Raw genomic sequence first — 282,768 nt, 5'->3', positions numbered from 1 at the left:
AAGTAATGTAATGTATGTACACAGTGACTGTACCAGCAGAATAGTGAGCGCAGCTCTGGAGTATAATACAGGATAAGTAATGTAATGTATGTACACAGTGACTGCACCAGCAGAATAGTGAGCGCAGCTCTGGAGTATAATACAGGATAAGTAATGTAATGTATGTACACAGTGACTGTACCAGCAGAATAGTGAGCGCAGCTCTGTAGCATAATACGGAATAAGTAATGTAATGTATGTACACAGTGACTGTACCAGCAGAATAGTGAGCGCAGCTCTGGAGTATAATACAGGATAAGTAATGTAATGTATGTACACAGTGACTGTACCAGCAGAATAGTGAGCGCAGCTCTGGGGTATAATACAGGATAAGTAATGTAATGTATGTATACAGTGACTGTACCAGCAGAATAGTGAGCGCAGCTCTGGAGTATAATACAGGATAAGTAATGTATGTACACAGTGACTGCACCAGCAGAATAGTGAGCGCAGCTCTGGAGTATAATACAGGATAAGTAATGTAATGTATGTACACAGTGACTGCACCAGCAGAATAGTGAGCGCAGCTCTGGAGTATAATTCAGGATAAGTAATGTAATGTATGTACACAGTGACTGTACCAGCAGAATAGTGAGCGCAGCTCTGTAGCATAATACGGAATAAGTAATGTAATGTATGTACACAGTGACTGTACCAGCAGAATAGTGAGCGCAGCTCTGGAGTATAATACAGGATAAGTAATGTAATGTATGTACACAGTGACTGTACCAGCAGAATAGTGAGCGCAGCTCTGGGGTATAATACAGGATAAGTAATGTAATGTATGTACACAGTGACTGTACCAGCAGAATAGTGAGCGCAGCTCTGGAGTATAATACAGGATAAGTAATGTAATGTATGTACACAGTGACTGCACCAGCAGAATAGTGAGCGCAGCTCTGGAGTATAATACAGGATAAGTAATGTAATGTCTGTACCAGCAGAATAGTGAGCGCAGCTCTGGAGTATAATACAGGATAAGTAACGAAATGTATGTACACAGTGACTGTACCAGCAGAATAGTGAGCGCAGCTCTGGAGTATAATACAGGATAAGTAATGTAATGTATGTACGCAGTGACTGTACCAGCAGAATAGTGAGCGCAACTCTGGAGTCTAATACAGGATAAGTAATGTATGTACACAGTGACTGCACCAGCAGAATACTGAGCGCAGCTCTGGAGTATAATACAGAATAAGTAATGTAATGTATGTATACAGTGACTGTACCAACAGAATAGTGAGCGCAGCTCTGGAGTATAATACAGGATAAGTAATGTAATGTATGTACACAGTGTCTGTACCAGCAGAATAGTGAGTGCAGCTCTGGAGTATAATACAGGATAAGTAATGTAATGTATGTACACAGTGACTGTACCAGCAGAATAGTGAGCGCAGCTCTGGAGTATAATACAGGATAAGTAATGTAATGTATGTACACAGTGACTGTACCAGCAGAATAGTGAGCGCAGCTCTGGAGTATAATACAGGATAAGTAATGTAATGTATGTACACAGTGCCTGTACCCGCAGAATAGTGAGCGCAGCTCTGGAGTATAATACAGGATAAGTAATGTATGTACACAGTGACTGCACCAGCAGAATAGTGAGCGCAGCTCTGGAGTATAATACAGGATAAGTGATGTAATGTATGTACACAGTGACTGTAACCGCAGAATAGTGAGCGCAGCTCCGGAGTATAATACAGGATAAGTAATGTAATGTATGTACACAGTGACTGTACCAGCAGAATAGTGAGCGCAGCTCTGGAGTATAATACAGGATAAGTAATGTAATGTATATACACAGTGACTGTACCAGCAGAATAGTGAGCGCAGCTCTGGAGTATAATACAGGATAAGTAATGTAATGTATGTACACAGTGACTGCACCAGCAGAATAGTGAGCACAGCTCTGGGGTATAGGATAAGTAATGTAATGTATGTACACAGTGACTGCACCAGCAGAATAGTGAGCGCAGCTCTGGAGTATAATACAGGATAAGTAATGTAATGTATGTACACAGTGACTGTACCAGCAGAATAGTGAGCACAGCTCTGGAGTATAATACAGGATAAGTAATGTAATGTCTGTACACAGTGACTGTACCAGCAGAATAGTGAGCGCAGCTCTGGAGTATAATACAGGATAAGTAATGTAATGTATGTACACAGTGACTGTACCAGCAGAATAGTGAGCGCAGCTCTGGAGTATAATACAGGATAAGTAATGTAATGTATGTACACAGTGACTGCACCAGCAGAATAGTGAGCGCAGCTCTGGAGTATAATACAGGATAAGTAATGTAATGTATGTACACAGTGACTGCACCAGCAGAATAGTGAGCGCAGCTCTGGAGTATAATTCAGGATAAGTAATGTAATGTATGTACACAGTGACTGCACCAGCAGAATAGTGAGCACAGCTCTGGAGTATAATACAGTATAAGTAATGTAATGTATGTACACAGTGACTGTACCAGCAGAATAGTGAGCGCAGCTCTGGAGTATAATACAGGATAAGTAATGTAATGTATGTACACAGTGACTGTACCAGCAGAATAGTGAGCGCAGCTCTGGAGTATAATACAGTATAAGTAATGTAATGTATGTACACAGTGACTGCACCAGCAGAATAGTGAGCGCAGCTCTGGGGTATAATACAGGATAAGTAATGTAATGTATGTACACAGTGACTGTACCGGCAGAATAGTGAGTGCAGCTCTGGAGTATAATACAGTATAAGTAATGTAATGTATGTACACAGTGACTGCACCAGCAGAATAGTGAGTGCAGCTCTGGAGTATAATACAGGATATAACTCAGGATCAGCATATGTAATATATTGCCTTGTATTATATGGTGTTACTTTACCAGTTGTGTTCATACATTATCTGTGCGGTAGTATGATATATCACTATTGTGGTGCACACATGCTTCTACCACATTTCCATTACATTATTGCATTGTCTGTTCGCTGTCAGTAATACATATCAGCAGGGCTATTGGTTTCTCTGATATTTGTGTTTTGTGGACAGACTTTTCAGCGTATATGGCACAATATATATAAATGTCTATATATAAGTAAAGTATTGATGACCATCAGCATCTCTAATTTATAGAGACTCTCATATACATATATACTGTACTTACACTATTGTATTGTGTCAGTCTTCACTGCAGTTTTGATAATAAATTCATGAACTAGGGAGCTCAGGATGAACAGAGCAATGTTCTCTTACAGACAGTGTATTGGTGCAGTAGATGCAATGTCTTTACTTCTGCCATTTCTCTGCTGCCTTCTCCTTGAATCTACCTGAGCGGTGACATAAACACCTACGTGATGAATTTCTCAGGGCCTGACGTGCAGGATTAGGATTGGAGAGCTGTCGATGAAAATGATGAATAGCAAAGCATTGCTTATAAATGATTGATGTCCGGCCCGAGGTCCTTAAAGGAGAAACACCAGCTACAGCATGGGTGAGGGGGGAGGGGGTTATACTTTTAACCCGTTTTCCAATGTGGAAAAATTCACTCAAAGGAAAGCATCGGGCATTTGCTGGCAAGAGTGTATACAGATATTATAGGGCCCCACAGTAAAGCTCTGAAGGGGCCCACACCCCAGGCTCAACCTAATATGATTGGTTACAGATAGTATTCACCACTCTGTGTCCAAGATGTCGTTAATTTATATGATTAATTATTGGTATACTTGTGGCCACCACTAGGGGGAGCTCACTGCCTATGTGGTTGCTGTGGGTAGTAAGGAGGAGTTCAGTGTAAGCCCCTCCCACCAGGAGCCCCATAGTATTCGCTTGCGCTGTCTCAAAAGTCACAGGGTGTTTGCTGGCAGAAGAAGTTATAGAACAACAAAGTCTGAAAGAACCCAAACCCCACAGAAAGACGTGAAGCTAATACACCTTTATTAAAGGTTGTGTACACCATTCGGTTTTTAGCGTCAAAGTTTTAGACTAATTTTATTAATCTCCACCATGGGGAACTCGATGCATATGTCTCTATTCATGCAGAATTACAATGTATAAATGTGAATGTTGTGAGCTCCCCTAGTGGTGGCTGTGAGTATTAAGCAGGGGAAGGTATTCAGTGTTGGCCCCTCCCACCAGGAGCTTTATAGCGCTCACTTGATCTGTCTCAAAAGAAACAGAGAGTATACAGACAAGGGCTTACACAGAAATCATAGGACTCCATAGGAAAAGTCTGAAAGGGTCCAACCCCACACTAAGAGCTCAACCCCAGTCTCCACCAGGGGGGCTCACTGGCTCTAGTCAGATACTACTGAAATCTATGAGATCTGTATAAATGTGAAAGCTGTGAGCTCCCCTAGTGGTGAATGGGTGAAGTAAGCAGGGGAAGGATTTAAAAGTCAGGCCCCTCCCACTAGAAGCCTCGCAGAATTTTATGTCCTTCCTCAAATGGCTCAGGGTATCTGCTAGTGAGAGCATACAAAGAGATCAGAATGCAATTCTGTAAGGGATCAAACCCTAGTTTTACCAGTGTTCACAGTGCTAGTAGATTTTTTAAAAATTTTTTTTTTATTAATCTCCAGTCACCACCAGGGGGAGCTCTCTGCACATGACTCTATTCAGATAGCATCAAAAACAATGTATATGTGTCAATGTTCTGTGGCCCTAGTGATGACTGTGGGTGGTAAGCAGGGGAAGGACTTCTGTATCAGGCCCCTCCCACCAGGAGCCTCATAGCAATCTTTTTCCCTGTCTCTATGGTAGGTGCATTGTAAAGAGTTATAATATATCCAAAACACATTGTATTATAATAAATTCCACTCCGCTCCCTTATTCCCAGGGGTCCATATATACTGTACCCTCTATAATACACTGTATACGGTACATATAAACAGCCCTGTAGGTTCCATGATAACCCCGGCTTGGTGCATGGGCTGACACTACACACAGCCAGCTCTATAGTAAGCACACATATATCCCCTGTCACTTCTATAAACATCATGGCGTCTGACTTCACTTACATATACATTCCTGTCTTTGTTCCCGGAAGGCAGCGCTCGGCCATATCTGTTCATATCATTCAGAGACTTTCTTCAATTTGCATCTGTAGAGAATTTCATCCGTCTGAGCTGATGGAAATATCTAGAAAGTGATCACAGGGTCTATATATTACTGAAGGAGCAAAGCAATTGTAGTGTAAGCGGCCTCAGATCAGGAAGACAGAGCCTTCATATATACTGATAGATATACTAATAGGGGATATGGACGTCATTGGGAAGATTTCTGACTGTGTAGTGAACGTAGTCACAGCATGATATATCCATATATACAGTGTATATCTCACCCTAAGCCGTAAGAACCTCAAGCAGTGCAAGGGAAGGACCCTTAAAATGAATACAGACCCGAGACCAGACCTCTAAACTAATCCAGACCCCAGACCAGACCTCTAAACTAATCCAGACCCCAGACCAGACCTCTAAACTAATACAGACCCCAGACCAGACCTCTAAACTAATACAGACCCCAGACCAGACCCCTAAACTAATATAGACCCCAGACCAGACCCCTAAACTAATACAGACCCCAGACTAGAGCCCTAAACTAATACAGACCCGAGACCAGACCTCTAAACTAATACAGACCCCAGACCAGACCTCTAAACTAATACAGACCCCAGACCAGACCTCTAAACTAATACAGACCCCAGACCAGACCCCTAAACTAATACAGACCCCAGACTAGAGCCCTAAACTAATACAGACCCCAGACCAGACCTCTAAACTAATACAGACCCCAGACCAGACCCCTAAACTAATATAGACCCCAGACCAGACCCCTAAACTAATACAGACCCCAGACTAGAGCCCTAAACTAATACAGACCCGAGACCAGACCTCTAAACTAATACAGACCCCAGACCAGACCCCTAAACTAATACAGACCCCAGACCAGACCCCTAAACTAATACAGACCCCAGACCAGACCTCTAAACTAATACAGGCCCCAGACCAGACCCCTAAACTAATCCAGACCCCAGACCAGACCCCTAAACTAATACAGACTCCAGACCAGACCCCTAAACTAATACAGACCCCAGACCAGACCCCTAAACTAATACAGACTCCAGACCAGACCCCTAAACTAATACAGACCCCAGACCAGAGCCCTAAACTAATACAGACCCCAGACCAGACCCCTAAACTAATACAGACCCCAGACCAGACCCCTAAACTAATACAGACCCCAGACCAGACCTCTAAACTAATACAGACCCCAGACCAGACCCCTAAACTAATACAGACCCCAGACCAGACCCCTAAACTAATACAGACCCCATACCAGACCCCTAAACTAATACAGACCCCAGACCAGACCCCTAAACTGATACAGACCCCAGACCAGACCCCTAAACTGATACAGACCCCAGACCAGACCCCTAAACTAATACAGACCCCAGACCAGACCCCTAAACTAATACAGACCCCAGACCAGACCCCTAAACTAATACAGACCCCAGACCAGACCCCTAAACTAATACAGACCCCAGACCAGACCCCTAAACTAATACAGACCCCAGACCAGACCCCTAAACTAATACAGACCCCAGACCAGACCCCTAAACTAATACAGACCCCAGACCAGACCCCTAAACTAATACAGACCCCAGACCAGACCTCTAAACTAATACAGACCCCAGACCAGACCCCTAAACTAATACAGACCCCAGACCAGACCCCTAACCTAATCCAGACCAGACCCCTAAACTAATACAGACCCCAGACCAGACCTCTAAACTAATACAGACCCCAGACCAGACCCCTAAACTAATACAGACCCCAGACCAGACCCCTAAACTAATACAGACCCCAGACCAGACCCCTAAACTAATACAGACCCCAGACCAGACCCCTAAACTAATACAGACCCCAGACCAGACCCCTAAACTAATACAGACCCCAGACCAGACCCCTAAACTAATACAGACCCCAGACCAGACCCCTAAACTAATACAGACCCCAGACCAGACCTCTAAACTAATACAGACCCCAGACCAGACCCCTAAACTAATACAGACCCCATACCAGACCCCTAAACTAATACAGACCCCAGACCAGACCCCTAAACTAATACAGATCCCAGACCAGACCCCTAAACTAATACAGACCCCAGACCAGACCTCTAAACTAATACAGACCCCAGACCAGACCCCTAAACTAATACAGACCCCATACCAGACCCCTAAACTAATACAGACCCCAGACCAGACCCCTAAACTAATACAGATCCCAGACCAGACCCCTAAACTAATACAGACCCCGGACCAGACCCCTAAACTAATACAGACCCCAGACCAGACCCCTAAGCTAATACAGACCCCAGACCAGACCCCTAAACTAATACAGACCCCAGACCAGACCCCTAAACTAATACAGATCCCAGACCAGACCCCTAAACTAATACAGACCCCAGACCAGACCTCTAAACTAATACAGACCCCAGACCAGACCTCTAAACTAATACAGACCCCAGATCGGACCCCTAAACTAATACAGACCCCAGACCAGCCTCTAAACTAATACAGACCCCAGACCAGACCCCTAAACTAATACAGACCCCAGACCAGACCTCTAAACTAATACAGACCCCAGATCGGACCTCTAAGCTAATACAGACCCCAGACCAGATCCCTAGACTAATACAGACCCCAGACCAGACCCCTAGACTAATACAGACCCCAGACCAGACCACATAGTCAAATAGAAACCAAATACTGCTGCAATAATATGACTATACGCTTTGGTGTCCTATGGTTCCTTTATGGTCTTGCCAGCTTAAGACTTGTCAGTTCTGAGACTGGGCAAACAAATCCTGTGCGGCTCCTGGTGGGAGGGGCTGACATTGAATACCATCCCCTGATTATTACTCATAGACCCCTATAAAAATATCAATCACCAAAACTCACTTCTAAAACATTTACAGAACTGAGACCCTCTATATAACTATTTAATACCAGACACATCCAAAATATGTACAGACTTTCTAAATCTCTGTATAATATTCACATACCGATACTTATATAATAACATCTTAATGGAAGTTTCCTTCAGTGATTCCATCCTATGGTAACAGAATACGGCCCTTTATACCCAACAGGATCACAGATATCAGGTGTTCGGACATCTACATCAAACAACTGACGTCTCTATTCCACGACTACATCCAGAGCTTCACTGCCTTACCGACCCCACGGGACAGGAAGTATTCAGCGTTTGTTCTGTCTGCGGCAACAACAAGTTGCAAGTACACACATCATTAGTGGTGAACCCGACCAAATAGGGAGCAACACATTATATCCATCTATTATAATAACAGGGGAAATATTCTGATAATACAATGTATTTAATCCGGGAGCCAAAAATAACCTCAAATTATAATGTTATACATAGAAATTACATGGCAGGACAGCAGAAAGCAAAAAAGGGATGGAATATGATAACAAATACAACGTACCAAAATATTCAATAATTTAATACTGCTCCTATGTACAAGAATATAACTACTATAATACTACTCCTATGTACAAGAATATAACTACTATAATACTACCTACTATGTACAAGAATATAACTACTATAATACTGCCTCCTATGTACAAGAATATAACTACTATAATACTACCTCCTATGTACAAGAATATAACTACTATAATACTACCTACTATGTACAAGAATATAACTACTATAATACTGCTCCTATGTACAAGAATATAACTACTATAATACTACCTCCTATGTACAAGAATATAACTACTATAATACTACTCCTATGTACAAGAATATAACTACTATAATACTACTCCTATGTACAAGAATATAACTACTATAATACTACACCTATGTACAAGAATATAACTACTATAATACTGCTCCTATGTACAAGAATATAACTACTATAATACTGCTCCTATGTACAAGAATATAACTACTATAATACTACTCCTATGTACAAGAATATAACTACTATAATACTGCCCCCTATGTACAAGAATATAACTACTATAATATTACTCCTATGTACAAGAATATAACTACTATAATACTACCTCCTATGTACAAGAATATAACTACTATAATACTACCTCCTATGTACAAGAATATAACTACTATAATACTACTCCTATGTACAAGAATATAACTACTATAATACTACTCCTATGTACAAGAATATAACTACTATAATACTACTCCTATGTACAAGAATATAACTACTATAATACTACACCTATGTACAAGAATATAACTACTATAATACTACTCCTATGTACAAGAATATAACTACTATAATACTACTCCTATGTACAAGAATATAACTACTATAATACTACTCCTATGTACAAGAATATAACTACTATAATACTGCCCCCTATGTACAAGAATATAACTACTATAATACTGCTCCTATGTACAAGAATATAACTACTATAATACTACTCCTATGTACAAGAATATAACTACTATAATACTACTCCTATGTACAAGAATATAACTACTATAATACTACTCCTATGTACAAGAATATAACTACTATAATACTGCTCCTATGTACAAGAATATAACTACTATAATACTACCTCCTATGTACAAGAATATAACTACTATAATACTACTCCTATGTACAAGAATATAACTACTATAATACTACCTTCTATGTACAAGAATATAACTGCTATAATACTACTCCTATGTACAAGAATATAACTACTATAATACTGCTCCTATGTACAAGAATATAACTACTATAATACTACTCCTATGTATAAGAATTTAACTACTATAATACTACTCCTATGTACAAGAATATAACTACTATAATACTGCTCCTATATACAAGAATATAACTACTATAATACTGCTCCTATGTACAAGAATATAACTACTATAATACTACCTCCTATGTACAAGAATATAACTACTATAATACTGCTCCTATGTACAAGAATATAACTACTATAATACTACTCCTATGTACAAGAATATAACTACTATAATACTGCTCCTATGTACAAGAATATAACTACTATAATACTACTCCTATGTACAAGAATATAACTACTATAATACTACCTCCTATGTACAAGAATATAACTACTATAATACTGCTCCTATGTACAAGAATATAACTACTATAATACTACTCCTATGTACAAGAATATAACTACTATAATACTACCTCCTATGTACAAGAATATAACTACTATAATACTACTCCTATGTTCAAGAATATAACTACTATAATACTACTCCTATGTACAAGAATATAACTACTATAATACTACCTCCTATGTACAATAATATAACTACGATAATACTGCTCCTATGTACAAGAATATAATTACTATAATACTACTCCTATGTACAACAATATAACTACTATAATACTGCTCCTATGTACAAGAATATAACTACTATAACACTACTCCTATGTACAAGAATATAACTACTATAATACTACTCCTATGTACAAGAATATAACTACTATAATACTACTCCTGTGTACAAGAATATAACTACTATAATACTACTCCTATGTACAAGAATATAACTACTATAATACTACTCCTATGTACAAGAATATAACTACTATAATACTACTCCTATGTATAAGAATATAACTACTATAATACTACTCCTATGTACAAGAATATAACTACTATAATACTACTCCTATGTACAAGAATATAACTACTATAATACTACCTTCTATGTACAAGAATATAACTACTATAATACTACTCCTATGTACAAGAATATAACTACTATAATACTACTCCTATGTACAAGAATATAACTACTATAATACTACTCCTGTGTACAAGAATATAACTACTATAATACTACTCCTATGTACAAGAATATAACTACTATAACACTACTCCTATGTTCAAGAATATAACTACTATAATACTACCTCCTATGTACAAGAATATAACTACTATAATACTACCTCCTATGTACAAGAATATAACTACTATAATACTACTCCTATGTTCAAGAATATAACTACTATAATACTACCTCCTATGTACAAGAATATAACTACTATAATACTACCTCCTATGTACAATAATATAACTACGATAATACTACTCCTATGTTCAAGAATATAACTACTATAATACTACCTCCTATGTACAAGAATATAACTACTATAATACTACCTCCTATGTACAAGAATATAACTACTATAATACTACCTCCTATGTACAAGAATATAACTACTATAATACTACCTCCTATGTACAAGAATATAACTACTATAATACTACTCCTATGTACAAGAATATAACTACTATAATACTGCTCCTATGTACAAGAATATAACTACTATAATACTACCTCCTATGTACAAGAATATAACTACTATAATACTGCTCCTAATTAAAAAAAAAAAAAAATCACTTTTCGCTATTTTTCCATCTTCCTTGATCTTCTATAACATATTCGTTACTAGAATTCTTCTCTGGATTAGTAATGGAATGATTAAGGTTAAATGAACAGAATGTGAAAACCATGAAATTATCAATTTGTATATTAGTGAAGGAAATGAACAGCGATTCTAATAGAAATCTACAGTAAAGCAATTTCCCTGGAGAATTATTAGAGGCCATTTATTCCAAGAATCTGTTCCATAGAATGTTCTTTATAGTAAACAGGAAAATGACATTATAATGAATGAAGAGTTATTATAGCGGATGGGGGGGGGGTAGAGGGAAAGACCCTCGAGGATGAGGCTGCAGATGTGAGCGATTAAGGATAAAAAAAATCATCTGCATAATGTAAAAAAACATGAATAGTCGTGTCAGAAATGTGATAGTATAAGTCATAATATTAATAAATAATTACAATGTAACAGTGTGTAATATGATGGCGATTATCACTACTAAGAACCGGGGCGGAGTTACCTTTAGTCATAGTCACCTGATAGGTTTACTAGTTCGATCAGACCTACCGATCAGATGATGTCATATCCATGTGACATGCCCGGGGTCTAATAACTAAGCACGGGGTCCATTGCAGGGGCCCCACTCTTTTTATACTGTACAGCAGTTGTCTGAGCTCTGCACACAGATTTCAGATAGGAGGTTCATGAAACGCTCTGCCCAATCATAGAGAGAACTGTGTGGCTGCATAATTCTCTCTATCTCCTCCCTGAGTTCATTGCTATGTCATTGGACCTCAAGTATGGGAAATTATGTCTTGCACTTCCTTCAACCCTTTCAGAGCCCTAGACCACCAATGATTCTGAGATTACCCTCTTCACTAGCCTAGACTACTAGGGATGCAAACACTAACCACTTCTCCATTCTTGACTACCAGAGATATTGATGTTAACCCACTACACTGCCCAGGACCCCCAGGGATTCTGTTATCAACCCCCTCTCTGTCGACCATTGATACTGACAATACCCTCCAGCTGTGCCTTACACCCCAGAGTTCGGGACATCTTATAATACTTTGACAAAAATCTAATGAAATCCCCTTATAGTCAGAAATCCCCGGCCTTGTCTCCCGCCTGGTCTCCTTGCTCATTTTCTGTCCTCGCTCACTGCCCATCTGACACTGAGCTGAAAACCTGGGGAATCGGAGATAGAATGTTTGCTAGGCAACTACTGTCTGACAATCTTGGATCAAAGACTGTAGCAAAGTCTCCCTAGTAACTATTGTTAGACGGGGCGCCTCCTAGCAACTAGTCTGTTCCCGTTCCGCAGTCAAAGGGGCGGAGCATCGACAACCACAGACTCATTTTCTTGAACTATGACAATATGTAGGCGCCGTATCAGAAGTCGGAGGTTCGGGGGCTGATTTGTATCATGGACGTTTTTCTGGTCTCTTGAATAAAGTGTCACATGCTGAAATAACATGAGGCCAAACGCAGCACGTTACTATCGGGAATCGGGAAAATCAACTTCACAGCCATTGCCATAAAGCAGGTTTCAGAAAGTTAATGACTGGTTTTCAAGCTTCTGTAGGATAAGACAACTGTCACAGATCAGGTAGCCCCTCCTCTTCCTCCTCTTCCTCCTCATTCTCCACCTCATCCTTATTTTTACCCTACCCTTTCCTTATCCTCCTCTTCCTCCTCCTCATCCCTGTCCTCACCCTCTTCCTCTTATTCCTCCTCCTTGTCCTCACCCTCCTCCTCTTCACCCCTTTATTCCCCCCCTCCCCCTCTGCCGGGTGCTGTAGAATTTTGGATGATCAAAAAATTCTTGTGGTTTGTAGACGCAGAAAAATAGAAAATGTAGAAAGTGACTGTGAGAGGAAGCGTCATCAAGTATCATCCGGTCACACCTGCGTTTGGGGTCTCCGTTCTATGGTTTCCGTCTTCTGCATGCCAGAGGACGGAAACCATAGACCGGGTCCGGCCGTGCGCGGCAGTGAGCATTTTGCGCTCTCCGCCGCGAAACCGGATTTTTTTATCCGGACACAGAGTAGTGCATGTCCGACTCTGTGTCCGGATAAAAAAATCCGGTTTCGCGGCGGAGAGCGCAAAACACTCACTGCCGCGCACGGCCGGACAGCTTTCTCACTCATTCAAATGAATGGGTGAGAAAGTCTCCTGCAGGTTTCCATCTCCTGCCTGTGTTTTAGGCAGGAAACGGAAACCTAAGTACGGAGACCGGGCCGCAGATGTGAACGAGCCCTGACCCTAATGTTACATTGAGGCCTAATATGTGACCCCGATCTGGGCGTACACCCCGTATATCTTCATTTCTTGGGAAATGCCTTAAGACAATGGTGCACTGACCCTCAGCAACCAACTGGTCGTAACAAAAGGTCTCTAAAAAATAGAAGATTAAATCTGATTTCCTTCTGGCTTACCTCCTTCCCCTTTTCTTTCATCCTTCCTTCACTCCGCCTTTCCCTTTCATCCTTGCTATTTCCTCCTTCCACCATTTCTTTCAATCAACCTTTCTTTTTTCCTTTCCAACTTCCTCGCCTCCTTCTTCACCTCCTTCCTTCCTCCCTCCCTTCCTTCCTTCCTTCCTTCCTTCCTTCCTCCTTCTTTACTTCCTCTTCCTTCCTTCCTCGGCTCCTTCTTCCTTCCTTCCTTCACCTCCTTCCTTCCTTCCCTCCTCCGTCCTTCCTTCCTTCCTCTTCCTTCCTTCCTCTTCCTTCCTTCCTTCCTTTCTTCCTTCCTTCCTTCCGTCCTTCCCTCCTTCCTTCTTTCCTTCCTTCCTTCCTTCCTTCCCTCCTCCTTCCCTCTTTTCTTCCCTCCTTCCTTCTCTCCTCCTTCCTTCCTTCCTTCCTTCCTTCCGTCCTTTCCTCCTTCCTTCCTTCACTCACTCCTCCATCCTTCCTCTTCCTTCCTTCCTTCCTTCCTTCCGTCCTTTCCTCCTTCCTTCCTTCACTCACTCCTCCATCCTTCCTCTTCCTTCCTTCCTTCCTTCCTTTCTTTCTTCCTTCCTCACCTCCTTCCTTCCTTCACTCACTCCTCCATCCTTCCTCTTCCTTCCGTCCTTCTTTCCGTCCTTCCTTCCTTCCTTCCTTCCTTCCTTCCTTCCTTCCTTCCCTCCTCCTTCCCTCCTTCCTTCCTTCCCTCCTTCCTTCTCTCCTCCTTCCTTCTTTCCTTCCTTCCTTCCTTCCCTCCTCCTTCCCTCCTTCCTTCCTTCCCTCCTTCCTTCTCTCCTCCTTCCTTCCTTCCTTCCTTCCGTCCTTTCCTCCTTCCTTCACTCACTCCTCCATCCTTCCTCTTCCTTCCTTCCTTCCTTCCTTCCTTCCTTCCTTCCTTCCTTCCTTCCTTCCTTTCTTTCTTCCTTCCTCACCTCCTTCCTTCCTTCACTCACTCCTCCATCCTTCCTCTTCCTTCCTTCCTTCCGTCCTTCCTTCCTTCCTTCCTTCCTTCCTTCCTTCCTTCCTTCCTTCCTTCCTTCCTTCCTTCCTTCCTTCCTTCTTTCCATTGATTTAGAAGGACTTGCTGAGTTTAGAAGGGACTGATTCTTCTTGAGAAGTGGCCAAGTGCCTGAGTAATATGGGTTCCTAGCCTACTAGTTCATGCTAGTTTCCTATTCTATTACTTTGTCCTAACCGATTCTACATCTTTTGACCCTGGTTTATTACTGACTTGGTTGCTGACCCGGATCCTGTTCTTCTGACTTTCAGTGTGTGACCCCAGCCTAGCCTATGCCTGCCTCTGACCGGCCTGTCCTGACTACTCGCCTATGTATGATCTTGCTTGTCACCAGCCACAGACCTTAGGGCCGTACCGAAACCCTCTTTTGTCTGACCATCTCCTTGTCCCTAGGCCAGCCCACACCTACACTGAGACCACTCTGAGACCTGGCGTTTCTCCTCTTCAGATCCCCATCCTCCAGACTCCATCCTCCGCCATTCCTGGATCCTTATTCATCGTCTTCTTAGAATCCTCAGATGTCGCCTTCTTGGAATCTCTCGCTAATTGTCTTTGCTTTTATTATAGCGATTTTCTGAGAGACCAGAGATGAATGAAAAGGCCGAGGTGGTCGAGGATAAAAACATCCGCTTCTTCTAGAGGGATATATATATATACCTGTGTGTATCATTTCTATATCAGTTACACTGTTTCATATAATAATATGGGATACGGTGAGGATGAGCGCGGCTCGGGCCCCTCGAGGCTCCTCTGGAGAAGAAATGGACATGTGAACGGACCTTATGATTAGGACCACATGGCCACATCTGAGGCTGGAATCTTAGGGGGCTCCAGGAATAGACGTTCCCTGTACAAGGACGTGTGACCCTCGCCGCTCGCCCCGCGCTCCGTCTCACTCCATTTATGGCCCGGGTTGTTATTTGCGCCTTGTTTCTATACCTCTGACTATCACTGGCGAGACCCCGGGGAGACATCTTTATGCTCTTTCCCATACACTCGGCCTCGGTGGATAATCAGCTGTTTCTCTTTATTTGGGTTTTTTCGATGTTATTTTATATTTTTAGTATTGGAGACTTTTTATTGTATCATAGAAGCAGGAAAAGCAAACAATGGTCCTCTGACAGGTAGCAATGGTGCTGGATGGACCCCCTTTATGTGTACATTGTGGGGTCTCGCCCTTCCCCCAGATGAGTACAGTGACCCCACAGCTCCTCACGTTGCCCTACACAGGGTTACATGCTCACGCTCTCATATTTTGGATGGCGCTCTCCAGGCAATCCGTGTATGAGCCAGCAGGGAGGACGCCGCTCCTCAGCCGCTCTATTGTGCTCCGTCTCCAGCACACGAAGCCCCGCCGAGCTTTTATCTCTTGTCACACACGCAGCCTGACAGTGGATGTGGAGTCTGCCGCAGCTGCCGGGTAGTCACTGACAGGTCACTGTAATGATGAGAGAACACGACGACACAGACACGAGCGCAGTAAGTGCAAGGAAAGAGGTGCGAGGCAGCCCCGGAATTAGGAATCCTACAAGACCAGCACAGGAGAGTCTTCTACTACAAGATCAGGCTCTGTTCACATCTCGTCTGGCATATGCTCAAAAGATATACTAAATGTATTTATAGGGTCTCCTCTGCCCAATATATACCAGAGTGGCGATAATCCAAGACCCAGTGCATGTACCATAACCCCAACCCCAGTCTACAGAAGATTATCCAAGTCCTAGTCCATATGTTATCCAACCCGGGTGTACGGATAATAATCCAAGTCCTAGTCCTTAGTTGATCCAAGACTCAGTGTATGCACAATAACCCAAACCCCAGCCTACAGATAATAATCGGAGACCCAGTGCATAAATGGTAACCCCACCCCCAGTCTACAGAAGATAATCCAAGTCCTAGTCCATACGTTATCCAAACCCGGGTGTACGGATAATAATCCAAGTTCTAGTCCATAGATGATCCAAGACCCAGTACATAGGTGATAATCCAAGTCATAGTCCATAGATGATCCAAGACCCAGTAGATAGATGATAATCCAAGTCCCAGTCCATAGATGATCCAAGACCCAGTACATAGGTGATAATCCAAGTCATAGTCCATAGATGATCCAAGACCCAGTAGATAGATGATAATCCAAGTCCCAGTCCATAGATGATCCAAGACCCAGTACATAGGTGATAATCCAAGTCATAGTCCATAGATGATCCAAGACCCAGTAGATGGCTGATAATCCAAATCCTAGTCCATAGATGATCCAAGACCCAGTACATAGGTGATAATCCAAGTCTTAGTCCATAGATGATCCAAGACCCAGTACATAGATGATAATCCAAGACCAAATCCCCAGATAATCCAAGTTACCATCCACAAATGATAATCCCAACCCCAGTCCATAAATATGAATCTCCTTCCCAGTCCATAAATGATAATCCCAGCCCCAGAAGCTTCTCTTAAAAAAAACTTCCTTGACCAAGTCTTGATGTTGCACACCCCCAGACCCTCCCAGCACGTTACCTTCTGAACTGGGGTACAGTAGGTCAGAAGATGTCTATGGTGGTTGTCCTACAGAAGACCACCCATGGAGGAGCCATCTCCAGAGGCTTGAGAAGTTGATTGTAACAAAATGATTCACTATTAATACCACAGGGTTGACCATACCCAACCCTCGTACACCGCTCATGCTATACGTAACCTTCCTCTAGACTGGGCTCAGTATATTCCCCCATAATATATAGAGGAACCTGCTGTAGACACAAGGTCAACAAAGTCCTGGCAAGACACAACTGCCCCAGTGGCTTTCCCAGAGGTTGTCCTGCAGCTTCTGGAACCTTCCAGGTTATATCACACAATGGCTGAAACACTGCAAAGCCCTGTGTGTGAATCCATGTTATAGGATCTCCTTCCCCGCCATGTCAGATCTGGCCGCCCTTCCCCCACCTCTTGTGTCTAATTACTGCAGATATTACATGTGCTCGGCTTGATATAGTTCACTACCCATTGTCTTAGTGCTGAAAAAAATCTAACAGTAAACCCTCACCCTACCCAGACGCAACGTGTACACAATGATGTGATCGCACTAAAGCGGTGAACCCGTCAGTGTGCGCGGCCCTCGCACTAATCACTGCTGCGCTGCTTACAATGCTGACAACTCCAGAAAGCTAATTATTATTTCTATCCAGGGCCTTGTTATCTGCCGGAGTGCCAATATTATAGTATATGTCATATTACTGCCCATATTATAGTATATGTCATATTAGTGCCAATATTATAGTACATGTCATATTAGTGCCCATATTATAGTATATGTGATATTAGTGCCAATATTATAGTATATGTCATATTACTGCCCATATTATAGTATATGTCATATTAGTGCCAATATTATAGTATATGTCATATTACAGCCAATATTATAGTATATGTCATATTAGTGCCAATATTATAGTATATGTGATATTACTGCCAATATTATAGTATATGTCATATTACTGCCTATATTATAGTATATGTCATATTAGTGCCAATATTATAGTATATGTCATATTACTGCCCATATTATAGTATATGTCATATTAGTGCCAATATTATAGTATATGTCATATTACTGCCCATATTATAGTATATGTCATATTACTGCCAATATTATAGTATATGTCATATTACTGCCAATATTATAGTATATGTCATATTACTGCCCATATTATAGTATATGTCATATTACTGCCAATATTATAGTATATGTCATATTACTGCCAATATTATAGTATATGTCATATTACTGCCCATATTATAGTATATGTCATATTACTGCCAATATTATAGTACATGTCATATTACTGCCCATATTATAGTATATGTCATATTAGTGCCAATATTATAGTATATGTCATATTAGTGCCAATATTATAGTATATGTCATATTACTGCCAATATTATAGTATATGTCATATTACAGCCAATATTATAGTATATGTCATATTAGTGCCAATATTATAGTATATGTCATATTAGTGCCAATATTATAGTATGTCATATTAGTGCCAATATTATAGTATATGTCATATTACAGCCAATATTATAGTATATGTCATATCACTGCCTATATTATAGTATATGTCATATTAGTGCCAATATTATAGTATATGTGATATTAGTGCCTATATTATAGTATATGTCATATTACAGCCAATATTATAGTATATGTCATATTACAGCCAATATTATAGTATATGTCATATTAGTGCCAATATTATAGTATATGTCATATTACTGCTTATATTATAGTATATGTCATATTACTGCCTATATTATAGTATATGTCATATTACAGCCAATATTATAGTATGTCATATTAGTGCCAATATAATAGTATATGTGATATTACTGCCAATATTATAGTATATGTCATATTACAGCCAATATTATAGTATATGTCATATTACTGCCAATATTATAGTATATGTCATATTACTGCCTATATTATAGTATATGTCATATTACTGCCAATATTATAGTATATGTCATATTATTGCCAATATTATAGTATATGTCATATCATTGCCAATATTATAGTATATGTCATATCATTGCCAATATTATAGTATATGTCATATTATTGCCAATATTATAGTATATGTCATATTACTGCCAATATTATACTATATGTCATATTACTGCCTATATTATGGTATATGTCATATTAGCACCCATATTATAGTATATGTCATATTACTGCCAGTGTTATGACTCAACATTTGTGGTTCACTGCTTTTAAAAGCACCTTCATTCTCAGGATATACGACAACACATCAGTGACTAACAGGGCTGTCAAGACCCAAAGTAGTGTTGCTGTTGCCATCCGCATTCTTATTGTTAGTACTTGCACAACTGTTTCCTCCTCTCCCTCCTTTTCTTGTCCCCTGCCCAATTTTTTTCCAATCATGTTACTGCGCACTGCTTAATTATAAAAGTGAATTCAGTCACTGTGTATAGGATTTTTTTTCTTTCTTTCTTTCTTTCTTTCTTTCTTTCTTTCTTTCTTTCTTTCTTTCTTTCTTTCTTTCTTTCTTTTTGTACTATTTAAAGAAAAATAGCAAAGCACTAAAACCACTAAAAGGCTGACCTGGTCAGTGAGTATTAGGCTAGAACTGTGTCAGTCAGCTTTTTTTTGCCATTACAACGGCAGCAGTTTGTATAAACATTGGGTAACCAGATTTTTCAGACTAGCAGGCTGCGTCTCACTGTTTATTGGCTGTGGAAAGAAAAAACCTTAAGAAATACAGTTTTTTCCGATTAGCCCAGGCGCTATCAGTGTTTCGCCATTGGGATGGCAGTTTGTATGCATTATTATCAATGAATGGGTTAACTGTCCATCGTCTGTCTGTGTTACTGCTGCAGTCAGGCTCACACATCGCAGATATTCTCCCTCGCTCCTATCTGTTATTTCTATCACTATCTGCCTGTAATTGATTAAATCTCAATAAACTTTGTTCTGCTTTTCCTATTCCTGGGAGAATATCTAAAAAAAAATTCTTGAAATTTCTGCCAAGGAAGAAGTAGAGTTTCTATGGAAGCAGTAAGTACAGATAACATGTGACAAGTTTTGCAACACTCGGTGCTCTGAATAACACATCCATCCCTACTTCCACCATCACTGATAGGCCTCATTTTCCCGCACACACAACCTTATATACTGTATGTGACATCCGCAGTGTAATGTGTCCACCTACCACTGACTATTGCTTGAGAGGCTGTCAAGTCCCACCAGAACCTCACAGTGACTCACAAGACGCGCGTCTCTTCTGTATTTTTACTGTGCCATTCATGTGTTGGTGCCGATTTTAATTCGGCCAAGGCTAATCTCTAAGGCTAATCTAATTTAAACAGTTTCGTTAACAAATGAACAATTTGCAATATTTGGGTCAAACCTTGTTGGTAACCAATGGGTTTGCTCTTCTGTTACGATGACAGTGGCATCATATAGTTTCTTGAAGGGGTGGCTGTGCCTAGACAGGAAAGTATCAGGACATTTCAGACACTCTTATAGAATACCTTATTGGATGGGCAGCAACAATATTGTCTTCTTGATCTTCAATGTTGCAATCCGTTGGAGTTCCATCTCGTACATCTGTGTCAATGATCACTGCAGGGCGCAGACCAAAGGGGCATTGTGTTATTATTTGGAGATCAGGCAGTGGATGCCCTTTAATGAAGTGTGTCGCTTCCTCGGGCCCTTCAAGGAGGCCATAGGATTAGTCAATAGGTAAAACTGCAGCATCAGTGATATTTATATTAGAGGAAACGTTCAAACTCCTGTAACAAGGGACGGTGGAAGAACAACGACTCAACGAGTTGTTGAATACCAATACAGACGACTGAAACCGACAGACATATATTCACAAACCTACTCTTGTGAGGTTCTCCCATCTCCGCTTGCGTCACTTGCACATTGCTAAGGCTTTGTGTGTGTAAGAGTGAGTAAGGGGTCACAGTCCTGAACCAGTCTGAACTTTTGTTTGAACCATCTGAGTCCAAAATTAAACAGATTTTGGAAGGTTCATCTTTAGTCCATATGATAGTATCACTAGTATTAAGTAGAGATGAGCGAGTACTGTTCGGATCAGCCGATCCGAACAGCACGCTCGCATAGAAAGGAATGGACATAGCCAGCATGCGGGGGGTTAAGCGGCCGGCCGGCGTCAAAGCGGAAGTACCAGGTGCATCCATTCATTTCTATGGTGCGTGCTGTTCGGATCGGCTGATCCGAACAGTACTCGCTCATCTCTAGTATTAAGGCTTATATTATTGTATCCGTCTGTAAGGGCTGTATGGATACTATATAACAGGGGGTTGATGCTATTGGGGGTTTAGTATGGAGATGGGTTCATTCATCAGACAGACAGCAGTAAAGTCTCTGCCATCGGAAGCGGCGACAGACAATTGCGCGCACTTTATGGGGCGACAGACATTTATCAATATTTCATGTTCCTTCCCATTGTTTAAATTAGGCAATTTTAGGTGAGAGGATTAGAGGGTGCGAGCCATCCATCTCCATGGCAGAATAGCCTGCAGCGACTGTGCCGACCGGAGACATCATCCATCAGCATCCTCCTGGTCGCAGATAATGTCTAGATACCTACAAGCCAAGAGAAATACAAGACACAGCAGAGCCGAGCGGACAGTATACAGGGGTTTGCTGCCGGTTGTATTAGCACATACAGAGAGTAGAATCCCTACGTGGCAAGTCTTAGAAATTGATTCAGAAGAAAAAAAGCAGTGCTGAGTGTAGTGACCCCAAATTTTCAGGCCAAGACCCTATTTTATATGCCAAACCCCTTTTTACACGTCACATCCTTGTTTAAAAATCCAAAATTCAGACAAAATAGTGTGGTCTGCTGTCAGGGACCCTGTGCTGTATCCTTTAATATTTTAACCAGGACTGCTGCATGCATCCTTATGTATTTTGCACAGGACTGCTGCATGCATCCTTATGTATTTTGCACAGGACTGCTGCATGCATCCTTATGTATTTTGCACAGGACTGCTGCATTCATCCTTATGTATTTTGCACAGGACTGCTGCATTCATCCTTATGTATTTTGCACAGGACTGCTGCATGCATCCTTATGTATTTTGCACAGGACTGCTGCATTCATCCTTATGTATTTTGCACAGGACTGCTGCATGCATCCTTATGTATTTTGCCCAGGACTGCTGCATGCATCCTTATGTATTTTGCCCAGGACTGCTGCATGCATCCTTATGTATTTTGCACAGGACTGCTGCACAGGACTTCCATATTTTATTCACTATTTCACTGTGTCACTGCTCTTACAGTTTTTATAGATGGAGACTGAACCATTATTCCTCCAGTCAGACAGGGGTCGCTCTGGTCTTTTATGGAGACATTAAACTTTAGAGTTTCTTAGAGGAACAGTCTAGAAATAGAGCTGATACTGTGTTATACCCAGTGCATGGCACAAGGGGGTGGAGTATGACACTGACATGACATATAAAGTTCTTGAGTACTTGTCTATGACCTGGCCCTGCCATACCGTGTACTAGATAGCCCTGGCTCTGCCATACTGTGCAATAAATAGTGCAGTGGCCCTGCTATACTGTGTACTAGATAGTGCCCTGACCCCACCATACTGTCCACTAGATAGTGCCATGGCACCGCCATACTGTGCACTAAATAGTGCAGTGGCCTTCTATACTTTGGACTAGATAGTGCCCTGGCTCCATCATACCGTGTACTAGATAGTGTCCTGGCCCGTCATATTGTGCACTAGATAGTACCCTTGCCCCGCCATACCATGTACTAGATAGCACCCTGGCCCCACCATACCGTGTACTAGATAGCGCCCTGGCCCTGCTATACTGAGCACTAAATAGTATCCTGGCCCTGCTATACTGTGCACTAGATAGTGCCCCAGCCCTGCTATACTGTGCACTAGATATCGCCCTGGCCCCACCATACCTTGTACTAGATAGCGCCCTGGCTCTGCTATACTATGCACTAGTTAGCGCCCTGGCCCTGCTATACTGTGCTCTAGATAGTGCCCTGGCCCTGCTATACTGTGCTCTAGATAGTGCCCTGACCCTGCTATACTGTGTACTAGATAGTGCCCTGGCTCCACCATACTGTGCACTAGATAGCGCCCTGGCCCACTATACTGTGCACTAGATAGTGAGGTTTTCTGTTCCCCTCTTGCTGGGCTTCTTTAGTCTTCCCTGGATATTACTTTGCATTGTGATCTGTAACTGGAGAGGATTCATTAGTTGTATCTGTCCTGAGCAGCGGTCAGTATGAGCTCGCAGTCCTTCAGCTTGTCTGTAATGAGCTGCCTGACATGTGCATGTAATGGCTCATTAGATTAATTACTAGGAGACATCACTATGAGGATGAGGACGGGATATTTTCCATTGCAAACTCTTGAAAGCTTCATATAAAGGGTAATTAGCATTGTATGGCAGGAAAGGTGGCGGCACATCTGCACAATGTCCTGGGTACGAGACCTGGAGCTCAGACACTTCCTGCCTGCTAATATTCTGCAGCAACCAGGGACACCCCGGAAGAATGGCATATTCCTCTGTGCGCCCCGACCAAAACATTTGTACCAAAAAACGGCAGCTTTGATGTGGTATGTAGCACCGTTTCTATGACACCCTATACTTCACACCGAAACACACCACAAAGCACCTTGTGCCATCACCATGCTGCCCTAGTAGCCTACGGTTGTCCAGTGACCCAACACAGCATAATGGTTTTTTAGTATCCCCCACATTAAATTGCTACCCAGTAGCCCATACATATATTAGAATGCTCCCCAATGACACCCAGACACTGTATAATGCTCCCAAAGGACACCCAGACACTGTATAATGCTCCTCAATGACACCCTGACACTGTATAATGCTCCCCAATGACACCCAGACACTGTATAATGATCCCCAATGACACCCAGACACTGTATAATGATCCCCAATGACACCCTGACACTGTATAATGATCCCCAATGACACCCTGACACTGTATAATGATCCCCAATGACACCCTGACACTGTATAATGCTCCCCAATGAGACCCAGACACTGTATAATGCTCCCCAATGACACCCAGACACTGTATAATGCTCCCCAATGACACCCTGACACTGTATAATGCTCCCCAATGACACCCTGACACTGTATAATGCTCCCCAATGACACCCTGACACTGTATAATGCTCCCCAATGACACCCTGACACTGTATAATGTTCCCCAATGAGACCCTAACACTGTATAATGCTCCCCAATTACACCCAGACACTGTATAATGCTCCCCAATGACACGCAGACACTGTATAATGCTCCCCAATGACACCCTGACACTGTATAATGATCCCCAATGACACCCTGACACTGTATAATGTTCTCCAATGAGACCCTGACACTGTATAATGCTCCCCAATTACACCCAGACACTGTATAATGCTCCCCAATGACACCCTGACACTGTATAATGATCCCCAATGACACCCAGACACTGTATAATGCTCCCCAATGACACCCTGACACTGTATAATGATCCCCAATGACACCCAGACACTGTATAATGATCCCCAATGACACCCTGACACTGTATAATGATCCCCAATGACACCCAGACACTGTATAATGCTCCTCAATGACACCCAGACACTGTATAATGATCCCCAATGACACCCTGACACTGTATAATGTTCCCCAATGAGACCCTGACACTGTATAATGTTCCCCAATGACACCCAGATACCTTATAATGATCCCTAATGACACCCTGACACTGTATAATGCTCCCCAATGACACCCTGACACTGTAAAATGATCCCCAATGACACCCAGATACCTTATAATGCTCCCCAATGACACCCTGACACTGTATAATGCTCCCCAATGACACCCTGACACTGTATAATGCTCCCCAATGACACCCTGACACTGTATAATGCTCCCCAATGACACCCAGACACTGTATAATGCTCCCCAATGACACCCAGACACTGTATAATGCTCCCCAATGACACCCTGACACTGTATAATGAACCCCAATGACACCCAGACACTGTATAATGCTCCCCAATGACACCCTGACACTGTATAATGAACCCCAATGACACCCAGACATTGTATAATGCTCCGCAATGACATCCTGACACTGTATAATGCTCCCCAATGACACCCTGACACTGTATAATGAACCCCAATGACACCCAGACACTGTATAATGATCCCCAATGACACCCTGACACTGTATAATGCTCCCCAATGATACCCTGACACTGTATAATGCTCCCCAATGACACCCAGACACTGTATAATGCTCCCCAATGACACCCAGACACTGTATAATGCTCCCCAATGACACCCAGACACTGTATAATGATCCCCAATGACACCCAGACACTGTATAATGATCCCCAATGACACCCAGACACTGTATAATGCTCCCCAATGACACCCAGACACTGTATAATGCTCCCCAATGACACCCAGACACTGTATAATGCTCCCCAATGACACCCTGACACTGTATAATGATCCCCAATGACACCCTGACACTGTATAATGCTCCCCAGTGACATCCTGACACTGTATAATGCTCCCCAATGACACCCAGACACTGTATAATGTACCCCAATGACACCCAGACACTGTATAATGCTCCCCAATGACACCCTGACACTGTATAATGATCCCCAATGACACCCTGACACTGTATAATGCTCCCCAATGACACCCAGACACTGTATAATGCTCCCCAATGACACCCAGACACTGTATAATGCTCCCCAATGACACCCTGACACTGTATAATGATCCCCAATGACACCCAGACACTGTATAATGCTCCCCAATGACACCCAGACACTGTATAATGATCCCCAGTGACATCCTGACACTGTATAATGTTCCCCAATGAGACCCTGACACTGTATAATGTTCCCCAATGACACCCAGATACCTTATAATGATCCCTAATGACACCCTGACACTGTATAATGCTCCCCAATGACACCCTGACACTGTAAAATGTTCCCCAATGACACCCAGATACCTTATAATGATCCCTAATGACACCCTGACACTGTATAATGCTCCCCAATGACACCCTGACACTGTATAATGCTCCCCAATGACACCCTGACACTGTATAATGCTCCCCAATGACACCCTGACACTGTATAATGCTCCCCAATGACACCCAGACACTGTATAATGATCCCCAATGACACCCTGACACTGTATAATGCTCCCCAATGATACCCTGACACTGTATAATGCTCCCCAATGACACCCAGACACTGTATAATGCTCCCCAATGACACCCAGACACTGTATAATGCTCCCCAATGACACCCAGACACTGTATAATGATCCCCAATGACACCCAGACACTGTATAATGATCCCCAATGACACCCAGACACTGTATAATGCTCCCCAATGACACCCAGACACTGTATAATGCTCCCCAATGACACCCAGACACTGTATAATGCTCCCCAATGACACACTGACACTGTATAATGATCCCCAATGACACCCTGACACTGTATAATGCTCCCCAGTGACATCCTGACACTGTATAATGCTCCCCAATGACACCCAGACACTGTATAATGTACCCCAATGACACCCAGACACTGTATAATGCTCCCCAATGACACCCTGACACTGTATAATGATCCCCAATGACACCCTGACACTGTATAATGCTCCCCAATGACACCCAGACACTGTATAATGCTCCCCAATGACACCCAGACACTGTATAATGCTCCCCAATGACACCCAGACACTGTATAATGCTCCCCAATGACACCCTGACACTGTATAATGATCCCCAATGACACCCAGACACTGTATAATGCTCCCCAATGACACCCAGACACTGTATAATGATCCCCAGTGACATCCTGACACTGTATAATGTTCCCCAATGAGACCCTGACACTGTATAATGTTCCCCAATGACACCCAGATACCTTATAATGATCCCTAATGACACCCTGACACTGTATAATGCTCCCCAATGACACCCTGACACTGTAAAATGATCCCCAATGACACCCAGATACCTTATAATGCTCCCCAATGACACCCTGACACTGTATAATGCTCCCCAATGACACCCTGACACTGTATAATGCTCCCCAATGACACCCAGACACTGTATAATGCTCCCCAATGACACCCAGACACTGTATAATGCTCCCCAATGACACCCTGACACTGTATAATGAACCCCAATGACACCCAGACACTGTATAATGCTCCCCAATGACACCCTGACACTGTATAATGAACCCCAATGACACCCAGACATTGTATAATGCTCCGCAATGACATCCTGACACTGTATAATGCTCCCCAATGACACCCAGACACTGTATAATGCTCCCCAATGACACCCTGACACTGTATAATGCTCCCCAATGACACCCTGACACTGTATAATGCTCCCCAATGACACCCAGACACTGTATAATGCTCCCCAATGACACCCTGACACTGTATAATGCTCCCCAATGACACCCTGACACTGTATAATGCTCCCCAATGACACCCTGACACTGTATAATGCTCCCCAATGACACCCAGACACTGTATAATGCTCCCCAATGACACCCAGACACTGTATAATGATCCCCAATGACACCCTGACACTGTATAATGATCCCCAATGACACCCTGACACTGTATAATGCTCCCCAATGACACCCTGACACTGTATAATGCTCCCCAATGACACCCAGACACTGTATAATGATCCCCAATGACACCCTGACACTGTATAATGATCCCCAATGACACCCTGACACTGTATAATGCTCCCCAATGACACCCTGACACTGTATAATGCTCCCCAATGACACCCTGACACTGTATAATGCTCCCCAATGACACCCAGACACTGTATAATGCTCCCCAATGACACCCTGACACTGTATAATGCTCCCCAATGACACCCTGACACTGTATAATGCTCCCCAATGACACCCTGACACTGTATAATGCTCCCCAATGACACCCAGACACTGTATAATGCTCCCCAATGACACCCAGACACTGTATAATGATCCCCAATGACACCCTGACACTGTATAATGATCCCCAATGACACCCTGACACTGTATAATGCTCCCCAATGACACCCTGACACTGTATAATGCTCCCCAATGACACCCAGACACTGTATAATGATCCCCAATGACACCCTGACACTGTATAATGATCCCCAATGACACCCTGACACTGTATAATGCTCCCCAATGACACCCTGACACTGTATAATGCTCCCCAATGACATCCTGACACTGTATAATGCTCCCCAATGACACCCAGACACTGTATAATGATCCCCAATGACACCCTGACACTGTATAATGCTCCCCAATGTTTAGCAGGGGCGCCCAGACATAAACTAATTCTTCCAAGTGGCCCAGCCGGACGTTACAATGGTCCCCAGTAGCCCCTACACATTATAAAAGCCATATTACATGACTTTATAGCACGTACTTTACTTCTTCCTCTAACAATCGTCTTTAGAATGTTCTGCAAGCTTGGAAATAACAAGGTGCTTTGCTATTGATTGACTTCCTGTTTGGGTGACCACCATTGGCAGACAGCAAGCCACAGAAGTAGTCACAGGAGGTTCTACACAAGCCCTCATTGTACTGAATGGACGGCCGGGCTGCAGCGAGTCCTCCAGAACCGTCAGCCATGAAAAGGATTGAAAGACCCCACGATAGGGAATTGCTTAGATGACAATTCCCCTAATCCTTCTATAGTAGCAGAACTTATAGCCGATGGGAGACGACTGACAATTATCATCAACTGACACAGAAGAAACTATCTTTTCATTTTTTGTGTCATTTTTAGGTCGTCATTAGAGGGGGTTGAATGTCCAAGTATGACAGCGGCAGATCCATAATTTGTATACCGCCTGCAGAACTCGGCTTAGACTCACGCTGACAACACTATATATTTGCATTAAAGGAGATCAGGTTGCCAAGCAACAGAAATGTTAGTGCTACATTCAGTCTGCATGGTATATACCGAACAATGGGAAATTAACTTTGTATGTGATGCAGAACGTTCACCGACAACTCAGATATCCCTTCCTGTTATTTATTATCAAAACTTTATATACTGCCTCCTATGTACAAGAATATAACTACTATAATACTGCTCCTATGTACAAGAATATAACTACTATAATACTACTCCTATGTACAAGAATATAACTACTATAATACTGCTCCTATGTACAAGAATATAACTACTATAATACTACTCCTATGTACAAGAATATAACTACTATAATACTACTCCTATGTACAAGAATATAACTACTATAATACTGCTCCTATGTACAAGAATATAACTACTATAATACTACCCCCTATGTACAAGAATATAACTACTATAATACTACTCCTATGTACAAGAATATAACTACTATAATACTACTCCTATGTACAAGAATATAACTACTATAATACTGCTCCTATGTACAAGAATATAACTACTATAATACTACTCCTATATATAAGAATATAACTACTATAATACTACTCCTATGTACAAGAATATAACTACTATAATACTGCTCCTATGTACAAGAATATAACTACTATAATACTACTCCTATGTACAAGAATATAACTACTATAATACTGCTCCTATGTACAAGAATATAACTACTATAATACTACTCCTATGTACAAGAATATAACTACTATAATACTGCTCCTATGTACAAGAATATAACTACTATAATACTACTCCTATGTACAAGAATATAACTACTATAATACTACCTCCTATGTACAAGAATATAACTACTATAATACTACTCCTATGTACAAGAATATAACTACTATAATACTACTCCTATGTATAAGAATATAACTACCATAATACTACCTCCTATGTACAAGAATATAACTACTATAATACTGCTCCTATGTACAAGAATATAACTACTATAATACTACCTCCTATGTACAAGAATATAACTACTATAATACTACTCCTATGTACAAGAATATAACTACTATAATACTACTCCTATGTATAAGAATATAACTACCATAATACTACCTCCTATGTACAAGAATATAACTACTATAATACTGCTCCTATGTACAAGAATATAACTACTATAATACTACTCCTATGTACAAGAATATAACTACTATAATACTGCTCCTATGTACAAGAATATAACTACTATAATACTACTCCTATGTACAAGAATATAACTACTATAATACTACCTCCTATGTACAAGAATATAACTACTATAATACTACTCCTATGTACAAGAATATAACTACTATAATACTACTCCTATGTACAAGAATATAACTACTATAATACTACCTCCTATATACAAGAATATAACTACTATAATACTACTCCTATGTACAAGAATATAACTACGATAATACTACTCCTATATATAAGAATATAACTACTATAATACTGCTCCTATGTACAAGAATATAACTACTATAATACTGCTCCTATGTACAAGAATATAACTACTATAATACTACTCCTATGTACAAGAATATAACTACTATAATACTGCTCCTATGTACAAGAATATAACTACTATAATACTACTCCTATGTACAAGAATATAACTACTATAATACTACCTCCTATGTACAAGAATATAACTACTATAATACTACTCCTATGTACAAGAATATAACTACTATAATACTGCTCCTATGTACAAGAATATAACTACTATAATACTACTCCTATGTACAAGAATATAACTACTATAATACTGCTCCTATGTACAAGAATATAACTACTATAATACTACTCCTATGTACAAGAATATAACTACTATAATACTATCTCCTATGTACAAGAATATAACTACTATAATACTACTCCTATGTACAAGAATATACTACTATAATACTGCTCCTATGTACAAGAATATAACTACTATAATACTACTCCTATGTACAAGAATATAACTACTATAATACTACCTCCTATGTACAAGAATATAACTACTATAATACTACTCCTATGTACAAGAATATAACTACTATAATACTACTCCTATGTATAAGAATATAACTACCATAATACTACCTCCTATGTACAAGAATATAACTACTATAATACTACCTCCTATGTACAAGAATATAACTACTATAATACTGCTCCTATGTACAAGAATATAACTGGAACAGTTCTGTTTATATTGTATTGTGTCGCTGTATGATATGTTATTGATAGTATATAACGCTTTATGTTTCTGTCCTCTGTGTATCTGTCAGGTCTGTATGATGGCGGTCACTATGCGCTTTTCGGTTTTGTTCCAATCCCTGTGACCACCGGTGCTTGTCAGGTTTGGTGTTATTGATCTCCAGATCCTTTGTTCTCTTACATACAGTATATACAGGGCTTGGTCACGTCCGGTGTTTGGTTGGGTTTTTCTTGTTCCTTTGTCCTCCATGTCACTAGGTTGCGTTGACCAGTATAATCTCATTAGACTCCTTGTATAGTTATTATCACATAGGTGTCTCCTTCTCTGCTTTCATAGATTTGAGACACTTTATATCAAGTTGGTCTAGTTTTCCATTTTTGGTCACCCTCATCAGTTTGTCTTCTCAGATGGGTGAGGTGACCAATCTCTCTTGGGTCGTCCTATGGAAACCATAGATGTTGAAGACCAAGCCATAGTAGTGGATATATATATATGTGTGTGCTCATGTCCTGGTGTCTAACGAACTCACTTCCATATAAGAAGGCACTGGTAGTATAAGTGGCACAAGGCCAATGATGTTATTGGTTCCGGCCAACCATACAATATGAGGGCTTGCCAATTGTTCCCGACAAAGGCATGACTTGTAGCTTCTGGGCACGAGAAGATATGTAATAGGAATAGTAGTATATTTTATGTTCCAAAGGGACATTGGGGTCTAGTAGCCTTTGCTACCTCAGCACCCCCTATAGCTCTTTCCAGCTTCCAGATGTTGGTGGTGGAACAAGTGGAGGATCTTCAGTCCAAGGATGTTGGTTGAATCTGCTCAATCTCTTCCCCGCCATCTTGTGTTCACCGTCTATCTCTCGCTTCCTACTTGTGTCGTGACTGTGATGGTTGATCTTCTTTTTATACCTTCTCATCCACAAGTCTTAACCAAATCTTGGCCCCTTGTCTTTCTCTTGGTAAGATGTGACCAGAATCTGGTGACTGCAATTTCGTAGACTGTTGTGAATGTCACCAAGGACGTCTCCAGCCTTCTCCTGTCCATAAATGTTATCTATTCCTCTTGTTGTTTCCAGCAGAGCGCTGGTTAACTCATAATTAGATTCCTTTCTGGCGAAGAATCGCGCACAAGGAGAAATTCCTTCTCATTAAATACACACTCGGTGACTCGCTGAGGCAAAACAATTTTTTGTCGGGTGACAGGAGGCTTGTGTGTAGAATGCTAATGACCTCCGGTGGAAACCTTCAGTCTACGTAACAATGGGGCATTGAATTGCTTCTAGTATCTCTTCTACTCATCTACCGAATGCGACCAAGAAAAAAACATCTCCTCCACCTTCTTCAGAGCTTGTCCTCTGGTCCAGCTGGGGAGAAGGTGATGGGAATTGTGGGTAGGGGTGGTTGGGTTTATGGGTCTTTTACTTTTCGGGATAGGACGTCCATTCAGGAACTTTTTGAATTTGTAAAGATACCCCTGTCATCTTGTTCAGGATTCTGGATGAGTAGGAGGGATTAAGGTTCTGGAGGATCAACAAGCAGTAGAATTTTTTGTAACCATTCTGTTGCCCGGTGTATCCATGTTTGATCCCTCATCTATGGCCTGCTGCTCATTAGTATACACTCAATAGCTGTCCGGTCAGTACAGGTGCCATTACTTACCGTCATTATTTTACATTGACCTCATGTAGACCCGGTGTTATTTTTGAAATTTGTCTCCATATTGTTTTTACGTATAAAAATGATGGACACCTAGTGGACCCCATTATAGTCTTGGGGGTCTGCTGGTGTCCATTGGGGTCTCCAGCGTTCAGGTCTGCCGAGAGATCCAAATAATGGAGAGCGCGAGTGCCAAAACAGCGGTAGCCCCCAAGACTATAATGGTATAATGGAGTCCATTTTTTATCTGAGCCCAGCGCAGATGTGAACCTAGCCTTACTTGTGTTTGACCACTGCCTGCTTACCCATGCCCTGACAATGAGATTGATGATGCTGATCGTCCCACTATCTCTTGACCCCTCTGAGTCAGCTCTCCCAGAGAGTACACCTTGTACGGAGATTAAAAACATTGGGAACACTTTGGCCACAGCTCCGAAGCAGCCCCAAATCAAATCAGCTTAGTGGCATCGACATCTCTGATGACCCTTCACCATCTCTTGACCTTGACATCAATGATGTCTGCAGCAGACAATCTACCTAAAAAAGTGAAAAATGATTGGGGTTCTTTTGGATGGGATCCTAATATTCTTCTAAACAATGGTGGTCAATATAACTGCTATTGTACCTTCTGCCTTATAGGAAAGGTGTTGCTGAAGGACAAGAAGATGGAGGTCCCAGTAATGTCCATTAGACATGTCCTTGACTTCAATCCTGCCCCAGTACACATCTGTATTGGTGAGAATCGAATCTCCTAGTTTGGTTCTTCCACCACGTCCAATGACTCTACCTCAATGTTTTTGTCTTTTGGAAGTCTTAAGATGATCAATCAGTTGTGGGGTCGCTGGTAGGAACGATCCCACCAATAGGAGAGTAGAGTCATCTGATCGATAAGTCAGTACCAACAAGACTGGCTCCTTGGGCTTATGCCAATGATTGGCAAAAATTTCACCGACTGTGTCTTACTTGTGACGTTTTGGCCAACTTCAGCCAAAGTTGAAGGACCTGACCGACCACCTTTTAGTGGCCATGTCGTCTGCCCATGATCTTCACTTTTGGATGACTTCTGTCTCGTGTGTATGGGCCGCTTTAGTAGCCGAGCAACAATGCAATTTTAGAATTTGGACACAAAGGCAATAACCCTTTCCCAAAAAACCTAATTGGCCAATGTTCTCCATGGGGACATCGGAAATGTTCTTTGTTCTAACGAGAACCAGAAGTCGCTAATGTCATACTCGGGGGAGACAATGACATAAACCGTGAAGATCATTTATCAGGACACAGCCTTGTTTGCCATGGCCATTAGTCTGATTCGATATCCTGTGGAATAACGCAATGATTTCATGCAGGTCCCGTCACGGCCGCTTCATGTCCAGATGACAATAGGAAACTTTATCAGTTGTGATTTGGTCATGGCAGGATAGAGGGCGGGGAAGGGCAGGAAGCCATCGCTCGTTCTTAAAGGGAACCTGCAACTCTCTTCCTCTTGGTTTGTGCGGGAGGAGCCGAGCAGATTGAGGTGCAATTTTTTGAAAAAGTTTCGTTCTAAGTTGCATTTCACTCGAGTCTCTGGTCAGTCTGAGCTTAGGACTGATCTAAAATGGGTGTGTCCAGAGGGCGGTCCAGGGCTGAGCAGGGGCAGGGCTTACGTCCTGAGAGTGGGGTTTCTTATATCGGGAGGTGGGATGTTTGCACGATGAACAATAGCAGGGCCAGTTATAGCCCTCCAGGAACCTTGGGCAGAAAGTACAATGGCTCCCCTACCCCCACATCCTCATCTTTTTGCACCAGACTCATAGCTTTGGTTCCATAAAGCACAACAGAGTTAAAGGGGCTGTACAGTATTACAACTTAACTGGTTTCTTCTGGAAACGCTGCCTCCATAGGCTGTGTACGGTATCGCAGCTCAGTTCTATTCACTAAAATGCAATGGACCTGCAATACCAGACTCAACCCATAGACAGGTGTGGCGCTATTTCTGAGTAAGTAAGCAGCCATGTTTTTGTAACTCTATACAACCCATCGCTCCCTTCCGGTTTCCTTGTGCCCTATTGGCAGGGAACGTGTTACAGTAAATGAGGGTCACTCTTCAATAACCGCTCACACGGTCTCTCCGACTGCTGTCAAGTCATCATAATCCCATCAATAAGTGTTTCATCTCCCTATAGCACCTCCACAGGGGAAATGAGGTATTACACAGCTTAAACTGGAATCTATAGGCCATTCCATAAGCATGTATAGATGAGGACCCGATCCGGGAGCCCCCTACTCTAATGGTGCAATTGATAAACTAGACAATGTATCTATTTTACCCTCTGAACTGGGGCATTTGGGGTCTTATCAAAGAAGCCCCTGGAAATTATTCATTTCGTTGGTGCACAACAAGCGCTTGAGCTTTGCAGGGATGGTAGTTTTTTTTGTCAGGCCGCGGTACATGTGTGCACAGGGCCATAAACTAAGCAGGTTAGATAAATATTATAATCCGTTCCTTCCATTTTCTACAAATGTTTGTTCTGCTAAAACCTGCGAGGGTTACATCGGTGACTCCAGACACATTAGTGGAATGAATATGCGCTCCTGTCCAAGGCTGAAGGAAAAATGCAATGTAGTACAAAGGAAATAGCAGCGGTGTGTGCGGAGACATCCAAATAATCAACTGTCAGGGCTCAGAATGACAAAACGTGGCGGCTTGCTCCCAAAACAGCGCCACACCTGTGCACAGGCTGAGTCTGGTATTGCAGCTAGGCGACACTGAAGTGGATGGGGGTGAGATGCAACATCACACACAACATTTGGAAAGGTTTAGAGCTGGTTTTATATGTATTACTTATAGACAACCCCTTAAAAGGAACATATCAGGAATTTTTAATTTTAAATTTTTTTTTTTTTTTTTTTTTTTCCGAATTTTTCATTTATTTATTTCACCAGACAGTGGAATTTGTCGCTTTTTTATTGTAGGATTTTTTTTATTCTATTCTATTCTAGCATAGTCATGACCATAGTCTGGGGCCGACTCATTGAGGTCTATGGGGTTTTCTAGACATGCTCAGTGCAGGAAGGGGGAGGAGACAAGCTATGACATCATCTATTGTCAGTAGTGATGTAATGATGGCTCAGTGGTGTTATCTATAGAGATGTTATCTTCTACTGTAATCCTGTCTGTGATGTAAATGATGGGACTGCTGCAAATAAAATCAATATGGTGGTGCCAGTCTATTGTTAGGCTTATCAGTCAGAGAGAAAATTGCAGGATATATATAAAAAAAAAATATGTATGTATATATATATATATGTAAAAAAATATATATATATATTGTTAACATGAAAATTTAAACATAAAATCTCCAAGAATTCTTAAAATATGTTTAGTAGAAAAATATAGTGACAAATTTCCTTTAAATTGTGAGTCACATTTTTCTTTGTTTGTTTGGCTAGCTGTTCTTATCACCACTGTGATATTGTGGCCACTGCAATAACTATCTCTACCACTAGGGGCTGCAATAGAGTATACATATGCTCTATCATGCTGCTGGATAGGTCTTCCTGCTACAGCACACCGTGTGGTTAGGTCTGGTATTGCAAGTGAAATATTAAAGGTTTTAAAGGGAAATATTAGAATATATCACATGTCATCAGGATGTATGTATTATAGAAGATCTTTGGTTAAGACCCTGGGAATATTTTTTATGCCTGTGACGATACGGTCTTTTCGGCGGTGCATGGTGCCGCCTCCTGACATGAAGCATCACAGAACACGCTTCACATTGTGCAGTAATTAAACACTTTACATGTTCTGTCCTGATTTTCAGAGTAATTAACTGTCAGTTTATTTCAGCCGGGGATCAATTATAGGATTGTTGCTGCAGATGTGAACAGGCGTCAGCGAATCACCAAGCAGCAGATTATGCCGTCATTCAGAATTCAGGGAATTAGTCTCACATTTTGGTTTTAGTGACTAAGCAGAAGTTTTTGGGTGTAATGACACCAGCCGGGCAATAGAAGGCAGACCTGGACTTCCCTTATACAACGCCCTTTCCCAGGACTTAGATACCCCGGGGTTTAGGGTAGTGCCGGATAATTCAACATTCCTGGGTTTTTGTGTGTTATGTTCTGGTATTCAGGTCTTATCCCCTGGCCCCCAGGTCACCTCTGAGGCCTGTGATTGGCTATCAGCAGTTGGGGGTGGGTTGATGTAATTATAAGGATTAAAGGGGGTTTGAAAAACAAAAATCTTAGACAAAGGAATCCCTGCTTTATAATGTTATTCCAAAGTGTACGAAATACTAAGCTAGTTATCTCACACCATTGTCTTCATTCACATATGAAACTCTTCTGGTCACCCTCGGCAACAGACAACAGCTCGGTCACAGCTTGTAGTCAGACATGAGTCAGCAGCAGAATTTCAACTGTCTACCTTGTTCTGCATCTTATAATGTCCCCGGATCATTTTGTTGATGCTAAAGTTCCCTCAGTAGACCCCATGTAATATAATATCAGCTTGGTGGCCACACAGTATAATGTCCCCTCAGCAGCCTCATTAGTATAATGTCCCCTCAGTGTCCTCACTTAGTATGATGTCCCCTCAGTGCCCTCACTTAGTATAATGTCCCCTCAGTGCCCTCACTTAGTATGATGTCCCCTCAGTGTCCTCACTTAGTATAATGTCCCCTCAGTGTCCTCACTTAGTATGATGTCCCCTCAGTGCCCTCACTTAGTATAATGTCCCCTCAGTGCCCTCACTTAGTATAATGTCCCCTCAGTGCCCTCACTTAGTATAATGTCCTCTCACTTAGTATAATGTTCCCTCAGTGCCCTCACTTAGTATAATGTCCCCTCAGTGTCCTCACTTAGTATGATGTCCCCTCAGTGCCCTCACTTAGTATAATGTCCCCTCAGTGCCCTCACTTAGTATAATGTCCCCTCAGTGTCCTCACTTAGTATAATGTCCTCTCAGTGCCCTCACTTAGTATAATGTCCCCTCACTTAGTATAATGTTCCCTCAGTGCCCTCACTTAGTATAATGTCCCCTCAGTGTCCTCACTTAGTATAATGTCCTCTCAGTGCCCTCACTTAGTATAATGTCCCCTCACTTAGTGAGGTGAGGTGAGGCCTTTTGGCTAAGATCAAGTGTAGTATCTGTTCTTATCAGAAGTGGCAAGTAGGCGAAACCGCTGGAGATTGCGATCCGCTAGGTCGGTCACAGCGGGAGTAGGCCGAAAACCATGGAGATTTGAACGTGAGAACCACTTTGGGCATGTTGCTGGGGGACGCAGCTAGTAGTCGGATCCGCAGGTGGTTAGGATGGGGCCACCGTAGGGAACCGACGAAGACTGCTGACGCTGGCAACATGACCACTTGACCACTCGTTGTCAAGGATCTTGGCTGAAGGTCGGTGAAGCGCTCGAAGGTCTCTGGTGTCGTGCCCTGGGGGTTGAGTGGCCCCCGGGGTGCCTTAGTCACTGGGCGTGGGAAACCCACTGATTTCGGCACATTGCTTGGCACTGGAATACACCTATTTGAGCACACCACTCCTTAATGCCTGGTTTTCCAGCATTGGAGAAATTTTTATAGATCCGGCGGTAAACCGGGCTCTGAATGGGCACTTTACCACTTGTTTAGTGTTTTTCTCACGTTTGTTTACACTCTGTCACCCTTTTTGTGTGTCTGACGAAGGGATGCTGTACCCTTTTGGGACGCTTCCTGACGATGTCTGGGGATGAGGCCTGTAATGGGTCTCTCCCCTCTGTCAGCTGACCTGTCCTGGGGAACCGGGGCAGGCGCAGACTTCTTTGCCTGAGCCAAGGAGTATCTCTGGTGGTGGCAGCCCGGAGAGAAACTTGGCGACTGGTTATCCTGAGTACCCCTGGTGGTGGCAGCCCGGGGGGAAACCGGATGTTGGTAGGGCCATCCTGCTCCGGCAGATGGTCCTTTCGGATACTCGACCTCACTCGGTCACCTTTTGGTCCTTGTGGGGAAGAGTTTAGTCAGGAACCTCCCTCCCCTTTAGGGGAAGGGTGCGTTTTTTGACAAGCATCCTGGGCACGTTTTTTTTAGTGTGGCACCCACACTTTTTTCGTGCACTTGGTGTTTTTTGATTGGCACATGCGGAGACCTTCGATAATAAAAATAAAAAAAAAAAAAAAAAAATGTCCCCTCACTTAGTATAATGTTCCCTCAGTGCCCTCACTTAGTATAATGTCCCCTCAGTGTCCTCACTTAGTATGATGTCCTCTCAGTGCCCTCACTTAGTATAATGTCCCCTCAGTGGCCTCACTTAGTATAATGTCCCCTCAGTGCCCTCACTTAGTATAATGTCCCCTCAGTGCCCTCACTTAGTATAATGTCCCCTCAGTGCCCTCACTTAGTATAATGCTCCCTCAGTGCCCTCACTTAGTATAATGTCCCCTCAGTGCCCTCACTTAGTATAATGTCCCCTCAGTGCCCTCACTTAGTATAATGTCCCCTCAGTGCCCTCACTTAGTATGATGTCCCTCAGTGCCCTCACTTAGTATAATGTCCCCTCAGTGCCCTCACTTAGTATGATGTCCCCTCAGTGCCCTCACTTAGTATAATGTCCCCTCAGTGCCCTCACTTAGTATAATGTCCCCTCAGTGCCCTCACTTAGTATGATGTCCCCTCACTTAGTATGATGTCCCCTCACTTAGTATGATGTCCCCTCACTTAGTATAATGTCCCCTCAGTGCCCTCACTTAGTATAATGTCCCCTCAGTGCCCTCACTTAGTATGATGTCCCCTCAGTGCCCTCACTTAGTATGATGTCCCCTCACTTAGTATGATGTCCCCTCACTTAGTATGATGTCCCCTCACTTAGTATAATGTCCCCTCAGTGCCCTCACTTAGTATAATGCTCCCTCAGTGCCCTCACTTAGTATAATGTCCCCTCAGTGCCCTCACTTAGTATAATGTCCCCTCAGTGCCCTCACTTAGTATAATGTCCCCTCAGTGACTCTTATTGCACCCCCCAGCTACAGCTGAAGCCTGAATGATGGGGCCCGGCGCTCATGGCTCGATGCTCCTCCATTGTATTCAACTTTATCAGCTTCCTACTAATACAGGTAGAGTGGAGCTCAGGACCCGCTGCCCTGATGGGACACCCCCCTAAATGTAGGACTGTTCTGCTCGATCTGGCATGTCTGAGGGGCCCGCTCTGTTATAGGGCCCGGTGTCCATCGCAGTGAGTTAGCGATTCCTTCCCCTTTGGTCCCGGCGGCGCTCTCTGTGCCTGAACACTGCTGTTTTTGTCTTCTCATGAAAAGTAAAGTAGAAGTTGTCGGAGGGTCGAGATAGTCCGGGTCAACGTTCTGCCATGTACTCAGGCAGCCTGTACCACCACTACATTACCTCTATAGTCAGGGCTTTTATGGCGTCTCCTTCACAAACACTTCTTCTGCTTTGACGGCTTTTCAAAAAGAAAAAAAAAAATCTCAATTTTCTGCAGTTCAATTTCAGTGCGGCCGTCATTTCCCAGGCAGAGCAGATTGTGTTGATGTCATTTTCACACTATTTCTTACCCTCGACTCTCTTCTTGTATTTGTTACAGAGGCCTGGACTGAAATCTGAAGAAATCTTTTGTCCAACAGATATATTTTTTTCTTTTCTTTTTGTTATTTACTGAGGACAGAACAGAAAAATTCAAGACAAGATAACAATGGAGATGATCATCAGGCTGTACTTACTGCTCACCGTGGCGTCATCACTGGTAGGTATCACCACCTCCTGTCTAATGCAACTTACTTCTCAGCTTTCCTGTGTAAACTGAGACAGAGCCAGCAGAGTCATCTCATTATCATTAGAATGTAGGTTTAGCAGAGTCATCTGATTATTATTACAGGCCTGGGTCAGAAGAACCATCTCATTATCATTAGACAAGAGGGTCAGCAGAGTCATCTCATAATTATTAGACAAGAGGATCAGTAGAGTCATCTCATTATGATTAAAGGAGAGGGTCAGTAGAGTCATCTCATTATTATTAGAGGAGAGAGTCAGTAGAATCATCTCATTAACATTAGAGGAGAGGGTCTGTAGACTCATCTCATTATCATTAGGGAAGAGGGTCATCAGAGTCACCTCATTATTATTAGAAGAGAGGGTCAGCAGAGTCATCTCATTATTATTAGATGAGAGGGTCAGTAGGATCATCTCATTATTATTAGACAAGAGGATCAGTGGAGTCATCTCATTATTATTAGACAAGAGGGTCAGTAGAGTCATCTCATTAATATTAGTGGAGAGGGTCAGTAGAGTCATCTCATTAATATTAGCGGAGAGGGTCAGTAGAGTCATCTCATTAACATTAGAGGAGAGGGTCTGTAGACTCATTATCATTAGAGAAGAGGGTCATCAGAGTCATCTCATTATTATTAGATGAGAGGGTCAGTAGGATCATCTCATTATCATTAGAGGAGAGGGTCAGCAGAGTCATATTTCATTATTATTAGAGAAGAGGGTCATCAGAGTCATCTCATTATTATTAGACAAGAGGATCAGTGGAGTCATCTCATTATTATTAGACGAGAGGGTCAGTAGAGTCATCTCATTAACATTAGAGCAGAGAGAGGGTCAGCAGAGTCAACTAATTATCATTAGAGTTATCTCATTATTCTTAGAGGAAATGGTCGCAGAGTCAAGTTTTTTCAATAGAGGGCAGGGTTAGCAGAGTCATATTGTTTTCTTTAGAGAAGAAGGTCAGTGGAGTCATCTCATTCTCATTAGAGAAGGTCAGGAGAGCCATCTCTTTATAATCAGATGTCTGGATCAGTAAAGTCATCTCATTATCATTAGGGGAGTGGGTCAGTAGAGTCATCTCATTATCACAAGAGGGCAGGGTCAGCAGAGTCATCTCCTTGTTTTTAGAGGGCAGGGTCAGCAGAGTCATGTCCTTGTCTTTAGAGGGCAGGTTCAGCAGAGTCATCTCCTTGTTTTTAGAGGGCAGGGTCAGCAGAGTCATCTCCTTGTTTTTAGAGGGCAGGGTCAGCAGAGTCATCTCCTTGTCTTTAGAGGGCAGGGTCAGCAGAGTCATCTCCTTGTCTTTAGAGGGCAGGATCAGCAGAGTCATCTCCTTGTCTTTAGAGGGCAGGGTCAGCAGAGTCATCTCATTATCATTTGAACACAAAAACTATGTTACTGTTGACAAACTCCAGTAGTTTAGGCAGGATAGCAACCCTTAGTACACTGTAGGTCATTAGGATGAGATTGGTGGCTCCAGCACCTTCATAAACAGGCGCACACTGGGCACCAAAATAGAAGTCTACATAATAAGAGAACTGGTTCAGAGTTCCTGTATAACTTTATTATAATAAATATTGGTTTGATGGCCCATTTTCTAGGGTTTATTAGAGGTCGGTGGACCCAAGAAAACTGAGTCCTAAAATGATAGGGCATGGAGTGAGGGTCATGGGTCATATAAAAGGAAGATTGAATAATTTAGGAAAACAATATCCAGGAAAACAAACAATTGCCACAACCAAAGTCCGGTCACCTCATAGAGACACCACCTGGAGCCCCCTCCTGCCCCCAATACTGTGCTCAGCAGTTCTCTTTGCCTTCCCTTCCCCCTCCGCCTGGTGCTGCAGCAATACCAGGGACTGCAGCGGCCTCCTCTCGGCTGGCTGATGTCTCTCTGCCTTGTTTTCGGGGCCGTGCCCTGCTGTTTTTCTTGTGGGCTTCCGCGCTGGATGTGCAGCAATGATATTTTGTTAACCTAAGCCTTCCTTACAAATAGTAGGACACATTCTTCCGAGTGCCATTCTTCTAGGTTGCAAAAGGCTCTCGAAAAACAAAGAAATTCGTGAGTCATAAATTTGGCTCCGTGTTGGGAGTGAATATTAAGCTCGACTGCAATGCAGGTGTTTTACCAGGCAGCGATAATTCACAGGGATCCGTTACCATAGATATTGCCTGTTTGTCTAACTCCGGGGAGAGGTGACGGCAGGACAGGTAGCGCTTGTTATACATCTGTTCAGACTGGTGTGCAGAAAAGGACGCATCCTCTGCAGTATGGGGGCTGCCAATAACAAAAATGGACACCGAGGGCTGTGTCAGAACATGCACCAGATCTGTCCATGGCAGTGTTGTCAGTAATCATGAGATCAGGGCTAGAAGCGGGGCCATAATACAAGCCAAGACCCAAATATAAAGCCCTGACCCCAATATAAAGCCATAGACATAATACAGAACCCTGACCCTGATATAAAGCCCTGACCCGAATATAAAGCCCTGACCCCAATATAAAGCCCTGACCCCAATATAAAGCCCTGACCCGAATATAAAGCCCTGACCCCAATATAAAGCCATAGACATAATACAGAACCCTGACCCTGATATAAAGCCCTGACCCGAATATAAAGCCCTGACCCGAATATAAAGCCCTGACCCCAATATAAAGCCCTGACCCGAATATAAAGCCCTGACCCCAATATAAAGCCATAGACATAATACAGAACCCTGACCCTGATATAAAGCCCTGACCCGAATATAAAGCCCTGACCCCAATATAAAGCCATAGACATAATACAGAACCCTGACCCTGATATAAAGCCCTGACCCCAATATAAAGCCCTGACCATAACACTACTAATCAGAGAAAACTCCTATACAGTGCAGAGAAACAAGCATGGGGCAACTACTGGTGGTACTTACTGTACATGCCCACAGGTATAGCATACATACTGAAGGTGGCATCACCAGAACAAATGTATCCAGGACAAAAGTATATGTATAGCAAGTCCAGAGCGCACAAACCTCTGCAAAAAAAATATACCGCAAACTACAACTATATGACTATTACTTAACTTGCATTTCCCCTTAAGTGCCAAACAGATATGTATAGGAGCAGTATTATAGTAGTTATATTCTTGTACATAGGAGGTAGTATTATAGTAGTTATATTCTTGTACATAGGAGTAGTATTATAGTAGTTATATTCTTGTACATAGGAGTAGTATTATAGTAGTTATATTCTTGTACATAGGGGGCAGTATTATAGTAGTTATATTCTTGTACATAGGAGGTAGTATTATAGTAGTTATATTCTTGTACATAGGAGTAGTATTATAGTAGTTATATTCTTGTACATAGGAGCAGTATTATAGTAGTTATATTCTTGTACATAGGAGCAGTATTATAGTAGTTATATTCTTGTACATAGGAGCAGTATTATAGTAGTTATATTCTTGTACATAGGAGCAGTATTATAGTAGTTATATTCTTGTACATAGGAGGCAGTATTATAGTAGTTATATTCTTGTACATAGGAGTAGTATTATAGTAGTTATATTCTTGTACATAGGGGGCAGTATTATAGTAGTTATATTCTTGTACATAGGGGGCAGTATTATAGTAGTTATATTCTTGTACATAGGAGTAGTATTATAGTAGTTATATTCTTGTACATAGGAGGTAGTATTATAGTAGTTATATTCTTGTACATAGGAGTAGTATTATAGTAGTTATATTCTTGTACATAGGAGCAGTATTATAGTAGTTATATTCTTGTACATAGGAGCAGTATTATAGTAGTTATATTCTTGTACATAGGAGCAGTATTATAGTAGTTATATTCTTGTACATAGGAGGCAGTATTATAGTAGTTATATTCTTGTACATAGGAGCAGTATTATAGTAGTTATATTCTTGTACATAGGAGCAGTATTATAGTAGTTATATTCTTGTACATAGGAGCAGTATTATAGTAGTTATATTCTTGTACATAGGAGGCAGTATTATAGTAGTTATATTCTTGTACATAGGAGTAGTATTATAGTAGTTATATTCTTGTACATAGGAGCAGTATTATAGTAGTTATATACTTGTACATAGGATCAGTATTATAGTAGTTATATTCTTGTACATAGGAGCAGTATTATAGTAGTTATATTCTTGTACATAGGAGTAGTATTATAGTAGTTATATTCTTGTACATAGGAGTAGTATTATAGTAGTTATATTCTTGTACATAGGAGGTAGTATTATAGTAGTTATATTCTTGTACATAGGAGTAGTATTATAGTAGTTATATTCTTGTACATAGGAGTAGTATTATAGTAGTTATATTCTTGTACATAGGAGTAGTATTATAGTAGTTATATTCTTGTACATAGGAGTAGTATTATAGTAGTTATATTCTTGTACATAGGAGCAGTATTATAGTAGTTATATTCTTGTATATAGGAGCAGTATTATAGTAGTTATATTCTTGTACATAGGAGGAAATATTATAGTAGTTATATTCTTGTACATAGGAGTAGTATTATAGTAGTTATATTCTTGTACATAGCAGTAGTATTATAGTAGTTATATTCTTGTATATAGGAGTAGTATTATAGTAGTTATATTCTTGTACATAGGAGCAGTATTATAGTAGTTATATTCTTGTACATAGAAGTAGTATTATAGTAGTTATATTCTTGTACATAGGAGCAGTATTATAGTAGTTATATTCTTGTACATAAGAGTAGTATTATAGTAGTTGTATTCTTGTACATAGGAGGTAGTATTATAGTAGTTATAATCTTGTACATAGGAGCAGTATTATAGTAGTTATATTCTTGTACATAGGAGTAGTATTATAGTAGTTATATTCTTGTACATAGGAGTAGTATTATAGTAGTTATATTCTTGTACATAGGAGGTAGTATTATAGTAGTTATATTCTTGTACATAGCAGCAGTATTATAGTAGTTATATTCTTGTACATAGGAGCAGTATTATAGTAGTTATATTCTTGTACATAGGAGTAGTATTATAGTAGTTATATTCTTGTACATAGGGGGCAGTATTATAGTAGTTATATTCTTGTACATAGGAGTAGTATTATAGTAGTTATATTCTTGTACATAGGAGCAGTATTATAGTAGTTATATTCTTGTACATAGGAGCAGTATTATAGTAGTTATATTCTTGTACATAAGAGTAGTATTATAGTAGTTGTATTCTTGTACATAGGAGGTAGTATTATAGTAGTTATATTCTTGTACATAGGAGTAGTATTATAGTAGTTATATTCTTGTACATAGGAGCAGTATTATAGTAGTTATATTCTTGTACATAGGAGCAGTATTATAGTAGTTATATTCTTGTACATAGGAGGCAGTATTATAGTAGTTATATTCTTGTACATAGGAGTAGTATTATAGTAGTTATATTCTTGTACATAGGAGCAGTATTATAGTAGTTATATACTTGTACATAGGATCAGTATTATAGTAGTTATATTCTTGTACATAGGAGCAGTATTATAGTAGTTATATTCTTGTACATAGGAGTAGTATTATAGTAGTTATATTCTTGTACATAGGAGTAGTATTATAGTAGTTATATTCTTGTACATAGGAGCAGTATTATAGTAGTTATATTCTTATACATAGGAGTAGTATTATAGTAGTTATATTCTTGTACATAGGAGTAGTATTATAGTAGTTATATTCTTGTACATAGTGGCAGTATTATAGTAGTTATATTCTTGTACATAGGAGTAGTATTATAGTAGTTATATTCTTGTACATAGGAGTAGTATTATAGTAGTTATATTCTTGTATATAGGAGTAGTATTATAGTAGTTATATTCTTGTACATAGCAGTAGTATTATAGAAGTTATATTCTTGTATATAGGAGTAGTATTATAGTAGATATATTCTTGTACATAGGAGCAGTATTATAGTAGTTATATTCTTGTACATAGAAGTAGTATTATAGTAGTTATATTCTTGTACATAGGAGCAGTATTATAGTAGTTATATTCTTGTACATAAGAGTAGTATTATAGTAGTTGTATTCTTGTACATAGGAGGTAGTATTATAGTAGTTATATTCTTGTACATAGGAGTAGTATTATAGTAGTTATATTCTTGTACATAGGAGTAGTATTATAGTAGTTATATTCTTGTACATAGGAGTAGTATTATAGTAGTTATATTCTTGTACATAGGAGTAGTATTATAGTAGTTGTATTCTTGTACATAGGAGGTAGTATTATAATAGTTATATTCTTGTACATAGGAGCAGTATTATAGTAGTTATATTCTTGTACATAGGAGCAGTATTATAGTAGTTATATTCTTGTACATAGGAGTAGTATTATAGTAGTTATATTCTTGTACATAGGAGTAGTATTATAGTAGTTATATTCTTGTACATAGGAGTAGTATTATAGTAGTTATATTCTTGTACATAGGAGGTAGTATTATATTAGTTATATTCTTGTACATAGGAGTAGTTTTATAGTAGTTATATTCTTGTACATAGGAGTAGTATTATAGTAGTTATATTCTTGTACATAGTGGCAGTATTATAGTAGTTATATTCTTGTACATAGGAGTAGTATTATAGTAGTTATATTCTTGTACATAGGAGTAGTATTATAGTAGTTATATTCTTGTATATAGGAGTAGTATTATAGTAGTTATATTCTTGTATATAGGAGTAGTATTATAGTAGTTATATTCTTGTACATAGGAGTAGTATTATAGTAGTTATATTCTTGTACATAGGAGGAAATATTATAGTAGTTATATTCTTGTATATAGGAGTAGTATTATAGTAGTTATATTCTTGTACATAGGAGGAAATATTATAGTAGTTATATTCTTGTATTTAGGAGTAGTATTATAGTAGTTATATTCTTGTACATAGGAGGAAATATTATAGTAGTTATATTCTTGTACATAGAAGTAGTATTATAGTAGTTATATTCTTGTACATAGGAGCAGTATTATAGTAGTTATATTCTTGTACATAAGAGTAGTATTATAGTAGTTGTATTCTTGTACATAGGAGGTAGTATTATAGTAGTTATATTCTTGTATATAGGAGTAGTATTATAGTAGTTATATTCTTGTACATAGGAGCAGTATTATAGTAGTTATATTCTTGTACATAGAAGTAGTATTATAGTAGTTATATTCTTGTACATAGGAGCAGTATTATAGTAGTTATATTCTTGTACATAAGAGTAGTATTATAGTAGTTGTATTCTTGTACATAGGAGGTAGTATTATAGTAGTTATAATCTTGTACATAGGAGCAGTATTATAGTAGTTATATTCTTGTACATAGGAGTAGTATTATAGTAGTTATATTCTTGTACATAGGAGTAGTATTATAGTAGTTATATTCTTGTACATAGGAGGTAGTATTATAGTAGTTATATTCTTGTACATAGGAGCAGTATTATAGTAGTTATATTCTTGTACATAGGAGCAGTATTATAGTAGTTATATTCTTGTACATAGGAGTAGTATTATAGTAGTTATATTCTTGTACATAGGAGTAGTATTATAGTAGTTATATTCTTGTACATAGGAGGTAGTATTATAGTAGTTATATTCTTGTACATAGGAGCAGTATTATAGTAGTTATATTCTTGTACATAGGAGCAGTATTATAGTAGTTATATTCTTGTACATAGGAGTAGTATTATAGTAGTTATATTCTTGTACATAGGAGCAGTATTATAGTAGTTATATTCTTGTACATAGGAGTAGTATTATAGTAGTTATATTCTTGTATATAGGAGTAGTATTATAGTAGTCATATTCTTGTACATAGGAGGAAATATTATAGTAGTTATATTCTTGTATATAGGAGGTAGTATTATAGTAGTTATATTCTTGTACATAGGAGTAGTATTATAGTAGTTATATTCTTGTACATAGAGTAGTATTATAGTAGTTATATCCTTGTACATAGGAGTAGTATTATAGTAGTTATATTCTTGTATATAGGAGTAGTATTATAGTAGTTATATTCTTGTACATAGGAGGTAGTATTATAGTAGTTATTAGAGATGAGCGAACACTAAAATGTTCGAGGTTCGAAATTCGAATCGAACAGCCGCTCACTGTTCGTGTGTTCGAACGGGTTTCGAACCCCATTATAGTCTATGGGGAACATATACTCGTTAAGGGGGAAACCCAAATCCGTGTCTGGAGGGTCACCAAGTCCACTATGACACCCCAGGAAATGATGCCAACACCTCTGGAATGACACTGGGACAGCAGGGGAAGCATGTCTGGGGGCATCTAACACACCAAAGACCCTCTATTACCCCAACATCACAGCCTAACAACTACACACTTTACACACTCAATACCACCTCTCTGACAGTAGGAAAACACCTTGAAACATGTGTATTTGGCACTTGCAGTGAGGAGAGCTTGTCACCAGCAGTGAATTTGGCCCTTGTAGTAAGTTGAGGTTGGCACCAACATTTGTTTTGAAAATCAGGGTGGATTGAGACTCTAACCAGCAGAGTTTGGACCAATTCATGGTGGAGGGAGCCTCTAAAAACCCCAGTTTGGACCAATTCATGGTGGAGGGAGCCTCTAAAAACCCCAGTTTGGACCAATTCATGGTGGAGGGAGCCTCTAAAAACCCCAGTTTGGACCAATTCATGGTGGAGGGAGCCTCTAAAAAACCCAGTTTGGACCAATTCATGGTGGAGGGAGCCTCTAAACAGCCCAGTTTGGACCAATTCATGGTGGAGGGAGCCGCTAAACAGCCCAGTTTGGGCAAATTCATGGTGGAGGGAGCCTCTAACCAGCCCAGTTTGGGCAAATTCATGGTGGAGGGAGCCTCTAAAAACCCCCGTTTGGACCAATTCATGGTGGAGGGAGCCTCTAAACAGCCCAGTTTGGGCAAATTCATGGTGGAGGGAGCCTCTAACCAGCCCAGTTTGGACCAATTCATGGTGGAGGGAGCCTCTAAAAACCCCAGTTTGGACCAATTCATGGTGGAGGGAGCCTCTAAAAACCCCAGTTTGGACCAATTCATGGTGGAGGGAGCCTCTAAAAACCCCAGTTTGGACCAATTCATGCTGGAGGGAGCCTCTAAACAGCCCAGTTTGGGCAAATTCATGGTGGAGGGAGCCTCTAAAAACCCCAGTTTGGACCAATTCATGGTGGAGGGAGCCTCTAAAAACCCCAATTTGGACCAATTCATGGTGGAGGGAGCCTCTAAACAGCCCAGTTTGGGCAAATTCATGGTGGAGGGAGCCTCTAAAAACCCCAGTTTGGACCAATTCATGGTGGAGGGAGCCTCTAAAAACCCCAGTTTGGACCAATTCATGGTGGAGGGAGCCTCTAAAAAACCCAGTTTGGACCAATTCATGGTGGAGGGAGCCTCTAAACAGCCCAGTTTGGGCAAATTCATGGTGGAGGGAGCCTCTAAAAACCCCAGTTTGGACCAATTCATGGTGGAGGGAGCCTCTAAAAACCCCAGTTTGGACCAATTCATGGTGGAGGGAGCCTCTAAACAGCCCAGTTTGGACCAATTCATGATGGAGGGAGCCTCTAAACAGCCCAGTTTGGACCAATTCATGGTGGAGGGAGCCTCTAAACAGCCCAGTTTGGACCAATTCATGGTGGAGGGAGCCTCTAAAAACCCCAGTTTGGACCAATTCATGGTGGAGGGAGCCTCTAAACAGCCCAGTTTGGACCAATTCATGGTGGAGGGAGCCTCTAAAAACCCCAGTTTGGACCAATTCATGGTGGAGGGAGCCTCTAAAAACCCCAGTTTGGACCAATTCATGGTGGAGGGGGCCTCTAAAAACCCCAGTTTGGACCAATTCATGATGGAGGGAGCCTCTAAACAGCCCAGTTTGGGCAAATTCATGGTGGAGGGAGCCTCTAAAAACCCCAGTTTGGACCAATTCATGGTGGAGGGAGCCTCTAAAAACCCCAGTTTGGACCAATTCATGGTGGAGGGAGCCTCTAAAAAACCCAGTTTGGACCAATTCATGGTGGAGGGAGCCTCTAAACAGCCCAGTTTGGTCAAATTCATGGTGGAGGGAGCCTCTAAAAACCCCAGTTTGGACCAATTCATGGTGGAGGGAGCCTCTAAACAGCCCAGTTTGGACCAATTCATGATGGAGGGAGCCTCTAAACAGCCCAGTTTGGACCAATTCATGGTGGAGGGAGCCTCTAAACAGCCCAGTTTGGACCAATTCATGGTGGAGGGAGCCTCTAAAAACCCCAGTTTGGACCAATTCATGGTGGAGGGAGCCTCTAAACAGCCCAGTTTGGACCAATTCATGGTGGAGGGAGCCTCTAAAAACCCCAGTTTGGACCAATTCATGGTGGAGGGAGCCTCTAAAAACCCCAGTTTGGACCAATTCATGGTGGAGGGGGCCTCTAAAAACCCCAGTTTGGACCAATTCATGATGGAGGGAGCCTCTAAACAGCCCAGTTTGGGCAAATTCATGGTGGAGGGAGCCTCTAAACAGCCCAGTTTGGACCAATTCATGGTGGAGGGAGCCTCTAAAAACCCCAGTTTGGACCAATTCATGGTGGAGGGAGCCTCTAAAAACCCCATTTTGGTCCAATTCATGGTGGAGGGAGCCTCTAAACAGCCCAGTTTGGACCAATTCATGGTGGAGGGAGCCTCTAAAAACCCCAGTTTGGACCAATTCATGGTGGAGGGAGCCTCTAAACAGCCCAGTTTGGACCAATTCATGGTGGAGGGAGCCTCTAAAAACCCCAGTTTGGACCAATTCATGGTGGAGGGAGCCTCTAAAAACCCCAGTTTGGACCAATTCATGGTGGAGGGAGCCTCTAAAAACCCCAGTTTGGACCAATTCATGGTGGAGGGAGCCTCTAAACAGCCCAGTTTGGGCAAATTCATGGTGGAGGGAGCCTCTAAAAACCCCCAGTTTGGACCAATTCATGGTGGAGGGAGCCTCTAAAAACCCCAGTTTGGACCAATTCATGGTGGAGGGAGCCTCTAAACAGCCCAGTTTGGGCAAATTCATGGTGGAGGGAGCCTCTAAACAGCCCAGTTTGGGCAAATTCATGGTGGAGGGAGCCTCTAAAAACCCCAGTTTGGACCAATTCATGGTGGAGGGAGCCTCTAAAAACCCCAGTTTGGACCAATTCATGGTGGAGGGAGCCTCTAAAAACACCCAGTTTGGACCAATTCATGATGGAGGGAGCCTCTAAACAGCCCAGTTTGGGCAAATTCATGGTGGAGGGAGCCTCTAAAAACCCCCAGTTTGGACCAATTCATGGTGGAGGGAGCCTCTAAAAACCCCAGTTTGGACCAATTCATGGTGGAGGGAGCCTCTAAACAGCTCAGTTTGGGCAAATTCATGGTGGAGGGAGCCTCTAAAAACCCCAGTTTGGACCAATTCATGGTGGAGGGAGCCTCTAAAAACCCCAGTTTGGACCAATTCATGGTGGAGGGAGCCTCTAAAAACGCCAGTTTGGACCAATTCATGATGGAGGGAGCCTCTAAACAGCCCAGTTTGGGCAAATTCATGGTGGAGGGAGCCTCTAAACAGCCCAGTTTGGACCAATTCATGGTGGAGGGAGCCTCTAAAAACCCCAGTTTGGACCAATTCATGGTGGAGGGAGCCTCTAAACAGCCCAGTTTGGACCAATTCATGGTGGAGGGAGCCTCTAAAAACCCCAGTTTGGACCAATTCATGGTGGAGGGAGCCTCTAAAAACCCCAGTTTGGACCAATTCATGGTGGAGGGAGCCTCTAAAAACCCCAGTTTGGACCAATTCATGGTGGAGGGAGCCTCTAAAAACCCCAGTTTGGACCAATTCATGGTGGAGGGAGCCTCTAAAAACCCCAGTTTGGACCAATTCATGATGGAGGGAGCCTCTAAACAGCCCAGTTTGGACCAATTCATGGTGGAGAGAGCCTCTAAAAACCCCAGTTTGGACCAATTCATGGTGGAGGGAGCCTCTAAACAGGCCAGTTTGGGCAAATTCATGGTGGAGGGAGCCTCTAAACAGCCCAGTTTGGACCAATTCATGGTGGAGGGAGCCTCTAAAAACCCCAGTTTGGACCAATTCATGGTGGAGGGAGCCTCTAAACAGCCCAGTTTGGACCAATTCATGGTGGAGGGAGCCTCTAAAAACCCCAGTTTGGACCAATTCATGGTGGAGGGAGCCTCTAAAAACCCCAGTTTGGACCAATTCATGATGGAGGGAGCCTCTAAACAGCCCAGTTTGGGCAAATTCATGGTGGAGGGAGCCTCTAAAAACCCCCAGTTTGGACCAATTCATGGTGGTAGGGAGCCTCTAAAAACCCCTGTTTGGACCAATTCATGGTGGAGGGAGCCTCTAAACAGCTCAGTTTGGGCAAATTCATGGTGGAGGGAGCCTCTAAAAACCCCAGTTTGGACCAATTCATGGTGGAGGGAGCCTCTAAAAACCCCAGTTTGGACCAATTCATGGTGGAGGGAGCCTCTAAAAACCCCAGTTTGGACCAATTCATGATGGAGGGAGCCTCTAAACAGCCCAGTTTGGGCAAATTCATGGTGGAGGGAGCCTCTAAACAGCCCAGTTTGGACCAATTCATGGTGGAGGGAGCCTCTAAAAACCCCAGTTTGGACCAATTCATGGTGGAGGGAGCCTCTAAAAACCCCAGTTTGGACCAATTCATGGTGGAGGGAGCCTCTAAACAGCCCAGTTTGGGCAAATTCATGGTGGAGGGAGCCTCTAAAAACCCCCAGTTTGGACCAATTCATGGTGGAGGGAGCCTCTAAAAACCCCCAGTTTGGACCAATTCATGGTGGAGGGAGCCTCTAAACAGCCCAGTTTGGACCAATTCATGGTGGAGGGAGCCTCTAAAAACCCCAGTTTGGACCAATTCATGGTGGAGGGAGCCTCTAAACAGCCCAGTTTGGGCAAATTCATGGTGGAGGGAGCCTCTAAAAACCCCCAGTTTGGACCAATTCATGGTGGAGGGAGCCTCTAAAAACCCCAGTTTGGACCAATTCATGGTGGAGGGAGCCTCTAAACAGGCCAGTGTGGGCAAATTCATGGTGGAGGGAGCCTCTAAACAGCCCAGTTTAGGCAAATTCATGGTGGAGGGAGCCTCTAACCAGCCCAGTTTGGACCAATTCATGGTGGAGGGAGCCTCTAAAAACCCCAGTTTGGACCAATTCATGGTGGAGGGAGCCTCTAAACAGCCCAGTTTGGACCAATTCATGGTGGAGGGAGCCTCTAAAAACCCCAGTTTGGACCAATTCATGGTGGAGGGAGCCTCTAAACAGCCCAGTTTGGACCAATTCATGGTGGAGGGAGCCTCTAAAAACCCCAGTTTGGACCAATTCATGGTGGAGGGAGCCTCTAAAAACCCCAGTTTGGACCAATTCATGATGGAGGGAGCCTCTAAACAGCCCAGTTTGGACCAATTCATGGTGGAGAGAGCCTCTAAAAACCCCAGTATGGACCAATTCATGGTGGAGGGAGCCTCTAAACAGGCCAGTTTGGGCAAATTCATGGTGGAGGGAGCCTCTAAACAGGCCAGTTTGGGCAAATTCATGGTGGAGGGAGCCTCTAACCAGCCCAGTTTGGACCAATTCATGGTGGAGGGAGCCTCTAAAAACCCCAGTTTGGACCAATTCATGGTGGAGGGAGCCTCTAAACAGCCCAGTTTGGACCAATTCATGGTGGAGGGAGCCGCTAAACAGCCCAGTTTGGACCAATTCATGGTGGAGGGAGCCTCTAACCAGCAGAGTTGGTGGAAATCAGGGTGGAGGGAGCCTCTAACCAGCAGAGTTGTGGGAAAGCAGGGTGGAGGGAGCCTCTAACCAGCAGAGTTGGTGGAAATCAGGGTGGAGGGAGCCTCTAACCAGCAGAGTTGTGGGAAATCAGGGTGGAGGGAGCCTCTAACCAGCAGAGTTAGTGGAAATCAGGGTGGAGGGAGCCTAGTATTAGCAGAATTGTGCAACGCTTATGGTGGATGAGTATGAGGATGCGGAGGAATTGGAGAGGTTGAGTACAGACATGGAGTTTCATGTTGGGGTGCTTTACACAGGTGGGCACAAAAATGACGGCTCTACCCAGTGGTGGTTCATTTTTATCAAAGTGAGCCGGTCGGCACTCTCAGCTGACAGACGGGTGCGCTTGTCAGTGATGATGCCACCGGCTGCACTGAACACCCTCTCAGATAGGACGCTGGCGGCAGGACAGGACAGCACCTCCAAGGCATATAGGGCAAGTTCAAGCCACAGGTCCAACTTCGACACCCAATACGTGTAGGGCGCAGAGGGGTCGGAGAGGACAGGGCTGTGGTCGGAAAGGTATTCCCGCAACATGCGCCTATACTTCTCACGCCTGGTGACACTAGGACCCTCCGTGGCGGCACTTTGGCGAGGGGGTGCCATCAAGGTGTCCCAGACCTTAGACAGTGTGCCCCTCGTTTGTGTGGACCGGTGAGCACTTGGTTGCCTACTGGAGGAACTGCCCTCCCTGCCGCCAACGTCACATGCTGGAAACATCTCCATCATATTCTGCACCAATTGCCTGTGGCAAGCATTGATGCGATTGGCCCTCCCCTCTACCGGAATAAAAGACGAGATGTTGTTTTTATACCGGGGGTCAAGGATAGCAAAGATCCAGTACTGGTTGTCCTCCATGATTTTGACAATACGCTTGTCGGTTGTAAAGCACCCCAACATGAACTCAGCCATGTCTGCCACAGTGTTAGTTGGCATGACTCCTCTGGCCCCACCGGAAAGTTCAATCTCCATTTCCTCCTCATCCTCCATGTCTACCCATCCGCGCTGCAACAATGGGACGATTCGAAGTTGCCCGGAAGCCTCCTGTATCACCATCACATCATCGGACAACTCTTCTTCCTCCTCCTCCTCCTCCTCCTCCTCCTCCTCCATTAAACGCAGTGAAGCGGACAGATGTGTGGACCTACTCTCCAGCTGTGACGGATCGGATGCTATCCCTAACTCCTCTGTGTGATCTGAGTTATCCCTGATGTCAATCAGGGATTCTCTCAGAACACACAAGAGCGGGATTGTAAGGCTCACCATCGCATCCTCAGAGCTCACCCTCCTTGTGGACTCCTCAAAGACCCGTAGGATGTCACAAAGGTCTCTCATCCATGGCCACTCATGGATGAGAAACTGAGGCAGCTGACTTTGTGGCACCCTAGGGTTTTGTAGCTGGTATTCCATCAAAGGTCTCTGCTGCTCAACCACTCTATTCAACATCTGAAACGTTGAGTTCCAGCGTGTGGGGACGTCGCACAAAAGCCGGTGTTGTGGCACATGCAGGCGTTGCTGGAGAGATTTTAAGCTAGCAGCGGCTACTGTCGACTTGCGAAAGTGGGCGCACATGCGCCGCACTTTCACCAGTAGCTCTGGAACATTGGGGTAGCTCTTTAGGAAACGTTGCACCACTAGGTTGAAGACGTGGGCCAGGCATGGAACATGTTGGAGCCCGGCAAGCTCCAGAGCTGCTACCAGGTTCCGGCCGTTATCACAAACGACCATGCCTGGGCCCAGGTGCAGCGGCTCAAACCATATTGCCGTCTCATCGAGGAGGGCATCCCTCACCTCGGAGGCAGTGTGCTGTCTGTCCCCCAAGCTGATCAGCTTCAGCACAGCCTGCTGACGTCTACCAACGCCAGTGCTGCAACGTTTCCAACTCGTAGCTGGGGTCAATCTAACAGCGGAGGAGGAGGCGGTGGCGGAGGAGGAGGCGGTGGCGGAGGAGGAGGCGGTAGAGGAGGAGGAGGAGGGGGGGTGTTCTTCTCGTGTCCCTGCCAGGAATGTTAGGCGGGGAGACGAGGTACACCGGGCCAGTTTGAGAAGCAGTCCCAGCCTCAACTACATTCACCCAGTGTGCCGTCAGTGAAATGTAGCGTCCCTGTCCGCATGCACTTGTCCACGCGTCGGTGGTCAAGTGGACCTTTGTGCAAAGCGCGGAACTAAGGGCCCGCCTGATGTTGAGTGACACGTGCTGGTGCAAGGCGGGGACGGCACACCGGGAGAAGTAGTGACGGCTAGGGACGGCATAGCGAGGTGCCGCAGTTGCCATCAGGTCCAGGAAGGCGGGAGTTTCAACAAGCCGGAACGCCAACATCTCCTGGGCCAGCAGTTTAGCGATGTTGGCGTTCAAGGCTTGCGCGTGTGGGTGGTTAGCAGTGTATTTCTGCCGCCGCTCCAATGTCTGAGAGATGGTGGGTTGTTGTAAAGAAGCGCCTGATGGTGCCTTTGATGGTGCAGGAGAAGGAGATAAGACAGGAACAGGGGAGGATGAGGGAGAAGTCAACAAAGTGGCGGAGGCAGATGAAGTGGTGTCCTGGCTCGTCCTCTGGAGTGCATCGCCAGCACAGTCAGCAGTGGCAGTGGCAGAGGCAGAGGCAGTGGCAGAGGCAGTGGCAGTGGCGTGAACGGCAGGCGGCCTTTGTCCTGCCGTTGCTGCCTGCCACTGATTCCAGTGCTTGGATTCCAAATGACGGCGCATTGAAGTGGTGGACAGGTTGCTCTTCTCAGAGCCCCTAATCAATTTCGAGAGGCAAATTGTGCAGACAACACTATATCTGTCCTCGGCGCATTCCTTGAAAAAACTCCACACCTTCGAGAAACGTGCCCTCGAGGTGGGAGTTTTTCGGGGCTGGGTACGAACTGGAACATCTTGGGAGATTCCGGGTGTGGCCTGGCTTCGCCTAAGCTGCTGACCTCTGCCTCTGCCTCTAGCTACCCTTTTTGGTGCTGCACTTGCCTCAACATCCACACTACTTTCCCCGCTTGACATCCCCCCTGTCCAGGTCGGGTCAGTGTCCTCATCATCCACCACTTCCTCTTCCAACTCCTGTCTCATCTCCTCCTCCCGCACAATGCGCCGGTCAACTGGATGCCCTGACGGCAACTGCGTCACATCATCGTCGATGAGGGTGGGTTGCTGGTCATCCACCACCAAATCGAACGGAGATGGAGGAGACTCTAGTGTTTGAGCATCTGGACACAGATGCTCCTCTGTTAGGTTCGTGGAATCGTGACGTGGAGAGGCAGGTTGAGGGACAATGAAAGGAGCGGAGAACAGCTCTGGGGAGCAGGGACAGTTTGGGTTATTGTTCTGTGAAGCTTGGGAATTTTGGGAGGAAGGAGGACAAGACTGTTGGGTAATAGGAGGAGAGGAGGCAGAGTCTGACTGGCTGCTGGACAATGTGCTGTAAGCGTTCTCTGACAGCCATTGCAAGACCTGTTCCTGGTTCTCGGGCCTACTAAGGTTTGTACCCTGCAGTTTAGTTAATGTGGCAAGCAACCCTGGCACTGTGGAGTGGCGCAATGCTTGCTGCCCCACAGGAGTAGGCATGGGACGCCCTGTGGCTTCACTGCTACCTTGCTCCCCAGAACCATTCCCCCGACCTCGCCCACGGCCTCGTCCACGTCCCTTTCCGGGAGCCTTGTGCATTTTGAATTCCCAGTTAGAAATTGGCACTATATACCAGTAGCAAAAATTGTGGGTGCACGTAACCCCAATATATTCTTTGAATTCCCAGTCAGACAATGGCACTATATACCAGTAGCAAGAAATGAGGGTATTTATAACCCCAATATATTCTTTGAATTCCCAGTCAGACAATGGCACTGTATACCAGTAGTAAAAATTGTGGGTGCACGTAACCCCAATATATTCTTTGAATTCCCAGTCAGAAACTGGCACTGTATACCAGTAGTAAAAATTGTGGGTGCACGTAACCCCAATATATTCTTTGAATTCCCAGTCAGACAATGGCACTATATGGCAGTAGCAAGAAATGAGGGTATTTGTAACCCCAATATATTCTTTGAATTCCCAGTCAGACAATGGCACTGTATACCAGTAGTAAAAATTGTGGGTGCACGTAACCCCAATATATTCTTTGAATTACCAGTCAGAAACTGGCACTATATGGCAGTAGCAAGAAATGAGGGTATTTGTAACCCCAATATATTCTTTGAATTCCCAGTCAGACAATGGCACTGTATACCAGTAGTAAAAATTGTGGGTGCACGTAACCCCAATATATTCTTTGAATTACCAGTCAGAAACTGGCACTATATGGCAGTAGCAAGAAATGAGGGTATTTGTAACCCCAATATATTCTTTGAATTCCCAGTCAGACAATGGCACTATATACCAGTAGCAAAAATTGTGGGTGTATATAGCCCCAATTCTATTGCTAGGGGACTTGCAGGGTATTTCTGAGGTGAAGGTGGGGGGGCACACCGTTGGAACGGTGATTTGGGGTGTATATATGGGGTATACGGGAATACACTGTCAGTGTGTTCCATTCAGGATCCTGGGAAAGCTGGGTTGCGGCGATTGAGCCCGTCAGTGCCACGTTACACTGACAAGCTTCTCCCTGGAATTTAGCTCTTATAAGAGCTGTTGGTTGTCTTCTCCTTCCTATCCTAGCCTGTCCCTGCCTACCCAGAATCTAAGCCCTAGCTAGCTGGACGGAAACCTCCGTCCTCGGTGAATTGCAAGCTCAGAATGACGCGAAGCTGGGCGTCGCTGTTCTTTTAAATTAGAGGTCACATGTTTTCGGCAGCCAATGGGTTTTGCCTACTTTTCTCAATGTCACCGGTGTCGTAGTTCCTGTCCCACCTACCCTGCGCTGTTATTGGAGCAAAAAAGGCGCCAGGGAAGGTGGGAGGGGAATCGAGTAATGGCGCACTTTACCACGCGGTGTTCGATTCGATTCGAACATGCCGAACAGCCTAATATCCGATCGAACATGAGTTCGATAGAACACTGTTCGCTCATCTCTAGTAGTTATATTCTTGTACATAAGAGTAGTATTATAGTAGTTATATTATTGTACATAGGGGGTAGTATTATAGTAGTTATATTCTTGTACATAGGAGTAGTATTATAGTAGTTATATTCTTATACATAGGAGGTAGTATTATAGTAGTTATATTCTTGTACATAGGAGTAGTATTATAGTAGTTATATTCTTGTACATAGGAGCAGTATTATAGTAGTTATATTCTTATATATAGGAGTAGTATTATCGTAGTTATATTCTTGTACATAGGAGTAGTATTATAGTAGTTATATTCTTGTATATAGGAGGTAGTATTATAGTAGTTATATTCTTGTACATAGGAGTAGTATTATAGTAGTTATATTCTTGTACATAGGAGTAGTATTATAGTAGTTACATTCTTGTACATAGGAGTAGTATTATAGTAGTTATATTATTGTACATAGGAGTAGTATTATAGTAGTTATATTCTTGTACATAGGAGTAGTATTATAGTAGTTATATTCTTATACATAGGAGGTAGTATTATAGTAGTTATATTCTTGTACATAGGAGCAGTATTATAGTAGTTATATTCTTGTACATAGGAGCAGTATTATAGTAGTTATATTCTTGTACATAGGAGTAGTATTATAGTAGTTATATTCTTGTACATAGGAGTAGTATTATAGTAGTTATATTCTTGTACATAGGAGGTAGTATTATAGTAGTTATATTCTTGTACATAGGAGCAGTATTATAGTAGTTATATTCTTGTACATAGGAGTAGTATTATAGTAGTTATATTCTTGTACATAGAAGTAGTATTATAGTAGTTATATTCTTGTACATAGGAGTAGTATTATAGTAGTTATATTCTTGTACATAGGAGTAGTATTATAGTAGTTATATTCTTGTACATAGGAGGTAGTATTATAGTAGTTATATTCTTGTACATAGGAGTAGTATTATAGTAGTTATATTCTTGTACATAGGAGTAGTATTATAGTAGTTATATTCTTGTACATAGGAGTAGTATTATAGTAGTTATATTATTGTACATAGGAGTAGTATTATAGTAGTTATATTCTTGTACATAGGAGTAGTATTATAGTAGTTATATTCTTATACATAGGAGGTAGTATTATAGTAGTTATATTCTTGTACATAGGAGCAGTATTATAGTAGTTATATTCTTGTACATAGGAGCAGTATTATAGTAGTTATATTCTTGTACATAGGAGTAGTATTATAGTAGTTATATTCTTGTACATAGGAGTAGTATTATAGTAGTTATATTCTTGTACATAGGAGGTAGTATTATAGTAGTTATATTCTTGTACATAGGAGCAGTATTATAGTAGTTATATTCTTGTACATAGGAGTAGTATTATAGTAGTTATATTCTTGTACATAGGAGTAGTATTATAGTAGTTATATTCTTGTACATAGGGGGTAGTATTATAGTAGTTATATTCTTGTACATAGGAGTAGTATTATAGTAGTTATATTCTTGTACATAGGAGCAGTATTATAGTAGTTATATTCTTGTACATAGGAGTAGTATTATAGTAGTTATATTCTTGTACATAGGAGTAGTATTATAGTAGTTATATTCTTGTACATAGGAGTAGTATTATAGTAGTTATATTCTTGTACATAGGAGTAGTATTATAGTAGTTATATTCTTGTACATAGGAGTAGTATTATAGTAGTTATATTCTTGTATATAGGAGGTAGTATTATAGTAGTTATATTCTTGTACATAGGAGTAGTATTATAGTAGTTATATTCTTGTACATAGGAGGTAGTATTATAGTAGTTATATTCTTGTACATAAGAGTAGTATTATAGTAGTTATATTCTTGTACATAGGAGCAGTATTATAGTAGTTATATTCTTGTACATAGGAGCAGTATTATAGTAGTTATATTCTTGTACATAGGAGTAGTATTATAGTAGTTATATTCTTGTACATAGGAGTAGTATTATAGTAGTTATATTCTTGTACATAGGAGGTAGTATTATAGTAGTTATATTCTTGTACATAGGAGCAGTATTATAGTAGTTATATTCTTGTACATAGGAGTAGTATTATAGTAGTTATATTCTTGTACATAGAAGTAGTATTATAGTAGTTATATTCTTGTACATAGGAGTAGTATTATAGTAGTTATATTCTTGTACATAGGAGTAGTATTATAGTAGTTATATTATTGTACATAGGAGTAGTATTATAGTAGTTATATTCTTGTACATAGGAGTAGTATTATAGTAGTTATATTCTTATACATAGGAGGTAGTATTATAGTAGTTATATTCTTGTACATAGGAGTAGTATTATAGTAGTTATATTCTTGTACATAGGAGTAGTATTATAGTAGTTATATTCTTGTACATAGGAGTAGTATTATAGTAGTTATATTATTGTACATAGGAGTAGTATTATAATAGTTATATTCTTGTACATAGGAGTAGTATTATAGTAGTTATATTCTTATACATAGGAGGTAGTATTATAGTAGTTATATTCTTGTACATAGGAGCAGTATTATAGTAGTTATATTCTTGTACATAGGAGCAGTATTATAGTAGTTATATTCTTGTACATAGGAGCAGTATTATAGTAGTTATATTCTTGTACATAGGAGTAGTATTATAGTAGTTATATTCTTGTACATAGGAGTAGTATTATAGTAGTTATATTCTTGTACATAGGAGGTAGTATTATAGTAGTTATATTCTTGTACATAGGAGCAGTATTATAGTAGTTATATTCTTGTACATAGGAGTAGTATTATAGTAGTTATATTCTTGTACATAGGAGTAGTATTATAGTAGTTATATTCTTGTACATAGGGGCAGTATTATAGTAGTTATATTCTTGTACATAGGAGCAGTATTATAGTAGTTATATTCTTGTACATAGGAGCAGTATTATAGTAGTTATATTCTTGTACATAGGAGTAGTATTATAGTAGTTATATTCTTGTACATAGGAGTAGTATTATAGTAGTTATATTCTTGTACATAGGAGTAGTATTATAGTAGTTATATTCTTGTACATAGGAGTAGTATTATAGTAGTTATATTCTTGTACATAGGAGTAGTATTATAGTAGTTATATTCTTGTACATAGGAGGTAGTATTATAGTAGTTATATTCTTGTACATAGGAGTAGTATTATAGTAGTTATATTCTTGTACATAGGAGTAGTATTATAGTAGTTATATTCTTGTACATAGGAGTAGTATTATAGTAGTTATATTCTTGTACATAGGAGCAGTATTATAGTAGTTATATTCTTGTACATAGGAGTAGTATTATAGTAGTTATATTCTTGTACATAGGAGCAGTATTATAGTAGTTATATTCTTGTACATAGGAGTAGTATTATAGTAGTTATATTCTTGTACATAGGAGTAGTATTATAGTAGTTATATTCTTGTACATAGGAGCAGTATTATAGTAGTTATATTCTTGTATATAGGAGCAGTATTATAGTAGTTATATTCTTGTACATAGGAGTAGTATTATAGTAGTTATATTCTTGTACATAGGGGGCAGTATTATAGTAGTTATATTCTTGTACATGGGTGGTAGTATTATAGTAGTTATATTCTTGTACATAGGAGTAGTATTATAGTAGTTATATTCTTGTACATAGGGGGCAGTATTATAGTAGTTATATTCTTGTACATAGGAGCAGTATTATAGTAATTATATTCTTGTACATAGGAGTAGTATTATAGTAGTTATATTCTTGTACATAGGAGTAGTATTATAGTAGTTATATTCTTGTACATAGGAGTAGTATTATATTAGTTATATTCTTGTACATAGGGGCAGTATTATAGTAGTTATATTCTTGTACATAGGAGCAGTATTATAGTAGTTATATTCTTGTACATACGAGTTAGTATTATAGTAGTTATATTCTTGTACATAGGAGTAGTATTATAGTAGTTATATTCTTGTACATAGGAGGTAGTATTATAGTAGTTATATTCTTGTACATAGGAGCAGTATTATAGTAGTTATATTCCTGTACATAGGAGTAGTATTATACTAGTTATATTCTTGTACATAGGAGTAGTATTATAGTAGTTATATTCTTGTATATAGGAGCAGTATTATAGTAGTTATATTCTTGTACATAGGAGGTAGTATTATAGTAGTTATATTCTTGTACATAGGAGGTAGTATTATAGTAGTTATATTCTTGTACATAGGAGTAGTATTATAGTAGTTATATTCTTGTACATAGGAGGCAGTATTATAGTAGATATATTCTTGTACATAGGAGGTAGTATTATAGTAGTTATATTCTTGTATATAGGAGTAGTATTATAGTAGTTATATTCTTGTACATAGGAGGTAGTATTATAGTAGTTATATTCTTGTACATAGGAGGTAGTATTATACTAGTTATATTCTTGTACATAGGAGTAGTATTATAGTAGTTATATTCTTGTACATAGGAGGTAGTATTATAGTAGTTATATTCTTGTACATAGGAGGTAGTATTATAGTAGTTATATTCTTGTATATAGGAGCAGTATTATAGTAGTTATATTCTTGTACATAGGAGGTAGTATTATAGTAGTTATATTCTTGTACATAGGAGTAGTATTATAGTAGTTATATTCTTGTACATAGGAGTAGTATTATAGTAGTTATATTCTTGTATATAGGAGTAGTATTATAGTAGTTATATTCTTGTACATAGGAGTAGTATTATAGTAGTTATATTCTTGTACATAGGAGTAGTATTATAGTAGTTATATTCTTGTAAATAGGAGTAGTATTATAGTAGTTATATTCTTGTACATAGGAGCAGTATTATAGTAGTTATATTCTTGTACATAGGAGCAGTATTATAGTAGTTATATTCTTGTACATAGGAGCAGTATTATAGTAGTTATATTCTTGTACATAGGAGCAGTATTATAGTAGTTATATTCTTGTACATAGAAGGTAGTATTATAGTAGTTATATTCTTGTACATAGGAGCAGTATTATAGTAGTTATATTCTTGTACATAGGAGCAGTATTATAGTAGTTATATTCTTGTATATAGGAGCAGTATTATAGTAGTTATGTTCTTGTATATAGGAGCAGTATTATAGTAGTTATATTCTTGTACATAGGAGCAGTATTATAGTAGTTATATCCTTGTACATAGGGGGCAGTATTATAGTAGTTATAGTCTTGTACATAGGAGTAGTATTATAGTAGTTATATTCTTGTACATAGGAGCAGTATTATAGTAGTTATATTCTTGTACATAGGAGTAGTATTATAGTAGTTATATTCTTGTACATAGGAGGTAGTATTATAGTAGTTATATTCTTGTACATAGGAGCAGTATTATAGTAGTTATATTCTTGTACATAGGAGCAGTATTATAGTAGTTATATTCTTGTACATAGGAGTAGTATTATAGTAGTTATATTCTTGTACATAGGAGCAGTATTATAGTAGTTATATTCTTGTACATAGGAGGTAGTATTATAGTAGTTATATTCTCATACATAGGAGTAGTATTATAGTAGTTATATTCTTGTACATAGAAGGTAGTATTATAGTAGTTATATTCTTGTACATAGGAGCAGTATTATAGTAGTTATATTCTTGTACATAGGAGCAGTATTATAGTAGTTATATTCTTGTACATAGGAGCAGTATTATAGTAGTTATAGTCTTGTACATAGGAGCAGTATTATAGTCTTTCTATTTTTGTACATATATAGTCCATACATAGTGTATTCCCCTGATTTGGGGTGTTTGTCTATAGCGCAATGTTTCTATACGATCTTAGAGACATTTGCAGTATAATATATATATTTTCCACATATTTTTATCATTCCATGCTGATATTACCTGTGACTGGAATTTCACTTCAAGGTGACTATATGGAGCGGGTGAATCATTCGGTGTGTTACAGACTTTCGCTCACTATTATCTGTTTATTGTGAATGGATTCTTTTGATTTGGTTATAACCTCGCATCATGCAGTGAAGGCTTCTGGGAAGTTGGGCATGTTGTTCAGGGTGCTTGCTATAGAGGGCAGAATAACAGAGGCACTGTCACCCTGTTTACATCTTGGGAGACAGATTTGCATATTCTTCCCATGTTCCTTTGCAGTGGAGTAACTAGGGCTGTATAAGTCTCCACACACCTGAGAAGGTGGTCTCTCCCTTAGGATAGACGTTATCCCCACAATCTGGATTCTTTGGCTCATTGAAATAAACAATTTGTTTCTGAAGAACAGGACAGAATAGCAACAAAAGCAGCGACAATGTGCACGAGGACACAGAACTCAGTGACCCAGTTTAATTAGAACACAAAACAATGCAATGAATATTATTTTTTAACCCTTAGCGCAGGGCTAGGATTGGCCACTTGGTGCAGTCCAGGGGTCGGCACTTCAGCTGTTGTCGGACTACATTTCCCAGCATGCATACACATTCTGCTGTTCTTGAAACTCCCATGGAAGTGAATGGAGCATGCTGGGAGTTGTAGTTTCACAGCAGCTGGAGAGCCGAAGGTTGCCGACCCCTGGACTGTAGTAAATATGTCTGGTTGGTTGACCAGAAGTATCAGACTCTTGGAAGCTTCTTGTATGTCACAGTGGACACATAGAAGCTGTACACAAGGTGAATGGACATGTTATATTATATGGGCGACAAAGTTCCTTCACTTTTTATTTTAGATATATAATGATAGTAATAAAAATAATCATGCAAAAATTGGCACAACCTTTATCCTCAGACCCCGTCTTCTCTGTAAGGTACAGCCAAAGCCTCAGTCCCCAGAATATTGATGCAAATTGATCCCCCCTCCCCCACTAATTGTCACCTTGTACGTTTTCTATATATTCCTGATGGAGACAGTCCCATCAAAGTCCATCAGATATCACAGAGGTTATCTCCTGCCGATCCATTTGTAGGTGAGGAGCAGTTTGGGGACTGGGGCTTTGCCAAAGGGCAGTACAAAATTTGTTGGAGCAAAATGGAGCAGAACAGTCTCCTGATTCAGCCAGTTGTCTCACAGCCAGACACCAGGCATTCTCCTGCTCCAGCCAAGTGTCTCCCAGCCAGACACGGGGCAGTCTCCTTCTCCAGCCAGTTGTCTCTCAACCAGACACAGGACAGTCTCCTGCTCCAGCCAGTTGTCTCACAGCCAGACATCGGGCAGTCTCCTGCTCCAGCCAAGTGTCTCACAGCCAGATACAGGACAGTCTCCTTCTCCAGCCAAGTGTCTCACAGCCAGATAGAGGACAGTCTCCTGCTCCAGCCAGTTGTCTCACAGCCAGACACGGGGCAGTCTCCTTCTCCAGCCAGTTGTCTCTCAACCAGACACAGGACAGTCTCCTGCTCCAGCCAGTTGTCTCACAGCCAGACACCGGGCAGTCTCCTGCTCCAGCCAAGTGTCTCACAGCCAGATACAGGACAGTCTCCTTCTCCAGCCAAGTGTCTCACAGCCAGATACAGGACAGTCTCCTTCTCCAGCCAAGTGTCTCACAGCCAGACACAGGACAGTCTCCTTCTTCAGCCAGTTGTCTCACAGCCAGACACAGGACAGTCTTCTGCTCCAGCCAGTTGTCTTACAGCCAGACACGGGGCAGTCTCCTGCTCCAGCCAAGTGTCTCACAGCCAGATACAGGACAGTCTCCTTCTCCAGCCAAGTGTCTCACAGCCAGATACAGGACAGTCTCCTTCTCCAGCCAAGTGTCTCACAGCCAGACACAGGACAGTCTCCTTCTTCAGCCAGTTGTCTCACAGCCAGACACCGGGCAGTCTTCTGCTCCAGCCAGTTGTCTTACAGCCAGACACGGGGCAGTCTCCTGCTCCAGCCAGTTGTCTCACAGCCATACACATGACAGTCTCCTGCTTCAGCCAGTTGTCTCAGCCAGACACCGGGCAGTCTCCTGCTCCAACCAGGTGTCTCTCAGCCAGACACCGGGCAGTCTCCTGCTCCAGCCAGTTGTCTCTCAGCCAGACACCGGGCAGTCTCCTGCTCCAGCCAGGTCTCTCACAGCCAGATAGAGGGCAGTCTTCTGCTCCAGCCAGGTGTCTCACAGCCAGATAGAGGACAGTCTCCTGCTCCAGCCAGGTGTCTCACAGCCAGATAGAGGACAGTCTCCTGCTCCAGCCAGGTGTCTCACAGCCAGATAGAGGACAGTCTCCTGCTCCAGCCAGTTGTCTCACAACCAGACACCGGGCAGTCTCCTGCTCCAGCCAGGTGTCTCACAGCCAGACACGGGGCAGTCTCCTGCTCCAGCCAGTTGTCTCACAACCAGACACCGGGCAGTCTCCTGATCCAACCATGTGTCTCTCAGCCAGTCAGAGGACAGTCTCCTGCTCCAGCCAGTTGTCTCACAGCCAGAAACAGAGTGGTCTTTAGCTCCAGCTAGTTGTCTCATAATCAGACGAAGGGTTGTCTCCTGATTCAGCCAGTTGTCTCCAATTGTCTCTTCTGCCACCTGTCAGTCAAAAAGTTACTGAAATGATACTGAATAAAATTCCACTTGTGAGCTCTCCCAGATGTGTAGATGTCACTTTACTGTCAGTTTTGCGCTAGGAACTGTATTATAATATTATAAAGTCAGATGCAATTACACTCAGACTTGGAAATGAAAGAGTTACTGCAAACTGATGGACAGATGGCGCCGCCGCGCTGGAGCCGCATTGTGATCCTTCCCTGGATCTGAACGGAATCAAAGCAATCACAGTGGACAGGTGACAATTATTCCGCAACGTCGCTTTGTATCAGGACAATAAACGGATAATTAGAGAACGAGAGAGAAAAAGGGAAAGAGAACAAAAGAGAGAAAGAGATAGAAGGAGAGAAGAGGTAAGAAAACGGGAGAGATAGATGAGAGGGATAAAAGACAGAAGGAAAGAGATAAGAGAGAAGTCACGAAAAATGAGAGGACAAGAGACAGCGAATGAGAAAGAGCGAAAGAAAGCGAGAACAAAGGAAGATATGTGAGAGAGAATGGGGTGCACTGTGTATGGGGGCACACTATATACAGGGTCACACTATATACAGGCTCACACTATATACAGGCTCACACTATATACAGACTCACACTATATACAGGGGAACACTATATAGGCACCCTCAGAGAGAAGAAACAGAGGTACCTCTCCCACAAAATAGAGCAACTAGAGGACTCCCTCCAGGACAGCTCATTCTGGGAGACCTGGCACCACATGGGCACAAAGCCCAAGAAAAACTCTCTCCACATCCAAAATGGCAATATCTGGCTCAACTACTTCAGAGGTCTCTACAAAAATATCCCAGAAGAAGAACTAACTCCAGAACAGCAACAGATAATCACCAAACTGAGGGACATGGAGAAAGTCATCAAAGACTTCCAGAACCCTCTGGACTCACCAATCACCATAAAAGATATACAGGAAAGAATTGCCCTGCTGAAAGGCAAAAAGGCCAGTGGCCCTGACGGCATCCTACCAGAGATGATCAAATACAGCCCTCCAGCAATACACGCGGCACTGGCAAAGCTATTCACCCTCGTGCTCAATGCTGGACACTTCCCCGAAGACTGGAACAAAGGGCTCATAACCCCCATCTACAAGAATGGGGACCAATATGACCCCAACAACTACAGAGGGATCTGCGTCAGCAGCACGCTGGGGAAACTGTTCAACAGCATCATCAATAACAGAATCCTCACCTTCCTCACACAACACGGGGTCCTCTGCAAGAGACAAGCAGGGTTCATGCCAAACCACCGCACCACAGACCATATCTACACCCTGCACAGCCTCATCAAGATGCACGTCCACAACACCAGAAGAGGCAAGATATTCACCTGCTTCGTGGACTTTAAGAAGGCGTTTGATTCAGTATGGCACCCAGGCCTGCTCCTGAAACTCCTAGAGAGTGGAATAGGAGGAAGAACGTACGACGTCATCAAGAGCTCCTACACCGGAAACCAGTGCAGTGTGAAGGTGAATGGGAAAAGGACAGCATACTTCCAACAGGCCCGAGGGGTCAGACAAGGCTGTAGCCTGAGCCCAACGCTCTTCAACATCTATATCAATGAACTGGCTACAGCCCTGGAGGCCTCACCAACCCCAGGCCTTGCCCTGAACGACCGGGAGGTGAAGTTCCTGCTGTATGCCGATGACCTCCTACTCCTGGCCCCCACCGAGAAAGACCTCCAAGAAAGCCTGTCAGTGCTGGAAAAATTCAGCACCACATGGGCCCTACCCATCAACCAGAAGAAGACCAAAGTCATGGTATTCCAGAAGAAGGGCCACAATAAAGCCTCCACCACCCCACAATTCACACTGAATGGCTCCACACTGGAGAAAACCAACAGCTACACCTACCTGGGGCTGGAGCTCAGCCAATCAGGAAGCTTCAAAGCAGCAATAGAAACCCTGAAAGCAAAAGCCTGCAGAACCTTCTACGCCATCAGAAGACAACTGTACCACCTCAAACCACCGGTGAGGGTCTGGATGAAGATATTTGACGCTGTCATCAACCCGATCCTTCTCTATGGCAGCGAGGTTTGGGGTCCAGACACCTACCCGGACCAGTCAAAGTGGGATTCCAGCCCAACAGAGAACTTCCACCTGGAGTTCTGCAAATACCTGCTCCATGTCCATCGCAACACCTCCAACATGGCCTGCAGGGCAGAGCTAGGCAGACTCCCCCTATGGCTCACCATACAGAAGAGGGCGCTAGCTTTCCAGGCACACATCCAGGGGAGCAAGCCCGACTCCTACCACCACCAAGCCTGGCTAAGCCACCTGAGCAAACCAGACATTCAACAACCAAACAGCAGCCAACCACCAAACCAAAAACACCAACAGATGATAACCAAGGCCGAAATAAAGGCGACCACAGAGGCAAACAGAGAGCGGTACATTGAAGAATGGAGAAACGAAATAAATAACTCCAAGAAACTCACCGTGTACCAATCCCTACAAAGGGACTACACCATGGCCACCTACCTGGAGAGAATACGCCACCCCAAGCACAGACAGACCCTGAGCCGGTACAGACTGAGCGCCCACAACCTAGAGATAGAGACGGGGCGATACAGACAGACGTACAAGCCACGGGAGAAGAGACTGTGCCAGCACTGTGACCAGGGGGTCCTAGAAGACGAGACCCACTTCCTGCTACACTGCACCAAATACTCAGCTGTGAGGGCCGTCTACTACCAAAGACTCTCTGCCCACATCCCAGACTGGGAGAAGAGGAAACTCTACATCCTACTGGGAGAAGAAGAGGCCACTGTGGAGATCGCTGCCCAATACGTGTCCAGCTGTCACCAAACAAGAGGAAGATGAGACTCCACGGACTGTTATATTTATCCCAATACACCCGCCCCCCCCCATATAGCGTTCACCAACGAAGAGGAAGAGGAGACTCCACGGACTGTTATACCCCAACCCCCCCCCCCCATACCCACCACTCACTTACCTGAACCCAACTCCCAACCCCCCACTTTACTAGCTTTGGCAATGCCAAATATCTATTCGGACGTGCCAATAAAGCTTTTTTGATTTGATTTGGTATACAGGGTCACACTATATACAGGGTCACACTATAAACAGGGTCACACTATATACAGGGTCACACTATATACAGGGTCACACTATATACAGGGGCACACTATATACAGGGTCACACTATGTACAGGGTCCCACTAGGTATGGGCATGCTATATACAGCATCATACTACATATGGGGTGCACTATGTGCAGGGTCACCCTATATACAGTATACATACATGGGGGCAGACTATGTACAGGATCACACTATATATGGAGTCACACTAGGTACTGATTCACACTATGTATGGGGGGCACACTATATATTGGCACAGTATGTACAGTATCACTGTCATGCTACATATGGTGGCGCATTATGTACAGGGTCCCACTAGATATGGGTATGCTATATACAGGGTCACACTATGTACAGGGTCACACTATATACAGGGTCACACTATATACAGGGTCACGCTATATACAGGGGCACACTATGTATGGGGAACACTATATACAGGGTCACACTATATACAGGGTCACGCTATATACAGGGGCACACTATATACAGGGTCCCACTAGGTATGGGCATGCTATATACAGGGTCACACTACATATGGGGTGCACTATGTGCAGCGTCACCCTATATACAGTATACATACATGGGGACAGACTATGTGCTGCATCACTTCTGGGACACCCTAGAATAAAAAAGGCAAAGATATTAAAACACAGCGCTCCATTCATGTAAATCTTTGCCAAAGAGTCACGGCGATTGGACGAGCCACCACCTAGGAGGTCCTGGCACATCCCCCGCCGGCGGGCCCCCCTCTACACCCCACTGTGCATTAGATTGGGTTCATGTCATTCAGTTGATGATTATCTTGATGTACGTTGACTTCTGTCTCAGCCGTGTTATGACTACAACCCCCATTATCACAGACGAGTGAGCGGCAGGAGACAGGTGCAATTATCCCATAAGGAGAAGATCAATGAGACGTCTCCAGGAGGGATGAGGAGCCCCTTCCTCTGCTCCCCCCAGACCCCCCTATAATGGATGATATTTTAAGAACTGACTTCGTCTCCTCATCGCTGAATGTCTGTGATTTTTTCCTTCTCAGAAAGTAATACAAATTGACGGAGCCACTTTCCTCGGGATTACACCAGATTGTTCTTTTTTTTTTTCCCTAAGTGTCGAAGAAATGACTGTAATTTTCGACACTTTACAAGGAATCAAAGGATGAGGCTCGAGGTGGGGACGGTGTAGGCTGTGACATATATGGACATGGGGGTGGGGTGTGGGATGGGATCTGGGGAAGACGCCGTCCAACCAACACTTTGGATTTTTACCATTCGATAATGTAACAAATGTAATGCTACCCCATGTTGCCTTTTGGTTCTTTAAGACCCCATAGTTCGATGATGTATCAGAGTCCCTTTAAGGATCTGCTTACCCTGACTTACATAGCAGCTGACCATTGTCCCATAGTTCACTATTCTTTGTATTGTTATAAAAAAGCAAAAAGTTGGATACAAAGTTGCATGAAGCCGGATGTGACTGATGTGACCTATAGTGCGTCTTGATCTTTTCAGATGGCCGTCATGCACCCGTACTGTGTGATCAAGAAGGAAGAGGAAGCGTGCCGAGAGAAAATAGAAAAACACGAATCTGAGACATGGAACGACTCGCTGCCCGGTAAGTGACTCCGATATAAATAATTCTATAACATTTGTAGCTTTATTGGTTCACATGTTATCGGGTGTAAGAAGCGGAAAAGACTGATCTATAGAATGTAGGATGGATCAGGACTGAAGAGTTATGGAAAGCTTGAGTCAGACTATGTGGACTCTAACCAAACAGATAGATAGGTTACTGTCATCAGGCACAGCATATCACCCCAGCCCTGCAGATAGATAGGTTACTGTCACCAGAACCAGTATATCACCCCAGCCCTGCAGATAGATAGGTTACTGTCACCAGAACCAGCATATCACCCCAGCCCTGCAGATAGATAGGTTACTGTCATCAGGCACAGCATATCACCCCAGCCCTGCAGATAGATAGGTTACTGTCACCAGAACCAGTATATCACCCCAGCCCCGCATATAGATAGGTTACTGTCATCAGGCACAGCATATCACCCCAGCCCTGCAGATAGATAGGTTACTGTCACCAGACCCAGCATATCACCCCAGCCCTGCAGATAGACAGGTTACTGTCACCAGAACCAGTATATCACCCCAGCCCTGCAGATAGATAGGTTACTGTCACCAGAACCAGCATATCACCCCAGTCCTGCAGATAGATAGGTTACTGTCACCAGACCCAGCATACCACCCCAGCCCTGCAGATAGATAGGTTACTGTCACCAGAACCAGCATATCACCCCAGTCCTGCAGATAGATAGGTTACTGTCACCAGAACCAGCATATCACCCCAGCCCCGCATATAGATAGGTTACTGTCACCAGAACCAGCATATCCCTCCAGCCCTGCAGATAGATAGGTTACTGTCACCAGACCAAGCATATCACCCCAGCCCTGCAGATAGATAGGTTACTGTCACCAGAACCAGCATATCACCCCAGCCCTGGAGATAGATAGGTTACTGTCATCAGAACCAGCATATCACCCCAGCCCTGCAGATAGATAGGTTACTGTCATCAGACCCAGCATATCACCCCAGCCCTGCAGATAGATAGGTTAGTGTCACCAGAACCAGCATATCCCTCCAGCCCTGCAGATAGATAGGTTACTGTCACCAGAACCAGCATATCACCCCAGCCCTGCAGATAGATAGGTTACTGTCACCAGAACCAGCATATCACCCCAGCCCTGCAGATAGATAGGTTACTGTCACCAGACCCAGCATATCACCCCAGCCTTGCAGATAGATTGGTTACATAGTTTCATATAGTAGATGAGGTTGGATGAAGACATCAGTCCATAAAGTCCAACCTATAACCCTACAGTGTTGACCCTTGAGGTTTATGTCAATGGTCCTATTTCAGGGGAAAGAATTCCTTCCTGACTCCAATCTGACGATATAAAACCCTGAAACATAATCATGTACAGAAAACAAAATGAAAGAATCTGTGTTATGAAATAAAAATAATTTAGAAAAAAATGATATCTAGCGATGTATTTCAGTATCTGGTGAAATTGTGAAAACATTCCCTTTAAGTGATCTGGTAAAAGAATCTCTTTATAGGGGAATCTGCTGTTCTGGCTGCTCTAAATATAACAAATCTTCTTTATTATCTCGTGTGATCATGACCTGAGGTTATTTTCCCTGACCCCTTATCAATAATATATACCAAGGGGGCGCTCTAGGACCTCACCCTACCCCGGCCAGTATATGGCACTAGTATTAGACATACAGTATATGGCCCCATACAGATCCTGCAGGTCTGGATGATTTCATTATATGGGACAGTGACATCATGGAACCAGACCGAAGAGCTGAGCCATATAAAGCGAGACAAGTGAGATATTATCATGGAAATAAACTCCAGCACTATAAATTAATTTAATCTCAGGGCTCTTATTAACAGGGAGCAGCTCAGAGCGAGGACGCGGAAATTGGATCTGACACCCACATTTATGGAGTGGACTCACTGGTCTCATTACTCTGACTGTCAGGCGGCTTATAGTGGAATGGTTGGCCGGCCCCTATGTCCCTGATAATATATCGCACTATACTGACCGCACTGACTGGTAGGAATGAAGGGAGGTGCCCAAAATATGGCCCATAATTTTTTCTCCGTTTATCTTTGTCAGTCGGAAGGAATAAAAGTTTCTGCACTCCCTTCCTGATTCTACCGTCAGATCTGCCCGTAAAAGTCGGAACTCCAATATTGTAAAAAAATTTAAAAAAAAAGTAGATAAAATTAAAAATCAAAGAAAATTATTATTATATATATATAATATATATATTTAATAATATATTTAATATAAAAATGTAATTTAAATAATAGGTTATTTGGTTCTTTTTAAAGGGCCAGTGTGTGTAGTAAATCCTCCCCCGCCTACCTCTCAGTCTGGCTCACCTGCCACACCCGGCCTGAGCTAAGGTTCCTAGCTCTATAGTGCCCTCCAGGGCTGTATCTGTTGCTACGGCTTTATTTTCCATGTACCTGACACTATTTTGTAGGTGATCTTGTTCCTTGTCTACTGAGCCATAACATCAATTGGACGACTTGTTGCTGACTTGACTTGTTCCTGACCGCCTGGGCTGCCAACTCTGACCTTGGACTGTACTCAGACTTTTTCTAACACCAGGACAACTCTACGGTCTTCTCCTCTCCTCTCTTCTTCTCTCCACTTCCGTCCCTTCTACTCCTCTTTGCTCCCCTTCACTCCTCTTCTCTCCACTTCTTTTCACTCCTCTCCTCTCTGCTCCTCTCTGCTCTTCTCTTCTCCTCTCCACTTCCCTCCTCTCTGTTCCTCTTTGCTCCCCTTCACTCCTCATTCTCTCCACTTCTTTTCACTCCTCTCCTCTCTGCTCCTCTCTGCTCTTCTCTTCTCCTCTCCACTTCCCTCCTCTCTGTTCCTCTTTGCTCCCCTCCACTCCTCTCCTCTCCACTTCTCTTCACTCTTCTCCTCTCCACTTCTCTCCTCTCCTCTCCACTTCCCTCCCCTCCTCTTTGCTCCCCTTCGCTCCTCTCCTCTTCTCTCCTCTCTGCTCCTCTCCACTCTTCTCTTCTCCTCTTCTCTCCTGTCTGCTCCTCTTCACTTATCTTCTCTCCACTCCTCTCCTCTTCTCTCCCCTCTCCTCTCTGCTCCTTTCCGCTCTTCTCCACTTCCCTCCTCTCTGCTCCTCTCTTCTCTTCTCTTCTCTTCTCTTCTCCGCTCTTCTCTTCTCCGATCCACTTCCCTCCTCTCCGCTCCTCTCTTCTCCTCTCCACTTCCCTCCTCTCTGCTCCTCTTTGCTCCCCTTTGCTCCTCTCCTCTCCACTTCTCTCCGCTCTTCTCCTCTCTTCTCCTCTCCACTTTTCTCCTCTCATTTCTGCTCTACTTTGCTCCTCTCCTCTTCTCTCCACTTCCCTCCCCTCCACTCCTCTTTGCTCCCCTTCACTCCTCTTCTCTCCACTTCTTTCCGCTCCTCTCTTCTCCTCACCACTTCCCTCCTCCCTGTTCCTCTTTGTTCCCCTTAGCTCCTCTCCTCTCCACTTCCCTCCTCTCTGCTCCTCTTCACTTATCTTCTCTCCACTCCTCTCCTCTCTGCTCCTCTCTGCTCTTCTCTTCTTCTCTCCACTTCTCTCCGCTCTTCTCGTCTCCTCTCCACTTCTCTCCTCTCATTTCTGCTCTTTTCTTCTCCACTTCCCTCCTCTCTGCTCCTCTCCACTCCACTTCTCTCCACTCTTCTCCTCTCTTCTCCTCTCCACTTCCCTCCTCTCTGCTCCTCTCCACTCCACTTCTCTCCACTCTTCTCCTCTCTTCTCCTCTCCACTTCCCTTCTCTCTGCTCCCCATCGCTCCTCTCCACTTCTCTCCGCTCTTCTCTTCTCTTCTCCTCTCCACTTCTCTCTGCTCTTCTCTTCTCCTCTCATCTCCTCTACACTTCCCTCCTCTCTACTCCTCTCTTCTCCTCTCCACTTCTCTCCGCTCTTCTCCTCTCCACTTCTCGCCTCTCATTTCTGCTCTTCTCTGCTTCTCTCCTCTCCGGTCACCTCTTATTCTTGTTACACATTTATAGTGATACAAAATAAAACAAAAGTGAAACATCTGGAGGAGATCTGACACATCCTCTTGTGTGTACGGCCAAAAATGGAAACAAACAACAGCAGATTTTTGTTAAACTGTGAATTATAAGCAAATCCAGACAGAAAGTCACTGCCCAAAGAAGCTTACAAAGCGGAGAAATCTCCAAGATGTGGGAGAGATATAGAGGAAATGTCCAGGAGTTCTCAAGGAAATACTGACAAAAGTCTGGAGATCCGCTTTCCAAATCTTTGTGCTGCTGTACCCAATCTCACCTGCAGGGGCAATCTTAGTAAAAATAAGTAAAAAAAAAAATAAACTTATCAGAATAAAGCAGGTATAAGTGATAATAGAAGAAAAGACAAACATATCATGTAATATTATATGTGATGTAACACTTCAGGTACATGTAATGTAATATTATATGTAATGTAACATTTCAGCTGTGGACTGATCTTAGATTCCACCTCCTCCGGCAGAACCAGCGTTGATTGGCCGAATGCTGTACTCTGTATAGCATTCGGCCAATCAATGCTGGTCAATGCATTCCTATGGGAAAAAGTCAGCTCCCGCAAGCTGACAGGGATCCGGACTAGATAGAGCCCCAAAGAGCTGGGTGAGTAACATTCCCCCCTAAATAAAGGTAATCCCTAGCTAACCCTGCCTGTACATCTGTCCCTGTCTCACAGTCACATAGTTCACAGTCTCATATGACCCGGATATTAAATCCACTGTTCATATAAATTGGAGGTCACCTGATTTCGGCCGCCAATTACTTTTTCAGATTTTTTTTTCGATGCCTCTGTTGTTGTAGTTCCTGTCCCACCTCCCCTGTTATTGGTGCAAAAAAAGCGCCAGGGAAGGTGGGAGGGGGATACAAATTTTTAGTGAGTTTGCCACGTGGTGTTCGACTGGAATCGAGTATTGTAATATTATTAGAGATGAGCGAGTACTGTTTGGATCAGCCGATCCCAACAGCACGCTCGCATAGAAATGAATGAACGTAGCTGGCACGCGGGGGGTTAAGCGGCCAGCCGCCATCAAAACGGAACTACCAGGTAGTGTAACACTTCAGGTACATGTAATGTAATATTATGTATAGTGTAACACTTCAGGTACATGTAATGTAATATTATATGTAATGTAACACTTCAGGTACATGTAATGTAATATTATGTACAGTGTAACACTTCAGGTACATGTAATGTAATATTATGTACAGTGTAACACTTCAGGTACATGTAAGGTAATATTATATGTAATGTAACACTTCAGGTACATGTAATGTAGTATTATGTACAGTGTAACACTTCAGGTACATGTAATGTAAAATTATGTACAGTGTAACACTTCAGGTACATGTAATGTAATATTATGTATAGTGTAACACTTCAGGTACATGTAATGTAATATTATGTACAGTGTAACACTTCAGGTACATATAATGTAATATTATGTATAGTGTAACACTTCAGGTACATGTAATGTAATATTATATGTAATGTAACACTTCAGGTACATGTAATGTAATATTATGTACAGTGTAACACTTCAGGTACATGTAATGTAATATTATGTACAGTGTAACACTTCAGGTACATATAATGTAATATTATGTATAGTGTAACACTTCAGGTACATGTAATGTAATATTATATGTAATGTAACACTTCAGGTACATGTAATGTAATATTATGTACAGTGTAACACTTCAGGTACATGTAATGTAATATTATGTATAGTGTAACACTTCAGGTACATGTAATGTAATATTATATGTAATGTAACACTTCAGGTACATGTAATGTAATATTATGTACAGTGTAACACTTCAGGTACATGTAATGTAATATTATGTACAGTGTAACACTTCAGGTACATGTAATGTAATATTATATACAGTGTAACACTTCAGGTACATGTAATGCAATATTATGTACAGTGTAACACTTCAGGTACATGTAATGTAATATTATGTACAGTGTAACACTTCAGGTACATGTAATGTAATATTATGTACAGTGTAACACTTCAGGTACATGTAATGTAATATTATGTACAGTGTAACACTTCAGGTACATGTAATGTAATATTATGTACAGTGTAACACTTCAGGTACATGTAATGTAATATTATGTACAGTGTAACACTTCAGGTACATGTAATGTAATATTATGTACAGTGTAACACTTCAGGTACATGTAATGTAATATTATGTACAGTGTAACACTTCAGGTACATGTATTGTAATATTATGTACAGTGTAACACTTCAGGTACATGTAAGGTAATATTATATGTAATGTAACACTTCAGGTACATGTAATGTAATATTATGTACAGTGTAAAACTTCAGGTACATGTAATGTAATATTATGTACAGTGTAACACTTCAGGTACATGTAATGTAATATTATGTACAGTGTAACACTTCAGGTACATGTAAGGTAATATTATATGTAATGTAACACTTCAGGTACATGTAATGTAGTATTATGTACAGTGTAACACTTCAGGTACATGTAATGTAAAATTATGTACAGTGTAAAACTTCAGGTACATGTAATGTAATATTATGTATAGTGTAACACTTCAGGTACATGTAATGTAATATTATGTATAGTGTAACACTTCAGGTACATGTAATGTAATATTATGTACAGTGTAACACTTCAGGTACATGTAATGTAATATTATGTACAGTGTAACACTTCAGGTACATGTAAGGTAATATTATATGTAATGTAACACTTCAGGTACATGTAATGTAGTATTATGTACAGTGTAACACTTCAGGTACATGTAATGTAAAATTATGTACAGTGTAACACTTCAGGTACATGTAATGTAATATTATGTACAGTGTAACACTTCAGGTACATGTAAGGTAATATTATGTACAGTGTAACACTTCAGGTACATGTAAGGTAATATTATGTACAGTGTAACACTTCAGGTACATGTAATGTAATATTATGTATAGTGTAACACTTCAGGTACATGTAATGTAATATTATGTATAGTGTAAAACTTCAGGTACATGTAATGTAATATTATATGTAATGTAACACTTCAGCTATATATAATGTAACATTATAGAATGACTGTACGTTGTTTTTTCCATAACATCATTATGCAATGAATCTTGTCTGCACATTACCTGTATCTATATACAAGTCTGTCAAGGCAATGAATACTGTCATGGTTGCTATGCTTTACACTGCAGCGTTCCTCATGGCAGTCTCTTATCTAATAAGTCTCACACAAACTCTGAATCCATGATTGATGTCTGAAGGACCGTCATCTTGTGTGACTCCTCTAGACGTTCCCCATGTCTGCCCTGATTTCCAATTCATCTCTTAAATTCTGAGGCCGTGCTGCCATTAATTGCTCAGCCGGGCTCCTCCGCTATCAGACGTCCTTTCACATTCTCTCCACTGAAGTACCGTCTTCAAAGAGTGTTTGAAGCGCTTCGGCTGCTACTTGTGCTACTTGGCGTCATGGAGGATTCAAGACACAAGTCACAGGCAAAGCGGATCAGAGCATCTCCAGTGCAATGAGAAGCACATAGCCATACATCTGGGAATGAAAGGGTTAATCAGCCATGGCGGACATGACAGAGCAGGAGGCCGGAGAACTTGACTCATATATTACTGAGACGATCCTCAACTAATGAATTCAAAGGGTTAATCCCATTTTGGAAAATCACTGTCGAGATGAGAATAACCACCAGACCACCAGGGGGAGATGTGGCAATACGAGAGCTGTGCTGCTCTATACCGATTCTGCCCCTGGGGGTTGGGCCTTAGGATTACTTATCCCAATCTCAGGAGCGATTGGTCACAATAGGAATAACGTGTTAAAGGTGTCAAAGCAACTCAATATGGTGACATAGCTGGAGAAAAATAAAAAAGGAACAGAAAATCTTTACAAGTCTGTCAGCAGAAACATCAGTATCAAACTAATGACAATAACTTGTAGGGAGACTTCTGCATTATCCAAAGACACCTTTATTATTCAGGGGCCACACGGTGGCTCAGTGGTTAGCACTTAAGCCCTGCAGCGCTGGAGTCCCCGGTTCGAATCCAACCAAGTGCAAAGATCCATCTTCAAGGAGTTTGTATGTTGTCCCCATGTTTTCATACTCCAAAGACATACTGATAGGGAAAAATGTACATTGTGATCCCTATAAGAGGCTCACAATCTACACTAAGAAAAAAGATACCTTTATTATTCTGCATTACCGCTCCATCTTCAAGAAAATCAGGATTATACAAATAAGCTAAAAACATCTTTAAGGGTCTGTCCTGCTGGAACTTCATTTCCAATACTACTATTATGTTTTTCATCTGTTTGGGATTTTTTTGTACATTTTTATGTATTTGATAAATCTTTATATATTGCGCCCTCCTTTCTCCCCTTTGTCTGTTATATATTTGTCGTCCTCCCCAGTACTCACTATATGGCGGTGATAGATTAGGTCTCGGACACTACACAGGCCTCAGATTCAGTAAACTCATCATATTAATGTTTTCTGTCAAATGAGTAGATTCTCTTCGGTACAGACATCAGATCTTCCTCCCGAGTCAACTTCACAACCTTTTTGGATTTTTCCTCATTTCCCGTTTCCTTGGTCTGATGTGTCTTCTCTCTTCAGGGCTTCTTATGGGTGAGGGATATCCACCATGTTCTTCACCTATAGACTCTTATGATCTGTTGGACTGATGTGATCTTTACAATCAGTGACTACTCACAATAAGATGCTTCTATGAAAGATTTGATAGAACAGATCTTAAGTTTCCCCATTTTTGATAGCTTTGTAATTTTTGGTGGTTTTCTCTGTTTCCTCTTCCTTCATATTCGGCACTTTTTCCATTTTCCATTTTCTTTCCAGTGTTCTCTTCTCTTCTCCTCTCTTCTATTCTTCTTCTCTTCTTTTCTCTTCTCTTCTCCTCTCTTCTCCTCTCTTCTCTTCTCTTCCCTTCTTCTTCTCTTCGCTCCTTCCTATAATACAGACTATTCCGGGTCATTAAGGTTCTTTTGTTTGTATTTTAAGTCATTTTCCAAATAGTTAGAACCAGCCAAGTACAAATGTCCCAGACCTGGCAGGAATCAGCCCATTGCAGAGGAGACCCGCGAGGTGCCCAGAACTATTCCTGGAGACACAAACCTGCCAATTCTACAGGGCTTACATAGAATAATGGGAGGAAGGTGGGAAAGTTTTCCTGGTTTCTACATTTAGAAATCTGCCAGCAATGAATCACACAGGGAAACAGAACTCTGAGCAAAGTCTCTCTTCTCTTGTTCTTTCCTCTGCTCTCCTCTCTTCCTCTCCTCTGCTCTCCTCTGATCTCCTCTCTCTTCCTCTCCTCTGCTCTCCTCTCTTCCTCTCCTCTGCTCTCCTCTGATCTCCTCTCTCTTCCTCTCCTCTGCTCTCCTCTCTTCTTTTCCTCTGCTCTCCTCTGCTCTCCTCTCTCTTCCTCTCCTCTGCTCTCCTCTCTTCCTCTCCTCTCCTCTGCTCTCCTCTCTTCCTCTCCTCTGCTCTCTTCCTCTCCTCTGCTCTCCTCTCTTCCTCTCCTCTGCTCTCCTCTGCTCTCCTCTCTTTTCTTATCTTTCCTTTGCTCTCTATTCTTTTGTTTGCTGTCTCTACTCTTTCTTTTCATCTCCTCTCCTCTGCTTTACTCCCCTGTTCCTTTTCCTCTCCTCTTTCTTTCCTCTCATCCCTTTCCTTCTCAGTATTCCTTCTGTTTTCCTTCCCATTTGCTCCTTCCGTTCCTCTTCCTTCCGCAGTAATACATTGTATCTATCATATTCTCGCCTCACATTCCCTCCTGTGGGATTATACTCTGTATATAAGTGTCTGGTTATCTTCGTGTTTATTAACTACATGAAGCTCTCACTACTGGAGACAACCTGTATATATGTATATATCATCTATGTCCTGCTCTTGTCATTGACATCTGGATCTTTTCAAAGGAGACATGAAAAAGTATCAGACCATCGAGTGGTTGGGAGGTAAATTCAGAAGTGGTTCAGTGACGAGCCCCAGTATCACCATCCACAGGAGCAGTTCTGGCACATTGTCAACTATTACTGCAGAATGGTAGCAGAGCTCCTAACCTGTGGTATAAGTCCAACTACAGCAGCTCTATACAGCCATCCAGTATCTATCTATCTCCTATCTCTCTATCTATCTATCTATCTATCTATCTATCTATCTATCTATCTCCTATCTATCTATCTATCTATCTATCTATCTCCTATCTATCTATCTCCTATCTATCTATCTATCTATCTATCTATCTATCTATCTATCTATCTATCTATGTATCTATCTATCTCCTATCTATCTATCTCCTATCTATCTATCTCCTATCTATCTATCTATCTATCTATCTATCTATCTCATATCTATCTATCTATCTATCTATCTACTATCTATCTATCTATTAACATTAGTCGAAGACACTGAGCAGACTTCTTGACTTTGCTCAGATTTCTTTCTTCCTGTGTCAAAGATCTTTTTAGCTGTATCATGTCCTGTATTTGCAGTCCTGTATTCCTGGATCTCCGATGTTATGGTCACTTGGGCTTTATTCAGCTATTTGTTTGCTATTGTACAGTTACTCTTGGCAGAATTACATGTAAAGAAACCAGTAGTAGTGATAATGGATAGTAGAAGGGGAAGATTTAAAGAGAAATGCAAACATGTGCTGCAGCCATTATGGGACTATTAGAAGCAGAATAACCCGATAGGACATCATGTATGAGACTTATACAGCCCAGACTGACCAGCGAGACCCTGCAGATATGTCAACTGTTTATGAAAACTCCAGTACCCTTGAATCCTCTTATATAGGGCTCCTCCTCTTGACTTGCAGTTTGTTGAGGTTACGTGTGGCATTTGTGGATTTAAGATGTTCCTCTTACTTTTGTCTCCAGTGGACGGAGGTTTTATATTGAGGCCAGATTGCAGAAAATCAGGAGACAAAGCATCAACTGCTTCATTGTAATCTGTGTAACATGTAGCGCCGCGGGATCCCTGCGCTCAGATCTAATAACCATTACAGAGCAATCTGACGGGTCAAATCATCATGTCAGGCTCACAGTATACGGTATATACACATCTGTCCTATGTGATATGTAGTAGGTCTGTCTGTGAGATAAGAGATGACAAGAGGTTCTGGAGCAGCTGAGTCTGTGAAATTAAAGTGGGGTGGGGGGGTTAAGATGAGAAGGATGAGAATGGAAGAGGCTCAAGAGGAGCAAAGGAGGAACCGTAGAAAGGGAAGAGGCAGGAGGTAAAACCAGGGAGAAAGAGGATGGAAGAGAAGCCATAGCAGGAACAGATGAAGGAGGAGACAAGATGCCGGAGCAAGAATGTATGATATGGACATACACGGCTATATAAAACCGTCACGTCGTGCTCTCATATAGTGCCCATATAATACTGCCATACAGTGTCCATATCAAAATATAGTACAGTGCCAAAATGAAGCTAAAGAATGCAAATATAATCATATAGTGCCCAAATAATACTGCCATAAAGAACGCAAATATTACAGCTATACGGTGCACACATACTAAACCTATCCAGCATCCACATAATAATGTCTTAAAGTGTACACATACGCTAAAATAGCCATATAGATAATAATGTCGCCAGAAAATACCGCCATACAGTGCTTACCTAATACAGCCATATGTTATTACAGGTGTAAGGCATCCAAGGAGTTCCCAAATAACATTACCATGTGGTACACAAATACTATAGCCATAAAGAGCTCAAATATTACAGCCATACAGTACTCACATATTACAGCTACGCAGTGTCCATATAATATTATAGCATACACAGCCATATGGAGCCCAAATAATACTGTCATATAGTGCCCATATAATCTAGCCACATAGAACCCAAATATTACAGCTGTAACTAGCCAACTATTACAGTCACACCGTGGCCACATTACACCGCCATGCAGGGTCTAATTGCTATGTAACGTAAGCCAGATAACCAATTAGGGAGAGAGGACTGTCAGCTGCAGTGGATGAGATGGTGCAGAACATGTTGCCTATGGCTGCCTGTGATGGGGTATGGCGGTAGAGACCCTTACCTAGTATAATACCGTATACACTTGGTTTCATCCAGCTCTGTTACTGTATGCAGGAGCAGGAATGTTACCGCCACTGTGTAAATATTTATGGCGGTTACTGTCTCCATAGGACACATCCAGTATCCGGGGTCTGCACACTGTGCAGGATCAGACTCTGGATCTATATCTCGCTGACATTCTTAACCCCGCGCGCTAAATAATCCTGGCTATATTTACAGCACAAGTGCATTACTTCACCCACCTCCCCATATATTGCACCCATAGATCTCAATGAATGTCTAACCAAGGGGCAGTTCATCACCACCTTATAATACCGCCATATACTATACGTAGCTCAACCTCTTACGAATCCTGGCGTCAATAATGTAGAACGGATTTCCAGATGAACAGATATCATATTATCATAACAATCCCAGAATAGCCCAGCAACGAAATCTGACATTACCTGCGGGATTAGGGTTGCTTTAGCTCTTCCCCAGAATCGGCATAGAAAGTCATCATTCATACAGTATTTTGAGAGTGAATCTTCTATAAAACTACCTGGAAGGCTCCAGGCATTGCTGTATAGTTATCAGAAATCTCCCCCTGCAGCTCTTCCTTCCCCTACCGCAGCATACAGTCTCATACAGAGAGATTCTGCAGCTTCATCTCCCTCCTCCCGCTCTAATAGGAATTACCTACAACTTGTCTTGTCTTCTGTCTAAAGTTCCAGCTTCCTAATACAGTAAGTGTTTCAGTTTCTCTCCTCTGCCAATGTTCAGTTTGAGACTGTCCTTGTGGTCTCATGGGTTGGGTCCTAAGGACTGCGGGACAGGGGAGGTTCTTCAGCTCAGGATTGGTTTAGAGGATGAGAAGTCAACCAAGGACTTTGGCGGCCAAGAAGTCTCTACCTATCACATACCAGTCCTTTCTTTGAGGACCCACTCCCCTGTTATCCCATCCAGCAGCTCCTCTATTGGCTGTCTCTGAGACGTTACAGCAGTCTCTGCTTGCTGGTATTGGTCCGTCTCACTCCTGGCCACTCTCTCACGTCTCCTGCTCCCATTCCACCATCCTTGTCTCGCTCCCACCTGCACATGGTATGACTCCAAACAGAACCCCCCATGGTATGTGTGCCACATGGGCTCTCTTGGATTTAGAACTGAATTAAGCCCCTCCCACTATAAACAGTCCAGTTTTCTAAGTTAAGGACCTGCACAGCCCTAGTCATGTGATCACAGGTCCTACACACATACAATAAAGTCCCTAGTGGATACAAAGTAACCTTCTAACAGAGTTCTAACAAAAGATAAGGCATAACCATGTAAACAGTCCACACTATGTATAACTGTCTTAAAGGGGAAGGCATCTTTAAAGGTGAGCTGATCGGGTATCTTCCCTCTACAGCTGCCGCCTGGCCCCGCTGTACATTTCTACAGCCGCTCTGTGTTATTTCCCATTATAATACCGCAGCTTATTTCTCGCCTCCCTCCTCTCCCTCCTCCTGTCGCTGGCAGCAGAGATTGATTTACACTCTGTACTGAAGTGTGAACTTTCCTCTGCCGCTGAAGATTCTACATTTCAGAGAAGTGGGAAGTAGAAGTAAATAAGTAAACAAGGCGCCGTGTCCTCTACCGCAGCGCCACCTTCCCGCCAACCAGGAGCTTCATTAGCAGATTCCCTGTAAGGGCCTCTGGCGGGATTTCACCACCAACCGCTCGGAAAGAACAAGAGAGTTAGCGGCAACTTCTATTACGGATGTCAATGATCGCTCTTATGCTTTTATTACGATATTACGTTTTTCCGCAAGGTACACCGCAGTCTTATCAGGTGGGGGAGGGGAGACTGTGCAAATAATACATGACATTATTTATTATATTATTATTATTATTATTATTATAGTCATACAGATACATAACTCAGCCTCCACTAGGGGGAGCTCTAGAGCTTACTGTAGACTATTTATACATAGAACTCTATAGTAACCTTGTATACAGTAAGCTCCTGAGCTCCCCCCAGTGGTGGCTGTTGATAATCATATCATGTAACTGTCTACTTAGAGGATTTGGAGCTATGTATGAGAAAAATTAGTTTGGAGCCCAATATATAGACTTCTGTAGATATAGGGTAGGGATATGTTCACATGCAGCATTTCTGTCACGTTCCCAATTGCTTTATTTTTTTGTATATGACCTGCATCATTCTGTGCCCTGACATTAAAACCAATATTCTCTTCCTCTGTAGGGTGCCAGGGAATGTGGGACAACATCACCTGCTGGATGCCTGCAGAGATCGGCAAGGTTGTTTACATGCGCTGCCCCCTGTGGTTCAGCATGATCATATCGGAGGATGGTAAGGATCTGCAACTAAAATCTAAAGAGATGGGACATTGTGGATACCTGGAGCTACCACTAGGTGGAGCACACTGCATAGCAAACATACAGTTCATAGTGAAACTCTTTAGCTCCCCCTAGTGCTGGCTGTAGGTGTAGACTTTTGTTATGCAACTTCATGTGTATGCAGAGGATTTGGAGCTCTGTGTCAGAGAAAGAAAATTCCAAACCCTATAAATCTATGGAATTACTTTAATTTACACAGAATTTTGAATGTAAAAATGAAAAATGGACAATTCCTTTAATAGAAAGTCATTGTCTCCAGCGCCTGCTGCAGCTGCACAGTAATAGACGGCAGACGACATGGCAGAGCTCAGGCGAGCAGCCAGCACAGGCCGCAGCAGCAGGCAGGATCCCCCACCCGCCTGTATCCCGCGCCGCCTGCTCCTGGGTTGCTGTGGCTACAGAGCGAGTCTTATACTTGTATCTTGTGCTGTTTGTCTAATTAGAATGAGATAATCAGTGAGCGGCAGGTGCGGAGCTGGAACAGCATGACAACGCTTTACTGCACCGAGAAACAATCTAATTTCTCATTATCTGGAAAAATATGGATTTACCTCTGTAAGATCTCTCCTAGAAAACCAAGCAGATCACAGACATCGCGGCTACGGACTCTCCTTCATGTGTATATCCCATAATTCCATCCTCTGGAGACATCATCCATGTGGGAGAATCCACTAGAGAACTTTATAATTCATGAACAGAATTCTAGAATGGCAGTGCAGAATGACATCTTTGCTATAAATTGTATGTAGTGCGCCCCTCCTAGTAGTGACTGTATAATCTGTATGTAGTGAGCTCCCCCTAGTGGTGACTGTATAATCTGTATGCAGTGAGCTCCTCCTAGTGGTGACTGTATCATTTGTATGTGGTGAGCTCCCCCTAGTGGTGACTGTATAATCTGTATGTAGTGAGCTCCCCCTAGTGGTGACTGTATAATCTGTATGTAGTGAGCTCCCCCTAGTGGTGACTGTATGTAGTGAGCTCCCCCTAGTGGTGACTGTATAATCTGTATGTAGTGAGCTCCCCCTAGTGGTGACTGTATAATCTGTATGTAGTGAGCTCCCTCTAGTGGTGACTGTATGATCTGTATGTAGTGAGCTCCTCCTAGTGGTGACTGTATAATCTGTATGTACTGAGCCCCCCCTAGTGGTGACTGTATAATCTGTATGTAGAGAGCTCCCCCTAGTGGTGACTGTATAATCTGTATGTAGTGAGCTCCCTCTAGTAGTGACTGTATAATCTGTATGTAGTGAGCTCCCTCTAGTGGTGACTGTATAATATGTATGTAGTCAGCTCCTCCTAGTGTTGACTGTATAATCTGTATGCAGAGAGCTCCCCCTAGTGGTGGCTGTATAACCTGTATGTAGTGAGCTCCCCCTAGTGGTGACTGTATAATCTGTATGTAGTGAGCTCCCCCTAGTGGTGACTGTATAATCTGTATGTAGTGAGCTCCTCCTAGTGGTGACTGTATAATCTGTATGTAGTGAGCTCCTCCTAGTGGTGACTGTATAATCTGTATGTAGTGAGCTCTCCCTAGTGGTGACTGTATAATCTGTATGTAGTGAGCTCTCCCTAGTGGTGACTGTATAATCTGTATGTAGTGAGCTCCCTCTAGTAGTGACTGTATAATCTGTATGTAGTGAGCTCCTCCTAGTGGTGACTATATAATCTGTATGTAGTGAGCTCCTCCTAGTGGTGACTATATAATCTGTATGTAGTGAGCTCCCTCTAGTGGTGACTGTATAATCTGTATGTAGTGAGCTCCTCCTAGTGGTGACTGTATAATCTGTATGTAGTGAGCTCCCTCTAGTGGTGACTGTATAATCTGTATGTAGTGAGCTCCCTTTAGTGGTGACTGTATAATCTGTATGTAGTGAGCTCCCCCTAGTGGTGACTGTATAATCTGTATGTAGTGAGCTCCTCCTAGTGGTGACTGTATAATCTGTATGTAGTGAGCTCCCCCTAGTGGTGACTGTATAATCTGTATGCAGTGAGCTCCCCCTACAGGTGGACCCAGGAAAACAAATTTCACATTAAGAAATTACTTTACAATCCTCATCCATATGGTGGTATGTGGTGTAATTTTTCTGACCTACATCTTGTTTTTTCTCCAGTTACCTCCAGAGCTGCATTTATAATTCTTTTGGTATCTTCTGGCTCAGGCTTCCCATATTCTCTTTGTTCCTGTATTCCTTCAGTTTGGGGAGTCATGTGATGCTCTTGGGCCCCAGTGTGGTATCTATCGCAGGGCCCCGTCTGCCATGTGCTGTTCATCATACTGGGGTCTCAGCATTTGGCCCCCTCCGGCACTATAACCTTGGTGTGACTGCGCCCCCTATAGGTTCTAGTCTCTGTTTTAGGACAACAGCTGCTGTTATACAGTCAGGTGGGGTGTCCTGGAATTGATGCTGGTGCTCCCTCTACTGGTGGGGGATGTCCATGCACCTTATCAGTCATTGCTTTCATATAATGCCGCACACCAGTGATATTTGCTGTATTACGGTATCAGCACTTGTGCTGGGGCTGATTCAGTCGGGATTCTGTGGGCTGCGCATCCCTTGGAGAGCACATGACGGATGGTTGTAGATAAATGACACCCGGCAATGCTGATCTGTGACACAAGCCTGAGTCACACTGACGTCAATTGGTCATGGACCAGAACAGATTGTCTCCCAGTCCTGCTAGTGCCCTCTAGTGGCCGCACGGGGACAGAGCTGATGGATATGTATATACACTGGAGATCTACAATCAACCCCGACAGCGGTCCCAGGACTCTCACCCCAGCGGGGGCTTTTAGTGGCCGGTGGCAAATATCAGAATGGCCTCAAACTTCCTGCAGCGCCCACTAGGGGGCCTCATTGGTGCAATGTCTCGCTCCTTATACTCCACAATTCTGGCATCAAAAACATGTGACAAGTCTGTCTTGGGGCAACTGTAAGTCTAACAAGTCTGTCCTGAGATGTGACTCCAATTTCTACATCGCCCCCTACAGTATTAACCCCGTGTTAAATATCCCAAATTTGTACAAAGAAGGTCTCTGACTCTGGAGGACCCAACACATCCAGGCATTGTACAGACAACCAACTGATTTTAATGTGTACTGTTCCCAGTTTCTCCTGCGGGGGTGCTGTAGGGAGAGTGAACCCTCCTAGTTTCCTCCACAGTATAGTCCTGAATCACGTGGGTCATCCTGTGATCAGTGGACAATCCCTTTAATTATGAGTCCTATGACTGGTTCATTAAAGGGATTCTCCACTCCTTTTATGATATAAGGGGACCCCTACAAGAAGCTGATCACATCTTACAACCTCCAGTAATGAGCAAGGTAACCCAGCAATAAGTGTTTGATTTCCCTGCAGCGCCTCCGCAGGAGAACTGAAGTATTACACCATGTCGATTCACATTAATGGGTAGCCAGTGTGATGGTGGCCAGGTCAGGTCCTCCAGGGTGAGGGACCCTCTTTGGAGCTACTTCGACTACCAGATAAGCCCCTCTATTAACCCCTTATTCCCTAGTATGATTACAGGACCCCTGGTTTTCCTCTCAGCCCCGAGATACAGGGAAGCGATATACGTGGAGCGCATTTTCTCGTCCTCGCTCCCCAGATGCCCATTTTATCGAATTAACTATTCATTAGTTACCTCCAGATACCAGCTGGACGGCCGCGTCGCCCGCTCTCGTGTAGCAGCCGTGTACAGACAAGTAAATAATGTATCGGACATGTCTGAGCTCCGCGCACATTTATAATTCACCAGGAGAAAGTGGAAAAACGCTGATTATCCCCCTCGCCATCCCCTCCCCCACCCCAGCCGCATGCTATCATGTGAGCAGCGGAGAAGATGGCGGCGCAGGGACACGTTATGGCTGATGTATAATGCATGAGGATGCCAGCAAATCCCAGAACAACAGGACAATACGCAGATGTAGCAGAGCCGGAGCGGTTTCTGGGAAAGATGGGTGAAAACCAATATGGCCACCGCTGCATGCTCCATAGGGGTAATACATATATACACATACATGTTATTTAACCCTGTGCTATCCGTGGGCGCTGTCAGGAATCTAGTCATGTAGCAGAGCTGAGTGCGTCACACCTCATGATATATACTGTATACTATTCACTTGGGGGGGGTGAGATTTTAGGGTGCAGGGGCGTCAACTTATACCTCTGACATTAAAGATGAGTGAAGCGCGGTCGGTGGTGAATCATGTTGAACGTTTTGCCTCTACCTAAGTAGAGGAACAGCGCCACTCTTATCCAGTGGCCGGGTCTGGTATTACAGTCTCTTTAACCCCTCGTAGACCAGAGCCCCGTAGATGGAGTTTTCTCACGTTTTTATATAATATTGTATAAAACCCTTTAATTAAACACTCAGGGAGTAAACAGAACCAAACAGTATTTACGGCCCCCGAGTCGCCGCTCACCACCGCCTGTAAATCACGGATAAATGTTACGACAAGACAATTAGAAGAACTTTCCGTCCCGCTGGGTCTATTCTCACATTTATAATGCAGGCTAATGGCAAAATTAATTGTGTCATTAGAGGGAAGCCTGAGTGTGGCGGAGCCGAGTGCGTGCGGGTGACGTGGCGGTGACGGAGAGAGGAGGCGACTGCGGGGGAAACGTCTGGTGCCAGAATATCTGAGAGGCCGGGATAAGGGAGCACAAACTTATCACATGTCTATGAGACCGACTGGGATAAAATATCTGACTGCTTTCACATGTAATACCACATCTGGCCACATGGGGCGCTGTTCAGCCATGTATAGATGAAGGCTCTACAGCAGCTCCTAGTGCTGGAAATAGAAACTGCAGTCCAGTTTTGATCCCCCGACTACTCTCATGTGCTTTTTCATGTGGATTTCCATCTTTATTACCCAGTTGGTGTCACATCCAAAATTCTGTGCAAATTCTTGGCTGCCTGTTGCAGAATAAATCCAAATCCTGGACATAAATATAGAGATAATATCCTGCCTGCGGCCACCACTAGGGGGAGCTGGAGAGCTCAGTCCATACTGTGGTATGACAGCGTTAGTAGCCCCCTAGTGGTTGCTCCAGGTAATTACAATTCTGTCTATAGTTAGTGATTTGCAGCTCGTGCCTCTAGAATAAGACTACAAATCTCAGCAGGCCAGGACATTCTGGGACTTGTAGTTCCTCCTTGGGTTACAATGCAGGGGCGGCAGCTCAGGTGACACAGTTATAACAGAGGGGACCTCGGAAGATGATTGATGACATCATGATTACAATATGCCGCCATCTATCTATATATATATTGATTGTGCCCCAGCTAAGCACATTTTTGGGGTGCCCTCCCCCCCCCCCCCTCTCACTGCCCGCTGTCGCTCGGTATTCCGGGTACACGCTGTCTGATGTGATGTCTCCCTAGTGACCCCCACAATAGCCCCATTATCCGCTGCATTCCTGCCATAGAAAACGTGCGCGGCGCTCTGTCGCCATCTAGTGCCTTGTTGTAAAATTGCACCAGAATATGGTCGTTGTTGCTATAAATATAATAATGGAACATCTGGAATCTTTCTAATATTTTGTGGTTTCGTTTTTCACTATTTCCAAGATCTCTGCTTGTTGTCAGTGACTGGGCACATCCTGAACATACCCAGAGCTGGTCCTGCTGCCATTCTACAAGGGAGAAGCCCATCTATACTGAGGACACCAATCCATTTTACTTGCATTACCATATCTGACCACATGGTGCGCTGTTCACCCATCAGTAGATTATTGCTCTGCAGCAGCTCCTAGTGGTAGAAATAGTAACTGCAGTCATTTGGATTGGGAGCAATTTGCTTAGTGATGTATCAGTGATACTGTACAGCGACCATTGGGTGGGATTGTAGCAAATCCTCAGCAGTGAGAAGTCTTAGGTCTGTGCAGGGTTTCGCTCTCTGGGTCACAGCAAGCAGAGATCTGGAACGTGGTGAGAATTGGCCTCTAGAGATGAGATCTTTTAGCGCTTCCATCATGTCGGAGCAGGACACGGCCCGTCACTCGGGGTAATGACTCTTACGCTTCTCTTTCCTTGTCTTACAGGTATGGACTTCTCCGACCCCCAGTCTGAGATGGGTAAGGCTTGGTATACAGTATATACCTCTACCCCAATCCACTGCACATACTGTATACAGTATCCTATTAATATTATAAATGTGAAAGTTTGTGAGTTTGTGGGTTTGTGAGTTTGTGGGTTTGGATGTTTGTTCCTCAATCACGGAGAAACCGCTCGACCGATTTGGCTGAAATTTTCCACAAACATAGCTAATACACCCGATTAAACAATAGGCAACTTTTCGTCACAATAGCGCACATACGTTTTTCCCAGGACCCCCACAAACCCCAAACTCACACCACCATCTCTGCAATCTCACACACTTTGGACCATAGCAAGCCACAAAATTCCTATTGCCCTCTACAGCCTCGCCCCTCACCCCACACAATCTCATATATATATACTTTACCACTCTGCCCCTCACCTTACCGATACTCCAGGAGGCGCTCTTTAACGCTCCGGAGCAGCCATGTTTGCCGACCCCCACCGCTCTGACAATCCGCGACACCGCCCACCCATGTCAATACCCCTAGGCGGTCTAATAAATGCAAAAAAAAAAGTTTAAAAAAAGTAAAAAAAATATAAAATAAATAAATAAAAAGGATTAAAAATTCAAATCCCCCCCCCCCTTTCCCTAGAACACATATAAAAGTAGTTAAAAACTGTGAAACACATACATGTTCGGTATCCCCACGTCCGAAATCGCCCGCTCTACAAAGCTATACAAATATTTTTCCTGTTCGGTAAACGCCGTAGCGGGAAAAATGGTCAAAACTGCCAAACTGCCATTTTTTCACTGTTTTGATTCTGATAAAAATTTGAATAAAAAGTGATCAAAGCAATAACATTTCCCGAAAATGGTAGAACTACAAAGTACACCCGGTCCCGCAAAAAAAGACGCCCTATGCATCCCCATACACTTACGTATAAAAAGTTACGGCTGTCGGAATATGGCGACTTTTCAAAAAATAATTTTTTAACACAATTTTGGATTTTTTTTAAGGGGTCAAAATGTAAATAAAACCATATAAATTTGGTATCCCCGGAATCGTAACGAAACACAGAATACAGGGGACAGGTCATTTTGGTTGCACAGTGAACGCCGTAAAACCAAAGCCCGTAAGAAAGTCGCAGAAATGCATTTTTTCTTCAAATCCACCCCATTCTGAATTTTTTCCCTGCTTCCCAGTACATTATATAGAATAAATAATGGTGGCATCATGAAGAAAAATTTGTCCCAGGAAAAATTAAGACCTCATATGGCTCTGGGAGCGGAGAAATAAAAAAGTTATGGGGTTTAGAAGGAGGGGAGGCAAAAACGAAAATCAAAAAATGCCATCGGCGGGAAAGGGTTAACTTCAAATCCCCCTGTCCCAAAGTCACTATGTAAAGTTTCTCACAACACCGTATATATAGCGGCTCTAATACAAAGTAACTGCAACACAAAAGTCTCACGTATTCTCTGAATTACAGCAAAAACAAGATACAAAGTTACATTTCATATCCCATACCTTATACACAGTACGAAAACCTTACCCGCGCCTGTATATACCCACTGCTACAATCACCGCAGACCAAGTCGCGGGTAACAGCTAGTATATATATACCGTCACATACTCTGTATAGCATCACATACTCTGTATACTGTCACATTGTTATGGCAGTTCTGCTGACTGTTTCTTTTTTGCTTTGTTCAGAGTCCATGGAGAACCTGGAAGACCAGGAGACAGGTAGGAGATGTCAGTGTAGACGGTGACTTATAATAAGACGTTAGCTAACAGTCCTCAGAGTAACAAAGATGACACTTTCGCTTTTTCTCCGCACACCGTGTGACATCTTTTCTGTCCTTTCCCCACCCACAAGGAGTGATCAGCCGGAACTGCACGGAGAGCGGCTGGTCGGAGCCCTTCCCCCATTACTCCGACGCCTGTGGCTTTGACCCCAATCAGACAGACCCAGACCAGGTAAGAAAATCACCAAAAACCAATGTGAAAAGCGCCATAATTCTACCCAGAACAGCATAATGTGGACATAGAGGAAACCACGCCGCACTGCATTGTGTGAACAGACTGCAGACTACTGTACTTTGAAATTGAAACTTCCAAATAAAGTTTTGGATGTAACTAGAGTAAAAGAAGTACTATAATGTCCCCCAAAAAATCATACTCATAGACCCAGAGGGCAATGTACAGCCCCACCTACTGGTCATTGGGGCTATCAGATAATAGTCACAGCAAATATCATAGATACATATATATACAGAAGAGCAATAACAGGGGTCTCATCTAGTGACAGGTCACATTAGTAGACAACCCATCACCCAACATGGGATCAGCCCTGTAATCACACCAAGAGCTGCAAACCACAATGTAGGTCAGAGATACGAAATAAGACCTGACACCTGAAAGAACGAAACCTGGAGAAACGCGCAGAGAGATAATCACATCTGTAATGTAGAAAAAGCAGCATAACATAGTATTACACAATATATAACATTACAGGATATCACATAGGGAGAAATACCAGAAACATTCCAAAATATCCCAATACATAGAACCAACGTTAGAGGACAAAGGACAGCGAGATATAAAGGAGACCACTCACTACTGACACTCACCAAGGAACTCTAATAATACTGCCCCTAGTATACTAGAAAATAACTGCTATAATACTGCCCCCTATGTACAAGAATAGAACTACTATAATACTGCTCCTATGTACAAGAATAGAACTACTATAATACTGCTCCTATGTACAAGAATATAACTACTATAATACTGCCTCCTATGTACAAGAATATAACTACTATAATACTGCTCCTATGTACAAGAATATAACTACTATAATACTACTCCTATGTACAAGAATATAACTACTATAATACTACTCCTATGTACAAGAATATATCTACTATAATACTACTCCTATGTACAAGAATATAACTACTATAATACTACCTCCTATGTACAAGAATATAACTACTATAATACTACTCCTATGTACAAGAATATATCTACTATAATACTACTCCTATGTACAAGAATATAACTACTATAATACTACTCCTATGTACAAGAATATAACTACTATAATACTACTCCTATGTACAAGAATATAACTACTATAATACTGCCCCTATGTACAAGAATATAACTACTATAATACTACTCCTATGTACAAGAATATAACTACTATAATGCTGCTCCTATGTACAAGAATATAACTACTATAATACTGCTCCTATGTACAAGAATATAACTACTATAATACTACTCCTATGTACAAGAATATAACTACTATAATACTGCTCCTATGTACAAGAATATAACTACTATAATACTGCTCCTATGTACAAGAATATAACTACTATAATACTACTATATACAAGAATATAACTACTATAATACTACCTCCTATGTACAAGAATATAACTACTATAATACTGCTCCTATGTACAAGAATATAACTACTATAATACTACTCCTATGTACAAGAATATAACTACTATAATACTGCTCCTATGTACAAGAATATAACTACTATAATACTACTCCTATGTACAAGAATATAACTACTATAATACTGCTCCTATGTACAAGAATATAACTACTATAATACTGCTCCTATGTACAAGAATATAACTACTATAATACTACTATATACAAGAATATAACTACTATAATACTACCTCCTATGTACAAGAATATAACTACTATAATACTGCTCCTATGTACAAGAATATAACTACTATAATACTACTCCTATGTACAAGAATATAACTACTATAATACTACCTCCTATGTACAAGAATATAACTACTATAATACTGCTCCTATGTACAAGAATATAACTACTATAATACTGCCCCTATGTACAAGAATATAACTACTATAATACTACTCCTATGTACAAGAATATAACTACTATAATGCTGCTCCTATGTACAAGAATATAACTACTATAATACTGCTCCTATGTACAAGAATATAACTACTATAATACTACTCCTATGTACAAGAATATAACTACTATAATACTGCTCCTATGTACAAGAATATAACTACTATAATACTGCTCCTATGTACAAGAATATAACTACTATAATACTACTATATACAAGAATATAACTACTATAATACTACCTCCTATGTACAAGAATATAACTACTATAATACTGCTCCTATGTACAAGAATATAACTACTATAATACTACTCCTATGTACAAGAATATAACTACTATAATACTACCTCCTATGTACAAGAATATAACTACTATAATACTGCTCCTATGTACAAGAATATAACTACTATAATACTATCCCCTATGTACAAGAATATAACTACTATAATACTGCCCCCTATGTACAAGAATATAACTACTATAATACTGATCCTATATACAAGAATATAACTACTATAATACTACTCCTATGTACAAGAATATAACTACTATAATACTACTCCTATGTACAAGAATATAACTACTATAATACTGTTCCTATGTACAAGAATATAACTACTATAATACTACTCCTATGTACAAGAATATAACTACTATAATACTGCTCATATGTACAAGAATATAACTACTATAATACTGCTCCTATGTACAAGAATATAACTACTATAATACTGCTCCTATGTACAAGAATATAACTACTATAATACTACTCCTATGTACAAGAATATAACTACTATAATACTACTCCTATGTACAAGAATATAACTACTATAATACTGCTCATATGTACAAGAATATAACTACTATAATACTGCTCCTATGTACAAGAATATAACTACTATAATACTACTCCTATGTACAAGAATATAACTACTATAATACTACTCCTATGTACAAGAATATAACTACTATAATACTACTCCTATGTACAAGAATATAACCGCTATAGTACTACTCCTATGTACAAGAATATAACCGCTATAATACTACTCCTATGTACAAGAATATAACTACTATAATACTACTCCTATGTACAAGAATATAACTACTATAATACTGCCCCTATGTACAAGAATATAACTACTATGATACTGCTCCTATGTACAAGAATATAACTACTATGATACTGCTCCTATGTACAAGAATATAACTACTATAATACTACTCCTATGTACAAGAATATAACTACTATAATACTACTCCTATGTACAAGAATATAACTGCTATAATACTACTCCTATGTACAAGAATATAACTACTATAATACTACTCCTATGTACAAGAATATAACCGCTATAATACTACTCCTATGTACAAGAATATAACTACTATAATACTACCTCCTATGTACAAGAATATAACTACTATAATACTACTCCTATGTACAAGAATATAACTACTATAATACTGCTCATATGTACAAGAATATAACTACTATAATACTACCTCCTATGTACAAGAATATAACTACTATAATACTGCTCCTATGTACAAGAATATAACTACTATAATACTACCTCCTATGTACAAGAATATAACTACTATAATACTACCTCCTATGTACAAGAATATAACTACTATAATACTGCTCCTATGTACAAGAATATAACTACTATAATACTGCTACTATGTACAAGAATATAACTACTATAATACTGCACCTATGTACAAGAATATAACTACTATAATACTGCTCCTATGTACAAGAATATAACTACTATAATACTGCTACTATGTACAAGAATATAACTACTATAATACTGCTACTATGTACAAGAATATAACTACTATAATACTGCACCTATGTACAAGAATATAACTACTATAATACTACTCGTATGTACAAGAATATAACTACTATAATACTACCTCCTATGTACAAGAATATAACTACTATAATACTACTCCTATGTACAAGAATATAACTACTATAATACTACCCCTATGTACAAGAATATAACTACTATAATACTACTCCTATGTACAAGAATATAACTACTATAATACTACTCCTATGTACAAGAATATAACCGCTATAGTACTACTCCTATGTACAAGAATATAACCGCTATAATACTACTCCTATGTACAAGAATATAACTACTATAATACTACTCCTATGTACAAGAATATAACTACTATAATACTGCCCCTATGTACAAGAATATAACTACTATAATACTGCTCCTATGTACAAGAATATAACTACTATAATACTGCTACTATGTACAAGAATATAACTACTATAATACTGCACCTATGTACAAGAATATAACTACTATAATACTGCTCCTATGTACAAGAATATAACTACTATAATACTGCTCCTATGTACAAGAATATAACTACTATAATACTACTCCTATGTACAAGAATATAACTACTATAATACTACTCCTATGTACAAGAATATAACTACTATAATACTACTCCTATGTACAAGAATATAACTACTATAATACTGCTCCTATGTACAAGAATATAACTACTATAATACTACTCGTATGTACAAGAATATAACTACTATAATACTACCTCCTATGTACAAGAATATAACTACTATAATACTACCTCCTATGTACAAGAATATAACTACTATAATACTGCTCCTATGTACAAGAATATAACTACTATAATACTGCTCCTATGTACAAGAATATAACTACTATAATACTGCTCCTATGTACAAGAATATAACTACTATAATACTACTCCTATGTACAAGAATATAACTACTATAATACTACTCCTATGTACAAGAATATAACTACTATAATACTACTCCTATGTACAAGAATATAACTACTATAATACTGCTCCTATGTACAAGAATATAACTACTGTTTCCTCGTGCTCCTCGTCCTGCTACTTCCTGAACTTGGAGGATCCAATGTGTCGAACTTTGGTTTCCATGGAATCCGAAACAACATTCCCTTTTTTTCCCATAGACTCTATTGGTTTACGATATAATACCGCTCGCTCATCTCTAATGTTTACCTATATGATATACATTGTTGCTGTCTCTTCTATACTCTCTCTATAGGACACTTACTTCCTCTCGGTGAAGGCCTTATACACAGTTGGATACAGCACTTCCCTTGTGGCTCTTACTACCGCCATGGTGATCTTGTGCCGTTTCAGGTAACTCGCTGATATTACTACTTCCTGTCTCCTGACACTTATGGTCCTTTACTCCAATTTTCCCATAATTTCCCCTGGACACAAACTTCTGTTTATTTGATCCCAATTCTGTAGTATGTATGCCTATATGTATATAGTATATACAGCGTACACATACAGCATATGGCGGCACTATGTAGTGGAGAATTAGAGGAGTAACTTCGGGGGTAAATATTATTCAGGAGATTCCTAATTTTTGGCTGTCTTCACTTTCTCAGACGTTTTAGTTTTGGTCATTTTAGTTTTTGTGTCTCCTGATGGCGGTACATTTTATCCTCATGCACTTTACTATTCTATCTCATCCCATGGCGGCTTTTATGTTCCTTTTTACACAATTACGGTCATTATTTCTTCCCTGTGGTGAGTTTTTACCGACGTGACGTGCAGTCTCATCAGATTTGATAGATTTTGAGTTTTTGGAAAGTTCTGGAAGCTGCAGTATTGTACGATAGGATAATGGGGTAAATTGGACGATTTTACTAATGGAGTGAAGAGGGCGTCTTTCTTTCTATGGAGTGCTGGACAACGGGCAGCGCCGATAATATTCTGTATGTTATGTGTCTAGAATGATAAGTACCGGAAGATACCGCCATCCAGATCTGCGTCCGGATCATCCAGAACTTCTTGGTCTAGTTTTAGGGTCCTTGTACATAATACAACCACTCACTAGTAGACAGTGCGCGGTACAATCACCAGACACGCTAGAGGGCTGTATTACTGTCTGCACTTCTGATACACACTATATATAAAGTACAAATAATACTGCTCTATAGTGCACAAATAGTCACACCGCACAGTGTACAGAATCACTACTGCACACTATTGAAAAACTACCACCATAGAGTGCTATACAGCAACTGAAGAAAAACCTCCATATAGTGCCACACAATTAAAGAAATACCACCAAATCATGCAATAGAACCAAACAAATATCACCATATAGTGCCATACAACCACTAAATAAATACCGCCATATAGTATCTTTCAACAACTAAGGAAATACCACCAAATAGTGGCATAAAATAACTAAAGAAATACCACTAGAGATGAGCGAACACTAAAATGTTCGAGGTTCGAAATTCGAATCGAACAGCCGCTCAATGTTCGTGTGTTCGAACGGGTTTCGAACCCCATTATAGTCTATGGGGAACAGATACTCGTTAAGGGGGAAACCCAAATCCGTGTCTGGAGGGTCACCAAGTCCACTATGACACCCCAGGAAATGATGCCAACACCTCTGGAATGACACTGGGACAGCAGGGGAAGCATGTCTGGGGGCATCTAACACACCAAAGACCCTCTATTACCCCAACATCACAGCCTAACAACTACACACTTTCCACACTCAATACCACCTCTCTGACAGTAGGAAAACACCTTGAAACATGTGTATTTGGCACTTGCAGTGAGGAGAGCTTGTCACCAGCAGTGAATTTGGCCCTTGTAGTAAGTTGAGGTTGGCACCAACATTTGTTTTGAAAATCAGGGTGGATTGAGCCTCTAACCAGCAGAGTTTGGGCAAATTCATGGTGGAGGGAGCCTCTAAACACCCCAGTTTGGACCAATTCATGGTGGAGGGAGCCTCTAAACACCCCAGTTTGGACCAATTCATGGTGGAGGGAGCCTCTAAACACCCCAGTTTGGGCAAATTCATGGTGGAGGGAGCCTCTAAAAACCCCAGTTTGGACCAATTCATGGTGGAGGGAGCCTCTAAAAACCCCAGTTTGGACCAATTCATGGTGGAGGGAGCCTCTAAAAACCCCAGTTTGGACCAATTCATGGTGGAGGGAGCCTCTAACCAGCCCAGTTTGGGCAAATTCATGGTGGAGGGAGCCTCTAACCAGCCCAGTTTGGACCAATTCATGGTGGAGGGAGCCTCTAAAAACCCCAGTTTGGACCAATTCATGGTGGAGGGAGCCTCTAAAAACCCCAGTTTGGACCAATTCATGGTGGAGGGAGCCTCTAAAAAACCCAGTTTGGACCAATTCATGGTGGAGGGAGCCTCTAAACAGCCCAGTTTGGACCAATTCATGGTGGAGGGAGCCTCTAAACAGCCCAGTTTGGGCAAATTCATGGTGGAGGGAGCCTCTAACCAGCCCAGTTTGGGCAAATTCATGGTGGAGGGAGCCTCTAAAAACCCCCGTTTGGACCAATTCATGGTGGAGGGAGCCTCTAAACAGCCCAGTTTGGGCAAATTCATGGTGGAGGGAGCCTCTAACCAGCCCAGTTTGGACCAATTCATGGTGGAGGGAGCCTCTAAAAACCCCAGTTTGGACCAATTCATGGTGGAGGGAGCCTCTAAAAACCCCAGTTTGGACCAATTCATGGTGGAGGGAGCCTCTAAAAACCCCAGTTTGGACCAATTCATGGTGGAGGGAGCCTCTAAAAACCCCAGTTTGGACCAATTCATGGTGGAGGGAGCCTCTAAAAACCCCAGTTTGGACCAATTCATGGTGGAGGGAGCCTCTAAAAAACCCAGTTTGGACCAATTCATGGTGGAGGGAGCCTCTAAACAGCCCAGTTTGGACCAATTCATGGTGGAGGGAGCCTCTAAAAACCCCAGTTTGGACCAATTCATGGTGGAGGGAGCCTCTAAACAGCCCAGTTTGGACCAATTCATGGTGGAGGGAGCCTCTAAAAACCCCAGTTTGGACCAATTCATGGTGGAGGGAGCCTCTAACCAGCCCAGTTTGGACCAATTCATGGTGGAGGGAGCCTCTAAAAACCCCAGTTTGGACCAATTCCTGGTGGAGGGAGCCTCTAAACAGCCCAGTTTGGACCAATTCATGGTGGAGGGAGCCTCTAAAAACCCCAATTTGGACCAATTCATGGTGGAGGGAGCCTCTAACCAGCCCAGTTTGGACCAATTCATGGTGGAGGGAGCCTCTAACCAGCCCAGTTTGGGCAAATTCATGGTGGAGGGAGCCTCTAACCAGCCCATTTTGGGATAAATATAACAGTCCATGGAGTCTCATCTTCCTCTTGTTTGGTGACAGCTGGACACGTATTGGGCAGCGATCTCCACAGTGGCCTCTTCTTCTCCCAGTAGGATGTAGAGTTTCCTCTTCTCGTCTGCAGATATGAAGTCTGGGATGTGGGCAGAGAGTCTTTGGTAGTAGACGGCCCTCATAGCTGAGTATTTGGTGCAGTGTAGCAGGAAGTGGGTCTCGTCTTCTAGGGCCCCCTGGTCACAGTGCTGGCACAGTCTCTTCTCCCGTGGCTTGTACGTCTGTCTGTATCGCCCCGTCTCTATCTCTAGGTTGTGGGCGCTCAGTCTGTATCGGCTCAGGGTCTGTCTGTGCTTGGGATGGCGTATTCTCTCCAGGTAGGTGGCCATGGTGTAGTCCCTTTGTAGGGATTGGTACACGGTGAGTTTCTTGGAGTTATTTATTTCGTTTCTCCATTCTTCAATGTACCGCTCTCTGTTTGCCTCTGCTAGTATTAGCAGAATTGTGCAACGCTTATGGTGGATGAGTATGAGGATGCGGAGGAATTGGAGAGGTTGAGTACAGACATGGAGTTTCATGTTGGGGTGCTTTACACAGGTGGGCACAAAAATGAAGGCTCTATCCAGTGGTGGTTCATTTTTATCAAAGTGAGCCGGTCGGCACTCTCAGCTGACAGACGGGTGCGCTTGTCAGTGATGATGCCACCGGCTGCACTGAACACCCTCTCAGATAGGACGCTGGCGGCAGGACAGGACAGCACCTCCAAGGCATATAGGGCAAGTTCAAGCCACAGGTCCAACTTCGACACCCAATACGTGTAGGGCGCAGAGGGGTCGGAGAGGACAGGGCTGTGGTTGGAAAGGTATTCCCGCAACATGCGCCTATACTTCTCACGCCTGGTGACACTTGGACCCTCCGTGCCGGCACTTTGGCGAGGGGGTGCCATCAAGGTGTCCCAGACCTTAGACAGTGTGCCCCTCGTTTGTGTGGACCGGTGAGAACTTGGTCGCCTACTGGAGGAACTGCCCTCCCTGCCGCCAACGTCACATGCTGGAAACATCTCCATCATATTCTGCACCAATTGCCTGTGGCAAGCATTGATGCGATTGGCCCTCCCCTCTACCGGAATAAAAGACGAGATGTTGTTTTTATACCGGGGGTCAAGGATAGCAAAGATCCAGTACTGGTTGTCCTCCATGATTTTGACAATACGCTTGTCGGTTGTAAAGCACCCCAACATGAACTCAGCCATGTCTGCCACAGTGTTAGTTGGCATGACTCCTCTGGCCCCACCGGAAAGTTCAATCTCCATTTCCTCCTCATCCTCCATGTCTACCCATCCGCGCTGCAACAATGGGACGATTCGAAGTTGCCCGGAAGCCTCCTGTATCACCATCACATCATCGGACAACTCTTCTTCCTCCTCCTCCTCCTCCTCCTCCTCCTCCTCCTCCATTAAACGCAGTGAAGCGGACAGATGTGTGGACCTACTCTCCAGCTGTGACGGATCGGATGCTATCCCTAACTCCTCTGTGTGATCTGAGTTATCCCTGATGTCAATCAGGGATTCTCTCAGAACACACAAGAGCGGGATTGTAAGGCTCACCATCGCATCCTCAGAGCTCACCCTCCTTGTGGACTCCTCAAACACCCGTAGGATGTCACAAAGGTCTCTCATCCATGGCCACTCATGGATGTGAAACTGAGGCAGCTGACTTTGTGGCACCCTAGGGTTTTGTAGCTGGTATTCCATCAAAGGTCTCTGCTGCTCAACCACTCTATTCAACATCTGAAACGTTGAGTTCCAGCGTGTGGGGACGTCGCACAAAAGCCGGTGTTGTGGCACATGCAGGCGTTGCTGGAGAGATTTTAAGCTAGCAGCGGCTACTGTCGACTTGCGAAAGTGGGCGCACATGCGCCGCACTTTCACCAGTAGCTCTGGAACATTGGGGTAGCTCTTTAGGAAACGTTGCACCACTAGGTTGAAGACGTGGGCCAGGCATGGAACATGTTGGAGTCCGGCAAGCTCCAGAGCTGCTACCAGGTTCCGGCCGTTATCACAAACGACCATGCCTGGGCCCAGGTGCAGCGGCTCAAACCATATTGCCGTCTCATCGAGGAGGGCATCCCTCACCTCGGAGGCAGTGTGCTGTCTGTCCCCCAAGCTGATCAGCTTCAGCACAGCCTGCTGACGTCTACCAACGCCAGTGCTGCAACGTTTCCAACTCGTAGCTGGGGTCAATCTAACAGCGGAGGAGGAGGCGGTGGCGGAGGAGGAGGCGGGTGGCGGAGGAGGAGGCGGTAGAGGAGGAGGAGGAGGGGGGTGTTCTTCTCGTGTCCCTGCCAGGAATGTTAGGCGGGGAGACGAGGTACACCGGGCCAGTTTGGGAAGCAGTCCCAGCCTCAACTACATTCACCCAGTGTGCCGTCAGTGAAATGTAGCGTCCCTGTCCGCATGCACTTGTCCACGCGTCGGTGGTCAAGTGGACCTTTGTGCAAAGCGCGGAACTAAGGGCCCGCCTGATGTTGAGTGACACGTGCTGGTGCAAGGCGGGGGACGGCACACCGGGAGAAGTAGTGACGGCTAGGGACGGCATAGCGAGGTGCCGCAGTTGCCATCAGGTCCAGGAAGGCGGGAGTTTCAACAAGCCGGAACGCCAACATCTCCTGGGCCAGCAGTTTAGCGATGTTGGCGTTCAAGGCTTGCGCGTGTGGGTGGTTAGCAGTGTATTTCTGCCGCCGCTCCAATGTCTGAGAGATGGTGGGTTGTTGTAAAGAAGCGCCTGATGGTGCCTTTGATGGTGCAGGAGAAGGAGATAAGACAGGAACAGGGGAGGATGAGGGAGAAGTCAACAAAGTGGCGGAGGCAGATGAAGTGGTGTCCTGGCTCGTCCTCTGGAGTGCATCGCCAGCACAGTCAGCAGTGGCAGTGGCAGAGGCAGAGGCAGTGGCAGTGGCGTGAACGGCAGGCGGCCTTTGTCCTGCCGTTGCTGCCTGCCACTGATTCCAGTGCTTGGATTCCAAATGACGGCGCATTGAAGTGGTGGACAGGTTGCTCTTCTCAGAGCCCCTAATCAATTTCGAGAGGCAAATTGTGCAGACAACACTATATCTGTCCTCGGCGCATTCCTTGAAAAAACTCCACACCTTCGAGAAACGTGCCCTCGAGGTGGGAGTTTTTCGGGGCTGGGTACGAACTGGAACATCTTGGGAGATTCCGGGTGTGGCCTGGCTTCGCCTAAGCTGCTGACCTCTGCCTCTGCCTCTAGCTACCCTTTTTGGTGCTGCACTTGCCTCAACATCCACACTACTTTCCCCGCTTGACATCCCCCCTGTCCAGGTCGGGTCAATGTCCTCATCATCCACCACTTCCTCTTCCAACTCCTGTCTCATCTCCTCCTCCCGCACAATGCGCCGGTCAACTGGATGCCCTGACGGCAACTGCGTCACATCATCGTCGATGAGGGTGGGTTGCTGGTCATCCACCACCAAATCGAACGGAGATGGAGGAGACTCTAGTGTTTGAGCATCTGGACACAGATGCTCCTCTGTTAGGTTCGTGGAATCGTGACGTGGAGAGGCAGGTTGAGGGACAATGAAAGGAGCGGAGAACAGCTCTGGGGAGCAGGGACAGTTGGGGTTATTGTTCTGTGAAGCTTGGGAATTTTGGGAGGAAGGAGGACAAGACTGTTGGGTAATAGGAGGAGAGGAGGCAGAGTCTGACTGGCTGCTGGACAATGTGCTGTAAGCGTTCTCTGACAGCCATTGCAAGACCTGTTCCTGGTTCTCGGGCCTACTAAGGTTTGTACCCTGCAGTTTAGTTAATGTGGCAAGCAACCCTGGCACTGTGGAGTGGCGCAATGCTTGCTGCCCCACAGGAGTAGGCACGGGACGCCCTGTGGCTTCACTGCTACCTTGCTCCCCAGAACCATTCCCCCGACCTCGCCCACGGCCTCGTCCACGTCCCTTTCCGGGAGCCTTGCGCATTTTGAATTCCCAGTTAGAAATTGGCACTGTATACCAGTAGTAAAAATTGTGGGTGCACGTAACCCCAATATATTCTTTGAATTCCCAGTCAGACAATGGCACTATATACCAGTAGCAAGAAATGAGGGTATTTATAACCCCAATATATTCTTTGAATTACCAGTCAGAAACTGGCACTATATGGCAGTAGCAAGAAATGAGGGTATTTGTATTCCCAATATATTCTTTGAATTCCCAGTCAGACAATGGCACTGTATACCAGTAGTAAAAATTGTGGGTGCACGTAACCCCAATATATTCTTTGAATTCCCAGTCAGAAACTGGCACTATATGGCAGTAGCAAGAAATGAGGGTATTTATAACCCCAATATATTCTTTGAATTCCCAGTCAGAAACTGGCACTGTATACCAGTAGTAAAAATTGTGGGTGCACGTAACCCCAATATATTCTTTGAATTCCCAGTCAGACAATGGCACTATATACCAGTAGCAAGAAATGAGGGTATTTGTATTCCCAATATATTCTTTGAATTCCCAGTCAGACAATGGCACTGTATACCAGTAGTAAAAATTGTGGGTGCACGTAACCCCAATATATTCTTTGAATTCCCAGTCAGACACTGGCACTATATGGCAGTAGCAAGAAATGAGGGTATTTATAACCCCAATATATTCTTTGAATTCCCAGTCAGACAATGGCACTATATACCAGTAGTAAAAATAGTGGGTGTATATAGCCCCAATTCTATTGCTAGGGGACTTGCAGGGTATTTCTGGGGTGAAGGTGGGGGGGCACACCGTTGGAACGGGTATCGGGGTATATATCGGGTATACGGGAATACACTGATAGTGTATTCCATTCAGGATCCTGGGAAAGCTGGGTTGCGGCGATTGAGCCCGTCAGTGCCACGTTACACTGACAAGCTTCTCCCTGGAATTTAGCTCTTATAAGAGCTGTTGTGGTTGTCTTCTCCTTCCTATCCTAGCCTGTCCCTGCCTACCCAGAATCTAAGCCCTAGCTAGCTGGACGGAAACCTCCGTCCTCGGTGAATTGCAAGCTCAGAATGACGCGAACCTGGGCGGCGCTGTTCTTTTAAATTAGAGGTCACATGTTTTCGGCAGCCAATGGGTTTTGCCTACTTTTCTCAACGTCACCGGTGTCGTAGTTCCTGTCCCACCTACCCTGCGCTGTTATTGGAGCAAAAAAGGCGCCAGGGAAGGTGGGAGGGGAATCGAGTAATGGCGCACTTTACCACGCGGTGTTCGATTCGATTCGAACATGCCGAACAGCCTAATATCCGATCGAACATGAGTTCGATAGAACACTGTTCGCTCATCTCTAAATACCACTATATACCATACAACATACCACTATGCCATACAACAATTAAATAAATACCGCCATATAGTATAATGCAACAGCTAAGGAAATACCACCAAATAGGTGCGGTATTACCACTATATTACTATCATATAGGTGTGGTATTACTACTCTATAACACTAATATATAGGTTTGATATTACTCCTCTATAGCACTATTATATAGCTGTGGTATTACTACTCTATAGTACAATTATATAGTCATGTATTTCTACTCCATAACACTATTATATAGGCGCGGTATTACTGCTCTATAGCACTATTATATAGGTTCGATATTACTCCTCTATTACACTATTATATAGGTGCGGTATTACTACTCTGTACTACTATTATATAATCATGTATTACTACTTTATATTATTATACTAGCTGGTACCCGCGACTTCGTCTGCGGTGATTGTAGCAGTGGGTATATACAGGCGCGGGTAAGGTTTTCGTACTGTGTATAAGGTATGGGATATGAAATGTAAGTTTGTATCTTGTTTTTGCTGTAATTCAGAGAATACGTGAGACTTTTGTGTTGCAGTTACTTTGTATTAGAGCTGCTATATATACGGTGTTGTGAGAAACTTTACATAGTGACTTTGGGACAGAGGTATTTGAAGTTAACCCTTTCCCGCCGATGGCATTTTTTGATTTTCGTTTTTGACTCCCCTCCTTCTAAACCCCATAACTTTTTTATTTCTCCGCTCCCAGAGTCATATGAGGTCTTAATTTTTCCTGGGACAAATTTTTCTTCATGATGCCACCATTATTTATTCTATATAATGTACTGGGAAGCAGGGAAAAAATTCAGAATGGGGTGGATTTGAAGAAAAAATGCATTTCTGCGACTTTCTTACGGGCTTTGGTTTTACGGCGTTCACTGTGCAACCAAAATGACATGTCCCCTGTATTCTGTGTTTGGTTACGATTCCGGGGATACCAAATTTATATGGCTTTATTTACATTTTGACCCCTTAAAAAAATCCAAAACTGTGTTAAAAAATTATTTTTTGAAAAGTCGCCATATTCCGATAGCCGTAACTTTTTTATACGTGCGTATACGGGGATGTATAGGGCGTCTTTTTTTGCGGGACCAGGTGTACTTTGTAGTTATACAATTTCCGGGAAATGTGATTGGTTTGATCACTTTTTATTCAATTTTTTATCAGAATCAAAACAGTGAAAAAATGGCGGTTTGGCACTTTTGACCATTTTTCCCGCTACGGCGTTTACCGAACAGGAAAAATATTTGTATAGCTTTGTAGAGCGGGCGATTTGGGACGTGGGGATACCTAATATGTATGTATTTCACAGTTTTTAACTACTTTTATATGTGTTCTAGGGAAAGGGGGGTGATTTGAATTTTTAATCTTTTTTAATTTTTTTAAATATTTTTTTTACTTTTTTAAAACTTTTTTTTTGCATTTATTAGACTTCCTAGGGGTATTGACATGGGTGGGCGGTGTCACGGATTGTCAGAGCGGTGGGGGTCGGCAAACATGGCTGCTCCGGAGCGTTAAAGAGGTAGCCTCCTGGAGTATCGTTAAGGTGAGGGGCAGTGGTAAAGTCTATGTATATGAGATTGTGTGGGGTTAGGGGCGAGGCTGTAGAGGGCAATAGGAATTTTGTGGCTTGCTATGGTCCAAAGTGTGTGAGATTGCAGAGATGGTGGTGTGAGTTCGGGTTTTGTGGGGGGTCCTGGCACAAACGTATGTGCGCTATTGTGACGAAAAGTAGCCTATTGCGCAATCGAGTGTAGTGACTATGTTTGTGGAAAATTTCAGCCAAATCGGTCGAGCGGTTTTTCCGTGATTGAGGAACAAACATCCGAACACACAAACTCACAAACTTTCACATTTATAATATTAATAGGATAGGTGCGGTATTACTACTCTATAACACTATTTTATAGGTGCGGTATTACTACTCTGTACTACTATTATATAGTCATGTATTTCTACTCTATAGCACTATTATATAGGCGCGGTATTACTACTCTATTATTATTATATAGGCGCAGTATTACTACTCTATAGCACTATTATATAGACACGGTATTACTCCTTTATAACACTATTATATAGGCGCAGTATTACTACTCTATAGCACTATTATATAGGCACGGTATTACTACTCTATTATTATTATATAGGCGCAGTATTACTACTCTATAGCACTATTATATAGGTACGGTATTACTCCTCTATAACACTATTATATAGGCGTGGTATTACTACTCTATTATTATTATATAGGCGCAGTATTACTACTCTACAGCACTATTATATAGGCACGGTATTACTCCTCTATAACACTATTATATAGGCGCGGTATTACTACTCTATAGCACTATTATATAGGCACGGTATTACTCCTCTATAACACTATTATATATTTGCGGTATTACTACTCTGTACTACTATTATATAGGTACGGTATTACCACTCTATAACACTATTATGTAGGCGCAGTATTACTACTCTATAGCACTATTACATAGGTGCGGTATTACCACTCTATAGAACTATTATTTAGGCGCGGTATTACTACTCTATTATTGTTATATAGGTGTGGTATTACTACTCTATAGCACTATGATATAGGTGCGGTATTACTACTGTATAGCACTATCATATAGGTGCGGTATTACTACTGTATAGCACTATCATATAGGTGCGGTATTACTACTCTATAGTACTATCATATAGGTGCGGTATTACTACTCTATGACACTATACTATAAGCGCGGTATTACTACTCTATAGCACTATTACATAGGTGCGGTATTACTACTCTATAGCACTGTTATATAGGTACGGTATTACTTCTCTGTACTACTATTATATAGGCGCAGTATTACTACTCTATAGCACTATTATATAGGCACGGTATTACTCCTCCATAACACTATTATATAGGCGCGGTATTACTACTCTATAGCACTATTATATAGGCACGGTATTACTACTCTGTACTACTATTATATAGGTGCGGTATTACCACTCTATAACACTATTATGTAGGCGCAGTATTACTACTCTATAGCACTATTATATAGGTACGGTATTACTTCTCTGTACTTCTATTATATAGGCGTGGTATTACTACTCTATAGCACTATTATATAGGCGCGGTATTACTACTCTATTATTATTATATAGGCACAGTATTACTACTCTATAGCATTATTATATAGGCACGGTATTACTCCTCTATAACACTATTATATAGGTGCGCTATTACTACTCTATAGCACTATTATATAGGCACGGTATTACTACTCTGTACTACTATTATATAGGTGCGGTATTACCACTCTATAACACTATTATGTAGGCGCAGTATTACTACTCTATAGCACTATTACATAGGTGCGGTATTACCACTCTATAGAACTATTATTTAGGCGCGGTATTACTACTCTATTATTGTTATATAGGTGCGGTATTACTACTCTATAGCACTATGATATAGGTGCGGTATTACTACTGTATAGCACTATTATATAGGCGCGGTATTACTACTGTATAGCACTATCATATAGGTGCGGTATTACTACTCGATGACACTATACTATAAGCGCGCTATTACTACTCTATAGCACTATTATATAGGTGCAGTATTACTACTCTATAGCACTATTATATAGGTGCGGTATTACTACTCTATAGTACTATCATATAGGCGCGGTATTACTACTCGATGACACTATACTATAAGCGCGGTATTACTACTCTATAGCACTATTACATAGGTGCGGTATTACCAGTCTATAGCACTATTATATAGGCGCGGTATTACTACTGTATAGCACTATTATATAGGCGCGGTATTACTACTGTATAGCACTATCATATAGGTGCAGTATTACTACTCTATAGCACTATTATATAGGTGCGGTATTACTACTCGATGACACTATACTATAAGCGCGGTATTACTACTCTATAGCACTATTACATAGGTGTGGTATTACCAGTCTATAGCACTATTATATAGGCGCGGTATTACTACTGTATAGCACTATCATATAGGTGTGTTATTACTATATAGCACTATCACATAGGTGCGGTATTACATCTGCTCCTGCTATTGCACTCTTATAGATTTACACCTTTGTATATCTTGCTCTTTTGTAATGTAACAGAATCAGAATCTTATATTGTGAATCTTATAGCAAAAATCTGCAAAACATTTTCACATTTTTTTGTTTGACTGTTTCAGAAAACTTCACTGCACGAGAAACTTCATCCACATGAACCTCTTTGTGTCCTTCATCCTGAGGGCGATATCAGTCTTTATCAAAGACGAAATCCTGTACGCCGAGCTGGACAGCAACCACTGCCATGTGTCTACGGTAGGTGAGGGGGAGGAGTCTGTCTAGTGCCAGGGTCACATCTATCTGCTGGGGGTTGTAGTCTATGGAATTGGATATAATGTCATTTAGAATAGATTTCTGGAATTACAAATCATCAATGTTGCCACTTTGTCCAGTTCTACTCTATTTACTGAGTCTTATGCAGTAAGAACCATGAGTTTGGGATGGAGAGCCCCTTTAATCACTTTGGTGAGGCCTAAGGTAGTCACTGAAGGACTGAATTAGTTGAATTTTGGTCGAGTTGACCAATTGACCATGTCGTGTCTGATCAATTTTTGGTCACTTTCTGCTTGAACTTCTTGTTTTCACTTCTTATAGACTTCATTGAGCTCCTCGCCTGACTAGCTCCGCCCCCGAGGATCTCAGATCTCCATCTTTCCATCCATCACTATTTGAAACCTCTTTGTAAACCACATTTGATGCCTTGTCTCGTATTTCCAGGTGGAATGTAAAGCGGTGATGGTGTTTTTTCACTACTGCGTCATGTCCAACTATTTCTGGCTCTTCATAGAAGGACTTTACCTCTTCACGCTGCTGGTCGAAACGTTTTTCCCAGAACGAAGATACTTTTACTGGTACACGATAATCGGATGGGGTATGTATTCCGCCATGTACATCATGTAGATGATAATGCAGTGGCCCTATAGGTGGGGGATGGGCTCTAGGTGAATGCTCTGATGTTTAGATATATATAGACTACTATACAGATATATATAGACTACTGTCTCATCTGGACTATCACAGCACTATAAATGACATCTAAAGCAACATTGATACATAGTAATACGTTTGGCCTCCTCTAATCTTCCTGTGTGTCAGTCTTTACTGTTACTCTGGTATTCTATTCGTGAACCAGATACAGAGTAGCTATAGATCCCACAAAGATAAAGACCAGAGACGATGGCTATATGACAGGCTATGAGATTAACCCCGCGCTACCCATTACTATGAGCGCTGTATCTATAGGGGATTCTTCTCTAGTATTCTTTTTATGACGGCCATCATCTGAAAGAACAAAGCGAAACAAGGACGACGCTCACCACTGAAATATTAATCTTTGGATTCCGCACGTGTTGTGATATTTCAGAGTTGAGAACGCAGACTTTAATAATTCACGTGCGGAGAGCGTCCGGCCGATTCGCCGCTGTCTGACATTTATTTGCATTTTAATTGCCAGCGCGGTATCAGAAGTGTGAATTCTGTCCTGGACAATTTATTCACAAGATTGACTTTGGTTTTAGTTTTGCATTTCAAAGGACTCGAGTGCGGCGCTCGGCGCGGTCTATGGGAGTTTCGATTCATGTTCTGGGTTTTATCGTCGGGACGTTCTGCTTTTATCTCTTCTCCTTGAGCTCCAGGTATAATCAGGAATAATGTGACAGCGCTTGTCTATATACTGTAGTCTATAATCATCTGTATACCCTCAAGAGCCAGAGCGGCATCATATATACAGAACCAGAGCCGTATCTAAGCCTATCCTGTGTAATACTGACTGCTGAGCTGTGTATCTAATCCTATCCTGTGTGATACTGTATACTGAGCTGTGTATCTGAGCAGTGTATCTAATCCTATCCTGTGTGATACTGTATACTGAGCCGTGTATCTAATCCTATCCTGTGTGATACTGTATACTGAGCAGTGTATCTGAGCAGTGTATCTAATCCTATCCTGTGTGATACTGTATACTGAGCTGTGTATCTAATCCTATCCTGTGTGATACTGTATACTGAGCTGTGTATCTAATCCTATCCTGTGTGATACTGTATACTGAGCTGTGTATCTAATCCTATCCTGTGTGATACTGTATACTGAGCGGTGTATCTAATCCTATCCTGTGTGATACTGTATACTGAGCCGTGTATCTAATCCTATCCTGTGTGATACTGTATACTGAGCAGTGTATCTAATCCTATCCTGTGTGATACTGTATACTGAGCTATGTATCTAATCCTATCCTGTGTGATACTGTATACTGAGCAGTGTATCTAATCCTATCCTGTGTGATACTGTATACTGAGCTGTGTATCTAATCCTATCCTGTGTGATACTGTATACTGAGCAGTGTATCTAATCCTATCCTGTGTGATACTGTATACTGAGCTGTGTATCTAATCCTATCCTGTGTGATACTGTATACTGAGCTGTGTATCTAATCCTATCCTGTGTGATACTGAGCTGTGTATCTAATCCTATCCTGTGTGATACTGAGCTGTGTATCTAATCCTATCCTGTGTGATACTGTATACTGAGCTGTGTATCTAATCCTATCCTGTGTGATACTGTATACTGAGCTGTATCTAATCCTATCCTGTGTGATACTGTATACTGAGCAGTGTATCTAATCCTATCCTGTGTGATACTGTATACTGAGCTGTGTATCTAATCCTATCCTGTGTGATACTGTATACTGAGCTGTGTATCTAATCCTATCCTGTGTGATACTGTATACTGAGCTGTGTATCTAATCCTATCCTGTGTGATAATGTATACTGAGCTGTGTATCTAATCCTATCCTGTGTGATACTGTATACTGAGCTGTGTCTAATCCTATCCTGTGTGATACTGTATACTGAGCGGTGTATCTAATCCGATCCTGTGTGATACTGTATACTGAGCGGTGTATCTAATCCTATCCTGTGTGATACTGTATACTGAGCTGTGTATCTAATCCTATCCTGTGTGATACTGTATACTGAGCTGTGTATCTAATCCTATCCTGTGTGATACTGTATACTGAGCTGTGTATCTAATCCTATCCTGTGTGATACTGAGCTGTGTATCTAATCCTATCCTGTGTGATACTGTATACTGAGCCGTGTATCTAATCCTATCCTGTGTGATACTGTATCCTGAGCTGTGTATCTAATCCTATCCTGTGTGATACTGTATAATGAGCTGTGTATCTAATCCTATCCTGTGTGATACTCTATACTGAGCTGTGTATCTAATCCTATCCTGTGTGATACTGTATACTGAGCTGTGTATCTAATCCTCTCCTGTGTTATACTGTATCCTGAGCTGTGTATCTAATCCTATCCTGTGTGATACTGTATACTGAGCTGTGTATCTAATCCTATCCTGTGTGATACTGTATACTGAGCCGTGTATCTAATCCTATCTTGTGTGATACTGTATCCTGAGCCGTGTATCTAATCCTATCCTGTGTGATACTGTATACTGAGCTGTGTATCTAATCCTATCCTGTGTGATACTGTATACTGAGCTGTGTATCTAATCCTATCCTGTGTGATACTGTATACTGAGCTGTGTATCTAATCCTATTCTGTGTGATACTGTATACTGACCTGTGTATCTAATCCTATCCTGTGTGATACTGTATACTGAGCTGTGTATCTAATCCTATCCTGTGTGATACTGTATACTGAGCTGTGTATCTAATCCTATCCTGTGTGATACTGTATACTGAGCTGTGTATCTAATCCTATCCTGTGTGATACTGTATACTGAGCTGTGTATCTAATCCTATCCTGTGTGATACTGTATACTGAGCTGTGTATCTAATCCTATCCTGTGTGATACCGTATACTGAGCTGTGTATCTAATCCTATCCTGTGTGATACTGTATACTGAGCTGTATCTAATCCTATCCTGTGTGATACTGTATACTGAGCTGTGTATCTAATCCTATCCTGTGTGATACTGTATACTGAGCTGTATCTAATCCTATCCTGTGTGATACTGTATACTGAGCGGTGTATCTAATCCTATCCTGTGTGATACTGTATACTGAGCTGTGTATCTAATCCTATCCTGTGTGATACTGTATACTGAGCTGTGTATCTAATCCTATCCTGTGTGATACTGTATACTGAGCTGTGTATCTAATCCTATCCTGTGTGATACTGTATACTGAGCTGTGTATCTAATCCTATTCTGTGTGATACTGTATACTGAGCTGTGTATCTAATCCTATCCTGTGTGATACTGTATACTGAGCTGTGTATCTAATCCTATCCTGTGTGATACTGTATACTGAGCTGTGTATCTAATCCTATCCTGTGTGATACTGTATACTGAGCTGTATCTAATCCTATCCTGTGTGATACTGTATACTGAGCTGTGTATCTAATCCTATCCTGTGTGATACTGTATACTGAGCGGTGTATCTAATCCTATCCTGTGTGATACTGTATACTGAGCTGTATCTAATCCTATCCTGTGTGATACTGTATACTGAGCTGTGTATCTAATCCTATCCTGTGTGATACTGTATACTGAGCTGTGTATCTAATCCTATCCTGTGTGATACTGTATACTGAGCTGTGTATCTAATCCTATCCTGTGTGATACTGTATACTGAGCTGTGTATCTAATCCTATCCTGTGTGATACTGTATACTGAGCGGTGTATCTAATCCTATCCTGTGTGATACTGAGCTGTGTATCTAATCCTATCCTGTGTGATACTGTATACTGAGCTGTGTATCTAATCCTATCCTGTGTGATACTGTATACTGAGCTGTATCTAATCCTATCCTGTGTGATACTGTATACTGAGCAGTGTATCTAATCCTATCCTGTGTGATACTGTATACTGAGCTGTGTATCTAATCCTATCCTGTGTGATACTGTATACTGAGCTGTATCTAATCCTACCCTGTGTGATACTGTATACTGAGCTGTGTATCTAATCCTATCCTGTGTGATACTGTATACTGAGCCGTGTATCTAATCCTATCCTGTGTGATACAGTATACTGAGCTGTGTATCTAATCCTATCCTGTGTGATACTGTATACTGAGCCGTGTATCTAATCCTATCCTGTGTGATACAGTATACTGAGCTGTGTATCTAATCCTATCCTGTGTGATACTGTATACTGAGCTGTATCTAATCCTATCCTGTGTGATACTGTATACTGAGCTGTGTAACTAAACCTATCCTGTGTGATACTGTATACTGAGCTGTGTATCTAATCCTATCCTGTGTGATACTGAATACTGAGCTGTATCTAATCCTATCCTGTGTGATACTGTATACTGAGCTGTGTATCTAATCCTATCCTGTGTGATACTGTATACTGAGCCGTGTATCTAATCCTATCCTGTGTGATACAGTATACTGAGCTGTGTATCTAATCCTATCCTGTGTGATACTGAATACTGAGCTGTATCTAATCCTATCCTGTGTGATACTGTATACTGAGCTGTGTATCTAATCCTATCCTGTGTGATACTGTATACTGAGCGGTGTATCTAATCCTATCCTGTGTGATACAGTATACTGAGCTGTGTATCTAATCCTATCCTGTGTGATACAGTATACTGAGCTGTGTATCTAATCCTATCCTGTGTGATACTGTATACTGAGCCGTGTATCTAATCCTATCCTGTGTGATACAGTATACTGAGCTGTGTATCTAATCCTATCCTGTGTGATACTGTATACTGAGCTGTATCTAATCCTATCCTGTGTGATACTGTATACTGAGCTGTGTAACTAAACCTATCCTGTGTGATACTGTATACTGAGCTGTGTATCTAATCCTATCCTGTGTGATACTGTATACTGAGCTGTGCATCTAATCCTATCCTGTGTGATACTGTATACTGAGCGGTGTATCTAATCCTACCCTGTGTGATACTGTATACTGAGCTATGTATCTAATCCTATCCTGTGTGATACTGAATACTGAGCTGTATCTAATCCTATCCTGTGTGATACTGTATACTGAGCTGTGTATCTAATCCTATCCTGTGTGATACTGTATACTGAGCTGTGTATCTAATCCTATCCTGTGTGATACTGTATACTGAGCTGTATCTAATCCTATCCTGTGTGATACTGTATACTGAGCTGTGTATCTAATCCTATCCTGTGTGATACTGTATACTGACCTGTGTATCTAATCCTATCCTGTGTGATACTGTATACTGAGCTGTGTATCTAATCCTATCCTGTGTGATACTGTATACTGAGCTGTATCTAATCCTCTCATGTGTGATACTGTATACTGAGCTGTGTATCTAATCCTATCCTGTGTGATACTGTATACTGAGCTGTGTATCTAACCCTATCCTGTGTGATACTGTATACTGAGCCGTGTATCTAATCCTATCCCGTGTGATACTGTATGCTGAGCTGTGTATCTAATCCTATCCTGTGTGATACTGTATACTGAGCCGTGTATCTAATCCTATCCCGTGTGATACTGTCTGCTGAGCTGTGTATCTAATCCTATCCTGTGTGATACTGTATACTGAGCTGTGTATCTAATCCTACCCTGTGTGATACTGTATACTGAGCTATGTATCTAATCCTATCCTGTGTGATACTGTATACTGAGCTGTGTATCTAATCCTCTCCTGTGTGATACTGTATACTGAGCTGTGTATCTAATCCTCTCCTGTGTGATACTGTATACTGAGCCGTGTATCTAATCCTATCCTGTGTGATACTGTATACTGAGCTGTGTATCTAATCCTATCCTGTGTGATACTGTATACTGAGCTGTATCTAATCCTATCCTGTGTGATACTGTATACTGAGCTGTGTATCTAATCCTATCCTGTGTGATACTGTATACTGAGCTGTATCTAATCCTATCCTGTGTGATACTGTATACTGAGCTGTGTATCTAATCCTATCCTGTGTGATACTGTATACTGAGCTGTATCTAATCCTATCCTGTGTGATACTGTATACTGAGCTGTGTATCTAATCCTATCCTGTGTGATACTGTATACTGAGCGGTGTATCTAATCCTATCCTGTGTGATACTGTATACTGAGCTGTGTATCTAATCCTACCCTGTGTGATACTGTATACTGAGCTGTGTATCTAATCCTACCCTGTGTGATACTGTATACTGAGCTGTGTATCTAATCCTATCCTGTGTGATACTGTATACTGAGCTGTGTATCTAATCCTATCCTGTGTGATACTGTATACTGAGCTGTGTATCTAATCCTATCCTGTGTGATACTGTATACTGAGCTGTGTAACTAAACCTATCCTGTGTGATACTGTATACTGAGCTGTGTATCTAATCCTATCCTGTGTGATACTGAATACTGAGCTGTATCTAATCTTATCCTGTGTGATACTGTATACTGAGCCGTGTATCTAATCCTATCCCGTGTGATACTGTCTGCTGAGCTGTGTATCTAATCCTATCCTGTGTGATACTGTATACTGAGCCGTGTATCTAATCCTATCCTGTGTGATACTGTATACTGAGCTGTGTATCTAATCCTATCCTGTGTGATACTGTATACTGAGCCGTGTATCTAATCCTATCCTGTGTGATACAGTATACTGAGCCGTGTATCTAATCCTATCCTGTGTGATACTGTATACTGAGCTGTGTATCTAATCCTATCCTGTGTGATACAGTATACTGAGCTGTGTATCTAATCCTATCCTGTGTGATACTGTATACTGAGCTGTGTAACTAAACCTATCCTGTGTGATACTGTATACTGAGCTGTGTATCTAATCCTATCCTGTGTGATACTGTATACTGAGCTGTGTATCTAATCCTATCCTGTGTGATACTGTATACTGAGCCGTGTATCTAATCCTATCCCGTGTGATACTGTCTGCTGAGCTGTGTATCTAATCCTATCCCGTGTGATACTGTATACTGAGCCGTGTATCTAATCCTATCCCGTGTGATACTGTATACTGAGCCGTGTATCTAATCCTATCCCGTGTGATACAGTATACTGAGCTGTGTATCTAATCCTATCCTGTGTGATACTGTATACTGAGCTGTGTATCTAATCCTATCCTGTGTGATACTGTATACTGAGCTGTGTATCTAATCCTATCCTGTGTGATACTGTATAGTGAGCTGTGTATCTAATCCTCTCCTGTGTGATACTGTATACTGAGCTGTGTATCTAATCCTATCCTGTGTGATACTGTATACTGAGCTGTGTATCTAATCCTATTCTGTGTGATACTGTATACTGAGCTGTGTATCTAATCCTATCCTGTGTGATACTGTATACTGAGCTGTGTATCTAATCCTATCTTGTGTGATACAGTATACTGAGCTGTGTATCTAATCCTATCCTGTGTGATACTGTATACTGAGCTGTGTATCTAATCCTATCTTGTGTGATACAGTATACTGAGCCGTGTATCTAATCCTATCCTGTGTGATACTGTATGCTGAGCCGTGTATCTAATCCTATCCTGTGTGATACTGTATGCTGAGCCGTGTATCTAATCCTATCCTGTGTGATACTGTATGCTGAGCCGTGTATCTAATTCTATCCTGTGTGATACTGTATACTGAGCGGTGTATCTAATCCTATCCTGTGTGATACTGTATACTGAGCGGTGTATCTAATCCTACCCTGTGTGATACTGTATACTGAGCTGTGTATCTAATCCTATCCTGTGTGATACTGTATCCTGAGCTGTGTATCTAATCCTATCCTGTGTGATACTGTATACTGAGCTGTGTATCTAATCCTATCCTGTGTGATACTGTATACTGAGCTGTGTATCTAATCCTATCCTGTGTGATACTGTATACTGAGCTGTGTATCTAATCCTATCCTGTGTGATACTGTATACTGAGCTGTGTATCTAATCCTATCCTGTGTGATACTGTATACTGAGCTGTGTATCTAATCCTATCCTGTGTGATACTGTATACTGAGCTGTGTATCTAATCCTATCCTGTGTGATACTGTATACTGAGCTGTGTATCTAATCCTATCCTGTGTGATACTGTATACTGAGCTGTGTATCTAATCCTATCCTGTGTGATACTGTATACTGAGCTGTGTATCTAATCCTATCCTGTGTGATACTGTATACTGAGTTGTGTATCTAATCCTATCCTGTGTGATACTGTATACTGAGTTGTGTATCTAATCCTATCCTGTGTGATACTGTATACTGAGCTGTGTATCTAATCCTATCCTGTGTGATACTGTATACTGAGCTGTGTATCTAATCCTATCCTGTGTGATACTGTATACTGAGCCGTGTATCTAATCCTATCCTGTGTGATACTGTATACTGAGCCGTGTATCTAATCCTATCCTGTGTGATACTGTATACTGAGCTGTGTATCTAATCCTATCCTGTGTGATACTGTATAGAGCTGTGTATCTAATCCTATCCTGTGTGATACTGTATACTGAGCGGTGTATCTAATCCTATCCTGTGTGATACTGTATACTGAGCTGTGTATCTAATCCTATCCTGTGTGATACTGTATACTGAGCTGTGTATCTAATCCTATCCTGTGTGATACTGTATACTGAGCCGTGTATCTAATCCTATCCTGTGTGATACTGTATACTGAGCTGTGTATCTAATCCTATCCTGTGTGATACTGTATACTGAGCTGTGTATCTAATCCTATCCTGTGTGATACTGTATAGAGCTGTGTATCTAATCCTATCCTGTGTGATACTGTATACTGAGCGGTGTATCTAATCCTATCCTGTGTGATACTGTATACTGAGCTGTATCTAATCCTATCCTGTGTGATACTGTATACTGAGTTGTGTATCTAATCCTATCCTGTGTGATACTGTATACTGAGCTGTGTATCTAATCCTATCCTGTGTGATACTGTATACTGAGCTGTGTATCTAATCCTATCCTGTGTGATACTGTATACTGAGCTGTGTATCTAATCCTATCCTGTGTGATACTGTATACTGAGCTGTGTATCTAATCCTATCCTGTGTGATACTGTATAGAGCTGTGTATCTAATCCTATCCTGTGTGATACTGTATACTGAGCGGTGTATCTAATCCTATCCTGTGTGATACTGTATACTGAGCTGTATCTAATCCTATCCTGTGTGATACTGTATACTGAGCTGTGTATCTAATCCTATCCTGTGTGATACTGTATACTGAGCTGTGTATCTAATCCTATCCTGTGTGATACTATATACTGAGCTGTGTATCTAATCCTATCCTGTCAGTATTTTGGGGCAGCGCTGCCATGTAAAGCATGGTAGGTGACACATTATCTCAGTGTCCTGGTTCTCTATGTAACCTGTATTAGTCTGGCTGTACATGGTGCATTATACTACAGTATATAGATAAGTGGACATCTGACTCCCGAGCCCCCCACCATTCCTTGTAGGACACATATAAGACAGGCAGCCTGCTGGGCTTTTTATCTGATCCTCATCAGGATGACATCAGAGAGTAGCCTTAGACATGGCGGGGGAGGGGGGGGATGGGGGGGGGGTACTTACTTATTCCCCCTGATGTCTTGCTTGTCTATTCTCTGTCATCACTTGTCTTTCTGTCACTTTCTGCCTTTGGCTCATCAAACATTTCTGTCCTGACACACTGCGGCGGACCCTCAGCTGTGAGCGGGTCGGGGTCGGGGTTGTTGTTTCTTCACCCTTTGTGGTCCTTTTAAAAATTCTTTTAGAAGTTCGGTCAGAGATAAGTTTTGGTTCTGTTGGTTCTCACTGAAAAGATTCCCTTAATGTACAAAGTCTTACAGGCAATGCATTATGGGAAAAACCTATGCAAATGAGCTGTATAGACAGAACAGCCTCTCTGCTGCCCCCTGGAGGAGGCTACTATGTAAGTCAATGTCTGACCCATCCAAGAGCCTTAGGACAGAGCAGGGGAGAGAATGAAGGGTTCTTACATTTTTGTAACTTTATGCCTCTTGACTTCTCCCCTCCCACAGGCACTCCGCTGATATGTGTGACCATATGGGCCGTCTTAAGGCTACATTTCGATGACCACGGGTATGTATGAGATAGGTTTATACACATTATCAGCCTAGGGGTCATTGCTCATGGGGGGCGGGGGGATAATAAGTTCTGTCTCTTGGAAGACGGGGAGAGAAAAAAATAAAAAATGTAGAAAATTCCCAAATTCTTAAGGGCTTAGGAGCTGAATGTTGGGCAGATATGGGGTATTTTAGTATGGCGGCCATCTTTTTGGGGGTCACTGGCCCCCGGGTCTTTCATTGATTGCCGTGATTGGGGATGCAATAATTGTAAGGTTATAAGATGGGAGACCCCTGAGGTTACTGAGGTTTGGAGGGGTGTGGTGACCCTTTAACCCTTTCTACCAGCCCTCCATGGTCTGAGCCGCTTCTCTGTATACGGATTCTATTATATCAGTATTCTATATGTTCTGTTATAGCTGCTGGGAAATCAATAACATTGTGGCCCTCTGGTGGGTGATTAAGGGCCCCGTCATCGGCTCCATCATGGTAAGTCAATGTGACTGTCATTAATCTTTTATTTCCTAATTATTTGCCTTTTATTGGTGATATTCAGGGTTAGCCTTTAATATGGGTCACACAGGAATCATCCAAGTACGGCTCAGCCCCAATAGTTATCTGTGGAAAGGACTCAACAAAGTAGATTGAAATTTCTCTTGTTGATGCTGTTCTCCATGTCTAGTACCTGCGCCCATGTGTAGTCTCTGCGCCCATGTGTAGTCTAGCACGTGTGTCCATGTCTTGTTCTTGTACCCTTGTCTAGTACCTGTGTCCATGCCCATGTCTAGCACCTGTCCTTATGCCTAGCATGCCTAAGACTTTGTTTAGCACCTGTACCCATTTCTAGCATGTCTATTTCCTATGCTCATGTCTAGCACCTGTAGCCACGATTAGTACCTGTAGCCACGTCTAGTACCTGTAGCCACGTCTAGTACCTGTAGCCACGTCTAGTACCTGTAGTCACGACTAGTACCTGTAGTCACGTCTAGTACCTGTAGTCATGTCTAGTACCTGTAGCCACGTCTAGTACCTGTAGTCACGACTAGTACCTGTAGCCACGTCTAGTACCTGTAGTCACGTCTAGTACCTGTAGTCACGTCTAGTACCTTTAGCCACGACTAGTACCTGTAGTCACGTCTAGTACCTGTAGTCACGACTAGTACCTGTAGTCACGTCTAGTACCTGTAGTCACGTCTAGTACCTGTAGCCACGTCTAGTACCTGTAGTCACGACTAGTACCTGTAGCCACGTCTAGTACCTGTAGCCACGTCTAGTACCTGTAGCCACGTCTAACCTGTAGTCACGTCTAGTACCTGTAGTCACGTCTAACCTGTAGTCACGTCTAGTACCTTTAGCCACGTCTAGTACCTGTAGTCATGTCTAGTACCTGTAGCCACGTCTATTACCTGTAGCCACGTCTAGTACCTGTAGCCACGTCTAGTACCTGTAGTCACGTCTAGTACCTGTAGTCCCGTCTAGTACCTTTAGCCACGACTAGTACCTGTAGTCACGACTAGTACCTGTAGCCACGTCTAGTACCTGTAGCCACGTCTAGTACCTGTAGCCACGTCTAACCTGTAGTCACGTCTAGTACCTGTAGTCACGTCTAGTACCTTTAGCCACGTCTAGTACCTGTAGTCATGTCTAGTACCTGTAGCCACGTCTAGTACCTGTAGCCACGTCTAGTACCTGTAGCCACGTCTAGTACCTGTAGTCACGTCTAGTACCTGTAGCTACGTCTAGTACCTGTAGTCACGACTAGTACCTGTAGCCACGTCTATTTCCTTTAGCCACAACTAGTACCTGTAGTCATGTCTAGTACCTGTAGCCACGTCTAGTACCTGTAGTCACGTCTAGTACCTGTAGCTACGTCTAGTACCTGTAGTCACGACTAGTACCTGTAGCCACGTCTATTTCCTTTAGCCACAACTAGTACCTGTAGTCATGTCTAGTACCTGTAGTCATGTCTAGTACCTGTAGTCACGTCTAGTACCTGTAGCCACGTCTAGTACCTGTAGCCACATCTAGTACCTGTAGTCACGTCTAGTACCTGTAGTCACGTCTAGTACCTGTAGCCACGTCTAGTACCTGTAGTCACGTCTAGTACCTGTAGTCACGTCTAGTACCTGTAGCCACGTCTAGTACCTGTAGTCACGTCTAGTACCTTTAGCCACGACTAGTACCTGTAGCCACGTCTATTTCCTTTAGCCACAACTAGTACCTGTAGCCATGTCTAGTACTTGTAGCTACGTCTAGTACCTCTAGTCACGTCTAGTACCTGTAGCCACGACTAGTACCTTTAGCCACAACTAGTACCTGTAGTCATGTCTAGTACCTGTAGCCACGTCTAGTACCTGTAGTCACGTCTAGTACCTGTAGTCACGTCTAGTACCTTTAGCCACGACTAGTACCTGTAGCCATGTCTAGTACTTGTAGCCACGTCTAGTACCTGTAGCCACGATTAGTACCTGTAGTCACGTCTAGTACCTGTAGCCACGATTAGTACCTGTAGCGACGACTAGTACCTTTAGCCATGACTAGTACCTGTAGCCACGACTAGTACCTGTAGCCACGACTAGTACCTGTAGCCACGTCTAGTACCTTTAGCCACGACTAGTATCTGTAGTCATGTCTAGTACCTGTAGTCACGTCTAGTACCTGTAGTCACGTCTAGTACCTTTAGCCACGACTAGTACCTGTAGCCACGTCTATTTCCTTTAGCCACAACTAGTACCTGTAGCCATGTCTAGTACTTGTAGCCACGTCTAGTACCTTTAGCCACGACTAGTATCTGTAGTCATGTCTAGTACCTGTAGTCACGTCTAGTACCTGTAGCCACGTCTAGTACCTGTAGCCACGTCTAGTACCTGTAGTCATGTCTAGTACCTTTAGCCACGATTAGTACCTGTAGCCACGTCTATTTCCTTTAGCCACAACTAGTACCTGTAGCCATGTCTAGTACTTGTAGCCACGTCTAGTACCTTTAGCCACGACTAGTATCTGTAGTCATGTCTAGTACCTGTAGTCACGTCTAGTACCTTTAGCCACAACTAGTACCTGTAGTCATGTCTAGTACCTGTAGCCACGTCTAGTACCTGTAGCCACGTCTAGTACCTGTAGCCACGTCTAGTACCTGTAGTCACGTCTAGTACCTTTAGCCACGTCTAGTACCTGTAGTCACGTCTAGTACCTGTAGCCACGACTAGTACCTGTAGCCACGTCTAGTACCTTTAGCCACAACTAGTACCTGTAGTCATGTCTAGTACCTGTAGCCACATCTAGTACCTGTAGCCACATCTAGTACCTGTAGTCATGTCTAGTACCTGTAGCCACATCTAGTACCTGTAGTCACGTCTAGTACCTTTAGCCACGTCTAGTACCTGTAGTCACGTCTAGTACCTGTAGCCACGACTAGTACCTGTAGCCACGTCTAGTACCTTTAGCCACAACTAGTACCTGTAGTCATGTCTAGTACCTGTAGCCACGTCTAGTACCTGTAGCCACGTCTAGTACCTGTAGCCACGTCTAGTACCTGTAGTCACGTCTAGTACCTTTAGCCACGTCTAGTACCTGTAGTCACGTCTAGTACCTGTAGCCACGATTAGTACCTGTAGCGACGACTAGTACCTTTAGCCATGACTAGTACCTGTAGCCACGACTAGTACCTGTAGCCACGACTAGTACCTGTAGCCACGTCTAGTACCTTTAGCCACGACTAGTATCTGTAGTCATGTCTAGTACCTGTAGTCACGTCTAGTACCTGTAGTCACGTCTAGTACCTTTAGCCACGACTAGTACCTGTAGCCACGTCTATTTCCTTTAGCCACAACTAGTACCTGTAGCCATGTCTAGTACTTGTAGCCACGTCTAGTACCTTTAGCCACGACTAGTATCTGTAGTCATGTCTAGTACCTGTAGTCACGTCTAGTACCTGTAGCCACGTCTAGTACCTGTAGCCACGTCTAGTACCTGTAGTCATGTCTAGTACCTTTAGCCACGATTAGTACCTGTAGCCACGTCTATTTCCTTTAGCCACAACTAGTACCTGTAGCCATGTCTAGTACTTGTAGCCACGTCTAGTACCTTTAGCCACGACTAGTATCTGTAGTCATGTCTAGTACCTGTAGTCACGTCTAGTACCTTTAGCCACAACTAGTACCTGTAGTCATGTCTAGTACCTGTAGCCACGTCTAGTACCTGTAGCCACGTCTAGTACCTGTAGCCACGTCTAGTACCTGTAGTCACGTCTAGTACCTTTAGCCACGTCTAGTACCTGTAGTCACGTCTAGTACCTGTAGCCACGACTAGTACCTGTAGCCACGTCTAGTACCTTTAGCCACAACTAGTACCTGTAGTCATGTCTAGTACCTGTAGCCACATCTAGTACCTGTAGCCACATCTAGTACCTGTAGTCATGTCTAGTACCTGTAGCCACATCTAGTACCTGTAGTCACGTCTAGTACCTTTAGCCACGTCTAGTACCTGTAGTCACGTCTAGTACCTGTAGCCACGACTAGTACCTGTAGCCACGTCTAGTACCTTTAGCCACAACTAGTACCTGTAGTCATGTCTAGTACCTGTAGCCACATCTAGTACCTGTAGCCACATCTAGTACCTGTAGCCACGTCTAGTACCTGTAGTCACGTCTAGTACCTGTAGCCACGATTAGTACCTGCAGCCACGACTAGTACCTGTAGCCACGACTAGTACCTGTAGCCACATCTAGTACCTGTAGCCATGTCTAGTACCTGTAGTCATGTCTAGTACCTGTAGTCACGTCTAATACCTGTAGCCATGACTAGTACCTGTAGCCACGACTAGTACCTTTAGCCATGACTAGTACCTGTAGCCACGACTAGTACCTGTAGCCGCGACTAGTACCTGTAGCCACGTCTAGTACCTTTAGCCACGACTAGTACCTGTAGCCATGTCTAGTACTTGTAGCCACGTCTAGTACCTGTAGTCATGTCTAGTACTTGTAGCCACGTCTAGTACCTGTAGTCACGACTACTACCTGTAGCCATGTCTAGTACCTGTAGCCACGTCTAGTACCGATAGCCAGGTCTAGTACCTATAGCCAGGTCTATTACCTGTAGCCACGTCTAGTACCTATAGCTAGGTCTAGTACCTGTAGCCACGACTAGTACCTGTAGCCATGTCTAGTACCTGTAGCCACATCTAGTACCTGTAGTCACGTCTAATACCTATAGCCATGTCTAGTACCTGTAATCACGTCTAATACCTATAGCCACGTCTAGTACCTGTAGCCACGTCTAGTACCTGTAGCCACGTCTAGTACCTATAGCTAGGTCTAGTACCTGTAGCCACAACTAGTACCTGTAACCACGACTAGTACCTGTAGCCACGTCTAGTACCTGTAGCCACGTCTAGTACCTGTAGCCACGTCTAGTACCTATAGCCACGTCTAGTACCTGTAGCCACGTCTAGTACCTGTAGCCACGTCTAGTACCTGTAGTCACGTCTAATACCTATAGCCACGTCTAGTACCTGTAGCCACGTCTAGTACCTGTAGCCACGTCTAGTACCTATAGCTAGGTCTAGTACCTGTAGCCACGACTAGTACCTGTAGTCACGACTAGTACCTGTAGTCACGACTAGTACCTGTAGTCACGTCTAGTACCTGTAGCCACATCTATTACCTGCACCATGACTAGTTCCTGTTTCTGTAAAACACTGCAGCGCTAATGATAAGATGGACCTTTCAGGACCTTAGACTATGATGATACCACCAAAGGTCCAGGAAGGTCCTTGTAAAGTTGCAAATGGGGCAGGTAATGGAGACACGGTGACCTGACTGTAAACCAGGGGAACTATGGGCCATATATGGGAGAGGGGGCTATAGAAATCAGATGATGTGGCCTTGTGAGAGAAGAGCTGGGGCAGAAGAACAGGGGACAGGACTTAGAAATATCTGAGGTCACATTAGAGATCTCAGTAGTCCCTGCGGGGACAGAGATAGAGCCGTCCTGCTGTATAACAAGCCGTGCTGGAGATACCGGGTCATACTGAGCAGACAGCCATCACTAGCGATCACAACTTTCTCATGGGATGGGCCGTAGAGGTAACATTCCCCCAAAATATCAGACTAATGTCTAGCAGATGAGACGTTTGAGAAGACATCTTGTAGCAGAGGTGTCTGATGCTTCAGTACTTAGGGGGTTCACATACTTTTATGCCATATAGTATCAGAACATCAGGAAAGAGATGTAATGCCCCCCCCCCTGCAGTGTGCGGCTTCTGCACCACATCCATGTAATCATCCTCTCACACTTCTGCAGAAGATTTGCAATGTCTCGTCCGCCTCGTCTGATGACCTCTATCATGTGGACTTAAGAATGTGATAATAAGTGTCTGAGAAACTTACAAGATGTGACGTATTTCCCTGACTTCAATTCTCACTTTGTCCAACAGATCAACTTCGTCCTGTTTGTGGGAATAATAATCATCTTAGTGCAGAAGCTTCAATCCCCGGACATCGGAGGCAATGAGTCCAGTATATACCTGTACGTATAGAGATCTATAGAGACCAGCAGTGTCTATATCACTAGGTACAAGACGTATACCAACTGTACTTATATATTATATACAGGAGATACCCAGGTTATACCAGCTGTACATATATAATTATATACAGTATATACCCAGGTTATACCAGCTGTACATATATAATTATATACAGTATATACCCAGGTTATACCAGCTGTACATATATAATTATATACAGTATATACCCAGGTTATATCAGCTGTATATATATAATTATATACAGTATATACCCAGGTTATACCGGCTGTACATATATTATTATATACAATATATACCCAGGTTATACCGGCTGTACATGTATAATTATATACAGTATATACCCAGGTTATACCGGCTGTACATGTATAATTATATACAAGATATACCCAGGTTATACCGGCTGTACATATATATTATATACAGTATATACCCAGGTTATACCGGCTGTACATATATAATTATATACAGTATATACCCAGGTTATACCGGCTGTACATATATAATTATATACAGTATATACCCAGGTTATACCAGCTGTACATATATAATTATATACAGTATATACCCAGGTTATACCAGCTGTACATATATAATTATATACAGTATATACCCAGGTTATATCAGCTGTATATATATAATTATATACAGTATATACCCAGGTTATATCGGCTGTATATATATAATTATATACAGTATATACCCAGGTTATACCGGCTGTACATATATTATTATATACAATATATACCCAGGTTATACCGGCTGTACATGTATAATTATATACAGTATATACCCAGGTTATACCGGCTGTACATGTATAATTATATACAATATATACCCAGGTTATACCGGCTGTACATATATAATTATATACAGTATATACCCAGGTTATACCAGCTGTACATATATAATTATATACAGTATATACCCAGGTTATATCAGCTGTATATATATAATTATATACAGTATATACCCAGGTTATACCGGCTGTACATATATTATTATATACAATATATACCCAGGTTATACCGGCTGTACATGTATAATTATATACAGTATATGCCCAGGTTATACCGGCTGTACATGTATAATTATATACAATATATACCCAGGTTGTACCGGCTGTACATATATAATTATATACAGTATATGCCCAGGTTATACCGGCTGTACATATATTATTATATACAATATATACCCAGGTTATACCGGCTGTACATGTATAATTATATACAGTATATACCCAGGTTATACCGGCTGTACATGTATAATTATATACAATATATACCCAGGTTATACCGGCTGTACATATATAATTATATACAGTATATGCCCAGGTTATACCGGCTGTACATATATAATTATATACAGTATATACCCAGGTTATACCGGCTGTACATATATTATTATATACAGTATATACCCAGGTTATACCAGCTGTACATATATAATTATATACAGTATATACCCAGGTTATACCAGCTGTACATATATGATTATATACAGGAGATACCCAGGTTATACCGGCTGTACATATATAATTATATACAGTATATACCCAGGTTATACCAGCTGTACATATATAATTAAATACAGTATATACCCAGGTTATACCGGCTGTACATATATGATTATATACAGTATATACCCAGGTTATACCGGCTGTACATATATTATTAAATACAGTATATACCCAGGTTATACCGGCTGTACATATATTATTATATACAGTATATACCCAGGTTATACCAGCTGTACATATATAATTATATACAGTATATACCCAGGTTATACCAGCTGTACATATATGATTATATACAGGAGATACCCAGGTTATACTGGCTGTACATATATAATTATATACAGGAGATACCCAGGTTATACCAGCTGTACATATATAATTATATACAGTATATACCCAGGTTATACCAGCTGTACATATATAATTATATACAGTATATACCCAGGTTATACCGGCTGTACATATATAATTATATACAGTATATACCCAGGTTATACCAGCTGTACATATAGAATTATATACAGTATATACCCAGGTTATACTGGCTGTACATATATAATTATATACAGTATATACCCAGGTTATACCGGCTGTACATATATTATTATATACAATATATACCCAGGTTATACCGGCTGTACATGTATAATTATATACAGTATATACCCAGGTTATACCGGCTGTACATGTATAATTATATACAATATATACCCAGGTTATACCGGCTGTACATATATATTATATACAGTATATACCCAGGTTATACCGGCTGTACATATATAATTATATACAGTATATACCCAGGTTATACCGGCTGTACATATATAATTATATACAGTATATACCCAGGTTATACCGGCTGTACATATATAATTATATACAGTATATACCCAGGTTATACCAGCTGTACATATATAATTATATACAGAATATACCCAGGTTATACCGGTTGTACATATATGATTATATACAGTATATACCCAGGTTATACCGGCTGTACATATATGATTATATACAGGAGATACCCAGGTTATACCGGCTGTACATATATAAATATATACAGGAGATACCCAGGTTATACCAACTGTACATATATATTATACACAGTATATACCCAGGTTATACCAGCTGTATATATATATATACATATATTATATACAGTATATACCCAGGTTATACTTGCTGTACATATATATTATACACAGTATATACCCAGGTTATACCAGCTGTACATATATATTATATACAGTATATACCCAGGTTATGCCGGCTGTACATATATAATTATACACAGTATATACCCAGGTTATACGGGCTGTACATATATAATTATATACAGAATATACCCAGGTTATACCAGCTGTACATATATAATTATATACAGGAGATACCCAGGTTATACCGGCTGTACATATATATTATACACAGTATATACCCAGGTTATACCGGCTGTACATATAGAATTATATACAGTATATACCCAGGTTATGCCGCAGTGACTATGGCTGGTAACTTTCTCCTGCTGTCTTCCATTTCCATGGTAGTCTTGGCTTCCTTTGGCGTCTTCTCTGGGTGTTTGTTATGCGGCTGTGACCTTTTCAGTATGTCAGGTAGATTTGTAATGTGACTTGAGCTTATAATGTCAGATACTCGTCAATCTACATTCTAATTACGGATGTGTTTGCCTTATCTGTGCTGTCATTCTATTACTATGTGACAGTGACATGTGACAAGGTGACTCTGGTGGTTTTCCATTGTCATTCCCAGCTCATTACTGAGAACCTGCTATAAGCGGGTGACATTACAGATGATAGAACTGTAGGGGACACTTATTTCATTTAACCCCTTAAAGGGGTTGCTGTGATTAACCAATTACATTATGGCTTGCCCTTATAGAAATTCATTTGAGTATAATACACAGGGTCTGATCTCCGACACCCTCTTTATATTAGCTGAGGAAATGACAGGTGTCGTACTTAAATAGACACTGTATATTGTGTGTAATGAGCTCAATTTAGTGGTGACTGTATAATCTGTATGTAGTGAGCTCCCTCTAGTGGTGACTGTATAATCTGTATGTAGTGAGCTCCTCCTAGTGGTGACTGTATAATCTGTATGTAGCGAGCTCCCCCTAGTGGTGACTGTATAATCTGCATGTAGCGAGCTCCCCCTAGTGGTGACTGTATAATCTGTATGTAGTGAGCTCCCTCTAGTGATGACTGTATAATCTGTATGTAGTGAGCTCCCTCTAGTGGTGACTGTGAAATCTGTATGCAGTGAGTTCCTCCTAGTGGTTACTGTATAATCTGTATGTAGTGAGCTCCCTCTAGTGGTGACTGTATAATCTGTATGTAGTGAGCTCCCTCTAGTGGTGATTGTATAATCTGTATGTAGTGAGCTCCCTCTAGTGATGACTGTATAATCTGTATGTAGTGAGCTCCCTCTAGTGGTGACTGTGAAATCTGTATGCAGTGAGTTCCTCCTAGTGGTTACTGTATAATCTGTATGTAGTGAGCTCCCTCTAGTGGTGACTGTATAATCTGTATGTAGTGAGCTCCCTCTAGTGGTGACTGTATAATCTGTATGTAGTAAGCTCCCCCTAGTGGTGACTGTATAATCTGTATGTAGTGAGCTCCTCCTAGTAGTGACTGTATAATCTGTATGCAGTGAGCTCCCTCTAGTGGTGACTGTATAATCTGTATGTAGTGAGTTCCTCCTAGTGGACTATATAATCTGTATGTAGTGAGCTCCTCCTAGTAGTGACTGTATAATCTGTATGCAGTAAGCTCCCTCTAGTGGTGACTGTATAATCTGTATGTAGTGAGCTCCTCCTAGTGGACTGTATAATCTGTATGTAGTGAGCTCCTCCTAGTGGTGACTGTATAATCTGTATGTAGTGAGCTCCTCCTAGTGGAGACTGTATAATCTGTATCTAGTGAGCTCCTCCTAGTGGTGACTGTATAATCTGTATGTAGTGAGCTCCTCCTAGTGGTGACTGTATAATCTGTATGTAGTGAGCTCCCCCTAGTGGTGACTGTATAATCTGTATGTAGTGAGCTCTTCCTAGTGGTGACTGTATAATCTGTATGTAGTGAGCTCCTCCTAGTGGTGACTGTATAATCTGTATGTAGTGAGTTCCTCCTAGTGGAGACTGTATAATCTGTATGTAGTGAGCTCCTCCTAGTGGTGACTGTATAATCTGTATGTAGTGAGCTCCTCCTAGTAGTGACTGTATAATCTGTATGTAGTGAGCTCCCCCTAGTGGTGACTGTATAATCTGTATGTAGTGAGCTCCTCCTAGTAGTGACTGTATAATCTGTATGTAGTGAGCTCCCCCTAGTGGTGACTGTATAATCTGTATGTAGTGAGCTCCTCCTAGTGGTGACTGTATAATCTGTATGTAGTGAGCTCCTCCTAGTGGTGACTGTATAATATGTATGTAGTGAGCTCCTCCTAGTGGTGACTGTATAATATGTATGTAGTGAGCTCCCCCTAGTGGTGACTGTATAATATGTATGTAGTGAGCTCCCCCTAGTGGTGACTGTTTAATATGTATGCAGTGAGCTCCCTCTAGTGGTGGCTTTAATTAAATTGAATTTTATCATGTAACTATATACAGATTGCAGAGCTTTGTCTTATCTTATACACAAATCTTTAGATTTATTTAGCTATTAGTATCTATAAGTTTTGGGATACACCTTCTGTGTTGTATATACTGGTAGACTCTCCGTCCAGTCTGAAGTGCTTGTACTATATAAGATGGACTATCTGAGTCAAGGAATGGTCATATTTCATAAAAATCGGATGCCAGCATTAAAGGCCTAAAATATTTCATGGCTTTTTTTCTTTTTGCATTTTTACCTTTTCTCCATAGTAAGGAACAGTTTCTGGCAGCAATAACTGAGAAGATACTTAATATTCAGCACAAATCTTGTTCTCTGACTTGAAATGTCAGACAGGAAAATGTCAAGTCAGTTAACCAGATGTCACATATGTCTGTAACCATTACAACAGGATGTGCTCTATTCATATAATGTCCCTGTGAAGACTGCAGAGATCTACTAATATGTGACTGGTGGCTAATGCCTGTGTATAGTGACTAGGAAAACATAGACTGAAAATAGCCATAGAAACAGCAATATAATATATACATACAATATACTGTATATACGTTACTGATATATGAGGCAATGATAGAAAAACACATTGAAGAATTATAATTTGTATTCTGAAGTATCCTCCTCTTATGTCTGAAGCAGGATCAATATAAGCAATAATATACCTACTTTAATACTGCCCCTATGTACAAGAATATAACTACTATAATACTGCTCCTATGTACAAGAATATAACTACTATAATACTACTCCTATGTACAAGAATATATCTACTATAATACTACCTCCTATGTACAAGAATATAACTACTATAATACTACTCCTATGTACAAGAATATAACTACTATAATACTACTCCTATGTACAAGAATATAACTACTATAATACTACTCCTATGTACAAGAATATAACTATTATAACACTACTCCTATGTACAAGAATATAACTACTATAATACTGCCCCCTATGTACAAGAACATAACTACTATAATACTACTCCTATGTACAAGAATATAACTACTATAATACTGCTCCTATGTACATGAATATAACTACTATAATACTACTCCTATGTACAAGAATATAACTACTATAATACTACTCCTATATACAAGAATATAACTACTATAATACTGCCTCCTATGTACAAGAATATAACTACTATAATACTGCCTCCTATGTACAAGAATATAACTACTATAATACTACTCCTATGTACAAGAATATAACTACTATAATACTACTCCTATGTACAAGAATATAACTACTATAATACTACTCCTATGTACAAGAATATAACTACTATAATACTGCCTCCTATGTACAAGAATATAACTACTATAATACTACTCCTATGTACAAGAATATAACTACTATAATACTGTTCCTATGTACAAGAATATAACTACTATAATACTGCTCCTATGTACAAGAATATAACTACTATAATACTACTCCTATGTACAAGAATATAACTACTATAATAATACTCCTATGTACAAGAATATAACTACTATAATACTACTCCTATGTACAAGAATATAACTACTATAATACTGCCCCTATGTACAAGAATATAACTACTATAATACTACCTTCTATGTACAAGAATATAACTACTATAATACTACTCCTATGTACAAGAATATAACTATTATAATACTGCTCCTATGTACAAGAATATAACTACTATAATACTGCTCCTATGTACAAGAATATAACTACTATAATACTGCTCCTATGTACAAGAATATAACTACTATAATACTGCTCCTATGTACAAGAATATAACTACTATAATACTACCTCCTATGTACAAGAATATAACTACTATAATACTACCTCCTATGTGTAAGAATATAACTACTATAATACTGCTCCTATGTACAAGAATATAACTACTATAATACTGCTCCTATGTACAAGAATATAACTACTATAATACTACTCCTATGTACAAGAATATAACTACTATAATACTGCTCCTATGTACAAGAATATAACTACTATAATACTACTACTATGTACAAGAATATAACTACTATAATACTACTCCTATGTACAAGAATATAACTACTATAATACTACTCCTATGTACTAGAATATAAGTACTATAATACTCCTCCTATGTACAAGAATATAACTACTATAATACTACTCCTATGTACAAGAATATTACAACTATAATACTGTTGCTATGTACAAGAATATAACTACTTTAATACTACTCCTATGTACAAGAATATAACTACTATAATACTACTCCTATGTACAAGAATATAACTACTATAATACTACTCCTATGTACAAGAATATAACTACTATAATACTATCTCCTATGTACAAGAAAATAACTACTATAATACTACTCCTATGTACAAGAATATTACAACTATAATACTGTTGCTATGTACAAGAATATAACTACTTTAATACTACTCCTATGTACAAGAATATAACTACTATAATACTGCTCCTATGTACAAGAATATAACTACTATAATACTACCTCCTATGTATAAGAATATAACTACTATAATACTGCCTCCTATGTACAAGAATATAACTACTATAATACTACCTCCTATATACAAGAATATAACTACTATAATACTACTCCTATGTACAAGAATATAACTACTATAATACTACTCCTATGTACAAGAATATAACTACTATAATACTACCTCCTATGTATAAGAATATAACTACTATAATACTGCCTCCTATGTACAAGAATATAACTACTATAATACTACCTCCTATATACAAGAATATAACTACTATAATACTGCTCCTATGTACAAGAATATAACTACTATAATACTACTCCTATGTACAAGAATATAACTACTATAATACTACCTCCTATATACAAGAATATAACTACTATAATACTGCTCCTATGTACAAGAATATAACTACTATAATACTGCTCCTATGTACAAGAATATAACTACTATAATACTACTCCTATGTACAAGAATATAACTACTATAATACTACCTCCTATGTATAAGAATATAACTACTATAATACTGCCTCCTATGTACAAGAATATAACTACTATAATACTACCTCCTATATACAAGAATATAACTACTATAATACTGCTCCTATGTACAAGAATATAACTACTATAATACTACTCCTATGTACAAGAATATAACTACTATAATACTACCTCCTATATACAAGAATATAACTACTATAATACTACTCCTATGTACAAGAATATAACTACTATAATACTGCTCCTATGTACAAGAATATAACTACTATAATACTACCTCATATGTACAAGAATATAACTACTATAATACTGCTCCTATGTACAAGAATATAACTACTATAATACTACTCCTATGTACAAGAATATAACTACTATAATACTACCTCCTATGTATAAGAATATAACTACTATAATACTGCCTCCTATGTACAAGAATATAACTACTATAATACTACCTCCTATATACAAGAATATAACTACTATAATACTGCTCCTATGTACAAGAATATAACTACTATAATACTACCTCCTATATACAAGAATATAACTACTATAATACTACCTCCTATGTACAAGAATATAACTACTATAATACTACTCCTATGTACAAGAATATAACTACTATAATACTACTCCTATGTACAAGAATATAACTACTATAATACTACCTCCTATGTACAAGAATATAACTGCTATTATACTACCCCTATATACAAGAATATAACTACTATAATACTGCTTCTATGTACAAGAATATAACTACTATAATACTACCTCCTATGTACAAGAATATAACTACTATAATACTACTCCTATGTACAAGAATATAACTACTATAATACTACCTCCTATGTACAAGAATATAACTACTATAATACTACCTCCTATGTACAAGAATATAACTGCTATTATACTACCCCTATATACAAGAATATAACTACTATAATACTACCTCCTATGTCCAAGAATATAACTACTATAATACTACTCCTATGTACAAGAATATAACTACTATAATACTACCTCCTATGTATAAGAATATAACTACTATAATACTACCTCCTATATACAAGAATATAACTACTATAATACTGCTCCTATGTACAAGAATATAACTACTATAATACTACTCCTATGTACAAGAATATAACTACTATAATACTACCTCCTATATACAAGAATATAACTACTATAATACTACTCCTATGTACAAGAATATAACTACTATAATACTGCCCCCTATGTACAAGAATATAACTACTATAATACTACCTCCTATATACAAGAATATAACTACTATAATACTACTCCTATGTACAAGAATATAACTACTATAATACTACTCCTATGTACAAGAATATAACTACTATAATACTGCTCCTATGTACAAGAATATAACTACTATAATACTACTCCTATGTACAAGAATATAACTACTATAATACTACTCCTATGTACTAGAATATAACTACTATAATACTGCTCACATGTACAAGAATATAACTACTATAATACTCCTCCTATGTACACAAATATAACTACTATAATACTGCTCCTATGTACAAGAATATAACTACTATAATACTACTCCTATGTACAAGAATATAACTACTATAATACTACTCCTATGTACAAGAATATAACTACTATAATACTACTCCTATGTACAAGAATATAACTACTATAATACTACCTCCTATGTACAAGAATATAACTGCTATTATACTACCCCTATATACAAGAATATAACTACTATAATACTGCTTCTATGTACAAGAATATAACTACTATAATACTACTCATATGTACAAGAATATAACTACTATAATACTACTCCTATCTACAAGAATATAACTACTATAATACTACTCCTATGTACAAGAATATAACTACTATAATACTACCTCCTATGTACAAGAATATAACTGCTATTATACTACCCCTATATACAAGAATATAACTACTATAATACTACCTCCTATGTACAAGAATATAACTACTATAATACTACTCCTATGTACAAGAATATAACTACTATAATACTGCTCCTATGTACAAGAATATAACTACTATAATACTACCTCCTATGTATAAGAATATAACTACTATAATACTGCCTCCTATGTACAAGAATATAACTACTATAATACTACCTCCTATATACAAGAATATAACTACTATAATACTACCACCTATTTATAAGAATATAACTACTATAATACTGCCTCCTATGTACAAGAATATAACTACTATAATACTACTCCTATGTACAAGAATATAACTACTATAATACTGTTCCTATGTACAAGAATATAACTACTATAATACTGCTCCTATGTACAAGAATATAACTACTATAATACTACTCCTATGTACAAGAATATAACTACTATAATACTACTCCTATGTACAAGAATATAACTACTATAATACTACTCCTATGTACAAGAATATAACTACTATAATACTGCCTCCTATGTACAAGAATATAACTACTATAATAATACTCCTATGTACAAGAATATAACTTCTATAATACTACTCCTATGTACAAGAATATAACTACTATAATACTGCCCCTATGTACAAGAATATAACTACTATAATACTACCTTCTATGTACAAGAATATAACTACTATAATACTACTCCTATGTACAAGAATATAACTATTATAATACTGCTCCTATGTACAAGAATATAACTACTATAATACTGCTCCTATGTACAAGAATATAACTACTATAATACTGCTCCTATGTACAAGAATATAACTACTATAATACTGCTCCTATGTACAAGAATATAACTACTATAATACTACCTCCTATGTACAAGAATATAACTACTATAATACTACCTCCTATGTGTAAGAATATAACTACTATAATACTGCTCCTATGTACAAGAATATAACTACTATAATACTGCTCCTATGTACAAGAATATAACTACTATAATACTACTCCTATGTACAAGAATATAACTACTATAATACTGCTCCTATGTACAAGAATATAACTACTATAATACTACTCCTATGTACAAGAATATAACTACTATAATACTACTCCTATGTACAAGAATATAACTACTATAATACTCCTCCTATGTACTAGAATATAAGTACTATAATACTCCTCCTATGTACAAGAATATAACTACTATAATACTACTCCTATGTACAAGAATATAACTACTATAATACTGCTCCTATGTACAAGAATATAACTACTATAATACTACTCCTATGTACAAGAATATAACTACTATAATACTACTCCTATGTACAAGAATATAACTACTATAATACTACTCCTATGTACTAGAATATAAGTACTATAATACTCCTCCTATGTACAAGAATATAACTACTATAATACTATCTCCTATGTACAAGAATATAACTACTATAATACTACTCCTATGTACAAGAATATTACAACTATAATACTGTTGCTATGTACAAGAATATAACTACTTTAATACTACTCCTATGTACAAGAATATAACTACTATAATACTGCTCCTATGTACAAGAATATAACTACTATAATACTACCTCCTATGTATAAGAATATAACTACTATAATACTGCCTCCTATGTACAAGAATATAACTACTATAATACTACCTCCTATATACAAGAATATAACTACTATAATACTACTCCTATGTACAAGAATATAACTACTATAATACTACCTCCTATGTATAAGAATATAACTACTATAATACTGCCTCCTATGTACAAGAATATAACTACTATAATACTACCTCCTATATACAAGAATATAACTACTATAATACTACTCCTATGTACAAGAATATAACTACTATAATACTACCTCCTATGTATAAGAATATAACTACTATAATACTATCTCCTATGTACAAGAATATAACTACTATAATACTACTCCTATGTACAAGAATATAACTACTATAATACTACCTCCTATGTATAAGAATATAACTACTATAATACTGCCTCCTATGTACAAGAATATAACTACTATAATACTACCTCCTATATACAAGAATATAACTACTATAATACTGCTCCTATGTACAAGAATATAACTACTATAATACTACTCCTATGTACAAGAATATAACTACTATAATACTACCTCCTATATACAAGAATATAACTACTATAATACTGCTCCTATGTACAAGAATATAACTACTATAATACTACTCCTATGTACAAGAATATAACTACTATAATACTACCTCCTATGTATAAGAATATAACTACTATAATACTGCCTCCTATGTACAAGAATATAACTACTATAATACTACCTCCTATGTACAAGAATATAACTACTATAATACTGCTCCTATGTACAAGAATATAACTACTATAATACTACTCCTATGTACAAGAATATAACTACTATAATACTACCTCCTATATACAAGAATATAACTACTATAATACTACTCCTATGTACAAGAATATAACTACTATAATACTGCTCCTATGTACAAGAATATAACTACTATAATACTACCTCATATGTACAAGAATATAACTACTATAATACTACTCCTATGTACAAGAATATAACTACTATAATACTACTCCTATGTACAAGAATATAACTACTATAATACTACCTCCTATGTACAAGAATATAACTGCTATTATACTACCCCTATATACAAGAATATAACTACTATAATACTGCTTCTATGTACAAGAATATAACTACTATAATACTACTCCTATGTACAAGAATATAACTACTATAATACTACCTCCTATGTACAAGAATATAACTACTATAATACTACCTCCTATGTACAAGAATATAACTGCTATTATACTACCCCTATATACAAGAATATAACTACTATAATACTACCTCCTATGTCCAAGAATATAACTACTATAATACTACTCCTATGTACAAGAATATAACTACTATAATACTACCTCCTATATACAAGAATATAACTACTATAATACTGCTCCTATGTACAAGAATATAACTACTATAATACTGCTCCTATGTACAAGAATATAACTACTATAATACTACCTCATATGTACAAGAATATAACTACTATAATACTACTCCTATGTACAAGAATATAACTACTATAATACTACTCCTATGTACAAGAATATAACTACTATAATACTGCTCCTATGTACAAGAATATAACTACTATAATACTGCTCCTATGTACAAGAATATAACTACTATAATACTGCTCCTATGTACAAGAATATAACTACAATAATACTGCTCCTATGTACAAGAATATAACTACTATAATACTGCTCCTATGTACAAGAATATAACTACTATAATACTGCTCCTATGTACAAGAATATAACTACTATAATACTACCTCCTATGTGTAAGAATATAACTACTATAATACTGCTCCTATGTACAAGAATATAACTACTATAATACTACTCCTATGTACAAGAATATAACTACTATAATACTGCTCCTATGTACAAGAATATAACTACTATAATACTACTCCTATGTACAAGAATATAACTACTATAATACTACTCCTATGTACAAGAATATAACTACTATAATACTGCTCCTATGTACAAGAATATAACTACTATAATACTACTCCTATGTACAAGAATATAACTACTATAATACTACTCCTATGTACTAGAATATAACTACTATAATACTGCTCACATGTACAAGAATATAACTACTATAATACTCCTCCTATGTACACAAATATAACTACTATAATACTGCTCCTATGTACAAGAATATAACTACTATAATACTACTCCTATGTACAAGAATATAACTACTATAATACTACTCCTATGTACAAGAATATAACTACTATAATACTACTCCTATGTACAAGAATATAACTACTATAATACTACCTCCTATGTACAAGAATATAACTGCTATTATACTACCCCTATATACAAGAATATAACTACTATAATACTGCTTCTATGTACAAGAATATAACTACTATAATACTACTCATATGTACAAGAATATAACTACTATAATACTACTCCTATCTACAAGAATATAACTACTATAATACTACCTCCTATGTACAAGAATATAACTACTATAATACTACCTCCTATGTACAAGAATATAACTGCTATTATACTACCCCTATATACAAGAATATAACTACTATAATACTGCTTCTATGTACAAGAATATAACTACTATAATACTACTCCTATGTACACAAATATAACTACTATAATACTGCTCCTATGTACAAGAATATAACTACTATAATACTACTCCTATGTACAAGAATATAACTACTATAATACTACCTCCTATGTACAAGAATATAACTGCTATTATACTACCCCTATATACAAGAATATAACTACTATAATACTACCTCCTATGTACAAGAATATAACTACTATAATACTACTCCTATGTACAAGAATATAACTACTATAATACTGCTCCTATGTACAAGAATATAACTACTATAATACTACCTCCTATGTATAAGAATATAACTACTATAATACTGCCTCCTATGTACAAGAATATAACTACTATAATACTACCTCCTATATACAAGAATATAACTACTATAATACTACCACCTATTTATAAGAATATAACTACTATAATACTGCCTCCTATGTACAAGAATATAACTACTATAATACTACCTCCTATATACAAGAATATAACTACTATAATACTGCTCCTATGTACAAGAATATAACTACTATAATACTACCTCCTATGTATAAGAATATAACTACTATAATACTACTCCTATGTGCAAGAATATAACTACTATAATACTACTCCTATGTACAAGAATATAACTACTATAATACTACCTCCTATATACAAGAATATAACTACTATAATACTACTCCTATTTACAAGAATATAACTACTATAATACTACCTCATATGTACAAGAATATAACTACTATAATACTACTCCTATGTACAAGAATATAACTACTATAATACTACTCTTATGTACAAGAATATAACTACTATAATACTACTCCTATGTACAAGAATATAACTACTATAATACTACTCCTATGTACAAGAATATAACTACTATAATACTACTCCTATGTACAAGAATATAACTACTATAATACTACCTCCTATGTACAAGAATATAACTACTATAATACTGCTCCTATGTACAAGAATATAACTACTATAATACTACTATGTACAAGAATATAACTACTATAATACTACTCCTATGTACAAGAATATAACTACTATAATACTGCCCCTATGTACAAGAATATAACTACTATAATACTACCTCCTATGTACAAGAATATAACTACTATAATACTACTCCTATGTACAAGAATATAACTACTATAATACTACTCCTATGTACAAGAATATAACTACTATAATACTACTCCTATGTACAAGAATATAACTACTATAATACTGCTCCTATGTACAAGAATATAACTACTATAATACTACTCCTATGTACAAGAATATAACTACTATAATACTGCTCCTATGTACATGAATATAACTACTATAATACTACCTCCTATGTACAAGAATATAACTACTATAATACTGCTCCTATGTACAAGAATATAACTACTATAATACTACCTCCTATGTACAAGAATATAACTACTATAATACTGCTCCTATGTACAAGAATATAACTACTATAATACTACCTCCTATGTACAAGAATATAACTACTATAATACTGCTCCTATGTACAAGAATATAACTACTATAATACTACCTCCTATGTACAAGAATATAACTACTATAATACTACCTCCTATGTACAAGAATATAACTACTATAATACTGCTCCTATGTACAAGAATATAACTACTATAATACTGCCTCCTATGTACAAGAATATAACTACTATAATACTACTCCTATGTACAAGAATATAACTACTATAATACTGTCTCCTGTGGTATATTGCCTTCCTCTATCTTATCATTATGACATGTATCTTGTTTTATCTTCTTAGTGTTTAGTCTCTGTGTTACATGTATGTTTTATGGCTGTTCTTGTCTTGTGGTCGTTTTGTGCGGTGTCTTGTCTGTGTCAGTCATGGTCAGTCTTGGACTCATCTGATCTGTGTTAATCTTGTCATGTCCATCAGCTGCCTTCAGAAATGCTTCTGTAACAGTAAGAGGGCTAACCAGTACTCATTCAAGATGTCTGAGCTATCCATCGTTACTATGTAAGTGTGCTCTTCACTGTACCATTGCTCTGCCTGCCATGCGTGTTGTGTGTTCAGCTGTGTCATTCTGCATGTTGTATCCATGTTTTGTCTTGTCCACTGTTTATACAGTTGTTGAGATGTCTTACCATTTGGCTATATTGCACTCAGGCCTATGTATTTGAATATAGAAAAGATGCAATACCAGAAACAGCACTGGAGAGCATTATAAAATATGAAGTTTCACTAGAGAGCATTATAGTGTCTGAGGAGCACTGGGAAGCATTATAGTGTCTGAGGAGCACTGGAGAGCATTATAGTGTCTGAGGAGCACTGGGGAGCATTATAGTGTCTGAGGAGCACTGGGGAGAATTATAGTGTCTGAGGAGCACTGGGAAACATTGTAGTGTCTGAGGAGCACTGGGGAGCATTATAGTGTCTGAGGAGCACTAGGGAGCATTGTAGTGTCTGAAGAGGACTGGGGAGCATTATAGTGTCTGAGGAGGACTGGGGATCATTATAATGTTTGAGGAGCACTGGGGAGCATTATAGTGTCTGAGGAGCACTAGGGAGCATTGTAGTGTCTGAAGAGGACTGGGGAGCATTATAGTGTCTGAGGAGGACTGGGGATCATTATAATGTTTGAGGAGCACTGGGGAGCATTATAGTGTCTGAGGAGCACTGGGGAGCATTATAGTGTCTGAGGAGCACTGGGAAGCATTATAGTGTCTGAGGAGCACTGGGGAGCATTATAGTGTCTGAGGAGCACTGGGGAGCATTGTAGTGTCTGTGAGGAGCAGTAGGGAGCATTATAGTGTCCGAGGAGCACTAGGGAGCATTATAGTGTCTGAGGAGCACTGGGGAGCATTATAGTGTCTGAGGAGCACTAGGGAGCATTATAGTGTCTGAGGAGCACTGGGAAGCATTATAGTGTCTGAGGAGCACTGGGAAACATTGTAGTGTCTGAGGAGCACTGGGGAGCATTATAGTGTCTGAGGAGCACTGGGGAGCATTATAGTGTCTGAGGAGCACTGGGGAGCATTATAGTGTCCGAGGAGCACTGGGGAGCATTATAGTGTCCGAGGAGCACTGGGGAGCATTATAGTGTCCGAGGAGCACTGGGGAGCATTATAGTGTCCGAGGAGCACTGGGGAGCATTATAGTGTCCGAGGAGCACTGGGGAGCATTATAGTGTCCGAGGAGCACTGGGGAGCATTATAGTGTCCGAGGAGCACTGGGGAGCATTATAGTGTCCGAGGAGCACTAGGGAGCATTATAGTGTCTGAGGAGCACTGGGGAGCATTGTAGTGTCTGAGGAGCACTAGGGAGCATTATAGTGTCTGAGGAGCACTGGGGAGCATTGTAGTGTCTGAGGAGCACTGGGAAGCATTGTAGTGTCTGAGGAGCACTGGGAAACATTATAGTGTCTGAGGAGCACTGGGGAGCATTATAGTGTCTGAGAAGCTCATTTTAATATGCGCTTGGTGGGGTACCTGGGTAAGATCTGATGGTTGTTATTTCAAAGGTTCATTCACACAGTGCAGTTCAAACTGCATCTGAAATATTTGTCAGGGCTCGTTCACATCCGCGCCCGGTCTCTGTTCTGCAGGTTTCCGTTTCCTGCACAAAACTGGACAGGAGACGGAAATCTGCCCGCATCTTTTAGACCCATGCATTTGAATAAACACAAATTTAAAACTAAAGAAACATTAGCATGCACCCCTTTAAATCATGTTGCCCAGGACAAACACAGATGGCATAGACAATGGGAAATCCAACAGCCCCCACCCTTACCAGTCATTGTGGATGTGTGTGCTTGCTGTGGTGAGACCTCCAAAAATTACTTTTCTGGCCCTTCACGCGAGCCCTTCCAAATGAAGTTCGAGGCCCTTCAGCTGAGCCATACATAAATGTACTTACCAGGCCCTTGGGGTGAGTTGAGCCTTTAACCAGCAGTGTTTTAGTTTTTGGTCTTTGGGCTGATCCCTAAAAAATTATTTGTAAGTCCCTTGGGGTGATTTTAATTGGTTTTCAACGGTGATGGTGGTGGTGTTGGAGGAGGACGAGGAACTTGTGAGCTGGCACAGAAACATAGAACTGTGTCTGGTCATTAGCACTGAGGATGGGACATGCTGGTTGCGGGTGCACAGCCACTACATGGCCAGGAGGGGCAGACTCTTGTGTTACTACACGCCTGGAGGTAGTGGCTGACTGGCTGGTGCAAATGCGGCTGGAAACAATATCCGCTATACACTGTAGCATCGGCTCCTGGTGCTCGGGCCTCGTCAGTCTTGTACCCTGCACCTGCTTGACGTTGTGGATGAGCGCACTGCTGGCTGCCCCTCTCTGGTAGCCATTGGATCCGCAGTAGCTCAGTTGCGGCCTGGATCCCCAGCTGGATTTCTACGTCCCCGTCCTCGTCACCGTCCCTTTGTGCAATTTCAGATGTGTACAGGTGATGACAGGATACAGCTTTCTTCTCACCCCTATGGGACAGGTATATACTGTATACCAGTTGTAAGGAATTTGAGCCCTAAAAAGGACTTTTGTGAAACTTTGGCAGGTTGAGTCTATATAATGGAGGTGTATATAATGGAGGTGTATATACTGGAGGTGTATATACTGGAGGTGTATATACTGGAGGTCTATATACTGGTGGTGTATATACTGGAGGTGTATATACTGGAGGTGTATATACTGGAGGTGTATATACTGGAGGTGTATATAGTGGAGGTGTATATACTGGAGGTGTATATACTGGAGGTGTATATACTGGAGGTCTATATACTGGTGGTGTATATACTGGAGGTGTATATACTGGTGGTGTATATAGTGGAGGTGTATATACTGGAGGTGTATATACTGGAGGTGTATATACTGGAGGTCTATATACTGGAGGTCTATATACTGGAGGTCTATATACTGGAGGTCTATATACTGGTGGTGTATATACTGGAGGTGTATATACTGGAGGTGTATATACTGGAGGTGTATATACTGGAGGTGTATATGCTGGAGGTGTATATGCTGGAGGTGTATATACTGGAGGTGTATATAGTGGAGGTGTATATACTGGAGGTGTATATACTGGAGGTGTATATACTGGAGGTGTATATACTGGTGGTGTATATACTGGAGGTGTATATACTGGAGGTGTATATACTGGAGGTGTATATAGTGGAGGTGTATATACTGGAGGTATATATACTCTTCCTGCAATGTAGCTCTGAAAAGAGCTGTTGCTTTTCCGTTTTCCTGCCCAGCAGAAGCTAATCGCTATCTGACCCTCACTACGATGTCTCTCCCCATCTCACCAAACCGCATCTGACACGAATATGGCTGCCACTATCCTTATAAATCCGAGGTCACCTGATTTCGCCAGCCAATGACTTTTTCCTATTTTTTTCGGTGTCTATGTTTTCCTGCTTCCTGTCCCACCTCCCCTGCACAGTTATTGGTGCAAAAAAAGCGCCAGGGAGGTGGAAGGAGATACAAATTTTTACTGTGTTTACCGCGTGGTGTTCGATTGGAATCGAATATGTCGAATAACGTAATATTTGATTGAATACCTACCCAATCCAACGCTATTCGCTCATCTCTATTACACAATAAAACACAAATCTAATAACTGCTCCGTGTTCTAGAGCGCAATGGTAACCTTCTAATATTTCTTCTATGCTCTAGTGAGGAGAAAATATGTTTAGATGAGATTTACAAATCTTTGTATTCTTGTTTTCTGCTCATTTTACAACTGCAACTGGTTTTTATAATATTTTTATTCCCCCGGGTCTCTGATTATTATACTCTGGAGCGCGCTCAGTACACTGACACCTCCCGTTTTCTCAGCTCACTTTCCAGCTTTGTCGTCTCCTTAGGATTAGTATCGGGGTAATCTTATTGCCTCTCCTTAGTCTATGGGCGGTATTACACTGCTGTACTGTATACAGACACCCCACGTAAGTGGCTGCCTCCAATATGGCCGTCTCCAGGGAAAACCAATCTGAATGGAAGATTATAAAGATAATCTGTTTTCCCTTAGCCCAAACAGCAGCACAAGATGGGGTATTCCTGCCCCTGTGTGCTGTTAGGACAGGTGGAACTTTTAATTAGCTAACAGTTTTTCCCCCTATAAGAGGCCAGAGCGACCTCCTCCCCCCTGTGTTAGTCAAAAAGTATAAAAGGCAATATAACAATACAAACATTACCATAAACAATGGGAGGGAGCCTTGTGCTGCTGTTTGGGCTAAGGGAAAACAGATTATCTTTATAATCTTCCATTCCCCCTACGCCAAACAGCAGCACAAGATGGGGATCTAGCAAGTAAAATCCCAACTAGGGTGGGAGATCTTGGCAAGCAGATGCCAAGACAGAATGTCCGAAGGCTGTGGCCTCTGAGCTGCGCCAGTCCAATCTGCAGTGTCTGGCGAACATCAGATGAAAACTCCAGGAAGCAGCGGAACATATCTGCTCTAAGGAGAGCGAGCGTCTCTCTGACCGGGAAGTTGGTCCAATTCCGGTACTGGTAGGTCTTGAGCGCGAAGAGAGCAAGCGATGGCCTCCCTGATCCATCTTGACAGGGTGGCTTTAACACCTTTGTTACGGCCGTAGGTATTGATGAGCAGGTTCTTCGAAAGGAAGCTGTACAATCCAAATATATGCGCAGATATATGCGACCCTAGGACAAAATCCCTGGATGAACCCAAGTTGAACCCTATCAGGGAAAAAGGTAATGAATGGCTCCGAGGCAGCCAAAGCTTGTAATTCTCCAATCCTTTTGGCAGAGGTAATTGCCAACAAGAAGGTTACCTTGTAGGAGAGATATCTCCAGTCCACTTCTGTTAAGAGTTCAAAGGGGGGAGAACAAAGCCCCTGAAGAACCGCAGCCAAGTCCCATTGCGGGACAGGGGGCTGCATCTGAGGGCGGAGCCTAGAGGCCCCTTTAAGGAATTACTTTAATAGAGGATCTTGTTATAACCAGGTCCCTAGAAGAGCGGAAAGTGCTGAAACATGAACCTTCAGGGTAGCTGGAGTTAGCCCCTTATCCAGGTCACTCTGTAGGAACTCCAAGACCGATTCGATAGCAGAGTTATTAAGCTGCCTATCCGAGATCCTTTGGTAACTCCTGTTAGTTGAATCCGCTCTTGAATGGGCCAACGTTCTTAGAACGGCCTGGGATAATCGTCTATCTCCGTATACGATGCGGTCAACCTCCAGGCCATGAGGTTGAACCTGTCCAGGTCCTGGCAGAGCTGTCAGTTCAGAATTACCAGGTTTTGGACTTGTGGAAGCCTCCAGTAGGTCCCTTGACTCATTAGGATGAGGTGGGTAAACCATGCCCTTTTTTGGCCAGAACGGCATGATCACTATTGCCGAAGTCTGGTCCTGCCTGAGTTTCGCCAATACCTTCGGAATCATCAGAATAGGAGGAAAAACGTATGCCAGTTTGAACCTCCAAGGTATTGACAGGGCATCTACCGCCAAAGGATTGTCATCCCGGTAGAGGGAGCAAAACCTTGTCACTTTGGCGTTGTACTGGGTGGCCATCAGGTCCACCTCGGGGAGACCCCACATCTCAGTGAGATGATGAAAGATGTCCAGATTTAGGGACCATTCGCCTGTCATCACCAGGCCTCTGCTTAGCTGATCCGCAAGGATGTTCAGCCCACCTTGAATATGAACCGCTGATAGTTGTGAAAGATTCCTCTCCACCAGGAGAATATTAGATTTGTCACCTGCAGAAGCGAGGGGGATCTGGTTCCCCCCTTGTTTGCTGATATATCGGACTGCTGTTAAGTTGTCTGTTTCACTCTCACAGCTTTCCCTTGCAGGTGGGGTGCAAACATTAGAAGCACACGGTGCACCGCAGTGAGCTCTCGCCAGTTGGACAAATGAGCCTTCTCTAAGCTGGTTCCAGGTCCCACGTACCGGGGTCTCCCCCAGAAGCACTCCCCATCTTGTGAGGGAGGCATCTGTGGTCAACAGGGTCCAGGATGTCTGGACCGTGGATTTCCCGTCTCTGAGCTGGGACCACCAAGCCAGTGATCGACGGGTTCTGATGGATAACTGGATAGGCTTCTGTAGCCCCGAAGGACTGTGGTTCCCGACTCTCAGGATCTCGCACTGTAAGGGGCGCATGTGCCATAGGGCCCACAGAACTGCCTTGATGGCTGCGGACATGAGACCTAGGACCTTCATGGCGGTCCTGATAGTAACCTTCCGGGTTGTGGATAGGTGATGAGCCGCTTGACCAATCTTCTCCTTCCAAGGAGGAGGCAGGGAGATCATCATGCTGAGAGAATCCAAGATAAACCCAGAAATTGAATCGGGGTAGATGGAACCACTACCGACTTCTGCCAGTTTATTAGCCAGCCCAGCTCATTTAGGAAAGCCACAGTGGATTCCAACTGTGTGGCAAGCACCTCCTTTGACCGGGCTTTTAGGAGCCATTCGTCTAGTTATGGGACAATAAGATCCCTTGGAGGCGCAGGGCGGCTACGACCGGGGCCACTACCTTTGTGAAGGTGTGGGGGGCCAAGGATTTGCCGAATGGGAGAGCTGTCTAGATAAAGTTGCTTGATGCCCTTGAGAGGGAGGGTCCTTACGTATTTGTCTGGCTTGAACAAGTTGAAGGACCGATGGATCTTGGATAAGCCGTGATCAGGCGGACATATGATGAGACCAAATAGCCTACCCAGCCGATCTAGATGTGCTCTCCTCAGAGAGGGAGGCATAGGTAGTCAACAGGGTCTGGCGTTAGATGGACCATGGCCACTCTCCACCAGAGAGGGATGCATCAGTGGTCAACAGGGTCCAGGTAAACTGGACCGTGGACTCTACATTTAATTTCATGTTCCTCCTATGGAATGCTTCTCTAGATGTGCTCTCCACCAGAGAGGGAGACATAGGTAGTCAACAGGGTCCGGCCTTAGCTGGACCGTGGACACTCTCCACCAGAGAGGGATGCATCAGTGGTCAACAGGGTCCAGATAAATTGGACCGTGGACTCTACATTCAATTTCATGTTCCTCCTATGGAACGCTTATCTGGATGTTCTCTCCACCAGAGAGGGAGACATAGGTAGTCAACAGGGTCCGGCCTTAGCTGGACCGTGGACACTCCCCACCAGAGAGGGATGCATCAGTGGTCAACAGGGTCCAGATAAATTGGACCGTGGACTCTACATTCAATTTCATGTTCCTCCTATGGAACGCTTATCTGGATGTTCTCTCCACCAGAGAGGGAGACATAGGTAGTCAACAGGGTCCGGCCTTAGCTGGACCGTGGACACTCCCCACCAGAGAGGGATGCATCAGTGGTCAACAGGGTCCAGATAAATTGGACCATGGACTCTACATTCAATTTCATGTTCCTCCTATGGAACGCTTATCTGGATGTGCTCTCCACCAGAGAGGGAGACATAGGTAGTCAACAGGTTCCAGCCTTAGCTGGACCGTGGACACTCTCCACCAGAGAGGGATGCATCAGTGGGCAACAGGGTCCAGGTAAACTGGACCATGAACTCTTCATCCAATTCCACTTTATTCCTATGGAACTTTTCTCTAGATTCGCCCCACTAGTGAGAGAGGGGCGTTTATAGTCAACAGGGTCCAGCGCTAGCTGGACCATGGACATCCCGTCCTTAAGATGGAACACCACCTGGATGAAAGACAAATTTTGAGGAATAACTAAATTGGCTTGACCCAGACTGCTGAGTTTTTTGTCAGCTGGATGACACAGCCTCCTCCATCCAATTCCTCATTGCCCGTATGGGAATCTCCTGTAGATGCGCTCTCTACCGGAGAGGGCTGTCTCTGTGGTCAACAGGGTCCAGACTATCTGGACATGGACATCCAGCCCTTAAAATGAAGCCCCTCCAGGCCCCACGGGTTGTGATTCCAGGCCTCAGACTTACCTTCTGCAGGCCGCATGCGCTATATGGCCCAAGGGACTGCAACTGCAGACCCTGACATAAGATCCAGTAACCTTTGGCAGTTAGGATGGAAACCCGCTGTATCACCTATAAATAATGCACTGCTGATATGATCTTTTCCCACCTAGAGGAGGGAGATTTTCAAGCAGACAGAGTCCAGCATGAAGTTTAGAGACTTTCTCCATGTGAATGGACCATGAGAACCACAAGTACCTTATTAACTTTTTTTTTTTTTTTTTTTTTTTTTAATATCACAAATGCAAAGTGCAACTGGGATTGAACCCAGGATACTGTGGATTCAGGCATACAAGTCTGTAACCCTACAGCTTGAGCCACTAGGGCTTCTATTTCTAAGTAAGACCTCTTATGAAAACTGGGAGAGGGAACCTTACCAGAAATCTGCATGTACTCCTTCACCCAGGAGATGACAACAATAAATGAAGGGCTCCTAGCTGGAGGACCCCGTACTGACAGCAGTGCAGACATGCATAACCTTACAACAAATTGCCTTAGAGCATCCACCATCATGTGAGCAATAAGCAAATATGCACCTAATAAGTAATGATAGTACATAGGTATATGAACCCTTCTTTTAGGTTCACAGCATATAGTCCCCGCTTAGGAATTAAATGCACATTGAAAAACCGCAAGAAATACAAAAATTTGGTTGGATCTTACCATAATGGCGGTGAATCGACTTCGATATTGTGAAGTTGACAGAGTGCCCATAGCAATAGAAATTAGTGCTTTTAGTCTCTGCAGTGAACACAGAGGGAAAGCTGAAAGAGGACACGGCTTACCTTACTGCAGGGCAGTAAATGAACTGCAGCTGAAAAAGTCAGTAACCTGCACAAGGCAGGTAAGACAAAAGACTGCAGTATAAACCTAGATCTTTCACTCAGAAAGAAGGGAAAGAGAAGAAAGGATCTAAGACACCTTATTCTAAACCCTAGAGGAGGCCACAGCCTCCCCCACCTGTCCAGTCGCACAGGACAGAAAAAAACACAGGGGGGAGGAGGTCGCTCTGGCCTCTTATAGGGGGAAAAACTGTTAGCTAATTAAAAGTTCCACCTGTCCTAACAGCACACAGGGGCAGGAATACCCCATCTTGTGCTGCTGTTTGGCGTAGGGGGAATGTATGTTATATAAAGAGATGTGTCACATGACTCCATATTGACCAATCCTTTGTTTCGTTGTACAGGAGGTTGGCCCGTTCCACGCTCCTGCTGATCCCGCTCTTCGGAATCCATTACACCGTCTTTGCCTTTTCCCCTGAGAATGTCAGTAAGAGGGAGCGGCTCGTGTTTGAGTTGGGGCTCGGATCCTTCCAGGTAAATAGAAGCATTATACACTATGTATATATGGAGATACTGAAGGGCATTTGCTCCTCGGACTACCCCAAAACCCAATAAGTCCCAACTCTCAGGGACCGCACATGACCCGCCCGCTCCTGGCGGTTTGATTACACATTAAACTGAAGCCGTTTTGTTTTTTTATATTTTTTTACTCTTTGTGTTTTAATTTTTACTTCTTTTTCTTTCCCAGGGATTTGTTGTCGCCATCCTCTATTGTTTCCTGAACGGAGAGGTAAGAGCCGACTTATCCTCAGTTTTATTTCAGTCCTAGTAACAGAACAGGGGGAGTCATCTTTTATGAGAAAACAAAAAAATTATTTATAAAAAAAAAATCATGATTTCTAAAAATATTTCAATTATCCCTCCATTGTGGCAAAGAACAGACGTCACATTCAGAGATTCTCCTATCATTCCTGACATGTCCCTTGTATTAGATAATGATATTTCCCATGTTCTATCAGTTCTGGAGCATCTTTTATCGCCCCCTGCAGTCCTGTCAGATAATACTCGGTGTCCCCCAGATAATGATTACACAGCACAGACTCTTATATAGTATATAAGTGACACAGGGTATATACTGTGTAAGTATCGCCCCCTGCAGTCCTGTCAGATAATACTCGGTGTCCCCCAGATAATGATTACAAGCACAGACTCTTATATAGTATATAAGTGACACAGGGTATATACAGTATAAGTATCGCCCCCTGCAGTCCTGTCAGATAATACTCGGTGTTCCCTCAGATAATGATTACACAGCACAGACTCTTATATAGTATATAAGTGACACAGGGTATATACAGTATAAGTATCGCCCCCTGCAGTCCTGTCAGATAATCCTCGCTGTCCCCCAGATAATGATTACACAGCACAGACTCTTATATAGTATATAAGTGACACAGGGTATATACAGTATAAGTATCGCCCCCTGCAGTCCTGTCAGATAATCCTCGCTGTCCCCCAGATAATGATTACACAGCACAGACTCTTATATAGTATATAAGTGACACAGGGTATATACAGTATAAGTATCGCCCCCTGCAGTCCTGTCAGATAATCCTCGCTGTCCCCCAGATAATGATTACACAGCACAGACTCTTATATAGTATATAAGTGACACAGGGTATATACAGTATAAGTATCGCCTCCTGCAGTCCTGTCAGATAATCCTCGCTGTCTCCCAGATAATAATTACACAGCACAGACTCTTATATAGTATATAAGTGACACAGGGTATATACAGTATAAGTATCGCCCCCTGCAGTCCTGTCAGATAATCCTCGCTGTCCCCCAGATAATGATTACACAGCACAGACTCTTATATAGTATATAAGTGACACAGGGTATATACAGTATAAGTATCGCCTCCTGCAGTCCTGTCAGATAATCCTCGCTGTCTCCCAGATAATAATTACACAGCACAGACTCTTATATAGTATATAAGTGACACAGGGTATATACAGTATAAGTATCGCCCCCTGCAGTCCTGTCAGATAATCCTCGCTGTCGCCCAGATAATGATTACACAGCACAGACTCTTATATAGTATATAAGTGACACAGGGTATATACAGTATAAGTATCGCCCCCTGCAGTCCTGTCAGATAATCCTCGCTGTCCCCCAGATAATGATTACACAGCACAGACTCTTATATAGTATATAAGTGACACAGGGTATATACAGTATAAGTATCGCCCCCTGCAGTCCTGTCAGATAATCCTCGGTGTCCCCCAGATAATGATTACAAGCACAAACTCTATGGTAATATCTTCATTTATTTTGTTTGCAATGAAAAAACACAAAAGAGAATGAAAAAAAGTCACATCATTGATCATTTTACACAAAACTCCAGAACTGGTGCGGACAGAAGTATTGGCGCCCTCAGCCTAATACTTGGTGGCACAACCTTTAGACACAATAACTGCGCACAACCGCTTCCGCTAACCAGCAATGAGTTTCTTACAAGGCTCTGCTGGAATCTTAGACCCTTCTTCTTTGGCTCCTGCTCGCGGTCCCCCCTGAGATGTGAAGGGGGCCTTCTCCAAACTGCCACCAAGAGATCTCTCCCCCTCCCCCACAGGTGTTCTATGGGATTCAGGGCTGGACTCATTGCTGCCACTTTACAAGTCTCACATTGGGAGCTGCACAGACACATTCACCCAGTGATGTTAACTGGTGAGCGTGCTCCCTGTTCACACTAGAGCCGCACACACATACTGCTGCTCTGCTTAGGCACACGGCCGCCCTCCTAGGGCTTGTGGACCTCGACTGCAGCCACTACTGTAACAGGTACACACAAGGACACAGGACAGAGGTGGAGTCAACCTTCATCCATTTCAACTGGCCGCAAGTGTGATTTAGTTATTGCCACCACCTGTTAGGTGCCTCAGGTAAGTAACAGGTGCTGTTAATTACACAAATTAGAGAAGCATCACATGATTTTTCAAACAGTGCCAATACTTTTGTCCACCCCCTTTTTATGTTTACTGTGGAATTATATCCAATTTGGCTTTTTGACAATTCTTTTTGTGGTTTTCCATTGCAGACAAATTAAATGAAGAAAATACCAAAGAATTTGTGATTGCAATCATTATCTAGAAAAACATGAGTATTATCTGACAGAATTGCAGAATTACAGATAGATAGATAGATAGATAGGAGATAGATAAGATATAGATAGATAGATGATAGATAGATAGATAGATAGATAGATAGATAGATAGATAGATAGATAGGAGATAGATAGATAGATAGGAGATAGATAGATAGGAGATAGATAGATAGGAGATAGATAGATAGATAGATAGATAGATAGATAGATAGATAGATAGGAGATAGATAGATAGGAGATAGATAGATAGATAGATAGATAGATAGATAGATAGATAGATAGGAGATAGATAGGAGATAGATAGATGATAGATAGATAGATAGATAGGAGATAGATAGATAGATAGATAGATAGATAGATAGGAGATAGATAGATAGATAGATAGATAGATAGATAGATAGGAGATAGATAGATAGGAGATAGATAGATAGATAGATAGGAGATAGATAGATAGGAGATAGCTAGATAGATAGGAGATAGATAGATAGATAGATAGATAGATAGATAGATAGATAGATAGATAGATAGATAGATAGGAGATAGATAGATAGATAGATAGATAGGAGATAGATAGATAGATAGGAGATAGATAGATAGATAGATAGATAGATAGATAGATAGATAGATAGGAGATAGATAGGAGATAGATAGATAGATAGATAGATAGATAGATGATAGATAGATAGATAGATAGATAGGAGATAGATAGATAGATAGATAGATAGATAGATAGATAGATAGGAGATAGATAGATAGGAGATAGCTAGATAGATAGATAGATAGATAGGAGATAGATAGATAGATAGATAGATAGATAGATAGATAGATAGATAGGAGATAGATAGATAGATAGATAGGAGATAGATAGATAGATAGATAGATAGGAGATAGATAGATAGATAGATAGATAGATAGGAGATAGATAGATAGATAGATAGATAGATAGATGATAGATAGATAGATAGATAGATAGATAGATAGATAGATAGGAGATAGATAGATAGATAGATAGATAGATAGATAGGAGATAGATAGATAGATAGATAGATAGATAGATAGATAGATAGAAGATAGATAGATAGATAGATAGGAGATAGATAGATAGATAGATAGATAGATAGATAGATAGGAGATAGATAGATAGATAGATAGATAGATAGATAGATAGATAGATAGGAGATAGATAGATAGATAGATAGATAGATAGGAGATAGATAGATAGGAGATAGCTAGATAGATAGATAGATAGATAGATAGATAGATAGATAGGAGATAGATAGATAGATAGATAGATAGATAGGAGATAGATAGATAGATAGATAGATAGATAGATAGATAGATAGGAGATAGATAGATAGATAGGAGATAGATAGATAGATAGGAGATAGATAGATAGATAGGAGATAGATAGATAGATAGATAGATAGATAGATAGATAGATGATAGATAGATAGATAGATAGATAGATAGATAGATAGATAGATAGATAGATAGGAGAGATAGATAGATAGATAGATAGATAGATAGGAGATAGATAGATAGGAGATAGATAGATAGGAGATAGATAGATAGGAGATAGATAGATAGGAGATAGATAGATAGATAGATAGATAGATAGATAGGAGATAGATAGATAGATAGATAGATAGATAGATAGATAGGAGATAGATAGATAGGAGATAGATAGATAGGAGATAGATAGATAGATAGATAGATAGATAGATAGATAGGAGATAGATAGATAGATAGATAGATAGATAGATAGATAGATAGATAGGAGATAGATAGATAGATAGATAGATAGATAGATAGATAGGAGATGGATAGATGATAGATAGATAGATAGATAGATAGGAGATAGATAGATAGATAGATAGATAGATAGATAGATAGATAGGAGATAGATAGATAGATAGATAGATAGATAGATAGATAGATAGGAGATAGATAGATAGGAGATAGATAGATAGGAGATAGATAGATAGATAGATAGATAGATAGGAGATAGATAGATAGATAGATAGATAGATAGATAGATAGATAGGAGATAGATAGATAGATAGATAGATAGATAGGAGATAGATAGATAGATAGATAGATGATAGATAGATAGATAGATAGATAGATAGATAGGAGATAGATAGATAGGAGATAGATAGATAGATAGATAGATAGATAGGAGATAGATAGATAGATAGATAGATAGATAGATAGATAGATAGGAGATAGATAGATAGATAGATAGATAGGAGATAGATAGATAGATAGATAGATAGATAGATAGGAGATAGATAGATAGATAGATAGATAGATAGATAGGAGATAGATAGATAGGAGATAGATAGATAGATAGATAGATAGATAGGAGATAGATAGATAGGAGATAGATAGATAGATAGATAGATAGATAGGAGATAGATAGATAGGAGATAGATAGATAGATAGATAGATAGATAGATAGATAGATAGATAGATAGGAGATAGATAGATAGGAGATAGATAGATAGGAGATAGATAGATAGATAGATAGATAGGAGATAGATAGATAGATAGATAGATAGATAGGAGATAGATAGATAGATAGGAGATAGATAGATAGGAGATAGATAGATAGATAGGAGATAGATAGATGATAGATAGATAGATAGATAGATAGATAGATAGATAGGAGATAGATAGATAGATAGATAGATAGGAGATAGATAGATAGATAGATAGATAGATAGATAGATAGGAGATAGATAGATAGATAGATAGATAGATAGATAGATAGGAGATAGATAGATAGATAGATAGATAGATAGATAGATAGATATTAGAGTTGAATATTTACCATCCTGTTCCAACAACAAAAGTACATAAAAAAATGACCTTTTAAAGTTTCTCCCTAAAGGTGCAATCAGAAATAAAGAGAAAATGGCGGAGCTGGAAAGTCAACCGGTATTTTGCTGTGGATTTCAAGCACCGTCATCCATCCCTGGCGAGCAGCGGAGTCAACGGGGGGACACAGTTGTCCATTCTGAGCAAGAGCAGCTCGCAGATCCGGATGTCCAGCATAAATGCAGAGAACCTGGCGACATGAGCTCAGAAACTGCCTAAAAGTTTTTTTTAACATCGCTCTTTTTTTAGTATTATGATTTTGTTTTTCATTTTATGTTTTTTTAATGAATTGGGAGACGGAGGTGAAACAATGAAAGTGCGTTGTCTGTAAGAATTCCGGGAAAGGTAGAACGCGTCACTTCCATGGATTTTTGGGTTTGTTTCCCAGCAATATCTCTTCCTATCCATACACTACAATCCATGAGTTACGCCGTAGGCTAGGTTTTTATTAAATCCGTCAACGCCTTTTCAAAACGTTTTAAAAAATTTAAAAACAAAATTAAAAATGAAACTAAAATTCAAAAATAAAGTTCAAAAATAAGATACAAATAGAAAGCAGAAAATGAAAATACAAATTGAAAACACTAAAATCCGATGGAATATTTTTATTAAATCTGGTACAAAACAAATTCTGTAACTTTTTTTTTTTTGGGTTACAAAACACCTTTTTGCCTTGAGTTTTGTACCGTAAATCTGTCTTTTTATTTTTTTTTATTTTTGCAAGGACAAGTATGTCTTATTGGTTTACAACATAATACTCTATCAGGCAGCTTGAATTAGATTTTTTTTTTTAATTTTTTGAAAATTTTTTGTTTTGTAAATGAATCAAAAAATGTGAAGTAACTGATTTCAGATGAATTCTGTATATATATATTGCACTGGCTTAGGTGTTGGTGGAGGCAGGGTGTATCCGCACAAAGAAAATGCAGGAGTAACACAACGTACAGTACGGTATTATTGAGCAGGGGTAGCGGTAACGAAACACTGGAAAATAGCGTAAGATGTCATAGAACACTAACAGTATTAAATTATATTTTTTAAGAATTTCAAAAAGTATATATATATGTAATTATTCTTCTTAATATTTTGTGACCGTCTCGCGTAACGTTGCCTCGTATTCAGAAACACATCTGGGACGTATTTTCTTAACTCACAGTAATAAGATGTCAATTAACTTGGGAAAAAAAACAAAAACACTTTACGATAATATTAACAAGTCACTTTATTTTAGTGTAGGAAGCTAAAATTTTTGAAAGAAAAAACTGGATAATTGCTACATTTTTATTTTTTTTCCCCTATTTTTTAGTAGAAGGCTATGTAGTCCTACACCGTAGGGGGAAACGGTACGTCAAAAAGTTGTACCTTCGTAGAATGTAACGATCGTTTTCAATGAGGGATTCATGAAAATCAGTCGGAAGCTCAGAAGGTGTATATATAATGCAGAATGTGTATATTAAATGCAGAATGTGTATAGCTCACGTACTATACATTATACAAAGCGACTTTTTTTGTTTTTTTTTCAAAAACATTGGACTGTGATGTTAGTTGTGCCATAGTTTTCTCTGAGCCATTTCGAAAACACTATAGATATTTTATGTATGGGGTAGAAAGTAGTTTTCATATTCCATTCCTCGTATACGAGTGCCACTAAGTTTTTTCTGTAGACCCTTCCCAACGCCACCAGATTTCAATACAAGGCCCTCCTGGCTTCGTACACAAAGGCCAGATCTACTGTTATTGACTTTTCTCCATGGATCAAACAATTCAACACAAATAAGAGATGACCTGGACATTTTTAGAGGAAACTTACCAATATCTTTAAAATCCCAACACCAACCCGGTCCTCGTAGATAGTCAACTAGCGCCAGAAATAAGGCCACCATATCTAACGGTGTTGACTTTCCTCCATGAATGTAAGAATTTAGCTCTAAATCTTGTCCCAGCACTTCCATATTTCACTATATAGTCCATATGGTTAAGTAGACCAAGACCTAAGACTTCAACATCTACAATTGTTGAATTTCAATTTCAAACTGAACACCATTGAGAAATATCCAGGTATTTCAGGAGGAAATTTACCACTGAATTTGGAGATTCTCAGCACCACCAGATTTTACTACGTGGCTCTCATGGTTAAGTAGAACAAGACCTGAGAACATCACATCTGCCAATCTTGACTTATGTAGATGAATGGAATGGTTCAGTGCAATCACTCAAGTGTTCCATGATTGGTTGAATTGGACATCTTCTACAAAGAGAATAAAAAAAATGTTTTTGCACCCTAGACCAGGGCTTCTTGATGTTCTTCTACTAAGACTTTACCAGCAAGAAGATAATGTTGCCTGAGTCTATTATTGGTCATAATCCATGCCAAAATGTGGAAAAATACCTCAATTTATCTTAACATTTTGAGCCCAGTAGAATGATAAAATAAGCACAAAGTCAGTCAGTTATGGTACTAAACCAGAGATTGGGGCAAGGAAATCAAGTCAAAACTGCCTCCCAACCCTTATCAAACCAAAAATTGGTGGATTCCTCAGCAGTGGCTTGACCACACTAGAGCACCAGGACCTAGTGACGGGAATTTCTATTAAATTTCTGTTGAATTTCAATTCAATTTTAGTAATATTTTATTACATCAGAGGTCAACCTGTATATTAGCTTTACTCAGAGCCAGATTATAGGGAGTGCAAAATAAACCATCACCCAAAGACCTCCAATTAGCCTATATATAGATCCACCATAAAGGGCCACCCCTCTATTATATTTCTACTGGAGAGGTTGATCCCTTTGTAAATTTGTTGCCAATTGACTTCCACTAACCCCAATTTTACTTCCAGACTGCACCAGTTGTGATGACTATTAAGAAAAAAACACTGATTAATTGAATAGAAAATGTTCCTATTTATAGAATTCTATATTTTGGAGATAAAGTATTAAAAAAATGTCCAGAATTCTCTAATAAATGAATTAATTTATTAATTCAAATTGAAATTGAATGATGACTCTTCCAGTAGATTGGTCTCCCCAATACATTAATGATAGAACATGATTAAAAATTTAGTATCACAGATTAATATTGACCATATAAAGCCAGTCTCATTTTATAACCTGTTTAAATACATGGTACAATTTAATGATCTGTGATACAATACATGGAAACCAGACTTTTTTATATATTGTGGCCTGGGTTGTTTTTTTTTAATTAATATATCAACCAAGATTTCGGTTGGTTTGTTGATGTCATGTTTTTGCACATTGCACTGTATTGTTAAATGTAATAAAGTGTACTTTTTGCTTATAGACAATATTCCTAAGAATATGGTACAGTATGTCAAATCTTAAAATCTATATCCCCTATCCCCACATTAGACATTAGATACTTTTTTACTGACCAGAAGGATCTGCCAATAATCTAATGTCCATGAGATTGGATTTCTTTCTTTTTCAGATTTTATTGCTTTTAATAGAAAAAAAGATCTAAAAAAATCCATAGAATTAAAAAATCCATTCGCTGAGTGAAACTGGATTTTGTAATTGAATGACCTTTTGGCCAAAACCATTTTTGATGGCCTTGTTTAGAATATTGGCAGACTGTGGGCAGCTTAAGTTAGTGGATTGGTAATTTTCTAATTAATAATTCAGCATTGCAGCCCCGTATTACGTGTAGATAATCATTAACTTGCAAATTGAAAACAAATCCAAAATTGTGAATTTCAGCCCAAATTTCAGTGTTTCCATTAGAACAGCAGAGGTCCCTCAAGTGCCTTTTTGCAACAGCATTTCTGTCTTTCAACCATTACACGGGTTTAAGCAACGTCTAAGATATTAAACCGACCAGCCATACTGAAATAAGTAGGAAAAGCATCATAAAATGTCAAAGCAAAAAACATAAAAACTATTCTAAAAATTATTTTTTGTTAAGAATATCTAGGATGACTATATTTTCAAAAACAAAGACAATATATCTATAATAAAAAAAACATGAATTTACATATAAGTATATTAGTAGGGGCATCTAAGAACCACATACATGGATTTGTCTGGTGAGTAGGTCGCTTTAACTTTAAGATTATTTTAAGCAGAATTTAAGATTAAAACAGGGAGTAAAAAATAAAAGGTCAAATAAAATAACTTTAAAAAAATCATAAAAATATCTAAAAAAAAAAAATCACATTTAAATATATAACAGAGAAGCATTTTTTTAACACAATGCTATTTGTCATAACACATATAGATATCTATCAGCAGAAAATGTGCCAAATTTATTATACACACGCGACTAGTAATATATATTTTAGATAAATCAGTCTAGATTTTATATTTTCAGGTTTCATTTTTTTTTTTCAGGAAAAATGTGTCACAGATGAATTTAGGAAATAAGATATAAGATGTAAAATATTATAGAAGCAAAAAAAAACAAAAAAAAAAACAGTCATATTCAAAGTTAAAAAAAAGAATTTTTTTTTTGATGGACAATGACTAAGATGGGGCAAATTATGAATCCTTAAAGGGGTTGTATGTAAAATCTTTGAATATAAGAAAGTGTAATATAATTGTAAATTATGAGCCTTTCCCCCATTGGCTATCACCTTAGTACTTGTACACACTTACAAAAGCAATTGGCTGCCCGGTTTCATGTCCACGAGGCTGAGGAAATAAGAAAAAATTGTTGCCATTGGGGAAATGTTACGTAATGTGAAAATTTAAGTAAATTCTAAATTGTTACTTGATATTTGGGCCATATTGATTATTTTTCTTCAGAGTCAGAATACTCCTTTATTCCAGCTCTTTATGTTTGTTTCATACAAGAAATTTTTGGGAAAATTGAAACTTTTTAAATTTCTGTATATAGCAGATCTACGTGCTCACTAGTAGAATGAACCAATTTTACAATATATTTCAAAGTAGATGTCAGATGTTTACGGTGGCATATTTCTCTGAAAATTCACTATGTCTGCAAAATCCCAAAATTTGATGGAAAATCCAACATTTTTAAAAATTTACATATGAAAATTCAGTAATAGAAAAGCGACTTTGCTCTGAATAAGGAGTTTCTCATCTTTTATTCCCATTCTATACATTGTTTACATCTTCTGTGCAGGATACCACAGCTATGAGGAACATTTCTACTTTTTTGGAAGGTTGTAGAAATTTTTATTTGATAATGTAGAGGCCATCGCGAGAAGTAAATTAGTCAAGCCACATCGAAGAGGATCTGTCCTAGGTGACTAACTCCCTCCATTTACACATATTCTCTAGTCACTCATTGGCCCACTATTTATTCCAACTCATAAAACACACCGTTGTTGTGTCATGTTGTCCTATAAGGAGTCAAATAGGGTCAAAGGTTCCATAAATTGGTTTGGTGTCACCTTGGCCATATTGGATGGTGGAAACTAGAGCTTCTGAGTCAACGCGGACTCCACAGAACCTTTGGGCTCAACAAATCCTGGTTATGGGTCCTATGGTTGACTACAGAAGATATTAGGGGAATGTATTGAATATCCTAGGCCCAAAGCCCAAATCAGTCACAGTCCCCCACTTGTCATATTTGGCTACTGCCACCTCTACACCCATAGCCAAAGCATTTCATTGTAGAATGAAGCTTCTCTCCAGTAGCAGGTCCTCCTGAACACATTCACTTGACTGTTAACGCTCCTAAAAATTGACGTACCTATCCGTTTGCTCTATTATGCATCGTGGCAACTCAACATTTCGAGTGCCTTATTGCAATTACAGACCATGATTCCTTTTACGTGTTTTCTGTGATGTCAAAAAAAAGTCTTAACTTCCAATCCAACGACCCTCCGATGTCTGTACAAAATTAGAAAAAAAATAGTAATAAAAAAAAAAATGCTACAGCTTTAATACAATGTAACGAGTCCTCTGTTGCTATGTGTTGTACAGTGGTCAATGCCAAATTAACATTTTGAGGTGTAGCATGTTGTAGCGTCTAATACTGAAGCTGTGGTGTACACTTGTGTGTTTTTGTAGAGAGAACAGTTCGATACAATGTATAGTGTATTTTAATGTCTGTATAAAATGATAACCTCACATCAGTTCTAACAGTGTTCCGTATTGTCCAATTGTTTCATTATTATTTTTTTTTCCTGAATATTTTCTTTTTGATTTTTTTTTTTTTTTTTTATATTTTCATCCAAGGCTTAATCTCACTTTTTTTGAATTTATTGATTTCAATGTTTTTTGTTTTTTTTTACAATTTGGTTTGACGCCATTACGTACGATGACAGATGCCCTTGTAGAATTTGATAGGTGGTCTTCATAATAATGCTTATTGTATCGCAAACCGGCATCTGCGGCTTCTTAATGTGACGTCATAATTCTTTTCTAAACTGTAAATGATCCTCGTGTAGAAACATCTATGTAGAATGTTGTTATAACTTTTGAAATATCTAAATAGAAATGTATTGATATTGGGGAAAAAAACTGTTTTGTTACAGAAATTGTCAACTTATTAAACAGTGTTTGCTAACTACATATCATGTGTAAGGATCTCTCTATATATCTCATATCTATCTCCTATCTATCTATCTATCTATCTATCTATCTATCTATCTATGAATTATCTATTATCTATCTATCTATCTATCTATCTATCTATCTCCTATCTATCTATCTATCTATCTATCTCCTATCTATCTATCTATCTATCTATCTATCTATCTCCTATCTATCTCCTATCTATCTATCTATATCTATCTCCTATCTATCTATCTATCTATCTATCTATCTATCTATCTATCTATCTATCTATCTATCTATATATGATCTATCTATCTATCTTCTATCTATCTATCTATCTATCTATCTATCTATCTATCTATCTATCTATCTATCTATCTCTATCTCCTATCTATCTATCTATCTATCTATCTATCTATCTATCTATCTATCTATGAATTATCTATTATCTATCTATCTATCTATCTCCTATCTATCTATCTATCTATCTATCTATCTATCTATCTATCTCTATCTCCTATCTATCTATCTATCTATCTATCTATCTATCTATCTATGATCTATCTATCTATCTATCTATCTATCTATCTATCTATCTATCTATCTATCTCCTATCTATCTATCTATCTATCTATCTATCTATGAATTATCTATTATCTATCTATCTATCTATCTCCTATCTATCTATCTATCTATCTATCTATCTATCTATCTATCTATCTATATCTATCTCCTATCTATCTATCTATCTATCTATCTATCTATCTATCTATCTATATATGATCTATCTATCTATCTTCTATCTATCTATCTATCTATCTATCTCTATCTCCTATCTATCTATCTATCTATCTATCTATCTATCTATCTATCTATGAATTATCTATTATCTATCTATCTATCTATCTATCTATCTATCTATCTATCTCCTATCTATCTATCTATCTATCTATCTATCTATCTATCTCTATCTCCTATCTATCTATCTATCTATCTATCTATCTATCTATCTATCTATATATGATCTATCTATCTATCTATCTATCTATCTATCTATCTATCTCCTATCTATCTATCTATCTATCTATCTATCTATCTCTATCTCCTATCTATCTATCTATCTATCTATCTATCTATCTATCTATCTATCTATATATGATCTATCTATCTATCTATCTATCTTCTATCTATCTATTATCTATCTATATATGATCTATCTATCTATCTCCTATCTATCTATCTATCTATCTATCTATCTCCTATCTATCTATCTATCTATCTATCTATCTATCTATATATGATCTATCTATCTATCTATCTATCTATCTTCTATCTATCTATCTATTATCTATCTATATATGATCTATCTATCTATCTCCTATCTATCTATCTATCTATCTATCTATCTATCTCCTATCTATCTATCTATCTATCTATCTATCTATCTATCTATCTATGAATTATCTATTATCTATCTATCTATCTATCTCCTATCTATCTATCTATCTATCTATCTCCTATCTATCTATCTATCTATCTATCTATCTATCTATCTATCTTCTATCTATCTATCTATTATCTATCTATATATGATCTATCTATCTATCTCCTATCTATCTATCTATCTATCTATCTATCTATCTCCTATCTATCTATCTATCTATCTATCTATGAATTATCTATTATCTATCTATCTATCTATCTATATCTATCTACTATCTATCTATCTATCTATCTATCTATCTATCTATCTATCTATCTCCTATCTATCTATCTATCTATCTATCTATCTATATATGATCTATCTATCTATCTATCTATCTATCTATCTTCTATCTATCTATCTATTATCTATCTATATATGATCTATCTATCTATCTCCTATCTATCTATCTATCTATCTATCTATCTATCTATCTATCTATCTCCTATCTATCTATCTATCTATCTATCTATCTATGAATTATCTATTATCTATCTATCTATCTATCTATCTATCTATCTATCTCCTATCTATCTATCTATCTATCTCCTATCTATCTATCTATCTATCTATCTATCTATCTTCTATCTATCTATCTATTATCTATCTATATATGATCTATCTATCTATCTCCTATCTATCTATCTATCTATCTATCTATCTATCTATCTATCTATCTATCTCCTATCTATCTATCTATCTATCTATCTATGAATTATCTATTATCTATCTATCTATCTATATCTATCTACTATCTATCTATCTATCTATCTATCTATCTATCTCCTATCTATCTATCTATCTATCTATCTATCTATCTATCTATCTATCTATTATCTATCTATATATGATCTATCTATCTATCTATCTCCTATCTATCTATCTCCTATCTATCTATCTATCTATCTATCTATCTATCTATCTATCTATATATGATCTATCTATCTATCTATCTATCTATTATCTATCTATATATGATCTATCTATCTATCTATCTATCTATCTATCTCCTATCTATCTATCTATCTATCTATCTATCTATCTCCTATCTATCTATCTATCTATCTATCTATCTCCTATCTATCTATCTATCTATCTATCTATCTATCTATCTCCTATCTATCTATCTATCTATCTATCTATCTATCTATCTCCTATCTATCTATCTATCTCCTATCTATCTATCTATCTATCTATCTATCTATCTATCTATTATCTATCTATATATGATCTATCTATCTATCTATCTCCTATCTATCTATCTCCTATCTATCTATCTATCTATCTATCTATCTATCTATCTATCTATATATGATCTATCTATCTATCTATCTATCTATCTATCTATCTATTATCTATCTATATATGATCTATCTATCTATCTATCTATCTATCTATCTATCTCCTATCTATCTATCTATCTATCTATCTATCTATCTATCTATCTCCTATCTATCTATCTATCTATCTATCTCCTATCTATCTATCTATCTATCTATCTCCTATCTATCTATCTATCTATCTATCTATCTATCTCCTATCTATCTATCTATCTATCTATCTATCTCCTATCTATCTATCTATCTATCTATCTATCTATCTATATATGATCTATCTATCTATCTATCTATCTATCTATCTATCTATCTATCTATCTCCTATCTATCTATCTATCTATCTATCTATCTATCTATCTATCTATCTATCTATATATGATCTATCTATCTATCTCCTATCTATCTATCTATCTCCTATCTATCTATCTATCTATCTATCTCCTATCTATCTATCTATCTATCTATCTATCTATTATCTATCTATATATGATCTATCTATCTATCTCCTATCTATCTATCTATCTATCTATCTATCTATCTATCTCCTATCTATCTATCTATCTATCTATCTATCTATCTCCTATCTATCTATCTATCTATTATCTATCTATATATGATCTATCTATCTATCTATCTATCTATCTATCTCCTATCTATCTATCTATCTATCTATCTATCTATCTCCTATCTATCTATCTATTATCTATCTATATATGATCTATCTATCTATCTCCTATCTATCTATCTATCTATCTATCTATCTATCTATCTATCTATCTATCTCCTATCTATCTATCTATCTATCTATCTCCTATCTATCTATCTATCTCCTATCTATCTATCTATCTATCTATCTATCTATCTATCATCTATCTATCTATCTATCTATCTATCTATCTATTATCTATCTATATATGATCTATCTATCTATCTATCTATCTATCTCCTATCTATCTATCTATCTATCTATCTATCTATCTCATATCTATCTATCTATCTATCTATCTATCTATCTATCATCTATCTATCTATCTATCTATCTATCTATCTATCTATTATCTATCTATATATGATCTATCTATCTATCTATCTCCTATCTATCTATCTATCTATCTATCTATCTCCTATCTATCTATCTATCTATCTATCTATCTATCTATCTCCTATCTATCTATCTATCTATCTATCTCCTATCTATCTATCTATCTATCTATCTATCTCCTATCTATCTATCTATCTATCTATCTATCTATCTATCTATCTATCTATCTATCTATTATCTATCTATATATGATCTATCTATCTATCTCCTATCTATCTATCTATCTATCTATCTATCTATCTATCTATCTATCTATCTCCTATCTATCTATCTATCTATCTATCTATCTATCTATATATGATCTATCTATCTATCTATCTATCTATCTATCTATTATCTATCTATATATGATCTATCTATCTATCTCCTATCTATCTATCTATCTATCTATCTATCTATCTATCTATCTATCTATCTATCTCTAGATAGTGGTGTCACTAAAAAGCACAACCGGCCCTTCCAAAAAAAAGAAAAACTCTATGCATCCCCGTACATAGAACACAGAAATATAAAAAGTTAGGGGATACAGAATATGGCGACTTTTAGAAAAAAAATTGCAACATTTTATATTTTTGTTAAGGGGTTAAAATGTAAATAAAACTTTAGAAATTTCTTTTCCCCGGGAATCGTACCGAAACATAGAATACCAGTGACATATAGAATATGGAGAACATATAGAATACAGGGGGGCACAAAGAATACAGGGGGGGCACATAGAATACAGGGGGGACACATAGAATACAGGGGGACACATAGAATACAGGGGGGGCACATAGAATACAGGAGGGGCACATAGAATACAGGGGGGACACATAGAATACAGGAGGACACATAGAATACAGGGGGACACATAGAATACAGGAGGACACATAGAATACAGGGGGGGCACATAGAATACAGGGGGGACACATAGAATACAGGAGGACACATAGAATACAGGGGGACACATAGAATACAGGGGGACACATAGAATACAGGGGGGACACATAGAATACAGGGGACACATAGAATACAGGAGGACACATAGAATACAGGGGGACACAGAATACAGGAGGGGACACATAGAATACAGGGGGACACATAGAATACAGGGGGACACATAGAATACAGGGGGGGCACATAGAATACAGGGGGGACACATAGAATACAGGAGGACACATAGAATACAGGGGGACACATAGAATACAGGAGGACACATAGAATACAGGAGGACACATAGAATACAGGGGGACACAGAATACAGGAGGGGACACATAGAATACAGGGGGACACATAGAATACAGGAGGACACATAGAATACAGGAGGACACATAGAATACAGGGGGGGACACATAGAATACAGGGGGGGACACATAGAATACAGGGGGGGACACATAGAATACAGGAGGACACATAGAATACAGGAGGGGACACATAGAATACAGGGGGGACACATAGAATACAGGGGGGACACATAGAATACAGGGGGACACACATAGAATACAGGGGGGACACATAGAATACAGGGGGGGACACATAGAATACAGGGGGACACACATAGAATACAGGGGGGGACACATAGAATACAGGGGGGGACACATAGAATACAGGGGGACACACATAGAATACAGGGGGGACACATAGAATACAGGGGGGCACATAGAATACAGGGGGGACACATAGAATACAGGAGGACACATAGAATACAGGGGGACACATAGAATACAGGGGACACATAGAATACAGGGGGACACATAGAATACAGGAGGACACATAGAATACAGGGGGACACATAGAATACAGGGGGGACACATAGAATACAGGGGGACACATAGAATACAGGGGGGACACATAGAATACAGGGAGGACACATAGAATACAGGGGGACACATAGAATACAGGGGGACACATAGAATACAGGGGGACACATAGAATACAGGGGGACACATAGAATACAGGGAGGACACATAGAATACAGGGGGACACATAGAATACAGGGGGACACATAGAATACGGGGGGGACACATAGAATACGGGGGGGACACATAGAATACAGGGGACACATAGAATACAGGGAGGACACATAGAATACAGGAGGACACATAGAATACAGGGGGGACACATAGAATACAGGGGGACACATAGAATACAGGAGGACACATAGAATACAGGAGGACACATAGAATACAGGAGGACACATAGAATACAGGGGGACACATAGAATACAGGGGGACACATAGAATACAGGAGGACACATAGAATACAGGGGGGACACATAGAATACAGGAGGACACATAGAATACAGGGGGGACACATAGAATACAGGGAGGACACATAGAATACAGGGGGACACATAGAATACAGGGGGGACACATAGAATACAGGGGGGACACATAGAATACAGGGGGGGACACATAGAATACAGGGGGGGACACATAGAATACAGGAGGACACATAGAATACAGGAGGGGACACATAGAATACAGGGGGGACACATAGAATACAGGAGGGGACACATAGAATACAGGGGGGGACACATAGAATACAGGGGGACACACATAGAATACAGGGGGGACACATAGAATACAGGGGGGACACATAGAATACAGGGGGGACACATAGAATACAGGAGGACACAGAATACAGGGGGACACATAGAATACAGGGGGACACATAGAATAGAGGGGGACACATAGAATACAGGGGGACACATAGAATACAGGGGGACACATAGAATACAGGGGGACACATAGAATACAGGAGGACACATAGAATACAGGGGGGACACATAGAATACAGGGGGACACATAGAATACAGGAGGACACATAGAATACAGGGGGGACACATAGAATACAGGGGGGACACATAGAATACAGGGGGACACATAGAATACAGGAGGACACATAGAATACAGGGGGGACACATAGAATACAGGAGGACACATAGAATACAGGGGACACATAGAATACAGGGGGGACACATAGAATACAGGGGGGACACATAGAATACAGGGGGATACATAGAATACTGGAGGGGGAGACATAGAATACAGGGGGACACATAGAATACAGGGGGACACATAGAATACAGGGGGACACATAGAATACAGGGGGACACATAGAATACAGGGGGGACACATAGTATACAGGGGGACACATAGAATACAGGAAGGACACATAGAATACAGGAGGACACATAGAATACAGGAGGACACATAGAATACAGGGGGGGACACATAGAATACAGGGGGGACACATAGAATACAGGAGGACACATAGAATACAGGGGACACATAGAATACAGGGGGGGACACATAGAATACAGGAGGGGGGAGACATAGAATACAGGGGGGACACATAGAATACAGGAGGACACATAGAATACAGGGGGACACATATAATACTGGAGGGGGGAGACATAGAATACAGGGGGACACATAGAATACAGGGGGACACATAGAATACAGGGGGACACATAGAATACAGGGGGACACATAGAATACAGGGGGACACATAGTATACAGGGGGACACATAGAATACAGGGGGGACACATAGAATAAAGGGGGGACACATAGAATACAGGAGGACACATAGAATACAGGGGGGACACATAGAATACAGGGGGGACACATAGAATACAGGAGGACACATAGAATACAGGAGGACACATAGAATACAGGGGGGACACATAGAATACAGGAGGGGACACATAGAATACAGGAGGAAACATAGAATACAGGAGGACACATAGAATACAGGGGGACACATAGAATACAGGAGGACACATAGAATACAGGAGGGGACACATAGAATACAGGAGGGACACATAGAATACAGGGGGACACATAGAATACAGGAGGGGACACATAGAATACAGGGGGGACACATAGAATACAGTAGGGGACACATAGAATACAGGGGGGGACACATAGAATACAGGGGGACACACATAGAATACAGGGGGGACACATAGAATACAGGGGGGCACATAGAATACAGGGGGGACACATAGAATACAGGAGGACACATAGAATACAGGGGGACACATAGAATACAGGGGGACACATAGAATACAGGGGACACATAGAATACAGGAGGACACATAGAATACAGGGGGGACACAGAATACAGGAGGACACATAGAATACAGGGAGGACACATAGAATACAGGGGACACATAGAATACAGGGGGGACACATAGAATACAGGAGGACACATAGAATACAGGGGGACACATAGAATACAGGAGGACACATAGAATACAGGGGGACACATAGAATACAGGGGGACACATAGAATACAGGGGACACATAGAATACAGGAGGACACATAGAATACAGGGGGACACATAGAATACAGGGGGACACATAGAATAGAGGGGGACACATAGAATACAGGGGGACACATAGAATACAGGGGGACACATAGAATACAGGGGGACACATAGAATACAGGAGGACACATAGAATACAGGGGGGACACATAGAATACAGGGGGGACACATAGAATACAGGGGGGACACATAGAATACAGGGGGGACACATAGAATACAGGAGGACACATAGAATACGGGGGGACACATAGAATACAGGAGGGGCATATAGAATACAGGGGGACACATAGAATACAGGGGGGACACATAGAATACAGGGGGGGACACATAGAATACAGGGGGGCACATAGAATACAGGGGGGACACATAGAATACAGGGGGGACACATAGAATACAGGAGGATACATAGAATACAGGGGGACACATAGAATACAGGGGGGGCACATAGAATACAAGGGGACACATAGAATACAGGGGGGACACATAGAATACAGGGGGGGACACATAGAATACAGGAGGGGACACATAGAATACAGGAGGGGACACATAGAATACAGGGGGGGAGACATAGAATACAGGGGGGAAACATAGAATGCAGGGGGGACACATAGAATACAGGGGGAACACATAGAATACAGGAGGACACATAGAATACAGGGGGGACACATAGAATACAGGAGGACACATAGAATACAGGGGGGACACATAGAATACAGGAGGGGGGAGATAAAGGATACAGGGGGGACACATAGAATACAGGGGGGGGAGACATAGAATACAGGAGGACACATAGAATACAGGAGGACACATAGAATACAGGGGGGACACATAGAATACAGGGGGGGACACATAGAATACAGGGGGACACATAGAATACAGGAGGACACATAGAATACAGGAGAAACACATAGAATACAGGGAAGACACATAGAATACAGGGGGGGACACATAGAATACAAGAGGGGACACATAGAATACAGGGGGGACACATAGAATACAGGAGGGGAAACATAGAATACAGTGGGGACACATAGAATACAGGGGGGACACATAGAATACAGGGGGGACACATAGAATACAGGAGGGCACATAGAATACAGGGGGGGACACATAGAATACAGGGGGGACACATAGAATACAGGGGGACACATAGAATACAGGAGGACACATAGAATACAGGAGGACACATAGAATACAGGGAGGACACATAGAATACAGTGGGGACACATAGAATACAGGGGGGACACATAGAATACAGGGGGGACACATAGAATACAGGAGGACACATAGAATACAGGAGGACACATAGAATACAGGGAGGACACATAGAATACAGTGGGGACACATAGAATACAGGGGGGACACATAGAATACAGGGGGGACACATAGAATACAGGAGGGCACATAGAATACAGGGGGGGACACATAGAATACAGGGGGGACACATAGAATACAGGGGGACACATAGAATACAGGAGGGGACACATAGAATACAGGAGGGGACACATAGAATACAGGGGGGGGACACATAGAATACAGGAGGGGACACATAGAATACAGGGGGGGACACATAGAATACAGGAGGACACATAGAATACAGGAGGGGACACATAGAATACAGGGGGACACATAGAATACAGGATGGGACACATAGAATACAGGAGGGGACACATAGAATACAGGGGGGGACACATAGAATACAGGAGGACACATAGAATACAGGAGGGGACACATAGAATACAGGGGGGGACACATAGAATACAGGAGGACACATAGAATACAGGGGGACACATAGAATACAGGGGGACACATAGAATACAGGGGGGACACATAGAATACAGGAGGACACATAGAATACAGGGAGGACACATAGAATACAGGGGGGACACATAGAATACAGGGGGGACACATAGAATACAGGAGGACACATAGAATACAGGAGGACACATAGAATACAGGGGGGACACATAGAATACAGGAGGACACATAGAATACAGGAGGACACATAGAATACAGGGGGACACAGAATACAGGGGGGACACATAGAATACAGGAGGACACATAGAATACAGGGGGGACACATAGAATACAGGGGGGGACACATAGAATACAGGAGGACACACAGAATACAGGAGGACACATAGAATACAGGGGGGACACATAGAATACAGGGGGACACATAGAATACAGGGGGACACACAGAATACAGGGGGACACATAGAATACAGGAGGACACATAGAATACAGGAGGACACATAGAATACAGGGAGGACACATAGAATACAGGAGGACACATAGAATACAGGGGGGACACATAGAATACAGGGGGGACACATAGAATACAGGGGGGACACATAGAATACAGGGGGGATTTATAGAATACAGGAGTGGACACATAGAATACAGGAGGACACATAGAATACAGGGGGGACACATAGAATACAGGGGGGACACATAGAATACAGGAGGGGACACATAGAATACAGGGGGGGACACATAGAATACAGGGGGACACATAGAATACAGGAGGACACATAGAATACAGGAGGACACATAGAATACAGGGGGGACACATAGAATACAGGAGGACACATAGAATACAGGAGGACACATAGAATACAGGGGGACACATAGAATACAGGAGGACACAGAATACAGGAGGGGACACATAGAATACAGGGGGACACATAGAATACAGGAGGACACATAGAATACAGGAGGACACATAGAATACAGGGGGGGACACATAGAATACAGGGGGGGACACATAGAATACAGGAGGACACATAGAATACAGGAGGGGACACATAGAATACAGGGGGGACACATAGAATACAGTAGGGGACACATAGAATACAGGGGGGGACACATAAAATACAGGGGGACACACATAGAATACAGGGGGGACACATAGAATACAGGGGGGCACATAGAATACAGGGGGGACACATAGAATACAGGAGGACACATAGAATACAGGGGGACACATAGAATACAGGGGGACACATAGAATACAGGAGGACACATAGAATACAGGGGGACACATAGAATACAGGGGGGACACATAGAATACAGGGGGACACATAGAATACAGGGGGGACACATAGAATACAGGGAGGACACATAGAATACAGGGGGACACATAGAATACAGGGGGACACATAGAATACAGGGGGACACATAGAATACAGGGGGGACACATAGAATACAGGGAGGACACATAGAATACAGGGGGACACATAGAATACAGGGGGACACATAGAATACGGGGGGGACACATAGAATACGGGGGGGACACATAGAATACAGGGGACACATAGAATACAGGGAGGACACATAGAATACAGGAGGACACATAGAATACAGGGGGGACACATAGAATACAGGGGGACACATAGAATACAGGAGGACACATAGAATACAGGAGGACACATAGAATACAGGAGGACACATAGAATACAGGAGGACACATAGAATACAGGGGGACACATAGAATACAGGGGGGACACATAGAATACAGGAGGACACATAGAATACAGGGGGGACACATAGAATACAGGAGGACACATAGAATACAGGGGGGACACATAGAATACAGGGAGGACACATAGAATACAGGGGGACACATAGAATACAGGGGGGACACATAGAATACAGGGGGGACACATAGAATACAGGGGGGGACACATAGAATACAGGGGGGGACACATAGAATACAGGAGGACACATAGAATACAGGAGGGGACACATAGAATACAGGGGGGACACATAGAATACAGGAGGGGACACATAGAATACAGGGGGGGACACATAGAATACAGGGGGGACACACATAGAATACAGGGGGGACACATAGAATACAGGGGGGCACATAGAATACAGGGGGGACACATAGAATACAGGAGGACACATAGAATACAGGGGGACACATAGAATACAGGGGGACACATAGAATACAGGAGGACACATAGAATACAGGGGGACACATAGAATAGAGGGGGACACATAGAATACAGGGGGACACGTAGAATACAGGGGGACACGTAGAATACAGGGGGACACATAGAATACAGGAGGACACATAGAATACAGGGGGGACACATAGAATACAGGGGGACACATAGAATACAGGAGGACACATAGAATACAGGGGGGACACATAGAATACAGGGGGGACACATAGAATACAGGGGGACACATAGAATACAGGAGGACACATAGAATACAGGGGGGACACATAGAATACAGGAGGACACATAGAATACAGGGGACACATAGAATACAGGGGGGACACATAGAATACAGGGGGGACACATAGAATACAGGGGGACACATAGAATACTGGAGGGGGGAGACATAGAATACAGGGGGACACATAGAATACAGGGGGACACATAGAATACAGGGGGACACATAGAATACAGGGGGACACATAGAATACAGGAGGACACATAGAATACAGGGGGACACATAGTATACAGGGGGACACATAGAATACAGGAGGGACACATAGAATACAGGAGGACACATAGAATACAGGAGGACACATAGAATACAGGGGGACACATAGAATACAGGGGGGACACATAGAATACAGGAGGACACATAGAATACAGGAGGACACAGAATACAGGAGGACACATAGAATACAGGGGGAACACATAGAATACAGGAGGGACACATAGAATACAGGGAGGACACATAGAATACAGGGGGACAAATAGAATACAGGAGGACACATAGAATACAGGAGGACACATAGAATACAGGGGGGACACATAGAATACAGGGGGGACACATAGAATACAGGGGGGACACATAGAATACAGGAGGGGGGAGACATAGAATACAGGGGGGACACATAGAATACAGGAGGACACATAGAATACAGGGGGACACATAGAATACTGGAGGGGGGAGACATAGAATACAGGGGGACACATAGAATACAGGGGGACACATAGAATACAGGGGGACACATAGAATACAGGGGGACACATAGAATACAGGGGGACACATAGAATACAGGGGGACACATAGTATACAGGGGGACACATAGAATACAGGGGGGACACATAGAATAAAGGGGGGACACATAGAATACAGGAGGACACATAGAATACAGGGGGGACACATAGAATACAGGGGGGACACATAGAATACAGGAGGACACATAGAATACAGGAGGACACATAGAATACAGGGGGGACACATAGAATACAGGAGGGGACACATAGAATACAGGAGGACACATAGAATACAGGAGGACACATAGAATACAGGGGGACACATAGAATACAGGAGGACACATAGAATACAGGGGGACACATAGAATACAGGAGGACACATAGAATACAGGAGGGGACACATAGAATACAGGAGGGAAACATAGAATACAGGGGGACACATAGAATACAGGGGGGGACACATAGAATACAGGGGGGGACACATAGAATACAGGAGGACACATAGAATACAGGAGGGGACACATAGAATACAGGGGGGACACATAGAATACAGTAGGGGACACATAGAATACAGGGGGGGACACATAGAATACAGGGGGACACACATAGAATACAGGGGGGACACATAGAATACAGGGGGGCACATAGAATACAGGGGGGACACATAGAATACAGGAGGACACATAGAATACAGGGGGACACATAGAATACAGGGGGACACATAGAATACAGGAGGACACATAGAATACAGGGGGACACATAGAATACAGGAGGACACATAGAATACAGGGGGACACATAGAATACAGGGGGGACACATAGAATACAGGGGGGACACATAGAATACAGGGGGGACACATAGAATACAGGAGGACACATAGAATACAGGGGGACACATAGAATGCAGGAGGACACATAGAATACAGGGGGACACATAGAATACAGGGGGACACATAGAATACAGGGGGGACACATAGAATACAGGGGGACACATAGAATACAGGGGGACACATAGAATACAGGGGGACACATAGAATAGAGGGGGACACATAGAATACAGGGGGACACATAGAATACAGGGGGACACATAGAATACAGGGGGACACATAGAATACAGGAGGACACATAGAATACAGGGGGGACACATAGAATACAGGGGGGACACATAGAATACAGGGGGGACACATAGAATACAGGGGGGACACAGAATACAGGAGGACACATAGAATACGGGGGGACACATAGAATACAGGAGGGGCATATAGAATACAGGGGGACACATAGAATACAGGGGGGACACATAGAATACAGGGGGGGACACATAGAATACAGGGGGGCACATAGAATACAGGGGGGACACATAGAATACAGGGGGGACACATAGAATACAGGAGGATACATAGAATACAGGGGGACACATAGAATACAGGGGGGGCACATAGAATACAGGGGGACACATAGAATACAGGGGGGACACATAGAATACAGGGGGGGACACATAGAATACAGGAGGGGACACATAGAATACAGGAGGGGACACATAGAATACAGGGGGGGGAGACATAGAATACAGGGGGGAAACATAGAATGCAGGGGGGACACATAGAATACAGGGGGGACACATAGAATACAGGGGGACACATAGAATACAGGGGGACACATAGAATACGGGGGACAAATAGAATACAGGGGGGGACACATAGAATACAGGAGGGGACACATAGAATACAGGGGGACACATAGAATACGGGGGACAAATAGAATACAGGAGGAAACATAGAATACAGGAGGACACATAGAATACAGGAGGACACATAGAATACAGGGGGGACACATAGAATACAGGAGGGGACACATAGAATACAGGGGGACACATAGAATACGGGGGACAAATAGAATACAGGTGGAAACATAGAATACAGGGGGACACATAGTATACAGGGGGGACACATAGAATACAGGGGGGACACATAGAATACAGGGGGGACACATAGACTACAGGAGGACACATAGAATACAGGGGGGACACATAGAATACAGGGGGGACACATAGAATACAGGAGGACACATAGAATACAGGAGGACACATAGAATACAGGGGGGACACATAGAATACAGGAGGACACATAGAATACAGGAGGACACATAGAATACAGGGGGACACATAGAATACAGGAGGACACATAGAATACAGGGGGGACACATAGAATACAGGGGGACACATAGAATACAGGGGGGACACATAGAATACAGGGAGGACACATAGAATACAGGGGGACACATAGAATACAGGGAGGACACATAGAATACAGGGGGGACACATAGAATACAGGGGGGACACATAGAATACAGTGAGGACACATAGAATACAGGAGGACACATAGAATACAGGGGGGACACATAGAATACAGGGGGACACATAGAATACAGGGGGGACACATAGAATACAGGGAGGACACATAGAATACAGGGGGACACATAGAATACAGGGGGACACATAGAATACAGGGGGACACATAGAATACAGGGGGGACACATAGAATACAGGGAGGACACATAGAATACAGGGGGACACATAGAATACAGGGGGACACATAGAATACGGGGGGGACACATAGAATACGGGGGGGACACATAGAATACAGGGGACACATAGAATACAGGGAGGACACATAGAATACAGGGGGGACACATAGAATACAGGGGGACACATAGAATACAGGAGGACACATAGAATACAGGAGGACACATAGAATACAGGAGGACACATAGAATACAGGGGGACACATAGAATACAGGGGGACACATAGAATACAGGGGGACACATAGAATACAGGAGGACACATAGAATACAGGGGGGACACATAGAATACAGGAGGACACATAGAATACAGGGGGGACACATAGAATACAGGGAGGACACATAGAATACAGGGGGACACATAGAATACAGGGGGGACACATAGAATACAGGGGGGACACATAGAATACAGGGGGGGACACACAGAATACAGGGGGGGACACATAGAATACAGGAGGACACATAGAATACAGGAGGGGACACATAGAATACAGGGGGGACACATAGAATACAGGAGGGGACACATAGAATACAGGGGGACACACATAGAATACAGGGGGACACACATAGAATACAGGGGGGACACATAGAATACAGGGGGGCACATAGAATACAGGGGGGACACATAGAATACAGGAGGACACATAGAATACAGGGGGACACATAGAATACAGGAGGACACATAGAATACAGGGGGACACATAGAATAGAGGGGGACACATAGAATACAGGGGGACACATAGAATACAGGGGGACACATAGAATACAGGAGGACACATAGAATACAGGGGGGACACATAGAATGCAGGGGGACACATAGAATACAGGAGGACACATAGAATACAGGGGGGACACATAGAGTACAGGGGGGACACATAGAATACAGGGGGGACACATAGAATACAGGGGGGACACATAGAATACAGGAGGACACATAGAATACGGGGGACACATAGAATACAGGAGGGACACATAGAATACAGGGGGACACATAGAATACAGGGGGGACACATAGAATACAGGGGGGGACACATAGAATACAGGAGGGGACACATAGAATACAGGAGGGGACACATAGAATACAGGGGGGGAGATATAGAATACAGGGGGGAAACATAGAATACAGGGGGGACACATAGAATACAGGGGGGACACATAGAATACAGGGGGGACATATAGAATACAGGAGGGACACATAGAATACAGGGGGACACATAGAATACGGGGGACAAATAGAATACAGGGGGGACACATAGAATACAGGAGGGGACACATAGAATACAGGGGGGACACATAGAATACAGGAGGGACACATAGAATACAGGGGGACACATAGAATACAGGGAGGACACATAGAATACAGGAGGGACATATAGAATACAGGAGGACACATAGAATACAGGGGGACACATAGAATACAGGGGGACACATAGAATACAGGAGGACACATAGAATACAGGGGGGACACATAGAATACAGGAGGACACATAGAATACAGGGGGGACACATAGAATACAGGGGGACACATAGAATACAGGAGGGACACATAGAATACAGGGGGACACATAGAATACAGGAGGACACATAGAATACAGGGGGGACACATAGAATACAGGGGGACACATAGAATACAGGAGGGACACATAGAATACAGGGGGACACATAGAATACAGGGAGGACACATAGAATACAGGAGGGACATATAGAATACAGGAGGACACATAGAATACAGGGGGACACATAGAATACAGGGGGACACATAGAATACAGGAGGACACATAGAATACAGGAGGACACATAGAATACAGGGGGGACACATAAAATACAGGGGGACACATAGAATACAGGAGGGACACATAGAATACAGGGGGATACATAGAATACAGGGAGGACACATAGAATACAGGGGGGACACATAGAATACAGGGGGGACACATAGAATACAGGGGGGACACATAGAATACAGGGAGGACACATAGAATACAGGAGGACACATAGAATACAGGGGGACACATAGAATACAGGAGGACACATAGAATACAGGAGGACACATAGAATACAGGGGGGACACATAGAATACAGGGGGGACACATAGAATACAGGGGGAACACATAGAATACAGGAGGACACATAGAATACAGGGGGGACACATAGAATACAGGGGGACACATAGAATACAGGGGGACACATAGAATACAGGGGGACACATAGAATACAGGGGGACACATAGAATACAGGGGGACACATAGAATACAGGGGGAACACATAGAATACAGGGGGACACATAGAATACAGGGGGGACACATAGAATACAGGGGGGACACACAGAATACAGGAGGGACACATAGAATACAGGGGACACATAGAATACAGGGGACACATAGAATACAGGGAGGACACATAGAATACAGGAGGACACATAGAATACAGGAGGACACATAGAATACAGGGGGACACATAGAATACAGGGAGGACACATAGAATACAGGGGACACATAGAATACAGGGGGAACACATAGAATACAGGGGGACACATAGAATACAGGGGGGACACATAGAATACAGGGGGGACACACGGAATACAGGAGGGACACATAGAATACAGGGGACACATAGAATACAGGGGACACATAGAATACAGGGGGACTCATAGAATACAGGGAGGACACATAGAATACAGGAGGGACACATAGAATACAGGGAGGACACATAGAATACAGGGGGACACATAGAATACAGGGGGGACACATAGAATACAGGGGGGACACATAGAATACAGGGGGGACACATAGAATACAGGGGGGGGGGACACATAGAATACAGGAGGGACACATAGAATACAGGGAGACACATAGAATACAGGAAGGACACATAGAATACAGGGGGGACACATAGAATACAGGGGGGACACATAGAATACAGGAGGGACACATAGAATACAGGGGGGACACATAGAATACAGGGGACACATAGAATACAGGAGGGACACATAGAATACAGGGGACACATAGAATACAGGAGGACACATAGAATACAGGGGGGACACATAGAATACAGGGGGGACACATAGAATACAGGGGGACACATAGAATAGAGGGAGGACACATAGAATACAGGAGGACACATAGAATACAGGGGGACACATAGAATACAGGGAGGACACATAGAATACAGGAGGACACATAGAATACAGGGGGGACACATAGAATACAGGAGGACACATAGAATACAGGGGACACATAGAATACAGGGAGGACACATAGAATACAGGGGGGACACATAGAATACAGGAGGACACATAGAATACAGGGGGGACACATAGAATACAGGGGGGACACATAGAATACAGGGGGACACATAGAATACAGGGGGACACATAGAATACAGGAGGACACATAGAATACAGGAGGACACATAGAATACAGGGGGGACACATAGAATACAGGAGGACACACAGAATAGAGGGAGGACACATAGAATACAGGAGGACACATAGAATACAGGGGGACACATAGAATACAGGGAGGACACATAGAATACAGGAGGACACATAGAATACAGGGGGGACACATAGAATACAGGAGGACACATAGAATACAGGGGGGACACATAGAATACAGGAGGACACATAGAATACAGGAGGACACATAGAATACAGGGGACACATAGAATACAGGGGGACACATAGAATACAGGGGGACACATAGAATACAGGAGGACACATATAATACAGGGGGGACACATAGAATACAGGAGGACACATAGAATACAGGGGGGACACATAGAATACAGGGGGACACATAGAATACAGGAGGACACATAGAATACAGGGGGGACACATAGAATACAGGAGGACACATAGAATACAGGAGGACACAGAATACAGGAGGACACATAGAATACAGGGGGGACACATAGAATACAGGAGGACACATAGAATACAGGGGACACATAGAATACAGGGGGGACACATAGAATACAGGGGGACACATAGAATACAGGAGGACACATAGAATACAGGGGGGACACATAGAATACAGGGGGACACATAGAATACAGGAGGGACACATAGAATACAGGGGGACACATAGAATACAGGGAGGACACATAGAATACAGGGGGGACACATGGAATACAGGGGGGACACATAGAATACAGGGGGAACACATAGAATACAGGAGGGACACATAGAATACAGGGAGGACACATAGAATACAGGGGGACAAATAGAATACAGGAGGACACATAGAATACAGGAGGACACATAGAATACAGGGGGGACACATAGAATACAGGGGGGACACATAGAATACAGGGGGAACACATAGAATACAGGAGGACACATAGAATACAGGGGGGACACATAGAATACAGGGGGGACACATAGAATACAGGGGGACACATAGAATACAGGGGGACACATAGAATACAGGGGGAACACATAGAATACAGGGGGACACATAGAATACAGGGGGACACATAGAATACAGGGGGGACACACAGAATACAGGAGGGACACATAGAATACAGGGGGACACATAGAATACAGGGGACACATAGAATACAGGGGGACACATAGAATACAGGGAGGACACATAGAATACAGGAGGACACATAGAATACAGGAGGACACATAGAATACAGGGGGACACATAGAATACAGGAGGGACACATAGAATACAGGGGGGACACATAGATGACACATAGAATACAGGGGGACACATAGAATACAGGGGGGACACATAGAATACAGGGGGGACACACGGAATACAGGAGGGACACATAGAATACAGGGGGACACATAGAATACAGGGGGACACATAGAATACAGGGAGGACACATAGAATACAGGAGGGACACATAGAATACAGGGAGGACACATAGAATACAGGAGGGACATATAGAATACAGGAGGACACATAGAATACAGGGGGGACACATAGAATACAGGGGGGACACATAGAATACAGGAGGGACACATAGAATACAGGAGGACACATAGAATACAGGAGGACACATAGAATACAGGAGGACACATAGAATACAGGGGGACACATAGAATACAGGGGGACACATAGAATACAGGGAGGACACATAGAATACAGGAGGGACATATAGAATACAGGAGGGACACATAGAATACAGGGAGGACACATAGAATACAGGAGGACACATAGAATACAGGGGGACACATAGAATACAGGGGGACACATAGAATACAGGGAGGACACATAGAATACAGGGGACACATAGAATACAGGAGGACACATAGAATACAGGAGGACACATAGAATACAGGAGGGGACACATAGAATACAGGGGGGACACATAGAATACAGGGGGAACACATAGAATACAGGAGGACACATAGAATACAGGGGGGACACATAGAATACAGGGGGACACATAGAATACAGGGGGACACATAGAATACAGGAGGGACACATAGAATACAGGGGGACACATAGAATACAGGGGGACACATAGAATACAGGGGGGACACATAGAATACAGGGGGGACACACAGAATACAGGAGGGACACATAGAATACAGGGGACACATAGAATACAGGGGACACATAGAATACAGGGGGACACATAGAATACAGGGAGGACACATAGAATACAGGGAGGACACATAGAATACAGGAGGACACATAGAATACAGGGGGACACATAGAATACAGGGGGAACACATAGAATACAGGGGGACACATAGAATACAGGGGGGACACATAGAATACAGGGGACACACACGGAATACAGGAGGGACACATAGAATACAGGGGACACATAGAATACAGGGGGACACATAGAATACAGGGAGGACACATAGAATACAGGAGGGACACATAGAATACAGGGAGGACACATAGAATACAGGAGGGACATATAGAATACAGGGAGGACACATAGAATACAGGAGGGACACATAGAATACAGGGAGGACACATAGAATACAGGAGGGACACATAGAATACAGGGAGGACACATAGAATACAGGAGGGACATATAGAATACAGGGAGGACACATAGAATACAGGGGGGACACATAGAATACAGGGGGGACACATAGAATACAGGAGGGACACATAGAATACAGGAGGACACATAGAATACAGGAGGGACACATAGAATACAGGAGGACACATAGAATACAGGGAGGACACATAGAATACAGGAGGACACATAGAATACAGGGGACACATAGAATACAGGGAGGACACATAGAATACAGGAGGGACACATAGAATACAGGGGGACACATAGAATACAGGAGGGACACATAGAATACAGGGGGGACACATAGAATACAGGGGGACACATAGAATACAGGAGGGACACATAGAATACAGGGGGACACATAGAATACAGGGAGGACACATAGAATACAGGAGGGACACATAGAATACAGGAGGACACATAGAATACAGGGGGACACATAGAATACAGGGGGACACATAGAATACAGGAGGACACATAGAATACAGGAGGGACACATAGAATACAGGGGGACACATAGAATACAGGGGGACACATAGAATACAGGAGGACACATAGAATACAGGAGGGACACATAGAATACAGGGGGACACATAGAATACAGGGGGACACATAGAATACAGGGGGACACATAGAATACAGGAGGGACACATAGAATACAGGAGGGACACATAGAATACAGGAGGACACATAGAATACAGGGGGACACATAGAATACAGGAGGGACACATAGAATACAGGGGGACACATAGAATACAGGGAGGACACATAGAATACAGGAGGGACACTATAGAATACAGGAGGACACATAGAATACAGGGGGACACATAGAATACAGGGGGACACATAGAATACAGGAGGACACATAGAATACAGGAGGACACATAGAATACAGGGGGGACACATAGAATACAGGGGGGACACATAGAATACAGGAGGGACACATAGAATACAGGGGGGACACATAGAATACAGGGAGGACACATAGAATACAGGGGGGACACATAGAATACAGGGGGGACACATAGAATACAGGGGGGACACATAGAATACAGGGAGGACACATAGAATACAGGAGGACACATAGAATACAGGGGGACACATAGAATACAGGAGGACACATAGAATACAGGAGGACACATAGAATACAGGGGGGACACATAGAATACAGGGGGGACACATAGAATACAGGGGGAACACATAGAATACAGGAGGACACATAGAATACAGGGGGGACACATAGAATACAGGGGGACACATAGAATACAGGGGGACACATAGAATACAGGGGGACACATAGAATACAGGGGGAACACATAGAATACAGGGGGACACATAGAATACAGGGGGGACACTTAGAATACAGGGGGGACACACAGAATACAGGAGGAACACATAGAATACAGGGGACACATAGAATACAGGGGACACATAGAATACAGGGGGACACATAGAATACAGGGAGGACACATAGAATACAGGGGGGACACATAGAATATAGGAGGGACACATAGAATACAGGGGGGACACATAGAATACAGGGGGGACACATAGAATACAGGAGGGACACACGGAATACAGGAGGGACACATAGAATACAGGGGACACATAGAATACAGGGGGACACATAGAATACAGGGGGACTCATAGAATACAGGGAGGACACATAGAATACAGGAGGGACATATAGAATACAGGAGGACACATAGAATACAGGGGGGACACACGGAATACAGGAGGGACACATAGAATACAGGGGACACATAGAATACAGGGGACACATAGAATACAGGGGGACTCATAGAATACAGGGAGGACACATAGAATACAGGAGGGACACATTACATAGAATACAGGGAGGACACATAGAATACAGGGGACACATAGAATACAGGAGGACACATAGAATACAGGGGGGACACATAGAATACAGGGGGACACATAGAATACAGGGGGGGACACATAGAATACAGGAGGGACACATAGAATACAGGAGGACACATAGAATACAGGAGGGACACATAGAATACAGGAGGACACATAGAATACAGGAGGACACATAGAATACAGGAGGGACACATAGAATACAGGGGGACACATAGAATACAGGAGGACACATAGAATACAGGAGGACACATAGAATACAGGGGGGACACATAGAATACAGGGAGGGACACATAGAATACAGGAGGGACACATAGAATACAGGGAGACACATAGAATACAGGGAGGACACATAGAATACAGGAGGGACACATAGAATACAGGGGGACACATAGAATACAGGAGGACACATAGAATACAGGGGGGACACATAGAATACAGGAGGACACATAGAATACAGGAGGGACACATAGAATACAGGAGGGACACATAGAATACAGGAGGGACACATAGAATACAGGGGGACACATAGAATACAGGGGGGACACATAGAATACAGGGAGGACACATAGAATACAGGAGGGACACATAGAATACAGGGAGGACACATAGAATACAGGGGGACACATAGAATACAGGGGGACACATAGAATACAGGGGGACACATAGAATACAGGGAGGACACATAGAATACAGGGGGGACACATAGAATACAGGAGGACACATAGAATACAGGGGGACACATAGAATACAGGAGGGACACATAGAATACAGGGGGACACATAGAATACAGGGGGACACATAGAATACAGGAGGGACACATAGAATACAGGGGGACACATAGAATACAGGAGGACACATAGAATACAGGGGGGACACATAGAATACAGGAGGACACATAGAATACAGGAGGGACACATAGAATACAGGAGGACACATAGAATACAGGGAGGACACATAGAATACAGGAGGACACATAGAATACAGGGGGACACATAGAATACAGGGGGACACATAGAATACAGGAGGACACATAGAATACAGGGGGACACATAGAATACAGGGAGGACACATAGAATACAGGGGGACACATAGAATACAGGAGGGACACATAGAATACAGGAGGACACATAGAATACAGGAGGGACACATAGAATACAGGGGGACACATAGAATACAGGAGGGACACATAGAATACAGGGGGACACATAGAATACAGGGGGGACACATAGAATACAGGGGGGACACATAGAATACAGGAGGGACACATAGAATACAGGGAGGACACATAGAATACAGGAGGACACATAGAATACAGGGGGGACACATAGAATACAGGGGGGACACATAGAATACAGGAGGGACACATAGAATACAGGGGGGACACATAGAATACAGGGGACACATAGAATACAGGAGGGACACATAGAATACAGGAGGACACATAGAATACAGGGGGGACACATAGAATACAGGGGGGACACATAGAATACAGGGGGGACACATAGAATACAGGGGGGACACATAGAATACAGGAGGGACACATAGAATACAGGGGGACACATAGAATACAGGAGGACACATAGAATACAGGGGGACACATAGAATACAGGGGGACACATAGAATACAGGAGGGACACATAGAATACAGGGGGGACACATAGAATACAGGAGGACACATAGAATACAGGGGGGACACATAGAATACAGGAGGACACATAGAATACAGGAGGGACACATAGAATACAGGGGGACACATAGAATACAGGGGGACACATAGAATACAGGGGGGACACATAGAATACAGGAGGGACACATAGAATACAGGGGGGACACATAGAATACAGGAGGACACATAGAATACAGGGGGACACATAGAATACAGGGGACACATAGAATACAGGAGGGACACATAGAATACAGGGGGGACACATAGAATACAGGGAGGACACATAGAATACAGGGGGACACATAGAATACAGGGGGACACATAGAATACAGGAGGACACATAGAATACAGGGGGACACATAGAATACAGGGAGGACACATAGAATACAGGGAGGACACATAGAATACAGGAGGGACACATAGAATACAGGAGGACACATAGAATACAGGGGGGACACATAGAATACAGGAGGACACATAGAATACAGGAGGACACATAGAATACAGGAGGACACATAGAATACAGGGGGACACATAGAATACAGGGGGACACATAGAATACAGGAGGGACACATAGAATACAGGGGGACACATAGAATACAGGAGGGACACATAGAATACAGGGGGGACACATAGAATACAGGGGGGACACATAGAATACAGGGGGACACATAGAATACAGGAGGACACATAGAATACAGGGGGACACATAGAATACAGGAGGACACATAGAATACAGGAGGACACATAGAATACAGGGGGGACACATAGAATACAGGGGGGACACATAGAATACAGGGGGACACATAGAATACAGGAGGACACATAGAATACAGGGGGGACACATAGAATACAGGGGGACACATAGAATACAGGGGGACACATAGAATACAGGGGGACACATAGAATACAGGGGGACACATAGAATACAGGGGGACACATAGAATACAGGGGGGACACATAGAATACAGGGGGGACACATAGAATACAGGAGGGACACATAGAATACAGGGGGACACATAGAATACAGGGGACACATAGAATACAGGGGGACACATAGAATACAGGAGGACACATAGAATACAGGAGGACACATAGAATACAGGGGGACACATAGAATACAGGGGGACACATAGAATACAGGAGGGACACATAGAATACAGGAGGACACAGAATACAGGGGGACACATAGAATACAGGGGGACACATAGAATACAGGGGGACACATAGAATACAGGGGGGACACATAGAATACAGGGGGACACATAAGAATACAGGAGGGACACATAGAATACAGGGGACACATAGAATACAGGGGACACATAGAATACAGGGGGACACATAGAATACAGGGAGGACACATAGAATACAGGAGGGACACATAGAATACAGGGAGGACACATAGAATACAGGAGGGACACATAGAATACAGGAGGACACATAGAATACAGGGGGGACACATAGAATACAGGGGGACACATAGAATACAGGAGGGACACATAGAATACAGGAGGACACATAGAATACAGGAGGACACATAGAATACAGGGAGGACACATAGAATACAGGGGGACACATAGAATACAGGGGACACATAGAATACAGGGGACACATAGAATACAGGGGGACACATAGAATACAGGGAGGACACATAGAATACAGGAGGGACACATAGAATACAGGAGGACACATAGAATACAGGAGGACACATAGAATACAGGGGGACACATAGAATACAGGGGGACACATAGAATACAGGGGGACACATAGAATACAGGAGGACACATAGAATACAGGAGGACACATAGAATACAGGAGGACACATAGAATACAGGAGGACACATAGAATACAGGGGGGACACATAGAATACAGGGGGGACACATAGAATACAGGAGGGACACATAGAATACAGGAGGACACATAGAATACAGGGGGACACATAGAATACAGGGGGACACATAGAATACAGGGGGACACATAGAATACAGGGGGACACATAGAATACAGGGGGACACATAGAATACAGGGGGACACATAGAATACAGGGGGGACACATAGAATACAGGGGGACACACAGAATACAGGAGGGACACATAGAATACAGGGGACATGGACACAAGAATACAGGAGGGACACATAGAATACAGGGGACACATAGAATACAGGGGACACATAGAATACAGGGGGACACATAGAATACAGGGGGACACATAGAATACAGGAGGGACACATAGAATACAGGAGGGACACATAGAATACAGGGGGACACATAGAATACAGGGGACACATAGAATACAGGGGACACATAGAATACAGGGGGGACACATAGAAACAGGAGGGGACACATAGAATACAGGAGGGACACATAGAATACAGGGGACACATAGAATACAGGGGACACATAGAATACAGGGGACACATAGAATACAGGAGGACACATAGAATACAGGAGGACACATAGAATACAGGAGGGACACATAGAATACAGGAGGACACATAGAATACAGGAGGACACATAGAATACAGGGGGACACATAGAATACAGGGGGGACACATAGAATACAGGAGGGACACATAGAATACAGGAGGACACATAGAATACAGGAGGACACATAGAATACAGGAGGACACATAGAATACAGGAGGACACATAGAATACAGGAGGACACATAGAATACAGGGGACACATAGAATACAGGGGGACACATAGAATACAGGAGGACACATAGAATACAGGGAGGACACATAGAATACAGGAGGGACACATAGAATACAGGAGGACACATAGAATACAGGAGGACACATAGAATACAGGGGGACACATAGAATACAGGGGGGACACATAGAATACAGGGGGACACATAGAATACAGGGGACACATAGAATACAGGAGGACACATAGAATACAGGGGACACATAGAATACAGGGGGACACATAGAATACAGGAGGACACATAGAATACAGGGGGACACATAGAATACAGGAGGACACATAGAATACAGGAGGACACATAGAATACAGGGGGACACATAGAATACAGGGGGACACATAGAATACAGGGGGACACATAGAATACAGGGGGACACATAGAATACAGGGGGACACATAGAATACAGGAGGGACACATAGAATACAGGGGGACACATAGAATACAGGAGGACACATAGAATACAGGAGGACACATAGAATACAGGGGGACACATAGAATACAGGAGGACACATAGAATACAGGGGGACACATAGAATACAGGAGGGACACATAGAATACAGGGGGACACATAGAATACAGGGGGACACATAGAATACAGGAGGACACATAGAATACAGGGGGACACATAGAATACAGGGAGGACACATAGAATACAGGGGGACACATAGAATACAGGGGGACACATAGAATACAGGAGGGACACATAGAATACAGGGGGACACATAGAATACAGGAGGACACATAGAATACAGGGGGACACATAGAATACAGGAGGACACATAGAATACAGGGGGACACATAGAATACAGGGGGACACATAGAATACAGGGGGACACATAGAATACAGGGGGACACATAGAATACAGGAGGACACATAGAATACAGGGGGACACATAGAATACAGGAGGACACATAGAATACAGGAGGGACACATAGAATACAGGGGGACACATAGAATACAGGGGGACACATAGAATACAGGGGGACACATAGAATACAGGGGGACACATAGAATACAGGGGGACACATAGAATACAGGGGACACATAGAATACAGGAGGACACATAGAATACAGGGGGACACATAGAATACAGGGGGACACATAGAATACAGGAGGGACACATAGAATACAGGGGGACACATAGAATACAGGAGGACACATAGAATACAGGGGGACACATAGAATACAGGGGGACACATAGAATACAGGAGGGACACATAGAATACAGGGGGACACATAGAATACAGGGAGGACACATAGAATACAGGAGGGACACATAGAATACAGGAGGGACACATAGAATACAGGGGGACACATAGAATACAGGGGGACACATAGAATACAGGAGGACACATAGAATACAGGGGGACACATAGAATACAGGGGGACACATAGAATACAGGAGGACACATAGAATACAGGGGGACACATAGAATACAGGGGGACACATAGAATACAGGGAGGACACATAGAATACAGGGGACACATAGAATACAGGAGGGACACATAGAATACAGGGGGACACATAGAATACAGGGGGACACATAGAATACAGGGGGACACATAGAATACAGGGGGACACATAGAATACAGGGGGACACATAGAATACAGGGGGACACATAGAATACAGGGGGACACATAGAATACAGGGGGACACATAGAATACAGGGAGGACACATAGAATACAGGGAGGACACATAGAATACAGAGGGACACATAGAATACAGGAGGACACATAGAATACAGGGGGGACACATAGAATACAGGGGGGACACATAGAATACAGGAGGGACACATAGAATACAGGAGGACACATAGAATACAGGAGGACACATAGAATACAGGAGGACACATAGAATACAGGGAGGACACATAGAATACAGGAGGACACATAGAATACAGGGGGACACATAGAATACAGGGGGACACATAGAATACAGGAGGACACATAGAATACAGGAGGACACATAGAATACAGGAGGACACATAGAATACAGGAGGACACATAGAATACAGGGGGGACACATAGAATACAGGGGGGACACATAGAATACAGGGGGGACACATAGAATACAGGAGGACACATAGAATACAGGGGGGACACATAGAATACAGGGGGACACATAGAATACAGGGGGACACATAGAATACAGGGGGACACATAGAATACAGGGGGAACACATAGAATACAGGGGGACACATAGAATACAGGGGGGACACATAGAATACAGGGGGGACACACGGAATACAGGAGGGACACACAGAATACAGGGGACACATAGAATACAGGGGACACATAGAATACAGGGGGACACATAGAATACAGGGAGGACACATAGAATACAGGAGGGACACATAGAATACAGGGAGGACACATAGAATACAGGAGGGACATATAGAATACAGGAGGACACATAGAATACAGGGGGACACATAGAATACAGGGGGGGACACATAGAATACAGGAGGGACACATAGAATACAGGAGGACACATAGAATACAGGAGGACACATAGAATACAGGGAGGACACATAGAATACAGGAGGACACATAGAATACAGGAGGACACATAGAATACAGGAGGACACATAGAATACAGGAGGACACATAGAATACAGGGAGGACACATAGAATACAGGAGGACACATAGAATACAGGGGACACATAGAATACAGGGGGACACATAGAATACAGGGAGGACACATAGAATACAGGAGGGACACATAGAATACAGGGGGGACACATAGAATACAGGGGACACACACGGAATACAGGAGGGACACATAGAATACAGGGGACACATAGAATACAGGAGGGACACATAGAATACAGGGAGGACACATAGAATACAGGAGGGACATATAGAATACAGGAGGACACATAGAATACAGGGGGGACACATAGAATACAGGGGGGGACACATAGAATACAGGAGGGACATATAGAATACAGGAGGACACATAGAATACAGGAGGACACATAGAATACAGGAGGGACATATAGAATACAGGAGGACACATAGAATACAGGGGGACACATAGAATACAGGAGGGACACATAGAATACAGGGAGGACACATAGAATACAGGAGGGACATATAGAATACAGGAGGACACATAGAATACAGGGGGGACACATAGAATACAGGGGGGGACACATAGAATACAGGAGGGACACATAGAATACAGGAGGACACATAGAATACAGGAGGACACATAGAATACAGGAGGACACATAGAATACAGGGAGGACACATAGAATACAGGAGGACACATAGAATACAGGGGACACATAGAATACAGGAGGACACATAGAATACAGGAGGACACATAGAATACAGGGGGGACACATAGAATACAGGGGGACACATAGAATAGAGGGGGACACATAGAATACAGGGAGGACACATAGAATACAGGAGGGACATATAGAATACAGGAGGACACATAGAATACAGGAGGACACATAGAATACAGGGGGACACATAGAATAGAGGGGGACACATAGAATACAGGGGGACACATAGAATACAGGGAGGACACATAGAATACAGGAGGGACATATAGAATACAGGAGGACACATAGAATACAGGGAGGACACATAGAATACAGGGGGACACATAGAATAGAGGGGGACACATAGAATACAGGGGGACACATAGAATACAGGGAGGACACATAGAATACAGGAGGGACATATAGAATACAGGAGGACACATAGAATACAGGGGGACACATAGAATACAGGAGGGACACATAGAATACAGGGAGGACACATAGAATACAGGAGGGACATATAGAATACAGGAGGACACATAGAATACAGGGGGGACACATAGAATACAGGGGGGGACACATAGAATACAGGGGGACACATAGAATACAGGAGGACACATAGAATACAGGGGGGACACATAGAATACAGGGGGGGACACATAGAATACAGGAGGGACACATAGAATACAGGAGGACACATAGAATACAGGAGGACACATAGAATACAGGAGGACACATAGAATACAGGGAGGACACATAGAATACAGGAGGACACATAGAATACAGGGGACACATAGAATATAGGGGGACACATAGAATACAGGGAGGACACATAGAATACAGGAGGGACATATAGAATACAGGAGGACACATAGAATACAGGAGGACACATAGAATACAGGGGGACACATAGAATAGAGGGGGACACATAGAATACAGGGGGACACATAGAATACAGGGGGACACATAGAATACAGGGGGACACATAGAATACAGGGGGGACACATAGAATACAGGAGGGGACACATAGAATACAGGGGACACATAGAATACAGGGGGGACACATAGAATACAGGGGGACACATAGAATACAGGGGGGACACATAGAATACAGGAGGACACATAGAATACAGGGGGGACACATAGAATACAGGGGGACACATAGAATACAGGAGGACACATAGAATACAGGGGGGACACATAGAATACAGGGGGGACACATAGAATACAGGGGGGACACATAGAATACAGGAGGGGACACAGAATACAGGGGGACACATAGAATACAGGAGGACACATAGAATACGGGGGGACACATAGAATACAGGAGGGGCATATAGAATACAGGGGGACACATAGAATACAGGGGGGACACATAGAATACAGTGGGGACACATAGAATACAGGGGGGCACATAGAATACAGGGGGGACACATAGAATACAGGAGGACACATAGAATACAGGGGGACACATAGAATACAGGGGGGGCACATAGAATACAGGGGGACACATAGAATACAGGGGGGACACATAGAATACAGGGGGGGACACATAGAATACAGGAGGGGACACATAGTATACAGGAGGGGACACATAGAATACAGGGGGGGAGACATAGAATACAGGGGGGAAACATAGAATACAGGGGGGACACATAGAATACAGGGGGGACACATAGAATACAGGGGGTCACATAGAATACAGGAGGGGAAACATAGAATACAGGAGGACACATAGAATACAGGGGGGACACATAGAATACAGGAGGGACACATAGAATACAGGGGGACACATAGAATACGGGGGACAAATAGAATACAGGGGGGACACATAGAATACAGGAGGGGACACATAGAATACAGGAGGGGACACATAGAATACAGGAGGGGACACATAGAATACAGGGGGACACATAGAATACAGGGGGGACACATAGAATACAGGAGGGGACACATAGAATACAGGGGGACACATAGAATACGGGGGACAAATAGAATACAGGAGGAAACATAGAATACAGGGGGACACATAGAATACAGGGGGGACACATAGAATACAGGGGGGACACATAGAATACAGGAGGACACATAGAATACAGGGGGGACACATAGAATACAGGGAGGACACATAGAATACAGGGGGACACATAGAATACAGGGGGACACATAGAATACAGGGGGGACACATAGAATACAGGGAGGACACATAGAATACAGGGGGACACATAGAATACAGGGGGGACACATAGAATACAGGGGGGACACATAGAATACAGGGGGGACACATAGAATACAGGGGACACATAGAATACAGGGAGGACACATAGAATACAGGAGGACACATAGAATACAGGGGGACACAGAATACAGGGGGGACACATAGAATACAGGAGGACACATAGAATACAGGGGGGGCACATAGAATACAGGGGGGACACATAGAATACAGGGGGACACATAGAATACAGGAGGACACATAGAATACAGGAGGACACATAGAATACAGGAGGACACATAGAATACAGGAGGACACATAGAATACAGGGGACACATAGAATACAGGAGGACACATAGAATACAGGGAGGACACATAGAATACAGGAGGACACAGAATACAGGGGGGACACATAGAATACAGGGGGACACATAGAATACAGGGAGGACACATAGAATACAGGGGGACACATAGAATACAGGGGGGGAACATAGAATACAGGGGGACACATAGAATACAGGGGGGACACATAGAATACAGGGGGGCACATAGAATACAGGGGGGACACATAGAATACAGGGGGGACACATAGAATACAGGGGGACACATAGAATACAGGGGACACATAGAATACAGGGAGGACACATAGAATACAGGAGGACACATAGAATACAGGGGGGACACATAGAATACAGGGAGGACACATAGAATACAGGGGGACACATAGAATACAGGGGGGACACATAGAATACAGGGGGGACACATAGAATACAGGGGGGGACACATAGAATACAGGGGGGGACACATAGAATACAGGAGGGACACATAGAATACAGGGAGACACATAGAATACAGGAAGGACACACAGAATACAGGGGGGACACATAGAATACAGGGGGGACACATAGAATACAGGAGGGACACATAGAATACAGGGGGGACACATAGAATACAGGGGACACATAGAATACAGGAGGGACACATAGAATACAGGGGACACATAGAATACAGGGGGACACATAGAATACAGGGGGACACATAGAATACAGGGGGACACATAGAATACAGGGGGGACACATAGAATACAGGAGGACACATAGAATAGAGGGGGACACATAGAATACAGGAGGACACATAGAATACAGGAGGACACATAGAATACAGGGGACACATAGAATACAGGGGGACACATAGAATACAGGGGGACACATAGAATACAGGAGGACACATAGAATACAGGGGGGACACATAGAATACAGGAGGACACATAGAATACAGGGGGACACATAGAATACAGGAGGACACATAGAATACAGGGGGGACACATAGAATACAGGAGGACACATAGAATACAGGGGGACACATAGAATACAGGAGGACACATAGAATACAGGAGGACACATAGAATACAGGGGACACATAGAATACAGGGGGACACATAGAATACAGGGGGACACATAGAATACAGAGGACACATAGAATACAGGGGGGACACATAGAATACAGGAGGACACATAGAATACAGGGGGGACACATAGAATACAGGGGGACACATAGAATACAGGAGGGACACATAGAATACAGGGGGACACATAGAATACAGGAGGACACATAGAATACAGGGGGGACACATAGAATACAGGGGGACACATAGAATACAGGAGGGACACATAGAATACAGGGGGACACATAGAATACAGGGAGGACACATAGAATACAGGGAGGACACATAGAATACAGGAGGGACATATAGAATACAGGAGGACACATAGAATACAGGGGACACATAGAATACAGGGGGACACATAGAATACAGGAGGACACATAGAATACAGGAGGACACATAGAATACAGGGGGGACACATAGAATACAGGGGGGACACATAGAATACAGGGGGACACATAGAATACAGGGAGGACACATAGAATACAGGGGGGACACATAGAATACAGGGGGACACATAGAATACAGGAGGACACATAGAATACAGGAGGACACATAGAATACAGGGGGACACATAGAATACAGGGGGGACACATAGAATACAGGGGGAACACATAGAATACAGGAGGACACATAGAATACAGGGGGGACACATAGAATACAGGGGGACACATAGAATACAGGGGGACACATAGAATACAGGGGGACACATAGAATACAGGGGGAACACATAGAATACAGGGGGACACATAGAATACAGGGGGGACACATAGAATACAGGGGGGACACATAGAATACAGGGGGACACACAGAATACAGGAGGGACACATAGAATACAGGGGACACATAGAATACAGGGGACACATAGAATACAGGGGGACACATAGAATACAGGGAGGACACATAGAATACAGGGGGACACATAGAATACAGGGGGACACATAGAATACAGGGGGGACACATAGAATACAGGAGGGACACATAGAATACAGGGGGGACACATAGAATACAGGAGGGACACATAGAATACAGGAGGACACATAGAATACAGGAGGACACATAGAATACAGGGGGGACACATAGAATACAGGAGGGACACATAGAATACAGGAGGACACATAGAATACAGGGGGACACATAGAATACAGGGGGAACACATAGAATACAGGAGGGACACATAGAATACAGGAGGACACATAGAATACAGGGGGACACATAGAATACAGGGGGGACACATAGAATACAGGAGGGACACATAGAATACAGGAGGACACATAGAATACAGGGGGACACATAGAATACAGGAGGACACATAGAATACAGGGGGAACACATAGAATACAGGGGGACACATAGAATACAGGGGGGACACATAGAATACAGGGGGGACACACGGAATACAGGAGGGACACATAGAATACAGGGGGACACATAGAATACAGGGGACACATAGAATACAGGGGGACTCATAGAATACAGGGAGGACACATAGAATACAGGAGGGACATATAGAATACAGGAGGACACATAGAATACAGGGGGGACACATAGAATACAGGGGGGGACACATAGAATACAGGAGGGACACATAGAATACAGGAGGGACACATAGAATACAGGAGGACACATAGAATACAGGAGGACACATAGAATACAGGGGGGACACATAGAATACAGGGGACACATAGAATACAGGGGGACTCATAGAATACAGGGAGGACACATAGAATACAGGAGGGACATATAGAATACAGGAGGACACATAGAATACAGGGGGGACACATAGAATACAGGGGGGGACACATAGAATACAGGAGGGACACATAGAATACAGGAGGACACATAGAATACAGGAGGACACATAGAATACAGGGGGACACATAGAATACAGGAGGACACATAGAATACAGGGAGGACACATAGAATACAGGAGGACACATAGAATACAGGGGACACATAGAATACAGGGGGACACATAGAATACAGGGAGGACACATAGAATACAGGAGGGACATATAGAATACAGGAGGACACATAGAATACAGGAGGACACATAGAATACAGGAGGACACATAGAATACAGGAGGACACATAGAATACAGGGGGAACACATAGAATACAGGAGGGACACATAGAATACAGGGGGGACACATAGAATACAGGAGGGACACATAGAATACAGGAGGACACATAGAATACAGGAGGACACATAGAATACAGGAGGACACATAGAATACAGGAGGACACATAGAATACAGGAGGACACATAGAATACAGGAGGACACATAGAATACAGGAGGACACATAGAATACAGGGGGACACATAGAATACAGGGGGAACACATAGAATACAGGAGGGACACATAGAATACAGGAGGACACATAGAATACAGGGGGACACATAGAATACAGGGGAACACATAGAATACAGGGGGACACATAGAATACAGGGGGGACACATAGAATACAGGGGGGACACACGGAATACAGGAGGGACACATAGAATACAGGGGACACATAGAATACAGGGGACACATAGAATACAGGGGGACTCATAGAATACAGGGAGGACACATAGAATACAGGAGGGACACATAGAATACAGGTAGGACACATAGAATACAGGAGGGACATATAGAATACAGGAGGACACATAGAATACAGGGGGGACACATAGAATACAGGGGGGGACACATAGAATACAGGAGGGACACATAGAATACAGGAGGACACATAGAATACAGGAGGACACATAGAATACAGGAGGACACATAGAATACAGGGAGGACACATAGAATACAGGAGGACACATAGAATACAGGGGACACATAGAATACAGGGGGACACATAGAATACAGGGGGACACATAGAATACAGGGGGGACACATAGAATACAGGAGGGGACACATAGAATACAGGGGACACATAGAATACAGGGGGGACACATAGAATACAGGGGGACACATAGAATACAGGGGGGACACATAGAATACAGGAGGACACATAGAATACAGGGGGGACACATAGAATACAGGGGGACACATAGAATACAGGAGGACACATAGAATACAGGGGGGACACATAGAATACAGGGGGGACACATAGAATACAGGGGGGACACATAGAATACAGGAGGGGACACAGAATACAGGGGGACACATAGAATACAGGAGGACACATAGAATACGGGGGGACACATAGAATACAGGAGGGGCATATAGAATACAGGGGGACACATAGAATACAGGGGGGACACATAGAATACAGGGGGGGACACATAGAATACAGGGGGGCACATAGAATACAGGGGGGACACATAGAATACAGGGGGGACACATAGAATACAGGAGGACACATAGAATACAGGGGGACACATAGAATACAGGGGGGGCACATAGAATACAGGGGGACACATAGAATACAGGGGGGACACATAGAATACAGGGGGGGACACATAGAATACAGGAGGGGACACATAGTATACAGGAGGGGACACATAGAATACAGGGGGGGAGACATAGAATACAGGGGGGAAACATAGAATACAGGGGGGACACATAGAATACAGGGGGGACACATAGAATACAGGGGGTCACATAGAATACAGGAGGGGAAACATAGAATACAGGAGGACACATAGAATACAGGGGGGACACATAGAATACAGGAGGGACACATAGAATACAGGGGGACACATAGAATACGGGGGACAAATAGAATACAGGGGGGACACATAGAATACAGGAGGGGACACATAGAATACAGGAGGGGACACATAGAATACAGGGGGACACATAGAATACAGGGGGGACACATAGAATACAGGAGGGGACACATAGAATACAGGGGGACACATAGAATACGGGGGACAAATAGAATACAGGAGGAAACATAGAATACAGGAGGACACATAGAATACAGGGGGGACACATAGAATACAGGAGGACACATAGAATACAGGGGGGACACATAGAATACAGGGAGGACACATAGAATACAGGGGGACACATAGAATACAGGGGGACACATAGAATACAGGGGGGACACATAGAATACAGAGAGGACACATAGAATACAGGGGGACACATAGAATACAGGGGGGACACATAGAATACAGGGGGGACACATAGAACACAGGGGGGACACATAGAATACAGGGGACACATAGAATACAGGGAGGACACATAGAATACAGGAGGACACATAGAATACAGGGGGACACAGAATACAGGGGGGACACATAGAATACAGGAGGACACATAGAATACAGGGGGGGCACATAGAATACAGGGGGGACACATAGAATACAGGGGGACACATAGAATACAGGAGGACACATAGAATACAGGAGGACACATAGAATACAGGAGGACACATAGAATACAGGAGGACACATAGAATACAGGGGGGACACATAGAATACAGGAGGACACATAGAATACAGGGGGGACACATAGAATACAGGGGGACACATAGAATACAGGGAGGACACATAGAATACAGGGGGACACATAGAATACAGGGGGGGAACATAGAATACAGGGGGACACATAGAATACAGGGGGGACACATAGAATACAGGGGGGACACATAGAATACAGGGGGACACATAGAATACAGGGAGGACACATAGAATACAGGGGGACACATAGAATACAGGGGGGGAACATAGAATACAGGGGGACACATAGAATACAGGGGGGACACATAGAATACAGGGGGGACACATAGAATACAGGGGGGACACATAGAATACAGGGGGGACACATAGAATACAGGGGGACACATAGAATACAGGGGACACATAGAATACAGGGAGGACACATAGAATACAGGAGGACACATAGAATACAGGGGGGACACATAGAATACAGGGAGGACACATAGAATACAGGGGGACACATAGAATACAGGGGGGACACATAGAATACAGGGGGGACACATAGAATACAGGGGGGGACACATAGAATACAGGGGGGGGGGACACATAGAATACAGGAGGGACACATAGAATACAGGGAGACACATAGAATACAGGAAGGACACATAGAATACAGGGGGGACACATAGAATACAGGGGGGACACATAGAATACAGGAGGGACACATAGAATACAGGGGGGACACATAGAATACAGGGGACACATAGAATACAGGAGGGACACATAGAATACAGGGGACACATAGAATACAGGGGGACACATAGAATACAGGGGGGACACATAGAATACAGGGGGGACACATAGAATACAGGGGGGACACACAGAATACAGGAGGACACATAGAATAGAGGGGGGACACATAGAATACAGGAGGACACATAGAATACAGGAGGACACATAGAATACAGGGGACACATAGAATACAGGGGGACACATAGAATACAGGGGGGACACATAGAATACAGGAGGACACATAGAATACAGGGGGGACACATAGAATACAGGAGGACACATAGAATACAGGGGGACACATAGAATACAGGAGGACACATAGAATACAGGGGGGACACATAGAATACAGGAGGACACATAGAATACAGGGGGGACACATAGAATACAGGAGGACACATAGAATACAGGAGGACACATAGAATACATGGGACACATAGAATACAGGGGGACACATAGAATACAGGGGGACACATAGAATACAGGAGGACACATAGAATACAGGGGGGACACATAGAATACAGGAGGACACATAGAATACAGGGGGGACACATAGAATACAGGGGGACACATAGAATACAGGAGGGACACATAGAATACAGGGGGACACATAGAATACAGGAGGACACATAGAATACAGGGGGGACACATAGAATACAGGGGGACACATAGAATACAGGAGGGACACATAGAATACAGGGGGACACATAGAATACAGGGAGGACACATAGAATACAGGGAGGACACATAGAATACAGGAGGGACATATAGAATACAGGAGGACACATAGAATACAGGGGGACACATAGAATACAGGGGGACACATAGAATACAGGAGGACACATAGAATACAGGAGGACACATAGAATACAGGGGGGACACATAGAATACAGGGGGACACATAGAATACAGGAGGGACACATAGAATACAGGGGGACACATAGAATACAGGGAGGACACATAGAATACAGGGGGGACACATAGAATACAGGGGGGACACATAGAATACAGGGAGGACACATAGAATACAGGAGGACACATAGAATACAGGGGGACACATAGAATACAGGAGGACACATAGAATACAGGAGGACACATAGAATACAGGGGGGACACATAGAATACAGGGGGGACACATAGAATACAGGGGGAACACATAGAATACAGGAGGACACATAGAATACAGGGGGGACACATAGAATACAGGGGGGACACATAGAATACAGGGGGACACATAGAATACAGGGAGGACACATAGAATACAGGGGGAACACATAGAATACAGGGGGACACATAGAATACAGGGGGGACACATAGAATACAGGGGGGACACATAGAATACAGGGGGGACACACAGAATACAGGAGGGACACATAGAATACAGGGGACACATAGAATACAGGGGACACATAGAATACAGGGGGACACATAGAATACAGGGAGGACACATAGAATACAGGGGGACACATAGAATACAGGGGGACACATAGAATACAGGGGGGACACATAGAATACAGGAGGGACACATAGAATACAGGGGGGACACATAGAATACAGGAGGGACACATAGAATACAGGAGGACACATAGAATACAGGAGGACACATAGAATACAGGAGGACACATAGAATACAGGAGGACACATAGAATACAGGAGGACACATAGAATACAGGAGGACACATAGAATACAGGAGGACACATAGAATACAGGGGGACACATAGAATACAGGGGGAACACATAGAATACAGGAGGGACACATAGAATACAGGAGGACACATAGAAAACAGGGGGACACATAGAATACAGGGGGGACACATAGAATACAGGAGGGACACATAGAATACAGGAGGACACATAGAATACAGGGGGACACATAGAATACAGGAGGACACATAGAATACAGGGGGAACACATAGAATACAGGGGGACACATAGAATACAGGGGGGACACACAGAATACAGGGGGGACACACGGAATACAGGAGGGACACATAGAATACAGGGGACACATAGAATACAGGGGACACATAGAATACAGGGGGACTCATAGAATACAGGGAGGACACATAAAATACAGGAGGGACATATAGAATACAGGAGGACACATAGAATACAGGGGGGACACATAGAATACAGGGGGGGACACATAGAATACAGGAGGGACACATAGAATACAGGAGGACACATAGAATACAGGAGGACACATAGAATACAGGGGGACACATAGAATACAGGAGGACACATAGAATACAGGGAGGACACATAGAATACAGGAGGACACATAGAATACAGGGGACACATAGAATACAGGGGGACACATAGAATACAGGGAGGACACATAGAATACAGGAGGGACATATAGAATACAGGAGGACACATAGAATACAGGAGGACACATAGAATACAGGAGGACACATAGAATACAGGAGGACACATAGAATACAGGGGGAACACATAGAATACAGGAGGGACACATAGAATACAGGGGGGACACATAGAATACAGGAGGGACACATAGAATACAGGAGGACACATAGAATACAGGAGGACACATAGAATACAGGAGGACACATAGAATACAGGAGGACACATAGAATACAGGAGGACACATAGAATACAGGAGGACACATAGAATACAGGGGGACACATAGAATACAGGGGGAACACATAGAATACAGGAGGGACACATAGAATACAGGAGGACACATAGAATACAGGGGGACACATAGAATACAGGGGAACACATAGAATACAGGGGGACACATAGAATACAGGGGGGACACATAGAATACAGGGGGGACACACGGAATACAGGAGGGACACATAGAATACAGGGGACACATAGAATACAGGGGACACATAGAATACAGGGGGACTCATAGAATACAGGGAGGACACATAGAATACAGGAGGGACACATAGAATACAGGGAGGACACATAGAATACAGGAGGGACATATAGAATACAGGAGGACACATAGAATACAGGGGGGACACATAGAATACAGGGGGGGACACATAGAATACAGGAGGGACACATAGAATACAGGAGGACACATAGAATACAGGAGGACACATAGAATACAGGAGGACACATAGAATACAGGGAGGACACATAGAATACAGGAGGACACATAGAATACAGGGGACACATAGAATACAGGGGGACACATAGAATACAGGGAGGACACATAGAATACAGGAGGGACATATAGAATACAGGAGGACACATAGAATACAGGGGGACACATAGAATACAGGAGGACACATAGAATACAGGGGGGACACATAGAATACAGGGGGGGACACATAGAATACAGGAGGGACACATAGAATACAGGAGGACACATAGAATACAGGAGGACACATAGAATACAGGAGGACACATAGAATACAGGGAGGACACATAGAATACAGGAGGACACATAGAATACAGGGGACACATAGAATACAGGGGGACACATAGAATACAGGGGGACATATAGAATACAGGAGGACACATAGAATACAGGAGGACACATAGAATACAGGAGGACACATAGAATACAGGGGGGACACATAGAATACAGGGGGGACACATAGAATACAGGGGGGACACATAGAATACAGGAGGACACATAGAATACAGGGGGGACACATAGAATACAGGGGGACACATAGAATACAGGGGGACACATAGAATACAGGGGGACACATAGAATACAGGGGGAACACATAGAATACAGGGGGACACATAGAATACAGGGGGGACACATAGAATACAGGGGGGACACACGGAATACAGGAGGGACACACGGAATACAGGTGGGACACATGGAATACAGGGGACACATAGAATACAGGGGACACATAGAATACAGGGGGACACATAGAATACAGGGAGGACACATAGAATACAGGAGGGACACATAGAATACAGGGAGGACACATAGAATACAGGAGGGACATATAGAATACAGGAGGACACATAGAATACAGGGGGGACACATAGAATACAGGGGGGGACACATAGAATACAGGAGGGACACATAGAATACAGGAGGACACATAGAATACAGGAGGACACATAGAATACAGGAGGACACATAGAATACAGGGAGGACACATAGAATACAGGAGGACACATAGAATACAGGGGGACACATAGAATACAGGAGGGACACATAGAATACAGGAGGGACACATAGAATACAGGGGGGACACATAGAATACAGGGAGGACACATAGAATACAGGAGGGACATATAGAATACAGGAGGACACATAGAATACAGGAGGACACATAGAATACAGGGGGACACATAGAATACAGGAGGACACATAGAATACAGGGGGGACACATAGAATACAGGGGGGACACATAGAATACAGGGGGGACACATAGAATACAGGGGGGACACATAGAATACAGGGGGAACACATAGAATACAGGGGTACACATAGAATACAGGAGGACACATAGAATACAGGAGAACACATAGAATACAGGAGGACACATAGAATACAGGGGGACACATAGAATACAGGGGGGACACATAGAATACAGGAGGGGACACATAGAATACAGGGGGACACATAGAATACAGGGGGAACACATAGAATACAGGGGGGACACATAGAATACAGGAGGACACATAGAATACAGGGGGACACATAGAATACAGGGGGAACACATAGAATACAGGGGGGACACATAGAATACAGGAGGACACATAGAATACAGGGGGGACACATAGAATACAGGAGGGGACACATAGAATACAGGGGGACACATAGAATACAGGGGGAACACATAGAATACAGGGGGGACACATAGAATACAGGAGGACACATAGAATACAGGGGGACACATAGAATACAGGGGGAACACATAGAATACAGGGGGACACATAGAATACAGGGGACACATAGAATACAGGAGGGGACACATATAGAGATGAGCGAACACTAAAATGTTCGAGGTTCGAAATTCGATTCGAACAGCCGCTCAATGTTCGTGTGTTCGAATGGGTTTCGAACCCCATTATAGTCTATGGGGAACAGATACTCGTTAAGGGGGAAACCCAAATCCGTGTCTGGAGGGTCACCAAGTCCACTATGACACCCCAGGAAATGATGCCAACACCTCTGGAATGACACTGGGACAGCAGGGGAAGCATGTCTGGGGGCATCTAACACACCAAAGACCCTCTATTACCCCAACATCACAGCCTAACAACTACACACTTTACACACTCAATACCACCTCTCTGACAGTAGGAAAACACCTTGAAACATGTGTATTTGGCACTTGCAGTGAGGAGAGCTTGTCACCAGCAGTGAATTTGGCCCTTGTAGTAAGTTGAGGTTGGCACCAACATTTGTTTTGAAAATCAGGGTGGATTGAGCCTCTAACCAGCAGAGTTTGGGCAAATTCATGGTGGAGGGAGCCTCTAAAAACCCCAGTTTGGGCAAATTCATGGTGGAGGGAGCCTCTAAAAACCCCAGTTTGGACCAATTCATGGTGGAGGGAGACTCTAAACACCCCAGTTTGGACCAATTCATGGTGGAGGGAGCCTCTAAACACCCCAGTTTGGGCAAATTCATGGTGGAGGGAGCCTCTAAAAACCCCAGTTTGGACCAATTCATGGTGGAGGGAGCCTCTAACCAGCCCAGTGTGGGCAAATTCATGGTGGAGGGAGCCTCTAAAAAACCCAGTTTGGACCTATTCATGGTGGAGGGAGCCTCTAACCAGCCCAGTTTGGGCAAATTCATGGTGGAGGGAGCCTCTAAAAACCCAGTTTGGACCAATTCATGGTGGAGGGAGCCTCTAACCAGCCCAGTTTGGGCAAATTCATGGTGGAGGGAGCCTCTAAAAAACCCAGTTTGGACCAATTCATGGTGGAGGGAGCCTCTAACCAGCCCAGTTTGGGCAAATTCATGGTGGAGGGAGCCTCTAAACAGCCCAGTTTGGGCAAATTCATGGTGGAGGGAGCCTCTAACCAGCCCAGTTTGGACCAATTAATGGTGGAGGGAGCCTCTAACCAGCCCAGTTTGGGCAAATTCATGGTGGAGGGAGCCTCTAAACAGCCCAGTTTGGACCAATTCATGGTGGAGGGAGCCTCTAAAAAACCCAGTTTGGACCAATTCATGGTAGAGGGAGCCTCTAAACAGCCCAGTTTGGGCAAATTCATGGTGGAGGGAGCCTCTAACCAGCCCAGTTTGGACCAATTCATGGTGGAGGGAGCCTCTAACCAGCCCAGTTTGGGCAAATTCATGGTGGAGGGAGCCTCTTAACAGCCCAGTTTGGACCAATTCATGGTGGAGGGAGCCTCTAAAAAACCCAGTTTGGACCAATTCATGGTGGAGGGAGCCTCTAAACAGCCCAGTTTGGGCAAATTCATGGTGGAGGGAGCCTCTAACCAGCCCAGTTTGGACCAATTAATGGTGGAGGGAGCCTCTAAACAGCCAAGTTTTGGGAAATTCATGGTGGAGGGAGCCTCTAACCAGCCCAGTTTGGACCAATTCATGGTGGAGGGAGCCTCTAAACAGCCCAGTTTGGGCAAATTCATGGTGGAGGGAGCCTCTAAAAAACCCAGTTTGGACCAATTCATGGTGGAGGGAGCCTCTAACCAGCCCAGTTTGGACCAATTAATGGTGGAGGGAGCCTCTAAACAGCCAAGTTTGGACCAATTCATGGTGGAGGGAGCCTCTAAAAACCCCAGTTTGGACCAATTCATGGTGGAGGGAGCCTCTAACCAGCCCAGTTTGGGCAAATTCATGGTGGAGGGAGCCTCTAACCAGCCCAGTTTGGACCAATTAATGGTGGAGGGAGCCTCTAAACAGCCAAGTTTGGACCAATTCATGGTGGAGGGAGCCTCTAAAAACCCCAGTTTGGACCAATTCATGGTGGAGGGAGCCTCTAAACAGCCCAGTTTGGGCACATTCATGGTGGAGGGAGCCTCTAACCAGCCCAGTTTGGACCAATTAATGGTGGAGGGAGCCGCTAAACAGCCCAGTTTGGACCAATTCATGGTGGAGGGAGCCTCTAAAAACCCCAGTTTGGACCAATTCATGGTGGAGGGAGCCTCTAAAAAACCCAGTTTGGACCAATTCATGGTGGAGGGAGCCTCTAACCAGCCCAGTTTGGACCAATTAATGGTGGAGGGAGCCTCTAAACAGCCAAGTTTGGACCAATTCATGGTGGAGGGAGCCTCTAAAAACCCCAGTTTGGACCAATTCATGGTGGAGGGAGCCTCTAACCAGCCCAGTTTGGGCAAATTTATGGTGGAGGGAGCCTCTAAACAGCCCAGTTTGGGCAAATTCATGGTGGAGGGAGCCTCTAACCAGCCCAGTTTGGACCAATTCATGGTGGAGGGAGCCGCTAAACAGCCCAGTTTGGACCAATTCATGGTGGAGGGAGCCTCTAAAAACCCCAGTTTGGACCAATTCATGGTGGAGGGAGCCTCTAAAAAACCCAGTTTGGACCAATTCATGGTGGAGGGAGCCTCTATCCAGCCCAGTTTGGACCAATTAATGGTGGAGGGAGCCTCTAAACAGCCAAGTTTGGACCAATTCATGGTGGAGGGAGCCTCTAAAAACCCCAGTTTGGACCAATTCATGGTGGAGGGAGCCTCTAACCAGCCCAGTTTGGGCAAATTCATGGTGGAGGGAGCCTCTAAACAGCCCAGTTTGGGCACATTCATGGTGGAGGGAGCCTCTAACCAGCCCAGTTTGGACCAATTAATGGTGGAGGGAGCCGCTAAACAGCCCAGTTTGGACCAATTCATGGTGGAGGGAGCCTCTAAAAACCCCAGTTTGGACCAATTCATGGTGGAGGGAGCCTCTAACCAGCCCAGTTTGGGCAAATTCATGGTGGAGGGAGCCTCTAAACAGCCCAGTTTGGGCAAATTCATGGTGGAGGGAGCCTCTAACCAGCCCAGTTTGGACCAATTAATGGTGGAGGGAGCCGCTAAACAGCCCAGTTTGGACCAATTCATGGTGGAGGGAGCCTCTAAAAACCCCAGTTTGGACCAATTCATGGTGGAGGGAGCCTCTAAAAAACCCAGTTTGGACCAATTCATGGTGCAGGGAGCCTCTAACCAGCCCAGTTTGGACCAATTAATGGTGGAGGGAGCCGCTAAACAGCCCAGTTTGGACGAATTCATGGTGGAGGGAGCCTCTAAAAACCCCAGTTTGTTTGGACCAATTCATGGTGGAGGGAGCCTCTAAAAAACCCAGTTTGGACCAATTCATGGTGGAGGGAGCCTCTAACCAGCCCAGTTTGGACCAATTCATGGTGGAGGGAGCCTCTAAACAGCCAAGTTTGGACCAATTCATGGTGGAGGGAGCCTCTAAAAACCCCAGTTTGGACCAATTCATGGTGGAGGGAGCCTCTAAAAAACCCAGTTTGGACCAATTCATGGTGGAGGGAGCCTCTAACCAGCCCAGTTTGGACCAATTAATGGTGGAGGGAGCCGCTAAACAGCCCAGTTTGGACCAATTCTTGGTGGAGGGAGCCTCTAAAAACCCCAGTTTGGACCAATTCATGGTGGAGGGAGCCTCTAAAAAACCCAGTTTGGACCAATTCATGGTGGAGGGAGCCTCTAACCAGCCCAGTTTGGACCAATTCATGGTGGAGGGAGCCTCTAAACAGCCAAGTTTGGACCAATTCATGGTGGAGGGAGCCTCTAAAAACCCCAGTTTGGACCAATTCATGGTGGAGGGAGCCTCTAAACAGCCCAGTTTGGGCAAATTCATGGTGGAGGGAGCCTCTAACCAGCCCAGTTTGGACCAATTAATGGTGGAGGGAGCCGCTAAACAGCCCAGTTTGGACCAATTCATGGTGGAGGGAGCCTCTAAAAACCCCAGTTTGGACCAATTCATGGTGGAGGGAGCCTCTAAAAAACCCAGTTTGGACCAATTCATGGTGGAGGGAGCCTCTAAAAACCCCAGTTTGGACCAATTCATGGTGGAGGGAGCCTCTAACCAGCCCAGTTTGGGCAAATTCATGGTGGAGGGAGCCTCTAACCAGCCCAGTTTGGACCAATTAATGGTGGAGGGAGCCGCTAAACAGCCCAGTTTGGACCAATTCATGGTGGAGGGAGCCTCTAAAAACCCCAGTTTGGACCAATTCATGGTGGAGGGAGCCTCTAACCAGCCCAGTTTGGGCAAATTCATGCTGGAGGGAGCCTCTAAACAGCCCAGTTTGGGCAAATTCATGGTGGAGGGAGCCTCTAACCAGCCCAGTTTGGACCAATTAATGGTGGAGGGAGCCTCTAACCAGCAGAGTTGGTGGAAATCAGGGTGGAGGGAGCCTCTAACCAGCAGAGTTGGGGGAAATCAGGGTGGAGGGAGCCTAGTATTAGCAGAATTGTGCAACGCTTATGGTGGATGAGTATGAGGATGCGGAGGAATTGGAGAGGTTGAGTACAGACATGGAGTTTCATGTTGGGGTGCTTTACACAGGTGGGCACAAAAATGACGGCTCTACCCAGTGGTGGTTCATTTTTATCAAAGTGAGCCGGTCGGCACTCTCAGCTGACAGACGGGTGCGCTTGTCAGTGATGATGCCACCGGCTGCACTGAACACCCTCTCAGATAGGACGCTGGCGGCAGGACAGGACAGCACCTCCAAGGCATATAGGGCAAGTTCAAGCCACAGGTCCAACTTCGACACCCAATACGTGTAGGGCGCAGAGGGGTCGGAGAGGACAGGGCTGTGGTCGGAAAGGTATTCCCGCAACATGCGCCTATACTTCTCACGCCTGGTGACACTAGGACCCTCCGTGGCGGCACTTTGGCGAGGGGGTGCCATCAAGGTGTCCCAGACCTTAGACAGTGTGCCCCTCGTTTGTGTGGACCGGTGAGAACTTGGTTGCCTACTGGAGGAACTGCCCTCCCTGCCGCCAACGTCACATGCTGGAAACATCTCCATCATATTCTGCACCAATTGCCTGTGGCAAGCATTGATGCGATTGGCCCTCCCCTCTACCGGAATAAAAGACGAGATGTTGTTTTTATACCGGGGGTCAAGGATAGCAAAGATCCAGTACTGGTTGTCCTCCATGATTTTGACAATACGCTTGTCGGTTGTAAAGCACCCCAACATGAACTCAGCCATGTCTGCCACAGTGTTAGTTGGCATGACTCCTCTGGCCCCACCGGAAAGTTCAATCTCCATTTCCTCCTCATCCTCCATGTCTACCCATCCGCGCTGCAACAATGGGACGATTCGAAGTTGCCTGGAAGCCTCCTGTATCACCATCACATCATCGGACAACTCTTCTTCCTCCTCCTCCTCCTCCTCCATTAAACGCAGTGAAGCGGACAGATGTGTGGACCTACTCTCCAGCTGTGACGGATCGGATGCTATCCCTAACTCCTCTGTGTGATCTGAGTTATCCCTGATGTCAATCAGGGATTCTCTCAGAACACACAAGAGCGGGATTGTAAGGCTCACCATCGCATCCTCAGAGCTCACCCTCCTTGTGGACTCCTCAAAGACCCGTAGGATGTCACAAAGGTCTCTCATCCATGGCCACTCATGGATGAGAAACTGAGGCAGCTGACTTTGTGGCACCCTAGGGTTTTGTAGCTGGTATTCCATCAAAGGTCTCTGCTGCTCAACCACTCTATTCAACATCTGAAACGTTGAGTTCCAGCGTGTGGGGACGTCGCACAAAAGCCGGTGTTGTGGCACATGCAGGCGTTGCTGGAGAGATTTTAAGCTAGCAGCGGCTACTGTCGACTTGCGAAAGTGGGCGCACATGCGCCGCACTTTCACCAGTAGCTCTGGAACATTGGGGTAGCTCTTTAGGAAACGTTGCACCACTAGGTTGAAGACGTGGGCCAGGCATGGAACATGTTGGAGTCCGGCAAGCTCCAGAGCTGCTACCAGGTTCCGGCCGTTATCACAAACGACCATGCCTGGGCCCAGGTGCAGCGGCTCAAACCATATTGCCGTCTCATCGAGGAGGGCATCCCTCACCTCGGAGGCAGTGTGCTGTCTGTCCCCCAAGCTGATCAGCTTCAGCACAGCCTGCTGACGTCTACCAACGCCAGTGCTGCAACGTTTCCAACTCGTAGCTGGGGTCAATCTAACAGCGGAGGAGGAGGCGGTGGCGGAGGAGGAGGCGGTGGCGGAGGAGGAGGCGGTAGAGGAGGAGGAGGAGGGGGGTGTTCTTCTCGTGTCCCTGCCAGGAATGTTAGGCGGGGAGACGAGGTACACCGGGCCAGTTTGGGAAGCAGTCCCAGCCTCAACTACATTCACCCAGTGTGCCGTCAGTGAAATGTAGCGTCCCTGTCCGCATGCACTTGTCCACGCGTCGGTGGTCAAGTGGACCTTTGTGCAAAGCGCGGAACTAAGGGCCCGCCTGATGTTGAGTGACACGTGCTGGTGCAAGGCGGGGACGGCACACCGGGAGAAGTAGTGACGGCTACGGACGGCATAGCGAGGTGCCGCAGTTGCCATCAGGTCCAGGAAGGCGGGAGTTTCAACAAGCCGGAACGCCAACATCTCCTGGGCCAGCAGTTTAGCGATGTTGGCGTTCAAGGCTTGCGCGTGTGGGTGGTTAGCAGTGTATTTCTGCCGCCGCTCCAATGTCTGAGAGATGGTGGGTTGTTGTAAAGAAACGCCTGATGGTGCCTTTGATGGTGCAGGAGAAGGAGATAAGACAGGACCAGGGGAGGATGAGGTAGAAGTCAACAAAGTGGCGGAGGCAGATGAAGTGGTGTCCTGGCTCGTCCTCTGGAGTGCATCGCCAGCACAGTCAGCAGTGGCAGTGGCAGAGGCAGAGGCAGTGGCAGAGGCAGTGGCAGTGGCGTGAACGGCAGGCGGCCTTTGTCCTGCCGTTGCTGCCTGCCACTGATTCCAGTGCTTGGATTCCAAATGACGGCGCATTGAAGTGGTGGACAGGTTGCTCTTCTCAGAGCCCCTAATCAATTTCGAGAGGCAAATTGTGCAGACAACACTATATCTGTCCTCGGCGCATTCCTTGAAAAAACTCCACACCTTCGAGAAACGTGCCCTCGAGGTGGGAGTTTTTCGGGGCTGGGTACGAACTGGAACATCTTGGGAGATTCCGGGTGTGGCCTGGCTTCGCCTAAGCTGCTGACCTCTGCCTCTGCCTCTAGCTACCCTTTTTGGTGCTGCACTTGCCTCAACATCCACACTACTTTCCCCGCTTGACATCCCCCCTGTCCAGGTCGGGTCAATGTCCTCATCATCCACCACTTCCTCTTCCAACTCCTGTCTCATCTCCTCCTCCCGCACAATGCGCCGGTCAACTGGATGCCCTGACGGCAACTGCGTCACATCATCGTCGATGAGGGTGGGTTGCTGGTCATCCACCACCAAATCGAACGGAGATGGAGGAGACTCTAGTGTTTGAGCATCTGGACACAGATGCTCCTCTGTTAGGTTCGTGGAATCGTGACGTGGAGAGGCAGGTTGAGGGACAATGAAAGGAGCGGAGAACAGCTCTGGGGAGCAGGGACAGTTTGGGTTATTGTTCTGTAAAGCTTCGGAATTTTGGGAGGAAGGAAGACAAGACTGTTGGGTAATAGGAGGAGAGGAGGCAGAGTCTGACTGGCTGCTGGACAATGTGCTGTAAGCGTTCTCTGACAGCCATTGCAAGACCTGTTCCTGGTTCTCGGGCCTACTAAGGTTTGTACCCTGCAGTTTAGTTAATGTGGCAAGCAACCCTGGCACTGTGGAGTGGCGCAATGCTTGCTGCCCCACAGGAGTAGGCATGGGACGCCCTGTGGCTTCACTGCTACCTTGCTCCCCAGAACCATTCCCCCGACCTCGCCCACGGCCTCGTCCACGTCCCTTTCCGGGAGCCTTGTGCATTTTGAATTCCCAGTTAGAAATTGGCACTGTATACCAGTAGTAAAAATTGTGGGTGCACGTAACCCCAATATATTCTTTGAATTACCAGTCAGAAACTGGCACTATATGGCAGTAGCAAGAAATGAGGGTATTTGTATTCCCAATATATTCTTTGAATTCCCAGTCAGACAATGGCACTGTATACCAGTAGTAAAAATTGTGGGTGCACGTAACCCCAATATATTCTTTGAATTCCCAGTCAGACACTGGCACTATATGGCAGTAGCAAGAAATGAGGGTATTTATAACCCCAATATATTCTTTGAATTCCCAGTCAGACAATGGCACTGTATACCAGTAGTAAAAATTGTGGGTGTATATAGCCCCAATTCTATTGCTAGGGGACTTGCAGGGTATTTCTGGGGTGAAGGTGGGGGGGCACACCGTTGGAACGGGTATCGGGGTATATATCGGGTATACGGGAATACACTGACAGTGTATTCCATTCAGGATCCTGGGAAAGCTGGGTTGCGGCGATTGAGCCCGTCAGTGCCACGTTACACTGACAAGCTTCTCCCTGGAATTTAGCTCTTATAAGAGCTGTTGGTTGTCTTCTCCTTCCTATCCTAGCCTGTCCCTGCCTACCCAGAATCTAAGCCCTAGCTAGCTGGACGGAAACCTCCGTCCTCGGTGAATTGCAAGCTCAGAATGACGCGAACCTGGGCGGCGCTGTTCTTTTAAATTAGAGGTCACATGTTTTCGGCAGCCAATGGGTTTTGCCTACTTTTCTCAACGTCACCGGTGTCGTAGTTCCTGTCCCACCTACCCTGCGCTGTTATTGGAGCAAAAAAGGCGCCAGGGAAGGTGGGAGGGGAATCGAGTAATGGCGCACTTTACCACGCGGTGTTCGATTCGATTCGAACATGCCGAACAGCCTAATATCCGATCGAACATGAGTTCGATAGAACACTGTTCGCTCATCTCTAGACACATAGAATACAGGGGGACACATAGAATACAGGGGGGACACATAGAATACAGGGGGACACATAGAATACAGGGGGACACATAGAATACAGGGAGGACACATAGAATACAGGAGAGGACGACCAAAAATGGATAGAACACTGCACTGAGAAATTGAAAGACACGCGCACTTTATTTCGGTTTCAGCATACGAGGCCTTCACCAGCATTTCAGGGAATCCCCCTTTGTCAAGTGTGAGAAAACTACAGGGGTCAGGATTGGCTCATAGATGGAAGTCTCCTCCGTGGCTTTGGCTCAAAAAACTGCAACAGAATCTCAAAAAACAAACAAACCTGCGTTTCCTCAATGTGAGGCCTCAGCCTAAAGTAAGAATGATTCCAGAAATAGAAGGGTTAATAGTTTATTCTAGACAATTAATGAAGAGCCATGTAAATCCCAGCAATATTTGGTGTGACCTTTGCCCTTTGGAGTTCTGGAAGTGATAATCCGGCCCCCACAGATACAGCCCTGATCTCACCTTCATCCAGTCTGTCTGGGGTGACCTGAAGAGACAGACGGATTGGAGCAAACAACATCCACAGATCTGTGCTTGGTTCTCCAAGATGGCGGCAAGAACAACCTCCCTGCACAAACACTGTCTGCAAGTACCGAGAAGAAGGCAAAGGGCGAAGACCCGCCGAATACTGATCTATATTATACTCTTCTTCATTTCATTAATTATTAAAATAAAATAATCTCTTCTATTTGTCACAGTCTGTCTCACGTTGCAGCATTTTTTCCACACCTGCCTAATACTTTTGCACATTAAGTAATATCACCATGCTGTATCTAAATAACGGTGTCATATCCTGAACAAAATACTACCGTATACTGCCCAAATGGTAATCTATATACTGTCCAATAAAAGTGCCCTCTGTGGAGGTAACAGAACCAGATCTGTCCAAAAAAATTGTATTGAAGCAGAACCAACATTTTTGCAGAACAGTTTGCACCAACCAGGTATAAAAGTCGAGTTGAAGCGGCAGCAGCACAAGCGTAATAGAGAGAGATAGGAGACTGAAAGCAGCACAGACCGGGTGTGCAGGGGAGTGATAGAGAGAGATAGGAGACTGCAAGCAGCACAGGCCAGGTGTGCAAGGGAGTGATAGAGAGAGATAGGAAACTGCAAGCAGCACAGACCGGGTGTGCAGGGGAGTGATAGAGAGAGATAGGAGACTGCAAGCAGCACAGACCGGGTGTGCAAGGGAGAGATAGAGAGAGATAGGAAACTGCAAGCAGCACAGACCGGGTGTGCAGGGGAGTGATAGAGAGAGATAGGAGACTGCAAGCAGCACAGACCGGGTGTGTAGGGGAGTGATAGAGAGAGATAGGAGACTGCAAACAGCTCAGACTGGTTGTGCAGGGACGTGATAGAGAGAGATAGGAGACTGCAAGCAGCACAGACTGGGTGTGCAGGGGATGTGATAGAGAGATAGAAGACTGCAAGCAGCTCAGATTGGTTGTGCAGGGACATGATAGAGAGAGATAGGAGACTGCAAGCAGCTCAGACTGGGTGTGCAGGGGAGTGATAGAGAGAGAGATAGGAGACTGCAAGCAGCTCAGACTGGGTGTTCAGGGGAGTGATAGAGAGAGATAGGAGACTGCAAGCAGCTCAGACTGGGTGTGCAGAGACGTGATAGAGAGAGATAGGAGACTGTAAGCATCTCAGACTGGGTGTGCAGGTACGTGATAGAGAGAGATGGGAGACTGCATGCAGCACAGACTGGGTGTGCAGGGACGTGATAGAGAGAGATAGGAGACTGCAAGCAGCACAGACCACCCGGTGCAGGGAAGTGATAGAGAGAGATAGGAGACTGCAAGCAGCACAGACTGGGTGTGCAGGGGAGTGATAGAGAGAGGAGACTGCAAGCAGCACAGACTGGGTGTGCAGGGACATGATAGAGAGAGATAGGAGACTGCAAGCAGCACAGACCGGGTGTGCAAGGGAGTGATAGAGAGAGATAGGAGACTGCAAGCAGCACAGACCGGGTGTGCAAGGGAGTGATAGAGAGAGATAGGAGACTGCAAGCAGCTCAGACTGGGTGTGCAAGGACGTGATAGAGAGAGATAGGAGACTGCAAGCAGAACAGAGTGGGTGTGCAGGGGAGTGATAGAGAGAGATGGGAGACTGCAAGCAGCACAGACTGGGTGTGCAGGGACGTGATAGAGAGAGATAGGAGACTGCAAGCAGCACAGACCACCCGGTGCAGGGAAGTGATAGAGAGAGATAGGAGACTGCAAGCAGCACAGACTGGGTGTGCAGGGACGTGATAGAGAGAGATGGGAGACTGCAAGCAGCACAGACTGGGTGTGCAGGGGATGTGATAGAGAGAGATAGGAGACTGCAAGCAGAACAGAGTGGGTGTGCAGGGGAGTGATAGAGAGAGATAGGAGACTGCAAGCAGAACAGAGTGGGTGTGCAGGGGAGTGATAGAGAGAGATAGGAGACTGCAAGCAGAACAGAGTGGGTGTGCAGGGGAGTGATAGAGAGAGATAGGAGACTGCAAGCAGCACAGACTGGGTGTGCAGGGGATGTGATAGAGAGATAGAAGACTGCAAGCAGCTCAGATTGGTTGTGCAGGGACATGATAGAGAGAGATAGGAGACTGCAAGCAGCTCAGACTGGGTGTGCAGGGGAGTGATAGAGAGAGAGATAGGAGACTGCAAGCAGCTCAGACTGGGTGTGCAGGGGAGTGATAGAGAGAGATAGGAGACTGCAAGCAGCTCAGACTGGGTGTGCAGAGACGTGATAGAGAGAGATAGGAGACTGTAAGCATCTCAGACTGGGTGTGCAGGTACGTGATAGAGAGAGATGGGAGACTGCATGCAGCACAGACTGGGTGTGCAGGGACGTGATAGAGAGAGATAGGAGACTGCAAGCAGCACAGACCACCCGGTGCAGGGAAGTGATAGAGAGAGATAGGAGACTGCAAGCAGCACAGACTGGGTGTGCAGGGGAGTGATAGAGAGAGGAGACTGCAAGCAGCACAGACTGGGTGTGCAGGGACATGATAGAGAGAGATAGGAGACTGCAAGCAGCACAGACCGGGTGTGCAAGGGAGTGATAGAGAGAGATAGGAGACTGCAAGCAGCTCAGACTGGGTGTGCAAGGACGTGATAGAGAGAGATAGGAGACTGCAAGCAGAACAGAGTGGGTGTGCAGGGGAGTGATAGAGAGAGATGGGAGACTGCAAGCAGCACAGACTGGGTGTGCAGGGACGTGATAGAGAGAGATAGGAGACTGCAAGCAGCACAGACCACCCGGTGCAGGGAAGTGATAGAGAGAGATAGGAGACTGCAAGCAGCACAGACTGGGTGTGCAGGGACGTGATAGAGAGAGATGGGAGACTGCAAGCAGCACAGACTGGGTGTGCAGGGACGTGATAGAGAGATAGGAGACTGCAAGCAGCACAGACCACCCGGTGCAGGGAAGTGATAGAGAGAGATAGGAGACTGCAAGCAGCACAGACTGGGTGTGCAGGGGAGTGATAGAGAGAGGAGACTGCAAGCAGCACAGACTGGGTGTGCAGGGACATGATAGAGAGAGATAGGAGACTGCAAGCAGCACAGACCGAGTGTGCAAGGGAGTGATAGAGAGAGATAGGAGACTGCAAGCAGCACAGACCGGGTGTGCAAGGGAGTGATAGAGAGAGATAGGAGACTGCAAGCAGCACAGACCGGGTGTGCAAGGGAGTGATAGAGAGAGATAGGAGACTGCAAGCAGCACAGACCTGGTGTGCAAGGGAGTGATAGAGAGAGATAGGAGACTGCAAGCAGCACAGACCGGGTGTGCAAGGACGTGATAGAGAGAGATAGGAGACTGCAAGCAGCACAGACCACCCGGTGCAGGGAAGTGATAGAGCGAGATAGGAGACTGCAAGCAGCACAGATTGGGTGTGCAGGGGAGTGATAGAGACAGATAAGAGACTGTAATTAGCACAGACCGGGTGTGCAGGGGAGTCATAGAGAGAGATAGGAGACTGCAAGCAGCACAGACAGGGTGTGCAGGGAGTGATAGAGAAAGATCAGAGACTGCAAGCAGCATAAACCAGGTGTGCAGGGGAGTGATTGAGAGAGATAGGAGACTGCAAGCAGCACAGACCGGGTGTGCAGGGACGTGATAGAGAGAGATAGGACACTGCAAGCAGCACAGACTGGGTGTGCAGGGGAGTGATAGAGAGAGATGGGAGACTGCAAGCAGCACAGACTTGGTGTGCAAGGGAGTGATAGAGCGAGATAGGAGACTGCAAGCAGCACAGACTGGGTGTGCAGGGACGTGATAGAGAGAGATAGGAGACTGCAAGCAGCACAGACCAGGTGTGCAGGGACGTGATAGAGATAGGAGACTGCAAGCAGCACAGACCGAATGTGCAAGGAGTGATAGAGAGAGATAGGAGAATGAAATCAGCACAGACCGGGTGTGCAGGGGAGTGATAGAGAGAGAGAGAGATAGGAGACTGCAAGAAGCACAGAGCGGGTGTGCAGGGGAGTGATAGAGAGTATCTCCTCATGATTCATGTGGATACTGCGTGGAAAACACACGGACCCCATTATAGTCTATGGAGTCTGTGTGCTTTCATTGCTCACCGCTTTTTAATGCATTTGTTATTCCACTCCCTGAACATAATACTGAATGCAGATGTGAACCTGGGCCTAAGCTAAGGAATGATGATATGGGCAAAGTCAAACAGGAGGTGCGGGGCCCCAGCCATGATAGGGCCCAGCAGAGTTTATCAATTGATGGTGGTGTGGTCCTGGGCTCTCAGTCTCATCGCTACAGAACGGTGAGGGGGCCAAGTCCATCCCTGGTTATGGGGCAGAGAAAAGAGTGCAAACAAATATAACTCTACAGAGAGACTTATTCCTATTGGCCACTAGGTGGCGCCATAGACTGTGTTATAGATATGCTGGAAATACTTGTATCTGCCAAAAATATGACTTGTAAAGATTAGACCTAATAGAGGACAGCGGACAGCGGAGCGGAGGAAAGAGGACAGAGAGCAGAGGACAGCGGACAGCGGACAGAGAGCAGAGGACAGAGAGCAGAGGACAGCGGACAGCGGACAGAGAGCAGAGGACAGAGAGCAGAGAGCAGAGGACAGAGAGCAGAGGACAGAGAACAGAGAGCAGAGGACAGAGAGCAGAGGACAGAGAGCAGAGGACAGAGAGCAGAGCACAGAGAGCAGAGCACAGAGAGCAGAGGACAGAGAGCAGAGGACAGAGGGCAGAGCACAGAGAGCAGAGGACAGAGAGCAGAGGACAGAGAGCAGAGGACAGAGAACAGAGGGCAGAGGACAGAGAACAGAGGGCAGAGGACAGAGAGCAGAGAGCAGAGCACAGAGAGTAGAGGACAGAGAGCAGAGGACAGAGAGCAGAGATCAGAGGACAGAGAGCAGAGGACAGAGGGCAGAGCACAGAGAGCAGAGCACAGAGAGCAGAGGACAGAGAGCAGAGGACAGAGAGCAGAGGACAGAGAGCAGAGGACAGAGGGCAGAGGACAGAGAGCAGAGGACAGAGAGCAGAGCACAGAGAGCAGAGCACAGAGAGCAGAGGACAGAGAGCAGAGGACAGAGGGCAGAGCACAGAGAGCAGAGGACAGAGAGCAGAGGACAGAGAGCAGAGGACAGAGAACAGAGGGCAGAGGACAGAGAACAGAGAGCAGAGGACAGAGGACAGAGAGCAGAGAGCAGAGCACAGAGAGTAGAGGACAGAGAGCAGAGGACAGAGAGCAGAGATCAGAGGACAGAGAGCAGAGGACAGAGGGCAGAGCACAGAGAGCAGAGCACAGAGAGCAGAGGACAGAGAGCAGAGGACAGAGAGCAGAGGACAGAGAGCAGAGGACAGAGGGCAGAGGACAGAGAGCAGAGGACAGAGGGCAGAGAGCAGAGGACAGAGAGCAGAGGACAGAGAGCAGAGCACAGAGAGCAGAGGACAGAGGACAGAGAGCAGAGGATAGAGAGCAGAGAGCAGAGGACAGAGAGCAGAGGACAGAGAGCAGAGGACAGAGGGCAGAGAGCAGAGGACAGAGAGCAGAGGACAGAGAGCAGAGGACAGAGAGCAGAGGACAGAGGACAGAGAGCAGAGGACAGAGAGCAGAGGGCAGAGAGCAGAGGACAGAGAGCAGAGGGCAGAGGACAGAGAGCAGAGGGCAGAGAGCAGAGGACAGAGAGCAGAGGACAGAGAGCAGAGGACAGAGAGCAGAGGACAGAGGACAGAGAGCAGAGGACAGAGAGCAGAGGGCAGAGAGCAGAGGACAGAGAGCAGAGGGCAGAGGACAGAGAGCAGAGGACAGAGAGCAGAGGACAGAGAACAGAGAGCAGAGGACAGAGGGCAGAGCACAGAGAGCAGAGGACAGAGAGCAGAGGACAGAGAGCAGAGAGCAGAGGACAGAGAGCAGAGGACAGAGGGCAGAGAGCAGAGGACAGAGAGCAGAGGACAGAGGGCAGAGAGCAGAGGACAGAGAGCAGAGGACAGAGGGCAGAGCACAGAGAGCAGAGCACAGAGAGCAGAGGACAGAGAGCAGAGCACAGAGAGCAGAGCACAGAGAGCAGAGGACAGAGAGCAGAGGACAGAGAGCAGAGAGCAGAGGACAGAGAGCAGAGGACAGAGAGCAGAGGACAGAGAGCAGAGGACAGAGGGCAGAGAGCAGAGGACAGAGAGCAGAGGACAGAGAGCAGAGGACAGAGAGCAGAGAGCAGAGGACAGAGGGCAGAGAGCAGAGGACAGAGAGCAGAGGACAGAGAGCAGAGGACAGAGGGCAGAGGACAGAGAGCAGAGGACAGAGAGCAGAGGACAGAGAGCAGAGGACAGAGGGCAGAGGACAGAGGGCAGAGGAAAGAGGGCAGAGAGCAGAGGACAGAGAGCAGAGAGCAGAGAGCAGAGGACAGAGAGCAGAGGACAGAGGGCAGAGAGCAGAGGACAGAGGGCAGAGAGCAGAGGACAGAGAGCAGAGGACAGAGGGCAGAGAGCAGAGGACAGAGGGCAGAGGACAGAGAGCAGAGGACAGAGAGCAGAGGACAGAGAGCAGAGCACAGAGAGCAGAGCACAGAGAGCAGAGGACAGAGAGCAGAGGACAGAGAGCAGAGAGCAGAGGACAGAGAGCAGAGGACAGAGAGCAGAGGACAGAGGGCAGAGAGCAGAGGACAGAGAGCAGAGGACAGAGAGCAGAGGACAGAGAGCAGAGGACAGAGGGCAGAGAGCAGAGGACAGAGAGCAGAGGACAGAGAGCAGAGGACAGAGGGCAGAGGACAGAGAGCAGAGGACAGAGAGCAGAGGACAGAGAGCAGAGGACAGAGGGCAGAGGACAGAGGGCAGAGGAAAGAGGGCAGAGAGCAGAGGACAGAGAGCAGAGGACAGAGGGCAGAGAGCAGAGGGCAGAGAGCAGAGGACAGAGAGCAGAGGACAGAGAGCAGAGGACAGAGGGCAGAGGAAAGAGGACAGAGAGCAGAGGACAGTGATCACTGTCTTATTAGGCAGATTTGTAAATGACATGACTCGCACATTCCAAAAACCACAAACACCCGACGATCAGGGGATCAGGATGTGCTCATACCTGTATATACAGGATTATAGAAAAGTTCTGCTTTTTTCTAGAAACAGCGCCCCACCTGTCCATAGACTGTGTCTGGTATTGCAACCCGAGTCACTGGGGATGAATGTACTGAAGGGCACAAATCTATCCAAGGACTTCATTAAAGGAGGCTGCCAAGAATACAATTTATTATCTGAACCCAGGAGCCCCTCTGATGGCAAGAACCGGGTTCTCATGTCCTATGTTGGCCGAGCCTGTTGGACTGACCACTATGGGATGGCGGATACTCCCCCAACTCCTATGGAAAAGGACAAGGGAATACATCCATGGAAGCACAAAAACCATATACATGTGGCACATATGCAACGCAAAGACACGTTGTGTTTCTGTAGTGTCCATTGGGATGTTGCCTCTCTTCCTCTGACCCCGGACTTGCAGGTCGATATCACTGCCATGACTTCACATTACTGTCACCTCTGACCTATCTCCATCTAGGATTTGGGAGCCCCAAAAATCTTACATCTGGACACTGGCGGTTTGCCTTAAAAACCCACTGAAATAAATAGGTTATTACACTGACCGGCGAGAAGCCATCTACCAGCAGTTCTGCCTGGACTCCCAAAGGGCGGACCGCGGCGCAAGCGCAAACGTTCCCTAAACCTTGTGGACAAGACAAAGTGCATTGAAAAGCCGAAGATGAAGTTAAAAAATTATGTTTTTGTCTTATAGAAAGGTTTACATAAATTCTCCAGCCAGAATGTGGGAACTATTGAGTCACCATCGGGGTAATGAACGGTGTATAAAGTACAAATGTCGCGATTTTATCAAGGTCGCTCCTATCCAAGTATATCCGGAAACAAAAGGAGCCATCGGTGAGTCTTTCCCGCCTCGCAACTACAAATGAGCGAACTAGTTTGGATCGAACCATATTGGACTCAAATTTTCTGAAAGTGTCAGGTTTAACCCAAACCCGATATTTTTGGGATTCATCACCCATGAAACACTATAACAGTATGGGATCACATAACAGACCTTGCCTCACCTCTCCTGGCCATCCTCATGGCTCACTGCAGTCCCCGGCCTCCTCTTCAGGCTTCTTCCAGTCCCTGGCCAAGGTTACACGCTGAGGCCTGTGATTGGGCCTCATTGGTCACATGGGGTGCGCCGACATCATGATACCAGCCAGTGTGCCCCATATGACCTCTGAGCCCCAATCACAAGTCACGGTGACCCCCGGGAACGTCACGTCAACCAGAGATTGGAAGAGGTGTGAAGAGGACGCTGGGCGACTGCCGAGCACCATGAGGTTGTCCAACAGAGGTGAAGCAAGGTCAGTATAACTTTGTTATGTTTCCACTAGGGTTGAGTGATCAGGATCCAATCAGCGATCAAGTAAATTTCACGATCGAAATTGGAATTCCGATCCTGATCTTTTCCGGCGGGATCGAGGTCAGAGGTTATCTCAAGATTGGCTCAACCCTACATATGTATATATCATTAATAGGGTTGAGCAATCGGGATCGGGAAAGATCGGATCGAGCAAATTTCACGATCGTGATCGGCTGGAAAATGATCGAAAATCGGATTTTAAAAATGATCCTGAAATTTCAAGATCGGCTCAACCCCAGTTGTCACGTCCATTTCTGTGGGGTCTGAAGAGAGCCCTCCCCAGTCTGGCCCAAAATGAACCGGAGCCCCGAACCTCATGAATATTTATCAAACCAAATCCAATGAATTTTGCCCATCTCTACTCACAGCAATGGTCAGCCACTGTATACCGCATCACCCTCTATCCCTTTACCGCCTCCTCACCAGCAGATGTCGCCGTCGCCCTTTTTTCCCATCCTAATGGTATATTCCCGGTCCTCGCCGCCTCACATTGGCACATTTGTCAGTTTTCCATTTCAGACGTTCTCCCGGGCTGGGGGCGATGGCGTCCGTGATGATTACATGCCAGCGAGGACCATTCTCACCTCTCCCGTATCGGAGAGGCCGCGCTTATTTATATGGAGATTTCATTATTCAATCTTATATTAGGTTTCAGTCCTATAAATGGGGGGAGACGAAGACCCCGGTAATAATATACATATAAATATACAGTATAGATCTGCCAGTCACTGACTATGGGCCAACGGCCTAGACTAACAAAGATGGATGTCTACGAGATAAAAGATGATATTAAGATTGTATAGAAAGCCAACATGCAATTTTGTGAATATTCGGGAGATTCGTCAGGAAATTGCATTTCAGTCCAGACCGAGAGTTTGGAGCAAACTCTATTATTATACTCTGAGGTCTCTTCAGGCCTGGGAATAATGACCAGAGGACCGGGGAAGGGGCCGAAATAGAAGAAATACATTCACTAACCTATACTTTGTTGTATATTAATCAAACACCAAAGAGACCGAAACACCCCCCATCGAACTTCTGGTTCAGTCCTAAAAAAATGTATCCAAATTAAATTTTCTCTTGAATATTTGCAAAATGAATCTCTCAAGGTTGGCCCATCATTAGTGACTATGAGATGAGGAGATTAGATGGGACCACTGGAGATGATCAAACCAGATTTGACCCAAATCCTTCACCTAACCAGAACCTCCTTGTAGTCCTTCAGCCTCTTCCAGCCTCCTGGTGATGTCACAGGCCCTGGGGGACTGCTGAGGTCTGTGATTGGACATCAGTGGTCACATGGGGCACCCCACATGACTGCTGAAACCCAATCAAAAGCCTCATCAGTCCCCCACAGCCCATGACATCACCCGGGAGGCTGGAAGAGGCTGAAGGACTACAAGGAGTCCTGGAGAGAGAGAGAGATGAGCTCAGGTGAGTATCTATGTTGATTATGCTTGATCACCTTCCCTGGGTCTTGGCTTATAATTAGGGTTGAGCGATCGGGATGGGAAAAGATCAGATCCCGATTTACGATCGTATAAATTTTGCGATCGGGTTCCGATCCTGTCTAAAATAGATTGGGAACGGAATTCCGATCCCGATCGCTCTACTTACCTGCACAGATCCACTGCCGCTGTCGCTCCCCATTCTTCTTGTTCCGGTTCTCTCTCATTTACAGGCCTTCAGAGTGCCATGCGCGCCCCCGCCTCCCAGGCTAGTGTTAAAGACATAGGAAGAAGGCGGGGCTTGTGGCTTAGGAGAGTGTGGGCGGGTACTGGGAGGGGAGACGTGAGTGATGCACTCATGTCTCCCCGCCCACACTCAACTAAGCCACAACAAGCCCCATCTACTCCCAGCATCAGGCAGGGGCATGCACAGCACTCTGAAGGCCTATAAATGAGAGAGAACTGGACTGAGAAGAACGGGGAGCGGCAGCGGTTCTGTGCAGGTAAGTGGACACCAGGGGGGGGACTAAGTAGCCGGGGGATTTTTTAATCACTACACAGCGTGGACTCCAAAAATTGAAGCATTCAGTTTTTAGACTCCATGCTGTGTAGTGAACAGGATCGTTTTTAAAATCCAATCTTTGATCATTAAAAAAAATCCCTTTGACTTGCATTGGGATTGGAATTGGGATCGGGATTGGGTTCGAATGGAAAATGATCGGAAATCGGATTTTAAAAACGATCCTGAAATCTCAAGATTGGCCCAATCCTAGTTATAATACTGAGGGATCTGAAGTATAATATTTGCACTTCTGGTTCGGGCCAAACCAATTTGACCTGAAACTAAACAAGAGAGCAAAACCTCTCGCTACCCACACTGGGCAGGGCTGTCGTTTCTCATGTCGTCTTCTGAAAGTTCCTGTGAAGTTGAATGTAAATATCAGACATGTGGGCACCCCGGCCATGCCCAAGAGAGGAGGGCAGGAAACCAGCGCAGAAATGGGGTCATCACGTATAGACATTTCCTGTGACATTTATCTTCTCATGAGGTTCCTCACCATCATGTCTCACATTTTGCTGCCCCCGCCGTCTCTTTCCCCATATGTCAAACAGCAACGGATGGGGTATTCCGGCCCCCGCATGCAATTTAGGACAGAAATTTTAATCAGTCAAATCAATCCCCCCTATAAGAGGTTGTAGAGACCTCCCCCTCCCCCTGATGCTCTGTCTCCTCGGACCAATTTTGCTCAGCTGCAAACTTGGAGCTGACATCTTACATCTGTTAGGCATCGCAGGCTAGATTGGCGCAGTCCAGACGCGGTTGCCTTTGGCGCTTAGTATTGTCCTCAGTGTGCCAGGAGGTCCCTCCCTAAGGGGGGTTTCTTGCTACCTCCCCATCCATTGTGCTGCTGTTTGACGTATGGGGAATGGAGGATTATGTAGACAATCCGTTTTCCCATAGTCCAAACAGCAGCACAAAGCTCCCTCCCTTATTGTCTTTCTTCTCCTGAATATTATTTCAGAGGCCAGTACTTTATAACTAACACGGGGGGGGGGGGGAGGTCTCTCTGACCTCTTATAGGGGGGATTGATTTGACTGATTAAAATTTCTGTCCTAAATTGCACCTAGGGGCCGGATATACGCCATCTGTTGTGCTGCTGTTTGGACTATGGGAAAACAGATTATCTACATAATCCTCCATTAGATGACCCCGGATCTGACATTTCCTTTATTGCACGTTCTCATTAAAGAAAAAACAACACCACATGAGCCTCTAATAACAGCACCACATGATCTTCCAAAAACACCACCACATGAGCTTCCAAAAACACCACCACATGAGCTTCCAAAAACATCACCACATGAGCTTCCAAAAACACTGTAAGGGTGTGATGTAGTAAACTGTCAGTAACTAACTTTGGTCAGTAGGTGGCAGCAAATTAATAAATGCCCATAGGGAATTAATGCAATTAATTCTTCAGAATGTAAATATTGTTCGAGGTTGCAAACTCTGATTACAGATAATTACTGGGACATTTTGGACTCCTACAAGCCTGGCAGTGTGCTGGGATTGCAGTTTTGATACCTTGCACTGGAGATAGTCATCTGCATCATCCATTACCAGGAAACGGGAAGTAGAGTTCTGTGGAGAGAAGGGTCCTGGCTGGAGGTGATGTGCTGAGGGGACAGTGGAGACCTGACATGCTGGAAGGCAGCCTGTGCTCTGCTGGATGGAAGAACTGCCATGCTGGCTGTGGACTGAGTCTGGAGACACAGAGTCTGTGGTGCTACTTTTGGGACTGAGTCTGGAAAGCTCTGAAGCTCAGAAGGTAAAGGAGACCACATGAGAGGAAGGCCTCAAGGACTTGTAAGTACGGCTTGGCCGCGTCCACGTGTTCCACGTGGTGATATATAAGGGACTCTTACGCTGACACCTTATCATCTGGGAAATTGGCCTGTCTGTTAAGTGGAGAGCTGGAGCATAGGATATAACTGTACTTTTATGTGAAGACTCCATTTCACTGTGGATTACAAATAGTATTGCGCAATACTTAGGGTGCACCCCAACGAGGGACCGATCCAGGAGAACCGTGTTCTTAAAGGACTTGTATCTGGTACCTGTTAAGTAACTGTGGGAACTAGGAGTATAGTGTTAGTTTGCTGCAATATTCTGTTGCATATTAGTTTGTATTTCTTCTCTGTTTATACCGTGTTACATGTTTTCCCAGATCGCTATTCTGTGACTTATTCAGTAAACTTTGTCCTGGGGATTAAAACACTGTGTGCGTCTGTGTGGCATCGTGTACCTGCTGAACCTGTGGGCCCAGCCCTTGGTCCTCTTTCATTTGGCGCTGCGAGCAGGGTACATTGATCGCCATGCAGAACGCTTCAGAGTCCGGGGAAGCTCCACCTGAGGCCCCAGTCAACCCTCCTGCCATGGCAGCAGCTCCGATTATGTGTCTGCCTGCAGGGGCGATCTTGAGTCAATTAGTACGATATGATGGTCAGAATAGGCCACTAGAAGACTGGGTTGCACATCTTAAAAGCACCCTCCGGTTATATAATTTGGCTCCTGATCTGCAATCAGATGTGGCGCTGAATGCCTTGGAAGGAGATGCCCGACGCACTGTAATGCTGCGCCCTGAGGAAGAAAGGAAGACACTGGAATCTATAATCTCGATCCTCGAGTCCATTTATGGAGAAACATCCAGTACCGGTAGCCTTAGATCCCGCTTCTTCACTCGCTTCCAGCGTGAAGATGAGACCATCCCCCAATTTGCCAATGCCCTCCAGGAGATTTGGTCACATGTACGAAAGAGAGAGGCCAGGGGTGCTAATGACCTTGGAAATGGAGATGAAATCCTCCGGAATCAGTTCATCCTCGGTTTGCGAAGCCCTCCTCTGCGCCAGGTGCTCAAGGACCGTATCCGGGTGGATGCTACTTTACAGTTCCAGAGGATACAAGCAGAAGCGGTGGCTCGAGATAAAGAAGAAGAGTATGGAGTGTACAACGTGAGAATGCAGTCTGCAGCAAGTCAGAGAACTCCTTCCAATGAAGAAGATTTGCGAGAGTTGGTGAAGGTACTTAGCACATCGGTGGGAGAAATTCAGAGACAGTTGGAACGGTTACAGGCCCCAGTTCCGCCTGAACACTGGGAAAGGGGTGCTGCTCTGATGGCTACTGCACCATGTCAAGCTCCTCTGGAGGAGGGAACAAGAAACTTCACCATGCATCACCCCAGTCCGTATCCACCTACACCTGGACAGACTTGGGGTTCTGCAAGTTATTCGAGGGCAAGGGGCCCCCAGTGTTGGATATGCCAAGAAAGAGGACATATCGCCCGGCAATGCCCGAGGAACCACGCAAACCCAGAATGTCTTCCGTTAAACGGGAACTCCCTGTGGCAGCGGGGCATGCCGCGGGGGAAGTAAAGTGCCAGGACGCCCCTGAAGACCCTCGGGACCTTGTGGCCGAAAGCCCTTACTTGGAAGTGCTGATTGAAGGACAATGGGTGAGATGTCTTATAGACACAGGATCAGAAGTAACCACGATGCCTTTGAAATTCTTTGAGAGAAACTTCGGCCATCTGATGAAACCTGAGAAGGACACTTTGATTAAGTTGACGGCTGTGAACCAGACTGCTATACCTGTGTTCGGAGTAGCTTGGATGAGAATAGAGCTATGCGGACAAGACGTTGGCAAGAAGGGAGTGGTGCTGGTGGAGAAGCCAGCTCGAGATGAAGCCCCAGTCATATTGGGAATGAATATCCTGCGAGAACTAGATCAAGTCATGTTTTCAAAAGAGGGCCCTGGTTATTGGAAGAAAGCAACTTCCCATAAGCCCACCCGGAGAGCATTCCAGCGCTTGATCAGAGCATGCGGTATCTGTAAAAGCACCCCTGTGGGTAAACCCATTGGAACAGTATATGCTCCATATGGGACTACTTGCACCGTACCCCCACGTCAGGAGAAGATAATACGTATGCCGATTGGAGGAAACCGGAAGCTGAATGGCATAGATGTGCTAATTGAACCCCTGGGCTTGTCAGAAGCTAGCCGAAGTCCAGTGATCGCCAGAACAATTGTATCAGTTGCAGATGGACAAGTGCTAGTCCGGTGTATCAACGTACATGATTATGAAGTTACATTTCATGCAGGAGAGAAAGTGGCTGAATTGCATGTGCTCCAAGCAGAGACACTCACAGGTAGACAGTTAGCCCTACGGGTAGTGAAAGGTGATGCTTGGACTTTGGCAGTGGACCAGAATTTTGAAGAGGAGCCCACACCTGAGTGGAATGGCCAGCGAATTTTGGAGCAAATGGAAATTGATGCAAGCCAATTCACCTCTGATCAAATGGAAAGAATTGAAGCCGTACTGTGGGAGTTTCAATCTGCTTTCTCTCGGAGTGAGGAAGACTTTGGGTGCACAACGGCCATTGAGCACGAAATATCCACTGGGGATACTCCCCCAATATGAGAAAGATACCGGCAGATCCCACCTACTCTCTACCAAGAGGTGAAGACCATGCTGTCTCAGATGATAGACAGTGGGATAGTGAAGGAAAGCCAAAGCCCATGGGCTGCGCCGGTGGTTTTGGTGCGGGAAAAAGATGGGTCCTTGAGGTTCTGTGTGGACTATCGAAAATTGAATGCAGCCACAGTAAAGGATGCCTTTCCCCTGCCAAGGATAGAAGAGTCATTGACGGCTTTGCAGCGTGCCAAGTATTTCTCAACCCTAGATCTGGCAAGCGGCTACTGGCAGGTACCTGTTGCAGAAAAGGATAGGCAGAAAACTGCCTTTATTCTACCGATGGGGCTGTACGAATTCAACAGAATGCCATTTGGGCTGACGAATGCTCCGGGTACCTTCCAACGTCTGATGGAACACTGCCTGGGTGAATTGAACTTCGAGTCGATACTGATATACCTGGATGACGTGATAGTCCATGCACCCACATTTGAAGAACATTTGAGGAGATTGCGGCAAGTGCTCAGTAGGCTCCGCGCTCATGGCCTTAAAATCAAACCAAGAAAGTGCCATCTCTTTCAAACCAGCATAGAGTATCTGGGACATGAGGTATCTGCTGAAGGAGTTCGTCCTGCAGATAGTAAGGTGGAGGCCGTGAGCAAGTGGCCTCAGCCCAAGACACTTCGGGAAGTGAGAGCGTATTTGGGACTGGCCGGTTACTACCGAAGATTTATAAAAGGGTTTGCGAAAATCGCTGGTCCACTACATGAACTCTTGAGAGGGACTTCCCAGGGTCCGAAGACACGCCCTATCTCATGGGGGCCGCCTCAGCAACAAGCATTTGATGAACTAAAGAAGGCCCTGACTAGCGCTCCCATCCTGGCATTTGCTCAATTTGACAGGCCATTCATCCTGTATACCGATGGAAGCCTGCACGGATTAGGAGCAGTGTTAGCTCAAGAACAGGAAGGCCAAGAACGAGTCATCGCATATGCTAGTCGATCCCTACGGGACTCTGAGAGGAATCCGGATAACTACAGCTCCTTCAGGCTCGAGTTGTTGGCGTTGGTTTGGGCGATGACCGAGAAATTCTCAGGGTACCTGACCGGGGCCCATGTACTAGTACGAACAGACAATAATCCATTGGCCCACCTGCAGAATGCAAAGCTTGGTGCTCTAGAACAGAGGTGGATGGCTAGACTAGCGAAGTATAACTATACCATCAAATATCGTGCTGGCAAAGACAATACCAATGCTGATGCACTATCTAGAGTCACCTGGGAGGTGCCAGTCAGAGAGGTCGATGAAGGAACTGAAATACCTGATCTCAGTCGAGTGCCCCGACGGTCACCCTTGGCAAGCTCAAGTGGGGTGGCTACTGGTGGCACGGTGCTATTAGGGAAGACTGAAGAAGAATGGGCACAGGTGCAGGATGATGATTCGGACTTACGGAAAATAAAATACTGGGTTAAAATGGAAACCTGGCCTAATCTTGACATGCGAAGTCATTTGTCTTCAGACGGATGGAAACTGTTACAACAATGGGACCGGCTAATAATTCAAAATGAGGTCATGTATCGGAGAGTGTTCCTGCCGACAGATCTTGAAGAGAGGTGGCAAATAGTGATCCCAGGTGTCTTGGCCCGAAGAGTAGCCCTTGAGGGACATGAGAAGGGTGCCCACTTTGGAGCAGAGAAAACGTACAGGTGGGTGCAGAGATTCGTATACTGTCCCCGGCTGGAGCAAATTGTCAGGGAAGTGTGCCAAAAATGCCGAGTTTGTGAGCTGGCGAAACCTCCAGAGCAGCGGGCCCCCATTCAAGTGATTCATACATCCGCACCACTAGAAATTCTGATGATTGACTACATCTTAATCGGACAATCAGTGAGTGGGCATCAGTATTGCCTTGTGATGACGGATCACTTCACAAAGTTCTCTGTGGCAGTACCAACCCGTGACCAGACGGCAGAGTCAGCCGCCCGTGCAGTGTGCAGACACTTCATCCAGGTGTATGGATGCCCGAAACGAATTCATTCTGACCAAGGAGCTTGCTTTCAAGGGAAACTGATGGAAGAGCTATGTCGACTGTATGGGATGGAGAAGTCAAGAACAACTCCGTACCACCCGCAGGGCAATGGAGCCTGTGAGAGGTTCAACAAAACACTTCTACAGATGCTCCGTACTCTGGAAACAGATCGTAAAAGGCGCTGGCCTGAATATTTGCCCGAGCTGCTCTGGGCATACAATAATCGTGTTCATAACACTACTGGCTATACCCCGTACATGCTGCTGTTTGGTCGTCCTGGACAGGAAATCACGGAAATGAATCTCAACCCACCTTCTGAAGAGATAACTAGAACCGCTGACTCTTGGGTGCAGGAACACCGAGACAAACTGAGAACCATCCAACGGGTGGTCAATGAGAGATTGCAAAAGCAAGTCCCTAGAGATCATCAACCGGTGCAAACAGTACCATTGTTACCAGGTGAAAGAGTACTGGTTTGTGAAAAGCGGCCCACTAACAAATTGGATCACCGCTGGGAATCACAGCCCTACATTGTGAAACGACAAGTGTTTTCAGAAGGTCCAGTCTATGATGTCCAAGCAGAAAACTCTGATGGGCCAACTCGGAGGTTACACCGTAACATGCTGAGACCATGTCTTTCTGAGGGACGGTCCTTGCTTGAAAATACTGGAGAAGTTGAGCAAAGACGTCCAGACCCAGTGCGTTCAAGAGACACCGAGTGGTGGCTGGTCACTATGCCGCCTGTACAGACGAATGAAGTGCCTACTCCTGAATGTCCTGTGACAAATGATACCCCAGAAACTGCAGTACTACCCCGAGAGGAGTTGAATACAGTTCCTACACCAGTGACACCAAACCCAGGCATTCGCAGGTCGGAGCGCTCCACGGCAGGTATCCCCCCTCAGCGCTATGCAGCTGATGATTTTATTTGGTAGAGTTGTCGGGACGCCAACATTTTAGTGGGGTGGCATGTAAGGGTGTGATGTAGTAAACTGTCAGTAACTAACTTTGGTCAGTAGGTGGCAGCAAATTAATAAATGCCCATAGGGAATTAATGCAATTAATTCTTCAGAATGTAAATATTGTTCGAGGTTGCAAACTCTGATTACAGATAATTACTGGGACATTTTGGACTCCTACAAGCCTGGCAGTGTGCTGGGATTGCAGTTTTGATACCTTGCACTGGAGATAGTCATCTGCATCATCCATTACCAGGAAACAGGAAGTGGAGTTCTGTGGAGAGAAGGGTCCTGGCTGGAGGTGATGTGCTGAGGGGACAGTGGAGACCTGACATGCTGGAAGGCAGCCTGTGCTCTGCTGGATGGAAGAACTGCCATGCTGGCTGTGGACTGAGTCTGGAGACACAGAGTCTGTGGTGCTACTTTTGGGACTGAGTCTGGAAAGCTCTGAAGCTCAGAAGGTAAAGGAGACCACATGAGAGGAAGGCCTCAAGGACTTGTAAGTACGGCTTGGCCGCGTCCACGTGTTCCACGTGGTGATATATAAGGGACTCTTACGCTGACACCTTATCATCTGGGAAATTGGCCTGTCTGTTAAGTGGAGAGCTGGAGCATAGGATATAACTGTACTTTTATGTGAAGACTCCATTTCACTGTGGATTACAAATAGTATTGCGCAATACTTAGGGTGCACCCCAACGAGGGACCGATCCAGGAGAACCGTGTTCTTAAAGGACTTGTATCTGGTACCTGTTAAGTAACTGTGGGAACTAGGAGTATAGTGTTAGTTTGCTGCAATATTCTGTTGCATATTAGTTTGTATTTCTTCTCTGTTTATACCGTGTTACATGTTTTCCCAGATCGCTATTCTGTGACTTATTCAGTAAACTTTGTCCTGGGGATTAAAACACTGTGTGCGTCTGTGTGGCATCGTGTACCTGCTGAACCTGTGGGCCCAGCCCTTGGTCCTCTTTCAACACCACCACATGAGCTTCCAAAAACATCACCACATGAGCTTCCAAAAACAGCACCACATGAGCTTCCAAAAACACCACCACATGAGCTTCCAAAAACAGCACCACATGAGCTTCCAAAAACACCACCACATGAGCTTCCAAAAACAGCACCACATGAGCTTCCAAATACAGCACCAAATGAGCTTCCAAAAACAGCACCAAATGAGCTTCCAAAAACACCACCACATGATCTTCCAAAAACAGCACCAAATGAGCTTCCAAAAACAGCACCACATGAGCTTCCAAAAACACCACCACATGAGCTTCCAAAAACACCACCACATGAGCTTCCAAAAACAGCACCACATGAGCTTCCAAAAACACCACCACATGAGCTTCCAAAAACAGCACCACATGAGCTTCCAAATACAGCACCAAATGAGCTTCCAAAAACAGCACCAAATGAGCTTCCAAAAACACCACCACATGATCTTCCAAAAACACCACCACATGATCTTCCAAAAACAGCACCAAATGAGCTTCCAAAAACAGCACCACATGAGCTTCCAAAAACACCACCACATGAGCTTCCAAAAACAGCACCACATGAGCTTCCAAAAACACCACCACATGAGCTTCCAAAAACAGCACCACATGAGCTTCCAAATACAGCACCAAATGAGCTTCCAAAAACAGCACCAAATGAGCTTCCAAAAACACCACCACATGATCTTCCAAAAACAGCACCAAATGAGCTTCCAAAAACAGCACCACATGAGCTTCCAAAAACACCACCACATGAGCTTCCAAAAACAGCACCACATGAGCTTCCAAATACAGCACCACATGAGCTTCCAAAAACAGCACCACATGAGCTTCCAAAAACAGCACCACATGAGCTTCCAAAAACACCACCACATGAGCTTCCAAAAACAGCACCACATGAGCTTCCAAAAACACCACCACATGAGCTTCCAAAAACAGCACCACATGAGCTTCCAAATACAGCACCACATGAGCTTCCAAATACAGCACCACATGAGCTTCCAAAAACAGCACCACATGAGCTTCCAAAAACAGCACCAAATGAGCTTCCAAATACAGCACCACATGAGCTTCCAAAAACAGCACCACATGAGCTTCCAAAAACAGCACCACATGAGCTTCCAAAAACAGCACCACATGAGCTTCCAAAAACAGCACCACATGAGCTTCCAAAAACACCACCACATGAGCTTCCAAAAACAGCACCACATGAGCTTCCAAAAACAGCACCACATGAGCTTCCAAAAACAGCACCACATGTGTTCACAGGTTGTGGCTGGTATTGCAGCTGGAGCTGTTCTGTGATTCCAGAGACAACCTGTGTACAGGCATGGCGATGTTTTTGTAAGAAGGCAGCCATGTATTTCTACTCCAGAGAATCCCAGGAGGTTCGTAAAGATGAATATTCGTGAGGTTCGACCCTCTGGTTTGGCATGGACCGGAGGTGCTCTTTTTATACACATGGATTTCGTCAGACCCCGGTGTATAACAGGTGGAGGTCCAGATGAGGTGAGTAAAAATAAAAAAACACTCATGTTGTGGGGTCAATACAATGGCTCAGTGGTTAGCACTAGAGCTTTGCAGCGCCGGAGTCCTGGGTTCGACTCCTGCCAAGGACAACATCTGCAAGGAGTTTGTATGTTCTCCCTGTGTTTGCATGGATTTCCTCCCATACTCCACCTCTTCTGGGCTCCTCCACGGCAGCCGGTCTTCTTTCTTCAGCCTCCTCTGTGAGGTCAGCGGCCTCAGGTCATCCATTATTGGGCCTTAGTAGTCACATGGGGGTGTCACAGCCTCAATATGTCACCCACTTAACTGTTGTGGCCCATTTATAGGTCCCAGTGGTGACCTGGTTCAGTGAGGTTATATTCTGGGGTCTTACAAATATTCGGGAAATGAATCTCACCTGGTTCCCCCATGACTGGTCACAGCCCCGCCATTACTGCTCTATGTGAATGAGGTCGTATACTGTCTGGATCCCTGATTGCCCATTTGGTGGGGTCAGTCTAACCTTGCCAGCCGTTAACAGGTTAATATAAAACTTTTGTTTGTGCCTCTCGTTGCGCTTGTCATTGACCATTTGCCTTTTTTTCCACGGTCGATGACGGTTAATTTTATTACCTTGTTGGTTTTTAGCAGTTTCCCTCTGTTCGACGCGGTTGCATTAATCTGCTAAAATCCTTGAGGCGCTCGCAGCTGAGGACAGGCGATCCATGCGCCCGCGTCACCGCCGCCTAATACAAATAGATTACACTAATGTCTGAACTGAGGCCACAGACACAACGCAGCGGCCGCACCTGCCTAGCCAGCTGATTATTAGGGTCATGTCCCATAAAACTGCCCAAATTGTTCCTAATACGAGAATAAGGGTCACTGAGCCCGGGAGGGGCAGCTTAAAGGAAGAGTCCAGCCATCATATAATGTGACAACGATGACCCTGCTGGCGATGACCCGGCTCAAAAATGTCCAAAAATCCCCGACACAATTTTTTTTTCTAGTTTCTGTCACATGCTATAGTACACCACTATAGAATGCAATACTACAAGTCTTCCTTAGAGTGGGTGGAGCTTAGTTGTCACATGACTGTGCACATCAGCTTGTGTGGGGTCAGTAAATGTGTAGGTCCTAAACCCTCCTTACTGGAAATGGATGTGCAAACACAAGTTACTACTATTTAGAAGCCATATTACATAACCTAGTAGAGTTACCCTTTAAATGGAGTCTGTCCCCGAAACCAGCACATCAAACCAGTCACATAGACAGATAGGTTAGGGTCACCGGAATCCAACGGTCTTTTCCCCTTGTGAATTGGACCATCCATTGCCGAGATATCGCTGTTTTTGTCAATAAGCAAATAAGCTCCTCCCACCAATGGCGGCGCCCGCGTGTTCTATAAAGGTCATTTGCATATCGATAAAAACGACGATATCTCAGCAACGGAAGGTCCGATTTACAAAGCGAAAACACTGTTAGATTCAGGAGACCCTGGCCTATCTATCTGCGAGGCTGGGATGATATGATAGGGACAGATGACATTCCCTTTAAGGACACATCCTTGTCTTCACAGCAGCCGCCTGGCATTGACTGCACAACATCATCTTCCTATCCCTTTGTATACAGCTACTGTAGCACATCCCCCGCTGATACATGACCTCTCCATGCTCCTCAGTGATTCGCACCAGACTGACAATTTTTAAAGCAGTCACTAATGGCGCGATTAACTGTCACGTGAAAAAAACCGCCAAAGTGGCGAACGTCTCTGGTTTATGAAAATATAATATTCAATTAGACCCTGTGACTTGTCTATTAGGATGTTTGTTACATGCCCTGACTGCCATTACATGGTAAACAATCCCTTCATTTACATATTCATTAACTGCATTAATACGGCTGTAACGCCACCGCCGCGCTGCGGCTTTTCATTTAATCTCTCCGTTAATGCATCTAAAGATTTAATTCAATAAGTAACAAATCTGCAAAGTGCCTTGCGCCAGTCTCCCCGGAGTATTGGCGAGTGACTCATTCCTCCATCGCTGCTGCTCATTCTAATAAGGTTAACGTCTTCTTCAGTCAATGACAATAAAGGAATTAGCGCCGCGGTCGCAACGATTCCTTTTATTACAATTCTGGGTCTTGGCGTTCGGAGGAATAACCAAAAGCTGTTTATTAAAACTCCCCGAGCGGCGCGGTCGTCCCGCCCGCCGTCAGGTCACGTTCTAGTTTGCAAACGTTGGAACAAGGTTTTCTGAATCAATTGTCAGACAGTAGAGGCTTTGTAGGGGTTTAGGGTTTGGGAAAGAGAATAGGGTGAGAGGTCTTAAAGGGGAACACTGGCAGGGAGACCCCAACTGGCATCTGGTCTATGGGGTTTGTAGTCCCAGTTTTGGAGCCTGCTCTGGGGTTCTGATCTGTCCAGTCGTCTGAACTAATCTGGTGCAGACTCCCGTTGTTCATGTCCGTTGCAGTCTTTCATCATAGGTTGACAGCAACGGACATTAACTCCGGCCTTATGGTATATAGACCTGGCCTTATGGTATATAGAACTGGCCTTATGGTATATAGACACGACCTTATGGTATATAGACCTGGCCTTATGGTATATAGACACGACCTTATGGTATATAGAACTGGTCCGTTGCAGTCTTTCATCATAGGTTGACAGCAACGGACATTAACTCCGGCCTTATGGTATATAGATCTGGCCTTACGGTATATAGACCCGGCCTTATGATATATAGAACGGACCTTATGGTATATAGAATTTGCCTTATGGTATATAGAATTTGCCTTATGGTATATAGAACTGGCCTTATGGTATAAAGAACTGGCCTTATGGTATATAGACTCGGCCTTATGGTATATAAACCTGGCCTTATGGTATAAAGAACTAGCCTTATGGTATATAGAACAGGCCTTATGGTATATAGAACCGACCTTTTGGTATATAGAACTGGCCTTATGGTATATAGACTCGGCCTTATGGTATATAGACCCGGCCTTATGGTATATAGATCTGTCCTTATGGTATAAAGAACTGGCCTTATGGTATATAGACCCGGCCTTATGGTATATAGAACTGACCTTTTGGTATATAGAACTGGCCTTATGGTATATAGACTCAGCCTTATGGTATATAGAACTGGCCTTATGGTATATAGAACTGGTCTTATGGTATATAGAACTGGCCTTATGGTATATAGACTCGGCCTTATGGTATATAGAACTGGCCTTATGGTATATAGACTCAGCCTTATGGTATATAGAACTGGCCTTATGGTATATAGAACTGGTCTTATGGTATATAGAACTGGCCTTATGGTATATAGACTCGGCCTTATGGTATATAGAACTGGCCTTATGGTATATAGACTCGGCCTTATGGTATATAGAACTGGCCTTATGGTATATAGACATGGCCTTATGGTATATAGACCTGGCCTTATGGTATATAGAACCGGCCTTATGGTATATAGACACGACCTTATGGTATATAGACCTGGCCTTATGGTATATAGACACGACCTTATGGTATATAGAACTGGTCTGTTGCAGTCTTTCATCATAGGTTGACAGCAACGGACATTAACTGTGGCAGAGCCTCTAATGTGCCCCAGTACCGGAGCCAATGCATGACGTGATAGCAGGATTTGTCTCCACTACAAATCTTTGGGAAACCTTCTTTTAGGCCCCAGGGATTTTTGGTTACAGATTTTGTTGCAAGTCAAAGGAAGCTTCTTAGACTTCTCACTTCTGCACAATCCGCTCCTGGTTTTGGCTCAAAAATCTGCAGCAAAATCTGCAACAATAAAAGCTGCCTTACCCATGAACATAAACACACGTGTGACCCACCGGTCTCGTCTTCCTATAAAACGCTGCAAAATGTCTAATTATTTACATTTGCAACAATGTTTCCCTTGGAATATTCTACATGGTCTCCAAGGTCGTGTGTATAGGACTATCCCTTTAAGCCCCCGTCCCCTATAAATCACCATAATACTCCCTATAAAAGGCCATATAATAAATCCTAATGAAATCCACCGCTGTGGTCAATTCTCTTTAACAATCTCAAGTACTTTGCCCAGATTAAACGGATCTGGCAGAAGTCGCCGTCAGATCGAGAACTTAACAGTCTCCATAAATTCTCAAGACAAAGACTTGGATAAATCCTGGAGGTAATTTACTTAATGCACAAAATATAAATTTCAGGCCCGAGATTGTAATAATCCAACTTGTAGAGTCAGTGAAATCGCCAAGGAGAAATTTATGGCTCGTCTAAGTGTCCGGTGGGAGACGGATTTTAGTATACTGGTCATTGGGAGGTCTGTAGCTGTATACAGAAGCTCCATGGTATATAGAACAGGCCTTATGGTATATAGAACTGGCCTTATGGTATATAGAACTGGCCTTATGGTATATAGAACCGGCCTTATGGTATATAGATCTAGCCTTATGGTATATAGATCTGGCCTTATGGTATATAGAACTGGCCTTATGGTATATAGAACCGGCCTTATGGTATATAGATCTGGCCTTATGGTATATAGATCTGGCCTTATGGTATATAGAACTGGCCTTATGGTATATAGAACTGGCCTTATGGTATATAGAACTGGCATTATGGTATATAGAACCGGCCTTATGGTATATAGATCTGGCTTTATGGTATATAGATCTGGCCTTATGGTATATAGAACTGGCCTTATGGTATATAGAACCGGCCTTATGGTATATAGATCTAGCCTTATGGTATATAGAACTAGCCTTATGGTATATAGAACTGGCCTTATGGTATATAGAACCGGCCTTATGGTATATAGATCTAGCCTTATGGTATATAGATCTGGCCTTATGGTATATAGAACTGGCCTTATGGTATATAGAACTGGCATTATGGTATATAGACCTGACCTTATGGTATATAGAACTGGCCTTATGGTATATAGAACTGGTCTTATGGTATATAGAACCGGCCTTATGGTATATAGATCTAGCCTTATGGTATATAGATCTGGCCTTATGGTATATAGAACTGGCCTTATGGTATATAGAACTGGCATTATGGTATATAGACCTGACCTTATGGTATATAGATCTGGCCTTATGGTATATAGAACTGGCCTTATGGTATATAGATCTGGCCTTATGGTATATAGATCTGGCCTTATGGTATATAGAACCGGCCTTATGGTATATAGATCTGGCCTTATGGTATATAGAACTGGCCTTATGGTATATAGACCCGGCCTTATGGTATATAGAACTGGCCTTATGGTATATAGAACTGGCCTTATGGTATATAGAACTGGCCTTATGGTATATAGAACTGGCCTTATGGTATATAGAACTGGCCTTATGGTATATAGAACTAGCCTTATGGTATATAGAACTAGCCTTATGGTATATAGAACTAGCTGTATGGTATATAGAACTGACCTTATGGTATATAGATCTAGCCTTATGGTATATAGAACTAGCCTTATGGTATATAGAGCTGACCTTATGGTATATAGAGCTGGCCTTATGGTATATAGAACTAGCCTTATGGTATATAGATCTGGCCTTATGGTATATAGAGCTGACCTTATGGTATATAGAGCTGACCTTATGGTATATAGAACTGGCCTTATGGTATATAGAACTGGCCTTATGGTATATAGAATTGGCCTTATGGTATATAGAACTAGCCTTATGGTATATAGAATTGGCCTTATGGTATATAGAACTAGCCTTATGGTATATAGACCCAGCCTTAAGGGATATAGAACTGGCCTTATGGTATATAGAACTGGCCTTATGGTATATAGAACTGGCCTTATGGTATATAGAGCTGACCTTATGGTATATAGAACTAGCCTTATGGTATATAGAGCTGACCTTATGGTATATAGAACTAGCCTTATGGTATATAGACCCAGCCTTAAGGGATATAGAACTGGCCTTATGGTATATAGAACTGGCCTTATGGTATATAGATCTGGCCTTATGGTATATAGAACTAGCCTTATGGTATATAGAGCTGACCTTATGGTATATAGATCTGGCCTTATGGTATATAGACACGACCTTATGGTATATAGATCTGGCCTTATGGTATATAGACACGACCTTATGGTATATAGACTCAGCCTTATGGTATATAGAACTAGCCTTATGGTATATAGATCTGGCCTTATGGTATATAGAACTGGCCTTATGGTACATAGAACTGGCCTTATCCCATTGTATGGAAACAAAGAGGGGGACATTAGTATGTAGGTGTGTGTGGGGGGGGGGTGATGGGGTATTAAACTGTTGGGGAGAATGAAACCCGCACCATTAAGAAGATTGAAGAAGCTGCAGTATTTGGACAATTGCTTTGGTCTCGTCACTGCTTACCAAGGAGAGCGCCATCCATCGTTTAGTGGCTATGCTTGGCATTGCAGCTCAGGACCATACATTTGAATGGGACAGAACTTCAACTTGGCCATGGACATGATGTCACTGTCATGATGTCACATGGTCTCACTGAAGGATAGGTTATATATATCATAATATCATGTAATGTAATATCATAGTGCCGGGGAGACCCAAACCCAGAAAGGGCCATTGGATTTCCAGATGCTCAAGCAGGAGTTGATATTACTCCATAGAGATGGCGGCTTTACACCGATCATGGAGCCCATTGACATTGAGTATCACAGAATGCTCAGAAAACCGACCGATAAACTCCCGCCATACTGATGATGTGATGTTATGTCTGGGCTTGGTGGTTACATAGTTACATATATAGTTACATAGTAGATGAATGCTGTAACCAAGAACTGATGGATTCCAATTGACCAAGACCTCTCCTCCAAGAGTCTCCGAATATTAGATGGGCCCCAGATTACTTGTATAAGGTCCGATGTTTTATTGTAACACCAGAGATTTTTTGTCTTCCGTGTAGTTGATGAATTATTTCTACTTGACAGCGAGGATGATATCTACAGACAGCATTCATCATCCCGAGAGCCGGAGAAATCTGCCGAGTCAGCGGCGGTATAATAATCATCACTGCAGTAACGTATTATACTATGGCCGATACTACAGAATCCCCCAGGAACTGACCAACTCATTAAGAAATTACCATTGGGAGATGAAAAGCAAGAAATGAGCGAGGAAGGAATGAAATATTAAAATCAATTAAATGAAATTAAAAATCGATTAAAGAAGCAAATTGAATGACAGCAGGTAAGAAGCCATCCAGCCCATTACTGCATAGTATGAACATGTGCCAGCACAACAAGGAGAACAATATAGTAATAGGAAAATAGCATCCTATCACATAATAAGGGAGAAAACACTTGTGAGTCATTCTCTTCATTTTTCCAGAGCTGCGCTCACTATTCTGCTGGTACAGTCACTGTGTACATACATTACATTAGTTATCCTGTATTATACTCCAGAGCTGCGCTCACTATTCTGCTGGTGCAGTCACTGTGTACATACATTACATTACTTATCCTGTATTATACTCCAGAGCTGCGCTCACTATTCTGCTGGTGCAGTCACTGTGTACATACATTACATTACTTATCCTGTATTATACTCCAGAGCTGCGCTCACTATTCTGCTGGTGCAGTCACTGTGTACATACATTACATTACTTATCCTGTATTATACTCCAGAGCTGCGCTCACTATTCTGCTGGTACAGTCACTGTGTACATACATTACATTACTTATCCTGTATTATACTCCAGAGCTGCGCTCACTATTCTGCTGGTGCAGTCACTGTGTACATACATTACATTACTTATCCTGTATTATACTCCAGAGCTGCGCTCACTATTCTGCTGGTGCAGTCACTGTGTACATACATTACATTACTTATCCTGTATTATACCCCAGAGCTGCGCTCACTATTCTGCTGGTACAGTCACTGTGTACATACATTACATTACTTATCCTGTATTATACCCCAGAGCTGCGCTCACTATTCTGCTGGTACAGTCACTGTATACATACATTACATTACTTATCCTGTATTATACTCCAGAGCTGCGCTCACTATTCTGCTGGTACAGTCACTGTGTGCATACATTACATTACTTATCCTGTATTATACTCCAGAGCTGCGCTCACTATTCTGCTGGTACAGTCACTGTGTATATACATTACATTACTTATCCTGTATTATACTCCAGAGCTGCGCTCCCTATTCTGCTGGTACAGTCACTGTGTACATACATTACATTAGTTATCCTGTATTATACTCCAGAGCTGCGCTCACTATTCTGCTGGTGCAGTCACTGTGTACATACATTACATTACTTATCCTGTATTATACTCCAGAGCTGCGCTCACTATTCTGCTGATGCAGTCACTGTGTACATACATTACATTACTTATCCTGTATTATACTCCAGAGCTGCGCTCACTATTCTGCTGGTACAGTCACTGTGTACATACATTACATTACTTATCCTGTATTATACTCCAGAGCTGCGCTCACTATTCTGCTGGTACAGTCATTGTGTACATACATTACATCACTTATCCTGTATTATACTCCAGAGCTGCGCTCACTATTCTGCTGGTACAGTCACTGTGTATATACATTATATTACTTATCCTGTATTATACTCCAGAGCTGCGCACACTATTCTGCTGGTACAGTCACTGTGTACATACATTACATTACTTATCCTGTATTATACTCCAGAGCTGCGCTCACTATTCTGCTGGTGCAGTCACTGTGTACATACATTACATTACTTATCCTGTATTATACTCCAGAGCTGCGCTCACTATTCTGCTGGTACAGTCACTGTGTACATACATTACATTACTTATCCTGTATTATACTCCAGAGCTGCGCTCACTATTCTGCTGGTACAGTCACTGTGTACATACATTACATTACTTATCCTGTATTATACTCCAGAGCTGCGCTCACTATTCTGCTGGTGCAGTCACTGTGTACATACATTACATCACTTATCCTGTATTATACTCCAGAGCTGCGCTCACTATTCTGCTGATACAGTCACTGTGTACATACATTACATTACTTATCCTGTATTATACTCCAGAGCTGCGCTCACTATTCTGCTGGTGCAGTCACTGTGTACATACATTATATTACTTATCCTGTATTATACTCCAGAGCTGCGCTCACTATTCTGCTGGTGCAGTCACTGTGTACACACATTACATTACTTATCCTGTATTATACTCCAGAGCTGCGCTCACTATTCTGCTGGTGCAGTCACTGTGTACACACATTACATTACTTATCCTGTATTATACTCCAGAGCTGCGCTCACTATTCTGCTGGTGCAGTCACTGTGTACATACATTACATTACTTATCCTGTATTATACTCCAGAGCTGCGCTCACTATTCTGCTGGTGCAGTCACTGTGTACACACATTACATTACTTATCCTGTATTATACTCCAGAGCTGCGCTCACTATTCTGCTGGTGCAGTCACTGTATACATACATTACATTACTTATCCTGTATTATACTCCAGAGCTGCGCTCACTATTCTGCTGGTACAGTCACTGTGTGCATACATTACATTACTTATCCTGTATTATACTCCAGAGCTGCGCTCACTATTCTGCTGGTACAGTCACTGTGTATATACATTACATTACTTATCCTGTATTATACTCCAGAGCTGCGCTCCCTATTCTGCTGGTACAGTCACTGTGTACATACATTACATTAGTTATCCTGTATTATACTCCAGAGCTGCGCTCACTATTCTGCTGGTGCAGTCACTGTGTACATACATTACATTACTTATCCTGTATTATACTCCAGAGCTGCGCTCACTATTCTGCTGATGCAGTCACTGTGTACATACATTACATTACTTATCCTGTATTATACTCCAGAGCTGCGCTCACTATTCTGCTGGTACAGTCACTGTGTACATACATTACATTACTTATCCTGTATTATACTCCAGAGCTGCGCTCACTATTCTGCTGGTACAGTCATTGTGTACATACATTACATCACTTATCCTGTATTATACTCCAGAGCTGCGCTCACTATTCTGCTGGTACAGTCACTGTGTATATACATTACATTACTTATCCTGTATTATACTCCAGAGCTGCGCACACTATTCTGCTGGTACAGTCACTGTGTACATACATTACATTACTTATCCTGTATTATACTCCAGAGCTGCGCTCACTATTCTGCTGGTGCAGTCACTGTGTACATACATTACATTACTTATCCTGTATTATACTCCAGAGCTGCGCTCACTATTCTGCTGGTACAGTCACTGTGTACATACATTACATTACTTATCCTGTATTATACTCCAGAGCTGCGCTCACTATTCTGCTGGTACAGTCACTGTGTACATACATTACATTACTTATCCTGTATTATACTCCAGAGCTGCGCTCACTATTCTGCTGGTGCAGTCACTGTGTACATACATTACATCACTTATCCTGTATTATACTCCAGAGCTGCGCTCACTATTCTGCTGATACAGTCACTGTGTACATACATTACATTACTTATCCTGTATTATACTCCAGAGCTGCGCTCACTATTCTGCTGGTGCAGTCACTGTGTACATACATTATATTACTTATCCTGTATTATACTCCAGAGCTGCGCTCACTATTCTGCTGGTGCAGTCACTGTGTACACACATTACATTACTTATCCTGTATTATACTCCAGAGCTGCGCTCACTATTCTGCTGGTGCAGTCACTGTGTACACACATTACATTACTTATCCTGTATTATACTCCAGAGCTGCGCTCACTATTCTGCTGGTACAGTCACTGTGTACATACATTACATTACTTATCCTGTAATATACTCCAGAGCTGCGCTCACTATTCTGCAGTCACTGTGTACATACATTACACATATACAGTCCTATAGGTACACACAGACATATATATATATATATGGTTGCTGTCACGCTCTGCTCTGTATAGCAGTATACATGGCGGTATATGACTGTAGATATAATCCGTCTATGGTCTGTCTGTGGCCTGACGGATGGTGTGACAGTATGGCGGTGGTATATATTGGCTATGTGGGGGCAGAGTCTTATATTTTTTCAGCTTTTTCCATTTCCGCACCCTTTTCTAGAACATTACACAATTAGAGCTATAATCGGATTATTTTGCTGCTTCGCTTTCTCCAGATCAGATTAGCAGGAATCACAGACTGGATGATAATTTATTATACATAAGGCGCACAAGCCCGGTCTCCAAGGATTCCAGTTGGAGAGGGGACTTCTCTAATCTGAGGAGGTGTGATGGAAGGGCCCTGATGGTGATGCAGAAATGACTCAGGACGGTCCCTCTTATCAATGGACTCCACTACTCCTCCAGGCACAATGTCCAAAATATCTCAGGGCTGTATCAAGAAGAGCTTTGTGCTGAATTCTTCCCCCTCAGGGGCTGGAGAGGGACCGCTAGGCCTCAGTGCACAGACTCAGACTCCTCTGCACTCTCACACTGCCCTACACTGGGGCTGTAACGGTCCCTTTGGAGACCTAAGTCTCCTTGACCCCGCCCAATGACTTGAGGGCTGTACCAAGTGTAGGGGTAGGAACAAGTGAGGAACCACAGAACAATATCCATGGGAGAGCCGCAGAACAGTAACATGTAATACAGAACATATAGACAGGACATGCAAAGAGAACCCAGAAGCAGGAGCGCCCTGAGAGCTGCAACGCCTGTGATCTGCATCATCCCCAGCTCTGAGGAGTCCGGTACATCGTGGCGGGGATGTCTGCCTTGATATAAGGAGTAGTTTTAGCTACTTCTAGAAGGAATGAAGGCAGAGCTCTGTCTAATATTAGTCCTTAGGACATAATGATGTCACTTCTGGTTCTATACGAATGTGTTTGACCTAAAACAAATCAGTGACCCCAAATCAAAGCGATCTTGGTCGGTTCTCCTATCTCCATCCCTACTTCCACCATCACTGATACGCCCACCGTACCTCATATAGTGTATATGACCGTCATACCCGGCTCAGAGTGAACCAGTTCGCCATCTCTACTACAGTTCACGACTCTGCAGATGAAGGTCAATGAGAGTATCTGAGCAGTCTGGAAATCCATAGTGTATACGTGTACAATATAAACTGGTGTAGTAGAGGCGAGGACAATGTTAAAGGGGGTTTCCAGGCAGAAAATCTTTTATTTTTTTTATAAAGGTCTGTTAGTGCTAGTAATGGGTTAATAAGTGCACCCCTATACCTTTAGCAGTGTTTGGTGTGATTTCTGGGGGTCTCTGGTTGCTGCAGCATCCTCTGTCTTTGTTTACAAGGTGTAGCTTCCTGTGTTGCTGCTGCACTAACTCCCTCTCACTCAGCCCCTCCTCCATCTCACTAAGCCTAGCCCCTCCCACCCCCACTGCCCTACTAAGCCTAGCCCCTCCCACTCACTGACTAGCAATCCTGCCCATTACTAGCCCCTCCCACCCTCCCTATCTCACTAAGTCTATCAATCCCACCCATTACTAGCCCCGCCCATCCTCCCTATCTCACTAAGTCTATCAACCCCACCCATTACTAGCCCCGCCCACCCTCCCCGTCTCCCTGGCTAACCTATTCTACCCACTACTAGAAGACAGACAGAGGGGAGGAGCCGTCCCTGGACACAGGAAGGCTTGGGGATAGGGGAAGAGTGATGGTGACGGTCAGCTTCCGTTATCAGAAAGTGTCCCTGGGGTGGTCACATGACCGAACCAGGGATATGGATAATTATAGATTTTTTAATTGAAGTAAATTAGAAATTAGGTGGGGGAGGGGGTTTAGTTTAGGGGATAATTATTGGTTTATCCTGGACAACCCCTTTAATGAGAGCGAGATAACATAAGAGTCAGTGTGACATACCGCACAGACCCATAGACTTGTATGGAGTCATAATACCGCCATATACGCGAGTAGTTAGGGTGAGCGGTTATTATATTAGTGATTATCTCATTACTATGAGCGCTGATGATTCCATTGTGTGCTATGACACGGCCATCACCCAGCTCGCCGGCGGTAATTCGTCAGTCCCGGATGTCACCTCCATGTCTATATTGCGCCCGTGTACATTGATGTATTCTCATGCCGTAGATCCGAAACGTTTGGAACAAGCAAATAGAAAGCAGGGAATAGATGAGTGAGGTTAATTAAAGTGACAGCCACGACAATCAATTCCTCCGCTCTCTCCTGCCAATGCCAGAGTCAGATGGATGGATGGAAATCCGGGGAGGTGGCGAATAATGAACTCATCTCACTCCTAACCCGCCCGCCTGATAATCAATGAAGTCCCTCTATGGAGAGATGGAAATCTGCAGCGGCCGCCCCCGCCCCGGTCAGCGTTACAGCCGATTATGATTGATACTGAATGGTTATTTGCAACATTTTATCCAAAATCATTGGACGGAGGTGAATGCCACTCTGCAGTCATGGATACAGCATTGATAGTGAGAAGTGGTCTGTAGGGCTCTTCTATCAGGTGTCTGAATAGAATGCCAGAGCTACAGTAAAGACTGACACTTAGAGTAGGGAATGGGACTAAGGTGAATGCAAGCAGATCTAGACTAGATAAAGATAGTGGAATAGACACAGAGAGCAAATAGGATGTGGAGGTACGAGGCCGGCGAAGGGGACTTGGATCTAACTGGATCCTCCAGTAGGGTTGACCATGACCTTCCCATGCTAACCTGAGAACTGGAAGTAGAAGCAACATGGACTAGGTTTAGAGAAGCAAGTAGATTGTCCCAGGCGCTGAGCATCCAATTGGACTACCCTTGGATGGCCTACAGAATAAGGTGGTGCTGAGCTGAATGTGTCTGGTCACTTTGGAGATCCTCTGAGAAGGTTGGCCACGTCTGTGACCATGTTCTTGCTAAGCTGACTACAGCAGAAGAAGTTGGAAGCAGAAGACCAGTGGTTGGTCCTAACAATACTGGACTACTGATGAAGAGCTAGAGGGTTTAGGAGGGTCTTATGATTGTTCTGGTCACTTGACATGCTCAAGAAAATTGTCAAGATCTGAATCTAAGAACATCTTAAGAAAACAGAATATGGCAAGCAGAGGACCATGTGGGCCAGGCAGAGACAGACAAATGGTTGGTTGGTTGGTTGGAAGAAGGAATGCCAAAGGATGTTTACTTGGACAGCTCAAGGAAAACCAGCAGGCTGAGGAAGGTTCTGTAGATGTGGTGATGACTTGGACCTTCCAAAAAACAATGTCAAAGTCTGAGACCATGATATCATTAAGGATATCCAGAGAGCTCATGGCAGAGAAGGAGCAATCTGGATTAGACTGGGGCAAGCGAGAAGACTGTCCCAAGATCTGTCAAGAACTAGACGACATACATATGGAAAGCCAAGAGAATAAGCTGGTGATGAGCAGAATCGGGACTATGGTGATCATCTTATAAAGTTGACGATTTCTCTGAATTTGTTTTTCCAAAACGATCCACAGAAGACGATGTTGGGAGGAGAAGAAGACTAGTGGTTGGTTTTAAGAAGACTAGCATTCAGAAGAATGGTCTAACAATGGAGAGGGATTACAAGGCTCATAGGTTTGTGCTGATGACTTAAATCTCTCAAAAATGTTGAAAGTATCTGTGTCGGAACCATCCAAAGTTACAACAACAAAAGTGGAGACAAGTGGTTGCTTGAAAGATAGCTGGACTTCAAAAACCACCAACAGATTGAGGAGAGTCCTTTAAATGCGTTGTGTTGATGACTTAACTCTTCCAAAAACAGTTTTGACGTCTTTAGGCATGATCTCACCAAGGTAAATCCAGAGGGAGAGCTCATGGAGTAGAATGTTGGACCAATGCTTGGTCCTAAGAGGTGCTGGCCTTCAGAAGAATGGTGAATTAAGCAACTCTTTGAGAGCCCTGTGAATGTGATGATGACGTGAAGCTCTGAAGAAGGTTCTCAAGATACGAGTGTAGGAACATCTAAAGATCATTTATGCTACAGAATATTGTAAGGAGGGGGAAAGTGGACCAGGCAGAGACAGATAAATATTTGGTTGAAAGAGATTGGGAATTCCAAAGGGGAGACAACAAGGTGAGGAGGGTCCTATTGATGACTTGAACCTTCCAAACACAGCATCAAGGCCTGTGGCCATGATCTCTCCAAAGTAAATCCAAGAACAGAGCTCATGGCGGCAGAAAGTTGGAAGCCGAAGACCAGTGCTTAGTCCTATAAATGAGGGCCTTCAGATGAATGGACAACTGGGCTACTGATGTAGAGCTAACAGGGTTAGGAAGATGTGGAGATGACTTGAAACTCTTGAGAAGGTTGACAACATTTGTGTCTACAGATATCAAATTTGGGCAACACTCCCACCTCTGGTGTGGCTGGATGGAGGCTGGATCACCGTGGGCATAGTACCAGAGTATTTGGGTATTTCACAGCAAGGGACAAGAGCAGGCTTTGGGGTCTCAACCAGATAATGCCATTACCTTAGGCTGGAGTTGTAGGGTAAACCTCGGCAACATTTTGAGGACCTTCAGAAGGTCGTGTTTAACAGGCCAGCTGCTCGGGTGGACTAGGTTAATCTTCAGCTGCAGTAAATTTGAGAATCCCTTTTAGCAGGGAGGACGGTTGAGTGTAGACCACAAGGGAATGTCATATATGGGAAATATATACTGCTATCCTATTTTGGCTAAACATTGCACTCCAAGTAGGTTGGACTTTTTGTATTTTTCTGCACCACCAAGCTGACCTGAGACGTAAGGTACTTGCGTTGGTGTCACCTTATGGCCACCTGCACCACAGCACACTCTGATCTCCATTAATGACCTGGTAAAGGGTTTATAGGGTAGAATTTTAGGATGGGATATTGATCCAGAGTTCATTTCAATTGGCATATTTGGAGTTGGGAAGACATTGTCCTCTAATATGGGGCTCTTGGAGTCTGCTTCACCTGGATTATGGTTGGTTTATAGGTTGGACTTGATGGACTTGTATCTTTATCTATGTCAATTACGTTACTGTTATACCACATGGTTGGAAAGCCTTGATCTGGTGGAGATGTTACAGCACGGCCATGTCTTTAGAATGTCCAAAAGTAGAAGGAATCTGGCCAAATATTAACAGGCAATTGTGTCCCAAGAGAAGCGAAGAACTCAGAAGAATACTTGGTTCAACACTTCAAAAATAGTCAACTACTCGAGAAGAGTCCTTGGCATGACCAGGTGACTTAGTTCTTTGGAAAAGGTTGACAAGGTCTTTGCATAAAACAAGGGTAAAATACAATAAAAGATAATCGGAGAGGTAATGTAGATACAAAATGAAGAAACAGTATGAACCACCAAGGTGGCTCGAGTATAGGAGAAGTCCTGGGGATGGGAAGAGGAACCAGACAAAGGAGAAGAGAAGGTTATCTTCAGGGCTGAGATTGTGTCTGGGCTCCTATCCAGAGACTAATAAAGAGATGTCTGGAGGAGCCAGGTTATAAGTGAGTAAGACATAAGCTAGATTTATTAGAATTGGTAGACAGTGGTGTCATGGTCTTCTGGAGAGGACTAAGTCAGGATATAAGAATACTGTGTACTAGAGATGGGTGAACCTTACAATGAGTGGTCACCTTCCCTCACCTCTCCTGGGCGTCCGGTGCTCTTCCCAGGCATCTTCCAGCTTCTTTTGGCCTCCTGGGTGGTCACCCCTGACCCTGTAATTGACTCTTAGCCGTAATGTGGGGGATGTCAAGGTCATGACACTTTGATGCAAACATCATGGACTTGCTGAGCTCCACATGACTGCTGAGGCCCAACTACAGTCCTCCGCGGTGATCCGGGGACCGTGACATTATAGGGTCGGGCCAAAGTAGCCGGGGACACAGGGAAAAAAAGACTCATTACTGCAAGGGAGTCCAGGAGATGTGAAGGGTGGTGTGGATGGGTCTTTGCTGAGTTTCTACATCTCCCCTGGGCCTGGGTCTGAAGAGCCCAGAGTTATAATGTTGATTCAGGGGTGGAAAACTACAAAAATTTGACCCATTCCAAACCGGTTTACCCCTCTGTATTCTATACTAGTCTGAACTTTAAGGACTCCAGTTCATAACGATTTAGTAACATGTTAGTACAATCCTTGGTGGGCAATACACAACACAACCACTAGGAGGCCTCAAATATAGCATATCACTTTGTGGCAGAATATCAAAAAACCATGTTGTAATGGAAAGTGGTGTCACATCCTGGTGATTTGGGTGGGAAACCCCCTTTAAAGGTAGTTTTGTCTAAAATGGCCAAGAAATGGAATCGAAAGACGTCCAAGGAAGGCAGAAAGAGGCCCAAAGAATAACGTGGGGGGAGGGGGGGTCCATAGTGTTACAATGCGTTACATTGTCAGCTAGTTCCACTTTTGTTCATCTAGTTTGTGGACCCTACCACCCGCGTCTATCTGTCCTCCCCGTCCCTACACCAGACCCATGCAGCAGGGATGGGAATGCAGCGTCGAGCCCAGTTCACACACGGATCACATCATCTCGTGTCTGAATGGCACAGCAGGAGGACATCTTGTGAATCGGGTTATTAGAGTAAATGTTTGCCGGGAATGACATCCGTGTGCGCTGATACATTGTGACAAATTGTCACATTGCTCTGCGTGCTGGGGACATGAATTGTTAGAAGAGACGATGACGGCTTTAGAGAGATGCCGAACGTTTTGGGGTCACGATTTTTTGGTGGATGATGGGGCAATGGGGGAGGGGGAGAATACAGGACTGTTGTTTCCTTCCCTGTTGTTCAGGATTTAAGCTGCACGTTCAGAATCTACTGATCATATAAGGAATCTGAGGTTCGCTATATTGTCACTGGAATAGTCTGGGCACAGTGGCTAGAGATTCGGAAGAGCCTCCCTGTGTCCGAGAGGGGGGATGCCAATGGTCCAGGTCCTATCCTGCTACGTGCCATTGGAACAGATCAGAAGCCCCCATAGAGGTGAATGCATCACAGAATGTACGAGAATGATGGTCATTCCAATGGCATCTTATTGCAAAATCGGTCCCACGCTCAGTCCTGCTCATGGGGTCTAAGACCCCTCACATCTGTCCAGGTGGGACTCCCCAAGCACTAGCCCAACTCCCTCGCAACTCAGCTCTGACCTCTCTTATCAGCCGTATTTGCACGTGACCTGAAGAAGAACCTTCTGCCGTGACAGTGACCAAGTCTAATGGAGGATGACCAGAGGAGATGCTGGTACTGGGCCAAGGAATAGGACTCAGTATGGGTTTGGTGAAAGAGCCTCAGCAGGGGCGGGTGAGAAAAGAAAGGAAGACAAAGTACAATGACCCAAGATTTGCTACAAGAGCCGAGGAACCGACCCATAGTCTGACACTGGGAGCGGCTGTGGCTTCCTAGAGGATGACCATGATGGGAAAATGTCTCTAAGTGACCCTCGGTCAGGGTAGCTGGTTGAATGTTTTTCATTTGTGGTTCTCTTATTGTCGGGGTCTTCTCTCCTGTAGAGTGTCAGCTCTTATGGTCGGGGTCTTCTCTCCTGTAGAGCGTCAGCTCTTATGGTCAGGGTCTTCTCTCCTGTAGAGTGTCAGCTCTTATGGTCGGGGTCTTCTCTCCTGTAGAGTGTCAGCTCTTATGGTCGGGATCCTCTCTCCTGTGGAGCGTCAGCTCTTATGGTCAGGGTTTTCTCTCCTGTAGAGTGTCAGCTCTTATGGTCAGAGTCTTCTCTCCTGTAGAGTGTCAGCTCTTATGGTAGGGGTCCTCTCTCCTGTAGAGTGTCAGCTCTTATGGTAGGGGTCCTCTCTCCTGTAGAGCGTCAGCTCTTATGGTCGGGATCCTCTCTCCTGTAGAGCGTCAGCTCTTATGGTCAGGGTCTTCTCTCTTGTAGAGCATCAGCTCTTATGGTCAGTGTCTTCTCTCCTGTAGAGTGTCAGCTCTTATGGTCAGAGTCCTCTCTCCTGTAGAGCGTCAGCTCTTATGGTCAGGGTCCTCTCCCCTATAGAGTGTCAGCTCTTATGGTCAGGGTCTTCTCTCCTGTAGAGTGTCAGCTCTTATGGTCGGGATCCTCTCTCCTGTAGAGCGTCAGCTCTTATGGTCGGGGTCCTCTCCCCTGTAGAGTGTCAGCTCTTATGGTCGGGATCCTCTCTCCTGTGGAGCGTCAGCTCTTATGGTCGGGGTCCTCTCTCCTGTAGAGCATCAGTTCTTATGGTCGGGGTCCTCTCCCCTGTAGAGTGTCAGCTCTTATGGTCGGGGTCCTCTCTCCTGTAGAGCATCAGTTCTTATGGTCGGGGTCTTCTCTCCTGTAGATTGTCAGCTCTTATGGTCAGGGTCCTCTCTCCTGAAGAGCGTCAGCTCTTATGGTCAGGGTCCTTTCTCCTGAAGAGCGTCAGCTCTTATGGTCGGGGTCCTCTCTATTTATCCATTCCTGGGGTCTGAATATTTCTGCAGTTCCCATATATATATGTTTATATACAGTATATTTGTGCAGGTTCCTATATCTGTTCTTATATATTTGTGCAGGTTCCTATATATATGTTCATATACAGTATATTTGTGCAGGTTCCTCTATCTGTTCCTATATATTCGTGCAGGTTCCCTCAGCCTGACACCTATCAGCTATGTATAGTCACTTGCAGCCGGTGCGATGTACATGGACGTAGAGTAGAGTGTCAGCTCTTATGGTCAGAGTCCTCTCTCCTGTAGAGTGTCAGCTCTTATGGTCGGGGTCTTCTATCCTGTAGAGTGTCAGCTCTTATGGTCGGGATCCTCTCTCCTGTGGAGCGTCAGCTCTTATGGTCAGGGTTTTCTCTCCTGTAGAGTGTCAGCTCTTATGGTCAGAGTCCTCTCTTCTGTAGAGTGTCAGCTCTTATGGTCAGGGTCTTCTCTCCTGTAGAGTGTCAGCTCTTATGGTCGGGATCCTCTCTCCTGTGGAGCGTCAGCTCTTATGGTCGGGGTCCTCTCTTCTGTAGAGCATCAGTTCTTATGGTCGGGGTCCTCTCCCCTGTAGTGTCAGCTCTTATGGTCGGGGTCCTCTCTTCTGTAGAGCATCAGCTCTTATGGTCGGGGTCCTCTCTCCTGTAGTGTCAGCTCTTATGGTCGGAGTCCTCTCTCCTGTAGATTGTCAGCTCTTATGGTCAGGGTCCTCTCTCCTGAAGAGCGTCAGCTCTTATGGTCGGGGTCCTCTCTCCTGTAGTGTCAGCTCTTATGGTCGGAGTCCTCTCTCCTGTAGAGTGTCAGCTCTTATGGTCAGGGTCCTCTCTCCTGTAGAGTGTCAGCTCTTATGGTCAGGGTCCTTTCTCCTGAAGAGCGTCAGCTCTTATGGTCGGGGTCCTCTCTATTTATCCATTCCTGGGGTCTGAATATTTCTGCAGTTCCCATATATATATATGTTTATATACAGTATATTTGTGCAGGTTCCTATATCTGTTCTTATATATTTGTGCAGGTTCCTATATATTTGTGCAGGTTCCTATATATATGTTTATATACAGTATATTTGTGTAGGTTCCTATATCTGTTCTTATATATTTGTGCAGGTTCCTATATATTTGTGCAGGTTCCTATATATATGTTTATATACAGTATATTTGTGTAGGTTCCTATATCTGTTCTTATATATTTGTGCAGGTTCCTATATATTTGTGCAGGTTCCTATATATATGTTCATATACAGTATATTTGTGCAGGTTCCTCTATCTGTTCCTATATATTCGTGCAGGTTCCCTCAGCCTGACACCTATCAGCTATGTATAGTCACTTGCAGCCGGTGCGATGTACATGGACGTATATACTGAATAGATTCTTCTCCTATTGATCGCAGACCATTATGTCAGGCCGAGCTGCGGATCGGCGGCCATTGTGCCCGTCCATTAATGACCTCAGTCTGAAAGATCTCCACAAACATATCAATACGGCAGCCCGGCGGCCCGAGCTCATCTTCACTTAGTCGATGCGATCGATCACAGTCTGTGCGCGGCGTCATCTGGTAACGAAAAACAGAATTATTCTTTTACATATTCGCTGTTTTTTCAATAAGATTCTGTAATAGACGGGGTCAGAAGGTCGTCCGTGCTTCGCGGTAAAATCACGACCGTATCTGGATCTAGGTTCCGTCTCTCCATATAATAGGCCATTGTGCAAAACCTGAAATGGTCCAATTTGTTGTGATAGTCCATGTAGTATACAATGGAGCCGTGGTCATGTGATGTGCTGGGGGCGGGGCCTGGGCTCTATAGTATATACTAGGAGGATATATTCCTTGTATAACAGCCTGGAAGTGATGATATGGCCCCATAGATATAACGCTGATCGCATCATCGTCCAGTCTGTCTGGGATGACGTGACGAGAGAGACGGATTGGAGCACCAAGATGGCGGCGGGAACAACCTCCCTGCCAAGAACTGTCTGCAAGTGCCGAGAAGAACTGATGGAACGTAAAGGGCAAAGGTCACGCCGAACATTCCATTAACCCCTCCAGGTCTTACTTTGCAGCATTTTTTCCATGCCTGCCCCAAGCGATATAACGTTGTAATATAAAGCTGATTGTGATCTTCGGCTTTTGCTCCCCTTCTGTATTTTTGCAGCTTGTCGTAGGTTTCAGCAGGTAAAGTGTGTGGGAACCAGCGAGGGCCGTACATGGGGGTCGGAGCCGCAGCCTTTGTTTAGCACCCGTTCACATTGTAAACTGATCAGAAGACAATTGAGTTAGACTTTCCCCAGAATGGAGGATTGTCCTATGAGAAGGCCGGGTCAGATGTCGGCCATGTATTGTGTGTCCCGGGTGCGGCGTCATCTGCTGAATCTCCGCGACCTTCGCACAACCCGACAATTGTTGGATTAAGTGCATTTGGCTTCTGCGGTACAAAAGTGTCACCTGTCATCGGATTGCGGCGACTTCACATTCTCAGGCCACAAAACCTTCCAGAGGATTTATTCATAGAAATGACATTACCAAGAAATTAGCGGCTGAAAAGTGGTGAATACGGAGCGGCGGCGGCAGCGCGAGAATGGCTGCCAGAGACGACCGCACCGGCCCATTGTGACACGTAACAAGGTTATTCCACTGAACTCTCTGTGGCCCCCAAATCGTGGGGGTCACCGGGGGTGCCAGCTCTAATATTACACAGCACATATGTAACAAACGTATATAACACACATATGTAACACACATAGATACACAATACACATATGTAACATATATAGATATGCAATAGTCCCATATATAACACACATAGGTAACACGCATAGATACATAATACACATATGTAACACACATAGATACACAATCGTCCCATATATAACAAACATATGTAACACATGTATATAACACACATATGTATGTAACACACATAGATACACAATACACATATGTAACACACATATGTAACACACATAGATACACAATACACATATGTAACACACATAGATATACATAGATATTTGTACAATGTGGTGAGTGAGACATGGACTGGGGGTCTTGGTGCATGTTTGGTGCCATATAGGACCTTGTGCTACACACCATATCATCCCATAGATCGCCATCATGGCTTTGAGGGTTCGCACCGCGGCTCTTATATACATTGTACAGATTCCAATCAGTTACAGACATCACCCGGCTGATCATGGGGGTCTCTGAGTAGCCGATAACCTACAATCTGCTGGTCGATGAGGCCCTTTGTGACAAATGAGGGTCCTTCTACCATCTGTACAATCACTTCACAGCTCGCGGTGATCTCCATTATCCTCAGCATTGATTTCTTGCACAAGCGAAGGAAAAATCTTCTGCGGCCGCTGTAAATACAGATCTACATCAGGAGGCTGATTGTACCAGACCCCTCCTCAAGGCGGCCATGACAGTTACATGTTGGTTGTCCTAGACACGTACTGGGGAGATAAGTCTGTCCAGTATCCACTATAGGTGACACCAGGCGGCAGCAGCAAAATAATGGTGATTCTTAATCTTGAGACGGTTCTGTACCTTGTACCCTTTCCAAGAAGGAATATAACTGGGCTGAACTAAGCAGGAGAAGAGTTTGTGTATCCTGGAGAACATCAATGTAAGGAGCGCTCAATGCCAGGCGGCTGCTAGAAAGCCACTACAATGGTAAGTTGCCCTAATGGAGAGGAATCCTGGGGAAGTTTTGCACCTCGGACACGTTGGTTGTATCACTTTCTTAACCGAACGGATCTGGTTCCCATAAGGAGCTCTCAATGCCAGGCGGCTGCTGGCAAAGCCACAAGATCTTCATACTGTAAATGCAGAATGCAGATAGCGGGGGAGTAATGAGGACACTTGTAATGGCTCCTATTCCTATTCATGAGGGATCGCGCCACGATAAATATGGATATTTGGGGCTTACATTGTTCTATTTCATTTGTCAGACGGTGAAAATAAGAGGTTGGCGTTCGCACCGCGGCACTAAATTACCCAGACACAGGCTGCAGGAAGCTTTCCTCTCTAATCAGTCGCCTCATTCCTCACAATGTCTCTTTCTAAAACCTCAGGTATTTGTTATGCGCCTTCTCCGAGATGCCGCCGATTGGGGAGACGACTGTCAAGCGCTTGACGTGTGACGGAGATTAATGAAGGTGCGGATAAGTATGGCCGCTCTGATCACAAACATCACAGCGAGAAGCCGCTAATCTGGAGCTTTCCCTGCAGCTCCTCCAGAGATGGAAACGAAGACGACGCCGGGGACCGAGACACGGCTTTAAGGCTTATGTTTTACTTGGAGGAAAAGGGAGATTTAGATTTCGCATCGAAAGCAATTTTTAATCATAAAGTTGTAAGAAAGTCGGAGATTGTTGTCATCTACAATGTAGCCGTGTCCGGAACGGGGGAATAATAGGGATAGGTCTTAAAGGGACGGGGGCCCAGTCTTCTAGGCATGGATACAAAGTCCACGTCTTTGTTACTATCTTAAGATTCTGAGGTTCATCACGACTAGAGATGAGCAAACTGGTTCATAACAAAACACATTCGTTGCGAAATTTCCAAAAAATCTGGGTTTGCCAAAACTGAAATTTTTTATAGATTATTTTGGGGTCTCTTCCGATCCAAGACTGTAATAGTCAGAAGCCGAAGGTGGCAAAATTACAAAAAACACTCACTCATCTTTCTTCCCATTTCCGTGGCGCCTGGTCGTCTTTCCCCACCATCTTCTGGCTTCTTCCAGATTGGACCTCAGTGGTCACATGGGGGCATCAACATCATGAGGAGGCCGGAACACGTTTGGGACACCCAAGAAAGAAGTCGGATGGGGAAAGATGAATATGGAGATCAATCGGGACCATTACCAATCGGGACTCCAACTTGGCCAATGGGTCTGGCCCTATGGAGAAGGTTGTAGATACCAGAGAAAGACGACCTTGTCTGACTAAGGACTGACTCAAGATAGAGGATAAGGACTCTGACAACGTCACTGATCTCGGCCTAAAGTTGACATAGCAGCTGGTTATTAGTCCTGTGACCTACTTAGAGCAGGTGAGGCTCTTCTTGTGTCTTGCCACTAGCCTTCGTTCTTCTTTGACCCAGTTTTTCTTGTCTCATGACTTGGTTCTGCTCCTTTCTCCTGTTTCAGCTCTGGCGTTGATCTCTGACTTTGCCTTCAGTCAACCTCTGGATTTGTTATCACTCACTGACAACCCAGTTATGACCCCTGACTTGTCTGACTACTTTCATACAGTGTCTTCGCTTTTTATGTCTTGCTGACAATAGACGACTACTTGGGAGGAGTCCACGTTGCACTGGGTAAAGGATGGGACGTTCTCGTAGATTTCACACCTCATCAGACCTGTGGTAGTGTAAGGTCCATTATTCAAGGCAAGTCTACATGACGGTGTCTTATATATCTTAGGCTATGCTCACACTTGCCTTGTGGCTTTCTTTTATAACAAAAAGAAGAAGGAGAGGCGCATGGAGAAGAATAATGCGAGCAAGAAGAACATGGTAAGGAATAACATAGTGGGAAGGAGAAGAACAAGGAGAAAAAGTGTGAGAAGATAAAGAAGAATGAGAAGAAGAAGAGTCCATTGTGTACAAGCATCTGCATATTATCTGATCTGCTCCAGTGCTGAGACACTGAGATGGGAAAACACCTTTAATCCAAATTGGCCATTTCCCAATTTTAAACATGCCGGGACAAAGAAAATCTAATTTGTCGCAAAATTCTAAAACTACGAGAGCTATGAAGGAAGCCAGAAGTCACAGAGTTCTCCTCATGCGGAGCTGAATAGGATTGAGCAAGCTAGGCACCCAGTGGCTTTTAGGGCAGCTGAAACGCCAGAGCAGGTGGATCATCAACGCCAACAACATGCTCATTATATGGCGCCCAAGTAAGCTGATGAGATGCCGGAACAATCACAGGCACGGCGCAAGGAACAAGTTTAGCGGAAGGCCAGCTTGAGAAGCTGCCGGAGAAGGCGAACCATCGATGACAACAACACGCAGTCGAAGTTGTGGTTAGAAGCTAGTAACAAAAGTAGAAACATAAGACAAACATAAGAAATACTAAAAGAACGAAAAGGAGAAGGAGGTGAAGGAAAAGAAGGAATTGGAGGAGCAGAAGGAGAAAGGAAGAAGGAGGAGAAGAAGATGAAGGCAAAAGAGAAGAAGAGGGTCAAGGTGAAAAGGAAGAAACTGAAGGAGAAGAACAAAAGAATGGAAGTAAGAAAAGCACAAGAAGGAGAATAATGAGAAGGAACTGGGACAAATCTTCCAAGAACATAGAGAAAAGAGAAGGATGAAAGAAAATAGAAGACTCAGAAGATAAAGGAAGAAAATAAGACAGAGGACTAACAGGAAGAACAAGAAGAACAAGAAGAACATGAAGAACAAGAAGAACATGAAGAAGTAGAAAGAAGAACAAGAAAAATTGGGAGAAGAAAGATAAAAAGAAGAAGATGAAAGGTCAAAGGTGTCCACCAAGGACTTGGAGAACAATCAGTCCAGATCTACAACCTGTTCCCTGATCAGCCTCTTATTTTACCATTTTATTACCTTGAAAACAAAAGCAAACCTCAGAAGTGAAGCCAAGACCACAATTGCCAATGATCTGACACTTGGAGATTATCAGGATGGAAAAACGATGTGAAAAGCAAAAAGTTCATTGAAAAAATGCCAAATTTGATTAGATTCCTGAAATATCTCGGAGTGGAGCTGTTAGTGCGTGCGGTGCGTTCCGAGGGCTCGCGTCCTCCTTGGCCGCGCTCTCATCACGTCTTTGTCTTCTATGTATAGTAATAATAGTCTTCTGGGTGACCTGACCCTCGTGGTTACAGGATGACCTTGTCTCTGCCAGTCTGCGACTAGTAATAACTAAGGGCTGTCTTATTGCTCCTTCCTGCAGACCTGGATCTCATGTCTCGGCTCGAGCGCTGGGTGACGTGACCTGACATTATACCATCTATTCTGACACTTTAGCACTTGACATTTCGGTTGCGCTCTGTGTACTCTTCACGTCCCCAGTAAATATCTGTTCACAAAAGATTGTGATTATTTATTGTAAACTGGCAGAGTACAAGGCACTTATGTTCTCTATTCCGCCGGTACATGGTGCCAAAACAGCGCCTGCCAAGCTGCTAAATCATGATCATTAATAATCCCCAGACCTGCGATGGCCGGGCCCTGTCTATACACAAATGCTATGGATGCCCAAGAAAAGAAAAGGGAAACGGCATAGCCTAAAACATAACATTGTGCAACAGACGCAACATTGTGTGAAAAAAGTAAGGATGTGCAAGAAAGACGCAACATTGTGCAAACAAAGACGCAAAATTGTGCAACAAAGAAGCAACACTGTGCAACAGACGCAACATTGTGCAAACAAAGATGCAACGTTGTACAACAAAGAAGCAACATTGTGCAACAAAGATACAACACTGTGCAACAGACGCAACATTGTGCAAACAAAGACGCAACATTGTGCAAACAAAGAAGCAACACTGTGCAACAAAGATACAACATCTTGAGATTTCAGGATCAATTTTAAAATGCGATTTCTGATCATTTTCCAGCCGATCCCGATCGTGAAATTTGCTCGATCACCAATCAGGTTCCGATCTTTCCCGATCCCGATCACTCAACCCTACAGATGTATCATCCGGCATCCTGGATCACAGTGAAGTTTTTAGTCCACGTTTACATTGCTGGTTAGCAAGGGTTGGTAAATCTGCCCCATAAATGCCAGAATTCTGGTTTAAAGGGACCCTTCAGGTCAGTTTAAGACCCCCAACTACCAGCAGCAGCTCTGGCATCCAGCACAGCACATTAGAATTGTGTCCATGAGTCACAAAACTGATACCAAGGCAAGTCTCCGCTGGTCACATTGGGTGGCACCTCTGTGCGTTGCCTGAAACCTAGGCTCACTTCAGGCCGCCTCTGCCCAAGGTTTTTAGGGCTTCTTGTATCCTTGTGCGCATGCGCCACGCACCCATTCTTCCAAAGTTACCTGTGCGGGATTTCAGCTAGAGAGCGGCTGCCAGAGGAAGCTTGTCAGTCATGCCTTGTAGTTATTATATATCATGACTAGGAGGTCAGAGGAGTCGCCCACCATAACTGGGAATAACTTTGGATTAGTCCATCGGATTTGGGACTTACGCTGGGTTCACACCTGCGTTCAGGGTCTCCGTACTATGGTTTCCGTCTTCTGCATGGCAGAAGACGGAAACCATAGACCGGGTCCGGCCGTGCGCGGCGGTGAGCGTTTTAGGCTCTCCGCCGCGAAACCGGATTTTTTTATCCGGACACAGAGTACTGCATGTCCGACTCTGTGTCCGGATTATAAAACCCGGTTTCGCGGCGGAGAGCGCAAAACGCTCACTGCCGCGCACGGCCGGACAGCTTTCTCACCCATTCAAATGAATGGGTGAGAAAGTCTCCTGCAGGCTTCCGTCTCCTGCATCTGTTTTATGCAGGAAACGGAAACCTGCAATAAGGACCCTACAACGCAGATGTGAACGAGCCCTTAGTGACAGGACTCTAGTGCGGTAAGACTGGAAGCAAAGGAGAATGTGTTATTTCAAGTAGATTCGAGGCTGGCTTACTGATTGGTTGGTTGTCCGAGCACTGGAATCCCCTCGATCACAAGAATAGTGGACCAAATGATTGGAGCGGATGGTAGGACATGGGCGACAACTCCAGCTATGTCCATGGGACTGAAGGAGACAAGGAATGGAGAGAGCAAGTAACCTGACCTGCTGTCTCATTTATATCATGGAACATGATCGGCTTGTTACTACACCAGATTTATCACAGTGACTGATACTACACCAGATTTATCACAGTGACTGATACTACACCGGATTTATCACTGTGACTGATACTACACCGGATTTATCACAGTGACTGATACTACACCGGATTTATCACAGTGACTGATACTACACCGGATTTATCACAGTGACTGATACTACGCCGGATTTATCACAGTGACTGATACTACGCCGGATTTATCACAGTGACTGATACTACACCGGATTTATCACAGTGACTGATACTACACCAGATTTATTATTTGCAGTACGTGACATTACATCTGTTGGTCACATGGCTATGATGCTGCTCGGTCCTATTCACTTTAAAGGCACTGAGCTTTGACCAACGAATGTGATGTCACTTCCTGAGAAGAAGACAGCAGCCATGTTTTCTATTTCTGTACAAAAAACATGTTTAAGGTCTCAAACCTCTGTATCTTACCGCCCATCGCTGCCAGTATCCTTAGCAGTCAAAGCTTGAAGATCTCCAGTGTCCGATGAGATGAGTCCACTGAGGTCAGTACCTGCATGCTCTGCACTTCACTGCTTGCACCATGCATGCCCTGAATTTCCTCAATAGACTCACCTCATCAGAAACTGGAGATCTTCACCTTGGTGTCTTCCCTGCTTTGTCCATTTTCCAAAAAAGGTGCAATAGTAACAATGTGGTGCACACCGAGACCAAACAGTTTCCATTCAGCCCCTGAGGGAGAAGATTCAGCCCAAGGCTCATATAGAGAGACAGCTCTGAGACAGGGAATTCTGCTGTTCAGCATTTGGACACTGTGCCAGGAGGAGTGGAGGAGTCCTGGTTGCTGAGAGGTTTTGTCTGGGACCTGTCATTAAAAGGTGACTAGATGAGACCAACATGAGACCTATAAAAACTGCAGCTTGTCCTGCAAAATAAGAATAAAGGTGAATGATTCCGGCACAGAACACCATAAAACTAGTGAGCAAATGTCGGTACTTGCAACATATTTTTTTTTTATACAATATGGAATATTAATAAAAAGAAAATGCCAAAGTGGAGAGAGGTCCAGTCAGGAGGGGGTTAACATCACAACAGATAAAAACCCTTCAGGCTGCGCAATATAAGATGCAGAAGATTGAAAGGAAAGCGAAAAACGTGTAAAGATATTGCAGAGTCCTTGGCTGTATATTGATGATCTGCAGTTCCGGTGGTCGCCACTAGGGTACAGTCTACCACTGAGCAATCCAGGGCTTCTGCCAAGTCGTCTTGGAACTGCTTCAAGATTAAGACGATGATGACTTGGGAGATGCGGAAGGATTGCTGAAGACAAGGCTGGTAGGAAGGAATCTCCTGCTCCTGTGTGGGCTCGTCCTCTCATACGGGGGGGCACAAACTTTTATGTCGCAGAAAGGTTTCTTAAAAAATAAGACGACTTGTCTGGCTTGAAGATCTTGAATCATTATGTGTATACAGTGTCTAGGCATCTCCAAGGTTACAGACTACAAACTGCGTAGTCTTATCCTGCCAGGGTCCGTGAAGGCCTCAATGGTCAGAGCCCAATCATCCCAATATTTGGATGGAGGACAAATATTATGTGCGGCATAATCCCTTTAAGGATCTCCCCTTTAAATATGAATCCCTGTTCTGGCCAAGGAAACTCATAATAGGACATTATAGAGACATTCTGAGCTGTAATGATGGGAATAAGCCCTTGGGGTGAGATAGAAACTTCCTGTTAGCTGCTGCAGCCTCTTTTTGCCTCCTGTGCCTCAGGAGACTCTTAGAATGCAGGAACAAATGTAACAATGTGTCAGATTCAATGGACAACCAGAATACAGTCTCCTAATGGATCAGAGCTGCAGGGTAAAGCATGGAGGAGGCACAGGACAGCTCAGACTGCAATAGATTTAGAGGGTTATGCCCATTACACTATATAGCGCTGCCCCTGGCTAGCTGGCGGTGCACAAGACCACAGGGGCCCCATTCCCTTGCATAGCGCTGAGCTGGGCAGCGGGGCATCACCATGCAAGGACAGCTTAGGACAAATGCAGGGCTAAATCAGGACCGGTGGCAATCCCAGAGGTCCGATCATAGAGGGATAGTATAGCCTCATGGTATAAAATGGGATTAACCCTTTCAGTAGCCCCTTTAAGGAGCAGACACAATGCTGGAGCTCACTCAGCAGCAGATGTAATGGATACGGAAGGGGGAGGGGCTGGGCTTATTTCTCATGTCCCATATATACAGTATATACTGGGGATTAGGAAGGAGATAGGAAATCCGTCAGCCATTGCTCCGCCTACAATACATTTGGCTCCTCCCACCCCCACCCTCCTGTCTACATTATAGGATTTGGCTCTTTTCAGGACTTTAACTTGAGAGTCTTCAGTATTAAACGTTAGAAGCAGATGACGTCTTATACCCTCAAGGGCGACGGCAAGGAGCAAGCGACTGCAGAAGAAAACTCAGCATAGAAAACAATAGCTAATTACAATCCTGCAACATAATAACAAAACCTTTCAAGTGATGCAATTCACATTACAAGCACTGGGTGGCAGTACAGAGACACATGCAGCGTATCATCTCATGACACAATATCACAGAATGATACAGTCACACATCTGCGCCAGTCCAGCAGAAATTGACCTATAGTCTCTGTATAGTCATTGGGTCAATCACGTTCCGACCGTCCCGCACCTTTCTCTGCACCTCCTCCTGATCTCCGGTATACACTCCACCGTACACACGTATACCGCCATTCCCATATGCGGGATCTATCAGGGTGCACCCATGGATGCGGCGGTGCTCCAGATGGGCCAAATTGTTCCCGACCTCCCATATAATTACAGCTCAGCACAAACCATTAGAACAACAGTCACAGCAGCGAGAGACGGCAGCCGCCAATTATCAGCCGCCGCTCGTAATAATTAGTCACAATTAACAGGGAGGAGCCAGAATTAATGTATTCATCTCTGTGTGTGCAAAATGACAATAGGCGGTAATATGTATAGTCAGCTTATTAACGGCAAACTACAGAAACACAAGAAGCGGCCGAATCTGTGAGCGAATGTCAGTCCTGAAAACCTCCATATACTGCCCAAATATCTATAGATAATATAATAATATCACTATACAGATAGATAGATAGATAGATAGATAGATAGATGATAGATAGATAGATAGATAGATAGATAGATAGATGATAGATAGATAGATAGATAGATAGATAGATAGGAGATAGATAGATAGATAGATAGATAGATAGATAGATAAGAGATAGATAGATAGATAGATAGATAGATAGGAGATAGATAGATAGATAGATAGATAGATAGATAGGAGATAGATAGATAGATAGATAGATAGGAGATAGATAGATAGATAGATAGATAGATAGATGATAGATAGATAGGAGATAGATAGATAGATAGATAGATAGATAGATGATAGATAGATAGATAGATAGATAGATAGATAGATAGATAGATAGATAGGAGATAGATAGATAGATAGATAGATAGATAGGAGATAGATAGATAGATAGATAGATAGATAGATAGATAGATAGATAGATAGGAGATAGATAGATAGATAGATAGATAGATAGGAGATAGATAGATAGATAGATAGATAGATAGGAGATAGATAGATAGATAGATAGATAGATAGATAGATAGGAGATAGATAGATAGATAGATAGATAGATAGATAGGAGATAGATAGATAGATAGATAGATGATAGATAGATAGATAGATAGATAGATAGATGATAGATAGATAGATAGATAGATAGATAGGAGATAGATAGATAGAAGATAGATAGATAGATAGGAGATAGATAGATAGATAGATAGATAGATAGATAGATAGATAGATAGATAGGAGATAGATAGATAGATAGATAGATAGATAGGAGATAGATAGATAGATAGATAGATAGATAGGAGAGAGATAGATAGATAGATAGATAGATAGATAGATAGATAGGAGATAGATAGATAGATAGATAGATAGATAGATAGATAGGAGAGATAGATAGATAGATAGATAGATAGATAGATAGATAGATAGATAGATAGATAGATAGGAGATAGATAGGAGATAGATAGATAGATAGATAGATAGATAGATAGATAGATAGATAAATAGATAGATAGATAGATAGATAGATAGATAGGAGAGATAGATAGATAGATAGATAGATAGATAGATAGATAGATAGGAGATAGATAGATAGATAGATAGATAGATAGATAGATAGATAGGAGATAGATAGATAGATAGATAGATAGATGATAGATAGATAGGAGATAGATAGATAGATAGATAGATAGATAGATAGATGATAGATAGATAGATAGATAGATAGATAGGAGATAGATAGATAGATAGATAGATAGATAGATAGATAGATAGATAGGAGATAGATAGATAGATAGATAGATAGATAGATAGGAGATAGATAGATAGATAGATAGGAGATAGATAGATAGATAGATAGATAGATAGATAGATAGGAGATAGATAGATAGATAGATAGATAGATAGATAGGAGATAGATAGATAGATAGATAGATGATAGATAGATAGATAGATAGATAGATAGATAGATAGATAGATGATAGATAGATAGATAGATAGATAGATAGATAGATAGGAGATAGATAGATAGAAGATAGATAGATAGATAGGAGATAGATAGATAGATAGATAGATAGATAGATAGATAGATAGATAGGAGATAGATAGATAGATAGATAGATAGATAGGAGAGAGATAGATAGATAGATAGATAGATAGATAGATAGATAGATAGGAGAGAGATAGATAGATAGATAGATAGATAGATAGGAGATAGATAGATAGATAGATAGATAGATAGATAGATAGATAGATAGGAGAGATAGATAGATAGATAGATAGATAGATAGATAGATAGATAGATAGATAGGAGATAGATAGGAGATAGATAGATAGATAGATAGATAGATAGATAGATAGATAAATAGATAGATAGATAGATAGGAGAGATAGATAGATAGATAGATAGATAGATAGATAGATAGATAGATAGGAGATAGATAGATAGATAGATAGATAGATAGATAGATAGATAGGAGAGATAGATAGATAGATAGATAGATAGATAGATAGATAGATAGATAGATAGATAGATAGGAGATAGATAGGAGATAGATAGATAGATAGATAGATAGATAGGAGATAGATAGATAGATAGATAGATAGATAGATAGGAGAGATAGATAGATAGATAGATAGATAGATAGATAGATAGATAGGAGATAGATAGATAGATAGATAGATAGATAGATAGATAGATAGATAGGAGATAGATAGATAGATAGATAGATAGATAGATAGATAGATAGGAGAGATAGATAGATAGATAGATAGATAGATAGATAGATAGATAGATAGATAGATAGGAGATAGATAGATGATAGATAGATAGATAGATAGATAGATAGATAGGAGATAGATAGATAGATAGATAGATAGATAGATGATAGATAGATAGATAGATAGATAGATAGGAGATAGATAGATAGAAGATAGATAGATAGATAGGAGATAGATAGATAGATAGATAGATAGATAGATAGGAGATAGATAGATAGATAGATAGATAGATAGGAGATAGATAGATAGATAGATAGATAGATGATAGATAGATAGGAGATAGATAGATAGATAGATAGATAGATAGATAGATAGATAGATGATAGATAGATAGATAGATAGATAGATAGATAGATAGGAGATAGATAGATAGATAGATAGATGATAGATAGATAGATAGATAGATAGATAGATAGATAGATAGATAGGAGATAGATAGATAGATAGATAGATAGATAGATAGGAGAGAGATAGATAGATAGATAGATAGATAGATAGGAGAGAGATAGATAGATAGATAGATAGGAGATAGATAGATAGATAGATAGATAGATAGATAGATAGATAGGAGAGATAGATAGATAGATAGATAGATAGATAGATAGATAGATAGGAGATAGATAGGAGATAGATAGATAGATAGATAGATAGATAGATAGATAGATAGATAGATAGATAAATAGATAGATAGATAGATAGATAGGAGAGATAGATAGATAGATAGATAGATAGATAGATAGATAGATAGGAGATAGATAGATAGATAGATAGATAGATAGGAGAGATAGATAGATAGATAGATAGATAGATAGATAGGAGATAGATAGGAGATAGATAGATAGATAGATAGATAGATAGATAGATAGGAGATAGATAGATAGATAGATAGATAGATAGATAGGAGAGATAGATAGATAGATAGATAGATAGATAGGAGATAGATAGATAGATAGATAGGAGATAGATAGATAGATAGATAGATAGATAGATAGATAGATAGATAGATAGGAGAGATAGATAGATAGATAGATAGATAGATAGATAGATAGATAGATAGATAGATAGATAGATAGATAGATAGGAGATAGATAGATGATAGATAGATAGATAGATAGATAGATAGATAGATAGGAGATAGATAGATAGATAGATAGATAGATAGATAGATGATAGATAGATAGATAGATAGATAGATAGATAGATAGATAGGAGATAGATAGATAGAAGATAGATAGATAGATAGGAGATAGATAGATAGATAGATAGATAGATAGATAGATAGATAGGAGATAGATAGATAGATAGATAGATAGGAGATAGGAGATAGATAGATAGATAGATAGATAGATAGATAGATGATAGATAGATAGATAGATAGATAGATAGATAGATAGGAGATAGATAGATAGAAGATAGATAGATAGATAGATAGGAGATAGATAGATAGATAGATAGATAGATAGATAGGAGATAGATAGATAGATAGATAGATAGATAGATAGGAGAGAGATAGATAGATAGATAGATAGATAGATAGATAGGAGAGAGATAGATAGATAGATAGGAGATAGATAGATAGATAGATAGATAGATAGATAGATAGATAGATAGGAGAGATAGATAGATAGATAGATAGATAGGAGAGATAGATAGATAGATAGATAGATAGATAGATAGATAGGAGATAGATAGATAGATAGATAGATAGATAGATAGATAGATAGATAGATAAATAGATAGATAGATAGATAGATAGATAGATAGATAGATAGATAGGAGAGATAGATAGATAGATAGATAGATAGATAGATAGATAGGAGATAGATAGATAGATAGATAGATAGATAGATAGATAGATAGATAGATAGATAGATAGGAGAGATAGATAGATAGATAGATAGATAGATAGATAGATAGATAGATAGATAGGAGATAGATAGATAGATAGATAGATAGATAGATAGGAGATAGATAGATAGATAGATAGATAGATAGATAGATAGATAGGAGAGATAGATAGATAGATAGATAGATAGATAGATAGATAGATAGATAGATAGATAGGAGATAGATAGATGATAGATAGATAGATAGATAGATAGATAGATAGATAGGAGATAGATAGATAGGAGAGAGATAGATAGATAGATAGATAGATAGATAGATAGATAGATAGATAGATATTTCCCCATCTGGACACTTATATAACGTTACTGAACATAGAGCTACGCGCAGATAGATCAGACAATGCCGTTGCACAAGCCGCTGAGTGACAGTCTGGAATCTCTTCCTGCTCGGGGATTGTTTGGTTATTAATAAGGTGCCAAAGTAACCAGGACGGATTATAGAATAGATTATAGAATTGTGAAAGTCACTGCCTGAGATGAGAGGAGCGACACTGCCTGATGCCAAACAAACACAGCTCAACATTGCCACCATTGTATGTGCAGGGCTGAGATGGACAGGACTGGGCGACTTCTGTACTTTGTGCTGACAGGGGAGACCGCGGAGGTCACATGAAAGTCACACACATGGTAGGGCGACTCCTTGTCCTTGTGTCCTCCTCAGATTGGTACAAAGCTGCTGTCTCTTATCTCAATCTGTGGAAGATAAATCTGTGTGACAACCAATATGGCCGCCGTTACAGCTCTCACAAGGGTGGTCACTAGAGATGGAGAAGAGAGGAAGAATTTCCCCTAGTAATCTATCTTTTCAGACAAAATACCTCTTTCTCCACGTATTACACTTATTTCATTCACTCTGAAACTTCCGCGGAATCCGTCTTGTTCTTCCAAGATGGACTGTCAGCAAACTGAAGTATCAGGTTACATCTGTACAAATAAGTCTATGGAGAGAGATAAAGGGAGATGACGAAGAAGCCAAGTGATAGTAAGACACCAAGCTAATAGTAAGTTTCTATCTTAGCCCAAGTGCTTTATTCACACGGATGCGGGTCAGTATTATTCTATGATGTCCCATATGGTCCTGCTGCTGCTGCTTTAAGAGAGAATAGATTATCTGAATCCGTGGGATCAGACTTCTCTTTGATCCCAACCATTGCTGAAATAGGGCCTACATGGGGCCTATTTAGGTCCTGTCGGACACCCGCACCCTCCTAACTACTCAGAACAGGAATTTTCATGGCGCAATTCAAGGTTTTTTTGTTCCTTTTTTCAAGATGAATCCTTATAACTTCTCGCCAAGGTTTTGTTAGAAATGAACAGCACTCCCGATGGCCAGGTGTGGTATTGCAACGAAAACCAAAGTCATTTTCTATAAGGGGTAACCATTCATTTCACGCTATTATCTATAATTTTGTAGGATTTCTTTGTTTTTTGTTGTCTATCCGCTGGAACGCAGCAAGTATGCAAACGCTGACGTCTTTGATGTTTTGAATCCTCCAGAGTAGAAACTAGTAAAAAACACACAAAAAAATGTAAAACATAAAAACATTGCGTCTACAGTTTACAGCCCTCCGCCCCCGGACTCATCTTCTCCAGAATGGATTGTAATTTATTTTCCCTGATTTTATAATTAATCATTTTTATGAGAATAATAAAGCGCCCCCTCCCCCCACGCAGCTGTGAACTCCGAGCCCCGCGCACGCGGCGCAGTCAAGGGGGATTTATAGTCATTGCCTGAAATGGACGGAATTTGTGTTGGGAGCGTTTTGTATAAAAAGTGACATAAGTCATGTCACGGCCGTGGCGGGAGATTCCCATTCAGCCCAGTAATTGCCGCTCATCAAATTAAGCAGGTTGTAAACCCGCCGGGCTCGTTTAGGGCGGGGGAAGTCTAGGGGAGTCATTCTTCTTATCATAATCCAATAAAAAGACATACATGTATAAGAGGATTAGGGAGATCTACACAACCACCCACTGCTGCTGCCGGCATCCCGCTACATCTGCTCCTACCGCTGCTCCGTTTTACCGCAGGAGAGTTACTTATTATAGAAAATTTCAAGAAAAAAAACTAAATTTTTTTTATAAATGCAAATTTTTACTTTTATTTCTTTTAGTTGCCATCCACAGAGACATCTTATCGATTTCACATTGACCACTAGGGCACTATCGATACACTAACACAATACACTACACTAGCTTTACTGTGTAGACTGTGTAGGGATGAGCAGAGACTAGGGTTGAGCGATCGTGTTCGGAAAAGATCGGATTCCGATCATCGATCCAGAAAATTTCGGAATTCCGAACACAATCTTTTTAGGTGGGATCGAGATCGGTGATTATTTCCCACAATGCTTTGCTACTGGCCAAGCATTGTGGGAAAAGCTAACAATGTTAGCCTTCACACTGAGTATACACTCTACTCATTCTGAGCGGAATGTATACTCAGTGTGAAGGCTCCGCTGCGGTTCCATAGGAATGAATGGAAGCAGCTGGCACACAGCCTTAACCCCCTGCGCGACGGCTGCGTCCATTCATTCTAATGGGAGACTAGCTATCATCTCTAGTAGCTACTTACCTGCAGAGATGACTGGTCCGGTGCCCGGTGTTCTTGTTCTTCTTCGCCTTGCTGCCCCCACCTCCCAGGTTAGTGTTAAAGAGCTAGGAAGAAGGCGGGGCTTGTGGCTTAGGAGAGTGTGGGCGGGTACAAGACGGGGAGACGTGACGTCTCCCCTCCCAATACCCACCCAGACTCTCCTAACCTGGGAGGCGGGGGCAGCGAGGTGAAGAAGAACGAGAACACCGGGCACCGGACCAGCCATCTCTGCAGGTAAGTGGACACCAGGGGGGACTAAGTAGCCAGAGGATTAATAAAAAAAATCCCTACACAGCGTGGATTCTAACAATTAAAGCGTTCAATAGTTAGATTCCATTCTGTATAGTGAATAGGATTGGTTTTAAAATCCGATCTCTGATTAGTAAAAAAATCCCATTGACTTGCATTGGGATCGGAATTGGGATCGAGATCGGGTTCGAATGAAAAATGATCGGAAATCGGATTTCAAAATCGATCCTGAAAAGTCAAGATCGGCTCAACCCTAGCAGAGACATCTCATGGGAAACTTTAAGGGGTTTACTGGTGCGGAGGACTGTTTACCTACATTTCATACAATTACGGTTCCTGTTATTGGCAGGTTATTATTTAGCTTTGATGTGCAGACTGGGACAACTGAGCAGAGTCATTTCGGTATAAAAAAAAAAGAATTGGAAAGTTTTAGGGGTTTGCTGGTGGGGAGAAAATATCTATTTAGAGTTAAAAATAGGTTAAAATTTGTCATCTTACCAATCCGCCAGTATTTCTGTTGGTCAGTGACACCGAAATTTCCACTCAGCACTAGTAGAGACTGACAGGACCCAGCACATCCATGAGACATTCCCTCGTCCTATCTGCAGGGCTTTGTCTAGGGGCCTATGAAAGACCCGAGGGACAGTTCTTTAATCACGGGGCTCACAAGTGTTTTACAATTTCCAGTGATTGATTAAAGTCACAAACCTGGCACCCCCGCTGATCAGCAGATCTAAGAGGCTATGATCTCTTCCTGAATACCAAACACAGCGCCACACTTTCTATAGTGGCAGCTCCTAGTATTGCAGATCATTCCTATTCACGTGAACCCCCACAGGGGCTGATCAGCAGTGGCCCCAGGGTTCGAACCCCTACCAATCATATAATCGTGTCTTAAGGATACATCATCAACCTATAAGCCTTTAAGGTAAATCTGCCCGGAATTGAATGGGGCTTCCTTTGCCTCATCTCTAATTTGGTAATTTTTTTGCCAGGACTTGTTGCTTTTGTTTGTCTCTTCGCCTCTCCGGAATTGATAGAAGAATCTTTTATCTGCTGGATCTTAATATTCATCTTGTCGGCGGTTACTGAGTGGCGCTCGGTCCCGCTCGGCTCCTCAGGCTTTTTCATATTTCTTTGTTATTTTCAATTATGGCAGAGAGAGATATCAGCTCCGCGCCAATCCTAAATGTCTGAGGTCGCCGGCGAATCTAATCTCATAGGGAGGTTAGAATTGAACAAGTCCACGGGTCATTTCACAACCAGAGGGGGTAAAGAGCGCTCCG

The 282,768-nt window shown here is 42.7% G+C and overlaps 1 protein-coding gene across 2 annotated transcripts; it reads left to right on the top strand.

Annotated features, from left to right (window-relative positions):
- Positions 1–41,003: 41,003 nt before the first annotated feature.
- On the top strand, positions 41,004–162,091 carry LOC142199974 (pituitary adenylate cyclase-activating polypeptide type I receptor-like). 2 transcript variants are annotated; one of them, XM_075269918.1, is made up of 15 exons: positions 41,004–41,077; positions 72,993–73,095; positions 87,441–87,548; positions 93,640–93,672; positions 95,350–95,382; positions 95,516–95,616; positions 100,657–100,754; positions 113,322–113,454; positions 113,917–114,070; positions 124,126–124,186; positions 124,590–124,659; positions 130,603–130,694; positions 156,201–156,330; positions 156,545–156,586; positions 161,843–162,091. In XM_075269918.1, exons 1-15 carry the CDS (start codon positions 41,027–41,029, stop codon positions 162,059–162,061), a joined length of 1,428 nt encoding a protein of 475 aa, XP_075126019.1. In that variant the 5' UTR covers positions 41,004–41,026; the 3' UTR covers positions 162,062–162,091. The 2 variants fall into 2 exon arrangements, with proteins under 2 accessions (XP_075126019.1, XP_075126020.1); XM_075269919.1 differs by having other exon boundaries at positions 161,856–162,089.
- The last annotated feature ends 120,677 nt before the right edge of the window (positions 162,092–282,768 follow it).

Source organism: Leptodactylus fuscus, chromosome 4, assembly GCF_031893055.1.
Source record: "Leptodactylus fuscus isolate aLepFus1 chromosome 4, aLepFus1.hap2, whole genome shotgun sequence".
NCBI classification, from domain to species: Eukaryota; Metazoa; Chordata; class Amphibia; order Anura; family Leptodactylidae; genus Leptodactylus; species Leptodactylus fuscus.
Note: the sequence above shows the minus strand (reverse complement) of the source record. Positions and strands in the feature narration are given on the sequence as shown.

Bases quoted from the DNA above. Each gene is read 5' to 3' on its own strand.
- LOC142199974 (XM_075269918.1), top strand. From the start codon at position 41,027: ATGGAGATGATCATCAGGCTGTACTTACTGCTCACCGTGGCGTCATCA. The intron at 95,383-95,515 runs GTAGGAGATGTC...CCCACCCACAAG, and splicing joins CCTGGAAGACCAGGAGACAG to GAGTGATCAGCCGGAACTGC. The intron at 124,660-130,602 runs GTAAGTCAATGT...TTTGTCCAACAG, and splicing joins CCGTCATCGGCTCCATCATG to ATCAACTTCGTCCTGTTTGT.